The sequence below is a fragment of the Pinus tabuliformis genome, chromosome 7, assembly GCF_031772625.1.
Source record: "Pinus tabuliformis cultivar Carrire ecotype Pingquan chromosome 7, CPIR1, whole genome shotgun sequence".
NCBI lineage: Eukaryota > Viridiplantae > Streptophyta > Pinopsida > Pinales > Pinaceae > Pinus > Pinus tabuliformis.
The window spans coordinates 1,732,396,945-1,732,685,302 of NC_142293.1; the positions used below are offsets into that span (position 1 = coordinate 1,732,396,945).

Sequence of the window (288,358 nt, forward strand, 5' to 3'; positions counted from 1 at the left end):
AAGGGATGATAGCCTGGCTCGCAAACTAGATCGTTTTTTGGTCAAGGAGAATTTATTGGAATATGGCTACAATATCAGACAATGGGTGGGATCGGGAGGTATCTCCGATCACCTACCAATATACATGGAAATAGATGGGGGTCGGGCTAAACCCAAAGGTCCATATAAATTCTGCTCATCTTGGCTGAAGGAAGCCTCTTACATTTGTATGGTCACAGACTTTTGGATGTCCAACCCACCTGGGGCTAGGGGGGAACATTATAAACGGTTTCGTGCACAATCTCTTGGAGCTAAATAAGCTGTCAAAAATTTGTGCACACAATAAAAGAATCATGGATGGTCAATCCCTGAGGTAGGACAAAGTTGACATAGCAGCATTTGAAAATAATCATGGGGAGGTATACAAATAAAATGAACACAAGGATAGGATCTCCTCACTTTACACAGCCAGAGGAAAAATTCTTAAGGACCACGAAGAAATCTGGAGACTGAGAAGTAGGGCGATTTGGATGCAGGAAGGGGATGATAATACTAAGTTCTATCACAAATACGCCAATGGGAGGAAGGCTATTAACACAATCTGGCAGCTAAAGGATGATCATGGCCATTTTGTCAACACCTTCCCACATCTAGCATCACTGGCAACCTCATATTTCAAAAAAATCTGCAGTGTGCCTCGGGAAGTAAACCTAGCTGAAATTATTCAAGTGGCACAGCTCTTCCCACGATTTGTGGATCAAGAGGAGGAAATGGAACTGAGAAAGGAAGTCTCTCTGTGAGAACTGGAAGCCACTCTCAAGTGGTTCAAAAAAGACAGAAGCCCTAGGCTAGATGGATGGACATTTGAGTTTTTCCTAGATTTCCTTGAGACTCTTGGCGCACACCTCCTAAAAGTCATAGAGGATACCAAGATAAATGGTAAGCTAGCTGCTTCTCTCACCTCTACTTTTATTGCGCTCATCCCCAAATCAGATAACCCGACCTCATATGATGAATATAGGCCTATTTCACTATGTAACTGCATATACAAGATCATAGCGAAGATTATTGCAAATCGGATGAGGCCCATACTTTCCAAGCATATTTCACCTGAACAATTTGCCTTCCTACAAGACCGTCAAATTCATGAGGCAGTGGGAATTGCACAGGAGGTATTACACACTTTGCATATCAAGAAATGCAAAGGTATGATCCTTAAATTTGACCTCTCAAAGGCTTTCGATAGAGTAAACTGGTTATATATTAGAATGTTGTTAACTCATCTGGGATTCCCATTCATGTTTATTAAATGGATCATGAGCTGCATTACTAACATACCCTTCAGTGTCCTGGTTAATGGAAGCGCATCTCCCTTCTTTTATTCAGAAAGAGGTCTTCGACAGGGCTGCCCTCTGTCACCATTACTCTTTCTCCTAGTCATGGAAGGACTCAGTAGACTTATCAAAGAAGAACACAGAAGGGGCAGACTACAGGGAATTAAAATCACTGAAGACTGTATTCTCACACATCTACTTTTTGTGGATGATGTCTTGATTTTTCTAAATGGAGGAATTGGGGATTTGTCAATCATGAAAGCTACTTTCTCATTATTTCAAGTGGCTACAGGGATGACTATCAATGATTCAAAATCTACTCTGACAGCAGCAGGATGCACACAACATGAGACCCATTTTGCATTGCAAAGATTTCGTTTTACCCCCCTGAGACTGGAGGAGGGTCTAAAATACCTGGGATACAAGCTAAAACCCTTGGGTTATAGAATTGTTGACTGGACTTGGCTCATTGCTAAAATGGAGAAGAGACTTAACACCTAGTACTTCAAATATCTTTCCAGGGCTGGCAGACTTACGCTCATAAAAAGCGTTCTGGAGGCCACTCCAGTCTACTGGATGTCACTGGCTTGGATCCCCAGAGGCATCCTAGCTAGGATACAAGCTCTTTGCTACAGATTCCTTTGGAAGGGCAGTCAGTCAGGAAAGATTTTCACCTGGGTAAAATGGGATGCTCTAAATCTACCAAAAAAATGGGGGGGTTGGGGCATTAAGAAGCTAGAGGACTTCTCCTCCGCTCTGGCTGCAAAACTCGGATGGCAGCTCATTACTTCATCTAGTCTCTGGACTAAGGTGACTGTCTCTAAATACATTGCCCCATTATAGATTATGGACTGGATCAGAAGGCCCCAAAGACTCACTACAGGGATATCGATCATATGGAAGGCTGTGATTAAAGCACTGGATCCCATTAGAGCTGGTCTTACCTAGAAAATTCAATCAGGTTCGGCAGTAAGGGTGGGCATTGACCCTTGGATTGGTTGTGGGAATATGCATAGGCTACCAAATGATCTCATAAATCATCTTCATGCAGCAAACATATCCCATCTGAACCATATTGCGGATGCCGACCATACTACCTTCCTCCAACAGGCTTGGAAATCGGCCCACAGGCTGAACATTCCACATCAATGGATTCAGTATTGGAACGACTATATTCGGGCTCTTACTGAAGCTCACATCCGAATAACCGAGGGAGAAGATGAGATTATCTGGGCTTTCTCCAAATCTGGGAGATATACTCCTAAGGAAGGATATCTTGTTTTGATTGAAGACTGCAGACCGCATGCACCCGAAGCTTGGTGGAAAAGTCTCTGGAAGCTCAAAGCCCCACCAAGAAGTAGGCTGCTCATGTGGACCATTCTAAGAAACAAAATACCCACGGGAGACAACCTCCTCAAGCGATCACAACACGGCCCATTTTGGTGTTGTCTCTACAAATGTTGCAATGAATCTGTCTCACATTTATTTTTGGAATGTTCTGCGGCAAAGAATCTCTGGAATACTATCTTACCTGTGGCTTCTCCTCACAATACTTGGGAGGGCGCATCTATTGTTGAGGCATGGACGAACTGGTGCACCTCTGCCTCCCCTACTAGGCTACATAATATCCCTCTTATTGTTTTTTGGGCCCTTTGGATCGCTCGTAATAGACTCACCTTCCGGAATGACTCCCCTCACTGGCCCTCCATTGCTACCCGCGTGCCGGCTGATTGCTCCCTCATCCATGAAGATGCACCAGCCCCTCGACCGCGTAGCATTATACCTGAGACGATTGATTATCAGAGGCCATGGGCTTACTTTAACAGCGTTGCACAGGAGAATGAGTGTGGCGGGGGAACCATCCTTCATATTAATGCACATCACTCATACAGTATTATTATGGGATTCGGCAGAGGCACTAATAACTATGCCGAATTATCCGCAGCAAAATTCCTCATTCAAATCTCCAATTAACTTTCCGAGCTAAAAATCTTTTTTTGAGCTAGGTCACGCCGCTTTGCTTTGAGCCTGCGTCCTCCTTTGCCAATGGCCTTCGGCCCTCCTGTTTTCCATGGCCCCTCCGGATGCAACCTCGAAGGCGGCAACTGCCCAAATGGCCTTCTCTGCCCTGGTAAAATCCCTTCCGCCACAGCGTCCTCGTCCTGCAATTTCAAAATTGGTAAAGAAGTTGGATGGATTGCAAGAATTAGTTCTTCCTCCTACCCTTCCTCATACGGCGGCTCTTTCTCTAGCAAAACGAGGCCTCATCAAACAATTCACTGGCTCGTGGCCCTCCCCAAACATAGTACAAAGGTGGATCAAGCGGAACTGGGCTGACAAAATAAGAGGAAAAGTATCTATTCGCTTCTATGGGAAAGGATACTTCACCTTCCACTTTGAATCAAGAGAAGACAAGGATCTAATCTTCAGGAACAGACCGTATTTCATGGATTCTAGAGGATTGTATCTAAACAAATGGACTCCGGACTTCGATCCCGAACTTGATGTCCCTAGTGAAGTCCCAGTCTGGGTCCTGTTATCACCCCAACAAACTCTCCTAGGTTGTATCTCAGAGATGCTCGGGAACATTACAAGCTCAACAAAAATTGTTGGAAAAAGGTGGATGAATGGAAGGAATGATGCATATTCAAGCCAGATAACCACTTCTACTATGCTTGACCCCAGACATGGGTGAACACCCCCAGACTACAAGGCTTTAGACCACCAATTACTCACAATTTGAGGATTAAGTGAACATGGAGAATAATAACCACACCAGCAGACGCACAAGACCATGTGATGGCCGGCTACAACCAGTTAAAAGGTCTGTAAATCTATTTCCTAATGCACGGATAGGATGACAGCTCTCTGGCATTAAAATAATAGAAACCTGCATACACATTCAATGATAGATACAAGATTCTAACACAGAGGTGGGATGATAGCCCCTCTAATGCTAAACATCAAGAGCACATGAAAAATGCATAACAGGCACAGCCTGGAACAAAGAAGAAGTGGAAAGTGAGCAATTAACAGCAAAAGAAGCTTGTATTAGCTGAAAATGAAGACCAGACGCTGCAGGTATCACAATAGTTACAGTCTCCAGAAGTTGAACCTTACATCAAAACAACAACCATCAACCTTCATTACATCTTGTTTCTGGGTATATATAGAGGTTGATTACAAAAATATCTGCTATCCTATGCATGGAGGGGTCATAATGGACCACCAACCACCTTAACTCTCTGATATGGGTCTCTGATACAATCTGATGCTTCAATAAATTAGTTTGACATTCTCTGTTGCTTAGTCGTCCTTCCTGCACAGGTGGAGTATAATATGAAACGGGCTCCATTACTGATAGGTACATTTAACTGCTCAAGGCATGAGGGCTATGGGCGTATAAACAAAGTGAAGGAGAATAAGAATGATGACTGGTGCAAATCTTCTATGACCACAAACGACCCGATTAGGCCTGCATTTTTCCTCGAATTGATGGATTATAGTAGAGCTAACAGGTCCGGCTTCCTCATCTCCCTCTCCATTGTTGGGGAGATGAATCGGTTCAAGCCATCAGTAATGTTGTTGGGAAGTTTATTGATCGCAACGAGCCAAAGGACAATATGCAAGCTTGTGTGCGCATCTGTGTTGAAGTTGATCTCGGCAAGGGTCTTCCGGAAGCTATCAAGCTCAAAGTGGATGACTGGACTCACATCTAGCAGCTAGACCCCATTTAAATGCAAGGTATGTCACAAATATGGCCATTTTGCCAACCGCTGCTCTAAGTTAGTTGATGTTGAAAACGCTACACAAGATGAGCAATGGGAAACTGTAAAAAAAGAAGAAGTCTACCTCTGTTCCTAAGGAAAACCCTGAAGCTACTCCTCCCAAGATTAATCACTCAGCTCCCCCCTCCACCTCCTCCCTGGATCCTCTCCTTAACATTTCTGCCACTGCTCCTCACTCTAAGACTCCTTTGGAATCATCTAACCCCTTTAATGCCCTTTCCCTCCCTGAAAATGACCCCCCCATCCCCATCCCCCTTTTGAAAACTTCTCCCTCTTCATCTCATGACCCTCCCCTTACCCGCACAACCAGGAGCTCCTCCAAAGAGCATGGTGTAAATCTAGAAATGCATAAAAAACAAGGACCAGGTAGAAAATCCATAAAGCAGTAGAGGGATGAAAATGCCCAAAAAGACATAGCCATGGGTACACAAAACCCTATAGAAACCTACATTCTGGGGCAAAATAGCAAATAAGTAGCACACAAGGAGCAGGGACGATGAGCAATTCTCTGTATACCCCATACTCAATGATGAAGGTCCTATCTTGGAATAGCAGGGGACTAGGGCACCCTTCTAAAATTGTTTCCCTGAAAGACCTGATAGCTCATGAGAAACCAGGAATCTTAATGCTTCAAGAAACAAAACAAGGACATCAAGAAATGAAAGGAATCATTGATCAGCTCAAGCAGTATGAAGGTTACATTTGTGAATCAAGGGGCGCCTCCAGCGGAATCACCACCATCTGGAACCAAAGTACTTGGACATGCATATCCAATACAATCAGTCAGTATTGGATTAAAGTCACTCTAGATATTCATCTACAATATCTATGCACCAAATCACTTCAGAGATAAAGAGAAATCTTGGGCTTCTCTTAAAACAAACATAGAAGATGAAGATAATAGTAATATTATTCTTGGCGGAGATCTCAATCTCAGACTCCACTCCAATGAGAAGAGAGGAGGTATTTTTACCCATGATCCCCATAGAACAAAGCTAGAAATTATCATGCAGGAACACGATTTAGTTGATGTTGTTCCAAAAAACCACAGATTCACTTGGAACAACCGCAGATTGGGCAAAGATAACATTATGGAGCGGCTAGACAGGATTATGATAAATGTCTCTCTTCTTTCTGCTTACTCCACTGCTTACGTTGTTGTCCTTCCCTATTCAGCATCTGATCATTATCCTACAGTCCTAGTCCTTGAGGCCCACTGCCCCTTGGGGCCCATTCCGTTTAAATTCAACTCACTTTGGAGCAGCATTCCCACCGCAGATCAGATTGTCAAACTCACATGGAGTCAGCACATAGAAGGATCACCGGGATTCATTTGGGAAAGCAAGTTGAAGAGGACCAAATGTGCCTTAAAGGATTGGGTAAAGAATTATTACTAAGAACTGGAGAAGGCCAAAGCTGAAATAAAAAGCGAATTAGAAAGGGTCCACCGCAAAATAGAGAAACAAGGACTCTCCCACGAATACAGAGCATTAGAAGGCAATCTCTATTTCCAACTTTATCGTGCCAATAGAGATGAAGAACAAAAATGGAGAATAAAATTGAGACAGCTTTGGTTGCAAGGAGGGGATAAAAATTATGCCTTCTTCCACAAGCAGGCCACAGTCAGGAAAATTAGGAATAATGTCACCTCCATCACTGACGAGGAAGGCCATCTCCAAACTGCTCAAGAAGCTATTAAGAAAACTGCCTCAGACTATTACAGCATCCTCCAAACTAAGACAAAAGCAGCAGAAGACTACTCAGATCTTCTTCAGCACTTGCCCACGGGAATCAGTGAGGAAATCAATGCAAGCTTAATCAAAGAAATTGAAGAGGATGAAATTCAAAATGTCATCTGGATGCTCCAGCCAGACAAAGCCCCTGGGCCTAATGGTTTCCCCATTTGTTTTTACAGAACTTATTGGGGAACTATAAAAAAAGACCTTGTCAAAATGATAAGATGGGCTCAGCGCAAGTGCAAAATCGGAGGATACACTAATGCCACTCATCTTGCCCTTATTCCCAAAGAGAATAGACCCTCATCCTTCTCTCGTTTCTGGCCCATTTCTTTGTGCAACTCTTCTTACAAAATCTTGACCAAAATCCTTGATTCGTGCCTCAAACCTCTCCTTCCCTCTCTCATTTCTAAAAACCAAGGAGGTTTCTTGGCCAACAAACAAATATTCGACTCCATCCTTCTAGTCCAAGAGGCCATTCATTCCATCCAAACTAGAAATGAAAAAGGTTTCATCCTAAAACTTGACTTAGCCAATGCCTTCGATCGAGTTAGGACCCCTTTTTATTTGTTGTTTGGACAAATTGGGATTTGTCACGCCCTTCATTGACCTTGTCAAAGCATGCATTACTGGCTCCTAGATCTCCCCTCTCATTAATGGTAGACTAGGGCCTTCCTTCCAATCTTCCCGAGGTCTAAGACAAGGCTATCCCTTCTCTCCTTACCTTTTCATCTTGATGGTCGAATCCTTCAGCAGGGCCTTGGACTACAATCATCGCATGGGACTTATTACTGGGATCAAATTTGGAAATGGAGTCAAGAACATAAACCATTCCCAATTTGCTAACGATACACTGTTAATGGGAGGAGCCTCCAACATCATAGCTCGCCGATTCAAATCCCTCCTAGATAAATATATGAGCTACTCCAGAGGTTTGGTCAACTACCTCAAGAGTTGCATCTATGGCTGGAACACTTCTGCTCAAACTCTGCACATCATTGCCAACACTTTTGGAGTCCCTTGCAAGTTGGATTGGGGGCACTTTTCCTACTTGGGCATGCCAGTGAGTGCTGGCAATTTGAAAGCTGTAGTCTGGGACACTATTATTGACAAAATGAAAAGGAAAGTGCAACAATGGGGCACCTCTTGGCTTAACCTAGCAGGGTGCCTAATTCTTCTAAAATCAAGTCTCTCCTCCTTACCCTTATATCAATTCTCGCTCCTGCAAGCCCCAGCTAGTTTTCATCACAAAGTGGAGGCCATCCTCCGTCACTTTCTTTGGCAAGGGGGGGGAATGAAAGAAAGAAATATAACCTTATAAACTGGAAACATGTTATTCAATCTCAGGAGCAAGGAGGGCTTGGAATTAGATCACCAAAACTCCTAAATATGGCCTTTGGTGGCAAGATTGTGTGGAGGCTCATTAATGGCAAGCCTGCTTGGTGGAAAAAAGTGTTAGAAACCAAATATCTCAATTCCCCAAGGCAACAACTCTTGGATCATGAGATCCCTAGCAGATCTTGTTCTAAAATCTAGGGGTTGTGTAAGAAAGCAATCCCCCTCCTTGCACAAAACATTTCCAAGGTTCCCAAGGGTGGCAGTAATATTAGAATTGGAGCAGACAAGATAATGGGCCAGCAAACCATTAGCAGCAGACCTGGTACTCAGCAGATCTTATCCTTTCTTAATAGCATGGGGATTCATAATTTGGATCAGATATCTCAGTGGGACACCCAATCTTAGATTTCGAAAGGATGGACCTTCCCAAATATACCCATTGAAATGGAAGCAAGCCTCACCAATCTTCAAACCCATCTTCATGGCATTGCCCCCACCAAACGCAACAGTGATGATGGCTTTCGTTGGGACCCCTCAGGCTCCAACTACACAGTCAAAGCCGCTTACCAACATATCTGCAACAATGAACACCCCATGCCCATTTGGACACAGTGGAAAATATCTTGGAAAATGGAGACCCTCCCAAAAATAAAATTCTTTATTTGGGTCCTCCTAAAAGGGAAAGTCCTCACCTCTGAGAATCTAAAAAAACATGGGGTAATTGGCCCATCCCGTTGTCCAAATTGTCAAGCAACTAAAGAAACCATTCAACATATGTTCATAGATTTCCCCTTTGCCATAGCCTGTTGGAGAGAAGCTTTCCGGAACATCAACTTACCTTGGGGTACCAACAACTCTGTCGTTGAAGCCCTGCAACTATGGAAAAGAAACTACCCTTGGCAACATAAGAAAAACAATGTTGCATGCAGAGTATGGAATTCTTTACCATGCTCTCTCTTGTGGAACATATGGCTAGCTCAAAATCGCATGGTTTTCAAGGACAAAGAAACCAGCATCAGGAAGTTATACAATAAGGCATGGAGTCTCACATTGGAAGCAATGTTTGCTAAAAGTCAAGGGAAAATTGACACAACCGATCTCTATGTGGAAGAATGGAACTTCATAGGGTATTTGTTGGACAAAAACAACAACGCCCACAACAGGAGTAACACCAACAACAGCAACAACTCTAGCTACAGTTGGAAAATTAGAATGAAAGATGAGGAGTTTTCTTTATGGCTCAGAAACTGCAACACCCATTATCTTTTCTTTGATGGTGCCTCTAAATCTAACCCAAGAATGGTCGGGGCTAGAGGAATCATTTGTAACACCAATGGAGACATCATAACTACCTATGAATGGGGACTAAGCAATCTATCCAACAACAGGGCCGAAGTTCTTACCCTCTACCAAGGTCTCCTCCAGCTTCAAAAACTTGGCATACACATAGCAACGATCATTGGAGACTCGACTATTATCATCAGCCTGATGGTACACAACCGAAGCGCCTCCAATGTGATCCTACAGCAATCAATCAGTAGATGCCAAGCACTTGCCCATCAGATGAAAGAAGCTCGATTCTATCATGTACTCCACACTCTCAACAAGGAGGCAGATACACGTGCAAACAGAGCCTGCCTCCACCCTATTGGAATTCTTCATTGTAACGCCTCTGAGTCACAATGTTTTCTGCCATAATCAGAAATAAATCACCTCACAGATTATCTGCAGAGGTGTCCAGTTCCATCAGATCCCTCCTCGCTGACATTTGTATTATTCTCATGATTGATTTAGCTCACGGGTCACCTAAAATCTCCTCTGAATCTATTGCAGAGGATATCAATGTCATAAAATCTCTGAATTCAACCCAAATACTCAGCCTCCGTCTTTTATCACAAGCGCTCCTGCTATCTTCGTACCATTCCCGTGAACTATCTCTCAATTTTCATGTGAATGAATTTCCATACCTCCTCGATTCTTTGGCCAAGAACTTGTATTTAATCACCGTCCCCCTTGATCTGAATCACTCCTCCCTATCCCCTTTTCCGCTCTTGCATTCCCCTTCTATGCGTTCGCATCTCCCTTATCATTCTTCATCCCGATCTTTCGTCCCTTTGCTTTTCAAAGCCCCTTGCCACCTCTCTATCCCAGATCTCTGCCCATTGGAGCTGTGCTTTTACAGGCTTGTGCTACACTCAAGTTCAACAAATTGCTCTCAAAGCATGGCAAGAAGCAAAGATTACTTCCACTGTGCTGATCTCCAGGCAGAGCTGGAGCAAATCCATGCACAACAGAAGATCTTGGATACCAAAATTGACACTCAAGCTCAAATTAATAAGGAGAAACATGAGGCCGACCTCAATCTCTTCCATCACAGAGTGTCTTCACTCCAGGGACAGTTCAATGACCTCTCAAACAGGTGCAACCATGTCAAAGAGTCCGTGGATATTCTGAAGTATATTCTGGAAAAAAATAATGCTCCAAGTACCAGCTCAACAAATGCAAGAAATAGAGATGTTGAAGGCAACCCTGAAGAATCCACAGCACGTCAAATCCACCACATAAGCATTGATTAAGCATGAATTGCAAATACTGTCTTTTGTTATTTCAGTTTGTTCGAGTCTATACTAGCTCAGTTTTTCATACAGTTAAGAATGATGGAAGCAAAAGGGATTTTGTTCTCAATGTTGTCCTCCCCTGCTCTACTTCTCATCTACACTGCCCTGTAACAATGGAGCTTAGTCTCCCCTATCTTTTTTGAATATAAACAACAACCGACTTTGTTAAAAAAAAAAAAAAAAAAAAAATCCTCATTCAATTTGCATTGGAGAAAAACTATAGAGATCTACAAATATTTGGGGATTCAAAAGTTGCTTGTGATTGGCTAATAAATCTTCTAGATGCAATGCTTATACTTTGAGTCATATTCTGGATGAGGCACTGAGATTGATTACATCATTTGACTCTTTTACATGCCATCATATTTATAGGGAGCGGAACACAGCTGCTGACAGGCTATCCAAAGAGGCTGCAAACAGGGATCCAGACAACTGGTTGATCCGGGAACAGCGTGATGGTGCACATTACCAATTTTACCATCAGCCATTTATGGATATCGCTGTATAAATTTAATTTCTGCTGATCTCACAGGAAGAACAGACTTCATATATATGTCATCTGTAAATATTCATAGTTTCTTTTTTGACATTTTATCTACACTCACAAAGTGCCAGATTAATATATAGAACTCCTATTTAGTATATTTACAGCCATTGATACCTCCCTGTGTGGACACAAGGTATCAATGTTTTGATCACATATGTCCCTGAACATAATTTTGTTGAAGATAGGCAGTGCCTCTCTATTTGAATATGCTTAAATGCATTTACAAAATGTAATTTCCTTTTAATAGAAATTACAATTTTTCCTAGGCGAAAAAAGAAAAAAAGAAGAAGCCAAATAAGGGTCTAAAACATAAGGACAATGATAATGACTCATGACTTAACCCTAGAAGCACACAATGAGTGCTTAGACCTAGAAACATAATAAATATAACATGAAACCCATGCTTATAAAAATAATTTACCTTTGTTTTTTCTTTACAAATATATAGAAATTACATAAAGTCATGAGCTAGACAACAATTATGAAGACCGATAATAGTCACATATTCAACAGTTGTCACTTTTGCAAAACTTCCACTGTTAGATGAGGAATAAGAGTTGATCTTAGTCCCAGAGAATATCCTAGAAACCAAGGAGAGGAAGATGTGAATTAGGACAGTGAAGGAGTACCTAGTGAAATCGAAGGATTTACTTGTGGAGGACACCACCTGGGAAGGTGAGCGGGTGCTCAAACATCCTAAGTTACAATTGCTTGAGGACAAGCAATCTTAGGCGAGGAGGACTGTAATGTCCCTGGCCACTTGGGAAGCATATGACAAATTATTCTAGCCTAACATGATTCCCATAGGCTAAGGAAAGGATATTTGATGAGGGGACTTAATTTGCCTAGGGAAACATTATAAAAGTCTAAGGGGTGAAAGCGGGACACTTCCTAGGCAAGTGGAAAGTCACTTTAATTTTATAAAGTGAAAATATTATAAAGTGATTTTATAAGCGAAAAAGTGGCCACAAGTTTATAAAAGATAAAAGGTGATGAGACTCTCATCATTCTTTCACTTGCATTTGGAGAAAAATAGCGCTTAGAGGATTTTTGGAGAGGAGTTTAGGGTTTGGAAAACTCTAGCCTCCATAGTTGGTTTTAGTGTTGAAACTCTACACTGTAATTGGTTCAAAGAGTGAAATCACATAGATTTCACAATTGGGATTCAAAAGAGAAAAATATTTGTAGAATATTTGAGCTAGAAGAGACATTAGTTGAATATGTGATTTGTTTTTCTTCACTTATCATCTTTCATGTTAGAGACATTGCTAGATTTTAGTTACACTTTACCAGGGATTATTATGGGTTGAAAATTTCTGGTAGAGGTCAAGTTTTCATTGTTTAGAGGGTCGTACCTTCAATGGAGTCAATGGGTTGAAGTCTTTTCCCAATAGAGACGAGTTCTATGTATAAGTAAATGGGTTGTGCTCCTCTCTTCTTTTGGTTGAACCCACTCCGTTAGAGGCTGATTTTATGACTACATGAAGCTTATAATCTCCCTGTACATTGTTGGGGTGAACGAACAATAAAAAAGAGGTCGAGTTATGAATCTACCTAGATGATTCGAACCAAAGACGAAGTTTTCCCATCATTGTGCATATTATCAGTTCTTGAGGCATATATTCCTAAGTTGTGTGGAGCATAGAAGAGCTAGGATGATTGTTGAAGCAAGGAGATATACGTTGGAACCTTAACATCGGTAAATGCAGAGGTTTTTAATATGTTTAGTGGACTATCCAGCTCGTTCTTCCATTCCAGGTTCCGTTGTGTATCTATTTATGAGTTTTACTTCTACTATCTACATTTATGATGTGTTGAATTGTGAAGAAATCATGCTTTTTTACTGTGGACTGATATTTTAAATAAAGGAAGGTGATTTGTTAAAGAGTGCAACTAGGGGCTAATTCCCCTTCTTAGAAGCATTTTATGAATAAAATATTTATAAAAATAATATAAATAATAACAATCATAAAGAATGAATAATAACTAATAATTAGTGTTGAAGAGTCATGCTATAAATAATAACAATCATAAATAATAAATAATTAACTAATAATTAAGGTTGAAGGGTCATGTCTCCAAGGACATGACCATTCGTGAATGGGTTCCTACCTATGTATATAAATGGGATCCTTAGTTGTAATGAAATCATCTCATATCTTCTTTTACGTATTGTTGATGTCCTATCTATAATTACTATCAATGATGATAAGACATTGAAGTAATTGTTGCAAGCATAGAGCATACCATAAAAAATAACATGGTATCAGAGCTTTGGTGGAGAAAAGCATCAACAGAGTGCTAAATTTTGGGGTTGTTACAATCTTTAAGCACAACATATTTACTTTTTTACTCCTACCTAAATAATGCAAACAATTCCATCAATTATGGTGGGCAATTTCTCATGGTAAATATGTCTAATTGCATAAATATAAAGAATGCAAAGAATTCCATGAATTGTGGTGGGAACTAAGTATTGGTAAATATGTCTAACTATCGAAATATAAAGTATGTCTTTGCTAATAGTAATTTTTGTTTGAACGCTCTTGAAGAATATATGGAATAAGGCATAATTGAAAGTCTATGATTCAGACATATGTATTTTGAAGTCATTTTGCTCAAATAAGATTAGTTAAGGCACTCTTTCATAAACCTTAAGTGGAATTGGCAATAAAGAGGTGACAATATTGAAGAGATTTCAACTTGACATGTTTCTTGGTTCCTAGCTTGATAAAGCTTTCCATGCATAACATACTATAATGTGGGAACTAAGTTTAAAGATTGACGACTTCTCAAATCATTGTAATGAGAGCTATTACATCATCATTACAATCTTGTTTGAAGTAGTCTTAGATAATCTCTTATCATCGTAAAAGAAGCTCTTTAGTGGATGAACATTCGATGGAGTGAAGGTATGTTTATGACATTTGGTTCTATGAACAATTTATCTCTCGCAAGAATGTTTTATCTCATCAATTTCAGAAGGAGTTGTCTATTGAACACTCCCGATAAATGTAGAAAAGGACTTCGCTATGGAAGTGAATTGTTAGAAACATGGCATGTTGGTTGGTAATTCTTCAGGTTGTTGGATCCCATGATGAGCGGGTTGCCAGGTGGATCCTTTGTATTACAACACGCACCTTAAACCAGAGAGAGTCTAGTTGTATCAAAGAAAATTGTGTAGAACAGGTACTGGGGCACCTTCATGAATTAAACAAGCTTAGGCTTGTGGTATCCTTGAGTGAGAGGGAGTGAGGTTAGTTAAATATTTTTTAACATGATTTTTTATTTCGTATCCTGGATGTGCAAGAAACAAAGGATTGCTAAAACCATTGTTGATAAAAAGGCTAGTTGTAAGACAATGTGTTTTGAAGAGGCTCTTTAGTGAGTCATGTGCCATCATCTATATGTTGCTGGGAGGAGAAAGGAGGCTCCCATGGACAGATGTTCAGGTTGCTGATATCCCCACAAAGCCTATTGGAAGGTAAATTTCTTATCCTTTAGAGATCAGCATTCCCTATATGGAGGGACCTTGATTGGGTTGAACAATGAGCTTTGGGAGCTCCTGGGGGCATAGGGTACTTCTTGGACTTATATGAGCATAGGGTGAGTGATTTGCCTTCCCCTGTGGACCCAACATGTGAACACAAGGTGAGTGATTTATCTTCCCCTGTGGAGTACATACCCCAATATGTGAACATAGGGTGAGTGCTTCACCTTCCCCTATGGAGTACGTTGTATGAGAACAGGGTGAGTGGTTCATCATCCCCTATGGAGTATGTTATACGAGAACAGGGTGAGTGGTTTACCTTCCCCTTTGCAATACATACCCCAGTATGTGAACATAGGGTGAGTGTTTCACCTTCCCCTATGGAGTACACTATATGAGAATAGGGTGAGTGGTTCACCTTCCTCTGTGGACCCAACATGTGAACACAGGGTGAGTGGTTCACCTTCCCCTATGTAGTATATTGTATGAGAACAAGGTGAGTGGTTCACCTTGCCTTATGGAGTATGCTATATGATAACAGGGTGAGTGGTTCGCCTTCCCCTCATTAGGACATACCCCAGTATGAGAACATAGGGTGAGTGGTTCACCTTCCCTTATAGAGTATGTTATATGAGAACAAGGTGAGTTATTTACCATCCCCTATGGAGTATGTTAAATGAGATAAGGGTGAGTGGTTCACCTTCCCATGTGGATACCCCATCATACATCCTACCCTTGTAGTATGGGACTCTTGGGAATTACCTCTCATCTCACTAATGAGTTGGGAAAAGTGGTTAGGGTTAATTAATACTACCGATATATGTGTTAGGTACTACTGTATTCCATATGACTAGAATGCATTATGTTCAACAACTTGATCACTAAGGATCAAGCCTGGTACGGGTTCTATCCCTGGACATGAGGACTTGCCTCTATCATTTTGGAAAGAGTGGCAGGGTCTTGTGACCCACCCTCTTTCAATCCTTTCTTAGTGGACTATGATTTCAATCTTCAATAGAGACAAGACAAGTTGCAGATATAGCACATGATGGACATGATGGCATAACAATGGATGGATGTTGACAGGTGGAATTCCTCCCTAGTTGAGAGGGAGTGTTAAAGAGTGCAACTAGGGGCTAATTCCCCTTCCTAGAAGTGTGTTATATATATATATATATATATATATATATATATGTATATATATATATATATATATGTATGTATATATATATATATATATATATATATATATATATATATATATATATATATATATATATATGTATATGTATATATATGTATGTATATGTATATATATATATATATATGTATGTATATATTCCTCCCTAGTTTAAAGGGAGTGTTAAAGAGTGCAACTAGGGGCTAATTCCCCTTCCTAGAAGTGTGTTATATATATATATATATATATGTATATATATATATATATGTATGTATATATATATATATATATATATATATGTATGTATATATATATATATATATATATATATATATATATATGTATATATATATATATATATGTATATGTATATATATGTATGTATATGTATATATATATATATATATGTATATATATATATATATATATGTATATGTAGATATATATATATATATGTATATGTATATCTACATATACATATATATATCTATATATATACATATATATATATACATATATATATATACATATATATATATATATATACATATATATATGTATATGTAGATATACATATACATATATATATACATATATATATATATACATACATATATACATATATATATATATATATATATATATATATTATTCATAACACACTTCTAGGAAGGGGAGTTAGCCCCTAGTTGCACTCTTTAACACTCCCTTTAACATTGTTGACGCCTATTGAGAGAGATGGAATCTCCCCATAGAATCCTCACAACTAAGAAGTTTTAGGTGAACACATGTTGCACCTAAATCCAAATTCTTCATTGTAGAACAGACTGTGAACATGGGCCGATATATCCCACAATAACTATGAGGGACAGGACGAGGGAGATTATTGCTCCCTGTGGCAATGCTACAACCATAATGTCAATTGGTGCTAATCGTGTGTCTTTAATACTTTCTTTGTGTGGATTTATAGTCGTCGATATACCCTTTGAGTTCCATGAAGACATAACACTTGGAAGGTGAATGAGTATGGTATGGGTTGGTTGACGAGTATCTCACTAAATAAATATACTTATTTTTTGCCTAATTGAAAGGCCAAATTGACTTGTGAATCAACTAATATATTATATTACCTTCTCACATAGAACAATTCGACCTTACCTTCCATGTTTTCTACGAGGGCACAAATTCTACAAAATATATCTTCAAGCTTGAGGTCTTTAGCCCTTAATCCATAATACATGTGCCTCAAAATGACTAATGAATCATTAAGGTCAAGAAGATGTCATGGAAAATATGATCGAGCTAAGATGATACCTTGCAAAAGAGCATATTCCTTTGCCAAATTATTGGAGAGCACCCTTGGTTTCCAAGAAAATTTCCCTTCAGTAGTTCCTCCAAGGTGAAAGATTGTGCCCCCCTCGACACTTGGCTCCCCTCATTGGAAAAAACTAGTTGAGCTAACCCATCAGGGATTTTTTCTCAAGGAAAACCTTGTAAAGAAAACAAATGGATGATTCTCATATTTGTGGATGATATCCCTAGTAAACTCATTGGTGTAGACTATTGTGCTTAGCCTAAGGAGATTCAAACATGGCACATGCTAGCAAGGAAATGACCAAATGCTTAAGCACGTTAGTGTTAACTGATTGAGCTAACGCCTTAGGCTACTTAATATTTTATTTTGATATAAATGTGTGAATAAAATTCATAAGGCATGATATACTATATGGTACTTATAGACAATACCATACAACCTAAAAAACCAAAAGCATACATATCATTCTCGTGCCAAACACCATAATTCATGTTTCAAATGAATGACATGGTAAAAACCATGCTAAACTCTTGCTTACAAATGCAATATACAAATCGTTTTTTCTCATTGTTGTCCTAAGCATTGAAAAATAAGGGTAAAAAATCATTAGTTCAAGGGCTTATGGTTGAGCTAGTTACCATGTTTATTGTTGGATTCTTTTTAGTGTTATTCTTTGTCATGTGATGCTTCTTATAAATGTGTTTGAGCACTTAATATCTCTCAAGAGAAGGAAAGTTGTTCACCATTTATGGTAAACATTATATTGGATTTGAAATAATAATCTAGTTATTTCACCTGATGAAAAATACTACACATTTGGGTGGTAACTTAATTTTGATGAGGAAAATATCACCATCCCTACTTTACCAACAAATCAGACTCTATTGACAAAACCTATAATATGATTAAATTGGATTTTCATGTCTTATTTAGTTTTAAATTATTTCCCAAATTTTTCCTTAGTATAAAGAAATACATTAAAGTCCAACAAACTTAAAATTTAATAGTTAATAATGAAAAATCTTAGTATGTATATTTTGGAAAATTGGTAGCTTCAAAAGATCAACTACCACTATTACACCAAATACAATCATTTCATAAATACTACAAACACGTTAGTCACAACATATCTTCAGAAACTTAAACCCACACAACTAAAATACAAATTATTCCCCAAACTATTTAAACTAAAATTCTTTACAAAATTCTTAAAATATTAATGATATCCTACCTCTCTTTTTTCATTTAAATATTAATATAATTTAAATTTTAATAATATACTTTATGGACCCTCATTTACTCAGCATTATTAATTGTGTGATATCTTTAATAATTACAAATCTTAAACATATATTATCTCATTTCTATATAATCAAATCCATCCAATTTGCAAAAATAATATATTAAAACAAAATTATCATTATGAATACCTTTTAACACTATTTTGACATATTGTTGAAGCAAAGAATTTAGTTAAAGTCAATGAGCCTAGTGACTAATAGAGAAATTAATCATTAACAACATTAATGGTCATGACATAGAGAAATTAATCATTAACAACATTAATAGTCATGACATTTATTATAAAATATAGCAATAAAATTCATGTGCTAGCTCACAAATAATATTAGATTAATTAGATTCTAATAATAAGTTACAACAAGTTTAAATTTGATTAAAAATGCATTTTATCTTAATTTTATTCTATAGCCGAAAACAACACATTTCATTATACTATATTAGCCTATTTCAATACAATTGGAAAAAAATCTTCCATAAAATAATGAAAAAGCCTATTTTCCTTGATTTAATTTTAATATTTATTATTATTGTACTAACCATGTTGTATTGTTTAATATTTTAATTTGTTTAAAATAAAATAAAACAACACAAAATAAATAAATAAATAAAATAAAATAAAACATAAAATTTTCTAGTCGGTAGAAATGTTGTAATGTTTTGTTTAAGAGAGTTTCATTTATGGTTTTTCTTATGGTATTCTTAATCCATGGTTTTTCCAATACTATTCATCTCTAATGTGGCCTACTTAAAGACTAATAATTAAGCCATTTTAGATCTATCTTAACTCCAGATTTACCAAGCGCCTAGAGAGATCAAATCTCTCTAATTCTAAAAAAGATTTACAGTTCAAGAAATAAATTTAATCCCTCTCAACACTTGGTAGATTTATAATTAAGATAAATCTAAACTAACAAAATTTCCATCTAAACATTTAAAAAAAAAAACATTAAATCCTCGCCATTACAATCTTGGAAAAAAAACACTATCTTTCAAAGATCTTGAACACACTTAAAAAAAAAGTTGCGAAGGAACATTCATGTTATATATATATACACACCCTTGAACAAAATCCCAACCTTATCATATAATCCTAGGTCTAGGTTTAGGTCTAGGCTTTTATGGGGATATTATATTTTAGTAATGATGCAAAACCTTATCTTATCTTCCCTTCAATTGCTTGCTTCCTTTTATTAAGGTATGATATTTTCGAATGATGATGCAAGCAACCACATGGTTTGATACGGAATCTCTTATAATGAGTATGAGAGGAAGAATATTCACGCAATCCATGGAGATACGTGGAATTTACGTTAAAATAAACGTTGAAAAAGGCAAAAGTATTTGGGTTGATGTGATAGGACATTTTTTATTATAATTAAATATTATATATATATATATATAATTTTAACTAGGGAGTTGTAGGTGTATTTTCATTAATTAATGAGATATATAAGTTATAAATATCAGTTGGTTTACTCTAGGTATGAAGTTGAAGGAAAATTGATATATGCTTGAAAAATTCTTGCAATAGATAGTTGAATATTTAATTTTTAATTTTAAAAAATATTATTTTTAGTAAAGATATAAAATTATATTTATAATTTTTTGAATAAAAAATATAATTATTTTAGTACGTGTATGTGTGAGTTTTGATTATAAAGTCTTGTTTTAAAGGAATTAAAAAGAGTAAAATTTGTGATTAGTAATAACTAACAATAATATCAAAGAACTTTACATTTAGTTCTAGATCACTTGATCTACTCCTTGGGTTCATATTTTTTTAATAAAAGGTAATTTTTTTTGGAGTAAATCACCCATGAGGTGTAGACCAATTGGTTTGAGTGGGGCTTGGTCCCTGCCAGGTCTCAAGTTCAAACCTCATGAGAAGGATTTGAGGATGGAAGTCACTTTGGGAGAATTAAACTATATCAATCGGTGTCCATGCTCAATTGAGACTTGCACAATCCTAGTGATAGTATATCATTGTGGGCTGATCATTCTTCTTCCATGTAATAAACAAGTTGGTCTCGACCTAGATTCAACCTAGTCACACACAAATATATATGCATGTGTGTGTGTGTGTATATATATATATATATATACATATACATTTATCTTTCTTTTTTTAAATGGAAAGTTTACCAAATTATGAATAATTAAGTGTTTACCTAAATAAAGTAAAAGCAAAAAACAAGAGAGGAATATATCTTTCTATCTGAAATAATATGATTCACTAAATATACCATATATAGAGAAAAATAAAATTTTATAAACTTCACCCATATTTCAAATACAAAGCATGATGGCTTCCCAAAGCTAGTAACGTAGCAAAAACTAAACACTTCAAAAAAGTTTCAAAAGAGACAATATAAGATCCATATTTGGACTCAGGCATTCATTTAACTATTGGCCATCTTTGGAAAGTGTGTTAACCAAAGTATTGAGTCCCTTGAAAACATGTGTGAATGAGATGAAATCAATGTGAGAACTAATCACTTTTAAGCTATCCCTTGGGGGACTAAACAAAACAATGTAAATGTTAAATTAAGGCTTCTGTGATCCATAACAAGTTTATGAGAAGAGTCTTCAGCAAAAATCACATCCAAATTCATATTGTTGACACATTTCGAACCAACGAGTGTGGTTCATCCTCAAGACGAGTTGAAGAACCAGATCAAGGCTGCATGTTAAATAGGAAGAGCAGGTCATCCAAAGGCTATATTTGACTGGGAAACGGTTAAATTGACTGGGCAACTAGATTGGACCACTTGCTGCTAAGTAATGGCTATGGTTCGGGAGACCTTCTTCAGGGAGAAGAGGTTGATGGATTTTTACCTTTCTTGGATGTTCCCAACAATCAATCCCCCTCCATAAAATTCACTATGGAGCAAGAGGTTGATCGATGTTTACCTTTCCTAGATGTTCTCATTTCGATGGATGTTTACCTTTCCTAGATGTTCTCATTTCCCTGCTCAGAAGATGGGTGTCCTTAACACACTTGCGACCCGTGCGTTGAGAATCTCCGATGAAAAGAACCTTGAAAAGGAGAAAGCCCACCTCCTTAACGTCTTTGTTAATAATGGTTATAGTAGGCACCAAGGTCTGAAAGCTTTCCTAAAAGCCAGTAAAGATCCCAAGGCTAAGGGAGACCCTAAGGATCGAGTCTCAGGGGTTCATCTCCCTTTCATCCAGGGGACCACGGATAAAATTGCGAGGATCCTTAGAAAGCATGATGTTCCCTCTACCTTTAGACCCCTAAACACCATCTGTAGGTCCTTAAGGTCTGTGAAAGACCCCATTGACCCCAAGGATATGAAAGGTGTCTATGTTATTCCCTACTCCTGAGGGACACCCTATGTTGGTGAAACAAGGCGCTCTATTAATCAAAGGATTCATGAACACTCAGCTGACATTAAACATGGGAGGACCAGGTTTTCTGCCTTGGCACACGCGGAAAATACCAAGTATCACATATGTATCGAGCAGGGTTTTTTTTATTTTCGTCGCCTTCCTAATCATCTAGTTTCCTCTTTTTCCGTCTCGTCTCTTGAACTTTTACTCAATTTTAAGTTTTTTTCACTTCTTCTAAATTGAAAGTTCAGAACTAAATGTTTAAGTGAAATTAATTTGGATTAAACTAACCTAGTAAAGAAGCTATATTCTTTCAAAGTTAATTAATTTCCATTTAGATTGATTCCTTATAATTAATTATTTAACTAAGATATCTATTTTAACTTTTCTTATTTCATTTGAATTTATTCATTTGAATAATATTAAAGGTATCTATTAATAGGTATGGTTCTTAATAATTATATACATACTTTATATTTTTAGGGTACTAAATATAATAACCGACCCTTAGATTAATTAACTAACTATTTGTCCAGGTTATTGCTCATCTTTAGGGTAATAATTATAAGAAATTAGCTTTCTAATGATTTAATTTCCTCCAACCCTCTTAGTAATTAAGGGACCTCTTTATATATATATATATATATACATACATATATAAGGAGTGAAAATCGTTAATTATCCAACTCCTTTAATTTAGTATGATGTTTTTCAACTAATTTAAATGTTATTTATTTTAATTTTTATTTTTTCTTTTTAATTCATTAATCATTGATAAATGTTTTAGTCAATCAGTTGGTTTCAACAATATTTAATGAACCTATTAATAGGTTATGGTTCTTGACTATTTAATGAATATAACAAAATAACCCTTAAACTAATTAACTAATCGTTTGCATAGATAGATATATATATAATAAAATTTAATTAACTAATTAATTTTGCCTTTCTTACCCCTTGGTCCTGTTGCACAGTCAAATGTAGCCGTTACTTAGCAGCAAGTGGTCCAATCTAATTTCCCAGTCAATTTAACCGTTTCCCAGTCAAATATAGCCGTTGGATGACTTGCTTTCCCTATTTAACTTGCAGCCTTGATCCGGTTCTTCAACTCGTCCTTAGGATGAACCACACTCGTTGGTTCGAAATGCGTCAGCAATATAAAACAATGTGAAGTTGAGAAGTTTCAACCATCTAATTTATTACCAAAACAAAAACTCCAAAAACATAAACTCATGAAATATTTCCAACCTATGCACATGTATTTAGTAACTTTAATGCCATTAGTTAAATCGAGTTGTTATGTGGAACACTTATTCTCACTTTAAATCCTATATAATGATCATCCAAGAAGTACAAGATTCCTCCAACACTGTTGAAGTTTCAACTACTCTAGAATGCCCCGTCAAAGAATCCTTGACCAAAGTGTTCAAAAGTGCAACAATAAATTCTTAATTTGATTTTGCCTTGATTAAATTGAGAAAATTTGAATTTCCACATCAGCAGACAACTTGGATGCAGTTAATTGAGGTGACATGGCTCTTGTCACTTAGTTAGCCTAGTAAATTCGAGTTAGAGGAGTTAGAGTTTAGTTAAGCATGTGTGATTGCTAATTTGTAGCAATCAAAGTCAGTTATTTCACGTTATTTTTAGTTAAACTAGTTCTAATTGTTGGAGGAGTTAGTGGAAAGTCACTTGTGCAGTGGGACTTTAGTCAAACTCAGTGATCATCCATTTAACTGATCAATCCGCCCAAAATAGCTAGTGCATGCAGAGAATTCGAGTTCCTCAGCTGTTGTGGAGATTCCAAGGCAGTGTAACATAAGTTGTAGGCTAGTCTTTATATATATATATATATATATATATATATATATATATATATATATATATATATATATATATATATATATATTGTGTGCATGTGTGTTATTCTTATTGCATGTCTCTGATTATTGTTCTAAATTGTGAATTGATTTCCACAAAGCATTATAGTAGGTTTGTGTCTTGTAATTTTGATTAAAATTTCATGAGCAATTGTGAATCTACATCATAATTTCTACATGGTATCAAAGCAGGATTCACGTTAGAGCATGAATTTTGAAATTGTTTTTCACGACGATTGAATTTGAAGTTCAGTGCAACAGGATCTCTTCAGAGCTGAGAATATCACCTTCAATGGACTTAGGATAGAGTATGCCTTGGAAGGCAACTCTAATTTTATCGCATGGAGCCAGTATTAGATGGAAATGGATTGCTAGAATACATCAAGGCAGATGTTGCAAAACTAGCGGAATCTGATGCTTAGAACCTTGCTCAGTGGAAGAAATATGTAGCCAAGGTGAGGAGAATAATTTTGGAGGGAGTACAGGACCACATTGTCACCACTCACCATGGGAAAGAAACTCCTTATGCAATGTGGCAGGCACTGACAAATATGTTCCAGAATAGCAACAACCATAGGAAATTGGCACTCAAGGTTAAACTTCGAAATATCAAGATGCAGAAGAATGACACCATTCAACAATATTTGATCAGGTTCACACAAGTTTGTGATGAGCTTCTAGGAGTTGGAGTTATTGTTTCAGATGATGATTTGGTAAGCCTAGCCCTTCCCAAGAGTTGGCATAGCTACCAAGATTCGGTCAACGGGAGGGAGAAACTACCGAATTGGGAACACTTATGGTTTGATTTGGTACAAGAGGAAATAAGGCAAAATACCAGAGATAGGACTTCATCCAAGGGCGAGGATGAACAAAACTCTGCATTGGTTGGAAAGGGAAAGAAAGGAAAAGGGAAGAAAACTCAAAACAAACCATAATCTAGCATAGGGGGCAAGAAGAAAGATTTGTCCAAAATTAAATGCTTCCATTGTCATGAATTCAGGCACTATGCCATGAAGTGTCCACACAAAAAGGCAACCAAGAATACCTCAGGAGGAGGAGTAGGTGAAGCCTTGGTTTCACAATTCAAGCTTGACTTTACCCTTATCACATGCATGACAAGCACAGTGATGGGGAGTGTGTGGTACTTGGACTTAGGTTCCTTGTTCCACATGACAAGGTGTAGAGACTTTTTTAGTGATTTGGAGGAGTAAGATTGCAAATGCACATCTAGCTAGGGGACGATGGAAGGTATAGCCCGACCAAAGTTGCTACAACCACCTTTCAGAGGGAGTCAAGCTCCCCTCTCAGGCTCAAGGATGTCATGTTCATTCCGGACCTAAATAAAAATCTCATCTTTGTTGCAATTTTGGAAGACCATCGTTATGATGTGATCTTCAACAAAGGAAAATAATTTCTGAGACACATAGCCATGGGACATGTGAATCATATCAGGGTTCATGTGAAGAACATGTATAAGCTAGATGTGGAAGATTGTGTTGTGTTAAACACTAAGGTGGAGAAGGTGCAGAGCCGCGATGTCGGTGAAATTTGGCACAAAAGACTTGGTCATTTCCATCATGGTGCCTTGAAGATTATGCAACAAATAACGACAGGCCTCCCCAAAGGATCACTCGAGCAGCGGAATGTATGCAAAGGATTTACCTCGGGGAAGTACACAAAATCCACATTTCATGATCAGGATAACAAAGGACGTGCAATCTTTGAAAGTATCCACTATGCTGTCTATGGTCGTTTCTTGACAGCCTCCACTTCCACACACAAATATTTTGTAATTTTTATTGATGACTTCTCACGAAAGTGTTGGATCTTCTTTATGTGGAAGAAAGATGAGGCGTTCTCCAAGTTCATAGAATTCAAGGCATTGGTTAAGAAAGAAGTTGGCAAGAAGGTGAAGGCCCTAAGGAGTGATAATGGAGGTGAGTACGTGTCAAATGAATTCAAAAAATTCTATATAAAAGAAGGCATTCGACGAGAGTTGACAACACCCCACAACCTATAGCAAAATGGGGTGGCTGAGAGAAAGAACCATAGCATTGTGCGAGCAGTGAGGGTGATATAGCATGACCAAGGCCTACCACTGCACTTATATGCAGAGGCATGTGACACAATAGTCTATTTGCAGAACCAGAGTCCTCATCGGATTTTTGGCATGATTACATCGCGGGAGGATTTCTTAGGGAGAAAGTTGGATGTGCCTCACTTCAAGTTTTTTGGTGCCTCTGTTTACTTCCATGTCTCCAAAGAATTAAGGAAGAATCTTGAGCAACCAACATAATTGGGGGTATTTGTGGGTTACATAGAAACTCCTCGCAACTACTGTGTGTACCTTCCATACCTCAGAATAACAGTTGAGCGAAGGGATGTAAAGTTTGATGATAAGAAAGCGATGTGGTGTTCTCTTGAGAGGGAGCTTCGGATCCCACTAGAAGATGAGGTTTTAGCTCTAAAGGAGGAGCCTCTGGAAGTTGTGGAGCAACCACAAATTGAGAATAAGGGAGTGGAGACATCCACTCAAGCATAACCATCCAGAGAAGGTACAAAAAGAACCAAGGAAGCTAAGAGACGTGTGCAGGATGCGAGGGAGAATGTGGGTGCTCCTTCAAAATTGTGTAGTTGGAGAAGGTCACCTAATCGGTACATTGGCTACATGGCTTTAATGACTGAGCTTGTAGAGACTGAGCCATCCTCTTTTGAGGAAGCATTAGAGCAACTTGTATGGGTTGATGCAATGGTGGAGGAATACAAATCCATTATAAAGAATAATGTTTAGGAAGTGGTCCCAAGACTAGCAGATAAATCAATTGTGGGTTCGAGATGGATCTTTAAGTTAAAGCAGGCAACAGATGGAAGCATAAAGAAGTATAAGGCCATATTTGTGGCCAAGGTGTACTCTCAAGTTGAGGGAATTGACTATGAGGATACCTTTGCTCCTGTAGCAAGGTACTCATCCATTACATTAATTCTTGCTCTGGCTGTGCAAATGGGGTGGAAGATCCATAGATGGATGTAAAAATAACATTTCTCAATGGGGTTATTGAAGAGGATGTTTACTTCGAGCAACCTTGTGGTTTTGAGACATTTGATCGAGAGTCTCATGTGTGCAGACATAAGTGAGCATTGTATGGTCTCAAACAAGCACCCCGTGCTTAATATACCAAGATCGATAGTTATCTCACCATTTTGGGATTCACCAAAAGTTAGGCGGATGTAAACCTCTATCATATCTTGGTAGAAGGTAAATTGTTCATTATTCTCTTATATGTTGATGATTTAATTTTAACTGGTGATGAACAATTGACCAGATCTTGCAAGGAGGACCTAGCAAGAGAACTTGAAATGAAGGACATGGGTCTCATGCATTACTTCCTCGGCTTGGAAGTATGGCAAGGTGATGGGGAATGGTTTGTCTCTCAAGGAATGAATGCAAATGAGATACTGCAGAGATTCCACATGGAGATTTTCAAACCCATGGAGACACCTCTAATCATGACCAACTGGAGGAATGAGGATGCCACTTCAGGTGAGGAAGTGGATGCTACCATTTATCGACAATTAATGGATTCACTGATCACGACCATATATGTGCTATGCAGTCTACCAACTGAGCCAAGATATGGTTAGGGCAACCAAATTGTTTTTGAATGCAACTAGGCATGTTTTACGGTACCTCATACGCATTACCCAATTTGGACTATGCTACAAACGGATAGAGTGAGTGAAGTTGTGTGGCTTGACAAATGCAGATTGGGTGGGGAGTCCATCAGCCAAAAGAGTACATCACATGGAATTTTCAGTGTTGGGTCCGCAGTTGTTTCCTGGTATAGCATGAACCAAAGATTTGTGGTGCTCAACTTTACAGAAGCAGAATACATGGCTACAATTCAAGCAACATGTGAGGCGATCTGGATGAGAAAGATATTTGTGGGGCTATTTGGTCATATGATGGATCCAACTGTGATCTACTGTGATAATCAGAGTTTCATCAAGCTCTCTGAGGATCATGTATTTCACGATCGATCCAAGCATATAGATATCTGGTATCACCATTTACGAGACTGTGTGTAGAGGCGGATAATGTAGCTATTGTACATTTTGACAAAGGCCTTGTCAAGAGGGAAGTTTGAGTTCCACAGGTGCAGGATAGGGGTGGTTGATAATCCCTTTCTTGTTGAGAGGGTGTGTTGAAAAATGCAACAAGAAATTCTCAATTTGATTTTTCCTTGATTAATTGAGAAAATTTGAATTTCCACATCAGTAGACAACTTGGAGGTAGTTAACTTAGGTGACAAGGCTCTTGTCACTATGTTAGCTCAGTAAATTCAAGTTAGAGGAGTTAGAGTTCAATTAAGCATGTGTGATTGCTAATTTGTAGCAATTAAGGTCAATTATTTCAAGTTTTTTTCAGTTAAAATAGTTCTAATGTTGGAGGAACTAGTGGAAGGTCGGTTGTGCAGTGGGACTTCAGTCAAACTCACTGATCATCTAGTTAACTGATCAATCAACCCACAATAGCTAGTGCATGCAGATAATTCAAGTTCCCCAATTGTGGTGGATATTCCAAGGCAGTGTAACATCTGTTGTAGACTAGACTTGAGTGTACAGATGTTGCATGCAGTTAGATGATCAACCTTGGGAATTGCATAATCAATTGGAGGAATTTCCTAAATAATAGGGGCCTAATTTCTCAAGGAATTGAGAAAGGAAATAGGGGCACAAGCAAAGCATAAATTGACTAACTCTGGGTCAAAGGTTCTCAGTGAGTAGAGAGATAGGTTATTCGCTTGCAAGTTGTGCTCAATTGAGCAAAGCAATTGTAATACATATTTATTCATCAGACTAATGCAAGCAGGCATTGCGATTTTTAGCATATTGTTTTCCCCAGAAAAAAATAATGTGTGTGTGTGTCATTTGTTATTGCATGTCTCTGATTTTTGTTCTAAATTGTGAATTGATTTCTGCAAAGCAATAGAGTAGGTTTTTGTCTTGTGATTTTGATTAAAATTTCATGAGCAGTTACAAATATACTCATATTTATACACAAACAACATGTCCATTTGAACCCCTTGATTCTAATGGTTCTTCTTAATGGAATCCTTTTTCTCCTTCTTCTCCAATTCACCACTTCTCTTTCTAATGTATCAAGTTCATGCATTTTTATTAATGTTATTATGATTAGTTTCATGCCACATTTGTAAGTTTTCGCTCATCTTGTATTGATATTCAATTCTTTTGAATATTAGGTTGTGAGATCTGGATCATTGGTATGAGAGAAGGTTGCCACTCCATGGGAACCATGGTTTGAAGCAAATTTGTTTCAAATTTTTCTGGCAATCTCCAACCTCCTTTTGGAAACCTTGGAGTCCATCTATTGGGCCATACATTGCAAGTATCAAAATTAGTCCATAAGAATTACAAGGCTTTTTTACCCTCAGACCTTTCGTTCACCACTATAGGAGCATCCTTACATGGATTCACTACATCCATTGATCTTCAATGTTTCATAAAATTTTCAGGTTTTCTATGCTATTGTCAAAGGTTCCATGACATCTACAATAACCCGTGTTTCTCCGCAAACCCTTGGCGTCCTATGTGACCTGCTACCCTTGGTATTCTTGCATTCAACATTATTGCAGATTTATACAACTATGCTATAGCTTAAAAAAAATAGCATGTAACATCTAAAAGTTTAGGTGACCTCATTTCATCAATTTCTTAGCTTGCCAACAATGGTATGGCTGCCATAGAAGCACAATAATGGATGGAACGCAAGGCAACAATTTTTATCCAACTTTATGCAGGTGCCACAACCTCTATAAAGCATTTATGAGGGTGTATGGTAACTCATTTTAAAGGATTTTCCATTATCCCAAATAGTTTTTTATGGAATTTGATTGTTATGATTTAAGAGATATCATCGATTGAAGTCACACATGTATGTAAAGTAGTGTGACCGTGCATACCTTGAGTTTTAGGAATGAATTTCTCACTCCATGAATCATTACAAAGCAAGAGTCTTATATCATTGAAAAGATCTATGGGTCTTCGATGGAATTTGATTTCATCATCAATAACAAAAGTTATTACCAAGAGTTATATATCTATATATATGTGTGTGGGGGGGGTGGGTGTCATTTACAAAACCACAATTATGGGCTAACCATACAAAACCCTTCTCTTCATTGGCTCAAAACATATTGTAATCATGAAGGTACATTGAACATAATGGGTTCCCTCTATTTTTAGCTTAAGTGAATGATGGGGACCATTATTTTCTAAGGGGCAGAATTAATCTAAATCTTAGGAGGGGTAATAGTCTAAATTCAAATGCATAAATCATAATGACATACCTTTATATACAATTAACTTGATATATATGTAATTGTTGGAACCAAACCTAATTAAAGTTGACTTTGTCAACAAGACACCTTATAAGAATGCAACAGGAAGAGAGTGAAGGCCGGGAAGGAGATGGGGCCAAACCCTAATTCATAGCTCTGTGAGGTCCCTGTACTACTAGTGTAGCCCCTTATTGTTATTAGTGCAACCCCCTTATTGTATGGTTGTGCTCGTGTAGTCCCCATATTGTTATTATTGTGCCCCGTAGAGGCCCCACTATTGTTATTGTTGTGCCCTTACAATATTATTGTTATGTAGGCTCTCATTATATTATGACCCCTTAGACTCTTATATATAGAAAGGAGGCCTTGTCATTTGTATCATCCAAGAATTGTTCATTTGTGTAATGTAAAGGAGGTTTCCCCCTCAAAGAGGTTAACTTTGAAGTCATTGATCTATCTCTTCTTCTATTTTGTGAGCTGGTTGCATAACATTTGGTATAAAGCTTTGGATTCTATGGTTTCGATGCTTCAAACAGAGCATCGTGGCATTTTTGTTATTAAGTTTTTCTACGAAGCTTCAAAAGCTGAAATTAAAATCCATTTGAGCCGAAATCTTGATGAAGTTCAAGTCTGAATTTCAGCTTTTCTCGCTATATTTTTAGAGATATGAGATGAGGAAGTTAGGGCTTTTGCAAGCTCCAGAATTCCATCTCAAATAGGTGACCTAGGGAAAATCGTCATAACTTTATCTCTGAGCATCATATTCAAATTTCGTAAGGGGATGGACTGTAGTTTGTTGGGTATCCATTTCAGGGCTGAAGGTTGAAACAGTGACACATGGCTCATCGTACAAGTTCACTCTACTGAACTAGTCTATAATCAGGTCATAATGGGAGATTGAGCATAACTCTTTCTTGGAGAATCCAATCTAGATTATACTCGTGGGGTTGAAAATAGGACTCAGAGGGATACAGCAAGCCAAAAATTCATAACTTGGAGATCCGAAATTACAGAGTTATAGTCATTTAAATATCAATCTCCAAAAAGCAAGAAAAAGAATGACTCATATGAAGAAAATATAAACACCTAGTAAGCAAAATTGGATGGATGATTGGAAGAATGCGATAAAATCTAAGATCAATGGTTTTATCTATGGCATGGAAGCTAATACTGATGGTATAGAAGAAAAATTTAAAGGCAACATGGAAGATTTGATGAAAGACATGGAAGGTTTGAAAGAAGGGTGGACAAAGTTGTTACAAGAAAGGCTTCCTATTGATGAAAAGGTAGTAGAGGAAACTCATGATGAGAACAAAAGAAATGTTAATCATGATTTCATAGAATCTAACGTTAGATTGAAGACCCACCATATTCCAAAGATAGATATGAGGAAGTTTGATGGCAAGGATCCGGTAACTTGGATACTACAAATGGAGCAATATTTTGATCTACATGATGTGCAAAACACACAAAAGGTATGTATTGCATCTTTATATTTAGAACCAAATTAGTTTGTATGGTATAGAGGGCTTTGTTCTCATAAACCACTTATCACCTGGTCAATTTTCATAGAGGAAATGATATCACATTATGAGGATACAAAGAGCAACACCTTCTTTAGCCAATTGATAAATCTCAAACAAAAGGGTTCGATGGCAGAGCACATTGAGGACTTCCAAAAATTTAATATAAGGGCAAGTGATATTTCAGAGAAGCATAGGATTGAAGTCTTCTTAGGGACTTTAAAGGATAACATCCAACATGAGATTCACCTTTGGGAACCTGATTCATTGGAGAAGGCATTGAGGTTGGCAAGAAAAATTGAATGAAAATTTATGGCAACAAGGAAGCCTACTACTCATAACTAAAGATGGAAGTGTTGTTGCTCCTAGCCTTCCACAACCTACAAGGTTGAAACCACAACAATTGGAAGAAAAAAGAGTAAAAGGGCTTTGTTACAATTGCGATAACAAATACACTAAAGGTCATAAGCGTGCTGAGAGGAAATTATTTCACATAGATTGTGAAGAGGAGGAAGAAAATAATCAAGAAACGTCAAAAGAAGAGGATATACACAAGGAACCAACCCCAGAGGAAGAATAAATGAATCTGAACATATCTTGTAGTGCATTGACAAGAATTACCACTCCTCAAACTCTCAATATAGATGGACAAACAGAGATAGTCAACAAATGTTTGGAAGGATATCTTAGTTGCTTAGTATCTGATAAACAAACACAATGGGTCAAGTGGTTACCTTTGGTTGAATGGTGGTATAACGCTTCAACAAAAATGAACCCATTTATGGCACTTTATGGATATCATCCACCATCCATCACATCATCTTTAAGAGAAAATTCTAAGGTTCAAGTAGTGGAAGATCACATCAAGCATCAACAACAAGTTCTCCAACTCTTAAAGGATAACCTCACTTTAGCGCATAATCGAATGAAACCACAGGAAAATCAATATCGCAGTGAAAGAAATTTTGATGTAGGTGACTAGGTATTTTTACAGCTACAACCATACAAACAAATGTCCCTCAAGCAAGCTAAGAAGGATAATAAATTATCACCAAAATACTATAGTCCTTACAAGGTATTGCAAAAGATTGATACTATGGCATACAAATTGGAGCTTCCTGCATCTTGCCGAGTGCACCCAGTTCTCTATGTTTCATGCTTAAAGAAGGTTATAGGTGACAAGCTCCGAGTTCAAACAATATTGTCGGAACTTGACGAGGAAGGAAAAATCATATTGAAACCCGAAGCAGTCACTGAAATAAGTGTTGCAAATAATACTCGCGGGGGGGGGGGTGTGAATCAGTATTAGTCAAGTCAATAATCCTTTTCTTTTCTTACTCTAATTTATATATGCTACTTCAATGAAGGTAACCTGCGTGTACACGCAACTGTGTTTAAGGCAAACAATGTATATCTAGCAAACTTATGATTTAGTTAATTCATCATATGTTGATCTTTAATCAGTACTTCATTAACCATATAAATAGTAACCATGTGCAGTAATATCAAAACAAACCATCACACATAAGAAACACACATGAACACCAAGATTTAAGGTGGAAACCCAATGCGGGACAAAAACCACCTATTGCCGTCTTCTTTTAATATAAGAAAAACTTGTTTACAATGTTGTACTGGTGCAGACTCATACCAGTATGCAGGCACCCACTTGCAGAAGGCTACAACCTTCTCTCGTTCTCCAGCTTCTACTGGAAGGGAGCTACAACCCCCTAGCTCTTATACTAGCCAATATGTTTACTAGTACGCAGGCGCCGACCTAATGAAAGCTCCAACCTTCACTCGTTTTCCAGCTGTTACTGGAAGGGAGCTCCAACCCCCTGGCTCTTGCACTGGCCGATATGTTTACCAGTACGTAGGCACTGACCTACAGAAGCTTACGACCTTCTCTCTTCCTCCAGGGACCACGTTTCATAAATTTTCAGACTGGATACTCCTGGAACACAACACCATAATATGAAGGCCACGTTTCATCCAATTTTCATACTGGACCCATCAACAACATTGAAGCTCAAAATCAATCAACACTGCAATACAACCAATCATTGAAACTCAATTATCAATCTCCGAATTACCCACAACTGAATCACTGAAAGCCCATCGTCACTGAAGCAAATCACAATCACTCAATCTGAACATTCATAATACTGTCATCAACACAATCACCAGAACACAAAGCAGAACCTAGAATTCTGCAACAATAGCCAGATCCAACTGCAACCTCAAATATCATATCTCATAATGTATACGCTACTCTGATGAACCGAACCAGCGTGTATACGCACTTTTACCAAAGCCAACTAGCGTATATATCTGCAAATATTAATTCATAATTTTGCAGCTATTCCAAACTTTAGTTATACCCAGATCATAACTTTTACAAGATAACACATTCAGTATTCAGATCTAGATTATACATGATCAAACCATATAATGATAATTCATTTCAAGCCTTAAGATCCTGATCCATCATTAGATCTTATCCCTCATCAACCGCTAAGGTTCATCCTTGGTTCAGATCAACAAAGCACCATAAGCTGATAACCTGCCTACTAGATCTCACACTTCATCAGATATTCAATTCTTGCACACCTTGGCCTAATGATCTTCTCCTCCTTATATAGTTTTAGGCATTTCTCAATACCATGGATCAAAACCACTTACGACCAATACCTTGGACCAAATACCTCGAACCAAAAACTTAGTTCTCCAACATATACGTGCTTTTCCTTTTGTGAAAGTGCGTGTGTACGTATACGCCACTTGTGTTCAGTGAACCTGCGTGTATATGCAGCTTGGTCAAGGTGAATTTGTGTATACCTCTCTTTCTTCATTCTTTGTAGTCTTATCTGTAATTCTTTGTTGTTGTCATGCTGCACTGTGATCTTTCATCTGAGTGAGTTGCCATCAAGGACAACACCTATATCATAATGCCAACAATAAGAACCTGAAAGCTACGAAATTTATCAATTTCAAAGTATCTCATCAAGTGGAAGAACTTAACTGCTAGAGATTTTGCATGGGAAGATGAGAATTTTATACAGAAGCATCCAAAAATACTCAAGCCTTGAGGACAACACTTTTTGAAGGAGAGGGGCATGTTAAGTCCCTATACTACTAGTGTAGCCCCTTATTGTTATTAGTGCAACCCCCTTATTGCATGGTTGTGCCCACGTAGTCCCCATATTGTTATTATTGTGCCCCATAGAAGCCCCACTATTGTTATTGTTGTGCCCTTACAATATTATTGTTGTGTAGGCTCTGATTGTATTGTGATCCCTTAGACTCCTATATATAGAAAGGAGGTCCTCTCATTTGTATCATCCAAGAATTGTTCATTTGTGTAATGTAGGGAGGTTTCCCCCTCAAAGAGGCTAATTTTGAAGTCATTGAACTATCTTTTCTTCTATTTTGTGAGCTAGTTGCATATGGGTCTTGGCCCCCAAGATTCAGATCAAGCTGAGACATTTAGATCTAGAAGGAAAAACCAAGTAGCATTAACAAAATCATCTATAGGAACATAGTAATGAATACTCACAACAATAACATGTTGCAAATCTTGAATTTGTAGTATTAGGCTATTAACCTCATCTTCCATTTATGGAAGTTGCAATTTTTGGTCAATTAAAATGTTCATAGTGGAGTGCCTTGTTATATGGGAGGAGAAGAGTGTCTTCTGGACATACTTATTGTTGGACACCTAATCCTAAATGGGTTAGTGTGGAAGCCAAAAAGACTAAACAGTCCAAGAGACCTTGGGATCTGAAACCCAAGAGTCACATAATGTACTATAAATGTAAATCTCTTGTTAATAAAAAATGTACTCACATGATTTATCTTTCCTATTTTATGTTTCCCATGTGTGTTTAACATGGTATCAGAGCAGGCCTATTCCTGCCCTGCATAATTAATGTGAGCCATTTGTCTTATGGCCTTTCTGTGCAGTCATTTCTGCCATCAATTCTGCATCTCAGGAATATTTTCTCACGAATATTTCTTCAGCTAAATGTTAGCTGCTCCTCCATATAATTAGCTGCTGCTGTTACACATCTGTCCATATCGGTTTAACGTTGTTTCATAACATTTTTGAATGCGTTTCCATTTGAACGTTGTCCATATCATATTAACGCTGTTCAAATTTAACGCTGCGTTGGTATCATTATTGAATGGCTGTTGAATATTAATGCTCTGCGTTACCTGACCTCTGACTCTGCCTCAGAAACGCCTGTCGACCTCTGCGCATTCCATTTTTACTACACCTCATTACTAAACGCTGGTGACATTACTGTACACTGTTCTGACATTAATGAAACGCTGTGCTGCTCTTTTCATTCCATTGAAACGCCCCTGCCTGGCCGTCAGTCGCACCATTTGCAAATCACGCCATTAGGTTGGGAGCTGGAAGACTCGGCATCATTGACAACGCTGTGTACGCTGTCTATTGAACCTGTCTATTCATACCGGTTTCTCCTTCCGACTGCGCTTTGGTACCTCTCCGCACAGGCGACTCCTCACTGCACTCCCACTGCTCCAGTCTCTCGATTCAGGTTCTGGATGCTGCTGGGCATCAGTTTATGGAGCGAAGCAATTGAGAAACATGTCCTCGATGCAGCTGCTGCTACGACTAGTACTAGTTAAAGTAGACATCATAATCTTCAGCGTAGAAGATGGCAACTTATTCTTATCGCCCGGCTGGAGCTTCTTAGATTCCTCGCCCTTATTTTCGTTCAACGAAATGCTACTATCAGCTCGTTTCTGCATCAACATATTTTGGTTCCGGCGGCTTCTCACATAATCCTCTGCCATATAAATGTCCATAGCGAGATCCATTGAAAACCTGTAAGCTGTCGTTGTAACGTGTCACAGATAACTAAAGTAGGCCCCGCGATCTGCGATAAATTCTTAGTCTATTAAAACCAGATATTCCGAATGAATGCACGAAGACTTGAACTCTGAGTGATGAATCAGTCGTCGTTTGGTGATGAACTTCAATCGAAAATTTGTGGCGAACGATAGCAATAGGCGTGGGGTATATATCACTAGAGAACAGAGAACCAGTGGGCGTTCTCCGTGGGCTTGTAAAACCGAGGGTAATGATATTATGGAGACAATTTTGAGGAGGACCATCTTTCAGCTGAAGTTGCAACAGCTTCCAAGCTTGCAGATTTATACAAGCAGAGCTCTGAGGAGTGGCGTCAGAAGGCAAATGAGCTCGACGGTGTCATCAAAGCTTTAGAAACTCATTTAAGTCAGGTTGAAGCTGATTATAAAGATAAGCTTCAGAAAGAATACTCAACACGAGAGGAGTTAGCAATGGAGAGTGCAGAATTAAAGGAGAAGCTGGATAAAATGCGAGCGGAGATTGAGGCCGTCAAAGCTCAAAAGGATTGTGATTCACTTGCATTAGTCACTTACTCAAGTGATAGAAATATGGACCAATTGTCAAACATGGACACAGACACTATGTTGGAACTCCATAGAGATGGGATTGTTGTTCCAAGGATTCCACCAGGAATATCTGGAACAGCTTTAGCGGCTTCTCTAATAATAGATGGCTGGAGTCTGGCAAAGATTTATACCAAGTATCAAGAAGCTGTTGATGCATGGCGGCATGAGAGGCAAGCGTGCAAACATTCACAAGCTATTTTGGAACGGGTTTTACATGAGATAGAAGAAAAGGCAGAAGTAATTTTAGATGAAAGAGCTGAACATGCCAGGATGATTGAGTCCTATATTGTAATGGAACAGAAGTTGCACCAATCTATGACTGATCAAGGAAATCTAGAACTCTATAATGCATCTGAAGTCTGATTTGCGGAAGAGGGAGCGGGAATACAGTATCGCCCTAAAAGAAATCCAGGACCTTCAAGCCCAGGTTGCAGTGCTTTTAAAAGAATGCGGAGACATTCAACTTCGATTTGGTATTAGTGAAGGCGTTTCTAAAGATGATGCTATTATTAATGCTGTTCCTCAGGACCACAATGAAACTGCAGTTGACAAAGTGATTTCTGATAGGCTTTTAACATTCAAGGATATTCATGGAATGGTGGAACAAAATTGTCAGCTTCGTAGCTTAGTGCATACTCTTGCCCATCAGAATGAACAAAGAGAAGAAGAGATCAAGGAGGCATTTGACTTTGAGCTTAAGAAGCGTACCAATGAGGCAGCCTCCAAAGTTGCTGTCATTTTGAAAAAGTCTGAAGAGTAATCGAGTATGATCGAGTCACTCCAGGGCACTGTGGGAATGTATAAGAGGCTTTATGAGGAAGAGATCAGAAATCGATCTTTCTTTCAGTATCCTACGGAAGGTTCTCCAGGTGAGGGCAGGAATGATCTTCGAAAGCTTGTGGAAATTTCTCAGGAAACTACTCAGAAGATGCAGGATCAGTCTGCTGAAGAGATTAGGCGTCTAAAAGAAGATATAAAAGCATCCAAGCATGAAGCCAATGCCCTACACTCTGAACGTGACCGACTTCATTTGGAAGCAACCTATGCTCGTGAAAGGTTAAATTCATTTATGAAGGATTCAGAAAACCAGCGGAATGAGATGAATGCTATTCTAGCAAGGAATGTAGAGTTTTCCCAAATGATAACAGAGTATCAACGGAGATTGCGTGAAAGCTCTCAGAGTACTCAGGCAGCTGAGGAGCGTGCTCGGAGGTTTCAAATGGAGGTCTCTGTACTAGAACATGAAAAGGAAATTCTATCGAATGCAGAGAAAAGGGCATCAGAGGAAGTGATTCTATTGTCAGATAGAGTACACCGATTACAGGCTACTGTGGATACAATTCAGAATGTAGATGAAATTCGTGAGAGTTCAAGGCAAGCGGAAAGAAAGAGATTGGAAGATGACCTGAATCACAGCTACAGCAAGAAGAGCTACATCAAAATAGACACCATTCTGAACCTGTTTTTGTTCAGAACATTGAGACAACCACCCATCAGCAGCATGTTAATAATGTTACAGTTCATTCAAATAAAGCAACAGTTGTATATGCAGATGCAGAAACTCAGTCTTCACTTCCCAAGCCCATCATCAGACCTTGGGAACAGCTTGTCCACAACAAGCACAGAACAGGTCTTGGATATGACAAGGACTTGTCCTTTCATATTCCAGACTATGCCAAGCCCATTCAATTTCAGAGTGCCGGATTCATTCATGACAGTTCACCTACTCCTCATGACAGTTCAGCTTCAGTTGTTCCAGATTCTGCCCCTCTTCCACAGCAACAACAACAACAAAAACAACAGATCGTGAAATGCCAACACTGTGATCGAGTTGGCCATTTGAAAGATCACTGTTTTGATCTTCAACCATGTAAGCACTGTCATAAAACCAATCATTCTTCACACAAATGCTTCAGAAACAAACGTCCTGCAAGAACAAAGATTCATCTTGGATGGATCGCTTCTTGGCAATGGGCATCAACAGCCAAGAAGATATTCCAAACACATGTCAGAACTTGTTCCAGAGTATTGAATAGTCTTGCAGTTGATTTTTCTCCATCTTCTCACCTTGTATCTGACAGGGGGGGAAATGATGGTCATCTACAAGCTTCAAAGTCACATCAAGCGAGCCTGAGCCACAACCTGCCACACCAGTTTCAGAGTTGTAGCCAGCAACAAAGATGCCCCTGAACATGCCTTCAGTTGGCAATCTGGGACACTTCCTCTAGCAGAAGACTTCAGCTTCTTGCCAGTTTCGGAAGCATTCCAGGAACAAAATTGAGAACACTTCCTCTAGCAGAAGACACCAGCTTCTAGCCAGCTTTGGAAGAGTTCCAGGAATTGCATTAAGCATTCCAGAGTTGTTGGTTATCCTTAAACCATCACAGGTTGAGACTTCCCTTTTCAGGTTGAAGTTTTACCTTTTATGCGGGGTGAGACCTCCCTTTTATGGTTGAAGGTTTCCCTCTTTAAAACAATAGGATCACTTCCTCTAGCAGAAATCTTCAGTTTCTTGCTAGTTTTGGAAGAGTTCCGGGAACTGCACTAAGCGTTACAGTGTTGGTGGTCATCCTTAAACCACCGCCCTTTATACCAACATTTCATAGAGCACATTCAGCCTAGTGCTGCCATGCATTTTTTGCACATTTTGTATTACAGCTCTCTTCTTGGACTCATACATAACCCTTCGGATTAAGGGGGGGAATGTTGGACACCTAATCCTAAATGGGTTAGTGTGGAAGCCGAAAAGACTAAGCAGTCCAAGAGACCTTGGGATCTGAAACCCAAGAGTCACATAATGTACTATAAATGTAAATCTCTTGTTAATAAAAAATGTACTCACATGATTTATCTTTCCTATTTTATGTTTCCCATGTGTGTTTAACACTTATAACATAAAGTCTCCACCTTAGGTATTTAGCAAATAAATCCACCCAGAGAGGTTTACAATCAACTGAGACCATGGATAAAATTTGAGTACTAACAACTGAACAAAATTTCCACATTAAGAAGTGATGCACCAACCCCTAATTCATATTTTGGGGAAGTTCCAGCCACCCCTATTAATTTCCCTTTCCAACATCCAATTAAAACCCTGTGAGATTGTAATCGAATCTCTACATGAGGCTACAAAAGACACCCTTGTTGATACAACGATGACAAGAATAACAATGCTAGTAAAATAATACAAAGGAATGGACAATAATACATATGAAGAAACCCTTACCATATTTTCATCATAGTCGCCAATGTTGACTCTTTTTCTCCCTTTGAAATCCCCTATCCACACCCAACAAAGAGGTTAAAAATACCGAAACGCAATAGCCAACTCGTCGTGGAAAGCTTCAAATCTAGACGAACATGCCAGGATAAGGCTCTCCCTCAATTCCACACACTAAGTATCAGGTATGAGAGAGTCATTATCCATCCATGAATAAAATAGAGATTGCACCCTAGGGAACTCAAAATTGTTGCTAGTTTCCATGTGGGAAGGGTTCTATACTTCTTGTGGTCGCATCTTAATGGAAAATTGCCCAGATAAACACCATATAGATGAACGCTACACCCCCCTTTCCATTCTAGAGTGCACCTCATGTTTTAGATGGAAACTCACATGAATTGGCACACAAATTATCCTTCGACCAATTTTATAGTTAATGAGCCTACAAGTCACCCCAAATCACTGTCAACACTTATCTCAATCACGGGATTCAGTGATGAGTCATCCTATCGTTAATAGAGAGGGCACCCACTTCAAACATCATAGTGTTATTTAGCAATTGATGCACTTTGAACTTGTTATGCCCAAGAATAGGCCACATTTTAATCTCTTGTGTTACTTTCAGATGCATTCTAATCTGATTAAGGAGGGTATTGAGCATGAGATAAGATGACAAGGATCCAAAACCAATGTGCCTTAGTATGACTTTCAAATCCTTGACTATGATTAGCTTTTATATGTTAAGTGAGAGCACCTTAGAGAAGTCTCAGATATGCTCCCACACTTTGACTTGTTACTCTTATCCCTATTGTTTCCCCTACTACTCAAGGGACTTAGTTGTACCTCCTCCCTTTTTTCCTTCACTTGAACACTTCTCCTTGGATTTCCTCTCATGCTTTCCATATAATGCTATGAGTACGATACATTCCCTAACTTCTGTAGAATCACTATTTGTCCCCTCTGAATGTTATGGTTTGTTTTGGTGCTACATTTCATACACCCTTTAGCCTTGGGGCTTCATTGTCTAGCACGACTCTTCCTTCTGTCAGTAGCAATGATACATTGGCATGCTTGTTGTCATTGGGGTGATGGAGGTTGAGGGGAAATTGCTGGTTTGATGGCTCAATTTCATGTCAAGGGTTTCGTGTGTCACTTTGAGGCCCACATTCCCCCAAAAATTTTGTCCAAGATGAATGTTGAGGAGGATGAGGTTCGCCATGAATGTCTAGGAACTTTGAATTTGTAGGTTCTTAATGGTCTTACTGATTGGATTCTGGACACCGAGAATAATAGAGGCAAGCATAACCATTACATATACACAATGGATTTATATTGGCACCTCAAGACTCTTCAAGGGAAAGTATTAGTTGACAGATAAGATGCAGGATAATATATTGCACAAGTTGGATGAATTGAAGTTGTTGTTGATGGATGTCGAAAGCCATCTTACTTGCTAGAAATGGGCTTGCCTCCAGGCCCAACAGTGGTACCATATTTCAAAGACGAAGACCACCCCATAGACTTGGATACTTCCCTATCTTCATGACTCTTAGTTTCCTTTTATTTGTTGCTTTGTCAATAATGTGTAGGACTTTGGTACATTGTGTTAGGTCTCTCCTAGTTAATTTTCCTGCCCATGATACAACTCTTTTCTTTTGATGCGGGTTCTTGTTGGTCTTATACGTGCAATCACAAACTATGATCACTCATTTTGCTATATTCTCGGTCGGTTTCCCTGCCACAAGAACAACTCTTAACTTCTATAGTTTGATGCTTCATCCCTTAGTTTATTTTTAGACAATGCATGTTAATTAATTATTCAGTCTCTTGTATGGTTTCCCAAGTAACATGCCAAAAATAGATGAAAACCTATAACTAATTTTATAAATCACCAATAAAAAAAGTTAACTAAAAAAACATGTGTACATTTCTATAATTTTTAATCATAATGATTATTGCTCAACTAAATTTAATCACATATTACATCTTTAGTGTGAGTTTTAGGTTGAAATTTGATCTACGCGTGAATGCAATTTCTTAACAATAAAAAGTGTTTAGATAGATGTAAACCAATTTTTTAATTTGTTTGCTTTAATTTAATAACTTAAATGTTAGGGAGAATCATTAATATTATTAATTCAATTATTTATAATTTAAAAGTGACGAGTGAGAGGTATTTAGTATAAGAAGTTGTAAAGGATTTACAGGTTTCGTATCATTTACCACTATTTTTGGGTGTTTCCATGGATATGCCAATGTACCATGTAAATATACTATATTATTTGATAGAATACAAGGAAAACATGCCCATCGATTTTGATTTAGTTATTTGTGCATGAGGTGGTGCTACACAATACACATGTCTTATATCTTCACTTCCCACCTCCAAGTGTTTCTGGCTAGCCATAAACTTGATCAGTAAAAAAAAAACTACCATTTATTGTTATAATATCTAAGTCATTCAAGCTCCCCTGATCAGGGTGAGAGAAGGGGAAAGTATGTCCAGAAGGACAACACAGGGGAGAGGTTGGCAAGGCTAGCCACCAAATGCTCTCATAATAATTCAATGGGACACGGGGGCATCATGCAGGCCTGAAGGAATCCCGAGGCATCAAGGTGACAGGGGAGTGGGGGAAGAGGAAGTAGGAAACGACGGCGGAAGGGTGATGGGACGCAGGACAGGTGGGAAAGGGTTAATGAGGGTGGCTAAGGGAGGAAGAGAGACTAGTGCACAACGAAGGCAGGAGAAGAACGGAGCTGAGTGAGAGTTGGATTCTTCAGCGATTGAGCGAAAGTCCGGGTATGTTTTCTTAGTGCCAATTCCTGCATCTCTTTTGACCTTTCGTAGTATGTTGGAGGAGGGGGGGGGAGCTAGGAATTGTTGAGGGAAGGAGAAGTCTGAGTGAGTCCAAAATTCTCCCTATAGTGCACAGTAAGGAGGTGGAGGGGGGAAAGATGAGGAATGCAGAGGAAGAGGTTTGTATGGTAAAGAATCGCGAGGACCAGAATAATGGCCTGTCGGGGTTCTGTAGGTGCTGGGCAAAGGGGCAGCCTGAGGAAGTTAAGCAAGCAATCTGGGAGGGAGATAGGACAATAGAGGGCATTCCCATGTCTTGCCCAAGGGGAGAGAGACCAGGGAGTAGCCAGACCATCGAGAGAACCTGGAGTGGGGAGGGCAAAATCAGTGAAAGGGATATACAAGCGATGGGGATAAGAGTAACTTCTGATAATCTAACTTTTGTTGTTGGTCATGGTAAACAGGCGGCTGTAGAGAGTAAGATGGCACGCCCAGGTCGAGGAAGGGGTCGTGGAGGAAGAGGACGGCAAAGCTAGCCAGGCCGAAATGACCCAATGACCTCCACGCCAGCATATCAGAGGCGTAGCAGGAAAACCATGAGGAAAACAGTGCAAGAGGCTGCACGGGCATATAAAGAAGGAACTGATGCTGACATTCATCAGCTCATACAGGAAATGGAAGACAATGTCATGGAAGGAGACTCTGAGCCCGAGATGGAGGAATGGGGAGATCTCATTCCAGACTCGGGAAACACCAGGGGAAGAATGACTCTCTACAAGCAAGCCTTGCACGTATATTGGGTGCTGAAACGTTTACTTGCCAAAGCGCTGGAACAGGTAGCGGGCGAAATGGCAGAACTTGCCCAGGGCATGCCAAACATTAAGAAAGATATGAAAAACCTACAAATCATAATGATCATGCAGGACAGCAAGCTAGAGGAAATCCAGCAACAACTGAAGAAGTTAACTCCAACAACGGGGGACGCGGCAACATCACTTGAGAATGTGGAAGACAGAAAGGATTAGTTCTTGTAGTTGTTTAGTTTGTTCGTTTTTGAGGATAGTTTTTTCTTTTCAATAGTTTCATGACAGGTTGGAACATGTTTAGTGTTTGTTGTTGCGAGGTTTATTTAGCGTGGATCGAAAGACTTATTAATTTTTGCTACTGGATGGCCTATAATAACTTGAGGTGGCCAACAGACTTGGTTTCCCATATGGGCAAGTTGAGGCCACCAAAACGTTGTATATGGTTCAACTTGTTTTTATATAAATAGAAAAAGAAAGGCACCGCTGCAACTTACAAGAAAAAAAAAATCTAAGTCATTCAAGCTAAATCTTATCCAAATTGGATCAATACATTATTTTTCATCCATCTCGATGCTTTTAGAGTGGAAAAAATGCACGAATAACTTATAAGGTCATTTTTACCAATGGTCTCAATTTGGAAAATTTCGGGTGAAAAACTTCAGGAGGCATTTTGAGGGCTTAAAAGTAACTAACGTATCCATAATTCTAAGGAAAAAATAACCCTCATAGTGTGGATTTCATATTTCCAAATATAACTTAGTAGATTTGTTTTGACGATCCATCCAGTGGAATATCCATGGCATTTTACGTATCATATTGGTATCAAAGTAGGTTTCATTGGGTATATTGTGGGAAGTTGCATGAGATCTAGATTGGTTAATCCAAAAATAACAAAACCCCGGTTATGGGCAATAAATGTGTTAATAACCCTTAAGATCCCATAGAGGAGAGGTTTATGTGGCTCGAAGAACAAGTTGCAATTATAAACCATAATGTGATCCTCTTCATGGAAGTTTTAACCAATAAGCTTGAGCTATTCATAGAGGATGGAGGTTCTAATGCAAAGGTTGAATCAGATAGGAGATCAGGGTATTAGGAAGAACTAAAGAGGAAGTCTAAGTAAGAATCCAAAAAGGATCCACAGTGTTGTGGACCAATCATAGTCCTTGTTCAAGATGGAAGTGAAGGTTAACATCAAGTCGTATTAAGGTGAGATTAATGCTTTAAAGTTAAATAATTGGTTGCAGTAGTTAGCAATTTCTTCTAGTGTTCATCATATAGAGGTAGAGTAGAAAAAATTGTTTCACGACTGAAATTAGAGGCCTATACCTTGATTTGGTGGGAAAGTCACATAGAAACCTTGAGGCTAGAGGGAGATTGTTTATTGAATAAGTAAGAGGATTTCAAAATTCTCGTAAATTATTAGTTCTACCCTATCAGGTATGTAGAAGACCAGTGGATCTAGGGGCATTACTTTGAGAAGAAGCAAGGGCAGAGTGTATAGGAGTACACTAAAGAATTTAGAAAGATGGAAATAACGCTGGGAATTTTCCCAAAGAACTTGGACGTACTCCTCAAGTATCTGGCGGGTCCAAAATATAATCTGTAAAAGCAAGTGGTGGTTTACAAACCAGAACAATGGGTGAGGCATGTGCACAGGCACAATGCCTAAAGAACATGGACCATATGAAAAGGCAATCAAGTGCGTCAAATCAAAAGGAGCACTCAGAAACCTCTAAGAAGGGAAAGAATAAGTGGAAAGGGGGAGAGGACAAAGAGGAAATAACCACAAAACACCAGTGCAAAGACCCCAACAACCACTATAACCACAGTAACATTGATGGTCATATAAAGAAGTGTTGGAAGTTGCATCCATAACTCAACCCCACAAAATAAAAGAAATATACTAAGAAGAAAAATCTCATGGCCACATACTCAAGCAACCAGCTGGAAAGAAATTCATACATGGATGATAATATTATATGTACATCAATGCATAAGTGGGTGAATATGAGCAACCTTCAACAACGGGAAGAGAAGGAAATGACCAAACTCTTCCATACAAGGATATAGGTTAAGAAGACAAAAAATGATGCTCTATTCGAATTAGGATCATAGGACTATATTATAACAACATTTATGGTCAAGAAATTGGGACTAGAGACTCATGAACATCCTAGCCCATGTCCATTGGGCTGGGTCAACAAGGAGGCATAGATAAAGGTAACCAAATAGTGCACAATCAAATTTTCTACTAGTGATGACTTTATTGATGAAGTAGAATTGGATGCAGTTCCACTAGGTGTATGTGGCATTGTGTTTGGGAGTCACTATACGTGTATGCAAGATGTGATACTAATGTGAGGAGCCAACCACTATTGCCTTATTAAAGAAGGAAAATCCTTTATCATCAACACACACAAAGGCAAGTCGAAGATATTTTTGGTAAATGCCAACTAGGCCAATTTTTTATATCAATGCTAGCACATGTTTTGATGTTTTTAAGATAATTAATATCTAGAAGAGTACATGAGAGCTAACTCATCTTGGGAGGGGTTCATCGAGAAACATAAAAAACAACTAGAACAGTTGTTCTAGGAGCCTAAAAAGCTACCACCCAAGAGGGAAGTGGAATACGATATCCAACTGTTGTTGGACTCTACATTGCCAAACATTGGGCTATACATGTAGCTTGTTATGAAGGAAAACGAGGTGATGAAGCACTCGTAGTAGCTACTGGAACAGGGTATCATTTGACTAATTACCTCATCATGTGGACCACCCATCATCATTATGCTAAAGAAGGATGGGACTTGGTGGAAGTGTATTGACTACACAACATTAAACAAAATGATGCTTAGGAATAGGTAACCCCTACCCAAGATAGATGATCTACTAGATTAGTTGCAATAATAAAAATACTTCACCAAGATGGACTAAACATCATGATATCACTAGGTTCATGTTAGAGAATAATATACGTGGAAGAGCACCTTCAAAATCAAACAAGGTTTGTATGAGTGCTCAGTCATGGTGTTTGGTCTATGCATTGCACCAACTACACTCATGAGGTTAATGAATGATATATTGCGCCCAATTATATACTAATTTGTTATTTTTTCATTTGGATGATATGCTAGTATACATTGCTACCTAGAAGGATCACATCTCACATTTGATGCAGGTGTTAGAGATGTTAAAGGAGCACCATATGCTAAAAAATCTCAAGAAGTGTGAGTTTGTACAATAGTCTTTGGTGCTTATAGGATATGTGATAGGTGGAGGAGATTTGAATATAGGTCCTGCCAAAATGGAGGCCATCACGAAGTGGTTGGTGCCTATTAAAGTTTCCAAGGTTAGGAGTTTCACTGGGATGACTCAATACATGAGGAAATTAATAGCATTATGTTTAATAGTAGTAACACCACTCCATGCCATAATAGCGAGTCACAAGAGTTTGTAGTGGGAAAAGGGTTAAAAGAGGGTCTTGGAGGAGTTAAAGAAGAAGATTAATCAAGCACAGGTTTTGGCATTACCAAACTAGCAATAACCCTTTAAATTGGACACATATGTGAATGGGTATGCTATGGGAGCAGTCAAGATGTAGGGAGGAAGGCTCATATGCTACCATTATGAAGTATTTCAAGGGGCAGTTCTTAACTAGCCTACCTACAACAAGGAGCTCTATGATCATGTGAAAGCTATGAATAGGTGGAAGCATTATCTAATTGGAAAGGAGATAATAGTCCATACTAATCACCAACCACTACAATACCTTTAGGCCAAGAGTAAGCTACAATAGATCGGGCATTACAAGTGGATGGGGTTTTTATAATAGCTTCAGTTAGTGATGAAGTACAAGAAGGGAAACATAAACAAGTTGGGTGACATAATTTCAAGGCCACCCATATTCAAAGATCACAACTTTGGGAACTTTTATGCACATGGAGCCTTTTACCCATGATGCATACAGAGAGGAATACATAGAGGATGAGGACCTCAAGGAGGTGTTTCAGTAGTTGTAGAGCCAAAGTCATATGCATGATGGTGACAACATAGTTGACTACCCTTTCCATAATGGGTTACTCTACAAGTTAGATAATCATGTGTTCTTAAAGGTTTGTGGTTGTAGCTTATCAAAGAGGTTAACACCTCCAAGGTTGTAGGGAATTTTTGTGTGGGGAAGATAGTGGTCAACTTGCGGAGTATGTGTATTGGCTTGGGATGTAAGAAGAGGTGGATAAATTCATAAGAGGATGCATGTTTTGTTGTACCAATGGTCCTAACAGTAAGAAATAGGGTTTATACCATCCCTTACCTGTACCCACTCATCCTTTGGAAAGCATTTTCATGGACTTTGTGGGAGTTTCACTAACAACCATGAAGGTACATGGCTACATGTTCGTGGTAGTTGACATGTTCAACAAGAAGTGTGCTCTAATGCCCTGTAAAAGCACTACCAATTGTAAGAAGTAGTGAAACTTGTTCTTTGGAAAGGTTCGGGTGCACTTTGGGATGTAAAGGAGAAACATTCTAGAAAGGGACACAAGATTCCTTAACGCATTTTGGACTACATTGTGGGAAAATATGGACACAAAGTTGAATAGGTCTACAATGTTCCATCCACAAATAGATGGGAAAAAAAAAGTAGTCAATGAGACTTTGGTGTAGCTTTTGAGGAGTTATAATTAGAAGAATCTGAAGACTTGGGGATGAAAATTTAGTAAATATACAAAACTCTTATAATAGAGCATTTCACACTTCTACTAGTAAGCCCCCATTTGAAACATGTTTTAGATATTTTCCACCTTCACCTTTGGATATTGTATACGGACAATGAGGAGTGAGGGATTATCTTATAGGGGATGTCTTAAGGGAAGAGAAACTCATTGAAAAGATCAGGCAGATCCATCTGCAGGTAAAGAAGATGTTGCAAAAGTCACAGGGAAACTAAAAGTCCATGCATGATTATCACAAAACAAAGAAGTGTTCAAGGTAGGAGACAAAGTATAGTTACAGTTGAACAAGGAGAGGCTAAAGGGTCCTAGTAGAAAATCAAGGATCTATGACATGGTCCCTTTTAGATACTAGAAAAGGTTGGAGATAACACCTATAGACTCAATCTACCCCAACACATGTGCCTTTACTTAGTGGTAAATGTAGAGAATCTAATTTTCATGCTGGACCAAGAACATGAACAAGTCCTACCTTCCATAGAGGATTTGGCACCAAATGCTCAAGAAGAGTTGACAAAGGGTATTAATTTGGCATAAGAGTTCTAGAAATATAAGACAGGGGCAACATGACGTTTGAATGATTAGGTTGAAAGGAAAGCTTCGAACAAGGCTAGATTGTACACCTGGGAGAAGGTAGAGGAAAAATTGCCTTACCTCATTTAGTAGAAGCTTTTGGGGACCAAAAAACATTATTGTTACATCACAGTTGGAATATTGAAAAAAATGGATCTCGCATGTCGCTCTAGAGTTTTCTCTATTGTGCTCTTCTACGGGGCGTCACCATAATATTTCATCTTGTGGTTAACAGTGGAGACAAACCAAGTAATAGAGTCGAGGTGCCTCTTTTCCTCCAATGTGTGGGCTACTAGTTGTTTTCAACACATTTCTCAATGATGTGGTTGAACCCTCATTGTAAAATGTTCTTGGTCTTTGTGAGCAATAGAAGACTCAACCTTGTGGAAACAACCCATGTTAGTGTACTAAATGAGGTAGTAGACTTGGCTCGTTGCCTGAAAAATGGATTGGCAAGTTGTTTTCCTAGTGGGGTTTGACTTTCACAAGGCGCTTATGGATGGCACGCCTTTCTAGGTTGCATGCTATACTCTGTTTATTTTATATTAGGGGCTCTTCCGTGTGCCTGGTCTAGTTGGCTTCAAGGTTTGTAGAGCTATTGTCGCCAACGCTCCCTTATGCTCCGTCCTCGTATGGAGCATTACCTCACATTCCCAACTCTGGTCTGGACCATACTCTGGTAGACTTGGCTCAGGATCCCTTCTAGATTATTATAAAAAACATAAATGAGAAATCCACTCTTTTATAGATTGGGGGATCATATTCTGTGGTTTCTTTGAAGCAACCAATTGAACACAGGTTGAAAATCCCTGTTAAATCTCAATGCCTATCTTTTCAAGGAAAGGTGCTCTTTGACCCCTTCCAGATTAAGGACTATCACATCTCGAGGAACTCTACCATTTTTTTGAACATGAGATTACGTGGAGGATCTCTAGGCCACATAAAATCTAACACATTTGCTTCTTTTAAGGATGTAGTGCAAGGAAAGTCAACTAATTCAACATAAGCTACAATTCAAACCATGTCCATACATCGTAGAAAAAATGAAACAAGCATCGACCATGGAGTTGAATATTCCAAAAGTAAAGTCACTTTTTTCTACTCTCCAATCCAAGGCTATTAATTGCAAGTTCAATGGATTTTGGCCTAGATCATATGCTCTACATCAGTCAGTCTTTTCCTTCTGGACCCCAAATTGTGACATTTATTTATTCTCCAAAGGATTTTTTATTGTCCAAATTGATACACTGAAAGATTTGGAGACTGTTATGAATGATGGGCCTTGGTTCTAGGGTAGAGCTAGGCTCTTCATCACCCCATGGCTCCTAGAGTTTGATGCCACAAGCATGGTGGTCTCAACAATGCCAGTTTGGGCGAGGCTACCAAATCTTCCTCTCTCATTTTAGCACCATAAAGTCCTAGAGGAAATCATAAACACCCTGGAGAAATACAAAGGGATGGACCTTGAGAGATCAAAGAAAGATCTATTTTCCTTTGCCAAAATATGTGTAGAGATAGACCTCAATAAAGGTCTGCATGATCACATTCAAATGAAACCACAAATTTTTAGTGGAAACATGTATTAGACTATGAGAATACGACATTAGATGTCGAACATGCTTTCAAACAGGTCATTTGCAAAACACATGCCCATAGGACAAAAAGATCCCGAAGAATAAAAAGGGGTAGGTTCATAAACCAAAAGGTTGGAAAACCTCAAATCCCTACCTATCGGAAGAAGAAGATGAGGAAAATATGGAGGTTCCTCCAAGCCAAGCAGAAGTGGTCGTTGAGGCCCAGGATGAGGTTGTGTTTCATAAACATAATGACATTGAAATACAAGAGAAGCGAGTATCAGATCAATAGAAAAATGAAGCTCTTTTAGAAAATGGGTTTGGGGTACAAAAAGAGCGTGTACCTCTGAAAATTAAGATTCAGACAAAGAAACCCCCCACTAACATCTGTTAATGAAATGGAATTGGTGCGAGTTGATCCCAACCCTGAGGTTGGCAAAGGGTCCATAAAAAAAAAAGGCAAAAAGGAGAATTTAAGTGATTATCATCACACCTTTTTTTATATGTAATATTATTGTCCTCCCTTCTTATTGCTTGTAATACAAGACACTTGCCTTTTTGAATGCTTTAAGCATATACAAAATGTAATTTTGTTACTTGTTTCAAGCTGAATAAAATTATGGTTTTTGTCCTTATAAACAAAAGAAAATAAAAGCTTATGGGGACCAAAAGCCTCCCAAAAAGGGGAGGTATAAGCTAGAATGGATCAATATATTATTTTACATCCATCTCAATGCTTTTAGATTGGAAAATTTGGAGGAATCAACTTACAATGTCATTTTTACTAGCGGTCCCAATTTGGAAAAATTTAGGTGAAAATGTATAGGAGCCACTTTGAGCCTTTAAAATACCATTGTTTGTGGTCTTAGACATACTATGGACCCAAATTCCATAACATACACACAAATACCTTTCCAATGACATAATAATCGCCTCAATTAGAGGTTGTATGAGGAAGTTACTTCTCCCGCAAGTTGACCTTCCCATTTTGACCAACCCAATTTGAGAGGATGTCATGTTAACATCCATTATTAATGGAAAAGGGACTAGCCACATGATCTTGATGTAGAATACTTTGTAAGAGTCACTACTATAACTATAATGAAGAGTTGAAGGGGTCAAACTTAGCCACTAATTGGCTATTGGGTTGTGTTATAACTGGTTCCATTATATTCAAGTGCATTTTGTTCCATAGATGAGCAGAGTAGTTGAGAGTGGATAGAGAGAGAGATAGAAGTTTGTATATTGTAGCAACCCATGGGCCACAAGTTTCACTCCGTTGTACTTGCACCCATTTCCATTCAGAGAAAGAGAGCAAAGCAACATCACTTTTCGGTTAGGTTTTCTCTCGAAATGGTTTCTTGGGTCATATTTTGTGTTATTGTTTGTGAATGATTGTCCTGTTTGTTCTCTATTTTCTACAAAATTATAATTTGCATGCATATGCAATAAACAATAATTGACATATCCATAAATCCAAGGAAAAATGGATCCTCATAGTGTTGATTTCAGATTTACAAATATATTTTATTACATTTGTTGTGACAAATTGTCCAATGGAATATCCATGATAGTTTGTTAATCAAAATCTTTTGTATGTCTCGAGAAAAACACAAGAGTGAGCTTTTGTCAACATGTATGCATGCAAATAGTGTTGTATATGCCTAACACATTCGATGATTATCCACGTGTGCCCCTACTACTATCTTACGATGTGCTAAATACATACTTTAATAGGCCTTAGATGAGAATGCCAAGGTGGGATTTTCTCTATCTTCACATGCATGCATACAATGTTATGTGTGCTTCACATGTTTGTCCATTAACACTATCTTCTATCATAAATACAATTCTCACTTTGAGATCTCTTGTAATTTTATTACATATTACTACTCCTCATTGTCAATGATCCATGTTCCAACCATTACACAAAAACTATTAAATTTTATATTATTCTAAAAAAAATGTCAAAATACTTTTTAATAATTTGTTTAGTATGAAGCATCCAACACCATTTAGCATTACATGCCCCCCATGCAGGAGGTTAAAGTACAATTGGGGATGGTATCATAAATTAAGTTTAGATGGTATTAAAAATCACATGACCCCATTGGAGGTAGCCTCAACTATGACCATAAGAGATGTTGGTTTTCTTGCATAAACTATTTACATTGAAATTGCCTTTTGGTCCTCAAGTAAAATCTAAAACTACTTCAATTTGGCTAAGAACTCATGTTCCCCAAACATGGGGAAAAAAGGTAATCACACATGAACCGAAGGCATATAGTAGGAGTGAAAGTTTACTCCCTCGTAGACCATTAACAAGTTATTTTAGGTGGCATGATTTTTATTGAATAATAGTGATGAGTCAACCCACATTTACAAATAACATCTAATAACTACTATTCTCAATATAGTTTCACAAATGATTATGAAAATTTTTACTATATTCATTAAAAAAAGTAATAAATAATTTAAACATTACTAAAAATATTGTATCGGTCAAATGAGTGTGTGGGGGTGCAACATTGCATCAAAGATACAACGCTTGGTTAGAATGCCTATCAATTGCCAATTGTTCATAGTGCAAAGAGTATTGAAATATCTTTAAAACCAAAAAGACTACATTGTAGATCTGGGTAGTATATACTTGGCAAAAGACCCCTATAATTAGACAAATCAAAACTTCCATGTAGTCAATACATTTAAGTAAAAGGCTTTCCTTCCTCCTGAGAGGTAACTTGCTCCATAGTAGGAGTTGAGACATTTAGATCCATAAAGAAAAACCAAACAACATTAATAGAACCAACTACAAACACAGAGGAATGATCACCCACGTCAATAACATGTTGCAACTATTCAATTTGCAATCTCCCGTTATTAATCTCTGATCTTTTTCTTTCTAAAGATGCAATTTCTGAATAATTAGAATGTACACAATGGAGGTGATTGTAGCAACTAGTTGGTTATGATTGAGTCGTATTTGCATCATATCATCTTGGATATCACTATTGTCTTGTTCCGAGAGAGGAGAAGTGTGTTTTATGGACATACTTACAACATAAGGTCTCCACCTCGGGTCTTTAATGAATAGGCACACCCAAAGAGATTCCCTTATCCATTCAATTAAGAGCATTGGTATAATTTGAGTACATAACAACATAGCCAAAGTTTATCCCCAAGAAGTGATGGGACCAACCCCTGATTCTTAGTCCCATAATTTTTTAGGAAATTTCATCTACCCTTATTAATTCCCCTTAACAACATCCAAGTAAAACCTTGTGAGACTGTAATTGGCTCTCCACATGAGGCCACAGAGATACCTCTGACGACATAAGGGTAGCAAGAACAACGATGCTAGAAAAACAATGCAAATGAGTGGCCAATACTAGATACAAAGTGGTGCTTCCCACCTTTTCATTAGAGCCGCCAAAGCTAACCTTTTTTTCTCCCTTCAAAATCCCTTGTTCACATCCAAAGGAGAGGTTCATAATACTGAAACACAACAATCAACTCACCATGGAAAGTCTCGTATCCAAACCAACATGCCAAGATAGGTCCCTTCCTCAATCCCACACACTGAGTCCCAAGTCTAAGAGAGTCACTATCCACAATGCATGAAGAAAATAAAGACTTCACCCTTAGAAGTGTTGCTAGATTCCATGTGGGAGGGGTTCCATCCAACTTGTGATCGCATTTGAATGGAAAATTGCCTTGAAAAACACCACACGTATTAGCAATATGCCCCCTTTTTGTTGTTGAGTGCACTTTTTGTTTTAGATGGAAACTTGCACGAATTGACACATAGATTATCCTTTGACGCAAATCATACTTAGTGGACCTCCTAGTCACCCCAAATTACCATTGCCACTTCTCTCCATCATGGTACTGAGTGAATTGTCACCTGATCGCTAAGAGAGAGGGTGCCCACTTCAAACATGATGACAATGTTATCTGGAAATTGATCGACTTTGAAATTTTTATTCCCCAAAACATGCCACATTTTGATCTTCTGGGTCACTTTTAGATGCATTCTATTTAAATTAAGGAGGGTATTGAGTGTAATATTAGATGAGAATGATCCAAAAAAAATGTGCTTGAATATGACTTTTGAATCCCTGGCTATGATTAGTTTTTGGATGTGAAGTGATAACACTAGGAAAACCCCTTGGAGAAAGGCGTAGCCTTCAACTTGGTTATTGGTGACCTTACCCAACCTCCACAAGTAAGATATTCTTAATTTTCCTTTGGGGCATACTAACCCCCAAATATAAATTAATTTAGCATTACATAACAAATCTCACAATAATAAATTTCATACTTACCTCCTCTTTTTCAAAACTAAACAAATCACACCTCAAAAAATATAACCTAAAAAAACTACTTTATCAATAATGTAAATTTTAATATTTAATTTTCACTTTTAAAATGTACCTTTCTCTACTATTTATTTTAGGTCAATCAAATTTAGCTACGTATTACCGTTTAGGATGAGTTTTACATTAAAAGTTATCAACATGTGAATGTAATTTCTCAACAATAAAAATGTTTAGATAGATCAAATATGATTTTTTTTTGTAAGTTGAAATTCTATTGATTAGCTAAGAAAATTATACATCAAACAATTTTACGTCGTTCCCTGCCATTAAGGAAACCATACAAAAGATGGAAAATTACTAAAGCTTGACAAAGTTCCTTCATGAAATATAATTATAGTAGAAATGTATACAACACTGACTAGAGAAAAATGACAGGTACTTTGCCTATGATTAGTTTTAGTTGTAGGAGTGCAAACCATAGCAAGATGCCACTGTCCACTATGAAAGAAACAATAGTTATGTCTAGGTTGAAGTTGACACATCTATAGGAGCATTAGAAGTGCCTAGGGAGGTTTTGCCCTTCCCCCTATGAAGCAAAGCTTCAATTTTAGCGAGCCTCGTAGTCATATCTTTGTGTTCCAATCACATTTGTCTATTTTTAGCCTGGATGATGTTGAGCTAAAGGGAGATTTTTCTCTTGTTGTCTTCTTTGCCTTCGAGAGCCTTACCAATGAGAGTTTTCATGTGCCAGGAGAGTTCTACCGTGCACAAATATTGATTTTGTTATCCATGAGTGTGGTCGGGATGCTGTATCCATTCTTCATCCAGTGAGAGCGTGTCATCATCTATGTGATATTCTAACTTATGCATAGATTTAATTGTTGCCTAATTAATTTTGTGTTGTATATGCTTAGAGGTAGCCTTGCTATAGCGATGTGTTGTGGATTGTGCTTGAGAACGGTCATGGGAGCTGCCCTCCCCCTGCTAGCATAGGAATGTCTACAACACATTCCTTGGTGAAGCATGGCAAGAGAAAATTAGAGGATGATCTCAATGAGGACCACAAAGGAGGAAGTGTAAATAGGAGAAGGAGTAGTGTAATAACATTGATGGTTGGAGTGAGGCACTATTAAGAGGCTAACAATATCAGTGCTGTGTGAGAATACTTGGATGTAGGAGGAGGACAAGATACAGGCCAATGCAAGTAAGGTGAAGTGTAATAACCCAACAAATGAGAACCGAGCTCTATGAGAGACACAAGGACAATTGGGTGTGGCGGTAGAGTGCCCCCATTGTAGAATTCAATAGATAGATCATATATATATATATAAAATGTAACCACCCCTCCCATATTTACTTACTTTTACAAGCTCATAAGGGTAAACATGAGACAAGTGTCATTATGACATGACCTGACCCCCAAGTTCCAGATATGGAAGTGGGGTCGATGCACCGACAACTTATAGACATCCCTCATGGACTACAAACCACTCAAGTGCCTGCAAACTACCCCATGTGTTCAATCCTTGAGATGGAGTTCTTTTCACAAGAGAAACTCCTCAACTGCATGCACAACACGACATCAGTGTAGTTATGAGGTCCTAACCGCACACATAGGCTTGGTTCTATGTGGTTATGACCCAAAAACTCCAGTTTTGTGCTAGCGGTTTTAAGATTTGAGCCACTTTTCTAGCCTAGCCTCCACACCACTTCCCAAAACTACCTGTAACTTCCCAAAAACTTAAACGAGATGATGACAAAGCCAACCAATCAAAACTCATGCAAGAACTTGACCTAGGCATGCCTAATCCATGATAGACATTTCGTCAAACATATGGTAAACGTGAAAGCTACAGGTCATGAATTCATATATAATCATAGGAGTCTGCACTTCATCTAAGAGTCACCAAGATGGTCTAATGCCCTCTCGAGATAACTTCAACAAAAATTGTTAGACCATGCATTCATCAACCATTAAATAACTTATCAAAACATGTCAAGAGTCATATATATAATACATCATAACAACATATAAACAAAATGGAAACCATGGAGAATAAGCCATAAAATCACTAGCATAATCATTACAAATGATTATAGATCACAATAGGAAAATATCTCATATTAGCATATGAAAAACACCAACCAAGTTAGGGACTTCCACGTACCACTCGACCATAGATTGGGTTGAACCAAATCTCTCTTTCAACTAATCACTTTGGTGCCATATTCCAAGCACGAATGTGGGATCATAAGGGTTAAACCCACACAAAACCAACTAGGGCTTCCAGAGGCCAAACCACCTCAACCCTCAGCCACAATGATCTCACCTATACAATTTGAAAATCACTAACAATAACCATATCGGTCTCTACCCAAGTTGTCAAGGGCTCTAAGAACTAGTAACTCAACCCATAACTAATCAGGGCTCTAGAGCATTTGCTCCAACTCACGGCTCCAGAGACTAGTAATTCGACCTACAAGGCTCCAGAGCATTTGTCCCAACCTACATGCTCCAAGAACTAGTAACTCAACCGAAGTTGTTCCAGGGCTCCAGAGTGTTTGTTCCAACCCATAGCCATAGGGAACCTGAGAACCAATTAGAAAAACAAGTGGGAAACCCACTACACCATGGCTATCTAGGAAATGGAAAGGCAAGGATGAAAGCACCATCAATTTAGGCAAATCTCCATGCCAATGACAACACATAACTAGAGAATCACATGAATATACCATGCATCCAAAAATCAACAAGGAAATCACACATGCAACCTATTACCTACAAAGTATCCCTACTATAGCTGCTAATCCCACTGTCCCTTTGCGCTCCCTTGCTTTCCTTTGCTTTCTTTCTTCCAAATCCAAGAGAATACTAGAGTGCTCCAAGCATGCTCCATGAATGCTCTAAGTGTACAAAGGCATGAGAGAACAAAAGGAGATCCCAACTCAAAACTGTTAAAAAGTTGTAATGACCAAATGTTGTGAATTGTTTCTCTGATGCCTTTTTATTATTAATGTCTCCTTTTTGTTCATTTTCCCTCTAATTTCTCTTGCATGCATATTTGTCTCTTCACTTTCCTTTTCTCCTGTTTTCCTTTATTTTCATAATTAAATTCCAATTATTGTCTCTTTGCCTTTGCTAATTTCCATAGCAATTAATTAATCACAAGTGATGCCCACTAAAGTGTTTTGCACAACATTCAACTTGGAATATGTGTCCCATGACCTTGGTCTTATTTTATTTACATGGAAAATCAACCAGGGTTAATACATATACATTTTTTTCGAAGAAAAAATCGTAATTTTATTCAACCTGAAAAAAAGGGACAAAATTACATTATGCAGATGCCCGAAAGCATTGAATCATATTAGTCGAAAGGCCTACAAAACATTAAGCACAAAGCTCTAAGAAACAATCCCCAAACAACTAGAGGTCCACATAATAAACCATACACCATGACCAAACCCCCCTTAAAAAAACAGAAAAAGGGCACAAAAGCGTGGTTAGATTAAATCCCAAATGGGATCGAAAATATCATGGGCCAAACCCAAAAGGTACGAGCCTAGAAACATGGCCCATGACCAATCAGACCTCAGCAGAAACCCAAATCCACAAAGCCATGAGAACCCGATCGGAAAAAACTCGCAACAAACACGATGACATGCGGCGACTTGGAGAAACAGAGTAGGAGCACCGATGGCAACAAATGTGAAAGCGATGAGGCGATGACAAATGTAGCCCTAGGAAGATCCAAGGGCAACAACGACAACTAAAACAAACCCTACCAAAACCCACAACACTGAGGAGCAAAACGCACCCGCAGAGCGGCAAAGGCCACAGACCTAGGCAAAATGCGAAACTAGCAACTACGAGAACTAGGGCAAAGACGACAACACAAAACATGATCTTCAACGTCAAGGGTTTCCCACACCGCCTCCCATTCCCCCTCAATGTCTTCTTCACCATGAACGATCACACATTGCACCATTATTGACTTATATTGACTTGAAGGCGAGCCAACTTTGGTAGCATGAACCAGGACACAACAAGCGAAAGAGGCAACATGAAACAAAGATCTTCAACGACAAGGATTTCCCCTACTGCCTCTGCCTCATATATATATATATATATATATATATATATATATATATATATATATATATATATATATATATATTTTTATACTAAATACTTCTAACTCGTAATTTTAAAATTATAAACAATTAGATTAAATAATATTAATAAATATTTTAAATTAAATAATATTAAATTTAAAAACAACAATAATTAAAATAAATAAATAAATAAATAAATATATATATATTTGGATTATGAGTTAGAAGTATTTAGTATAAAATTTTATTGGGATTTGCATTTGATTCTTACAAGAGTGTATACACACACACAAACATATATATTTATTTATTTGGTAGTAACATCCCTAGGCATGCCCACTCAAAAGGGCCTCATGCCCAATTGACTCAACTGACTGAGTCTAACCTTAAGGAGAGAAGGAAAATTGATATATATAAATATATTATTAATAAAATGTAAATTTTGATAAAGTTATATTAATTTTTTTTAAATTAAATTTATAAAATATTATTAATAAAAGATTAATATTTAATAATAATAAAAATTATATATATGTGTGTGTGTTAAAGTCTACATTCAAAATTGGATACATTGTTTATATTATAATATTTAATAATTTAACATTAACAAAATTGGATAATATTATTATTATTTAGAATGTGTTTTGTTTTAAATATACACATTTAAATTTATGTTAATGTCCACATTCAATGTACTCAATATATTGTCTATATTAAATATATCATCAAATGCCATATAGAAAAATAATATGTAGTTTTTTTAATCTAATTTAAACTAATTTTAATATTAATAATTTAACATTAACAAAATTGGATAATATTATTATTATTTAGAATGTGTTTTGTTTTAAATATACACATTTAAATTTATGTTAATGTCCACATTCAATGTACTCAATATATTGTCTATATTAAATGTATCATCAAATGCCATATAGAAAAATGAATATGTAGTTTTTTTAAATCTAATTTAAACTAATTTTAATTTTATACTTTATGGAAATGTTTTCATCCATCATTATTATAAGTTATATGAAATTATAAGTTATTTTAAAGTGATAGGATGAGATTGTATAATGTATAATATTATGTTATGTATATAATGAAGAGGTAATTTATGTGATCAGATTTATGTTAAAAGTTTTATTAGTTTAAAAGTTAGTTTTAAAGATTAATATAGCTAAGTTTGGCATTATGTTTTGTAGGACATCTTTAACTTATGGTTAATGTAAAAATTATAATCACAAGTTATTACTATAATAATATATTTTTTATAATAAAAAGTCATTTCATATTGAGACTCCTCTCCTCAGTTTAGTGTTTACATTTAAGATTTTCTCTTTTCACTTTCATTGCAAACATAGTCATTATGTTCAATTACAAAAATATGAATGATCATAATTTCAAGAAGTCCCCATTATATGTCACAATTAGTCATTCTACAACATGTCACCAACGAGAATCCATAAAACATATATGTTCCTCTAGATGATGTTAATATTATTAAAGTGAGGGAAGATGTTATCACATCAAGTTAAAGACTTTTATCCAAAATGTTATTCAAATTCATATATTCTTTTATGAATATGATACTTTGTATAGCACCCCAACGATAGATTACATGCATGACGGTATAAAAAAGCTATCATATAGAAAATCTAACATTCCATAACCTAAGAAATTCTCATCTCTTTATAAAAAATCCTTTTACTGGAAAAGAAGAGCATTAATGTGACGCAAAATCTCATCACAAGAGTGTGTCATTATAATAAGATAAAAACCACAACTTAAAGATAAAACACAAAAGAAGGATGATATCACATCTTCTTAGAGACTTGTAATTCAAAACAAACTTTTAGATTAATAAAGCTTTTGTGGGGGCAATGCCTTTTGTATATGATATCATAATACAAGTTATTACTACAATGACATGCTCCTATGACAAAATTTCATTCCACATTAACACTGCGTCTTTTTACTTTTATTGTGCATATAACCATTTTGTTTAAATAAAAAAATAAGAAAGGATAATAATTTCAAGAAGTTTTCACTATAAAGGACCCACATAACACATGCACACTTTTAAATGATCTTAAATGATTTTAGAAGACTTGTGTTCCAAATTGGTATTTGGATTATAAAGTTTTTAATGAATATAATACTTCATATACCACCTAAAAACACACACATAGTGGGTGCATCTTCATAAAAAAAAGTGTTAGTGGAGAATTTAATAATTTTTTCTTTTCTTTTATTTACATGAAAATCATTTATTCGATAAAAAGATAGGATAATATTATTAATGTAAAATGAAATCTCAACATAAAAATATGTTAATGTAGCAAGGTGTTTTATAATATCACATAAAGAGCAATTATAAATCAAAGATAACCAATAATATTGGTAAAAAAGATTGGAGTTTTTGGTGGGAAATCTCCTCTCTTTTATTGAGAGTAGTATTAATGTTAGACAATATCCAATATAAAAATATTTTAATTTAGCAAGATGGTCCATAACATCACAAGAAGAACAATGGCATACTCTAACGAGGTGATTTGTTTGGTTTTTTTAGCCATAACTTGGTGACATAGTGCACGGGTCAACGGTTGGGGCAGTTGGTTTTCTCGCACCCCACCAGCGATCGAGTCCCTGTATGTGGCGCTGCGCGACAGCCTATAATGTTTCATTGAGAATGTACGATATATTATGATTGATGTGATGGATTCGCTCCGCAGCTTCGGCTGTTGTATTTGCTCGCTTCGACGTATATATGTAATATGTTGCTTCTTCAGGGGGATGTACTTCCCCCCTGAAAAACTTGGTGACACAATTCTTAGTGAGATTACAATTTTCAATTATTTAAATTGTATTTGTGAATGCAAAAATAGATTCAACACCTTGGAAAATTGTTGCAACACTTAGATTATGCAACCTTTGACAACTTAAAACTACGATTTTCCAAAATTTTGACTGGCTTTTGAGCAAAATCGACAAGAAAATTGATAAAGAAAAGTATAAAAAACCCATCTCATTAAACTATTGCGAAAACAACCACAAGTGAAAGACAACAAAGTACATTAATATCAAAATCATCTCATTAAACTATTGCGAAAGCAACCACAAGTGAAAGACAACAAAAGACATTAATATCAAAAATCACATTTTCTTTATAGGAAATCCTTTTTCTTGGCTCCACAAAGGAATACAAATTATGTCAAAATGTATTTTTTACAATGTAGTATGAGGGGATTGAATATGTGTAACATAGCATAACAATGATATAGCTTTCTAAAATGACAAATGTACTCATTAAAACAAATTAGTTAAAAAGTAAATAAAATGGTTGTAATATGTCAATTTTATCACAAAGTAAATGTATATACAAAACAATGATGAACACATAATGCATATATATCCATCTTAATCTTGAATTTATCAAGTTTCAAGATTTTTACAAGTGATCTACAAAAATTTACATTTTTAAAAATTTAATTCTTCTAAATACTTAAAGTTCTAAGTTGAATGAAGCTTCAAAATCTTTCACAAGTGGTAACTTTTCCTTAAAATTTTACACTTTTACAAAAAATTACATTTTTAGAAATTTAATTCTTCCAAATACTTAAAGATCTAAGTTGAATAAGACATATATTTCCATCTTAAGTCTAGAAGATGAATACTAACATAATATAATAAGATAGTTTGTGATGTCACATTCTTTCTTTTATAGGAAACTTTTACTCTTTTTTTTTGAAATTTGAGAAGAGTATTGGGAGGAAACAATACCCAACTCAAGATAAGATATGCCATTATAATGAGATATCTTGTAAATTAACATAAATAACAAGAAATGATAAAAAATATAGAACAAGTCTAATTATTTAACAAAATTGTTGGAATTACGATTTTCCACTAATTCACATTTTTATTGAGAAAAAAGACTCAACACCTTAAAAAAAGCTTCCATTATACTTGGATCATGCAATGTCAACAAATTAGATCAATACAATTAATAAATTTTATAATTAAAAATAAAAATAAAATAATTCAAATCCTAATGATATGCACCATAATATTCTCTGAAAATGATATGCACCATAATAATATTAATAAAATTTATAATTAAAAATAAAATTAAAATAATCTAAATCCAAATGATATGCACTATATTAAATGATATAGATTGGAATATGCATTGTTAAATTTAAATAATGTATATTTCAATATAAAGAAAAAAAGAAAATTATTTTAACATTCATGAGTTTAAAGATAGCTTTTGAGACAGACTGCTTCTTCATCTTCTTAATGTATTTGGCTCTTTTCCCCATGAAACCTTGCAATAAAGCTCTCAACTTCTTGACAAACCCCTCGCTAAATAAATTATCTCAAAAACTATACATCCTAAATTATATAATATAAAATTTACTCTCGAAAAATGCATATTGTTTTTCTATTTGCCCTAACAAAAATGCAGCAAAAGTTCCAATAAAAAAAGCAGAGCAAAATTTTTACCAAATTTCCAATAGAAAAAACAGTCCCATCGACATACACTAAAGTCAACCTCTTAAACCATTTTCATCCCCTCACCACTGAAACGTATAGGATTTCTGAGTTAGAATCACTAAAGGCGAGGTGAGAATTGACACTGGTGGCACACCTTAAACTCAACCTTAGTTACCGAAACCCAACCTCGGTTAGGAGAATCACCTTGACATCCGTCGACAAACAGAGCCACTGGCCAGCCGTCGATTTCGCGACAAGTCACCGTCTCTGGAGGTTAACCTGACGTGGGGGCCAGGGTTAAGTCCAACCGCGGTCAAGTTAAGTAATAGGCTCGGCGGAGTCGTCTCTGAGAATTTGCCGACGGAACCGAAAAGGAGGAGAGAAAAGAGGAGAGCAGTAAGAAGGAGACGGACAAACATTCGGAGCGAAAATTGGGAGCAGTTCGAGAGCTCCTGGCGGCGAAATCACCATCGGGAAGCTGCCATTCCTGTCGAATTCCGGGCACACAGCTCCAATTACAGCCCCCGCAGTTCCCTTCGGAGACGCAGTGATGGTTTATTTATATCACATGGAGTGTTTTTCCTGAATTAGGGTTTACAGGGTTTGATTGATTGTCCTGAATTAGGGTTATTGAATTGGGATAGATTGAAGTCATGAAGGATTTCAATGGAATTGGATTGGATTCGATGGAATTGTGATGGGGTAGGTATTGATGGAGGAAGGATGGATCTTTTTCTGAGATCCGTTGGGGTTTTATGTGGGTTTTATTTATTTAATCAATGACATTAGGCGGTTTGGTGGCCCTGGTTTGAAAGGGAGGCGGGTGGGGGTGGTCTGCTTGATTCTGTGCGAGAGAGAGCGATGAATAGCGGCGGTAGAACAGTTCCCAGCAGCGATGATGGCGCAGATCTTCAGCAAGCTGGGCATTGGAAGCCCCATGCATTAGTGTTCAAAGCCTACGCTTCATCCACAAATGCTGTCAACAGGTCGCCCAGTGGAGGAACCATGAACAGGCCGGGCTCGTTGCGGGTCATCGTCAGTAAGCCAGTAAGTAAATCTATTCAAACTCTCGCTACTATCCTCTTTGCTCAGTGAATTGTGGTTTTGCCCTTTTGTTTTCTAATTCGAGGTGTTTGTCAAGCCACTTAATGCAAATGAGTCGGACTGAGATGAGCTGCAATAAAAGTTTTTCTTTAAGTAGGAACATTAACATGCAATAGGAAATGAAATATTATTTTCCTGGAATAACTGCTTATTCAGAATCACTCAACTATGACTAATATCCTATGAGCGTTATCCACTAATAATAAGATTGAATAGTACACTTAACACTCATTCCATCATGTAACTATCTATACTATCTATACTGGCATTAAAAAGTTTATATTGCATTTGTTCTCTGGATCATGTAAATCAAATTTTTTATCAATCAATTGATTTTGAGTGATTCATAACAGCAGCAAATATACTACACTAAGCCAATCACATGGATTTTGTTGCGGCATTGACTTTTTGATATTACAGCCTCTGTCCTATCCAAAAACCAGGAACATACCAACCGACAGCGTGCCCCGAATGAACAAGAAAATACAATGGTATGATAACTATCGCAACAGCCATACAACGAACAACAAGCGAATCACATAAATGGTCCCTATTTTTCACACGTTTTTAACTAATCTAAGACGCGTTAATTTTGATCGCTGAGATAAGGATGACACCTAATAGGTTGACTTAAACGTATGCTCTACTTGACAAATCATTTATTTTTATCAAGGGGTAAAAGCCCCTACAATATCTATCTGATCTCTTTCGCTCAAGGCAGCATCCCTGCTGCTGTGTCCAAAAACAAGTGCCTGCAAAACACGTTCAAAAGAACAACCCTGTCCCAAACTTAGCGGATTTGATGCTTTTCTGTTTACTGCTCTTCATTGCCCTGATAGCATGCCTGTGTATGTCTTCCAGCAGGGACTTCGCTTCCTTCCAATTCTCTATCCCAAAGTCATTTCCAATCATTTCCATTGGTTTTCTCTTCTGGCTTATCCATCTTGTGTAGTATACCTAGGGGGGATAGTATGGGGTACCTCCCTCTATACCCCGTACTATCCCCCCTAGGTGGGGGGTATACTACATCTTGGGCCTATTTCCTCCTCCTTGCACGTTGTCCCCTGCTTGTTTGAACTTTTGGCCTTGGTCCCAACTGACCTCTGGCATTTACTGTCCTTATCTTTCTTCGGGCCTTTCTCTACCTCTGTACTAACTGCTCATTCTGTCTCTTATTTGTTTTTGCTCATTGTGACTCTGGAAAGTGCGGACCTGGTTGTCCATCCCCTTGCAAAGCTTTCTGTAATTTTCTTTGAACCAAGAACATTCCTAGATTAAGTGGAACCAGGGAATGCTTAAGCTGTTTCGATTTTTGAACATGAATAGATAATTTGAAAATCCCCTATATTGTTATGGGTTTGCATGGGTGCCGGGCAGTGAGATTGACACATTTCGTTGCTTAAGAAGTATGATGACCTTATTCTATATTGAAATGTAAGCATTAGAATGCATTGTTGGAAGCTTGTCATTTCAGCCACGTTGTACCTTTTCTAGCTTTCCAAATACTGAATAATATAACTATTTGAAAGCATTTACTCCAATTTTGATTTCCCCCCTCCATTCCAAATTCAAAGGGTTAGGGCCTTACTGGGCAGGACTTTACTTACTCATGTGTTTGAATGTTTAATTGTTGTTTTTGTCTCTAGCTTTCAACCCTTTATTCATTTGCTTGCATAAGATATTCCAGTCTCACTCTATGGCAATAGTCCTTTTGGTCATAAGATTTAACCTCAGATGCCACCTTTCCTCATACAGGTTCTATTATCACCATTGAGAACTCAGTATGATGCTCTTGAAATCTTGGAACATATTGATATGGAGCTTCCAGAAGATATTTGCCCTCCTGCTTTTCCACTGTACATTGAATAATTGAAATTTGAAAATATCTTCCTTATGTGGGTTTCACTGGTCAGGAAATAGATGCGTCCTTCCCTGCTGAATGAGCAAGTATAAGCTAATGCACTGACAGGATAATATCACCAGCAATTACCAACAAATGGTCATAGTTTTAGCCTTTTTCAACTTCAATCTGTCAGTCTTTATTGTTGTCATTCAATATTGGTCATGGCTTCGACCTCTGTCGACCTCTGGTGCCATCCTACATGTTACATATAAGATGAAATGAGATAACTATATTCATGTCTAACAAATGATAATAAAAGTAGGTCAATTGGACTAGAAGAATACATCAGAGATAAAGTACAATGTGAGAGTGTGAAAGCATCACCTAGATCAAAAGCCAGAAATGTGTCACAGCTCCAACCTGTGGTACTAGGCTGGTTGCATAAAAAGCACAAGGCCTGAATATATGGATTCAAGTCAGCTGGAAAAATTTGATGCTGTTAGCTAATGGTGCTCTGTTGTTTCCGTCTTGGCTGAAGGAGATGATACTTAGATTGAATGGGGTAATGACATTACCTAATTCTCTTAGTAAACAAGCATTTAAGACAGTTTTCTATTGGGTTAATTTTGCTCTGTGTTTCCTTCCAAACTAAATGATATATTACTCAGATTTTGGTTAGGAGACATAGCTAATGGTAATGTGGTCAGGAGACATAGCTAATGTTAATGGGTGGCAAAATTCTCAAATAACTTTCTAATATGCATGGGTTTGACTTATTAATGATGTCAGTGATGTCAGTAAACTCATTTCAGTTTATGTGTTCTTAAACTATAATTTATGTTATGCATAAGAAATGGTATTGTAAAACTTAACCTTTAATTCTGATTATGAAACTACCCTCTAGCCTGGGGACGCTGATTATATATCCTGCTTTTATACTAAAATGCCGTATTTTGTTTTTGGTTCCCTCTTTGAATATACGGACTTCACTTGAGTGCCTGCTTTACTATTATATTGCTGCAATGTTAATTTGTTAAAATTGGCAACTAGGGCCAAATTCCATGTGGGTCACCTTATTTATGGCAGCTGATATTTTTCTTGGATTCCTCTTATTGAGAGGTGTAGGATTGATCTAACGATCATCCGATTCCGACATGTATTCATGAAGATATGAATTTATTTGTATTCCTTGAAAATTTGTCAAGGTCGGCCAGCAAGCAAAACAATGTTTCGCACCCCTAGTTTATCCTCAACGTGGCATATAAAAGGAGGAGACCTTGTGGCATTATGTCCATCATCTCATTCTCCTCTCTCCTAGTCTGATTGGGTATGCGTAGGAGGAGCAGGTCACTCACACGTGGGAAGAAGGAAGGACGCAGGTCTGATCTAGGGCAGCGTTGACTTGAGTTGACCGTGAAGCAGCAGGGCTGTACTTTGACTGTGTTGAACAGTGAGGAGGTATCTTTGACTGCGGATTAGTGTGGGGAGTCTCTTCCAAGCAAGCCGCAGTTCTGGACAGCAAGCATTGACCTGTTTTGACCATCCATTTGACCAGTGCTGACTGTTGTTGGTTGACCGCAGAGCTGCTCATGCATTGACTACTGTTTGACCATCATTCTTGGACTGTTTTGGGCTGCCTATCATTGCTATTGGTGGCTGAGTTGACTAAGGTTGACTTGAGGTCATTTCTGACCCGTTTGCCTGCTTTGACTTTGTTGGTTAGGGTTTTATTACCGCTGTCGTAAAATCACAGATTTGTGTAATTGTACTCTCTCTCTCTGCTGAGTTATTGAAGAATATAAGAAGAATTGATCAAGGGTTTCCCCGCATTAGGGTTTGTTCTTGGCTGTTGCCACATCTTGTGTCTCTTGTCTTGGCTTGTCTTCTACTGGTTACATTTATGTTCTATCTGCATTTTACTATCATGTTGATGTGACTGCAATTCTGGAAATTGATATTGGGCTAATAAGAAAATTTGAAGTAAATTGCTCTTAAGCATAGAACATACCATAATTTAACATGGTATCGAGGTGAGGTGAAGACAAAGCCCAAGCAAGAGTGAAAGAGCAATAACCAAAGACAGTTGGAAATGTCAAAAGGCTTAATGGGTTCCTCATCCCACTTTCCGGCCGAAAACAATCTCCATGAGAAGTCTGACTATCACAGATGGAAGATGTCTCTTGATCTAACATTGGAAGAGCAAGAAGTGTTGGACTATTTGAGTGGCAAAATTTCGGAGCCTCCATCAAATGCACTGATTGCTACAAATAACAAGTACACTAAGGGTGAAGTCAAAGCGAAGAAGATTATCCGAGACTCAATTGACAAGCGTCTGGTGGCCTACATTTTTGAGCTGAACACCTCCAAGGAGATCTACGACAGGCTGGTAAGCTTGTTTAAAGTTGGTGATGCAAATCAAGTTTTGTTTCTCAAAAATAAGTTGAAGGATATTAAGAAGAGGAAGGACGAGGATATTCAATCCTACTTCTTAAGGATCACTAAGATCAAGAATGATATTCTATCGATTGGAGAAGTCATTCCTGATAGGGAGCTAACTATCACTACCCTTGGAGGGCTCCCATCCGAATGGTATATATTTAGAACCACTCTTCTCAACAATGATCGAATTCCGGGATTTGAAGAATTGATGTGGAGATGCATTCAAGAAGAGACAAGGATGGTGGAGCAAGAATGCCTTCGAGCAAAGGCAACCCCACTGCTTTCTCCTCTCATGCCAAGAGGAGAAATAATTTTGGGTCTAAAGGTCATTTCAAAGGAAAGCCCGAATCGAAGGGTGGAAGAGGAAGGGAAGATGCTTCGTTTGCAATAAATTTGACCACTATGTAAGGGAGTGTCCAAATAGAGAGGATACATCACATGATGATGCTCAAAATCACCCTAGGGGCAACTCCAACCACAATCAAAGGAATGGTAGGTTCAATGGCATAGGAAAGAGGAATGCGGGAAATCAAGGAAGTGGTCAACCCTCCAAGAAAGCAAGGAATTCTAGGTATGAATAAAATGTTGTTAACAATAAGCAAGATGAGTATTATTTGATATCGACCCTCTCCACTACCTCTCCTCCGTATTCGTTGGGCAATTGGCTTATTAATAGTGGTGCATCAAGACACTTCACTCCTTACAAGGAAGCTCTCTCTAATTTGATAGAGAAAGAGACAAACTTGGAGATTATTCTTGGAGACAATTCCACCTATCCTGTAAAGGGTGTAGGGAATGTTACTCTTCAATTAAGTCAGGGTGACACAATTCATTTGCAAGAAGTCTTATATGTACTTGATCTCAAGAAGAACCTGGTGTCCATTTCGGCAATGGAAGACAAAGGCTACAAGGTAGCATTCATTGATGGAAGGTACGTGTTTGGAAAAAGAATTTTAAAGATTCTTTCACTCTTGGGTTCCGGGTTGACTCTTTATATCAAGTTGGAGGAAGTTTGTTGGGAGTCATGTCTTGCGACACATCTCTACAGTCTGAACTATGGCATCGGAGGTTTGCCCACCTTCATTATAAGGCTCTACCCGATGTGAGACAAATGGTGACAGGGATGCTCGAGTTCAAAGTAGAGCATGAAGGTGTATGTCCGGGATGTGCCGAAGGAAAGCTTAAAAGGGGACCATTCCCCTCAAGTGATAGCAAGACTACAGATATATTGCAGTTGGTCCACTCCAACATATCTGGTATGATGCCCGTAAACTTTTTGGGAGGATATCTATATTAGCTTACTTTTGCAGATGATTATTCTCGCAAGACTTGGATATACTTCTTGAAAAGGAAGGATGAAGTGTTCATCTGGTTCCGTCACTTCAAAGCCTTGATCGAGAATCAAACTGAGAAGAGAATCAAGATATTAAGGATTGATAATGGGATCGAGTATGAATCCACAATGAGTTCCATGACTTTTGCAAAAAATTTGGCATTAAGAGGGAGACAACAACACTATACACTTCTGAGCAGAATGGTGTGGCTGAAAGGAAGAATCGTATGATTATGGAAGCTGTTCGTGCCATGCTCCTTGATCAAAGGCTTCCGAAGTTTCTATGGGCCGACGTTGCGAATACCGCCGTATATGTTCAAAATGATGCCCTCATCAAGCATTGGATTCCAAGACTCTCGAAGAAATGTTCACTGGTAAGAAACCTGATGTCTCTCATTTTAGAATTTTTGGTAGTCCCGTATATTTTCATGTGTCGAAAGAGAAAAGAAGCAAATTGGGTGCATCTGGAAAGAAGGGAACCTTTGTGGGTTATAGCAAAAATTCTAAGGGCTTTAGAATCTATGTGGTTGGTCAAAGGGAAGTTGAGATAAGTCATGATGTCACCTTTGACGAAGATATGGCTCATAGCAAGGTTGACAATCTTCCTATTCTAATGAAGATAAAGAAGCTGACACCAGGAAGCTAGATGAGAAGGAAGATGAAATGATGCTCGATGTTGAAGAACCTATGGATCCTATTGATTCCCCTCTGCAAGAGCCTTCCTCTTCAAGGAAGAGGCCCTCATGGCTTAGGGGGACTCTTGAAGATGCAGAGAGACATATTGCACCCAGAGGGGCTTTCCGTGAAAGCAAGAAGACAACCAGGTATCAGGGATACTTGACCATTATGAGCACCATCATTCAAAAAGAGCCTACATCGTTCGAAGAAGCTATAAAGCATCAAGTATGGAAGGATGCTATGAATGAAGAATACGAGTCCATCATGAAGAATGATGTTTGGGATGTGGTTCCTAGACCCCAGGACAAAACAAGACTCGCTTTGTTGCTTGAGCCTTCTCTCAAAAGGAAGGTGTGGATTATGATGAGATATTTGCCCCTGTTGCCCGATACACCACCATCCACTCGATCATAGCCCTGGCTGCTTTTGCAAGGATGGAACCTACATTAGATGGATGTCAAGCCCGCATTCTTGCATGGTTCGATTAAAGAGGAAGTGTATGTGGAACAACCTTGAGGGGTTTGAGATTCATAATCAGGAATCTCATGTATGCTGGTTGAAGAAAGTTCTCTATGGGCTGAAGCAAGCACCCCGAGCTTAGTATGAGAGGATCGATAGCTATTTGATGAAGTTAGGATTCACTAGAAGTGAAGTCGATCCGAACTTTTACTTTAAGGTTGAAGATGATAAGCCTCTCATATTGGTGCTGTATGTTGACGACCTCTTTCTGACAGGTGCAGACCCTCTCATTCCAAATGTAAGAGGGAGTTGGCTTCCGAATTTGAGATGAAAGACCTAGGACTGATGCACTATTTCTTAGGCTGGAGGTCTAGCAAAAGCCAGGAGCAATTTTCCTATCTCAAGGAAAATACGTGGTGAAGATATTGGAAAGATTTGGTACGGTGGACTGCAAGCTCGTGACTATCTTGAGCATTGATGTTCTTGGTGAACTCCTATCCGCATATATGTTTTGCAGTCAACACGTTGAGCCAATATATGGTTGAGGCTCATCACTCTCATTGGATTGGTGCCAAGAATCTTCTGAGATATCTTCCGGGCACAATCACTCATGGACTGAGATACATTGATGGAGATGTGAGGCTGCATGGTTATTCCAATGTTGATTGGGCAGGCAGTGTGGTGGACCGAAAGAGCACTTCTAGGCGCTGTTTCTCTTTGGGTTCTGCTTCGATATCCTGGATGAGCAAGAAGCAGAAGTGGTAGGCTTTGAGCACTGCTGAGGCCGAATACATTACTGCGATTATGGCCTCCTGTGAAGCTGTTTGGTTGCGAAAGCTCTTTAGTGAGCTGTTTGGTCATACGCTGGATACTATCGTGATTCTCTGCGTCAACCAGAGTGGGATTCGTTTATCAAAAAATCCCGTATTTCATGATCGCTCCAAGCACATCGATATCAGGTACCACTTTATCCAGGATATGGTACAAAGAGGAGCAATAAGGCTCCATCATATTAGCACTAGTGAGCAGGTCGCCGACATTTTGACGAAGCCCTTGGGAAAGGTCAAATCCCTGACTTTCCGAGAACGACTAGGAGTCGTGGAGAGACCCTCTTATGAGGGTCCTGTATGATATATACTTTTTTGAGCTCCGGGAGCTCCGGGGGGCTTGGGGTACTTCTTGGAGCAATGAACAACCATAGGGTGAGTGGTTCAACCTTCCCCTAGTGGTTTGCTATGTACAGGGTGAGTGGTTCAGCCTTCCCCTGTGATACCTTGTGGTGACATGTAGGTAGGAAGAGTGGTTCATCCTTCTCCTGCTGAGACATCCTACACATGCAGTTTGGGACTCATGGGAAGTACCTCTCATCTGGCCAATGAGTAGGGAAATGAGGATAGGGACCATAGTAGTACCGATGGACGCATCGTGTATCTACCGTACTCCCTATGCTAGGATGACATTGATCTGGGATCAATTGGAACTGACTTCGGGTCAGTAAGAGTGGTATGAGACACTCTTTATTTGGAACTGACTTTGGGTCAGTAAGAGTGATATAACTCACTCTCTTTTGGAACTGATTTCGGATCAGTAAGAGTGGTATGACACACTCTCTTCATTGGGACTGACTTCGGGTCAGTAAGAGTGCTATTAGACACTCTCTTTTATCTGGGACTGACTTCGGGTATGATACATTCTCGATCACTTCTTCTTCTTCATAGTTCAGCAGAGCAGTGCATTGATGGCAGAGATAGTACCGACAGATAGATGGATTAGCAGATGGATTTCTCCCTAGTTGAGAGGGAGTGTTAAAATTGGCAACTAGGGCCAAACTCCATGTGGATCACCTTATTTATGGCAGTTGATATTTTTCTTGGATTCCTGTCATCGAGAGGTGTAGGATTGATCTAACTATCATCCAATTCCGACATGTATTCATGAAGATATGAATTTATTTGTATTCCTTGACAATTTGTCAAGGTCGGCCAACAAGCAAAACAATGTTTCACACCCCCAGTTTATCCTCAACGTGGCATATAAAAGGAGGAGAGCTTGTGGCATTATTTCCATCATTTCATCATCTCATTCTTCTCTCTCCTAGTTTGATTGGGTATGCGTAGGAGGAGCAGGTCACTCACATGTGGGAAGAAGGAAGGACGCAGGTCTGATCTAGGGCAGTGTTGACTTGAGTTGATCGTGGAGCAGCAGGGCTGTACTTTGACTGCGTTGAACAGTGAGGAGGTATCTTTGACTGCGGATTAGTGTGGGGAGTCTCTTCCAAGCAAGCTGCGCCATCCATTTGACCAGTGTTGACTGTTGAGGGTTGACTGAAGAGCTGCTCATGTGTTGACTTCTGTTTGACCATCATTCTTGGACTGTTTTGGGCTGCCTATCATTGCTGTTGGAGGCTGAGTTGACTAAGGTTGACTTGAGGTCATTTCTGACCTGTTTGACCAGCTTTGACTTTGCTCGTTAGGGTTTTATTACTGCTATCATAAAATCACAGATTTGTGTAATTGTACTCTCTCGCTCTCTGCTGAATTATTGAAGAATATAGAAGAATTGGTCAAGGGTTTCCCCGCATTGGGGTTTGTCCCTGGCTGGTGCCACATCTTGTGTCTCTTGTCTTGGCTTGTCTTCCACTGGTTACATTTATGTTCTATCTGCATTTTACTATCATGTTGATGTGATTGCAATTCTGGAAATTGATGTTGGCTAATAACAAAATTTGAAGTAAATTGCTCTTAAGCATAGAACATACCATAACTTAACATAATTCTTAGGTGTTTAATTGCAAGAAAGAATCATTTGACCTGACTACAGTAAGCACCAATTGTTCACTGGAAATGATATGATATAATCAGGTTGGTATTGGACTATGAAGGTATCATTGGATATTGTTGAAGAGAATGATTTCTAACTATGGCAGAACTGTAGGTGTAAACTGAAAAATGTACAAGTTTACATTTTTACCCTTTAGTGTTTCATTGCCATGGTTAAATAATTGGAGTTCATGCAGGAAAATTAAATTGGGCTGTTGAGAACAATGGAGCATTACATTATATATTTAATAGACCACTTAAACTGCTTGGGGAGTAAACAATATCAGGTCCAGGCAGTTTGTTTCCACTGAATTTCCAGCCTTTTAGAAATTATTTTGTAGTCAATACTTGGTGACACTATTGTATTGTCAGTAGACTGATCTTGAATTTGAACTTTTTTGACCAATGGAACTATTTTATAACTCTGTGGACACCCCAAGATAAATACTTTTCCTTTTTTGTGTTGCAATATATGGATATGTTATTCTTGGGGGTCATTCTGATTTCCGAATAGCTTGTAAATTTATTAAACTTGTTGTAGCTTCTCTTTGATTGAATCAAATTCATTTGCAGACCTTGATACCACCTCTGTTGAGTCAATACAAGGTAAAAGGGAGCTCTTACAAGGTTCGAGCTTGGTTTTTATTCTTTTATGAATGCTTTCCAAGCATAGAAAGTCATAACTGATCTTTGGTTCTTTCGATGACAAAGTTATCCAGTTGGAGCATAAAAATAACGTCAATCAGTATTGTGTAGATTTGAAAGTTAAGTTCAGTATATCTGCTGGCTGCTGGAGTAGTCATTTGGATGCAATGTTTTGTTTCTTGGGAATTATATGACATGCTATCTAATGTAAATTTTTTGACTAAATTTGGTTGAAGTCTTCAAAGTGGATGATATCATTTTGAAACTAACTGCCATTTGTTTTTATTTTTCTGTCAGGAATCATGAAATTATTGGCACAATTAAAAATAATTTTTATATTTATAAGCTAATTGGGAGTGTCATTGTCCAAATTTTAATATTTTGTATCACATGGTTTCAAACTATCAACTCATATCACATGCAACATGGTGTATTTTTAGTTGAGTTATAACTTGTATCAAATATGATTTGGGTCTCTGGTTGTTTGTGACAAACTTTCATTCTGTTATAAAACTGGTCCAATTGGTTCCCTCCCTTGGACATGTTTTTGCTAGATTTAGAGGGGTCTCTGGCTATCCGTAATAAACTCTCATTCTATTGTAAAACTGGTCCAGTTGGCTTCCTCCATTGGACATGCTTTTGCTAGATCTATAGGGGTCTGTGGTTATTCGTGACAAACTCTTTACTATAATAAAACTGGTACTTATATAAACCTTATTCATTATAATTTATTATTGTTAAGACCAGTGTTAAATGACGGTGGCATGATTTTAACTATAAACAAAGTGAAAAGTTTGAACCTGATACATGATATTCAAACATTTAGTGTTGTCTTCTCTCCCTCGTTGTTGCTGGTATCTTTCTTCTTAACCACTGCTTTCATTTTTTAACCAGAATGAATTTTTTTGGAGAATCGGTAACTTCAAAGATCGGTTACCACTATTACATCAGATACAACTATTTCTTAAATGCCGCAAACAGGCCAGTTACAACATGTCTCTAGAGACTTGAACCCACACAGCTGGGGAAACAAATTGTTCACCAAACCACTCAAGCTAAGATCCTTTGACATCCTTAACCACTGCTTTCATTGGCTTCGAATCTCCACTTTATGCCAAGTTGATGAAACAGGAAGTCTTGTGTATAGTAAGTATTTCTGCCTGTTTTTCTATCTTCTCAATCCTTTCCAACATTCCTTGTTGCCTATGGTGCATTTTCCCTCACCCAAGTCTTCCTTTATGTGATCTAGAATATATTATGCAAACTTCTGTTCGTCATCCACAAAATGATTGAAGAAGTCCTCTGCTATCCTAGCTAGCATGTCCTTGACATGGCAATTCATTTTGATGGGCATTTTGTAAACTGATATTCTTTTATGGGTAACGAAGTAGCCTATCCAACCCTATAGGCTATAGTCATTGATAAAGGGGGGAGCCCATTATCCAATGTTTTGGGGTAACATTGGGTAAATTTTGGGGTAGTTGAGGCAAAAAAGCCCTAATTGGGGGTTGCACTTGTAAGCCTTCACATTAATTTAAGGGTAAGAACCCCCATAAGAAAATCTATAAATAAGAGAGTTAGAATCATTTTCTTCACATTAATTTAAGGGTAAGAACCCCCATAAGAAAATCTATAAATAAGAGAGTTAGAATCATTTTCTCATCATCGAGTTGGATTGGATTATCTCTGTTTTCTTTGAGTTGAGACTCTGGGAGTTTTAAGATCTCTTTTTCTCATGACTAGTTTCGTTGGAGGTGATCCGACCCTAGCTAGTTTCCTCCTTCCTCTATTCTATTACAGTGTAATCCCTTGGAGCAACTTTGGACTGATTGAGCAAGCAAGGAATGGGAATTTTTGTGGTTTATCTGAGGTTTGATTGAAGGAAAGTGTAATAAAAAAGACTCTTTGCTGTTTTCTGGGCTTATTTGGGTCAAGAAGTTTTGTCAAGAAGTAATGAAAGGCATCCTTTGTGTCTCCGTGGTACAATCAGATCGCCAAATCATTGATTGAGGGCCGCAGTTGCAGTCGCAGGAACGAGCTTGTGTGGAACAGTTCTCGTGACTGTTCATATTGCGGAGGGGGTTGGAAAAGCTGCCGTTCACACCACCCCACGGGTTGTTGGGTATGCATTGTCTAAACAAGCCTAGAAGATAGAAGACAACCCAATTAGGGCTTCATCAGGAAGCTGAAGCCTCTGTAGGTCGAGATTAACTGTTCGGTGTTATGAATTAGTTGTAAGTTGGCAAAATTGTGGAATCATAGTTGGTTATTTTTGTGGATATTTTGTTTGATAAACAACCACTGTTGGATACTCATAACCTTTGGTACATTAGCTCTAGTGGCATATAGATATATTGATCTACTGTAAGGTTTATTATTGTGATATTTTTGCTTAGAATTGAAAGAATACTATGGAATTTGTTAAGGCCAATTATAATGGTGGAACGTTGGTTGAATAAATGTACTGTTCAACTCTAACCCATTATAGTTGATCATATTGCACTTGGAAAGCTTTTATATTATTCCTGCAGTTCATAGAAAAGGCACCTACTATTATATGAATGGACGAATGTGTTCTATTGTTGATTTATTGAAAAATCTAGACAAAGATAGAACCCTTCGGGCAAAAATCCTCTTGGAAGTTGGGACACTATAGTGGTATCAGAGCTACATATGCATCTTGTTAACTTGTGAGTGTATGACCCTTGTATGCTAGTAGAAGATACACGTAACATTACAATTAGAAGGAAAAGGATTGCCCACAGTTCATATATGGGGGATACAGGGGGGCAAGGAGAATAGGATACTCATAACCTTTTGCATGTGCTAATCCATGGGCAACGAGAAGTAACCAATTTTCTATTGCAAGGGCAGTAAGAGATAGCCCAAGGACAATAACAAATGACATAGCTCATTTTCCAGGCCATAAACAATTTAGGTTACAATGTTGCTAATGGCTTGAATGTTGGTAACATGACTGGTGTTGAAGGGAGCAACAACCATAACCTTGGCCCTTTCAATACTTTTGCACAGTCTAACGCCATGGCAACTAATGGAAATAATCACATAGACCCTTGCTTCCTCGATTTTTAGACTGTTGGATAACAACAACTTGAGGAGAAACAAAACATAATGGACTCTTTAATGAATACTTTCGAGAGAGCATGCAACACTGGAGGAAAATACACCAGCGACCATGTCTTTCCAAGAATACAACATCAAATACAAGAATAGACCTAGGGGACGTACAAATTTTGGACACCTAATTTTGACTTAATCCCATGCAGGAAGTAGACACTATCCAATTTGCCACATTACATTTGGAAGAGACGACATATGCATGGTGGTACCATGGACTGGTCACACTGGGGCACTCCAGCATAACCTGATATGTGGACTTCACTCAAAGATTGGTAGAGTGTTTTGATCGGAAGGATCCCGATATACACTTTAGAGAGCTAGCACAACTCAAGCAGACTAGGTCGTGGAAGTCCTACAGCGCAGAATTCTAGTAGCTAGCAGTCATGGTGACAAATATTTCTAAACAAAGGTTTGTTATGCTCTTTGTAGAAGGTCTAGTAGAAACCATTACATGAGTGGGTCAAGGCTTTCAAACCTGCCACATTGCTAGAGGCGATCACCAAGACTTGAGATATGGGAGGTGCACGCAAAAAGTGAGGAATCCATCCACACCACAAATCCCTCCAAAGGACAAGGACACGAGGATATCTTAGAAAGAGCAAACCAAGAAGGATCGGTTGGATGAAGAAACTCGAAACGAGCTGAGAAGAAAGAAACTCTGTTTCACTTGTAAAGAGTCATGGGAACCTGGTCATCGATGTTGGGAAAGGGAAGGATTCACTACATTGAAGCAGTGTCCGATAGCGACAATGAAAATGATACAACACTGGCTCCAAGTAATGGGCCTAGCATTTTTGAAGAAGTACCATTCGTGGAAGATTCACTATCGCCACCCTTTTTGGAGTCCCTAAATATTACACCTTCAAAATCAAAGGTGCCATACAAGGACAACAAATCATAGAGTTGATTGATGGTGGAGCAACATACAACTTCCATGATGCAATTGTGGTGGTATAGAGGGGCATCCCTACCAAGGAATTTGAAGGTTTCGAGGTGAAGGCAATTGATGGGTATGACATGACATGCACTTAGGTAGTTCTACATTTGAGCATCACATTAGGTAATTATACACTTACTGATGATTTTCATGTGATAGAATTGGTAGACATCGATTTGGTGCTAGGAGTACAATGGTTGTACTCGATAGGAAGATTCGTTATGAACTACCAAGTGATGGAAATGGAATTTTGAGACTCAAATGGCAGTAAGTTAGTATTAAGAGGTATGACAATTGGTGGCCCCACATTGTAACAACCAAACAAATGGAGGTCATACCTAAGCAAGACAAGGTAACTTGTATGACAACTTATATGATTGCAAACCCAAGGTTGTCAGGTAGCAACTTACAAGCTTATGAGCTGGAATGCAAAAAGGATGTTGGACCTGACATATGCACGCTCATGAGAGATTGGAGAGCCCAACTCTTAGCAGAGTACTCCGAAAATAAGTTTACTTGCGAATTAATGGACAGTTTCATCTGCGATGACCAGTACGAGGTAGAAGATGAGATCATTTTCTATAAAGATTAGATATATTTTGTCCCTGAATCTACACTCAAGGAAAAGCTCATTAGGACCATACACGACCAACTAGTTGAAGTCACAGTGGAGTCTTACCCTCAGTTTGGGGGTTGCACAACAACAAATATGAAACAGTCTTTTGGTGAAAATAGGGTAAAGACTAATTACATGGACCACAAGGAAAATCAGATTGCAGAAGCAAATTCTCTCGAAGATCCTATAAAGGGAGGAGGCACAAGACATATTCGATGTAAGAAGTGCCTTAAAGAAAGTGGAAAAAAATATGTTGCATCATAAATGGTAAGCGACATTATTATACATGTGGAAGATGCAAAATTTTATGTGCACAAGTTTTCCGTTTTGTGTAAGAGCTACTGTTTACGGAGTTTGGTAGCAAAAACTGCTGATTTTCTAGGAGGGCCTCATGCCTTTGCGTTGTGCCAAATTTTGTCATGAAATTGTCGCTACACTCAACACCTACATTGTTGCTACAGCGCGCTGTCCTGCAAAATATCTTGGGATGACAAAAGTAATGAAAAAGGGAAATCTGGTGTTTTTCGGTCAGGAAGAGGCCATGATTGTATTGTAGGCTGCCAAATCATTCTTACCATGTTCAAGTGACTGCAAAGTTGTAGGGAGATGGATTGTCATTGATCTCTCTCAAGTTGATGGGTTTTTCACCTACACAAGGATGGGGTTATTAAATGGCCAACCATGCATAGAAGACAATACTTTGAAAGTTTGAAATGGGGCACATTCAAATGATGTGGGGACAACAACAAAACATAGACAGTTCAAACTGACTTCCTATGTTAAAATTGGCAACTAGGGCAAAATTCCATTTTGGACAACTCATTTGATGGAGATGATTATTGCATTGAATTCCTCTTTTTGAGAGGAACAAAATCAACCTAAAGATCATTAAATTTGGATAATCAGACACATGTTTTTGAATTTATGCCCACACGTGCAAATTGTCAAGGTCGGCCACATCGTCATGTAGGATCATAAAGCCCAAGAGAGATGTCTCTTCACCCTCAACGACTTGTATAAATATGAGAGACCTCAAACCTCATTTAACATCATCTCTTCACACACATTCTTCTCTCTCCTCATCTGATTAGTTCGTACAAATTATTGGGCATCTCTTTTTTCACACGTGTGGCTGCAAAAGGAAGAATTGCAGGACGAATTACAGGGCCAAAATTTCAGTTTGTTGCAGGTTTCACCAACGTTGACCAAGGGTGTTTTGACCCCATTTGACTGTGATTTTTGGGTCATAATTTCGTTTTTGGTAGGCTGCATTTATTGGCACAGAAACGAGTCATTTTGTTGACTTTGACCACAAACCAATTGCAGGGTTGACCACAGGCCTGACTGCAGAGTTGACCGTAGAAGTTGACCAAGTTTGTCTGTTGTTTTCAGGACTGTTTTGGGCTGACTTTGACCACCTTAGAAGGCTGAGTTTGATTGGGTATGACCGAGTTGCATAGAGGATGATTTGCTGCTGTGTTGACCTACGTTGACTTTTGATTAGGGCAGAATTTGACTTCTGTTGATTGCAGATTTGACAGTGCTGTTTTGACTGTGATTTGGCAAAGACAATTTTGACTTTTGTACTCTCTCTGCTGAACATTTGATATAATAATAAGAATTGATCAAAGGGTTTTCCCCATCTTGGGGTTTTTCCCTAACATTTGCCAAATCTGGCGTCCTCTTTTCTTGGCTTGTCTTCTACATTTTATTATTCATGTTCTATCTACAGTTACTGTCAATGTGATTTATGGTTAATGTGATTGCTATTGGAAATTGTCATTGGGCTGCTTAAAGGACGTTGAAGTAATTGTGCTAAGCATAAAACATACCATTGTTAACTAAAATTAACATCCTAAAATTTATTGCTAAAACTATTGAAGGTTGCTACTATGCCAGGAGAAGGAACTTCGTCTAAAATGAAATTTACTTCAATAACAACACATAATTATATCCTTTTTACCTATGAATGTGAAAGCAACAATTATGGCATAATGACATCCCTCACCAACATGTTACTTATTGTGCCACTAGAACAAAGAAGGATGTTGAAAACATTGAAGAGGAATTCTCATTCTTGGAGATAGAAGAGAAAATTTTGCAGCACCCAGGTTTGCCATTGCTTGGGGACAAGCAATGTTGGGAAGGGGGGGTTGTAATGTCCCCGTATGGATTAATTATCTAAGGGAGGACGAAGTAGCCTATCCAACCTTGTAGGCTATAGTCATTGATAAAGGGGGAACCCATTATCTAATTTTTTGAGGCAACATTGGGTAAATTTTAGGGTAGCTGGGGCAAAAAGCCCAAATTGGAGGTTGCACTTGTAACCCCACACATTAATTCAAGGGTAAGAACCCCCACAAGGAAATCTATAAGTAAGAGAGGAATCATTTTCTCATCATCGAATTGGATTGGATTATCTCTGTTTTCTTTGAGCTGAGACTTTGAGGGTTTAAAAACCCCCTTTTTCTCTTGACTAGTTTAGGCGGAGGTGATCCCACCCTAGTTAGTTTTCTCTTTCCTCTATTTTGTTACAACGTAATCTTCTGGAGCATCTCTGCACTGATTTAGCAAGCAAGGAAGGGGGATTTCTGTGGTTTGTTTGAGGCTTGATTGAAGGAAAGTGGAAGCAACACGACTCTCTGCGATTTTCTGGGCTTATTTGGGTTAACAAATTCTCTTAAGAAGCAGCGAAAGGCATCCTCTGTGTCTCTGTGGTACAATTAGATCACCAAATTATTGATTAAGGGCCACAACCGCAGCCATCGGAACAAGCTAGTGTGGAACAATTCTCGTGACAGATCATATTGCAGAGGGTTGGGAAAGCTGTGATTTACATTAACCCATGGGCTGTTGGGTACGCATTGTCTAACAGGCCTAGAAGATAGACGACAACCCAGTTAGGGTATAATTAGGAAGTTAGAGCCTTTATAGGTCGAGGTCAATTGTTCAGTAAAACGAATTAGTTGTAAGTTGGTAAAATTTTGGAATCATTGTTGGTTATTATTGTGGATATTTTGTTTGATAGACAACCACTGTTAGATACTCAGAACCTCTCGTATATTAGCACTAGTGGCAGATTGATATATTGATCTACTGTAAGGTTTATTATGGTGATATCTCTGCTTAGAATTGAAAGAATACTGTGGAAATTGGTGGAACGTTGTTAGAGTTGAACAGTAGATTTATTCAACCAACATTCCACCAATTTCCACAGTATTCTTTCAATTCTAAGCAGAGATATCACAATAATAAGCCTTACAGTAGATCAATATATCAATCTGTCCGTAGTGCTAATATACGAGAGATTCTGAGTATCCAACAATGGTTGTCTATCAAACAAAATATCCACAACAATAACCAACAAGAATAACATAGAAGCTTTCCAACAACAATATGATCAATATTGTGACAGGAAAAGTTGTAGAACCAACATATGCTACACAAAATCACAAGTTCAAGGAGGATGACTTTACTCTAAGGCCAAGTATTTGGTAACTCAACGAATTGTTTTCTCTATTAAGAATATCATTAATATATACACATAGAGGAGAGACTCTTGGGATTCATTCCAAGATCTCTTCATATTTTCTTCTTTTGTATTTACATATTTACAAAATATATCCCCAATCTCGAAGGACTAGGTGTCAACATTCTCTCCATTAATTTGAAGGGGTGTTTGTAAGTCCAAGCATCATTTTGAATCTTCCAAACTTTTCTCTTCCAAGCACTTTGGTGAAGATGTTTTTAATCAGCTCATTTTTGGAACAATGGCATAGGTGAATAGTCTTGGCCTCAACATGATGTCGAATCAAATGATACTTTGTATTGATATGCTTGGTTTGATCATGGAACTATTGATTCTTGGCCAATTTTATTGCAGAAGTATTGCCAATGAAAAGAAGAGTAGAGCGCATTTGTTTCTCTTGCAAATCTTCAATAATTTTCCAGAGCCACACAATCTCTTTGGTTGCTTTTGTAGCTGCCACATATTTTGCTTCTATTGTGGAATTTGCTGTCACTGATTGTTTGCATGACCTCCAAGAGACATCTCCTGCTACAAGACTTATAACATAACCTAATGTAGATACTCCATTTTCTTTATCTCCATCAAAGTTTGACAAGTTGAAGTCATTCACTTGTGTATATTTGAGTCCAAAGTTTTGAGTTCTGTTCAAGTACCTTAGAACTCTTTTTGCAGCAAACCAATGACCCTCACAAGGTTTTTGTATAAACCTGGAAAGGATTCCAACAACAAATGAAATGTCTGGTCTGGTAGTAGTAAGGCAGTTAAGACTTCCTACCACTTGTCTGTACTTAGTTGCATCCTCAAATTCATTTCCTTTTTTGGATGTGAGCTTTAAATTTTGCTCCATTGGAGTGGACAAAGGATTGCATTCAACCATGCCAAATTTGTTTAACAAATCTCCAATGTACTTCTTTTGAGAGAGGAATAAATTTCTATTGTTGGGTTACTTCAATACCCAAATAATAATGAACATATTTCAAATCTATCAACTCAAATCCTTTCCTCAATTATTTCTTTATGGATGCAATATAATTTTCATTGTTCCCTGTCAGCAATAGATCATTTACATACACCACAAGATAGCCAACAATTTTGCCAACTTTCTTGATAATAATGTTGCATCATCAAGATCATAGTGTTTGAAATTTAGTTTTAGAAGATGCTTAGTAAATTTCTCATACTAGGTTCAATATGTTTGTTTGAGGCCATACAAAGATTTGATAAGCTTGTATACTTTATGCTCTTGTCCCTTCACAACAAAATGTAGCAAGAAAATCTCAGTTTGACTTCGCCTTGGTCAAACTAGAGAAAATTCGAATTTCTATTTCAGTAGAAATATTGGAAGTAGTTTACTAAGGTGACATGGCACTTGCCACTCAGTTAAGTCAGTTAATTCGAGTTGGGGAAGATTGAGTTCAGTTCTGTTAATTTTCGGTATGTTCTATGCTTAGAGTAATTTATTTCAATTTTCCCCACAACTATCGTATGTACTTGCCATCCCTCAGAATGTCAGTTGTGCGAAGGGATGCAAAATTTGATGCAGACAAAAGCCATGCGGTGCTCTATTGAGAGGGAGCTTCAGGTCCCACCAAAGGAGGAGCTTTTAGCTCCAAATGAGGAGCCTCAGGATGTTGTGGAGCAGAGAGTGGAGGCAACCACTCAAGCAAAACCATCCAGAGAAGGCAAAAAAAGGACTAGGGAAGCTGAGAGCCTCGTGCAGGATTGTAGCAACAAAAATTATAGCTTGTTGGCTTCAATGTAAAAATACACGAGGTATTTTGTAATAATAATTTATTATATATAAAAATGTACAAGTGATAATGAATGTTACAATGAGGACCCGCATATATACCTACGCAGGTGCCTTTTCGTGACTGGGCATGCCTTTTAGATATGCCTTTTCACTTAACTAATGACTTCTTAACGTAATCATTACTTGATTATTTAGTATTTACATTTATTTATTTGTTATGAATTATATTCATAACATTGTCTTCCTCTTCGAAAAGCTTTGTCCTCAAAGCTTATTCGCTAATAATTCCTTCCTTGACCCACATCTTTTCGGTATGTATAAGTCATTGATAGTATTGTCTTGGAATCAAGTTTTTTTTTGAATATATATATTTGTTTGTTTTTTTTTTTTTCAATTTAAATAATTAAATTTGTTTGTATTAATTATAATGGGGGTGATTATAATTGTTTGGTATTATAAATATGACACAATTGGTTTGAATTGTTTATTCTCGATCGAACCACTAAAGACGCCCCGTCGACTTTAATTGTAACCGTTGACCAAAGAGATGCACCCGTCACACTTGCCGGCAGAGACTTTACTGCAAGAGAGACATCAACATGGTTCTCTGCTGGTGTGGACGCATTCGTACTCAGGCCGCAACAAATCTTTTAAGGTAGGTGTTGCTGTTGGATGAAAGCAAATCTTTTAATGTTGTGTGTTCCTTCGTCGACGATCGGACAACGATGGCAGATAGATGGTGTCTAAGAACTGGTCGGTGGCAGACAAGAGGGCACAGTTTGGTTACGACAGAAGGGTGCCCTTTTAACATGTGTGCAAAACCTTCTTTAAAAGAACCGAACAACACTATCATTCAATCCCCCACTATTTCCTTTGAAATCCAAGAAACAAAATCGCGTTGGAGTTCTGGAACTAGTGCCGGAAAATCTTCCAAAGCTTGAAAAACCCAATCGGAGTTTCTGTTATTTCCAACATTCATGATGTAACAAAAGGGCTGCGAGGGTTCGAACCTTGTCCACAAAATCATTTTATTTTCGATGGCTTCCAGAAAGGGTTCTTCTTGGTCGTCTTCAAATTTCACCCACCCGTAAGGAATAGTTGACACCTGCCTTTCCAATTCAGGGAAGGGAGACAACCTCTGGTCCTGGATGGCGCAATCCACAAATTTGGTGTAACTCTGGTCTGACAACTTTTCGATCACGTGGAATAGAAGATTGTAGTTATTTTTCAGCAACGGGGGCGTAGAGTCCACCAAATGTCAGTGGCTGTTCGCAGTTTCTCCTGGGCGAGCACTGGGAACGAAGGGCCACATTCGGTTGTGAAGGGAGGAAATAATTCAACTGCTTAGCAGATCTTCGTTGATGAAATTGAAACGCTCAAGGGCCCTAGAATTGACACTAGTTTGTTGAGATCTTGGACGCATGACATCAAGATCTTAGCACATAAATTAATCTCTTCACAATTTTGCAGTTGAAAGATCTTCTGACAAAATTTTCCAAGTTTGTTGTAGGAACTGGAGAATGATTGTTGTGTGCACTTTCTCCAGATAGACTATGCCTCTCTATTGAAAGTTGCATTGAAGCCACTGCCTCAGTCATGGCTTTAGGTTTTTCTTTTGGGATTATATCAACAATGCTCTCCTTAAGACACAATTTATGTTTTAAAATTGTAACAGGTTTCCTAGTTGTGCTTTCTCTCTGCATATTTAGAAAAGAAGGCTGCATAATCAGAAAAGAAGGCTTCAATAGTGTATGTTGATATTCTATAAAAGTTTATGGATTCTGACATCGACTCATATGTCGTTTATTGTTGTCATCCATATCTTTCTGAACCACATTATTTAGCTTGTCACTGGGTACCTTCCTACCACTGCTTGTATCATAACTCTTTAAGATGCTTCTTGTCGTGTCTTGGATTTTGTTTGGCATATCGACCTCCATCGAAGTGTCTGCAACATGTTCCTTAACAATTTCTCTTAAGCTTGGAATGTCATATCTATCATTTCCATTTGGATCATTTTGAGTATTTTTTTGAAACATCTTCATTTTCAACATTATCATCATTTTGATCAAAATCTTCTCCTCCTACTTCACCTTGTTTCGTTTCTTCATTGTTGCAATCATCTTCCTTATTATCGATTTCTGCATAACTTTTCTTAAAATATGCTGTAGCTTCTGCACATGAATTTTTTAAACACTAAAATGAATTTTACTAAATTGCTCCATTTATTTAAGACGTAAACGTAATGGCATATTGTGTGACGAACAATGTTCAAAGACTCACATGGTTATATTGTGCGACGAACAACGTTCAAAGACTCGCATGGTTATATTGTGCGACGAACAACGTTCAAAGACTCGCATGGTTATATTGTGCGACGAACAACGTTCAAAGACTCGCATGGTTATATTGTGCGACATGGATCTAATAACACTGTAGCAACAAAAATTATAGCTTGTTGGCTGAAATGTAAAATTACACGAGGCATTTTGTAATAATAATTTATTATATATAAAAATGTACAAGTGATGTTGAATGTTACATGAGGACCCGCATATATACCTAAGCAGGTGCCTTTTCGTGACTGGGCATGTCTTTTAGACATGCTTTTTCACTTAACTAATGACTTCTTAACATAATCATTACTTGATTATTTAGTATTTACATTTATTTATTTGTTATGAATTATATTCATAACAAGGATGCAAGGGAGAATGTGGGTGCTCCTTCAAATCAGCGCAGGCAGAGAAGGTCACCAGATCGGTGCACTAGCTACATGGTTCTATTGACTGAGCTAGTAGAGACCGAGCCATCCTCTTTCGAGGAAGCAGTAGAGTAGCTTGTATGGGTTGATGCAACGGTGGAGTACAAATCCGTCGTAAACAATAGTGTTTGCGAAGTGGTCCCAAGACCAACAGAAAAATTAGTTGTGGGTTCGAGATGGATCTTCAAGGTGAAGCATGCAACAGACGAAAGCATCGAAAAGTACAAGGCTAGATTTGTGGCCAAGGGGTACTCTCAAGTTGAGGGGATTAACTACGAGGAGACCTTTGCTTTTGTAGCAAGGTTCTAACCATCGGATCAATCGTTGCTCTGGCTGCACAGATGGGGTGGAAGATCAACCAGATGGATGTGAAAACAACATTCCTCAATGGAGTTACTGAGGAGGAAGTGTACATTGAGCAACTAGAAGGCTTCAAGACTTTTGATTGAGAGTCTCATGTGTGCAGACTCAAGCAAGCGTTGTACCGTCTTAGGCAAGCACCCCGTGCTTGGTACACCAGGATCGATAGTTATCCCACCGGTATCGGCTTCACCAAAAGTGAAGTTGATGCAAACCTATCATATTTTGGTAGAAGGTAAATTGTTGATTAGTCTTATATGTTGATGACTTGATTTTTACTGGTGATGAGCAGCTGATCAGATCTTGGATTGGAAGTATGGCAAGGTGACGGGGAACTGTTTCTCTCATGGAAAGTATGCCAACAAGATACTTCAAAGGTTCCACCTGGACAGATGCAAACCCATGGAGACACCTTTAGCAACTAGTTGGAGGAAAGAGGTTGCAACTTTAGATGAGGAAGTGGATGCTACTGTTTACCGATAGTTGGTGGGTTCACTCATGTATCTTGTGAACACACAACTAGATATGTCCTATGCAGTCAACCAGCTGAGCCAAGCTATGGTTAGGTGAACCAAACTATTTTGGAGGGCATATAAGCATGTTCTATGATACCTCAGACGCACTACCCAGTTTGGACTTTGGTACAGACGGACAAAGGGAGTGAAGTTGTGTGGCTTCACAGATGCAAATTGGGCGGGGAGCCCATCAGACTGAAAGAGTACAACAGGTGGAATTCCAGTGTTGGGTCCGCAACGATTTCTTGGTACAGTAGGAAGCAAAGATTTATGGCACTCAGCTCGACAGAAGCATAATACATGGCTGCAAGTGAAGCAACATGTGAGGCAATTTGGATGAGAAAGATACTTGTTGGATTGTGTGGTCAGCTGATGGATCCAACTGTGATCTACTGTGATAATCAGAGTTGCACCAAGCTCTTTGAAAATCCCGTGTTTCACGATTGATCCAAGCATATAGATATCTGGTATCACCATTTACGGGATTGTGTGCAAAGGCGGATAATGTTGTTGTAGTACATTCCACATAGGACAAGATGCTAATATTTTGACAAAGGCCTTGTCAAGAGGAAGTTCTAGTTCCACAGGTGCAGGGTTGGGGTAGTTGATAATCCCTTTCTTGCTGAGAGGGAGTGTTGAAAATGCAACAAGAAAATCTTAGTTTGACTTTGCCTTGGTCAAACTAGAGAAAATTCGAATTTCTATTTCAGTAGAAATCTTGGAGGTAGTTAACTGAGGTGACATGGCACTTGTCACTCAGTTAACTCAATTAATTCAAGTTGGGGAAGCTTGAGTTTAATTTAGTATGATTGATTGCTAATTTGTAGCAATTTTTTTAAGGTAAATTGAGTTATGGTCAATTAAACTAGTTCTAATTGTCAAAAGAACTAGTGGAGGTCAAGTTGTGGAAGTGGAACTTCAACCACACTCAGTGATCAACTAGTTAATTGATCAATCATCCCAAAATAATTGATGCATGCAGAGAATTCGAGTTACCCAGTTGAGATGGAGATTCCAAGGTAGTGTACTATCAGTTGTAGACTATTCCCATGTGTACAGGTGGTGCATGTAGTCAGAGGAAGGACCTAGAGGAATTGCACAATCCAGTTGAAGGAATTTCCTAATAATAGGGGCTAATTTCGTCAAGGAACAACGTAATGAAATAAGAGCTTGGAGGGCTTGAACATTGGTTAAGTGTTGGCCAGAGTCAGTGAGTCAGGTAGAGGGATAGAATATACACTTGCAGGTTGTGCTCAGGCTTGAGTAAGCATATGTGTTCATCTTTATTCTTTGATTAATGCAATATAGATAGGAAGGGGTTTTAAGCAGTTGCTTTCCCCTAGATAAATCTATGTGCATGTGTGATGTTTCCTTTTGCATGTCTATGATTGTGAATTAACTTTCATAGATCAGTAGAGTAGTTTCGAGTTGTGTGATTCAATAAATTTCATGAGTAGTGTCGAATCTACACATTAATTTCTATAGTCCCCTTCATCAATAGACCATTTACATACACCACAAGATAGCCAACAGTTTGCCAACTTTCTTGACAAATAAAGTTGCGTCATCAAGATCATAGTTTTTGAAATTTAGTTTCAGAAGATGCTCAGTGAATTTCTTATACTAGGTTCACGATGCTTGTTTGAGGCCATACAAGGATTTGATAAGCAAGCATACTTTATGCTCTTGTCCCTTCACAACAAATCCTTCTGGTTGAGACATAAAAGCATTTTCTTTCAAATCTCCGTTCAAGAAAGCAATTTTTACATCCATTTGATGGACTTTCCATCCATTCTGAGATGCCAAGGCAAAGAGAGTCTAGATGGTAGCCCATTTTTTCGTGGGGGCAAAAGTCTCCTCACAATCGACTCCTTTTTGTGCAAATCCTTTGCCACGAGCCTTGCTTTATGCTTGTCAAGTGAGCCATCTTATTAAGACTTGTTCTTGAAGACCCACTTGCAACCATGATTCCAAATGGAGGGTCCGCCAATTTCTGCTTCCATTCTTTATAAGAGCATCATACTCTTTTTCTGGATTGCTTCTTTCCATTCATCATGAGAAGTAGCTTCTTTAAAGAAAGTTGGTTAGAAATTAGTACACAAATTTAATTCCCAATCATAAGAAACATCCATATCAACAGCTGAATCAAAATCATCTATGTCACCTCCATTTTGTCTAGTAGAACTTCTTGTTCCTGTCTTTCCAACCTCATCAGGGTGAACACTTTCAATTGTCTTAGTGAGCCATTTTGGAGGATCTTTTTGAGATGGACTAGGCTATTCTGTTGATTGAGATGGGGTTGAATCAAGATTTAGCCTCCCAATTCTCTCAATCACATCTCTTAAAGTGTCTTCTTGATCAAAGTGGTTGTAGCTTCGCGAGGGGGAGAGAGTGCTTCAAAAGGAGATTCCATAGAGATTGATCCAGGATAGGGATCCCCCTTTAAGATGTGGAATCTCATTATCAAATTCTTGAAAAGATTTTGCATGCCTGAATTTGTCCAAGTGATCAAGCTGCGACTCAACAATATCATCAGTCTTGGAAGATTCAAGAAAAATTACATCTCTAGACAGTATAAACTTTTTATTTACTTCATCGTAGAGATGATATACTTTGGAGGTATCTGAGTACCCTAAGAAGATACACTTTTGACTCCTTGCACCAAGTTTGTTTCTCTGTTCCTTATGAATTAAGGCATAGTAGGGAAACCAAAAACTCTGAGATTTCTCATCGAAGGAATTTGGCCATACCACTTTTCATAAGGAGTCTTGTTTCTGAGGGCACGAGATGGATGCCTGTTTTTAATAGAAATTGCACATAAAACTGCATCAACTTAGAACATCAGCATAACATTTTTGAAAAACATCATTGAACGGACCATATTTAAGATGGTCTTGTTCATCCTTTCAGCTACACCATTATGTTGAGGATTATCAGGAACAATTGTTTGATGTTGAATCACATGCTAGCAAAGATAGCTTTCAAATTCATTTGAAATATATTCTTTTCTATTATCAGTACGAATAGAGCCAATATGAGATTGTGTATTGTTTTCAATCCATGCATGAAAGTTTTTGAAAGTTTCAAAATCTTTAGATTTATTCTTCAACAAATATACCCAACACATTCTGGTGTAGTCATCAATAAAAGTCATCATGTATTTATTTCCATTTACAGAAGGAACAGGCATAGGGCCACACAAGTTAGAATGAATCAGTTCAAGCTTTCTACATGCTCTAGAAAGAGAATCATGAAATGGTTGTTTGCTATGTTTTCCTAAGATACAAGCATCACATTGCTTCAGTTTCCTAGGAATGGTTGGCAAACCAGTAACACCATTTCTCTTTAATAAACGAATACTGTCAGTTCAGATGTCCAAATATAGCATGCCATAAGAGATTGGATGGTAATGTACCTTCATCATACTGAGAACTGTATGCATAGTTTTGTGCACGAGCATATGTTCCTTGCAACTTCAAGAGTCTTTTTTCTTCTATTCCCGTCATGACAAGTGAGTTGTCTGATGCTTTTCTCACCTCAACTTTGCCATCAAACATGTGAATGGAGTGTCCTTACTGGCGGATGTGAACCAAGGACAACAAGTTTCTCTGCAATTCTAGGAGGTAGAGAACATCATGTAGAAGAAATTCAGGGAGACTAGGTAGTTTGAGCCTAATGGTGCCAAGTCCAGATGGCTTGAGTTTTGACTTGTCTGCAAAGTAGACTGCTCCATCTACATTGTCATTGAAATCTTCAAAGAAGTCCTTTTGAAAGGTCATGTAGCAAGTTGCCCTTGTATCAAGCAACCTTGCATCTTTCCACAAAGCAAGTGAAATTTAAACAAGTCTTTAGTTACTCCAATATTGCAATGTGCCACAATATAATGAGCGGATTCAAGTGCTTTACCTTTCCTTGGATCTGGTGATTTACCTTTCTCTTCATTTCTTTCTTGCTTGATTCTGTCCCAAGAGAGCTTGCATGTGGATGCATCATGTCCATTTCTATTGTAGCGTATACAATGAAGATCAAGTTTTCCTCCTTGGCAACGTTTGCCCCCTGCCTCTGTAATTCTTCTGTCCACACCCACTTTTGCCACCTCTTCCTCTAGAAGAATCTTGTGTCTGATTCTTCTCTTTCTGTGCAAGACACACAACTTCTTCTGAATACTGAGCAACTATCTTCCTCTTTCCAAAAGCTTTCTCTCTTTCTGCAAACTTCTCCACAAGAGAGTCAAAAGTAATCTCTTTAAGTTTGCCACTAGCTTGTAATGATTCAAGATAGTGGGAATATGTGGGATATAGTGCCTTGATGAAAGCTATGAGAGGAACATCCATTTTAACTTCCGTGGCTTCTACATCATGCATAATAGCTCTGAATTAAGAAGCTAGGGCAGAGGATCATCATCTTTCAATTCAAGATTGAAGAGTTTGATCATCAATTGGACTACTTCAAGCTTTGAGCGTGAGTCATATAAGTCTTTCAGCTTCTTTAAAGCACCAAAGACATTGGTAAATGGTGCAATGTGACGAATCACCTCTTCATTTATTGATGCAACACTCAAGGCAAAGATCTTGTTGTTGTTCTCCCATATGGCGAGCTCTTCGTCTAAATTGGGTTTTTTAGGAGGATTGCCATCTTCTCCTTCACAAACACCTTTCCATAGTTCATTGAAAATGAGGGTATGCTTTATCTTTCTGGACCATTCATGATAGTTCTCTTTGCCAGTGAGAACTACTCCAAATATTGAGATGAGAGAATGCATTATTAAATGAAATTCTTAGCTGGACCCTAAATAGTCAAAATACTTGTAGCAAAAATCTAATACGTCTCTAGAAACAATAAAGACCCATCATACAACTTGTCTACAATTTTCATTAAAATAACTCAAGAAAACAATGCTGGCTCTTGATCTCAAGAGTATATATATATATATATATATATATATATATATATATATATATATATGACGTTGGTATTTGGTTTCAAGCTTTCAACCAACATCAATTGCTCTATTATATAAACATTGGCAGCTCTGTTATATAAATATGCTGGAGAGTAGTCAACGTAGACACCGATATGTCAAGCTAGGTATTTGGTAAGTCTACGAATTATTTTCTCTATTAAGAATATCATTAATATATACACATAGAGGAGAGATTCTTGAGATTTACATTCCAAGATCTCTTCGTATTCGTATTATCTTTTTTGTATTGACGTATTTACTCAAGATTTCCCCAATCTCGAAGGATTAGGTGTCAACAATTACTGCCATGAGTCTTATTGTGGACTCCATCAGGGATCGTCTCATTCCCTATATTGCAAAGCTTGATACTCCCAAGAAGATGTATGATGCCCTAACCAATCTATTCACTATCAAGAATGTTGGTCAAGCCGTGAGTCTAAAGAATGAACTTCGTGATGTGACGATGACTAATGATGAAACCGTAGCTTCATACTTCATAAGGATTTCACAAATAAAAGACCAAATTCAAGCAATTGGAAAAACTATCTGTAGGAACGAACTTGTGACCACAACACTTAATGGTCTACCTAGATCAGGGGATGCATTTGCAGTGGGTATAAGCAGTTGGAAGGAAGCTCCTTCATTTGAATAACTATGGACCTCTTGTGCTCAAGAAGATTCAAGGCTTATGTCGAGAGATAAGAAGGAAGAAGCTTCTCAAGCACTTACAACTGAGTTCAGGAACAAAGGAAAGAAGAAATTTGGTTATCAACACAAGAAGTTAGGAAAAAGTTGTCCTCCTCCCCAAAGGAAGAAGGACATGTCAAAGATTCAATGTTATGGTTGTCAGAAATTTGGACACTTTAAGAGAGATTGTCTTGAAATGTCTAACAACAAGAAGAGAAAGGGAAAACAACTTGCTTCCGCAACTGATGTTGAAGATGAACACCCAAAGAAGCCCAAAGGTGACAAAGACTTCTTTTATTTTTTTGCTCTAACAGGTTCTATTGCAAATGATGATGACATGTGGCTCGTAGATAGTGGTGCATCAAGGCACATGACCGAAGATCGTGGCAATCTTTCTAGCATAATGGAAAAGAGGTTGTCCCAAAGTGTAGAGCTTGGAGACAACCATAGCTATGTAGTCGAAGGAGTTGGAAAGGCATCCATAGCGCTGGAATCTGGTAACAATGTGCATCTCAACAATGTTCTATATGTACTAGGTTTGAAAAAGAATCTAGTCTCTATTTCATGTTTAGAAGATAAAGGAGATAGAGTAGCTTTTATGGATGGCAAAGTACTTGTATGGTCCAAGGGCTCTAGTATAGATAAAGCTAGGGTTATTGGGATTTGCAAAGGAATATTGTATAGGCTCTTGAGTCAACCAGCTCGAGCCCTTGTACATGATGAAATCAATCCAAATGAGCTATGACATAGAAGATATGGTCACCTTCACTATAGAGCATTACCTAAATTGAATCAAATAGTTTCACGTGTCCCTGAATTGCAGATAGATCATGAAGGTGTTTGTAAAGGTTGTGCACTTTTAAAGAACATCAAGAAACCATTTCCAAGTGGCGACAATAGATCTAAATAAGTTTTAAATTTTATTCACTCTTATGTATGTGGACCAATGCCTGTAAGATTGCTTGGAGGTTCATTGTACTATGTGACATTTAGTGATGATTTCTCTCGCAAGACATGGATCTATCTTATTAAGACCAAGGATGAAGTCTTCACAAGGTTTCAAGAATTCAAGGCTGAAGTGGAGAACTTGATAGGTAAGAATATCAAGATTTAGAGATCTAACAATGGAGGAGAATACACCTCAAAAGAATTTGTTGCTTTCTTTAAGAAAGCTGGGATCAAGAGGGCGCTGATTGTCCCTTATAATCCACAACAAAATGGTGTAGCAGAACGAAAGAACCGATCCATTGAAGAAATTGTTAAGGCCATGATGTATGATCAGGATTTGCCGATGTTCTTATGGGGAGAAGCATCATTGGCAATTGTATACATTCAAAATAGAAGTCCTCATCGAATTTTAAAAGACAGCGCCTGAAGACGCGTTCTCTAGATGAAAGCCAGAGATTGGACATATGAGAATCTTTGGTTGCTTGGTCTACATTCATGTTCCGAAGGACAAAAGGAACAAGCTTGAACCTTCAGGAAGGAAAGGCATATTTGTTGGTTATAGTGAATCATCAAAGGCCTATAGAGTCTACATCATAGAGCAACGAAGGGTTGAGGTTAGCCGGGATGTCACTTTCGATGACAAATTTGCATATTGGAAATCTAAGGAAGTCTCCATGGATTCTTATGATAAAGTAAAACAAGAGGTTTCATAGGAAGAGTATTCAAGTTCTACAGAAAGTCTCGAAGAGCCAGAAGGGCCTTGTAAACCAATGGAACTGATTGTTGTCCCACAGATCAGAAAGAGACCGACATGGCTTAGATCTAGATTGGAAGAAGCAGAAGGACATGCAGCTCTTGATGGCACATCCATAGAAGTTAAGAAGCCTAAATGATTTTCTAGCTATGCAACTCTCATGACTAACCTGATTGATGCAAAGCCTTCCACTTATGAAGAAGCAACTAGCCAACATGTGTGGAAGGAAGCTATGAATGAAGAATATTAATCAATCATGAAGAATGATGTCTAGGAGATTGTGCCAAGGCTGGAAGGAAGTCAATGGTGACTTCCAAGTGGATATACAAGATCAAGCATGCTGCAGATAGAAGTATTGACAAGTACAAGGTGTGATTCGTGGATAGAGGGTTCTCCCAGAAAGAGGGAGAAGATTATGATGAGACCTTTGCTCCAGTTGCTGGGTACACCTCCGTTAGATCCATTATTTCTCTTGTTGTTTCGTTGGGATGGAATTTACATCAGATGGATGTGAACACTGCTTTCCTTAGTGGTGTGATTGAGAAAGAGGTGTACGTAGAGCAACGTCAAGGCTTTGAAGTGCATGGAAAGGAACCTAATGTTTGTAGGTTAAAGAATGCCTTATATGGACTCAAGCAAGCTCCAAGAGCTTGGTATGCTTGTATTGACAATTATTTGACAAGATTGGGATTTACCAAGAGCGATTTCAATCCAAACCTTAATTTTAAGATTGTGAAGAATGCACCTATGATTCTTTTACTTTATGTTGATGATTTATTTTTGCTAGGTGTTGAGCCTCTTATTATTTAATGTAAGAAGCAGTTGCTTCTGAAGTTGATATGAAGGATCTTGGGTTCATGCATTACTACTTGGGACTAAAAGTATGGCAAAAATTTGGCGAAGTCTTGCTCGGTCAAGGAAAGTATGTAATTGAGATCCTTCAAAAGTTTGGCATGACTACCCCCATGGTGACTAACTTGAAGAAGTTAAGAGGCTCCGAATCTAGTGTGGTAGATCCATCAATGTATCGACGATTGATTGGTTCGTTGATGTTTTTCATTAACACTAGGCTAGACATTTTCTTTGCTGTTAACACGTTGACCCAGTTTCATGTGGAATTGAGACATGAGCATTCGATTGCAACAAAGCACATTCTGAGATATTTATATGGTACTGTGAACTATGGTTTAAGATATGTTGCAAACAAGGATGTACACCTTTAGGGATATACAAATGTTGACTGGGTAGGAAGTGCTGGTGATAGGAAGAACAATTCAGGTGTATGCTTCAGTTTGGGCTCCGCTATGATATCTTGGATGAGTAGGAAGCATAGATCTATCGCATTCAGCATTGCAAAAGTAGAATATATTGCAGCGAATGAAGCGTGTACAGAAGCAGTGTGGCTTTGAAAATTGTTTGTAGCATTGTTCGGCCAAGAGTTGGAATCGACAATGATATACTGCTATAATCAAAGCTGTGTGAAGCTTTTAGAGAATCTCTTGTTCCATGATAGTCAAAGCATATTGAGATCAAGTACCACTACATCCGTGACATGGTATAGAGGAGAGCGATAAGGCTCGAGTACATCTCCATTGTTGAGCAAATAATTGATATTTTGGCGAAGCTGTTGCCCAAAGAGAAGTATGTGTACTTATGAGACACGCTGGGGCTTGTTGAGATTACCACTCTCGTTGAGTGGGAGTGCTAATTTGATACGAGCATGGATGGACATTCTGGTCTGAGAGGCCCAAAGTGTTCACCAGGTAGGGTTGAGTGAGTGCCTCTTGGAGGAGACTCAATTACTCACCATGAAGGGTTGAGTAAAGTTTGGACCTGATCACACACTAGGAAAGGGTGTAGTGAGGTCTGTCAGTATTTGGACCCGATCACACACCAGGAAGGGTGTAGTGAGGTCCTGGACCCGATCACACACCAAGGAAGGGTGTAGTGAGGTCTTCAACATCTGAACCTGATCACACATCAGGTAAGGTGTATTGAGCTCCTTCAACATCTAGACCTGATCACCAACCAGGGAGGGTTGAGTGAGATCTTGGCCCAAAGTGCTCATCAGGAAGGATGAGTGAGTTGTTAGTTGAGGTCTCATCATTGTGGCCTAGGAAGAGGCCTTGGGATTCGAGGACCGATCACTTTGGAGGAGTGAGTCTTGATATGCTGATGACAATGCCATGGGTTTGGTACCGACTCGGATATGGCTACTAGTGGACGCTGATAGTAGATGCTGATGCTAATGATTATTTGATATGACCTTTTTCTTTAGAGAAGTTTGTCAACTGGAGAACATCTATGACAGTCATTATGAATTCCTCCCTAGTTAAGAGCGAATGTTGAATTTTGTAACTATGGTCGGTCTTCATAATGTATATTTGGCCACTTGATGTATTTATATTGATTATTGTAAAGCATATTTAAATGCTAGAGTCAAAAGAAAATATATTTTGAGTCAAAGTCCCATTACGACTTTTTAAAGAAGAAAATTTGAATTTTGAAATTGAAAATTTTGGCTCCAAGTTTGTCAAGTCGGCCTCCTTCCAAGTTAAGGTGGCCTAGGCAAAAGGCACACCCCTTCGGCCAAGGCAGATCACTATATAAAGGCAGCTTGACCTCATTCTTCCACCACCAATTCACACTCTCTCAAGAAGACAAGTTCTGGGCATCCTAGCGAAGATCAAGAAGGATGAATTGGCTCTCTCTCTCTCTCTCTCTCTCAAGCTCGCACGTGTGGATAGATTCTCTCTCTCTTCTAGTTCACAGATTTTCTGGGCAGTTCTGTTGCAAGGGGCTGAAATTCTAGGCAGTTGCGGGGACCGAAATTCTGGGCAGTTGTAGGGTTTGAAATTCTGGGCAGTTGCAGGCAGCTACATGAGGGCCGAAATTCTGGCTCAGATTAGGCAGAGATTCTGGATCAGATTGGAAGGCTTGACGTGGAGGGGTTGATTAGTTTTGGCCATAAGCCTAGATGTGTCTCTTGTTGAACAGAAAAATTTCTTTATTGAAAAGGTTGCTGGGTTTTTCCCTTTGGTAGGTTTTCCCAGGGTAAATCTTGTCTTCTCTTTGTGCATTGTGATCTCTACTGTTCTATTGTTCTTGTTTCTGAAGTATAATTGCTGAATGATATATTGGAATAATTTAAAAGATCAAATATCAAAAGTAATTATTAGTATTTCAGAAATATTGTGCTAGTCCATAATACATATTGCACTTAGAAAATCAACACGAATAATTATAGTGATTCTCTGCATGCCACGATCAGATTTGTATTGAACCAATTTTCTTGTGGGCACATGCATTGCTGATGACGTGGCATCACTGATACATCAGTGAAGTTTGACAAGAGGGATGTTTAATGCTTAACGTATTTATCAGTTTGCACGAATTGCTGACATGGATCTAGTTAGACTTATTTAACCTAAAATATTTGAAGTTTTCTTCCAATTAAATATAATTGGAAAATACATGTAAAAGAAACTTAATCCATTTGCCTAAGTGGATATTTTCAGAGGGGTGCATGTAAAGGGGTAATTGTTTAGTATACAGCACAGGATAGTATGGACTATGCCAAAGATGTGACTAGGATTATAACAGCAAGCTTGAAATTTGTATTTTTCATTTAATTAAATGCCCAAAAAAGTGCCATTCATTGTTCATATTTTGCTTGGTTTAGTATTCAACTCATAAGCTATACATGCTTTTTAGGATGCATTGATTGGAATGACAAGACTCATCTGTGTATCGTTAGGATACCTCTGCTGTCATACCAATTACCTCCTTGATATTTTGCTTGGTTAAGTATTCAACTTTGTATGTTTTTCAGGATGCATTGGTTGGATTTGTCTACCCATAGTTGGCATATCTCTGCTGTCATGATATTCAGTTACCTTCTGATGATATCAACAGTGGCCATCCTAAATGTACTTACCTTGATTGCTTACCGATGTTGCAAAGATGATTTGTGGATATTTATTTATTTTCAAGGTGCATTCAAGGTGATGGGATTTTAAAATTTTCTTTTAAAATTTTAAAAAGTGATACTTTAATATTTTAGAACAATACAAGGGAAATTGGTTTTTTAAGAGGAACACAGATGTTTCTTCACAGATTGGACATCACCATGATGTTCTGTACTGAGAATGTTGCAACTCAAAACTGCCACAAAAGGGGAGCGTTCAAATTCAACCCATAGCCCATCTCTGTGATTAATAGGGTGCGTATACTCCCTATAGGTACCAGCCATTGCCACGATGGGTTATTGCCAATGCCTTTGTTTCCTCACTTTTCTATCACTCTATTTTCTAAAACACTTAGCACAGTCTGGAGATGGTGAGAAATTGCTAAGGAAGGAGACGCATCGATGGATGAAAATTATGCTGATTGCTATTAAAGTTTTGGAGCATGGACATGGGGCTCTTGAACAAGTGCCCAGCATGAGTGAGATGACAAGGATGAAATAAGTAGGCCGGGATTTGCAGACAGTTCGACCCAGAAGAGGTGATAGGGCATTCAGTATAACTGTAAGGAGTTGCAAGTAAATGCGACTTTACCAGAGTTGTGATGTGTGCCCTTCATATGTTTGTTTTTGATCTCATGGACATGTATATTTAGGTCAAAATGAGCATTCAAGTCTAGGTTGGAACTTGCCATTTATAATATAAGACGAGATAATTTTATTTATGTCCAATGAATGATCACAGAAGTAGGTTAATGGGACTGAAAGAGTACTGCCAATGTAATGCAAAGTGGAAGTGTTGTAACAGCTGCTAGATCTTAAGTTAGCAACAATAAATAAGTTAAAATACAAGATTGAAAATAAAAAAGTGAAGCTTCATATAGCTAAGAAACTAGTCGAAAAGCAGACAAGGGCCATTACATGAGGAGAGTCAATCCAAAAATGAGATCATCATCAGAAATTGAATATTTCAGATGGTCAAGGGACTTATTGGCAGCTTGAAAAACAGGCATGTAGACATAGGGAATTGAAGATTGCCATCACTTAGTATGGATGACTCTCTGGGAGAATTCAATAGAATTCTACCTTCAGCATTATTGATGGCAATCTGATGGAGCACCGATGGAGGGCTCTGAATTTAGAGGAGAGAAGTTGCATGATGAGGGCCAGTAGTAAGTAGTGGCTCTGCCTTCTAGTGATAACAACTTTTTGGAACTGTTTTTTTTGTGTGGGGGGGGTGTGGGAGGAGCAAAATATGAGCTCTTATAATGTTAATGTTACTATTAGTGTTTGGTAAACACTAATGCGTGGAAGCAGCACTCAACTCCTACCCCCACAAACCTACCCCCGACTCTTACCCCATGAACCACTAGTTTGATGATGAATGCAAGGCCTCCACAAATATCTTTGTCTTGCTCTCCCACACGACCCATCACCCTCTCCTCACCTTCGCAAAACATAATGTAACCTCCTTTGTTGTAAAAGGCACACATTTCTCTCTTGAAAGTGATGGGAACTATGTGATGCTCTCAACCACTCCCAAAAATCCATTTGGCGTGCCTTTTTCCTTGATCCCATACCATTTCACTTGACCTTGATTCCAAGACCATGTTCTCCCACTCTAATTCCCTTTAAGATATTCTTCAACGACCACCCATCTGCATCTTCTCCCCATACCTTTTCTTTGAGTGGAACATTAGGAGAGCAGTTAGAGCTATGGGTACCAATAGAGTAGCTGATGATGAAGGGATTTAGGCTGAATTCCTTAAGCATGACATCCAGTCCCTTGGTTCTCATATTGCTGATTTATTTAATCATGTGGTATGTTCAAGCTTCCTTCTGGTCCAAATGCATTATTCATCTTATCCACAAATTAGGGAGCAATTCTATCCCAAACATTTATTGGACTATCATGGTGGGTCATGTTGACCCTGCGGCCTACACCTAACTACAAGTCAGTGAGAAAAGCCTTCAACCCTACAAGGTGTGGTTGGGGGCAGGGAATTCAGAGAAGGCGCTGTCACACTAATCTCAACTCTCTCCGTTTGAGCTATCTCCTAGGTTAGCTAAGGGGGGTGGTCCCTAATGAAAAGTTAATTTGAAAAGGACGTGAGTTTCTAGGAGAATTGTTAGAGTTAAATAGATTATGTCTTTAAGATTTATAAGCAAAAAATTGATATGAGCAATAACCATCATAAGATAAGCATCAAATACATAAACAAACAGTGCCTTCCAAGTATTTGCTCTTTAAGAAATGAAATTGTATTTTGCTTAAAATGAAATAAAATGATTTCAAGTGGAAAGCCAAAATAACCCTGAAAAGTGAAACACTAAATTGTTAGCACAAGATATTATAAATGCTTTCAAGATGAATAAGTCTACAAATCAAAGCATGGAGACTATCTTGCTCAAAAGGATACAAAAATAACTCAAATGTTAGACCAAGATGACAACAAAGTATGTTACAAAAATAATCTAACAGAGGCTAGGCCAAAGAGTATGAACAAGCTCTCCTCTTTGACTAGCCATGACATAGCTCTTTGAAATAGCTAGATATTGATAAATGAAGTACAATACGTAAAAAATAAAATTTTCCAAGTTTGATATTTTGATGCAAGAAATAAAAGCTTTAAGAAACTTGAAAGAATCTCTGCAAGACACAAATAAGATATAGATGAGACTTTGGAATTCAAAACATGTGGGTACTTCTTGAATATTTTCAAGAATGGGTTGATTCCTCCGAGAATTTCCCCACACCTGAAAAGCTTGACCAAATAATGATTCATCTACAAAACTTCACCACAAATCATTAAATCAACATGAAATTAAATAAGTGCAGTGGAAAGAATTCCTAGAGATACATCTATTATCCACTAGAAGATTTATTTTCCTAAAGCAAATAATTAATTCTTATGCTAATATGAGATAGCTGCATACTAACATAACTTGAAACAAGCATGAAAGAAATAATGACACGAGGAAATAAATAGAAGCATAACAACAAGTCAAGAATTTACCACATATGCAAGGAGAAGAACACCATCACGCTTTACCCCAAAGACTGTTGTATTATATTGCAAGTAGTGAATACAATCCCGTAGAGTCTCCTCAAGCACAATAGCTCGTATTACATGACATCATATGAGAGCCCATGGCTTTAGTATATAGAGAGTTGGGAGCAAATCCCAATCAAGAATGACAATGACAAATGGCATTGGAGCCAATCCCAATGTAGAAGTGATTAAACAAGTGGCATGAGGTGACAATTCCAAAGAGAAATTCAAACTTGTTGAATGAAGCTCCAATGTCAAGTGTAAAAATCGAATTCTGACAAGTGGACATCATTTTCTTCTTCTCTTATGTGCCAAATTCGAATTTCATGATGGAATGACAAGTGTATATGCGTGCTAACCCATGTGGGGACAATTTCCCACAAAAATATCCACCAAATATTCTTCCAAATCCTCCCAAATGTGCATTAACTTCACAAATTCGAATTTTCAAATAAGAAACTTTCTCTTCTAATACCAGGAATTCGGTTTTATTTGAGCACATGTCTTTTCCTTGATTTTAGGGGTCCACATCACCTCGGGACTTCACTTTAACTCCCCCATAATTGTCCACCTCATTTCCACAACATTTAACATGTGTGGATATTTATTTTTCTCCATTTATTTAATTGTTGGCTTAATTAATTGCGAGATTTCCCACTAAACTTATGAAAAGTGGGTTTTGAGGGTTCAAAACACATTTTAACCCATCAAAGTGTGTCATAGTAGAAAGTTGAAGGTGAGAGGTGTAAATTTCATTACTCATACCCCATACAACTTCTCTAGACTACACTTATTACAATTTAAATACAATTTTATTTGCAATTTTTGACTTGCGGGAAATCTAAAAAATTAAAAAATGACTACCTAGACCTAACCAAATTCCACGAAATTTTTTGTGTGATCTAGTATGGTAATATACATCGACTCTAGACACTAAGATGTGTTAAGGGCTCGACCTTCAAACCGTCACCCCAGCTTTGGGGTAAAACATGAGTGAAAAAACTCAGAAAATTATCTGCCTTTGAAAAAGAAGGGATAATTAACAAAAAAAAAAAAAAAAAAACACTCCAAGGTGTACTCGTTTGCTGATAGAGTCCCAACATCCTAGGCATGTTACAGACTCAAAAACTCATCATTACTAGTATCACTTGTTACAATTCCCCGCAGGGTGTGGAATCTGGATACAAGAAAGATGATGAGAAGATAGAAGTAGAGTTAAAAAACTCTGTTGACTGATGATATCTGATGGTACAATTGTTCTCTAGATCATCCTTGGGCATGGAGTCTTCATATAATCATTAGGTGCCACTCCAGTGGTCAACAGGTCATACATTCTCCAAGCTTTATTCCACATTCCTACACCAATGGCTTTCTAAAGAGTTAGAGAGTCGTCATCTTAGGGCTAGAGAACAAGCATGTTTTTGCCCCAACTATGAGACAATTGATCACATCATTAAACTTCAAGCCATTATTGAGGAGGCTTTTCATTGCTCTTTGAAGGTTTACAATTGTTTTGTAGACTTTTGAAAAGTGTTTGACACAATCTTGAGGGAGGCATTATTTTAGAGACTGTGACATTAGCATATTTGAGACCCTACTAGCAATCATCATGAGATTGTGAGTAAATTTTGGGATGCCTCAGGATGGCACATGACCTTTTTAGCTTCATCCAAACTACCATTGGGGTAAAACAGGGGTGCCCTCTCTCGTTGTCCCTCATTCAGATCTATATTGATGAGCTAGAGTCCTTCCTTCATGAGCATATTTGGGAGGGCGATGGTTGTCTTATCCATCATGTGTCAATCTCCTTGCTCCCGTTCGCTGATGACTTGGTATTGCTGGCCTCTACCCTCAAGGGATTTTAGAGATAGATTGATGCATTGGCTAACTTTTGTGACCCTTGACAACTGATGCTCAAAATGGGTAAAACCAAGCTTTTGATCTTCAATGCATGAAAGAGCTCTCTTATAGACCTACATTTATACTACCAAGGGAAAGAGATTGAGATCAACACAATTTACTCTTATCTAGGAGTATAGTTCACATGGCCTCATTTTGGTTTGCGACAACCCCTCTAGCCTTGACTTAGTAAAGGGTATCGGTCCCTCACCCTCACTAAAAAACAATGTTTCCAGGGGCAGTTTTAGGACATCTCGACCAAACTCTATCTCATTGGGGGGATTATCAAACCCACAATTATTTATGGATCTGAGATCTAGGGATTGAGCTTTTTGGAGACAAATTGGACTAGATTAGAGAGAGTACAAACCTTGCTTCTTAGGTGCATCATTTGATGTAAGTAGACGGTTCCATATCCCATTGCTTAGGTAGAGTTTGGCATCCACCCTTTCTTTCTTGAGGTCATATTTCACGTGGTTTCTTTCCTTCATAGAGTTCAATCTCTCAGGAACTCCACGGCTAGGTGAGAAAGGTATCCCTACCTTGCACTTTGCTTCTAGGAGGCTCTTGCTTCATATCCTTCTTTAGGTTAGGTGCAAGGTTCGTTCTCAGATGCGTCTTGGCTTCTTCAGATGATTACTATCGCTCATTAGTGCCTTCCCTTGTTTGGATTCTCGTTTGAGATCCCTTAGATGGGTATTGAACTAGGCTATCAGAGAGGATATATACATATTGTACATTCAGGTCACTTGGATCTCACTTTTGATGAGCTTAGACTCAAAGATGTCTTTTTACCTGAAGCATGTTTTGGAGCCATGTGATGGCTTCATCATCTACCCCCCTTATAGGTGCAGACTTTGAATGCACTCGCTCAGGATCCCTTTGAGACAACTTTGAGTCGGCTCCCATCAACTTCATCTCCCATCAACTTTAGATGGAGATAGATCACCATATACCACGACTTGATAGGACTTGTTAGGTCTGCCACCTTCAAAAGTCAGAGACGGTGATGCACCTCATTTTTTGGTTCCCTTTACACTATGAGATTAGAGGGATGCTATCACTGCTTCTATAGGGACATAGGGGTCTCCCTCTCTACTTTCTTCTAGTACCAGGACCAAAGATGCTTAGCCCTATTCAACAGGGAGATTTTCAGACATAGATCTCAGCTCTTGCATGCCATGCCTTGCCCTGGTATGATCATACCAAATACCTCATACTTCCTTGTTGATCTGACAGATTAGAGCAACAAACGACAAGCATATTTCCAAAGTGCACTAGATAGCGAGATGGTGAGACCCCAGGTTTCTCCTAAGCTTCCATCTCTAGGAGTCCACTTGATCTCGTCAAAACCAACTTGGAGGAATTGATCCTTACATCAGGTCACATCTTCTCAGAGCATTGGAGGGATCAGCTCTAGACAGATCCAAAGTAGAGTTCCTCTTGCCCGTCACACTGCCTCACAGGTTCAGAGGATCAACCAAAGATCCATTTGGAGTTCCCTTTTTTCAACCTCAGATACTAGGAGTATCCCTTGCTCATATACTCCCCCAGGATCATACAACTGGGATCTTTGATGGTTCTAGACAACTTTGACAACGAACTGGTGCCTTGTTCACCCCCCACATCCTTGGGCATCAGACTCAGGAGACTCTGACATCATCGGCCTCATCATTCGATCTCTTTCTCTCACTATCTCTTTCTTGGCAGGTTCTTGGGTTCGGTTGTTCACCTTTCCAATCTTGGACAAACTCACGTAGTGTTCTGTATCACAGCATCTTTGTCCTAGTCTTATAAACATGTTCTGATGATATACTTATGTAGGTTTCTTTCTTTGTATTATTTTCGGCATTTTCTAGGAGATGTGAATGCACTCCCACATTGTATTTATAATAACTGTACTCTTCAGTCTCATTGACCTACCTTTGTGGTCACTTGTTGGACGTTAAGAAAATCATCGTATCTTATCTTTTCTCCACATGTTTACACCGGATAACTACTTGTGGAACTTCTGCAACATGGGGGCTTGAGAGTTGTCATCCTTTCATGTACTCAAGGAACAATGCGCCACTCGTCTGGCACCATAGTGTCTGGAATCAGTATTGCATGCTCCCCCCATATGGAGCTTCAGCTTCATAACTGCTTGGGTATCTTCATGGACGACTTTTTCCGGGACATTGACACGCGAAAAACCAAGCTTAGACATCTTGTATCTTCATCCCATTCTAAATGTGTAACAGTTCTCCTCCAGCAGCCTTAATTCTCAATACACCATATATAAGCACAGTATATCCAAAATTTCCAGCCATGGTATTCAACAATTTATGCCAAACCTTTAGCCATACCTTCCAAAACTTAATATGTTACATGTTAGACCTTTAAATTCATTGAGCTAGTGCGACCTGTGTCACTCCCTTCACCATTGGTCCTCGATCCAGGAGACGTTGACCTCGTTGGCCTCATCTTCAGATATATCTCTCCTTCTTGATTAGTATCGAGTTGTACAATTACTTTGGACACTCTCACTTTGTATCACCGTACCTATGATACTGTTCCATACACTGTATTGTTGGTATCAGCTAGACTCAGTGCTTAGCCTTGTCAGATATTTACCTAGACTGCAATTTCAGTTTTCTTATATCTTTATTTTTCTCTTTATATAGGAGCTTCTGTCGCACTCCCATATTGTATTCACATTGGACGTATTCTTTAGTTCCATTGACCTACTTTTGTGGTAATTTGTTGGACATTAATAAAATAATCTTATCTTATTGAATTCATTTACTTTTTGAGATGTACTGTTGGTTAACTCTGTGATTTTTCCTTTTGAGTAATGTGCTTACTGTTTTTCAACGAGTCTTCCTAGACACACTGTGGTGTGTATGCCACAGACTAATAAATACAAGTTTATCAATTAGTAGTTGTATGTACCGTTTACACATAACTATGCCTAAAGCAGAGGAGCTGCCCTTTGCATTTTAAGATTATTTATTTGCAAAAGCATGTCCTGCCTATGACTGTATTCTGTTAATTAAGTTCATACTCTTGTTAGAATTGAGAGCTTCAGAGATAAACTCTGAAGTTAAATTGCAAGTAAATTTCTATTTTATTTTTTAGAGTTTACATAACAGAGTGTCTTGGTATTATATCTGATCCTTGTATTAAGTTGCAATGGAGGCCCACGTAAGAACAGAGTTCTGTCTAGTAGTTAACTAATGGCGTTGAACAACCCCAAGTCAAATCATTATGGATTTTATTTTTTATTTTAATTCTTTTTTACTACTTCCTTTTTTGTTTCTCATGACTAGCTGTGCTTTTGAGTCTCATTGACATATTTTGGTCACTAGTGGACATTAATATAATTTCACGTCATTTCATTTCATGTACTTTCACAGATACATCTTACTTATTTATATTTTTAATTCAAGTGACAAAGTAATGACATGGATCTGCGGATTTATTTCAACCGAACTAATGCTTTTGGGGTGTTTGCTTTTTATAGCTGGTTGTCAGGCTAACGAAGGACATAATTGAAACGTACCAAATTTGTAATCCTACCTTCACTTACTCAGATTCTTTTAATCCAAAGCGCTACCTTACAAACCCATCTGTTGGAGTCCTGAATGATGGTGCAGATAACACAAATTCAGATCTAATATTGGCTGTCAATGCTGTACTGTTGAATTCAGATTCTAACCAGAGGTATGTTTTTTCACTTGATTGAATTTTACTGGTGATATGAGACTTCTTCTCTTGAAGAACTAATTTGTTTCATCTATTTGATACATTCTAGGATACTGGTGGTACAATAAATTACGTGTATCTCAGAACTAAACTTGCTTTTATGCTTATTTGTATGCATATCGTTTGTTACGCGCCAGTGGAAATTTTAAAGATTCATGCTTACTGTCACGAATCTTTGTGAATTCTTAAAATGCCAACTATAATGTTTCATGATAATTTTGTCAAACTATTCAAATTTCTAAGGATATTATCTAATTTGGAGAGAATTTTGGCATTATTTCAAGTCAAATGATTTTATTTTGAACTAAACTTGCTTTTATGCTTATTTGTATGCGTATCATTTGTTACGCGCCAGTGGAAATTTTAAAGATTCATGCTTACCGTCATGAATCTTTGTGAATTCTTAAAATGCCAACTATAATGTTTCATGATAATTTTGTCAAACTATTCAAATTTCTAAGGATATTATCTAATTTGGAGAGAATTTTGGCATTATTTCAAGTCAAATGATTTTATTTTATAGAAATTTAGGGGAATATTCATTTTGAATTGGTGAGTATCTTTTGGAAAAAAATTGGTCTACTAGCCAATTACACATAAAGATACGTGAATCTTGGGTGGTGGAGTTGTGTTTCTATTCGCATAAAGAATCTCGTAGCCTACACCTCAACCCTCAACAAAAGAAAACAATGAAAAAATAAACAAAAGTAAACCACATCCATAATCTACTATATTTAATTTGACTCTCTATTATCTATTATGCATACTATACATATGTACACAGATAAAATTACATACATTATAACATTATACACACATTCATAGATATTATATCTAGATGAACCTTCCCATGCATTTGGGATATATAATATTTTATTTTATCAGTTGATTTAGGGTCACATTGGACGCTGTATGGGTTGAGATTTACAAGAGATAGAGAATTAGATGGAACCAATACAAACCCAAATTCTGCAATAAGGACCAACATAAACAAGCACTAGGACAATGCGACAGTTGAAGAGATGTCGCACAAGAGGAACAAAAATGTAGAGAGAGAAAACCCAAGAACAATTGCCCTACAGAGAGAAAGAAACCCAAGCACAAGAGAGAGTGTAACGTTTGATGACGCCCTTAGCCAAATCATGCATATTAAGAGTGTGTGAATCACTTGAATCGGTAAAAATAGAAATGATTGTTGGGTGTTTCTACACAAATTAGGAGGTGGGGCAGTTTCCCCAATAGGGTTTTGAGCCTATATGTGCAAGGTTGGCCTTAGCCAAACCTACAAACATAATAATGATACATTGTAAGATCGTTCACGGTCAAAATTGAAGATACAGTAAGAATGTGAGATAGTAAATATGTACTTACACGTGCATGAACATCTAGCCCCACACCAATTGTCCTATCCTCGTGGATTCGTAGGGTCTAAAGAGCTTGCATAACATGATCCCTTCAGGCTTGTGCTTTTGAATGCCTTTTCTTAGACAAATAAGTTAAATATATCAACAAATATTTGTAGGTACAAAAAAAAGTTTTAAGGTTGGATATTTCTTTGTGTATCCACTATTATAGTACAAACTTAGGGAGACAAGTATATCTTGTTCCTGTATATATAGTCTTAAACTTGAAAACAAAGTAGTGCATTATGATCGATAGCAACGTAGAACAAAACAAAACAAAAGAAGCAGGATTGTTACCACAACAAATCTCATTGTTATTATTGAGGTTGATAATTGAATGGTTTTTAGGGTCCATCCAATGGGGGCCTCCTCCTCATTATCTTGGGGGAGGTTAGTGTTAGTGTGCTTGGTGTTTTAATCGTCTATAAGATTATTTTGGCCATTTTCAAGATGAGGGGTTTCTTCATTCTTTGAAGTTTCTTTAACAGAGAGAGCATGGTGTCCTTTAAAGATAGATTCTAGATGACCAACATGGACGTACATTTCCTTTCCTAATTGAATAGTTGAGTTTTGAATTCCAAACATGCCAAAATCCTCATGACATTAATGGCATTCAATTTCTTCAAGTAGGATGCACAATTTTGAGGTTGATTGTTGCATGAATAAAGGAGTTGGGATTAATTATACAAATGGAAGGGAGGTAATCATGCAATGCTTCTTTCCATAGAAAAAGAAAAGTAAAAATTACAGCTAAGCGAAGTTGGAGAGTTGAGGAACTCGGACTTCCCTCATCCCCATGTTAAAAGATTTTGATGTGGAGACATGGAGCAAATGGATATACTCCTTTGTAAAATGCTTAATGATTAAAAGGTATGGGTTGCAAGCCCTAAAGCATTGTCATTGTTATCGGCCCCCCCCCTCCCTAACCTTGGTGTTCTCCAAGTGAATGGTATTGTCACACACAAGAGATGATGACCTAATCCTTTTAGATCTTGCTAGTAGATTTGGGAAGGACACATGGCGACATCCTTATCTCTATTCCTTTCTTTCATATCAAACACCTTATCTTCTTTCGAGTGCCTGAAATCTTACTTGTAATGGGAACATATCTACTCCTAACTCCATCCTCCCTTATACTAACTATGGTGGTTAGGGTGAATCCTCTTATAAATGGGTCTTCCTCCACTTGTCCTTAGTACTTTCATGGAAATTGACCAATAGTGAACATAAAATTGCCCCATATCTGTTAATATTATCCCTAAAAGAAGTATCAATTGTTAGAATTAATCATCTCAACAACCCCCACAACATGGTATAGCAAGTGGGTGGAAATTCCTAATTCTAGATATTTAGTGCAATAACAAGAATTTTGAGGAAAAAAATTGATTTCCAACATCATTATGATTTTTTAATCTTCTATACCAAATATTTATAGTTAATGACTTATCAAATGTCATATGGTTGATTTTAAGAGATCAATTTTCATAGATTAGGAGATCAATTGTCATAGATGCTACCTACTCATTTGGGGATAAAGATCTAGTGAATTTTATATCATCTTGAAAATTGGTTTTATTTAGGGGTTTAAAAAGTCAAAATTGGGTTTGATTAATGACTTACACTATGTAGATAATCATAAAAATGATATCTTATTGGTTATTAGGTTAATAAGTGGATTATATCATGGGAATTATTTGGTGTGCCTCTCGAACTCGTACTAGCGTGTGTGGACTCTTCAGTTTCTTTTACTAAACCGCCCGTAGTTGCTAGAATGTCTTCATGAGATAGTTGTTTGGGCATAAAGTGTAGTCTCGACTCTTTACTAGCCTTGTCCCAATTGGAGGTCTTTGAAAGGATCACGTCTTTTATCATGGTCGCTCGTCAAATCAAGGCAAGAAGTGATATGTGGAGATCCATGCCACTTTAGATTGTAGATTAGTGAGATCTTGGGTTACATCTCGAGGACCCACTTGTGGGTTGATTGACCTCACCAAGACCCTTCTAGACCCTAGAACGAAGGTTGCTAGTGTAGCAAATGGATCAACTCTAGGAGTTCCTAAAGTCAGATCCCATGTTTTAGAGAACTACTCTCTGGGTTTGGTTGAGAAACTAGGGTTCCATCAAAAGTTTCTTTCCCATGACCTTGGATCTTAGGAGAGTTGGGCTCCCTTGCCTTAGTGCCCCCCCCCCCCCCCCCCCCCCCCCCAAGATCATGTGGCTACCCTCATCCTTGATCAGATCAAGGCAAGGAGTGATAGGTGGAGATCCATGCCACTTTAATGTAGATCAATGAGATATTAGGTTACATGTCGAGAGCCCCCCTTGTGGGTTGATTGACCTCACTAAGACCCTTAACGACCCCATGATGGAGGATGAAAGGAGATTTTGGGGTAAACCAATTTCCCCATTCTTTATAAATTTCGATCCTGAGGCCTGTGGGTTGTGGCCCACAAACGTATCGGAAGCGTTTAATCGCTCTTTGGCTTAAAATCCGTGGACTTCAACTCTATCGGGATACATAGGATACACGGGAAATACACGCAAAACTCCGACCCGAAACACTTAGTCGGACTTCAAAAACATTATGCCCGTGTTCATAAATCGTCGGATCTGCTCATTCCAGCCATTCCACAATGCTCCCCTGATCTTCATTTTCTCCGATCTTCGATTGCGCCTCATCGCATATCGACGATATCGCCATATCGCTCATCGACTATCGGCATATCCAATATCCATAGCCAATGGAGGAAGAAGCCAGTGAAGTGGCAGAAGTTGTAGAGAAGGTTACAACAGAGACAAGTAAGGTGGCTAATGGAAAAACTCAGAGAAGCTGAGTTGGAAATGAAAATGGAAGTGTCCATTTGTGAAGCAGAACAGAGTGAAGTTCTGAGTGAAGATGAAGACTTGAAGACTGAAACTCCAAGTGAGGCCAAAAGGTTACATGTTTTTAAATCTGACAATTTGTGTATGTTTGCAGGTGAAACATGTAAAGAAGGACAATTTTCTGATATTATCATAAAGGAGGAAGAAGACAAGCAGAATCTAAATTCTGTTCTGGAAGAAGATGACATAGATAGGTCTCATATACAGTTGGGGAAAGATATCAAACAACCAAGTGAAGGGCTTGAGGAGATTGAAGAGGAGACCATCAGGGAATTTTTGAGTCATAAAGAGAACTTGGAATGACAAGGAGATATGATGGCTAAAACATCAAGTGGTACCATAGGGTCTTATGTTTGTAAGACTGATAGTTTGTTAGCGCATCATGATGATAGTCACAGTGGAAATAACCATGGACGCTGTTGAGACAGTCAGTAAAAAAGGAGGACATCTACTGAAAGATGTTAAGAAGGAAGAAACCGATGCAAAGGATTTAACCTTGGAAGAAAGGACATTTGATGATTGGTCACTAACAAAGGAGTGTTTTGTAGAGGATGAGCAATCTTTTGAAGCTATCAAAAGTATTGAAAAGTATCTTTCAGAAGATGAATACTCTGAAGTAAAGGATAAGGGAGAATATCTCTTGAATGAGGAAGGCAATGACTTATTGTAGTAGAAAGAACTTAGTAATGAAACTATTACCACACAAGGATAATTTCTTGTGGGAAAAGAGATGAAGTTCAGTTTGAAGAACTGATATGTGAAACAACAGTTGAAACTGTTGAGCCTTGTAATTTTCAAACTGACAATTCGTTTATAAACGTAGGGATTATAAGTGATGATGAAGTACTTTCAAAGTGTTACAGAGAAATTGCATTGCTGGAGTATTTGCTGGGAAATTTAGAGTATGACAGTGTGATTGCAGAGGAAGGAGTGTAGTAGAAAGAACTTAGTAATGAAACTATTACCGCACAAGGATAATTTCTTGTGGGAAAAGAGATGAAGTTCAGTTTGAAGAACTGATATGTGAAACAACAGTTGAAACTGTTGAGCCTTGTAATTTTCAAACTGACAATTCGTTATAAACGTAGGGATTATAAGTGATGATGAAGTACTTTCAAAGTGTTACAGAGAAATTGCATTGCTGGAGTATTTGCTGGGAAATTTAGAGTATGACAGTGTGATTGCAGAGGAAGGAGTTCACTACAGTGGACAAGAGCAGGAAGACATCATTAGAGCAGATGATGTGGAAGAGAGACTAGCTGAAGCCTGACAGTCTTAAGAGTCCGTTAGAGAATTCTTTAAAGATGATGAAACAACATACTGATGTGCTGACAGAGGAGAAAGAAACAGAGCAGCAAACTGCATTGTTGCCAAAGGAAGATAAGGCATAGAAGCCTTATGTTTTTGATTTTAACAAGTGTTTTGTGAGTGCAGGTTTAGTTGTAGATGCTGGAGGGAATTTAGCACAGATGAGCAGCCAAATAAAGATGAAAGAAGAAGATTCTGTGGAAGAATTTAATCCATGGAACAGAGATGCTCAATTGCTGGAGAGAATGCTGGAAAGTCATGATTCAGTGAAAACAAAAATAATCATGAAAGAGGGTAAGGATGAAAGGGTGGAAGTAAGAATCCAACAACTTCAATGAGAAGACAGAAAGTATCAGTCAGAAGATATACTGAATAGAGAGATCGAACTGATAAGAAGGATAACGATAAAAGTGTCTTAAAAGAAGACAGGGCAAGAAAGCAAAGGAGCAACAAGAAAAGAAGGACAACAACAGACTGTGAGAGGATAGCCAGTGGGATAATGCAACATAAAGTATGGAAACCTGGAGAACAACAACAAACAATAGCAGCAACCAAAGACAAATTACAGAACAAAGTATGGGATCCAAGAAGACAAAGATCAGAAACACATGATCAGGAGATCATGATTATTTTAACCTTGGGAGTTTGATGCAGGAGCATTCAGCTCAACAATTTAATTGTATTCTAGTAGACATAGGGGGTCTTGTATTTTCAAGGAAGTTGGATTCCTATGTATGTAATCATTAATGTTTAAGTGATTAGAATAGGAATTAATTAGATGTTGTGAGGATGTTTGTAAATGCTCTCGAATGAAGGAGAACATGAGTGGTTAATAATGACGAGAGAGTTAGAAGTCAATTATAACTCTTAAGGTAGTTTCATGATTCGAGGAACTAGAGAGGACATTTAGGAGTCAGTGCAGTAGATTAAGGATCTAAACCAGGAAATTGGTTATAGAGTCCTATGTATAAATGTAAGCCTACGGGCAGATTGAAGAGGAGGAGGCCACTAATATTGAAGACTAGGCCTGAGAGACAGAGAGTCTCGATATGTAATCATTTGTTCATATTTATATATACAAAGGTTTATTCCAAAACTATATAGATGTGTGAAATGAATATTGGATGATTGAATTACGTGAAAGTTGTATATTCTGTAGAACTACGCAGAGGAGAAGAGTGATTTGGAGGAATCATAATGGATCATCGAGTCCAATTGAAGGATTAGAGTGAAGCTTTGGAGAGATAGCGAAGTGAGAATTCACAGAGTTAAGCTCAGAGAACGTTGAGTAGCGGAAGAGTGGAAGGTCAAAACCCTGAAGAAAAACCTGAAACCACAAAACACTGAGAAAATGAATTAAAGTCAAAGCAAAGGGACGAACGAAGAGGCGAGTCGTCGATGCATAGGAGTCGTTGGATCTTGGAGATCAACGGGCGAGGTCGAAGGAAATGAACGATCAGGATTAAATCGCGCAGAAGGGAATCAAGAATTGAACGATGGAGATTAGTTGGAAGTGTTGGTGGAAGAGTAATCTGGAGGAGCTGTCATAGCCGTCGATGGTTGAAGATCTACGGTCATCAGGCGTGAACAAGTCCGGACGTTAACCAAGAAGAAAGGTGGGTTTATAAGCGGAAGTGGTATTTCGGGCGAGGTAGAAACCATAAGTGGTAAAAAGGAGTGGTCACTGATTCCACTAACCAAGCGACATGTAGCAGCGAGGAGGAGAGAGGAAACCACTTTTCGGGCGGGTAATCCTCGTGCTATTTGTCCACCCGAAATCCTTGTGAACCGTTGGATCTTGCGAGAGTTGATCGAGGGTGGAGGATTTCCATGCAAGTTGTTTGATCGGTGATTGGAGAAAGGAAGGAGCTGCGCTACGGATGTGTATTTGATGTGTGGACCCGACGATTTATGAACGTGGTTCATTATTATTTGAAGTCTGGCTTATGTGTTCGGAGCGGGGTTTTCCCATCAACCTACGGTGGAGAATGAGCCTGATAAAGGTAAGCATCGATAAACGCGCCAAGGCTATGGAAAAGCGGAAAATGTAAGTTCCCGTGTGTTTGTGTATATTCCCATTATACGAGAGTTATAATAGAATTAAAGGGGATGAAGGTTTATGGGTTAAGTCCGCATTAACCAAAGTTAAAGAGCGGGTATGGTTAATATGCGCGGATAAGGGTTAATGAGTCCCGAAAGGAAAGGATATTGACTAAGGGTTAGGCTATGGTTGATTTATGAAATCATTCCGTATAAGACTTGAGTAAAGGGGCCTTAACCATACTCTAAATGAAGATTTGACTCGTTTGTGAGTTAAATTCCAGGGAAAAATGTGCTTATGCATTTTACATGCATATTGTGGGTGTAAGCGGGGGTAACCCTGCGTCAATTGACCTCACCAAGACCCTTCTAGACCCTAGTACGAAGGTTGCTAGTGTGGCAAATGGATCAACTCTAGGAGTTCCTAAAGTCAAGTTCCCAAGTTTTAGAGAACTACTCTCTGGGTTTGGTTGAGCAACTAGGGTTCCATCAAAAGTTTCTTTCCCATGACCTTGGATCTTAGGAGAGTTGGGCTCCCTTGCCTTAGTGCCCCCCCAAGATCATGTGGTTACCCTCATCCTTGATCAGATCAAGGCAAGGAGTGATAGGTGGAGATCCATACCACTTTAATGTAGATCAATGAGATATTGGATTACATGTCGAGAACCCCCCTTATGGGTTGATTGACCTCACTAAGACCCTTAACAACCCCAGGATGGAGGCCGCCGATGTAGCAAGTGGATCAACTGTAGCAATACTCAAAGTCAGGTTCCCATCATTCAAAGCACTACTCTCTAGATTTGGTTGAGCAACTAGTGTTCCATCAAAGGCTTCTTCCCCACGACTTCTAATGTTAGGAGAGTTGGGCTCCCTTACTCTTTTGTTGCCCCAAGATCATGTGGCTAGGCCCCCTCAGCCTTGGTCACACCCTCAAGAACATCATCTGCTAGTGCCTTAGCCCTTCCATTGTGATCGTTGATTCAAATGAGGAGCCTGCCTCTTAGTCCCCCAATTTGGCCTCAACAACTAACTCCAACATGCCTTGACATCTCTCTTTTGTGATGAGATGAGTCTCTTATAACAATCCTCTTGTACCTGTACCTTCTGATATAGTTTCTTTTAGATACTTGACTAGATGCTTAGATCCTTATCTCTATTAGTTCTTGATAGAATTAAAAGAGGAGTTGCTTTTGTGTCCCCACTTTGTAGTTACACTATATGTACTCTTTAAGTCACATTGATCCACTTTTGTGGTCTTTTATTGGACATTATAAACATCCCACACAAATGCACCTTTTGTTGTCTATCGTGATATGTTTATTCATCCACGCAAAGTAGAACCTTGCCTTTCCTTCTTTATTTTTGTGTGTTCATACATCCACACAAAGCACAACCCACGTCCACACAAAGCATGACCCCACATTTCCTTCTTGTGGCTTGACATGGCCTCTAAGAAGTTTGGAAGCAAACAATAAAGGTGACATATTTTCCTTCCATTTAAAAAAATTCAACTAGCTTAATGATGCCTACAAAATGGCTTAGGCATAAAATCTTTATTTAAATATTTAGTGCAAAAGATCAGATATTTTTAAGAAATCTAAAATCTAAAATATCAAAATTGTTCAATATTAATGCCAAGATTTAGGTACTCTTTGATTAGATTAATTATCTTAGGTGGTGCATTTGTTGGAATGATTATCTTCGGTGGTACATTTTGTAGGGATGATTATCTTTGGTGGTACATTTTATAGGGATAATTGGATCTTGTTTTTGTTGAAGTTTGTAGCTCAGGAAAGTACTTGTGCACAAGGCTTGTGTCTAGGCGTGCAAAAGTTGCCCACATTCTCCTTCAAACACTTGCTCTAGGTTGGGCAAGGTGCTGATGTAACTTAGCCTAAGTTTAACTTAGGAAAAAGCACATACTAATATGTTGGCATATGAGCTAATAGAAACTTACGAAAAGTAAAGTAATTTACTTTAGTGAGTAAGTTTTAATTTTAACTTGGCAATCTCAAGTGAGGTGATATCTAATCTCGGTCGTCAATCTCTCTGAAATTAGGGTTAGGTTTAGGGTTTTAGGTGAATGTCAAGTAGTAAAAGCAAGACTAGGGAGAGGGAGAAAGACATACTATATAATGGCACTAACCTTAGGAGGAGGAGGAGTGTGATACTCCAGTGTGCAGGGTTTGAGGAAGGTGCAAGGAGTAACGGGGGAGACAAATGTAGGGTAGTTGAGGAAGATTGAAGTACAGATCTAGGGCTTGATCAAGTGGATAACTTCAGGTTCTTGTTGTATATGTAATTCCTTAGTTGTGCTATTATCCCAGGATGAGAGCCCAAGTATGTTCTGAGTCATTACTATTGATGAACTGATTTGTTGGGCATAAATTTGTTTGTCATATATGATTGAGATTTGTGTAATTGTGATTCTGTTGAATATTATGTTAAGAACCTAGTTGTGCTTTTATTCAATAATCTGCTAGGAATTAATTGCAAGTTGTTGGGTTTGGAAAACTAACAGTTTTCTGGTTTAGAAGTCACAAAATAAATATTAGGAACATATGTTATTTTTAAAGGATTAGCGATGAGGTTATAAATGGTCTATATCATGACAATTATTTGCCATGTGCCTATAATAGTGCATTAAGAAAGAAAATATATGCAAGTACATTACATAGGCTTATATATACACATGTTATTTTTAAAGGATTAGCGATGAGGTTATAAATGGTCTATATCATGACAATTATTTGCCATGTGCCCATAATAGTGCATTAAGAAAGAAAATATATGCAAGTACATTACATAGGCTTATATATACACATATTACATGTATATTCGTAATTGTGTTTTTCTCTAAGCTAGTGCTGGATGGGGCGATAGGAAATGTTCTTTTTTTTTTTTATGAACAAAATCCTTTCTCAGATTATTAATATAAACAAATACTGTACATTCATGTCATTTTATACCAAAAAAGAGGGTTGTTTAGTTGCTAGTGCATGCTAACTTTAAATAGGGAAACAAGGATAGGGCCAAGTATGCCTAGCCCTCTTCATCATGGAGATATTTAGACACATATTTGAGATCCTACATACCTTGCCTTTCTCAGGGATGATTCGGGCAATCACATCAATACTTTTAGGTTGATCCAATTGTTCGGAGCAACAAGTGACGAGCTAAGCTCCAGGGTATTTCATATAGTATAACAATGAGACCTCGGGTTTGCCTTCAACCCCTTGCCCCTTTGGGAGGCCAACTGGTACCCTCGAGACCGTTTTGGAGGTGTTGAACAACACATAAATTCACTCACATCTAGAGCATCAGAGGGTTTAGTACCAGACGGTTCTCGAACATGGGCTCCCCCACCTGATGGGTTCCTCCCTAGCCCCAACGGAGCATTTAAAGACTTATCCAAAGCTTCTTTCCTTTGGCCTCGGATGTTAGGAGTATCCCTTGCTCCTACATTCCCCGTGGGATCATGTAACCATACTCCTCGATAGAAATCCAGTGCCATTGTCTCCCTCCTTGCCATCAACTATTAGACTCGGGCATTCGTGACATCATCGACCTCCATCCCTGGACTTATTCACTTAGCATTCTACATGATTCGGTTATATACATGTTTACGAGGTTGTTCTATTATTGTATCCATCTTTACTTCATTTTATCCTAGATTTAGCTTTCACATTTTCTAGGAGTTGAGTTTGTACTCTCACGTTGTACTCGTACTTGTTGTATCCTTCTCTCCCATTGGCCTATTTATGGTCATTTGTTGCACATTAATAAATTTTTCTTGTCTTATCTTGTCTATTCTTGTTAATTTTAGTTAACAATGGTATGTTCTATGCTCAACACAATTTACTTCGATGTTCCTTAGCATCCCAATAACAATTACCAATTTCCAATAACAATCACAATAATCACATTGATAGTAAAAGCAAATAGAACATGAAACAAAATGCAGAAGACAAGCCAAGACAAGAGGACACTAGATTTGGCGAATACTAGGGAAAAACCCCAATGTGGGGAAAACCCTTTTGATCGAATCTTCTTATTATTATATCAAAAGTTCAATAGAGAGAGATAGTACAAAAGTCAAATTGACCTGCCCAATTCAAAGTGAAAACAATCCTGTCAATTTCTGTAGTCAAACTTAAGCCCTAACTATAAAGTCAACGATGGTCAAATCAACAATAAATCATCCTCAAACAACTCGGTCTTTCCTAGTCAAACTCGACTTGATCAAGAGGTCAAAGTCAACCCAAAACAACCTGGTCAAACTCGGTGAATGGAGAGAGAAAGATTGCTGTAATTTTCTACGGTCAAACTGCAGTTAACCCTGAAGTCAGTGCTGGTCAAATTGCCCAGATTCCCTTGATTTTTGTGCCCAGAATTGTGGTCTAAAGAGACAGAAAAAATCCTCCAAAAATCACTGCCAAAGTTGGTCAACAAACCCTTGGTCAACGTTGGTAAAACTTGGTATGCTGCCTGTAATTTTCAGTACTGCAACTCAGCCCAAAAAACTCGTCCTTCTTGCCACACATGTGAGAGAGAGGAGCTGCCAATAGTTGTACGCACCAATGAGAGAAGGAAAGAGAAGAATGTGTGAGTGATGATGATGCCAAATGAGGTGTGAGGTCACTTGTATTTATACAAGTCGATGAGGGTGAAGAGTCATGTCTATTGGGCTTCATGAGCCTACATGATGATGTGGCCGACCTGAACAAATTGTACATGAGTGGGCATAAATTCAAAATCATACTTTTGCTTGTCCAAATGAGATGATCTTTATATCAATCTTGGTCCTCTCGAAAAGAGGAATCTAATGCAATCATCATCTCCATCAAAAGAGTTGTCCCAAGGTGGAATTTGGCCCTAGTTGCCAATTTTAAAACTCCCTCTCAACTAGGGAGAATTCCACCTGCCAATCCATCCATTATCATCAAACATCATGTCGTCATGAACGATCTCTGAATCTCATCTCTGCTCTGTTGAACATTGATATGAATAATGAAGAAGAATCGATCAAGAGTGAGTCACAAGACCTTACCACTCTCTACTGACAAAAGTCACTCCAGAGGTAGAATCTCAATTGATCCCAGATCAAGTTGTTGAACACCATGCATCCTAGACATAGGGAGTACGACAGTACACGATGCGTCCATCGGTAGGACTGTGGTCCTTATCCACATTTCCCAACTCATTGGCTAGATGAGAGGTACTTACCATGAGTTCCGGACTACGTGGGTAGGATGTATGCTGGGGCATCAGCAGGAGAAGGTGAACCACTCATCTTATGCATATGTCAATCGTAGGGGAAGGTGAACCACTCACCCTACACGTATCTCGTAGGGGAAGGTGAACCACTCACCCTACACACATGTCACCATGGGGTAGCACAGGGGAAGGTGAACCACTCACACTGTACACAACACACCAATAAGGGAAGGTGAACCACTCACCCTATGGTCACCCATAGCTCCAAGAATTACCCCAAGCCCCTAGGAGATCCCAGAACTCAATGTGCAACTCAAGCAGGACCCTCATGGGAGGGTCTTTCCACGACTCCAAGACTCTCTCGTAAGGTTACGAATTTGACCTTCCCCAAGGTCTTTGTGAGGATATTCACGACTTGCTCATCAGTCCTGATGTGTTGGAGCCTTATTGCTCCCCGTTGTACCATAACCTAGATAAAGTGGCACTTGATATCAATGTGTTTGGAGAGGTCGTGGAACACAGGATTCTCTTAAAGGCAAATCCCACTCTGGTTGTTGCAGAAGATCATAGTGGTATCTAACACGTGCTCAAATAGCTCACTAAAGAGCTTCCTCAACCAAACAACTTCATAACAGGCCATACTAGCTGCAATGTATTTGGCCTCGGTGGTGCTTAGAGCAACCGATTTTTGCTTCCTTCTCATCCAAGAAATTGAAGCAGACCCTAACGAGAAGCATCATCCAAATGTGCTCTTACGATCCACCACACTGCCAACACAATTAGCTTATGTATATCCATGCAACCTCAAATTCCCGACAATATATCTCCCTCCATAGTTGACTGTGCCACGGAGATATCTCAAGAGATTCTTGGCATCAATCCAATGTATGTGATGAGGCTTGACCATAAGTTGACTCAATGTATTCACAATGAAGCATATGTTCGGACGAGAGTTTACCAAGAACATTAGGGCCCCCACAAGTTGTCTATATTCGAAAGGATTTGCCAATTCGGGCCCATCAACACTTCCACATAGCGTCTTGAAGTTGAGTTCCATCAGAGTAGACACAAACTTGCAATCCACCATATCTCTCGAGTAGCTTCACAATGTATTTTCCTTTAGAAAGGAAAATCTTAACTGGCTTTTGTCAGACCTCCAGGCCTAGGAAGTAGTGCATTAAACCTAGGTCCTTCATCTCGAATTCAGAAGCCAACTCCCTCTTGCATTGATAAATGAGAGGGTCTGCACCTGTTAGAAAGAGATCATCTACATAAAGGACCAGAATGAGAGGCATGTCATTTTCAACCTTGAAATATAGGTTAGGATCAACCGCGCTTCTTGTAAATCGCAACTTCATAAGATAGTTATCAATCCTCTCATACCAAGCCCTGGGGGCTTGCTTCAACCCATAGAGGGCTTTCTTCAACCTGCACACGTGTCCTATGCTCTTGTACTTCGAACCCCAAAGGTTGTTCCAAGTAGACTTCCTCCTTAAGCGAGCCATGCAAGAAAGCAATTTTAACATCCATTTGGTGTAGGCTCCATCCTTTAGACGCAACAAGAGCAATAATCGAACGGATAGTGGTATATGGGGCAACTAGTGCAAATATCTTATCATAATCCACTCCTTCCTTTTGAGAGAAGCCTTGAGCAACGAACCTGACCTTGTATTTTTCAGCACTCCCATAAGCTCCATGTTTGATTTTGTAAAGCCATTTAGAAGTGACCACAGACTTGTCTTTGGGTCTAGGAACCACATCCTAGATATTGAGGTTCTTCATGATTGATTCATACTCCTCATTCATCGCATCCTTCCATAATTGGTGTTTCACGGCTTCTTTAAACGTACATGAATCATATTGAAAATTGGTACTCATAGCAGCAAGGTACCCTTGATATTTGTTAGGCTTCTTACTTTCACAAAATGTCCCTCTTGCAGCAATATGCTTTTTAGCATCTTCGATAGTGCCTTTGAGCCACAAAGGTATTTTTCTTGAGGTAGAGGGATCACCAGGAGGTGGATCAATGGGATCCATCGGGCCTTCAACATCGGGCATAGACTCATCGAACGGAGGTTCATCTTGCTTTTCTGTAGCATCATCATTCTCTGGCTTTCCCAAGGGCAATGTCTTCATCGAATGTAACATCATGGCTTACTTCCACATTTCGTTGACTAGGCACATAGATTCTCTATGCCTTTGAATTTTCACTGTATCCCGCAAATGTTCCTTTCTTCTTGCATGCTTCCAACTTGTTTCTCTTCTCTTTAGGCACATGAAAATACACGGGACAACCAAATATTCTAAAATGAGAAACATCAGGTTTCTTACCAGTGAAAACTTCTTCAGGTGTCTTGAAGTCCAATGCTTGATGTGGAAACCTATTTTGAACATATATGATAGTATTGGCAGCTTCTCCCCATAAGAACTTTGGTAGACTTAGGTCATGGAGCATGGCATGGGTGGCTTTCATGATCGTTCGATTCTTCCTTTCAACAACTCCATTTTGCTCAGGAGTGTATGCAACAATTGTCTCCCTCTTAATGCCAACCTCTTTACAAAATTCATTGAATTCATTTGATTCATATTCGGTTCCATTGTCGGTCCTCAATATTTTGATCTTCTTCCCTGTTTGATTCTCCACCAAGGCTTTGAAAGAACAAAACCATTTGAACACTTCATCCTTCTTCTTCAAGAAATAGATCCATGTTTTGCGAGAGAAGTCATCCACAAAGATAGCATAATATAAGTATCCTCCCAATGATGTTACGGACAACATACCAGATAGGTCAGAATGGACCAATTGAGGAATATCAGAAGTTTGACTTTCATTTGAAGGTTATGGTTCCCTTGTTAGTTTCCCAGCTGCACAACGCGGACAAATCCCTTCATGATTCATGTTGAATTTCGGCATACCTGTAGGCTGTGACCATCTTCCTTACCCCAGGTAAGGATTTGTAATGAAGGTGGGAAAATATCCGATGCCATAATTCAGATTGAAGAGAAGTATTGTAAGACATGGCTCCGCAAGGACTTTTTCCAACTTGATAAAGACCACCAACCCTAAATCCAAGTCTAAATGCGTCTTTAGGGTTTCTTTGCCAAATACATACCTTTCCATCAATGAATGCTACCTTGAAGCCTTTATCTTCCAACGTTGAGATAGATACCATGTTCTTCTTCAAATTGGGCATATACAATACTTCTTGTAATGAATGGTTTAACCTTGATTTAAGTGAAGAGTGAAAATACCTATGCCTTTTACGGGATAGGTGGCATTATCTCCAAGTATGATCTCCAAATTAGTCTTCTTTCTAGTCAAATTTGAGAGGGCCTCTTTTACCAAATGAAGTGCCTTGAGGCTTCATTATCAATCAACCAATGATCCAATGTATCCGGAGGAGAGGCAGTGGATAAAGCGTAAATAAGATAAAATTCATTTTGTTTTCTACAACATTATTTTCCTCATACCTGGAATTTCTTGATCTTTTGGGAGGTCGACCATTTCCATATCGAGTAGTGGGAGCACTGCTTTTTCCTTTATTGTTGAACTTGTTGTTCCTTTGATTGCCATTGCCTTTGTAATTGTTGTGGTTGTTGTTGTCTTCCTTCTTTAAATCCCTGCCTAAATCCTTGACCTTGTTAACTTGGATCAACATTGTTCTTCCTCTTAGCATGAGCGGAGAAAGCAGGAGGATCATTTCCATTTGAAGGCTTATCTCTCTCCATCATCCTTGTTTCTTCTTGAGTGCATCTAGCCAATAATTCATCGAAACTGGGAATCTTGTCATTGATGACGATGGTGGTGTTAAACACATCCCATGCTCTTGTAAGACCTCCAAGTGCAATGAGAGTGAGCTCCCTTGTCAGCAAGAACTTCTCCAATAGATAGAAGGTCATTCTTGATTTGTGTGATCCTCATGAAGTAGGATTGGATAGAACTCCCCTTTGTCCATTTTGATGTCTTTCAACTTGTTATTGAGAAAGAGGTTTTGATTTGCATTGTTCATTTTGAACATCCCAACCAACTTGTCAAAAATCTCCTTAGATGTTTCCAAATCAGAAATATAGGCAACCAAATGCTTTTGAATGGACTTTATGATAATTTTCTTAGCTTTGACCTCACTTTTCTTGTACTTTGTTTTTGCAGCAGCAGGGGCATTTGAAGGAGGCTCCACCATTCTTCCCTTTACGTAGTCCATTGCATTATGGTCTTCCAAAGTCAAGTCCAAAGTCATCTTTCATGCATGATAGTCGAATTTGTCCTTGAGCTTATCCTCAGATTTGGAGTAGGATGTAGAAGCCATTGAAGCTAGACCAAGATCCTTGTCTAACAGATTTATTTAGTGATTGCTTTTCTCACTCTTACTTGGGCTTTGTCTTCACCTGTAGCATGCTAATTTTAGTTAACAATGGTTTGCTTTATGCTTAGCACAATTTACTTCAATGTTCCTTAGAAGCCCGATAACAATTTTCAGTTTCCAATAGCAATCACAATAATCACATTGACAGTAAAAGCAGATAGAACATGAAACACAATGCATAAGACAAGCCAAGACAAGAGGACACCAGATTTGGCGGATGCCATGGAAAAACTCCAATGTGGGGAAAAATTGCCATCATTTAACCAATCAACAAGCTGCCATTAACATCACAGTTTGGGATTCACCCGTGACTTTTTAGAGGTTTCTATAGGGAAATAGATGGGAAATGTCTCCTAAATTCTAATAGATTCGAGTCTAGAAATTCAATTTCCATACCACTAAAATTAATTTTTTTGTTCTTTTCTAAACTACTTATGGGTGGATCCTACAACTTAGAAATGAATGGAAAAAATAAAACATAAAGAAAGAGCACTAAATGAAAATATCTGCCAAAACTGTTTAAAAAACTGGAAACAAAACTGCTCGATCAAAAATATATAAAATATTCAAACTTTGTTAAATTAGATCTTCATGTGCATCCATGTAGATCCAAACCTTTAGGCAACAAATATGTAACATTTTCTCATGTATATAGCATTGTAAGGGTTATAGCCGAATACCACTGATGAATGCAATGCACATCTAAACCAGAGTCCAAAAACAATAACAACATGGTCTACAATCAAATCAAACTACTTCCTTTTCATGGTTATTCTCATCATCTTAACTCGATGCCCTTGAAGGTCCAACACCAATGAAACCCTGTAGTGGTGATGTCTGCAAGTCATTCAGGATAAGTCCAATCATGAGAGGAGGGAGCATCATTAAATGGATTAAAACTAGGCTTTAGGTAAGTTGTAGGGCTTTATTTTTTGTGTTATAAATTTAATTTTTGGGTTTTTGGGGGAGGAGGCGCACAGATACAAACTGGTCAAACTGGCCAATTGTGACATGGTTTATCTTGAACTTGTTGGTTCTGACAGATTTAGACCAAAATTGATAATTTCTGGTTAGGGCGGTTGGTTTTGACTGGAAACCTCACAAACTGGACTCCATTGGCCAGTTTTACTGGTTCCAATCAGGTTTTGATAATGCCGATATGTACTCTCCAAAATAAAATAACATAAAATTATTTTATTGATGTCCATGAGGGTTCAGAAAGTAGGTAACAGAATGACAAGTAACAATATCATTGTGGGAGTTTGGAGGCAACTTCACTTGCCAGGAAAAAAAGAAATATACATGAAATGCAAATAAAATCAGTGAACGAGAGGGGAAAGCAAGAAGATAAGCCCTAACATAAAAAAAACTATTATGCTGTACTAGTAATAGAATTAAATGTAGATGTTGAAGGAATAACATCCTTAATATCATCCATAGTCGTGAGTGAGCCAAAGCAGAGGCTAGGAAGGTCCTCTGAGAAATACCTTGGATTGATAGGATTTGAATGGGTATTCCTGGAAGGAGCCTGAGAGAAATTGTATGGAGTTTTGTGAGTCACAGCATTTGTGGTTGAAGAGGAAAATTTGGTGGTTAGCAATTGGCCATTAAATGAGAGGCGAAAAGGTGTCTCCCTGTTGGAAAAAACTAGTGTAGGTACATCTTTGTTGCCACATGCCAATGGTATGTCAGTGAAACAAGAGTTCTGAGTCAACCTTGCTGACTTGTGAGTTTGACTTGGAACTGTTGTTAGATCGGGTTTTCTTGCTCAGGCTAAGTCAAACTTGCAGTCAGTGAGTTTCACTGTATGGGTATGACTCAACAGGCACAATATAGGGCCTAGAAAATCGCACAGTATACACTTATGTACCTTTTAGTTTTTGTCTGTCTTCAAGTTTGGCTCTTCTGCAGCTGTTATCACTCTGATAATTCCTTTGAAGTAATAAGAAGGAAAAACCAAAGGTAACCTAGCCTTCCTGATGCTCAGAGAGGGTTCTCTCTTTAAAGTTTAACTTTGTTTTAGTTAAGATGTTTTTAGGCTAGTTATGATTGTTCAAGGGGTGTTTGATTTTGTTTGAGATTGGGTGGTGGGATTTTTTAGACAGATGGATAAATTGATGTCTTTTAGACCATTGGGCTATGGAGTCAACTATTAAGGAAGCGAAAAACTCACTAAAGTGGATTTTCCAAGGGCAAGATAGGAAAGTGTATTTCTGATATTTGAGACAGAGGAGTGAAAAGGTTTCACTCGGGGTGAGAGAGCAGTTAAGGGTTCTCAAACCTGGATAATGAATGAGGAATGAAGGGGTAATCAAAGATCAAAGGGCAATTAAGAATCCTTTAACGTGGATTATGATTTGTTCAATCTAAACCAAAGGGCAATTAAGAATTATTTAATTTAAATATCAGAAGAAAACATTCAAATGCATAACTGTTAAGACAGAGTGTGATTAAAGAAGTTCTGAAATATTATTCTAGTTATATCATTTAGATTGAGAAACACATATAAGATTATGACTAACTTTGAGAAAAATGACAATAACACATGAAAATACTTGTCTGAAATTCGCTCAACACATGAATCCTTGGGAAAGTCTGTTCTTTATTTATCAATCCAGCTTGCTGGCTCATCAACTGATACAATAACCAGATACAATAACCTTCTGGGTCTTCTTGATCAAAAAGTCTATAGAAATGTCTAAGAGAATCCACTCCACATACTTCGAATTGTGAAGTATTTATACATAAGTTTATTACAAAATATCTCAAACTAATTTGAGATTTAATCTAGGAAAGAATAATATCTTCTTGCAAGAAGATAGAGACAACTATTGAACTGTTTCATTCTGTCCCTTTTATTTTGGTACTGCTGGCTTTTATGCTTTTGATTTTTAGCCCTTTATGCTGCTTTGTTGTTTGATCTTTTACACTGGAAGTTTCATTTACTTTAGGCTTTTATCTGATACACTTCGACTCTGATATACTTTGACCCTGCTGGTCTGTCTTCATCCTTTTACCATGCTATTTTACTTTCACTATACATTAACCTTTTTACTACATATTTCTATAGTAAACCAGTTAATTTCTCCCATGTTTCAGCATCAGGTAATTGGATTTTTTAGCATCCTCCTATATCTTTCATTTGCCTCTGTGTATCTGGCAAAAGTAGGCTTATTGATAAACACGTGTTTTACCTCATGTTGGAGGTAAAACAAGTTTTCAAATGTCTAGTAGAGTACTTTCTCTGTTGGCAATGCCTTCATTGATGATGTATTCACCTGATCCTTTGCTACCTCTCTGATTTTCTTCTTGTAATCCTCATATGTCATGAGCTTGTCATTTATCACTAAGGGATTGGGTAATCCCTTCTCTTTCAAAAATTGGAACTTAGCCATAAATCTGTTAATGGCTATCTGCATATTCTGACACTTGTCCTCCAAGTTTTGCATTAAGTTTCTCTTGGAGAGGACTTTTCTGACCTCCAAAATTGTCTCTGTTTTGTCCTCTATTTCCAATTCCTAAAGCTCATACTTATTCTTTCTATTAAGGAACTGGATAATTCTGGTAGCCTCTTCTGGCATTTGTCCTAATTCTTCCTTTACTTTCTGGATGGCCTCTGTAGCCATCTTTATCAACTCTACTTGCTCAAAAATTACCTGAATAGTCAATGATATTGGCCCATAGCTGTTCCTTAGCCTGCGCAAGGGGTTCTTTCAGTGTCAAGTCCTTTTCCAGGGCTTTCAATCTTTCACTTATCCTGGTAGCCTTTTGTACTTCTTCCTTGTGCATGATTTTAGCAAGGTTGTAATCAGTTTCCAAGCTTGTCACCTTTTCTTTGAGCTTATTCATCTCTGTTGTCTGTATGGACATTTCTTCCATAGCTTTAACCAACTTTGCTGCTTCATCACCTGATGTACCTGCTGCTAATGTAGATTCTGTAGAAACAGGCTGTACTGTGGCCATTGGAGCTGTGGGAGCCAATGAGGCTGCCAATGTGGAAGGAACAACCGTGGTAACTGCTGGGATGACATTCACCGAGCTAGTGCCAATTCCTTTTTTGTCTCCCTCAGCTGATCATTTAGTTTGAGGACTAAGTCCATCAACTCTTCATGTCTTGTTTGGCTTTTCAATACTTACTGTGTTTGGGGATGCTGCAGTTGAGGTATCTTCAACTGCTTCTTGGGTGCTGCAATGTCATCATTCTTTTTCTTGATTATTTGTTCAGTAGCCTTGATATCTTTGGGGTCATGTCCCAATTCAATCACCAAGTCTTCCAAAGACTTGATTCTGGTGTCTTTGGCCTGTGAGGAGGCCTTTTCCAACTGATACTGGGCTGAGATGTTATTAAATGAATTCTGCAACTGATGGGCATCTATGGATTTTCCTGTAAGGGTGGAGTAAATAATTTCTCCAGCCTGTTTGTGAAATTCAATTTGTCAATGGGATGAATAACCCTTGCCAATACTTCAAAATCAATCTTCTTGAAATCTGTTGATGTTTTTTGGTTGTTGTACAGTTGGCTTTATGAAGGACATTTGCATCTTTCCTTCCTTGATGTCAAAAGCTAACATCAACCTAGTTTGATTGGTGGGTGTAAGTTTGAGATACTGTGCATAGGATTGTGCCTTCAATTTCTCATTTCTCATTTTGATTTCCTTGAACCTGTCCTCAATGTACCTATCTTTATCAGCAGGTTTGTTAAATGAGGAGACTTTCTAAATTGAGTTGCCTTTCTAAAATTCGAGTTTGTGAAGTAGATGGCTCCTGTGTTTCTCCAGATGGAGTTGTGCCCTTGCTCATGTCTAACTCAGTATTAGTTATTTCTACTGAGCCTTCTGTGTCTTCCTGTTCTGAAACAGGATTGAGCCTAGGCCTTTTGCTCTGGCTGGCTTCATATTGTACATTGGATGTGTCCATACCTGAACTGGAGGCTCCCTCTCTGTTCCTTTTAGGATTCTTTTCCTCATTCTGAGGAGTCTGCAAAATAGTAGGGGTACTCATGGTTCCTTCTTGCTTTGGTACTTGCAGGAATGAGCTTTCATCAAGCTGTCTCTCTAAATCAAACAAGGTATTTTCAACATCTACCTTTGTACTATCCCTGTCTATAAGAGTGTTTTCTAACTACTCAAATTGATTGGCATATCTCTCTATTTCTAGTATGGGGTGATGAATGTAAGGTCCCAATTTGACCTTTTGTCTTAGTTTGGTCATAAACCCTTGAGGGTCATACCTCCACATGAAACTATTTTGGAACTTCATTTGTTGCAGAATTTGATTTGCTTCTTGCCATGCTTCTTTAGAATTGCAAATGAAAGGGCCTAATCGATTTTTGACCTTGAACTGAGTTCTTTTCTTGGCTGAAACAAAGTTGACATTATCGGAGTTCATTATCTGCCTATAATAATCTAGAGCAAATAACCTCCTGGGGAGGTATTTGGGCAGTTTGTATGGGGCAAGCTGGCAACCATAGATTCTTATTTCGATGTGATTTTGGTAAAGGTACCAATCTCCCACCTTACTTTGCTTGGACAATTGGAGCACTCTTTTGATCTCTTGGCTTATTCTAGGTGGAGGACTTCCTGTCAGCATGGTCATGGCTGGATGGACAAAAGAGTCAACGAAGTCTGTGTAGGTGTATGGTGATGAATACCTGTGGAATAATGGTGTCCAAAATATGACAAACCTGGGTTGGCCTTTAGTATCCAACTTCTGGATGGTGAAGGGGAATCTATCCGACTGATAATACAAGAACATGTGGTAAAGTACAAATGAGTACTTGAATACTCTTTCATTGTGCATCCTGGTAAATTGTTCGTGCATCCTTTTAGCTATGAACTGGGCATAATTGTACAAAGTAGCAGGAGGCTTTCCTGGGGTGAAAATGGACATGAAGGCCAGGATGAGCTCATCAACAAATTCATTTGTGGTATAGCCCAGTATACATGATATCATAGTTACAATTTGCTTGCCCCTTTCAGAGAAAATGGCAAAAACATATGGAGGGGCATCTTTAGGAATGTGCTGCTCTTTTACAATGAAAGTTTGGAATATTTGGGCCAGTCTAGATGGAATCAATTTCGTGTACTGGTCTAACAAATCCCCAACGGAGAGTGGGGTCAGGTTTGGACCTGGTTGGACTTGCAACATCTCATTGATTGACTCAACTGTAATAGTGAACAAGACTTTTTGGTCTGGGGAGATTATAGCTCTTTGGCTAGGAATGTAACAGGCATGGCACATATGGACAATTTCAGGAAAGATATGTACTTGTGGGAATTGGTATTTGGGCAAATTGGAGTCCCAAAGGCCAATGTCATTAGTATGGTTCAGATATCTGTCCTTTCTCAAACAATGAATTTTGAGCAGGAGTTGATAGGCACTTGTGTCTTTGATTTGAAAATCCTTGTCCACCAGGGGAAGGTGGTCAAGGTCCAAATGGGGAGTTGTGACAGGTCTGATATCCATGGCGATGGGGACAACCATAATTTAGTTCTTGTGGATTTGAATTTGGCAATACAAGTTTATATTAGAGGTTTGAAGGTAACTCAGAAGCTTTCAGAAGGGTTTGGGCACACAATTTATTTTTTAAAGTAATTTCAATTAATTTTACTTAATTAAAACACTTTAAAGACTGAACGTTTTCAAATTGAAAGGGTATCTATTAATTTGTCTTCAAATACCTGGAATTTGGGTGAATTAACTTCAAATTTGGGGCTCTCGGCAACTGCAGAAGGTTGAATGAGCTCTGGTACAGACTGAGAGCTTGGTTGGGGTCTTTGCAACTTCTTCAGGATTGAAATTGAGATCAATTGGCGAATTCAGCGTTTGCAGGTGTCGCAATGGTTTGCAGAGGCTTACAAAGAAAATGAGTGAATAAGGCGAAATAGGGCTTTTTGGCCTTTTTATTGAGCAATGGTCACTTTTTGGCGGGTAAATTGCAAATGAACAGTGGGTGTTTTTTCGGGTTGGGCGAGGAGGTGGTTTCCTAAGCCATTGCATCGCTTTTATGGAGGAGGCGGTATTTTGGAGGGGTCACCCGATCTATCTTAGCGCTTGACACGTAGTAGATGGGGGGCCGGGCAAAACCACTTTATCGGGTGGGTAAATGTCGGATATCGGGTGAACCCGATATGGATGTGGACCGTTGGATGTGGGCGCTGATGATTAGACGATAGTCGGGTGACAGATGTGCATGGATGAAATGGGCATAGGTTTGGGGGGCCCCAGGGCTTTAATCCTTGGCGGTTTGGGATTATTTATGAGTTGATCATGGATTTAAATGATCGGGTGGGGCTTAATGATGGGATTACTTTAGCTTTACCGAGAAGTGATGAATTAAGTGGGTTTTGTCGGAGGTATGGGATAAAAGTATAGTTTATAGCTAAACTAAGGGTTGGGGTATTATATAGGGGATTTAATTATATACGGGAAAAGGTATATCAGGAGCTATAGTATTATGTTAAAAATTAATATGAAATGAAATGAGCGGAGTGAACATACCCCTAAGCATAAATGTAATATTTGCGCATCTTATTCACATACACTTCATACTTGGGATAAATTTTTTTTGTGGGTATTTTGAATGAAATGGAATTTAACATGGGGTTGTTTACTTTTCATAGGCAAATGGAGTTTAACCTTAGGAAAAGGGGTTTTATTAGGGTAACGAAGGGAAATGAATTTTATGAAAGGAATTCTAACACTTGATGTCATTAAGTTGAGGGCCGGGTCCCAAAAAGTCAGAGAAATGCTCTGAGCCTTTGTGACTTGAAGGATTTTTAGTACTAGAACATTCTTGTGGATGGGGAAATTAGTAAGTATAAGGATGAAATGAATGAGGGGGAGTTAATTAAATGAACTTGTAAACCATTGTTTTTTGCTTTCCTAAACGTTCATGCACATTGAAACATATAATTAAGCATGATAAATGTGCTTTTATTCAATCAACTTTATACTTTAGCAACCTTTCTTCTACTTACCCATTACTTACCCTAACATTTTTTCTTCATTTTATTTGGGCACATTTAGGCTAGCAGACCCTTATCATTCATTTTTCTTTAGAAAAGTAAACTATCTACTTCTAACCTTATTTCATCCAAAGGCTCAGATTAAACTGATGAGCTCTTTTTATTTTCTCTACCTATCTAATGATCTGCTAAGATTAAATTGTCTAGTCAGATTTTATTCGCTAACTATAAACATAAAATTCAAAGCATGAAATAGCAAGATTAAGCAGTTTGACTACCATGGGTTGTGGCATGTATGACAAGCTGCACACAACCATTATTTAAGACAATAAAGCAGTAAAATAGTAGTGGCATTTAGACTTGCACACTTTCATGATCTATTTTTGTTTTTGGGGTTCATATATTTTCGTTTTTTGATCTTTTCTTATTCTCTTTGTCCTTTGAAATTTCTTTTAGGACATACCCTCTTTACATTTTTTAATTTTTTAATATGGAAAACATTTGCAGAAAGCAAAGGTATGTACAATATTACAAGGCTTAACCTTAGCCAATTCAAAATTATGAATCATATCACTATAGGACTCTAATAGCATCCACTGCAAGCCTGAAAGCATTGCCTATGCTAAATGTTGTCACTTGACCTCAGTTGGTATTCTTGTTGTGTGGGGCACCTAGGGCTCAGGGCATGAGGGTTAGTGCATGTTGCCGGGGGTGGCAATGTAGTCCATATCAATGTTTTAAGATTCAGCAGGCTCGGAACCGATTCGACCAAGTTGGTCTGACTCAAGGCCTCACCGGGTCGACTCGGCCAGTGAACCGGTTCGGCCGGCCGGGTTAGGCTCGGCAACCCAGCCGGCTTGGTAATAACCCGGCCGGCTGGGCTGAGTCTGAGCCTACTTGGCCGGATTGGATGACAACGGCTGTGAATTAAAAAACAATGATTCTTTTTTAATTTTTTTTTTGCTTTTGGGGGACTCCAAGGTTTTCACGATGATACTTTAATGGTTTTTTGTCCCTAAATAAGTTTATCTCGCTTGATCTTGAGAGGTTTGTTTAGTTGGTATCATATATGTAGTAGAGATTCCTTAAAGGATAGCTTCATTCTTCTTGAAAACCTTCTAATAGGTTCTTTGCCCCTTTCTTAAAGCAAACCTAACTTTGTGGCCCCAACTTTGGCCCTCCAAAGATGAGCATCGAGCCTTGAGTTGATTCCATGTGATGCTACACCCCTTGATGAGCCTCCAAATGCTAAAACACTAAACTTAAAAGCTTGGACGTTGGACTATTTGATGATATGCCCAAATGGACTGAAGATGCCCCTTGGCTGGCCTTGACCCTATTTTGGTGGATGGTGCCTTCTTCCAAAGCACAGATGAGGATGGTTATCATTGAGATGACTATGGAGGGCTAGCACATCCCTCTTTGATGCCAATGCTTACCCTTAGGGGTGCCATGTCACTCACATGCTTGAAAAGGGTGACATAGGGTCTCTCCTAGATGACATCATGGTGGAGGATGCACCTTTTGAAGATGTACACATGCACTTTGGGACTTTCTTGGAGTGAGGAACACTCTTGGACCCTTGTATTAGTTCCTTGATGACTTACAATCTATTTTGGAGGATAACGCCATTTCTAGCCTCTTTGGTTATGTGTTTTTGTTTTGATCTCTATATCATCATCATGTATTTATTGGACAGTGCACTGGGTGCCATTTTGATATAATGGATATATTCATGAGCCTACTTTGATCATTTGTTGTCTTCTATTTATATTCTAATGCTGTGTGTTTGGAAACATGAATGAAAATCTTTAAAATTATGTTTTTTTATAAAAAATAAATATTTAATGTATTTTTTACAACGACTGAGTCATTGAAATCGAGCCGACTGAGTCGATACTGAGTCGGAGTCGGAGTCGACACTCGGCCGAGTTGGAGTCGGAGTCAGAGTTTTAAAACATTGGTCCATATGTGGTTGTCTGTGTTTCCAACCAATTTACCGAGGACTTGGATATCTTGAGGTTGAGGCAGCATAGAGGATGAATGTTATCTATGGAAATATGTGCCTCCCATTGTTGAGGCAGCCCAATGGATAGGGTGAAAGTAACCCATGGAAACATATGCTTCCCATTGTTGAATTTTTTTGATTCATATCATATATGGCATATTGTATAACATGAAATTTGGATATATATTGTATTTCACATTATATAGTCATGGATTTATTTAAATCAATGAAAATTCCCTTTTTCATAAAAAGGGGTATATATCTCTAGATCTCTTGATGATGGGTGGGGTGTCCACTGGAAATGTTGGTTATGTTTTAAGCTCTAATACAGTTTGTATGCCAGAAGTCTCACTACTAGTATGATAAAATGTGAAAAATTTCATGCTCGAATATTAATCTAAATGGGTATTTCTTTATTTTTTTGTACTTGCTGTGTTTTTGTGAATACGAGTCAAACTCTTTGAATCTTTGTCTTGCCGAGTAATTCGCTGAACCATATCTGGTAACTATGTAGTATGTATCCTAAGGGAGTGGAAGGTTGTGCACCATCTCACCAATCTATTGTTCTTTGCATCTCTGGAAGGGGTATCTTGCTGATGCTTAATGCTTACAATGTCTGAGATAGGCTGGAAAAAGGAAGTGGCAAATCTGGTTTGATTGGGCATTGATATGGTCTGTAAGGTCTATTGTTTAACGGTGATTGCCTTTGGATACATAGAGCCAGACACTTCTGATCTTAAAAGGGGAAGAAGATAGCAAGGGACATAGCTGAGTCTCAATAGAAGCAGTGGTGATATCTCATTAGGAACTGATAATATATGGGGCACCCAAAAAGTAAGTGTTTGCCTCTCTCAGACTCTTGCAGATGGCACAACTGACGAATCCTGTTCTGCTGCCAGACGTGGTGTCTGGTCACAACTTATAGCTGGTGGGCACAGATCCTCAACTGGCCAAACATAATTCTGAGGTTGTGTGATGACTACCGATTAAAGTATATTTGATTATCTAAGTGATGTTAGCATAGTCATAAGCTTTCAGAGAAGTATTTCCCAGTAAAAAATGATGGATGTTCTGTGTGTATCTTTACTAAAGTAATGTGTTGTTACTGCAATGTAGTTATCAAATTGTAAATTTGCACAGTTATGATGCCTTCATTTTCTGCCTGTCCTCTACCTCATATCTCTCATAGCGGCTGCAAGAGTGAAAGTTTCCAATAGATCCAAAGCATGGTGTCTGTGTCAAATGATGCCCCTTGACCTCAGTTGTCATTCTTGGTGTGTGAGGCACCCAGGAGTCAGGGAGCAAGGGTTAGCATGTGCTGCTGAGGGTGCTGAGGTGTTCCATGTGTGGTTCTCCACAGCTCTACCTTGATTACTGAGGATATTGTGTTGCGTGAAGATGGTCTGTAGGGTCTACTGGCTAAGGGTAATTGCCTCTGGATACATTGAGCCAGACACCTCTGATTTGGAAAGCAAAAAAGGGTATCAAGGGACGCAGATGAGTCTTGATACATACAGTGGTATCTCCCTAGGATCTCATAATATTTGGGGCACATGAAATGAAGTACTATTTAAGTGCATTTGGTTCTCCAACTGATGGCAGCATAACTGTAAACCTTCAGAGAAGCATTGAACATTGCAAAAATGATGCTTGTTCTGCATGTATCTTTACTACAGTAAGATGTTGTTACTGCAGTGCATTTATGAAATTGTAAATTTGCAAAGTTATGATGCTATTTTGCATAAACCTTCCTTTTTAAAGGCTGTACGATTTTGTTAGCAAAGAACATAAAAATGGGCAATTTAGGTATGTGAATTAGTGCAACAATATTTTTTTTTGTTGGTCTCTTTCTGTTCTGTAATTTACTATGTAGCGACTGCTATAGAGTCTGGCCAGCCTTTCATAAAGCTGCAGTTCTTTCTCTAAGTTGTTTTTTTCAATGAATGTAGATACATTGTGAAAGATATACTGGGGCAGGGAACATTTGGACAGGTTGCCAAATGTTTGGTGCCTGAAACGAACAACTATGTTGCAGTCAAGGTTATAAAAAATCAGCCAGCTTATTACCATCAAGCAGTCGTGGAAATCTCTATTTTGACCATGGTAAACATTATTTGACAGTTAAATATGAACAATTTGTGTAGCTTTTGTTGCAAGTGATTGTTTCTGTTTTACTTGGGTTACTCTTATCTTCATCCCGTCTTCCTGTTGCAGTTGAATCAACATTTTGACCCAGAAGACAAGCACCATATTGTTCGCATCCTTGATCACTTTGTGTTTCAAAGGCATCTCTGTATTTCATTTGAAATGCTTGGAGTAAATTTGTGAGTCTAACAATATTTATAACTCTATTTTTCAATATTTCTCTTTTTATGTGAAATATATATTTCAGGGAAGCCCACTGGGCACTTCCTCCCATTCCGAGGATCATACCTAGGGTAAACCAGATTCTGCAGAGACTCGAGGGACAATTGACAATCTCATGATATCCATCATTTTTAACAATATTGGCGCGTGAAGAGCTACATGTCACAAAGCAGGATTTGAACCTGGGTGGGGAGGACAATAATTTTTCCTCTCAGCCACTTAGGCTAAATGCCCTCGACATATTTTTAGCTTTAAGTATTATAATAAGATTTTGCTTAATTGTGTGTACAAATTTCAAAGCACTAAGGAATTATGATTTTGTTTGGGACTGGCTACTTTTGATGTTGTCTATCCTTATGATTTTTCATGTTATCTGTGGGTTCTTTTTGTGTTGAAGTTTGATAGATGATTATTTGAGTTCAACTTCATTCACAATTAATTCTCATTTACTTGGTAATAATCAAGTTTTTCACAGTAGCTTGTTCATGCAGGTTTGAGCTACTCAGACTAAACCAATATAGGGGAATATCTTTGAAACTGTTAAGGCTATTTGCAAAGCAGGTACCATCTGGTTTATGATTGTTTTCCCCTGAGAATTTTGATGATAAGCTGATTGCAGTTTTGTTTTGTATTAATGTTATTTTTGAATATTGGGCTACTTCTCATCGGAAAGTCTTATGATTTCTCTCTCTGAGTTTTGATATTATGTCAAAGCCATCAGCTAGGATATCCAACATTATTTTAATTGTTATGTTTATCTATTTTGGTTGTTTCTTTCAGATCTTAGATGCTTTGCTTGTCTTGCGAGATGCAAGAGTTATACATTGTGATCTAAAACCTGAAAATATACTACTAACGACGAGGTAATATACTGTTATTTTATGCTAGAAATTCATTTGCTTGTATGGTTTGCTAAAATGACAGAATTTCTGATTTGAACAATGCAGGTTGCAATCAGCAGAAATCAAAATGATTGATTTTGGATCAGCTTGTATGGAGAACAGAACAGTTTACTCTTATATACAGGTGTGCAATCTACTGAATCTGATTGTATCATTTTCCTTTCTTGTGATATTTACCTTTGTTAATTAATACTCCAGAAACATTTCAGCATTAAGCTGACATTCAGGATAGTGAAGTAAACATAGAAACAAATTTGACATTCAAAACAGTGAAGTAAACACAAACAAATTTGTGTCTTTTGCATAATATGCTGGTTCTGGTGTTTATCACTGCAGAGCCGTTTCTACAGATCTCCTGAAGTTCTTCTTGGGCATCCGTATCCTTGTAAAAGTGTTTCTTTTTTGCGGCTTTTCCTCATCAGGATTACATGATTTATTGTTTTTATTTATTTAGTCTTTCTATTTGTTTTATTTATATTGGAGTGTAACCAGTATTGCACATGTACAGGTTTTGTTCAGATTTTTTGTGTCATGTCAGCGCAAGTAATTTTAGCATCCATGATTAAGGCTAGTCCAATTTTGGTTATTTCTAGTTCAAACTTAGTAAATGTGTGTGTATTTCATGCTTTAGTTTTGTATGTAAGTGCTGTTGATGCTCTAGCTGCTACTTGACTCATAAGCAGATATACAACTGCCATTGATATGTGGTCCTTTGGCTGTATTGTTGCGGAGCTATTCTTAGGCTTACCCCTCTTTCCGGGAGCCTCAGAATATGACCTTATTAAACGAATGATAGAGATACTTAGGTAAGTTGTGGGGCTTTTTATATACAGATAATGGCTGCAATTTTAACTGCTAACTGCTTGTGCAAGAAACACAGAAGGCTTTATTGCATTCATTGGAAATGGCCTATGGAAAATGAGAAGGGAATCCAATTTTTCAGTGAACTGTTTCTGCCTCTCTTTTTAACTGATCATGTCTTTATGTCTATGCTGAGGCTAATGTTTAAACTTTAAAGAACTGTAGCAATGAATTTTATACTTTTCCTGCACTTCCAGCATTTTAAAAGTTTTAATCCGCAGGAAACTTTATCGTGATATAATGCATACCTTTATTATACGCGCAATTACTGGTCTGTTAAATTTATTTTCAGGTCGGATTTTACCCAGTTCATGATGTGCAGTGATTATGTAATTCTTTCTTAGCTTGTAAATTGTAATCAAAATAACTGGTAGTCATGTCTGTGGCTACCTCATGTTATAGGTCTGAATTGTATCTTCTTTATTCTAACAGAGAACTTTCCAAAATGGTGAATATTCTTCAGTCCCTGACCTCCAGCCTTTTTGATTTGGCTATCTCACTCCATTTAATCTTTGGAATGCCTTATCTTTCTTTATTCCCCGTCCATAAGAAACTGAAACATTTTTCCTTCCTTTTTTAGCATACCTTTGGGGATATATGCTAATGAGTGCCAGTAGACACGAATAGCTTCAAATATTGATTTCACCAGGGTTAACCTACCCACACTAGATAACCATCTATTGCACCAATTTGTGACTGTTTTTCAATCGTCATATAACCAGCTCCATACTTTGAATCTGTAGTCATTTTGTTTCAGCATGAACCACAGATACTTTACTCCATTCAAAATGTGATATATTGAATGGTAAAATTTGGGCCAACCTTCTTTCTTTTTTTCTGATGGTCCATTAAAAAAGATTGAGGATTTATAGGTGTTCTTCCATTCCAGTGGTTCTACCATAGATATTCAAGATGTCGTTTCAGCTTCTCTAACAGAATTAGTGCCGAACAAAATCGCATCATCCACAAATAGTAAATGATACACAGCTAGAGTTATTGCAACTTTATTCTCTATAACAACACCTTCTCTTTTATATTCATTCACAACTCTACTTTAGCCTTCGATGACTTAAAGAAATGGGAATAGGGATTTGGGACATCCCTGTATAAGACCCCTTGAAAGGGTAGAAACATGAAGGCAGACCCATCAATTAACACTGCAAATAACACTGATAACAAACACCCCATAATCCAACTGACCATCTGAAGAGTCATAGCAATACCAATATGGATGAGCATTAGCCTAAAGTACAACCAACATTTGCCTTGGATAAATCCAATTTTATAACCAATTCTAGCAGCTTCTTAATTTAATTGTATAAAACCCCAAGTTACTGGATGCGTCCTCCCTCCTGTGTCATGTATTTAAAATGTGGGACATGTTCACAGGACACATGCCAAACGTATGCCTTAATTATGTGCCAAAATTTGGATGTGTCTGGAAAAAACAGTGTGCTTCTTCTTAAAATCGATTATTTGCCTCATTCTCACAGAATTCAGTCACAGGTTTGGAGCTCTCAGAGGTTGTGGAGTGCATGTAAGAGCGAAATTATAGTCTTAGAAGGGATTCCAAGTGCTGGGAAGTGGATTTGTCCTATCCCTACTAATGCTCTGTAATTAATGGTAACATTAAATTCTCAAAGTAAAATGATGAAATTTTTAACTGTACCATTAATTGTTTCAAGATGCTTGAGAGTGGTTCCAAACTTCCAACTTCATTGGACTTGATGTGGAGAAAGAATTTTAGATCCCACTCAAAATCCATCAGACTTAACAATTTTAAGGATTTCAGGATTTGGGGGATTGCAACGTTTTCGTTTGGTTTTGTCGTGCATGAGGGTATAGAATGCTCGTTTAATGAAGATATCCAAGCCCTCTATGGACGTTGATGTTGGTGCCAGTGATTACTGAATTCCTCTGTCATGACCTTAGTAAAAATGTAGCCATCACTAAAACAAAATCTTGATTTGACCTGTTAAGCTTTTTCTATTTTTTTTGATGATGAGGATCTGAATATAGGCAATTATGTGGTTATTTGTTGTAGCATGATTTTTTTGGATTCTAGATGCCATATAGAGCCCCTTTTTTGATGTATTTTTGGCTAAGAGATAGATTGCACTCGGTGCTATTTTGGTTATATGCACTAGTTGTATGATTGAATTTGTATCATCAACATGTAAAATTGTAAATGTTTTAGCTTTTAAACTCTAAAGAGATTTGAATCTTTGTCCATATTTCATTTTTGTATGTGTAATAATTCACAACATACACACACACATATATATAACAAGTCCTCCCTGTCCTTTTTGGTTACCATGTCCCATGTTGGACACTAGTGTTTCTGTGTTCTCCATGACTTGTGTCATCATGTTAGGTGACTTCGATGAATCATGAAACACTTCATTCCCCCCACAACATCATGTATCTATCTTTCATCTAGAAAATACAACTTTCTTTGAGAGATGGATTCAAAAGAAATGTTCTTGAGAGATGTATTGCAAATATCTTTTACAATTTTGTTATTATCAAATGTAATGAGGCATTTTACTGTTTTGTTCCCTACCAGCTGGTATAAGAGCGATACCAGTTGGTGGTATTGAAGGCCACGACATTGGTTTTATGAGTTAATTTCTAGTTGTCTGGAATCTAACAATATCAAAAGAACGTTAAACGATCTATTTGGCCCTTAATGAGGAGGGAAAGAGGCCAATTTCATTGAGACCATGGCATTAGGTTTACGAGTTTAATCTCCAATTGGTTGTACCATGAAAATTTTAAAAGAATATTCAACTATCTCTTGGGATTTTGCCTTCGATGAGGTGAAAAGGAGGACAACTTCATTAGGAAACAAAAACATAAATCTTATCACTCCATATAATGAATACCACCCTTAGGTCCTCAGGCACTATTCATAATAACGATGGATGCTTGGTTCATAGCAAGGAGTAATTAAAGAATTACAGTCAGAGAGAAAGGACTGTAAAGCATGATAGGATGCATCATTTTCAAGGAATGGCATCATAATAGCATTCTATTGAAGCAAGAGCTTGTGACATCATTAGAAGCCTGAAAGATAGCTGAAGTAGAAATCTAGAGCAGTCAACAGAAATAGTAAGGAGCTCTTGGTAACTTCATTGAAAGCATAAGTAGTACTTATGGGAAGTAGAAAATCATCTAGCATAAAGCTCATCATACATTATCATCATTAGAAAGGAGCACTTGCAAGATGAGGATAATCATGATCCTCTGTTGGAATCTTCATTAGAGGGTTCACCTCTCTTGGAAAAATCAAGTGTCTTGCTAAGAATTCCACCTTGTATGGGATTCACTGATTAGCAAGATAATGGTATGATGACAAAGGAGTGCAGTTGGTCAAGATGGTTGAAATACTTTCAATCATAGAAGGAAAGCTGCCGAAGGAAGTCTATATGACCAGAAAAGGAAAGAGGTATGTATGCATGTATGTGTTTGAGTCATGTCATCATATGGTTGCATTGGTAAATGCTCTATCTCATGAGCATGATCAAAGAAAGAGGATCTTCTCCTTTCGAAAGATGCATGAAGGTATGGTTCACATATTGACTAGATGAAATCAACATAAATATGTCCTCATGCAGAATATGAGGTGGTTCACAAAGATGAAGGAACTATGGATGGAAGTTCTTGGGGAGCAATATGTGAATAAAGAAAGAAGAGATCGTGAAAGATGCAACTATGATCACGTAGAAAAGGAAATCAACATCCAATGACTAAAATAATTGACGATGACATCTCCATGGAAAAGGTATGAAGACTCTGATGAAGTCTGGAAAGGAAAGAGACCCTTGACATTTAATATCTTGGAGATGTGTCAATATGTATGCAGGATGTTGATTTTGCAAGCAAGCAAGATGTCATGATGAAAGGCCATCACAGAAGGTAACTTTGATTTGATAAACATTTGGATGGGTTGATGACACCTACTGTTAAAAATTTTCTTAACTCAAGATGAATGCTGTCCTAGATCTTGAATGACTTCTCAAGATGACTGTTGTCCCCGATCTTGGATTAGATCACTGCTGTCCCAGATCTTGAATTGCTTCTCAAGGTGACTGCTGTCCCAGATCATGGATTACTTCAATAACAGAATTAAAATTCTGAACTTGTAGCAGTCACATATATAGCTGGAAAATATAAACAACAGAAACAAACTAACTTTTCAAGTACACATAAAATTTTGTTATTTAAATCAACTTATTGTAAATGGTCAAAAACTCATAAGGACACCTCAAAATTGAGGCTTTCCGTCTTCTAGACACTCGTATTTGTTTTCAGCCTTCTAGACACTCAGATTTGCACTAGATCTGCTTGCTGTTCACTTAGATCTGCTAGATCTGTATGCTTATCACTCAGATTTGCTAGGTCTGACTGCTGGATATGAATGTGAGGACTTTAAATTCTTTTTCAACCTTTAGATCTGAATATCAACATGCATAAGTAATTGAAATATACTGTAAAACACTCGAACACATTAGTACATAAGATTTACCCTGGGGTTATCAACTTAAGTTGTTCTCCCTAGACACAAGTGCGCCCCCCTCACTTCTAATTTTACATTGACATCTTTAATATAATAATGCCTTTATAAACTTAGACAAACTTAGGCTTTTAGCCTTTACATCATAACATTTCATTAAAACATCTCAACTAGTCACTGGGACTAGGAGTTTACATGACAAACACTTTTACATGACTCAAGGCTTTTACATAGACATTTAATCACTCTATCAACCAACATGGTCCATTCACCTGCAATTACATTTAAGTACTTATGTTCAAGATAACAATAATAAGAAGGTCTTTTCCATGTGATCATTTAGTACTACAACTTGGACACTTGTTGGAGTAAGCCTAGGAGGGGCCAAGTTCTAGGTAGTCACATCACAACAAGCCAAGGAGTCCATCACACATGCCAGTACTAGCTCACATGACTTCTTCATTCTTGACTCTTGCTAGACTGAGCCTTGATTGTTGCTCAAAGAGCTCACAAGACATTGCCTTGGATTTTGCACATGGCTTACTAGGCATCAACTAGTAGCTCCTTCATCCTGGTTCTTGTCAAAGCTCACAAGGCTTCTACCTTTTCCTTGACTTTTGTAGTGACTCACAGGATTTATTGATTCTCCAAATCTTCCCTAGCTAGTCTCAGTGTGGCCATTTAAGGCCTCTCATTGGAGGATGACTTCTGATGCTACTATTTTCAACACCTACAACTAGCACTCATGTGGATGGATGAAATACCCTAAAGGAAACATGACTTGGAAGAGGTAGCAGTATGAAGAAATGCCATATGTGGACTAGAAAATCACTTTTAGACAAGGGAAAGGATGACATGACTTGAGGAAAGTGATGGATGACTGATTCCCTACAAGATGAAGGCTCCATAATAATGAAGAAGAAATTCATGACATCAGAAGGAGGAGCTCAACAAGCAGCCAAAGGTCCCAAGATCTCCACCAAAGAAGAAAGTTGTTGCTGGAAACAAGTCCCTGGTTAAGAGGGAGCTTGGACAAGTCCTTCGATAAGAGGGAACTTGGATACATTCTTTTTTATAGGAAGGGGTATATCCTCCCTAGTTAAGAGGGAGAGATAGACACATCATTCTTGTCTTCACGTTGGAAGAAAGAATGGAGGATTGGGTAAGCATTTGGCATTCTATACTCTTTGAGGATGTGATAAGGAAGTAGTTGTAGAGGACTGATATTCTTTGAGGACTGAGAAATCAAGATAAGAATAGTCCTGGAAGGACATACTCTATGAAAACTCGGATGGAGTATGTTCCTTGAGAGACAATGATGATGGTGTCAATAAATCATTAGTCTCGTTAGCATTGTGCTGTGATGTTGTGGAAAGATAGAGTTGTTAGTCAAGGCCTTGCTATGTAACAATGCTAGATGATATGATGCTAAACAAATGGGTTACCAATCCAACTCTTCTTATGAGAATTCTTCAAATTGAGAATGTCCAAGTACCTTGTATGGATTATGAATACCTCCCTAGTTAAGAGGGAGTGTTGAAATATGTAACTAGGTTCAGTCTTCATAATGAATCATGATTTTATGTATTTGATGTAATGAGAAAAAGAAAAATAATTATTGTTCTTGAGGCATGGGTTTCATACTAGAGGAAATTTATTTTGTTTAGTTCAAGCTCCCATTTGTACTCCTAAGGCTTGTCATTAAGTCTACAAGTCATTAAGTCATTGTCATGTATAAAAGACCCATTTGGGACATGTCACATGTTGTAGAAGAATTTATTTAGGTCAAAGAAGAGTCAAACGACCCTCCAAGACCTGGTCAAGTCTGCAAGCTTCAAGTCGGCCTTTTCAAAGAACATGTTGGCCTAGGGTCAATGTAAAGTTAGCCTAATTGCATGGGTGATAAGCATATGTAAAGGATGGCTTGACCTCATTTAATCCTCATTGGTTCAAGCATCATCAAGTTCGATAAAAGCAAGAGGAAGTGACCTAAAAGCTAGCGAAAGAAGAGATAGACTCCATAAAGAAGAATCCGAAGTTTGAAGTCTGTTTTGAGCCTCCTACACCTCACATGTGCGAATAAATTAGGTCTTCAATGTGTTGCAGGGAAGCTGAGTTGCAGTACCATCAAAGAGTCCTCTTGGTGCGAATAAGGGCTATTTTGGGGACCGAATTCACTAGGAAGAAGGAGGCCTAGCAAAAGGAAAAGAAGGTAGATCTCTCCATCTCCTCTCTCACTTGTGGCCTATGGTTTTTGAAGCAAGGGCCGAAATGTTGCAAAAGTTGCAAGGTAAGCTGAAACTGAGAAGGTCAAAGTTGCAGTCAAGATATCGTGGGGCCAAAATTGAAGACAAGGAAGAAGTAGCTATTTTGACTTGGAAAAAGAAGCAAGGTTGACTAGGTCTGGTAGGAGTCTTGGTCAGGGGTAAAGGTCTTGGAATTTGCCAATTGAAGATTCTATAAGGAAGAATTCTTGTGGGTTTTTCTCTTAGAGTGGGGAGGTTTTGGCCCTGGCTGATTGCCTATATCTTGTGTCCTTTGTCTTATTGTTCATCTATGTTAGGTAGTTGTTTGATGAAGAAAACACTAATAATAAACAAGATCAAGAAGAAGCTAATTATTTGAAGTGAAAAATATACCACAAACGATTATTAAAGAAAGAGAAATCGTCCTATGTTGCTGCTCCTAGATTTCTCAACACCTTTTGCCTTTGATTGATTTTCCTTCGTAACTGCTCGGGTCTCCAAGGGATGAGAGCATGATGTGTAGGATATAGCAGTAGGTATCCCCTTTTAAGGTGGAGCATTTCATTGCCCACTAGGGATTGGGGCAATCACGGGTTCCTTAATGTGGAGGGGGCTCATCTAGGGCCCATAGGAACCAGGGTGATGGCCATAAACAAGGGGTGGCTTATGTTTGGCTTTTGCCCAGGTGCTAAATTTGCATGTCACAACCATCTTTTGCATTTTGTGGTACATATCCTGATGAGAGTGGCCAAATTATGCTTTTTCTTTTATTTTTAGCTGCATCAACCTCTAGGCATCGTTCCAGGCCTAACCCAAGGTGTTGACAAGGGGAGGGGAAGGCTAACCCTTTGCAGACCCATTTGACACATGTGGACTCGGATGGGAAAAATGATGAATGGAGTTAGAATGAGCGGAAGGAGTGATGTATATTGCATCGAGAAGCGGGACCACACAACCAAAATCAGGATTTCCCATGTGGTGCCAACACTAGAGCTAATGGCCAGTGAAGGAGATCCCATGGGACTAGGATACAAGGGTAACCACCAAATCGAGCGAAGGAGACAAGCGTACAAACCTATCCCACTCTTTCCGTCGAATCCCGCCAACAATCCAAGCCCAAAAGTGTCCATTTACTCAACTATACCAATGAAAAGCCATGCGTTTGGGGTCGGGAGGCCCACCTTCAATCATACGGTCATAACATATGCACGAGGGACCACATGGTTGGCTCAGGTGGTGGAGATAATGGCACATCGAGCTATCTGGTGGTTGCAAGGGACTGCTGGCTGCCAACCAAGGACCATCTAGGAGAAAAAAAAATCTCCTATGCATACTTCAACTATCCACAGGTAGTGGTAGTGGGTAACACATTCTAAGTAATTGTAACAACATAGAACATTAAGTTTTCTGCTAAGTACATCAAGTTTTCTGCAAAGTATATTCAGTTTTCTGCATAGAACTTTCAAGTTTCTGCAAAGAATTTTTAAGTTTATGCATAGAACTTTCAGATTTTTAACACATGAATTTAATTGTCACTTTTGAACTTTAATATATCAAGAAAAAAATTAGTTGTTCCCGCATGTTGTCACATATGATCTCAATTCCATGCTATTTGAATAGTTGTATCAATATGTTTTAATGTTATGAATCTTTTAAATTTATAGTGTTATTATTTCTATTTTTAATTATATATTATATAATGTTTCCCCATTTAAATGTTTGGCAATTTTGTGTCCTGAACGTTTACATTGTTGGGAACAGAAATTGTTCCTAATCTCAGGTGTGACTTAGATGCATTATTTTTTTTTTAAGTGTATGGTCTGCTGTGAGGAAATTGTGGGAGTGAAAAAAATTAAATGACGTGTTCAAGGAATCGTAGAATGGTTGGTTGGTGGGGAAACGGTTGGATATGTGGTGGATATAAATGTGGGGTTAAATATGGTGAAGATGGATTTCTCGTAACATATTTTTTCAGAAATTTTTGGGCAAATGCCTCAAGCCATACAACAACTCAGCATAGCAACGGAATAGGAAACTGCATACTGCATTTTTTTTCATCTTGAGAAGACAATGGTATTTTCAAATTTTGTTAGTGATATGTACTATAGCTTAGGCTCACAGCATATGGTATTTTAAATTTGCTTAGGCAATTCCCAAAGGCATGCATCTTACCAGGTCATTTGAGAGGTTGAGTGCTTGAGATAACATCTTAAATTTTATGTATAGGTGCTTAAAGTACTAAAATATGAGGAAATAGTGGGGGTGAAAAAAATAAATGACATGGATTCAAGGAATCGTAGAAATGTTGGTTGGTGGGGCAAAATGTTGGAGATGTGGTGGAAATTAAACGTGCAGTCAAATATGGTGAAGATGGATTTCTCGGTAATGGAGTTTTCCTGAAAACTTTGGGCAAATGCCTGAAGGCATGCAATAGCTCAACCCTGCGATGGAATAGGAAAATGCATAATGCATTTTTTTCATTGTGAGAAGACAATGGTATTTTTGTTAGTGATATGAACTAGCTTAGGGTCACAGGTTATGGTATTTTAAAGTTGCTTATGCAACTCCCAAAGGCATGCATCTTTCCAGGTCATATGAGAGGTTGAGTGCTTAGAGACAACTCATCTTAAATTTTACGTATAGGTGCTGAAGCCTGAAAGTGAGCTTGTGTTTGGATTTAAGGTAATAATTTTATGTCTCCTATTTTGGATAAGTTTCAGGTCTCTGGATTATGGGTAGTGGTTCTAATCATCCTATAAAAATTCATTCAATTCACTATCTGTCATAAAAACAAACCAAGATTTACTCGAGGGGGAATGGAAAATTGGAATACATATTTCCCTGTAAAGTGAGTGGCTACTTCAATTCATAATGCCACCATGTACTTGGAGTCAATGAAATCAATGATCATTGTTTGGATAGGTTCCTTGAAAAGGCGTGCCACCATAGCCGAGCCTCTCGCTCTTCCTAAACATGTGGTTTCAGATCTGCAAGCTGAAAGCCATCAATGTTGTGATATTGCTGGTAAATCCTGACACATATTTCTTTTTGAGCAAAACAGTATAATACCATCAGAGTTACAAGCATCAATTTTTGGCCAACCTGTTCTATGATCTATCATCCTGAATTTTTTGGAATCATGAACCAGTGGGGTTGTGCAGCTGTTTGTCGAGGCATGCCACCTCACCTGAGCCACTGATAGTTTCTGACCTGCAAGCTGTAATCCAACAACACCTTGATTGTGCTTGTAAAGTTTAAACACCTTTCCTGAATGTTTCATGACGAAGAAGACTAAATACCTATTTTCTGTAACATCTTGTTTTGTTCCTGGGAATTACTGTTTAATGACATTATAGTTACAAGCGGTCATTTTTAGCTGAGATGTCCTATCATTGTTGAATTCTTTGGAATAATATGGGCTTGTGCAGTCCATCTGGTTGGAGGTGGTCCCGTAGCCAACTCTGCCATTCTGCGCAACAGACCGTTTGTACAGTTCAACAGCTAGTGCCCTTACCAGCTTGTGTGCATCTAGTTGAACATGTGTGTAATCATCTAAGAGCTTCTTTTATGTGGCTATAGCTCTCTCATATCCTTCGGTAAAGAATCTCTATTACATAGAAAGGTAGTGTACGACCAAAGTGTTTTAGAGAAACCAATCCTTGTCTACAGCATCTCTTCTATTCCAAGGGTATTATTTAATATAAAGGTTTCTGCTGGACAGAGAATCATGTCTAGCGTTGGGGCCCTTGTACTTGGTGATTAAGAGGCTAAGCCTGGGCATGTGCAACCATGTCAGCAATAGGGATTTTTTTGTTTTTTTGGGTGGGGGATGGGGGTTCCTGTTCTGTCCTCTAGCAACTTCAACCCATGATTTCTGTGTAATGGCTTCTTGACAAGGACTGTGGATACACTCACAATTCAGGTTCTCTTGTGCTGAAGGCACTGAGTTCCACACAGTTTTGCCGGGGTTAGAGCAGTGTTCCACGGAGATGCGCCCCCCACCCTCCCCATGTTTCTGACGCTCCTGGGATGTAGTGATGCCTGGGGAAACGTTCACCACTCTTTTGGGGAAACTCGGGGAGACGCAGGGGGAAACATTTCCCCAGTGTGGGGGATGCGTTTCCTCACAAGGGGTGCTTGTGGGTGCCCCACCTCTAAAAGGACTGGGCATCCCCCCTGAATTTTGCTTGAGAACAATAACTTATGAGTGGGGAAGCCTAATATTTAACTTTAGGGTCCTACTAATGTTATATAATTAATGCTACTAATGCTATGTAAAGGTGACATTATCCTTTATCTTTCATTTTCATTCTTTTACTTAAATTTTTGACATTACCATTAATTGTTTTAGGATGTTTAAGAGTGGTTCCAACCTCATTGGATTCCATATGGAGAAAGTAGAATTTTAGATCCCACTCAAAACCCAACAGACTTAATAGTTTTCAGGATTTCAGAATTGGGAAGATTGCAATGTTTCCATTCGATTCTACCACGTATGTGTGTATGAAACTAGCATCTAAGATTCTAACGAAGACCACCAAGCCCTCTATGTACCTCGATGTTGGTGGCATTGATTGTTGAACTTCTCTGTCACGACTTGACCAAAAGTGTGTTGACTTGTGTAATTTATTTTATGTAATTGATGTAAAGAAGAAAAATAAAATTATTTTTGTAATGTTTGTCTCATGGGTTTCATGAGCAAGGAATTTTATTTTTAGTAATGGCTCCCATTGTGAGCCCTTAGGATTGGTCATAAAGTCAAAGAGAGTCAATGTCATGAATGAAGGACCCTTCTTGGGCATGTTATATTTGTATATGAGTCAATGAAAATGTCAAATAGCCCTCCAAGACCAAGCTCAAGCATCTACTTCAAGTTAGCCTTAAATGAAATAATGAATTTGCTCCAACAAACATGTCGGCTCACCCATTGCTAAAGTCAGCTTATTATGGAGGCTCCAACAACTATAAATAGGGCAACTCGGCCTCATTTCAGAGCAAGAATTTCAGTCATCAAGAAGTCTGCAATAGGAGGTGCGAAGTTCATCAAGGAGGCCTATAACCAAGCGAAGGAAGGGAGAATATAAACCAAGGTCTTTTTTGATATGTTTTTGGGTTGATCTTCTCCACACATGCGAAGAAAAGGGTGTTGTCCACTGCAGTAGAAGCCGAGGTATCACAATCTCCTTTGAAGGACTGATTAAGAAAGAGAACAAGTTCATTATCAAGCTGAGTTTTCAAGGAAGCTGCCTCCACCTATAGTGAAGGGAATCAAGGTTCCAAAGTTGATAATTTACACGTGCTAGGGTTTCTGAAGGAAGCCGAGAAGTTGCAAGTCTGAAGCAGAGAAAAAGAAGGCCGAGATTTGAAGTATAGTTGAGGTACAAAGAAAGGTAAGCAGTTGGACCAAGTGTTGACTTGGGCATGCAAGAGAAGCAATGTAAGGAAACTTGAGTCTTGGTCTTGGAGTGGAAAATAGGTCAAGGGTCTTGGTCTTGGTATTCGTCAATTAAGAGGGAGAGATAGACACATCAATATTGATGATGAGGATCCAAATATAGGTAGCGATTTTTATGATATGTAGGTATTTGTTGTAGCATGTTTTCTTTTTTTGGACTATAGAGGCCATCTAGAGCCTCTTTGTTGATATTCAACAATGCGCGATATCGCAAGTTTAATGAATGTATATGAAGTAGATGAACTATTGAAGATTTAATTGAAGAATTGACTAAGTGTTGAAGTGATTGGGCTACTGTGTTGATTCGTTTTGAAACTTAATTCCGCAACATCTGAAAAATGAATCGTTTAGGCACATAGGCTAGAGGCATAGTCTGGGAGAGAGTAGTTGAGCGCCTCGATATGAAATGTCGTCGGTACCGCACACCCACGGTGGTGCGTGTTAAAATTTTCCTGACTCAAGATGACTGTTGTCCAATGTTTCTTTATCAAATAACAAAGATCTTGAATTACTTCAATAACAAAATTAAAATTCTGAACTTGTAACAATCACAACAGAAACAAACTAACTTTTCAAGTACACATGAAATTATGCTCTTCAAATCAGCTTATTATAAATGATCAAGAACTTATAAAGACAACTCAAAACTGAGGTTTTCATCCTTCTAGACACTTAGATTTGCACTAGATCTGCTTGCTGTTCACTTAGATCTGCTAGATCCAACTGCTGGATATGAATGTGAGTACTTTAAATTCTTTTTCAACCTTTAGATCTGAATATCAACATGCATAAGTAACTGAAATAAATTGTAAAAATACTCAAACACATCAATACACAAAATTTACCTTGGGGAAACCCAATAAGGGAGAAAACCCTAGCAAAGACCTTCTTACTTTATTGCTCTTGAACAAATTTGCAGGTGCAAAACCCTTCTTGAGGGTGCTATAGTACAGTTTTCTGGGAGAGGATGACTAGAGACAAATGAAGCCTTAACTGACTTGAAACTTCTTGCATGTAGGTGCAAATGACTTAGATCAACTCGCCTTGAGCTAAAGATGTCAAATCTAAAGCAACTCAGACTAGATCTGAGCTAGTATGAAGTAGATCTGAAGATTACTTGGGTGCACAACAGAAAAATAGACCAGATCTGGGCGAAATCACTGCTGAAATTTGAATGCTTATATCTAACATCTGAAAACTTGAAATCTTGGGCGCTCAAGAGGGATAGGTGCCCCTTGGAGAGTAGATGAAAAACTGCAGAAAATGAACTTGTGTAACGAATTGCTTTCTCTTGGTCCTTTTATCATTTCTCTTGGCTAGAATGGACCGCCCAGATCTAATCTTGGATTGACATTGGATAAGCTTCATGATCCTTCTAGAAGACTCCGTTTGGAGAAGGGTTTACAACTTAAGTTGTTCTCCCTAGACGCAAGTGTGCCCCCCTCTCTTCTAATTTTACATTGACATCTTTAATATAATAATGTCTTTATAAACTTAGGCAAACTTAGGCTTTTAGCCTTTACATCATAACATTACATTATAACATCTCAACTAGTCACTAGGACTAGGAGTTTACATGACGAACACTTTTACATGACTCAAGGCTTTTACATAGACATTTTATCACTCTCTCAACCAGCATGGTCCATTCACCTGCAATTACATTTAAGTATTTATGTTTAAGATAACAATAAGAAGAAGGTCTTTTCCATGTGATCATTTAGTACTACAACTTGGACACTTGTTGGAGTAAGCCTAGGAGGGGCTAGGTCCTAGGTAGTCACATCACAACAAGCCAAGGGGTCCATCACACATACCAATACTAGCTCACAAGACTTCTTCATTCGTCCCTACTCTTGCTAGACTGAGTCTTGACTATTGCTCAAAGAGCTCACAAGACATTGCCTTGGATTTTGCACATGGCTCACCAGGGATCCACCAATAGCTCCTTCATCCTATCTCTTGTCAAAGCTCACAAGGCTTCTACCTTCGGCTTGACTTTTGCAGTGACTCACAGGATTTATTGATTCTCCAAATCTTCCCTGACTAGCCTTAGGGTGGCCATTTAAGGCCTCTCATTGGAGAATGACTACCGTTGCTGCTATTTTCGACAGTGCGACCATCGTGATTGCAATCGGTGTTATTTTGGTTATATGCACCCTTACTATATATATGCAAAACTTTGTGTATTTGTATATAATTGTTTGGATTCATATGGATGCACATGAATACTTATGTATTTTTTTCAAAATTGGAGTACTTATAGATTTTTTTGGTCTGGTTTTTTTCCAGTTCACAGTTTTGGGGTCAACTGGTTTGATGACCAGTCTGGTTCTGATAACATTGGTTGAATGTCCATTGTTCATTTTCAGTTTTAACTTTTGAGTCTTGACTCTAGATACTGATGACATTAGACAAAGTCCTTAACTTGTCATTTTTTACTATTTTTGAGTTGGAGTAATTTCAATTTACTATTTTACTGTTTCTATTTCTTTGAATCCTATATGATGAATGAATCAGTGTATTTCATTCTTGAATTTGAATTTGAATTTGAATCATGTTTACAATACACACACCGACATCTCCTCGCTCCACCTGAATTTCCCGAAAATTTGGGGGTGCTCCTACATGGCCCTCCTGTGCATTCCTCCCTGTCCCGAAAAGATGGTGGAACATTGGATTAAAGTCTTTTTTATCAGCTTTAACTTGTCTTGGGGAAGAGCATTAGTCTCCATTGCCTTTGATAATTGTGCTTTTGTACAAACAAGTACTTTAACAATACTCAGGTCTGTGCTAATGAAATCAACTGAAAATAGAGATAGAACAACTGCTGAGGTTTTGTCGTCACTGTTGATGTTGCATACTGCATTTTATATCCTGGGTGGAGCTAGAAGGTGAGATTTCGTATGCCATGCAAGCAACAGGCCTACAATCCACAGAAGTGTCCTATTATTTCTTAATTGCATTGTGGCTGTACTAGAACCTCCTGTTTTCTCAAAATCCAGGAGCTTGAAAAGAGCAGAATTATTTCTACACTTGGGGCCACTAGCCACATGGCTTTGAGTTCCTGCTTGGCCAATTCTTGTTTTGTTCTCATCTGCTTTTGCATTATTTTGATCACTTTATTCCACAGGAGGACAGGATAGTCACTTTGCCATCTGCAGGAGGTAGAGCCCAAGAATTTCATTTTCAGGTGCCCCATATATTATGAGATCTGTGTGAGAGATAATTCTTTAGCCCATGATTCTGGGGGGTCCATTTCTATGTTGGATTATCCTGTTCAGATATGCCTATCTTCGTTCAATTGCGAGGTAGTGACTTGCTGATGGCAGACTGCACAAGACTCTTCCAGGTCCTGCTGTCATATTGATTACTTCTATCCTTCAGCCTGCTTTAGCGCTTGCAGGTGCTAAGCACTGTGCAGGCTGTTCGGCGTTGTGTACAGTGCATAACAAATGAGTGAGATTACGGACAGCCTCATGTTTGGGAGCCCGATGACCCATCACCACGACACAGAGGAGTACTCTTCCTTAATGCAGGTTTGATCAGCAGTCTAATCTGGACACCCAGACCCATGTTACTAGATTGTTTCCATTGGTCTCGAATATCAGGAGACTCTCTGCTTATTGTCTCCAAGATCCTCCCATGGTCACTGGGCCCTCTCAGCCCTGGGCATTTTCCTAGATGAATATAAAAGATGTTGTTTGGCTGAATAACTCCTAAATAGGCAATCCAAACTACTGGAGATAGGATGACACCTTGTCTGGAAAACTAATCTCAATGTCTTTCTTCAACAATTCCATGAGATTGAGTGGAAGATTCCATGGTTAATAATAGCAGCTTTTAAAATTCATCCTAATCAAATCCCAAATGTATGGTATTTCTTAATAGGAAGAGGCAAGTTCTCTTCAGTGATGTTTACATACCTGATCAACAAATGGACTAATAGTTGTTAAAAACTAGTCATGGGGGATGATAACTGTACGTAAAGGGTACAATGCCTGTGATGTGTCATGCGATAAATGTTAGTTCTATATGGAGTTCCACTCTATTGTATCTGCATTCAATCCGCCATTTTTGTGGGCATTTAAATTGGATATCAGTTAATTGGTTTGCAGCTCTGGCAGGAGGCATGCGTTATCTCCTGTTAAGTCCTTTGCACTCGTTACCCCTTTGGACTTTAGGGATGGCCTTGCTTAGTCCATTTGGTCCTGTGCTAGTTGATTTTAAAATAAGTATGTTTTATCTTTATTATATTTACCATTAATAATCATGCTTATCTTTATGTTCATAATACTGTACGTTGGTAGTGACTAGTGAGCAATATAAGTCATTTGATGGATTGTGAATTTACATTCTAGCCATAACATTCTCTTCCTCTTTGTGAAGATTTCTGACTGACTACTGATTTATGAACTCAATTATTCAGAGATCAGCCACCAGATCATATATTGAGGTCTGCAAAGAATACAAGTAAATATTTTAAGCATGTAGGTGGTTCTTCCCGATTGGATGAAAATCGAACTGGAGAGGGACAACAGTCGGCATATCGCTTTCTTACTGAAGCAGAATATGAAGCAGTTAGTTACATATATCACCACCATATACTTTTGCTGGAACTTCTCACTTTTACACATTAAAATAATTTGAAAGATATTATGCAATGTTTTTTCTAAAATTATTCTTTTTGTGTTGTTTTTTCATTTTTATAATATTTTTTGTCCACATTCATGATAAAAATAGAGGGAGATGAAGAAGCCTGCATCAGGGAAGCGATACTTTAATTATGATACACTTGAAGATATTGTTGTTAACTACCCAATTCAGAGAAAGAAGATGACGGAGGAAGAGTTTGCCAAAGGTTAAAACAAATTTTAATGTACTTAACATAGACATAGATTAATATATGTTTTTTTTTTAATACTGTAGAAACTTATGCCTAGCATCTGATAATAGTCTGAAAGTGAGGTAGTTGCCACATACTAAGTCCCTATGTATATCAGCATGTCAAAACTGCATCGGTTCTGATGTGGATAGTTAATTGAAGATTTTGCAGAGAATCAGTCACGCTTGGCATTCATTGATTTCTTGAGGGGCCTTGTTCAGTTTGATCCAGAGAAGCGATGGACACCTGGCCAGGTGACTTCAGATTGAAAGCTTCAATGGTGTCTTCTTTGTGTGTGTGCTGTTAAAGCATTTTGAGTAATGTTTGATTGGTTTCCCTTGTTAACTGTGTTTGGAACTATAAGAGTGAATTAAAGTTGAGTTATGCAGGCTGCACGGCATCCTTTTGTGACTGAAGAAGCCTTTACTTGTCCTTACACGCCTTCCCCAGAAACACCTCGCAAAGTAAGTATATAGTCTTTAATGATTTATTCTATATGCATTGCTGTTCATTACTTTCATCAACTGCTGATTTTATTTTATTTTATTTTTATATTTTAAATTTGTAGCCAGTCAGTCAGATAGTTACAGTGGATCACAATCCAGGATCAGGTCATTGGTTTGGTGCTGGCCTTTCTCCCCAGGTCTGCAGATAAATTTCTAACTATTTTTTCTCATCATGTATTGCACCTCTGCCTTATTCTATGTTGTGCTATGGATATATTGTGCTATGACATATATAGTGTTTGGTTCTTATCCTTGTCTATATCAAGTAATTCCCTTGTGTTAAACGACATGATTAGGTTGTGAACATGAACAAAGGCATTCACTACAATAGCCCGCAGTATCCGATGGCTCCTTTTTCCTATGCTAGTAGTTATGGTAGCCTTGGAAGCCATGGTAGTTATGGGGATGGTGTTGGTCTTGGGAGTAGTTTTGGGAGCTATGGAGACACTAGTAATGCCTATATGGGATACTGCCCAATCACACCTTCTGGACTTAATATACAGAGTCATGGTACTCCTGGCGGTACTGCTGTTGGAGCAAGTCCTGACACGAGGTGGAGGTTCTCACAAGCTCCTCCTGGGCATGCTCTTGGTATAAGCCCCTCTAGTGGCATGTTGAGGCCCATGTCCTTGGGAGCTAGTCCTTCTCAGTTTACTCCTCCAAGCTCTCAGATACAGGTTTCTTCTGGATCTCCTATAGGTTCCCCTGGGAGGTATGGACCAACCTCACCTGCCAGAAATAGTATTCATGTTACTGGTTTAGGAAAGGCAGCTGCAGTCGGCCAGTATCACAAACGAAGGGGTTTCAGTATATCTGGCAGTTCGCATTTGCCACCCCAGGATAATATACCACAGCATTGGCAAGGTCACCAAAACAATGTGGGAGTCAATATGGATGTGGGTGCTGGTGGCTTTGTAGATGGAAATACCCGAGGTGGTTATCCGGGCTCCCCTCGCAACAGTCAAGCAACTTCTCATCTTCAACCTTGGAGGCAAAGGGGTGGAAATGGTGTCACTACAGCGTTGATGGTATCAAATCACCAAAAAAATTCCGGTGTATATGCGTCTGGTTTATATGGGGAGTCTCTGACTTCAATGGAGACATGCTCGGAGGGATTGGAAAGCAGTTCACCACCACCAGATCCTGGAGATTGGGATCCAAATTACAGGTAGCTGGGTACCAACTACTGCACAATTAAATGTAGGATTTTTTTATTACTTGATGGTTTTAGTAATTCTTGTCATTTTTCTTTTGTTATAGTGATGAACTTCTTTTGCAAGAGGACGGGTCTGAGATAATCTCACCAAAGTCTGGATTTAGTGGAGTAGTACGATCAAGTCAAGGATCAGGTTCTGCTATTTCATCTGGTGCTGGAAGTGGTAGATCCGGTCGCAGCTATCCCCAGTCTCAAGCAGTTTCAAGCAGTAACCCAAACGTTCAAAGGTAAAGCTAATTTTCCCCAGAATCTATGTTGAACTAAATTCATTGATTGTTTTCTTTATTGACCTCTAGACTGTTGAAGATCTTTCATTTACCATCCGATGTAAAGCAGCAATGAATTATTAAAATATACATAATCTAATTGCAAATCTTGCATTTCCCAGTTGCTTTTTTCTAGCATTGTATCCTTTTACTGTTATATTTTTGTGCTGTTCTCATCTGGCTTCTTTGCAGACACTAGGTGGATGCCATATTGAGTATAATCCCAGAGTGAGCCCGTTGAACAATTCTCTTGGTCATTCTTATAGTTGGCATGTTTGAAAAGTTCAGTAGATTTGGGAGGGGGAGGTTTGGGATCCTTTTTCCAAAGGTTCAGAAAAATATGAAATAGATAGAAGTTTTAAAGTAGTTACGATCCTTGTGAAAGTGACATAGTTATGTGAAATTGAGTGCTGCATATAGACATGAAACCAACAGGGAGTATTTTGGGTCCCCTGGGCACATTCATGTTGACGAATGGAATCATTGTCAGTCATTCTAATTACAATTGGATTAGGGGAGATATAATTTTTTGAAGGTAAGTTGGAGGCAAATCTTATAAAAATATTATGTTGACATTTGTGTTAGTGAAACATATTGATATTTGTATCCGCACCCTCACGCTAGTCTTAAAACTTGAGTCTTGGACAGTGAACTATAACAAGCTTCTTTCTGAGATATTTTCTACAGTTTGTAACAAATATAAATAATAATAATAGTACTAATAAATAATAATCATTAGGTTAACAAAACGGCAAGGGACACATCTCACTTCACCTCATGGCCAGTGAATGCATATAAGTATACTGTCACGAAGGTCATTGTATCATTCTTATCATTGAATGAATAATTTATTAATTGATATATTCATATATGCGGTTTTAGCCTATCCAATTAAAGCCTTAATTCATCGTGTGCTTTCGCTACATTGGTGTCAGATCCAAAGTCTTGGACAAGATTGTGGATTAATTCCTTCATGTTGCTGTCTCATACAAATCTGCACACAGTTCTGTACAGACCTGTATGCTCCGTCTGCAGAGTCAGTACGTTTGTCTCAGCCATTCTCTGTCATATTTAATCTGTATGTTGTCAAATCGATCCTGCAATCCCATTGTACAGCTCTTTAATTCCATGTGTGGTTTCCTTTCATCTGCTCAAGCAGTGGTCTCTTGCATACTCCCCAGCAAATATACTCAATATGTGCTTAACGTATCACTTATGGGAATAGAACCTAGGTGGGGCTGATAACATTGCAATCCCAAAATCACTTGAACTAAACACAATTGACACCTTTTCACAAGTTATATATCTAAGAAGAACCTTTATATACACACACACACACACAATTCTTCCATTTTCAGAAATAAAATTAATTTCATTACTTTATATATGTAGTATATAAATAAAAATGAATTTAAAAACCTTGGTTTTGCAAAGAGGACAAGCACGAAAATCGCTAGTTATAGAGTTTCATCCTGATGGAGATAAAGTCAATGGTCCCATAGAAATTATGGATCATGTCAAGAAGTTGCAAAGGCAGTTAATAGAAGGACAAAAAGAATTAGGGTACAAGATTGAGAAATAAATAGAAGATATGGGCAATAGATTTGATGAGTTATATTGTATTATGGAGGTTCCAAGAGATGATGACTAGAATTAATAGTCATGGAAATATATGTCACATTTGTGATATGATATGGATTCTAGGACATCTATGTGAAAACAGGTCATTACACTATTCAAAGATAGTGGACAAAAATGGAGGAAAGAAGAACCAAGTGAGTGAAATCACTTTCAAGTACAATTTAAAGACCAACAAAGACAAATTGTTAGGAGTAATTGATGAGCATATAAAAGGGATTGATCAACTAATTAAATTGCTAGATGTTTCAATGATAGAACTCGAAACTTATGAAAATCCACCATTAAGTCCAATCTCGTCGACCATAGTTCACAAAAGCGGTCAAGGTAGAACTAGTGTTGTCAGGACTGGACTGGATTGGTTAGAACTGACCGGTCTGATCGGTTGGAGGCCAAAGTTGGTTTGGACTGGTGAACCAGAAATGGCCGGTTCAGGATTGGACCAACCAATTTCATATAGCGACATACAACACAACTTGTGGGGCTTCAAACTCCTTTTTTTTTTTTTTTTTTCTCAATTGGCCCACAAAAAAGGAAACTTAGGCCCCTTTCAAAGCTATATAAACATCATCCTCCCCTCTATTTCACACACACTATTCATTCAAGCTTCTTGTATTTCTTGAGCTGAGATTTCTGAGTGGGTTTTGGAGAGATACTTGCAATTTTGCAATATCTGTTTTCAAGAGGTTCTTGTGCAGATTTGGTGTGTTGGTTGAAGGGCTAAGCTGGAGAGAGTTTGTTGGAGAGATTCAAAGATGCTTTAAGAGATTTTTTCTCAAAGATTGTGGGCTGGCTTTTCACTGTTTATGGAGGTGACTGAAGGGGTTTTTGGAACTTTTTTTTTCTGTTGTTTAGAGCTGCTATTGTTGTCAACTTTTGGAAGGCTTCTCGAAGTATGTCAAGGCACCTAATCTTCTTCTATTTTCCTGTTAAAAATTGTTGTTTATTTCCCTAGAAATTTAAAAAAAACTAGGGTTTTCTATGTGGATTTCTATTTTAATTTTTCTTGTATTTATCTCTTAATTTTTTTCCTAGAAAGTAAGAATTGCTAGGGTTTTGTATGTAGATTTTTATTTGTTGTTGAAGAGGTTGCCATGGTCCCTAAAAGCAAGAATGATCCAACATGTTTACATTGCCATTTGAACAATGATGGCAAAAAAGCTTGCAACTACTAAGGGAAGGCAATTAATGGTGGGGGCATCCATAGAATTAAAGAACACTTGGCTCATTTGAGATGCCAAGTAAAACTGTAAAACCCTGTGTGAAAGCCTTTGACTACCAAAAAATCATATGATGGGTTTGATTAAAGCCTTCCTAGCGAAAAAGAGCAAGATCAAGAAAGTAAAAAAGGATATGGGGAAAAACAAAAAAGATGATGCTCCTTTCATGAATGCCAATCTTCAAACACATATCCCTACTTTTGCAGAATCCTCTAGTTTCCTCTTTAGAATTGGAGATGTGAATGTCTCTGCTTCTGGCACTAGTTCATCTAATTTGAAAAGGGCACGTGCAAGGAATCTTGACTCTTTTTTTGTACCTCGCACCACCCTTGGTGCTCAACTCATCATTGATGCCAAGTGGAAGAAAATAGAGAGGGAGGTTGCTTGGGAATGCATTGCTAGTTGGTGGTATGATGCAAACATACCTTTCAGTGCTACTAATTTTCCATGTTATCAAATTATGATTGATGTTATAACTGCATATGGTTCATGCTTCAAAAGCCCTAGTTTTCATTATATTATAGGGGCACTTTTACAAACTGAGATCCAAATAATAGAAGAGTACCTCATAGAGTTCAAACAATCATGGACCAAAATAGGGGGCACAATTATGTTTGATGGATGCACTGATGGAAGAGCCCACAACATTTTAAATTTTTTTAATTGCTTGCCCAAAAGGCACCATGTGTTTGAAATTGTGGATGCATTTGATCAAGTGAAGGATGAACAATTACTATTTTGTGTTTTGGATGAAGTTGTTATTGAAGTATGGGTTGACAATGTTGTACACGTGATCAGAGATAATGCCTCCAACAATGTTGTAGTTGGAAGGATGTTGGAGGAAAATCACTCCACCATTTAGTGGACTCCATGTGCAGCCCATTGTGCGGAACTCTTACTTGAGGACATTAGTAAAATTGAGTGGGTGAAGAAGTGTGTGGAAGAAACAAAATCCATCACTAGATACATGTACAACGACTCATGGATTTTGAACCTTATAATGAAAGACACTAAGGGTAGAGAGCTTGTTCGGTCAACCATTGCACAATTTGCAACAAACTTTCTTTCGTTGCAATCCCTTGTTTAGCAAAAAAGCAACCCAAGGAAGATGTTTGCTTGTGATGAATGGAATGCATCTTAGTGGAGCAAAAACGCTGAAGGGAAAGAGGTGGCTAACAAAGTGTTTGAAAAATCTTTTTGGAAAGGTAGAAGAGATATTGCTATTTAGTGAGCCTCTTGTGAAAGTGTTGCATATGGTGTATGATGATAAACCCACCATGGGTATTGTTTATGGGGCCATGGATCAGGCCAAAGAGGCAATAAAGCCAACATATGGGGATAAAAGACAAATCTATGTTCCTTTGTGGAGAATCATTGATGAAAGATGGAACAAACAACTCCATAGACCTTTACATGTAGTTGGCTATTACCTAAACCCAATGTATGTAATTTTATTTTTTCAATGTTTATAAGTTATATTATTCATTAGAATTTAGAAAAGTTTTGCCAAACATTCAAAATCAATCAATGAATTTTTTTATCTTTTGAACTTTGATGGTACCATTACAGTAAATATTTTGACGTAGATGGGGAGGTAAAAGAGGGATTGTACAATTGCATTAAGTGCATGATCCAACATCTCAAGATTCAGGACCAGGTGCATAGCCAACTCTTCAATTCCAATGAGAGTATTGGTACCCTTAAGATGTCTATGGCTATAAGAAGTAGAACAAAGGATCCACTAAGTAAGAAATGTCAAAGTTTTGAAATTATCTTACTCGTTAAAGGGCTTCAACCCAAGTTTCAAACTTTCAAAGAAATTTGCTAATACTTATTTTCCTTAAACTCTTATTGCAACCTATTTGTGGCAATAACCAATGCCCTGATTTACAAAGATATGCAATTCAAAGATTGCACCAAACATGCAGTGCTTTAAGGTGTGAATGGAAATGGAGTATTTTTTGAGCATATACACACCAAGAAGAGGAACAATTTGGGGCAAAAATGATTGAATGACATGGTTTATGTTTAATACAACTTTAGGTTGAGGCAAAATTATTTGTTGAACAAGATGCCCAAACCAAGCAACATAACTTGGATGACTTTGATCCATCATCAAAGTGGGTTGAGGAGACCCAGTAACCAACATTTGTCAATGAAGATCTTTCTTGGATGGACTTGGACCCACTTCCACCTTCAGGGTTAGGGGAATCAAATCATAATTCCACTATAGATTCTTAGTCGACATATTCGAAGGATGAAGATGAAGAAGAGGACAAGGAGGATGATTTTGATTAGTGCTAGTAGTATTGTAGTGTAGTACTATGCTTATTTCGGATTCCAAAGGCCATGTGGAGCTTGCTTCTTGATGCATTTTGTTTCAGAGATGTATTGCACTAAGTGTTATTTTGGTATTATGCACTCTCGTTATATAAATGAGAACTTTTTCATATTTTTGTATAAATGGTTTGAATTTATATGGATGCACATGAATATATATATCTTTTCTTTAAAAATTTGAATATTTTATGTATTTTTTGTCGATCAGTTTTTTGGTACAGGTTTTTCCTTATTCCGATTCGATTTCCGATTGCGGCTTGTTCTCAGTTCAATGACCAGTTCGGTTCTGATAACATTGGGTAGAACAAGTCAACACGATAGATTTAAAATCAAGATACCAACAATTGATAATGAAGCACTGCCATTCACCAAAAAATATCATTAGCTTATTCTCATGCACCCAACAAAATAGAAATGAAGAAGAAATGCATCGAAAGTGTAGCTTGAGCTAGTACTTCTGCATAAGCCTAATTGTCTAGGCTTAAAGAAGTTGCCCAAAGTCTCCTTAAGACACTTGCTCAAGTATGAGTAAGTTGTTATTCTAGCTTGGCCTAAGTCTAACTTAGGAAAAACATATAATTAATTATGTTGGCTATTGAGCTAAAGAAACTTAGGAAAAGTAAAGTATTTACTTTAGTGATAATGTTTTAATCTAAACCGTTGATCTCAAATGAGGCGAGATCTAATATGTCAATCACTTTGGAGATTAGGGTTAGGGAATTAACTCAATGTAGAGTTATAAAGGCAAGGCTAAGGAGAGGAGAAGACACACCATATATTAGTACAAGACATTGAGAGAGGCATTTTCGTGGTGAGTGGAGAAGGACTTCCATTCTAGTGTGTTGGGTTTGAGGAAGGTATAGGGGTGCAACATTAGAGGTCCAAATCAGCCAAGGAGATCAAGGATAGATTTGGGCCTCGATCAATTGGATCGGATTCATAATATGTTGTAATTGTAAATTTGTCAGTTGGGCCATTATCCCAGGACAAGAGCCCGAGTAGATTTTGATTTAATGAAGAAATTATTTGATCAGGTAGAATTTGTATGTGTCACATGTCACTGAGATTCATTATAATTTTTGCTTCCACTGAATAATTATGTTAAGAACCTAGCTGTGAATTTATTTAGAAGATTTGTAATCTGCTAGGTTAATACAGTGTCAGTTGCTAGGTTCAAGGAACATTAACAAAAGGGACCAAATATAGCAATTGACTACAAAATATATTCCACCTCATCTTAGTTGAGGACCGATATTCGAAGAAACAATGAAAGAGATCCTGCAAATCCACTTGTAACTAAGACGAGAAACCACAACCAAAAACACACGATCACAAACGAATTGTCAAAAAGAGAAACATAAAAATACTTGTAGACTTTGATAGTACTCGTAATTGTAAAGACGTTGTTGTCGCTAAACAAGTCAACCTTTTTGTGTACCCCACCAAGGATGTCAAAGATATGGTTGTTGATGGACAAAAGGTCAAAGGAGTAGGGAGTAGTCATAAAGTTTCATTTAAAATCCAAGATTGGATCTACAAGCAAGTTTCTATGCTCTACTACTTGATGAGATGGATATCATGATAGGTGCAAAGCGGTTGATGCAGTTGGGCACTTATACTACCAAGCTGGAAGAACAATTCATGGAGTTTAATTGGCAAGGTCAACAATATAAATTATGTGGTGTTGAAAGTTCCACTCTTCAAAATGATTAACTACAACTAATGAAAATAGTGCAAGAAGCAATGATGAACATACAACAACAAAATCAAAGAAAATACATGGCCAAGAAGCATCAAAGTTTTATGTTAAACATCCAAGTCAACAGGTTAAAGTCAACGCTTAGGGTTCTGACAGTCAACGGTCAACTCATGGTTCCGGCATTTGGGGTTACAGGATTATGGTTTTGGCTAACATGTGGCGCATCCAGAGACTGACAAGTGTCTTCATGTGGTTAATGGAATATGGACCAACTGCAAGGCGACATGTGGCCTTTACAAATTCGCCAAAATTATGTTAACAAAATCGACAGACCGGATAGGATTCGATCCCATGACCTCTGCTCTACATATACGACGCCTTACCAACTATGCTAACATTTGTGTCTTATTATAACTACTCCGCCGCACATATTTGAGGTGATAAGGTTATCCAAATAGCATAAAAAAAGACTAAGCTCGACATTGTTGGCGGCTCCGCCATACTTATCACCTCCGCCATATCACAACATTTTAGCACTATGGATAAGGCCTAGGGTCATAAACTTTAATATAATACAATTTATTGTGGTATCGTGTGGGGTGGTGGGTCAGTTGACCCTGCCACCGTAACCTTTAAAATTTTATTATATGCCATAAATGTAATATAACCTCCCATCGTATGTTATCCAAAAATCATTCTGAAAGCACTACATTTGTGTATCGAATCCCCGACCAAGGACTTTATAACCAACAGGCCCAACCATTGGGCCATAGGTGGGTTTTGTTGTATGGTTTATAGTGCCAAGTCCTCTTGAGTTGCAATCGAGAGTGTTTTTGGTTTTTTGTGGCCATTTGGAGACCTTTTTTAGGGTGGGAAGAGCCTAAATAGGGGTTTTGAGGCCTTTTGACCCCATTGGTAGCATTATTTTGATGAGCTGGAGCTTACATTTTGATGTACAAACATTTTGAGCATTTTTAATAAAGAGGCCTCCCCCTTGAAGATCGGGCCTGGAGACGTAGGCTTGAAAATAGCCGAACTCTATTATCAAAGTGGTGCTGTCATTTTAACTTGTGTGGTTTGTTGTTAATGTTTGTTCGCTACAATATTCTTTCAAGGTTCCTATGTCAGTTAAATTGAGCTCCTTTTAATGGTGATTTTAAATACATGCAAACACTTTTAAAAAGTTAATGAACCAATATGGTCAAGAGTTCAATGTTTTCCTTGTTAAGGAAAGGAAGGAAGGATATGTCAAGGGTTCAATGTTTTCGTTGTCAAAAGTATGGTCACTTTCATGACAAGTGTCCTGAAAGGAACGATAACAGGAAGAGAAGGGGCAACAACATGCCTCAGTTGCATATTTTGAAGGCCAAGCACATATGAAGAAGCCAAAGAATGAAGATGATAATTTTTCTTTTATTCTGCTCTTACAGGGTCTATTGCTAATAATGATAGGTTGACAGGAAGTTGTGAAAGCTTCACTGAGTTGGTGAAAAGAAAACTACACAATGGGTGGAGCTTGATGATGAATGCAAATATGCAGTCAAAGGCATTGGTTCAACATCCTTTCAACTGGAATCAAGAGGTAACATTTTCTTAAATGATATATTATATGTACCTGGTTTGAAAAAGACTTTGGTCTCTTCTTCATGCTTGAAAGATAAAGGGTATAGAGTTGTCTTTGTTGATGGTCAAGTACTAGTATGGAAGAAAGGCTCAAGCATAGGTGTGTGAGAAGGAGGCTTGTAAAGACTCGAGTCGTTCAATTCTAACATTAATACACAATGATACTGATCTTTGTGAATTTTGGCACTGAAGATATGCACACAGTCATTACAAAGCCTTGTGTAGAATAAAAGAAATTGTTATAGGTCTACCAGAAATCAAGGTTGAACATGGAGTTTGCAAAGGATGTGCACTTGGGAAGAATATCAAGGGACCATTTCTAAGCAATGATAGTAGGTCCAAAGGACTTTTAGATCTTGGACATTCTGATTTGTGTGGGTCCATGTCTATGAAATCCCTAGGTGGCATTCTGTACTATGTAACTTTCATTGATAATTTATCTCGAAAGACATGGATTTATTTCTTAAAGACCAAGGATGAAGCCTTTGATAGATTTTAGGAATTCATGGCTCAAGTGAAAAATTTTATAGGAAGAAGAATCAAAAGTTTGAGGTTTGATAATGGTGGAGAATATACATCCAAGGAACTTATTGCTTTTTGCAGGGATGTTGGAATTAAGAGGGAGTTGATAGTACCCTACAACCCTCAACAAAATGGGATGCAAAGAGGAAGAACATAACTATTATGGAAGCCACTAAAGCCATGATTCATGATCAACACCTGCTCATGTTTCTATGGGGAGAAACCTCCAAGACTATTGTTTATGTCCAAAATAGAAGTCCTCACCGAGTATTGGGGAATAAGACACCTGAAGAAGTCTTCATAGGTGAGAAGCCGAAAGTTGGACATTTGAGAATCTTTGGTTGTCCTGTCTACGTTCATGTGCCCAAAGAAAAGAGGACCAAGTTGGAACCTTCTGGGAAGAAGGGAACATTTGTTGGATACAGTGAGACATCGAAGGCCTACACAATTTATATTCTAGGACATCGAACAATTGAGATTAGCAAGGATGTTACTTTTGATGAAGATGTTGTCTTCTAGAAGTCCAAAGGATCACACTTGGATATTGATGATGTGGAGCAAGTAGCTCCCAAGGATGTGGGTTAGGACCTGTGGATCATCCTCAAGATCAACAAAAGAGCCTGAAGGACCTAATGAACCTGTGGACCCACCAAGGGTCATTGTACCAGAAACTAGGAAGAGGTTGGCTTGGCTTGAAAGAACTGTGCAGAACACAAAGGGACATGTGGCTCCTCATGGGACTTTCAGGGAATTCAAACGTGTCAAGATATACTCAAGTTATGCATCATTGATGAGCTTGAGTTTGAGCCATCCAACTATGAAGAAGCAATAGGTTAGCAAGTTTGGAAAGATGTATTATGATGAATGATGTATGGGAAATCGTGTTGAGACCTAAAGGGAAGTTGGTGGTGACTTCCAAATGGATATACAAAATAAAACATGCAGTTGATGGCAGCATAGACCAGTACAAATAAAGATTCATGGCTAGAGGGTTCTCCCAAATAGATAGAGAAGATTATGAAGACACATTTGCTCCAGTTGCCAGGTACATCTCCATTAGATCTATTATTGCTATTGGTTCTATTGTAGGATGGAAATTACATCAAATGGATGTCAAAACTGCTTTCCTTAATGGATTCATTAAGGAGGAAGTGTACATAGAACAACCTCAAGGATTTGAGGTTCATGAGAGGGAGACTCATGTTTGCAAATTGAAGAAATCTTTGTACAGGCTTAAACAAACACCTCAGGCATGGTACTCTCGCATTGATGGATATTTGATGAGAGGATCATGACCCATCGTTCGAACTTACCGTTGATAAGTCGTCGGCCTAGTATGTACTGCATCGGCTTTGAGTTTTCCATTCATGTGGTTTTGCAAAGCAAAATGTAGTATCAAAGTTTCTAGACTGACAGTCTAAGCCAAGGCCAACTTCTCGTCATGGCTGTAATTCATTGGTGGTCCTGTCAAGGTCTTACTAATGTCATAAATTATGTGCTCTTGGTGATCTTGGTTTTACCAAGAGTGATGTTGATCCAAATTTATACTTTAGAGTTGTTAAAGGTGAGCATGTGATTTTGTATTATATGTTAATGAATTGTTTCCAATAGGATTAGAGAAACATATAGTAAAGTGTAAGGGTGCGTTGATTTTCGAATTCGAAATGAAGGATCTTGGTGTAATGCATTATTACTTGGGACTAGAAGTATGGCAAAATACGGGTGGAATTTTCCTTGGTCAAGGAAAGTATATTGTTAAGATCCTTCAGAGATTTGGGATGACTGCAAGTCCATGGATACTCACATGGTGACTAATTTGAAGAAGTTGCGAGACATTTTTTCTAACTTGGTTGATCCCTCTATGTATCGCAAGCTAATTGGCTCATTAAACTATTTGCTTAATACTAGACCCGACATTTGTTATGCAATGAACACTTTGAGTCAGTTCTTGGTTGAGCCCCGACATGTACAATGGATTGCAACAAAACATATATGGAGATATCTGTGTGGCACTATTAATTATGGATTGAGATATGTATCGAATGGTGAACTACAACTGCATGGATTCACAGATTTTGATTGGGCTGGAAGTGTTGAAGATAGGAAGAACACTTCAGGATGTTTTAGTTTGGGCTCTGCTATGATGTCTTGGATGAGCAAGAAGCAAACATTTGTTGTACTTAGTATTGTTGAAGCTGAATATATTGTTGCTGGTTTGGCGAGTTGTGGAGTTGTGTGGCTTCGGAAGTCACTCGCAGGATTGTTTGATCTATTGTTGGAACTGACTGTGATATATTGTGACAATCAAAGTTTTATGAAGCTTTTTGAGAACCTAGTTTTCCATGAAAGGTCGAAGGACATCAATATCAAGTATCACTACATCTGGAGCATTATTCAAAAAGGAGCAGTGATGCTCCAACGCATCTCTCTACTGATGAGCAAGTTGTTGATATTCTTACAAAACCTTTGCCTCGCATGAAGTTTATTTACTTTGGGGATAGACTTGGAGTTGTTGAGAATCCCTCCCTTGGTGAATGGGAGTGTTGATGTTGTAGCATCTATGTGCAGAGAATCTTCCTTAGGTCATGGGGCTTGACCAGGAAACCATGGTTTATGGTTAAGGAGTTGTGTGGCTTCCGAAGTCACTCGCAGGATTGTTTGATCTATTGTTGGAACTGACCGTGATATATTGTGACAATCAAAGTTGTATGAAGCTTTTTGAGAACCTAGTTTTCCATGACAGGTCGAAGGACATCAATTTCAAGTATCACTACATTCGGAGCATTATTCAAAAAGGAGCAGTGAGGCTCCAACCCATCTCTATTGATGAGCAAGTTGTTGATATTCTTACAAAACCTTTGCCTCGCATGAATTTTATTTACTTTGGGGACAGACTTGGAGTGTTGATGTTGTAGCATCTATGTGCAGAGAATCTTCCTTAGGTCATGGGGCTTGACCAAGAAACCATGGTTTATGGTTGGGGAGATTGGCCTGGACTGCTTCCTCATGTCATGGGGTTTTGACCGGGAGACCATAATTATGGTCAAAGAGATTGGCCATATATGTAGCGAAGCTTGGATTGCTTCCTTAGGTCATGGTGTTTGACCAAGAGACCATAATCATGGTCGGGAAGATTGCATCTATGAGGATCAAGCCTAGAGTTCTCCCTAAGCCATGGAGTTTGGCTAGGAGATTGGATCTATGAGTATTGAGACATGGAATGCTCTTTTAGGTCACAATGTTTGATCAAGAAACCATTGCTTATGGTTGGAGAGTTTGGTCCTGTGAGTATTTTATTGCCATGGATTTTTGGTTAATGGATTCAACCCTTTCTTATGAGGAAATTTTATTCATCATATGTACATTTGTGGAATTCAAGAAGAAAATACCTCCTTGGCTAAGAGGGAGTGTTGAAAATATGTAGTTGCGGTTGGTATTTGAAGTCAACAAGTCAAAAGTTTTGTTTTGTTTTTTGTTTTTTGTTTTTGTTTGTTTGTTTGTTTGTTTTTTCTTTTTTCTTTTAATGTTTGCTTGCTTTATTCGTTGTTGTTGTTTATGGTTCATGTAGGCTCCATGATGGACATGTCAGCCCCACCACAGGAAAGGGTGTGACCCTTGAGTTTATTCCACTTGGTCAACCACATATATAATGAGAGACTCGACCTCCTCATTTGGCATCATCGCACAACAAAATTCAAATTTGTTCAAGTGTATTTGATCACACTTGTGAAGGGAAGAAGAAGACAAGTTTGACTAGCGAAGTTGACCTCTTTATTCTCTACTTTGACCAACATTGACTTGGACTATTGTGTTGTTGTTTGACATAATCTTTCACTGATCTTGGAGGTCAAATATTTTTGGAATATTTGACTATCTGTTGATTAAATTCTAGAGCAGGAATTTAGGCATTGACCGAACTTTGATTGCAGGTCAAAATGTGCAGTTTCATCAAAATTTATGAGCAGTAGGACCGAATTTCGACCCCCTTTGACCGCAGTTGACTAGGAGCAGTAGGGCCGAAATTCAACCTCCTTTATCATATTTGACTTGTGAGCAGATTTTGACTTTCTCTCTCTTTTGACTTGGACTTTGTCTTGGTCAATGGGATGATATGTTGACTGGATTTCAGATGTACAAATTGTTTTGAATTGGACAATTTCTCATAAGAAAGGGTTGTTGGGTTTTTTCCTCTGGTTTGGTATATTCCCAAGGTAAATGTCGTGTCTCTTGTGTATCTTTCTTTTGTCGTGATCTCCACTGCCCTACTGGATTTATGGTTGAAATTTTTTGAAGTATAATTGCTTAATGATCTGAATGTGTTAAAGAAGTAAATGTATCATTGGAAGTAATTATCTGGCAGAAAAATTGTGCTTGTCTTAATTGCACTACAAAAGTCTACACTAAAAAGGGGTTCTAGTCCATGGTTTTCAATTGACCCTTTGTGAAAAAAACTACCAAGAGCAATGGATGGGCTATCCCTCCCAGATTTTAAGTAGTCGAACCCCTTGTTGATTTAGATGAGTTGCAATCTTGGGCCAATAACTAGGTAAGACAAATTGATTTATGTTTCATAATCATTGCTTATTTTAAGCAAGGTTTGTTGGATTTTAAGCACAAATCCAAGTTCTAAGTGTGAAAAAATATTGAACTAGCTACTTGCAAAACAAGCACTAAAAAGGAATAAAAGTGTTGAGAACTTGACTAATGAATTAAGGCAATTCGAATTACTCATAAAATCTGATGATATATTATTGTTGAACGTGAATACAATATATAGACTCTCTAGGAGGCCAACCAATTCGAATTAGGTTGGGCTTCTATGTGCATTGATTTAGTATAAGTCAAAAGCTCTTTCCCTAGTTGGCATTGAGCAAGTAAGTGGAGTTAGAAATTAGTTAGAACTAATTAATAACTCTCGCATACAAATTACTAACCAAATTAACTCAGTTAAACTCCAAAAATAGAACTAAAAGTAAACTAACAATAGGTGGCACCCCCACTAAAAATAGATATTGTAAAAATAGAAAACCCTGCAAGTAGAATTTTGGCAAATGATAGCAAATGTCTAGTAGCGAATGAGAAGTGGTCATATGTGCCCCTAATAATGCATGGAAGATGGTCTAATGATGGCCAGAGTGTATGGTATGATGAACTCTTAAGTGCAATGTACCCAATCACTTCCTTGAAGCCCAATCGGGGAGTATGCTAGTCAATGAGTCCCAACAATTCTCAGTCATTTTAGTTACTCATGTACAACAAAAAAAATCAATGAGTCTGGACAATTTACAGCCATGTTAGGTACTTATGAAACAACTTACGCAAGACACAATATGATAAGAGTGAGGTAAAGAGGGAAAAACCAATTGGAAGAATACCTTCCTCAAAATACAATGCATACTATCCCAATTATGCAATTGCTATGAAGACGGATGGTGTTCCCAATCAACCCCATCATGAATTTATCTTTGAATTTGCCTAATGCCATCATAAGAGAAACCTCTTGCTATTGGTTGAGCCTTGTACTTGCTAACAGCAGCAATGAGAGCTCGTGGGCTACCAAAAAGTTGACAACCAATTCCCTGTGACTTGGCAATTTCGCCCACTAGCTGACTAGCTAACTGTCGAGTATGATGTGCCCTTCGTAGCATGTGATCTGGATCTATAATGCACCATTGATGGACTTCTAAATCATATCCTAAAATCAGATCCAAGGAATATGCAAAATCATCTTGGAGATCTCCTTTAGAAAGAGGTGTTGGAGACGTTGATGTAGTACAATTGTGCAAGGTATCAATGAAGAATGTTTTGATGCAGACCTATGATCAAAGGAACTCAAGTCCAAAATTAATATATTAGATGATGAAGCAATAGCAATCAAAGCATGATCCATACTATGATCCTATCATGGCTTGTCTTCAATCTTCCTCTTGACCTTTTTTGGAATGTAGTTATCTCGATTATGTTGTTGAGGTATGTTGGTCATTAGATCAATTGTCTTCATCATACAAGAATTTTCTAGATTGAACCCTTTGTTGCAGTAGTGGCAGTTTGTTCTCTTCTTACATTCTTCTCCCTTTGTAATCTTACTCTCCTTACTGGATTGGGAGCTTTCTCCATCTATATGATCAACATCCCTTGTTTTCTGCTTGCATTTCTTGTTATCATCCTTCATGTAAGTGCATAGGATGTGGAAGGCTTAATAACCCCATTGTGTATGAACATATTTTGCTCATGTATCAAGGACTCTATGAAATCATCCAAAGATGGCATCTTCCAATTCTTACCCAAGGAGAGTTTTGCAGTATGGAAAGAAGAGACAAAGACAGAATATTGAGGACCTAGTATAGAAAGGATAATTGTTCCTCCTTATCTATTGTACAATCTTCCACCCTATTTGATTTCTCTATAGTTGGTGTAAGCTCAATTTCAATACCCATTGTAATCCTATAGTCCCTGTTAAAATTGGCAACTAAGGCCAAATTCAACCTTTTAGGACAGCCCATATGATGGAGATGATTATTGCATTGGATTCCTCTTTTCGAGAGATCTAATTTTGATATAAATCATCTCATTCTAACAAGGAGAAATGGAATTTTGAATTTATTCTTTCTCATGCACAAAGTGTCAAGGTCGGCCTCAATCAAATGTAGGCTCATGAAGCCCAATAGATGTGTCTCCTCTCCCTCAACGAAGTGTATGAATAGCAGTGACCTCTCTCTCATTTGGACATCGCATATCTCTCTCTCTCCTCTCTTGATTGGTTCTTACAGCTTGGAGGTAGACAAGTCAAAGTTGACCAAGACTGTTTGACCAAGCATTGACCTCATTCTTGTGGGCAGAATTATGATTTTTGAAGGCTGCATTGATTGGCACATTTTTTAAGGTGATTGGGACAGTTTGTCTAGTTTTACTTTAGGGTTGACTTCACTATTTGACTGCAGAATTTACAACAGCATTTTCTCTCTCTTTTGACTGATATGTTTTGGGCTGAATTTGACCCTCTTGGAAGGTTGAATTTTTCTGCTATTGACCGAGCTACTTGGAAGACATTTTGGAGCTGCTTTGACCACCGTTGACTTTTTGGTTATGGTTTCAGTTGACTGTTGTTGACTGCTGATTTGACAGGATTGTTTTGGGCAAGTTAATTTAATATTTGAACTCTCTCTCTCTCTCTACTGAACTGTTGAAGAATAATAAGAAGATTTTATCAAAGGGTTTCCCCACATTGGGGTTTATCTCTGGCATCTGCGATATCTTGTGTCCTCTTGTTTTGGCTTGTCTTTTGCACATGTTTTTATGTTCTATCTGCATTTACTATCAATGTGTTTAAATTAATCTGATTTCTACTGGATATAATTGGAAATTGTCATTGGGCTGCTAAAGGAACATTGAAGTAAATTGTGCTAAAGCATAGAACATACCATTGTTATCTAAAATTAACATGGTATCAGAGCTCGGGTGAAGACAAAGCCCAAGCAAGAGTGAAGCAAAGCAATTACTAAGGGAAGTTGTTGGACAAGGACTTGGAACTAGTCCCAATGACGACTACATCTTACTTCAAATCCAAGGACAAATCGAACTATCATGCATGGAAGATGTTTCTAGATTTGACAATTGAAGAAAATGATACTATGGACTCTATCAAAGGAAGAGTAGTGGAGCCTCCTTCAAATGCATTCGCAGCTACACAAACAAAGTACAATAAAGGCAAGGTTAAAGCTAAGAAAATTATTGTTGATTCTATTCACAAGCCTTTGGTTGCCTATATTTTTGATTTGTAAACATCTAAGGAGATGTATGACAAGTTGGTTGAAATTTTTAAAGTAAATAATGCAAATCAAGTTCTCTTTCTCAAGAACAAGTTGAAAGACATCAAGATGGATAGAGGAGAGTCCATCCAAACCTACTTCATGAGAATTACCGAGAATGATCTCCTATCTGTTGGAGAAGTAATTGGTGACAGGGAGCTCACTCTTATTGCACTTGAAGGCCTTACAAGAGAATGGGATGTGTTCAACATTACCATCCTCAACAATGACATGATTCCGAGATTTGATGAATTATTGGCTAGATGCACTCAAGAAGAAATAAGGATGATGGAAAGAGACACAACTTCAAATGGAAACAATCCCACTGCCTTCTTCGCTCATTCCAAGAGGAAAAACAATGTTGGTCCAAGAAATCAAGGTCAAGGGTTCAAGTCGGGATTCAAAGAAGGAAGAAAAGGAAGATGGTCAATTGTAATAGGTTTGGCCACATCGCTAGAGAGTGTCCTCACAAGAAGGATACTCCAAGAGATGATGACAACAATAACAGCAACTTCAAGGGCAATGGCAATCAAAGGAACAACGAGTTCAATAACAAACGAAAGAGAAATGCTCCTGCGGCTCGAAATGGAAATGGTCGTCCTCCCAAGAAGTCGAGAAGCTCCAAGTATGAAGTTAATGTTGTAAAACAAAAAGAAGTTTATCTTATTTTTGCCCTCACCACTGCCTCTCCTCCAAATACACTGGATCATTGGTTGACTGATAGTGGTGCCTCAAGGCACTTCACTTGGTACAAAGAGGCCCTCTCAAACTTGGTTGGGGATAATGCCACTTATCCCGTGAAAGGAATTGGGACTATTACTCTCCACTTAAATCGAGGTCAAACTCTTCATATACAAGAAGCGATATATGTACCTAATCTAAAAAAGAACTTGGTCTCTATTTTTGTTATGGAAGATAAAGGTTTCAAGGTGACATTCATTGATGGGAAGGTTCATGTTTGGCAAAGGAACCCAAGAGATGCATTCACTCTTGGATTTAGGGTTGAAGGTCTTTATCAGGTTGGAGGAAGTCCATTGGGAGCAATGACTTGTGATACTTCTCTTCAATCTAAATTATGGCACCGAATATTTGCTCACCTTCATTTCAAAGCCTTACTTGATGTAAGGAAGATGGTCATAGGTATGCCCGAATTCAACTTTTAGATCATGAACGTGTTTGTGAAGGTTGTGAAGTTGGAAAACATAGAAGGGGACCATTCCCCTCAAGTGAAACTCAAACCACTGATATTCTTCAATTGGTTCATTTTGATCTTTCAGATATGTTGCTCGTGACATCTTTGGGTGGATATTTCTATTATGCTATTTTTTTGGATGACTTCTCTCGCAAAACATGGATCTATTTCTTAAAGAAGAATGATGAAGTGTTCAAATTGTTCCACTCTTTCAAAGCCTTGGTCGAGAATCAAATAGGGAAGAAAATCAAAATATTGAGAATTGATAATGGTACCCAATATGAGTCAAATGAATTCAAAGACTATTGTAGAGAAGCTGGCATTAAGAGGGAGACCACTGTTGCATATACTCCTGAACAAAATGGTTTTGCCGAAAGAAAAAATCGAGAAGTTGGCATTAAGAGGGAAACCACTACTGCATATACTCCTGAACAAAATGGTGTTGCCGAAATAAAGAATTGTACTATCATAGAAGCCACCCAGGCCATGCTTCATGACCAAGGTCTACCGAAGTTCTTATGGGGAGATGTTGCCAACACCGTTGTGTATGTTCAAAACAGATGCCCACATCAAGCTTTGGACTTCAAGACACCTGAAGAAGTTTTCACCGGTAAGAAACTTGATGTTTCTCATTTTAGAATTTTTGGTTATTCGTATATTTTCATGTGTCAAAAGAGAAAAGAAACAAACTAGATGCGTCTGGGAAGCAAGGAACATTTGTGGGATATATTGAAACTTCGAAGGCATATAGAATCTATGTGACTAGTCAAAGGGAAGTGGAATTAAGTCATGATGTCACTTTCGATGAAGATTTTGCTGTAAGGAAAGTCCAACAACTTCCGATCCCTAGGAAGGACAATGATGATGCTAATGCAGAAAAGTAGGATGAACCACTGTCTGATGAATCGATGCCCGATGTCAAAGGCCCGATGGATCCCATTGATCCACCTCCTAGTGAGCCCTTTACTTCAAGAAAAGGCCCTTGTGGCTCAAAGATACTCTTGAAGATGTTGAGAAACATATTGCACCTAGGGGGACATTTCGTGAAAGCAAGAAGCCGAATAGGTACCAAGTGTTGAAGAAAAGTGTAACTAGGTTCGATATTTGTCAATATAATTTTGATGTTTGTACTTGTCAAGAAAAAGAAATATTATTTTTATAAATTATAGGAATGAGTTGCTTGTTCATTCCATAGGTCTAGAAAGTCAAAGAGTCAAAATTATGTTAAAGAACTCTTCTTGAGCATTTATGTAATGTACATAGGTCAGCCTAGTGTCAAGTAGCCCTCCAAGACAAGCACCATCCTCCAAAGAAGAACACTGCCAGCAACACGATGAGAAAGATAGTCAAGCCGAATTCATAATATATAGAGATGACATGTCGGCTCAATAAATAGACACCACGGTTCACAATGACACGTCGGCTAATATGGAAGACGAACCACTATATATACCCCATTAGGGTCTACGCAGAACAGGGGTACAGAACTCGGATCCTCTGAAATCTCGGATGGGTACAGTGACTCAGAAATTTCGGATAAGTGCAGGAGTTCAGGTTTTTTGGATGGAAGGATCTTTGTGTTTTTCGGTGATGTTTCAGCCTCCTCACAGTCTCAATAAAGCACTGTCTAGGCATACTAAAACACAGTCCCAGTCTTAGATGAAATACACTCTCGGCATACCTCTGTCTCAAGCATACAGTCTTGGTATTTTTGTGAAGAAGAGGATCTTAAAGAATCACCCTCAGTCTCGGCATACACTTAAGATGCAATTATATTCCAAACTTAGAAGTAACAGTCACAAGCATGATGATGATCTCAAGTAACAGTCACAAGCATGATGATGATCTCGGTATATATATCTTAGCATAAAGATCTCGGTGATCCTATAGGAATACTCTCAATATACATACATATCTCGATATGGACCTCGTTGTTATGATGGTGATCTCGATGAAGGTGCAAAGATGATCTCAGTAAAGGCACAGTGGTGATCTCAATGAGCAGTCATGGTGCAGCAATGATGATCTCGGTAAAGCAATAACGATGATGATGATCTCAGCTTGATAGGTCAAGGGTCTTGGAGTGGCTTGATAGGTCAAGGGTCATGGTCTTGGTATTCGTCAATTGGAATCTCTATAAGAAGAATTTTGAGCAGGTTTTCCTCTCCAAGAGGGAGAGGTTTTGGCCCTGGCAGAAAGCCAACTTCTTGTGTTCTTATCTCTTTGTTTTTGGTAGCTATTTGATGAAATAAGAAACACACACTCTAATAATGTCAACAAGAAGATTGTGCTAATAGGAAAATTAAAATGCCTCACAAATAGTTATCATGCTAAGAAGAATCTCATTAATTCAATCTACCCTAGATTCTTCAACACCAAGGGTACTTAGCTGCCATGAGTACCATTGTACAACCTAAGCCTTGCACATTCGAAGAAGCCGTGAAACAACAAGTTTGAAAGGATGCGATGAACGAGGAGTATGAATCGATCATGAAGAATGATGTCTGGGATGTGGCTCCTGGACCCAAGGACAAGTCCGTGGTCACTTCAAAATGGCTGTACAAAATCAAACATGGACATGATGGGAGTGCTGAAAAGTTCAAGGCCATATTTATTGTTCGAGGCTTCTCTCAAAAGGAAAGAGTAGACTATGATGAGATATTTGCACCAGTGGCCCGATATACCACCATCCATTCGATCATTGCCCTTGCTGCCCCACAAGGATGGAGCCTACACCAGATGGATATCAAAACTGCCTTGTTGCATGGTTCACTTAAGGAGGAAGTCTATGTTGAACAACCCGAGGGTTTCGAGGGTCAAGATCATGAGACACATGTATGCATGTTGAAGAAATCCCTCTATGGGTTGAAGCAAGCCACTAGGGCTTGGTATGAGAGGATCGATAGCTATGTTATGAAGTTGGGATTTAGAAGGAGCAATGTTGACCCGAACCTATACTTCAAGGTTGAAAAGGACAAACCTCACTTTCTGGTCCTTTATGTGGATGATCTCTTTCTGATAGGTCATGACCCTCTCATTCATCAATGCAAGAGGGAATTGGCTTCCAAATTCGAGATGAAGGACCTATGATTGAGGCATTATTTCCTAGGGTTGGAGGTCTGGCAAAAGCCAGGTGAGATTTTCCTTTCTCAAGGAAAATACATTGTAAAGCTATTTAAGAGATGTGAGATGGTGGACTACAAGTCCGTGACTACTCTGATGAAACTCAAATTTAAGAAGCTATGTGGAAGTGTTGTTAGGCTTGAATTAGCGAACTCTTCTGAGTATCGCCAACTTGTGGGGGCCCTGATGTTCTTGGTCAACTCTCTTCCTGACATATGCTTCGCTGTGAACACGTTGAGTCAATTTATGGTCAAGCCTCGTCACATTCATTGGATTGCTACTAAGAATCTCTTGAGATATCTCTAGGGCACAATCCACTATGGACTAAGATACAATGCCGGGAATTTGAGGCTACACAGATATTCAGACGCTGACTGGGCTGGCAGTGTGGTGGATCCTAAGAGCATGTCTAGGTGTTGCTTCTCTTTGGGGTCTGATTAAATACCTTGGATGAGTAGGAAGCAAAAATTGGTTGCACTAAGCATCGCCGAGGCCGAATACATTACTGTGAGTATGGCCTGTTGTGAAGCAATTTGGTTGAGGAAGCTCTTCAGTGAGCTATTTGAGCACGTGCTAGATACCACCGTGATCTTTTGCAACAACCAAAGTGGGATTCGCCAATCAAAGAATCCTGTGTTCCACGACCGCTCCAAGCACATTGATATCAGGTACCACTTTATCCGGGGAATGGTACAATGGGGAGCAATAAGGCTCCAACACATCAGGACAGATGAGCAAGTCGCAGACATTCTCACAAAGCCTTTGGGGAAGGTCAAATTCTTAACCTTCTGTGAGAGACTTGGAGTCGTGGAATGACCCTCCTATAAGGGTCCCGTATGAGTTGGACACTGAGCTTTGGGAACTCTTGGGGGCTTGGGGTAGTTCTTGGAGCTATGAGCGACCATTGGGTGAGTGGTTCACCTTCCCCTAGTGGTGCACTAGATACAGGGTGAGTGGTTCACCTTCCCCTACCCAGACACGTGTATGTAGGGTGAGTGGTTCACCTTCCCCTACGAATGACATATGCATAGGATGAGTAGTTCACCTTCTCCTATGGCATATGAGCAGGATGAGTGGTTCACCTTCTCCTACTAATGCCTCGTCACACATCCTACGCATAGAGTCTGGGACTCATGGGAAGTACCTCTCATTTGGCCAATGAGTTGGGAAAAGATGGTTAGCGACCATAGCACTACCAATGGACACATCGTGTACAACCATACTCCCTATGACTAGGATGCATGGTGTTCAACAACATGATCTAGGATCAAGGATTGACTTGTGTTAGTGGAGAGTGGTATGATCTTATGACTCACTCTCGATCACTTCATTATTACTTCATGGTTCAGCAGAGCAGAGTAGGGTTGTGATGACACGAATGGTACAGGATGACAGGATGGCATGATGACAAATGGATTGGCAGGTGGAATTCTCCCTAGTTGAGAGGGAGTGTTAAAATTGGCAACTAGGGCCAAATTCCACCTTAGGACAGCTCATATGACGGAGATGATAATTGCATTGGATTCCTCTTTTCGAGAGATCTAATTTTGATATAAAGATCATCTCATTCTGACAAGCAGAAATGGAATTTTAAATTTATTCTCTCTCATGCACAAATTGTAAAGGTTGGCCTCAGTCAAACGTAGGCTCATGAAGCCCAATAGATGTCTCTCCTCACCCTCAACGAAGTGTATAAATAGGAGTGACCTCTCTCTCACTTGGACATCGCTCATCTCATCACATATCTCTCTCTCTCCTCTCTTGATTGGTTCGTACAGCTTGGAGGCAGCCTTCTGTACTTCGCACGTGTGAAAGGAGGACGAATTTCTGGGTATCTTTGCTGGCCGAAATTTTCAGGAAACAGGTCAGCGTTGACCAGGACTGGTTGACAAAGCATTGACCTTGTTGTGGGAAGAATTCTGAATTTTGAAGACCGCATTGATTGGCACAGTTCTCGAGGTGATTGGGACAGTTTGACTGCAGAATTTACAGCAGCATTTTCTCTTTCCTTTGACTGGCTTGACCAATCTGTTTTGGGCTGACTTTGACCCTCTAGAAGGCCGAATTTTTCTGCTGTTGACTGAGCTGCTTGGAGGACATTTTGGAGCTGCTTTGACCACCGTTGACTTTCTGGTTAGGGCTGCAGTTGACTGTTGTTGACTGTTGATTTGACAGGACTGTTTTGGGCAAGTTAATTTGATATTTGTACCCTCTCTCTCTCTGCTGAACTATTGAAGAATAATAAGAAGATTTGATCAAAGGGTTTCCCCACATTGGGGTTTGTCCCTGGCATCCGCCATATCTTGTGTCCTCTTGTCTTGGCTTGTCTTTGCACATGTTTTTATGTTCTATCTGCATTTACTGTCAATGTGTTTAAATTAATGTGATTGCTACTGGATATAATTGGAAATTGTCATTGGGCTACTAAAGGAACATTGAAGTAAATTGTGCTAAAGCATAGAACATACCATTGTTATCTAAAATTAACAGTCCCTTAGTGCACAACAATAGAAGGATCTTGGGCTTCTAGTGACAGTAATTGAAAGGAGTGAGGATCATTGTGCGCTGATCTATTCTCTTTGGCTTGTTCTAATCTTGTCAAATCTGCAATAAAATATCAATATTTTTCACAAACTCACCTATGCTCTAAAATTTTGTTGGATTTTATGCACAATCATTGTTGAGGAATTGAATAATGAACCAAGGGGACAATTCGAAGTACTCATAAAATCTGATTATATATGATTGCTGAACGTGAATACAATACATAAACTCTTCAGGTGGCCAACCAATTCGAATTAGATTGGGGTTCCATGTACCTGTACTTAATATAACTTGAAAGCACTTTGCCCAGTTGGCAAGTCAAAATTAGACTAGGTGACCCAAAATTTGCAAATATCCTAAAATGGAGTGATCTGGAAGTAAGTGGAGTTAGAAATCAGTTAGAACTAATTACTAGCTCTCACACGCAAAACACTAACCATTGAAACTCCAAAACTAGGACTAAATCAACTAACAAAGGGAGGAGAGAGAAAAATGGTGGTTAGCTACTACAAAGAAGGGAGTAAGTGCATACTCACTCTAGGAAGGCCTATGCATGAGGTAGTACGAATTTAGGAGTGGAAATAGCCATGTCATCCTCTAACTCGAGTCTAGTTAGTGCCACATGTCATCCTAAGTGGGACCTTTTAAAAATAGAAAATTTGTCAAATTATAGGGAATGTCTAGTAGTGAATGAAAACTGGTCCTATGTGCCGCTAAGAGTGTATGGAAGGGCTTCTAATGAAGGCCATTGTGTAGGGTCTTATGAGGTTTCGATGAAGTATTGAGTGCAGTATAACCCAACAAGGTGACATTTTCAAGGATTCTCAACCACGACATGACTGCAACAATAATGTTTAGCCAGTCTATGATTGTGATGTTTTTTTTTGTGAAAATCTGATAGACATCATGGGACTGTGATTTTTGACCCTAGGAAACAGGGCATGGATCCATTACTGAAAACAACTGATCTCCCTACTGGTGTAACTCTTTTGTGTTCTTTAATTTTGAGCAGTCACAATATGCTGATAGATGTTGATGAATGAGGTAATTACTAATGACACCCTTGCACTTCCCTGTTTTCATAATTGCTTGGGCAGAGGGGTTGATCAAGAAATTATTGAGTGTCTTGGTAAGACATTAGGATGGCATCCTGAACGCTATGTGATGCAAATTGTGTTGTCCTCTATCCAGATGGACTTTGTGACGTGTCCATTTTATGGTATTACAGTGGCTTAAGCAACAGATAAAAGTTTGTTGTTTTTTTGTAATTGCTAGAATCTAGATGGTTGATGCTCGAATAATTAATCATCAATGTACTATGTATGCCATTTCTATCTTGATTTATGTACAAATATGCATGTTCTCATTTATTCTGCAATTAATTTGCCCTTTTCGATGCATTTTTTGAATATAAATGCAATATAATATGTATAATAAATGCTTTGCTCCCGAGGTTTTTTGGAAGATGACGCTTTCGACACTACTGTTCTCAAAAACTCTACCACTCCTTTTCCACCTTGGTTGGAACCACAAAAACATCCTGAAACATTAATGGTACTGTTAAAAGTTCTTAGTTTAAGTAAAAGAGTAGAAAATAAAAGAAAAGGAGAATGCCAGCTTTTACTTTATGGATTGCATGAATGTTGGTATTCTACCTGCAAATTATAATTTTTTTAAATAAATTAGGTTTTTTTTGGTCCCTGTCTATGTTGTCTAGCAATCTACAAAACCAGCAAAAAACGGTCTGAAGCCCTAAACAAAAGCGAAATGTCCCTAAAATCAGTTGGACCAACTAGTTTGTCAATTCTAGTTCGTGTTCAATTTTGTTAATCCTTGTTACAAGAAGAAGAATCAAGTTGCTGTTGTGTTTCTCCATTGCTATTTTTAAGGCCTCCATCTTTTTAAACTGTTAAGACTCTAGATGACTGTCTCACCCACAAAAATTTAGTGAGGGATTTTTTGTTTACAATCCGTTCTTCATAGTATTGGTAAGCAAAAGATCACTTGGAGTAACTATATTAAAATATGCAGATAAAATAAATTTGAATGTTCAAATTGATTGTTTGAATCGAAGGCTTTTGAAAAATAGGCAAGTTAAAAGAATATTGGCACTAAAATACACTTGGGATGTGGAAAGTTGTGTTCTTTTCAAAAAAGGCATAAAAGGTGACCAAAGTGCCACATGGCTGGTAGAAGTTAGTTCACATGATGATGGATGCACAATGAGGTTGTTGAGCAAAAAGACACTCCCCCTTCCTTAAATTTGCTTATAAGCTCTTTCTTACAAATACATTACTTGTGAAGTGACCCATTTTTATTTTACTTGTTGCCTTGAAATGTGTGCTAACCCCAAAACCCTTGCTTTTACTTGCAGAAAACATCAAGACATTCGCACACAAAAGCAATTGAATTTCAAAAATAATCCCTAAATCTCAACAATAAATGGTGTTAGATCTCAATTATCTGACTCGAAAATGCAAGTTTTCTATTTTGTTCTGATTTGCTAAGTTTTGACAAAGAAAACAAAACACTTTCTGCGCTATTACTAATTTGTTGAGATCACATAACAAATAGCATACACAGATTGGAAGAGTAGCAAACCAGAAATGAAAACAGTAAAATTGAAATATTAATTGATAATAAAATAAATTTAAAAGGCCTTTTTCAAACTTAATACCTTTGGATCTGACAAAAAACGCCATACTCAAACTTTATACCTCTGTATCTAACAAAAAAGCCCATATTCAAATTTACACCTTTAAATTTGCCAAAAAGGGTCTTATCTTGGGCAAAAGGAAACCTTTTTGGGTGAAAAAGGACATATTCAAGTGGAAAATGCACTTCGATTGCAATGGAATAGTCTGTTAAGCCCAGAAATAGTAGAACCCAGAAATCTTTTGCTGCATGTGGCAACACAAATTCAAGATCTTTATCAATAACATGAGTGGGTCTTCAAGTAGGCTTAATGAGCACTAAAGTAACCAAAGTATCGCACACAAAATGAGCACCTTAAGTAACAAAACAAGGTATCGCGCACAAAATGAGCACCTTAAGTAACCAGTCACACAACTAGATCAAATATCATAACACCAATGATTTTATGTGGTTAAAAGTTAAAACCCCAACGGGTAAACAGTCCACAACCCAAGCCAATGTGGCCACTTGATGCAATATAGTAATGCAAAAGAAAATGTGTACACGAGAGAGTTTCTCACAATCAATTATCAGCAAATGATCCTCCATGCTTTTAAAATAGAAATCATGGAGCAGTGATCTGTTAAACCACGAGTTAATAGTTGTTAGTGTCAAGAAAAATGTGAGCCATCAGTTCACTCGATGTCTAGAATATATCGTGACCATTGGATTACATAACTACTAATGCATACTAAAAAAACACATTAGACCAAATTGACCTTAGCTACCTAAGTGTCTAAATATCCTAACTTTTAGGGCATGTGCCCTAGCATGTCACCTATACAACATGTTAGATATGGACAGCTTCCCTGAAGCTTGTGTCCTGATACTTAGCTGCTAGGTTTTCTCATTAAATTATTCACTAATTTTGATAATTATCTACCAAAAATGTTGGAGAAAGTGCCCTGGTCTTGGTAATTTTGTTAGTACTATTGCAAATCTTGTAATAAGATCAAATTTTGGCCTTTGATCTATTCTTTCAAGATCTCAAGGAGGAAATAGGGTTATGAGAGATTATAAATTGTTGGAATGAGTGGGTGAAGGACGCAATTTGGAGATCACATCAAGTGAGAGAGAAGCGGGCCAATCTGGGTGAGACGAAGGAAGGTCAAACAGCTGAGGAAAATGGACTGAATTCACAGAGGGAGGAGTTGTCTTCATGATGTCATCTACTGAAGAGAGGGGCCATGCCCAAATCGAGTTTACAGGGGAGAGAGGCCGATTCTTTAGGGCCGAGTTCTCTGCTGGAGGAGAGGCCATGTCCTGGGCCTAGTTTGCTTAAGGGAAAGGGGCCATATGCTGCAAGAGAGAGGTCGTTTGTTGGGCTGTATTGTGCAGAGGAGAGGGGGTCGTTTTCTGGGGCTGTTTTTGGCTGTAAATTATTTAGAATTGCTGCTGTAATATTTTCTTGATTTATTCTTTGAAACCTAATAAATCCTTCTTTGCTGGTTTTTCCTCACACTGAGGTTTTCCAGGGTAAAAGCTGTGTAAAAGTTTGTGCTTGGATTTCTTGTTTCTGTTGTGCATAATTTGTTAGAACCTCAGCTGTGTTAATTGTGCATAGATTTCAGATCCAAATTTTTTTCTGGGTTTTCAGTAAAAAAAATTTCTGGGTATAAAAATTTATGGCACATTAATTGTTTGGCTGGCCTTTGAGAAACTAACAGTTTTGGGTTTGGCATTTTGGTTTCATTCAGTCCCCTCTTTCTGTTTATGATCTCATCATTTGTCGAAAGGAGAACTCTTTCACAGAGGCTCACTGTTCGGACAGATAACACTGAATTTCTAAGACAAAGCAAAGTACCTAGAATATATGCAAGGAAAAAGTGAATTTGGACGAGAAGTGCAAATTTCTAGCAATCAGAAGTGCTTAGGACATGCAACACCTAGAATTGAAGAACCAACCCGCCCTTTTCATGCTCTAATTTGCAAAGGACAAAAGTGTTAATTTTTTGACCCCAGTCCTTAGGAAAATTAGTTCCTATTGATTTCTTGCGAAAAGTCGTTAAATTTATCTCACTGAATAAAAAGCACTAACTGGAATTTTTAACTGGCAAAATACAGCGAAAGCAAATGAAACCAATTTTCACACATGCACACAGAAATATTTTTTCCCTTCAAATCAACTTTTCATTAATATAATTTCAAAGCTTACAAGGGCTCCCTTACTGGGCAAATGGCCCTCTCAGAAAACAATATAAGCTATGACAATTTTTCATAATTTTTCTGGGCACCTGTACAGCCCTCCAAAACTTTGTTGAACCACCCCTCAATGTGCTGGCTGCTGTACAGCCTGCGCTCATAGCTGTTGCATGGCCCGCACTCACATGTGCTGTACGACCTGCAAATCTGCCCCCCTGTACGGCCGGTTGTGTGGCCTGTGTGTGGGCTGATATCTTCAGCTGCTTACTCATTGTATTCTGCAGACATGATCACTGGATGAAACTCTTTTATCACCTTTTCTGAGATCTCCTCAAATCACTGCCCTTTGTGCCTCAATCACTCAATGTTTCTTTCTTCTTCACCTGCCATTGCCTTCATAATTTTGAGTTATTTACTGAATCAAATAACCATTGATGACTAAGTCTCCATAACTCTAATCTCTCAATGAGATTAATGGTTGAGATTAAGTCCAGATCAACAGTCTAGATCCTTCTAATTCCCTAATGTAAAAACTTTACATTTCATTAGATATTAAACTAATTTTAATAAAAGACATTTCACTTTAATAATACCTTTAATTAGAGTGAAACCTAAAGTAAAGACTTTGGATGATTTCCACACGTCTTCACTTAGACCTGTCTGAGCTGTGAACATCAAGAAAAAGGAGAATCAAAAAGTATTTTTTCCCCTCACAAAAATCATTTTTTTCTGGGCAAAAATGTGCAAAGTTTAATGGGTTTAATTTGTGTGTATATTCCCTTAAACTAGTCGAAGAAAGATTTAAAATGTTTAATATTGCAAAAGTCCGGGTGTCTTTCTAGGATAGAACCAAACACCAAACATCTTCATAGTTTCTTCAGAATTCTTCTAATGATTTGAAGAAAAAATGAGAGAGTATGTTGAAGTTTACTCCCTTAGTATGAGGATCAAAAATGAAAAACTATAATATGGCTAGGAATTTAGAATTCAAAAGAAGAAGAAAATGAATCAAACAAAGAAAAGGATGATTTCTTCCTAGCAAACCAAACAACGGTCTTTTGTTTATTAGTATCTTAAATTTTGAGTTGGATACAAGAGTTGTGTATGCCACCTGTCAAGGTAAATTCTATCCTGCTTCATTAAAAAGAGATGGCAATATATTTTTCTTGCTAAGGGGGGCTCTTGTTTCAGAAAAGAAAATAAGAAACAGTGAGATAATTGCATAGGATATGACAGTTTGATGGGGCACTAACACTAGTGCTAGCATCTAGAAATATGAGAAGTTGAAAAAAAAGTGTATTATTTTATCTTTGCAATCATTTTTTTTAGCTTTTGTGAATCATTCATGCAAGGGGAGTAAAAATATTACTGTATTGTTAAGTATGGCTTTGTTGTATTAACACAACAATGTCATAGTTTAATCTAATAAAGTCACAATATGTTAACGTGACTTTATTAAATAGTTCTAAATTTGGAAAATGTCTTTTAGTTTAGATTGAAGAATAGTGAATTGATGTAGGTATTACAAACCAGCTTATGAATAAATATAAAATGGGATCTCCTCATTGTATATGATGACTTTCTCAATAATTAAATAACTATTCTAAACCTCATCTCTTGTAAACATTGGTAGAAGTCCAACAAAGTGGTCTTGAGCTGCTTATGTCAGGCATTTAGTGTTTAATTACTTGCCTAGGCATTTAAGTCTCAATTTCTTTTTCCCAAGGAAAACCTTGTAGGAAACCCAAGAGATACTTTTTGACATTCATGGATGGCATGTTTAATAAACTTGTCAGAGTAGGACTCGTGTGCCTCACCCAGGGCGATTCAAGCTGAGCATCTACTCGCACAGAACTAGTCAAATGCTCAACAACATCGGTGACAGCTGGTTGAGCTATAGATCCTTGCGCTTTTGAGTCTCAATTTCATGTCTCAACATTTCAATTCCAAATATTAGATCACAGGTGGCTTAGTTATAACTCCTTGGTCTATTTAAGTCTCAATTTCAGCTCTATCAACATTTCAACATCGAATATAACATACGTCTTTGGTAGTCAACCTCAAAATAGCAAATATATTCACTATGGATGTAAAGATGTCAAGTTCAGTGTTTGCTCCAAAACAATTATAAATGTGATCAAAGATGATTTTATTTGGCTTGATTCCAGTTGGGATATTTTTACAAAACTATATGCTACATTTGGCCATGTGCAGAAAATTTCATCATATTAAGCTGGAGTAAAAATGCCATGGCTTGACTACTGTGACTTATCATGGAGTTGTCAATTAAGTTGTTGGCCGGATCATGGTCTGCCAGATTGTTGAAAAGCCAAGCTGTGGATATGGTGTGGAAATGATGAGTACTAAAAATACAAAAATACTTTTATATTAAAAAAACTAACATCTGAAATATCAAATATATCATGATTCATAGACCACTGTACAATAAATATTGGAATAGGTCATGAAGATTAAGGCACATTGGAACATGGGGCACAATGGGCTATTAGGGCAACTCTTCAACAGTATATAGTAGAGAGTGATGATGTATAGAGGTGACCACTTAATTCAACAGTCAAGAGAGGGTAATGGATCTTAAAAGAAGGATATCAACCCTCGAAAATATTTATGGCAGTGAAGTTGAAATCATCAAGGCAAAAGGTTATTTCAAGGCTTTCTTGAAGCTTTTTAGCTTCATTACATACATTGCCAAAACTCACTATAATAATGAAGATACAGGAAAGAAAAACCTAAAGCACTTTACAGGCAGCCATTCTTAGAGAGCTCATGAGCAATTGCTCTTCACAGATTAGAAAGCATTTCTTCGTTAACAGAACACATGAACAGAATGTAAGCATGAAAAAACAACACTTACAAGCAAGAACATATTTCTGAATTTTTGAAGAAGTGAAGAAAGTTAACAGTAATGTAACCTAGAACTCGGAACAGCAAAATAACTAATAATTTATGAGTCAAGAAGTAAATTGCAAAATCAATGGCCTACCTGTATACTGTAGCTTTCACAAACTTTAAATGCCCACTACCCAATGCCAATGTAGTTCAATTCCTAGCTCTACTTCTATCGGACATTCAAGAGATAAATTATTCTGTGTTTTCTAATGGAGGCAAGCAGTATTCTTGTAGACTGTGTTTTAGGCAATTAGGATTTCACATGTAGTGGGGTGATCTTCTAATAAAAAGGTTGTTTTGACGGAAATCAGGTTCAAGAAAAACTTGGGATATGTTTTAGGGGCAATCTTCTGCTCAGGATCTTTTTCAGTATGGTGAGGATCTGTTTGTGAGCCGTACCCAGATCTGATTCACTGATCCATGGATCCAACACCTAGGGAGGACGGATTCAGTAACATAGGATCTATATGTTGCATTTAAACTTATTTATATGTTGCATGAAAATGAATCCAGATCAGGATATGGATATGGATATGAATCTGGATATGGGTTCATATTTATTTCTCTATAAATCACTTTTGCAAACTCGGAAATGCAGACTTACTATGAAAGACTTAGATTTGTTTATTTAGGATTGGGTGGAAGGGGCTATTTTATAGGAAAATTTTACAGTTTAAGGGCCTCACACTTTCCCTTTTCTGTGTTTATATAATTTTTATTTTGGAAGTGCCAAGATTGACGTTTCAGACAAAGTTAGGAATAGATCTTGAGCAGGACCTCCGATGCTTCTAAACTGGAAGCGTATCCCAAGCAGGTTCATATATAGATCTTCTGAAACACGGATTTTGGAATATCCATAGGTAGATCAGGGAACATAGATTTATACTTTTATAAGACCTCGAAATCCTAGAGGAAAAAAGAACTAAGAAAGTGCAATTTATTGGAAAGACATTTCCATAATGTCTACTTGTTTTTATATCACACTATGTTAAAGAATTCTCAAGTATATGTGGATTCAATGTATGACACTTGTGGTGTTATTGTTTTGAAATGTAACGAATGATAGAATACAATCACCATTCAATTCCATTCGAACATATAAATAGAATTAGTAGATTGGAGCCATTCTTTTGTTTATTGTTTGGTACTTGTCCAATGTCTACACATTTGGTCTATTGGGCCACAGTATGTAGATATAAAAATTGCCTTTGTTTGGTGATCATCTCAGGGGATACCGAAGTTGAAATTGGTTAAGCATCTTTTTAGAAAATCATATGCAAGATAATTATGTCATGTCCATGACAAAGAATATACAATTATAATTATATGTCATGTCAAACTCCTGTTGTAAAAACTTAAAAGTGATGAGTTTTTATGTTCATTGGCTTTTTATTTATTTAATATTTTTGCTTGATAAAATTCAATAGAATAGGAAGTTATACGTATTGAATACGATATTGTGGCAATTGTTTGCACATGTTTGTAATAGAAGGACATCTGTGTTAGCACTCTCCATTTGTTAGGAATATCATCTGATTTTGCGTGGTGTTTATGTTTCTCTCAGATTAAATGGAGTTCAGGGATATGTTAATCTAGAAGGCAGCCCACCATCAGCTCATGGAATTCAGCCAGGTTATAGTCGATCAATGTCAAAACCTTTGCATCACGGCGCATATTCAACTCAGCAGAGTCGATTGGGGCCACAGTCATCTCAGATCTTCCAGCAACATTTCCAGTACCACTATCATCCTCAATCAATGCTAAATCCTGATCAGCAGTTGATTACTAATGCATTAGGGCATCTGCACATACATCAATCAAGTAATGCAGGACACAGTCAGCTTGCCAATGGAGGAGGGGGGAGGGGCCCTGGTTATTCAGTATCCTCCACTCAGATAGATACCCGAGCAGAACACGCTCGGGCTTCTGGATTTGGAAGTAGGATAAGCATTGGGGCACCTGGTCATGCAAACTATCCTCAAGATCATATTTTGGAGAGCACCTCACAATGCTTGCATGGGATTCCTCATACTCAAGGACAAGGCTCTCTAACAAATGAAATATCTTGGGGTACTCAGGGTACTCGTTCACATCAAGAAATTTATTAGATGCCTTATTTTATTCCATCTCTTGACAAGTATTTGCAGTCTGAAAGAACATAAAGGATGTTTCCTTGTTATGCTTTTTTTGAAATATTTCTTCTGTAAAAATGTCACAATTTATCTGTCTCAATTATTTCATTGTTATCTATGCAGGTCGAAGGACTGGTCATCCCTTCACCACTATTCCACCATCTAATGGCAGAAGAGATTACAGGAGGATTGGTTGATTTTAAAAGCTGGCTTATTTCTGTTTTTCAGGAGGATATCAATATTCTTTATTGGATCCGTTCATGCATTCCAGTTCTGTATAAGATGCTAGAAATGGTATTCCTCAAGTTTGTATTTCTTAAGATGTAATGGTCTGGGCATGTTTGCCAACCAAAACATATTTCTTTGTTTAGTGCCCCCCCAAAGAAATTGTCAATTGGATAGGCTGACTTGAGCTTTGAGAGTAATAGTTATAACTTGTGACTTACTCATAAGTAGCCAGTCCCTTAAGATTACCAATGACATGATTGCTGGCGGTGCCACACATGTTACAAGCAAGAAAATTTCTCTCCTTGCATAAGATATTTCGTGCCCTTGTCTTGTACATCTGCCATACATATGACTTTCCATCTCTACTTAATACTAAATGGTAGGTTGATTTAAATTGCTGCAAAGTTAAAACTGACAATCTCATTCTTTAGATTATGCTGTACCTATGATCTTCTGTTCACTGCTGTTTCTTTTCTGTTTCATTCAATCTGTTAATATGTGACATTTTAATGTAAATCTATTTCAATTATCGTTTTAGCTTGAGACATTATATTGCGGTGTCAAGCACTTCAATTTTATCTGTGGGATAATCTTTTATCTTTTCTCAATCCCTGTTAAGGTACTTTGTTTTACAGCTCAAGGAGAGAAAATGTGGCATTATCATTTGCAAGTATACAGGAATGGTCGTGATTAAAGAAGCAATTGTAGCCTCCAGAAATCTATGTTACCTTCAAAACTGGTATGGCAAGGCAAAAATGCCCCCTTTCCCATGTCTATGACTCATGCATCTATAAATTTAAAAGAATAGCTAAGACATAGAACCTGAAAGACTAGTAGAAGAGGTCATAAATCATCGCAGGTTGTTCCAGAGGCTGGTGCTTAGTGTCTATTAATGTTGAATTGTCTGCAATGCTAAAGACAGCTTCTGACATGAATATTTCTTCCTTTTTTTCATCAGTTAGAATAGGTCTAAAATTTATGAGAACAAGAGTCATGTCTATGAAACTGGCTTATATACCTGTTAAAATCATAGTACAGTTTAGTAGGGTTTGAAATCTTTGTTTTTGCATGAGCTCCAGAATCTGGAGTAACTGATTGCTCTTGCATCATGTAGAATAAGATGGATCTGTTTTCTTTTCGGAATGGACATAGACTAATCTGACCTTTTCTAATTTGTGAGTTACATTTCTAATGTGCGAGTTTTTGTTAACTGTTGTCACAGGTACTGGGAACTGAACTATGGAAGTTATCTTACTAATTAGTAATATCTCAAAAACGTTTTTGCGAGATTTGGACAGTTATGTGGTAACTCTGAGGCCTGCCCATTCTTTTGATTTTTGAGTTCGACTTGTTTTGCAATATTGCTGGGGAAGAGATTATGGAAGCAAGTGCTCACTTCAAAATTTTAATAAGCATGACTTCTGAAGTATGGTATTATCTCTTTAGAGATGTGAAGCAACTTTGACTAGAAGCAAAATGCCATCATCTTGGCAAGTTATGGTCTTTTTATCACAACTCATGAGTAAGCAGAGTTCAAACATTTTAAGTATTTCAGAGATGTGAAGCAACTTTGACTAGAAGCAAAATGTCATCATCTTGGCAAGTTATGTTCTTTTTATCACGACTCATGAGTAAGCAGAGTTCAAACATTTTAAGTATGGTATTATCTCTTTAGAGATGTGAAGCAACTTTGACTAGAAGCAAAATGTCATCATCTTGGCAAGTTATGTTCTTTTTATTACGACTCATGAGTAAGCAGAGTTCAAACGATTAAAATGTTTGATCGATTACGTCATGTTATAATATTCTATATGCTACCATGTGTATGAAGACATGATAATTGATAATTTGTACGAGTACCGTTTGTTCCATACAGGTGGAAAGTTCAGAGTGTGAGTCTGTGTTGTATTTTGCTAAACATTCCGCCATGTGGGAAGAATTACTGCCATTCCAATATGATTGGTAAAGCAAATGTTTCTGATATGAGTCCATGATATAAGACAGCTTATAGCTGTCTTTGAATTTGTAATGCTGCCTATCAAGCAGTGTTTTCCTTGATGTAATGGGTGCATATTACCCTCCAGATTTTGATTTCTCAGACAATGTTTTGTTGATTGTTTGAGACCCGATTGTGTTTGCTGACGGTTTATATTTTACAGTGAATCATTTTCGTTTGTTAAATATTAAGTTGACCGTGGTTGTATGTGAACACTATCTAAAAGGAAATTAAGAAAACACATTTGTTGTAATTGAGCTTAGTACTTTTTCTGTGTTACTGTTCAATCCGTCACCAAGCAGCATGCAGCACATAATTGTAACACGCCTTCCTGCAAGTGTCGACTGCCCAAAGCCATGGTGAAAAATGTGGGTGCCTATGTCCAGCCCTTGAGATCAGCTAAAAAGAATCCCTCTCCCAGGACTTGAGCATGGGAATCACCTAAAGTGACAAACTGTCTTGATCATTTATGATATTTTGTTAGAAACATTGACGTGAAAATACCATTGAATGATAATTTCACCTTCCATGTTTCATGATCATCATGTGTTGAAAATTTCTTTGATTTTTGCTGTGCACATCCTTTTAGCTATGATCCAAGTGATTTTGGTAACCACGTAACATATTGGCATGATGGATTATTAGTGTTTACAGAACCTAATCCGCATGATTTGTATGGTGATAACAAGAGGATTTATATGATAACGCTCATATGCAAACTGTTTGATGGTGTACCTGCTTTTATATTTCTGCATGCGTTAGTAGTGTGAATTGACATGTGATATTTATTCAGTGGGAGGGATGCTGCAAAAAGGCCTTTGCAAAAATGGCATCGTTCTGCATTATGTTGTTTGTGCATCTCCAAGCCATGGTGAAAAATGTGGGTGCCTATGTTCGAGCCCTCGAGCTTTGTCAGCTGAAAACAATCCCTCCCCCAGGATGTGAACATGGGAATCACCTAAGGTGACAAACTGTCTTGATCATTTGTGATGCTTTGATAGAAAAATTGACATGAAAATATGGTTAAATGATTATTTTACCTCTCAGATTTCATCCTGTGCGTTGCAAGTTTCTTTGTTTTTAGCTGTGTGCATCATTTCACCTATGATCCAAGTGATTTTGGTAACCATGTAAGTTATTGGCGTGACAGACTATTTAAAGTTTTTACAGAACGTAATCGGCATGATTAATGTGGTGATAACAAGAGGATTTATATGATAACGTTCATATGCAGACTGTTGATGATGTACCTGTTTTGTATTTCTGCATGCATTAGTACACTAAGTTGACATGTTATATTTATTCAGTGTGAGGGATGTTTGCAAAAAAGCCTTTGCAGAATTACGTTATTCTACATTATGTTGTTTGCGCATCTCATTTGCTAGTGTCGACTGCCCAAGCCATGGTGAAAAATGTGGGTGGCGATGTTCGAGCCCTTGAACTTCGTTAGCTCAAACAATCCCTTCCCCGGGATTTGAGCATGGGAATCACCTAAGGTGACAAATTGTCTTGATCATTTATGATGCTTTGATAGAAACATTGACATGAAAATATTGTTAGATGATTATTTCACCTTTCATGTTTCATCCTGTGTTTTGCAAATTTCTTTTTGTTGGCTGTGTGCATCCTTTTACCTATGATCCAAGTGATTAATAAACATGTAAGATAAATGGCACGACGGATTATTAGAGTTTTTTACAGAGCGTAATCCACATGATTTGTATGGTGATAACAAGAGGATTTATATGATAACGTTCATATGCAGACCGTTTGATGATATACCTGCTTTTTATTTCTGCATGCAATAGTAGTCTGAGTTGACATGTGATTTGTAGGTATTCTTTCATCAGCACAACTTTGTTTTAATTTCCATTTTATGGGAAACATGTTTCGCTACTTTCTAATCCCTTTGTGTTGATACCTGCTCTTTTTGACTTTTCATTATAGCCAGGAAACATTAGAATGCAGAACTCTTGGTTCTTAGAATGCAAAGCTACTGCATATATTTTGTTTAAACTAAGACGATATCTTCGAAAAAAAGAGTGATTCGCTCCACCTAAATTGTTTTACCATCAGGAATATGCAGATTGCAGCAAGGATTTGTTTAATATATTTTTGGATGAGTGCACATTCAGCCAGTAATATGTACATGAAATACGTATCGAACTTTCTGAGTTTGGCTCTACATGTGTAATTGAAATACACATCGAACTCTCAAAGTGTGGCTCTCCATATGTACTTGAAATATAGATCGAACTTTCGGAGTTTGGCTCTACAGGGTTCTATTGGGTAACTTGATGCTTTGAAAGATGTATTATATGGGACAAGACCGTATTGTGAAATATTTGGATTGAATGCCAAACAGGGTGCAAATTCATGGTTCCGTGGAGACATATTGTGATCGATATTATTGATTTCCAACAATTGATGGACTTGAAACAAACTAACGTTCCTTCAATCTCGTGAAGATTTCTGTTTGGGTCGAGACATTTGCTTCTCACTAACCCTTTGAATATTGTCAAGGCTTTCGAGAATTGAACCTACAAGGATAATGCAATACAGCTTTGTGGCCTTGCTGACTCTTTCTTTTGTTTCTGATATAATTTCTTTTTATCCTGGCGCATAATTTCTTTTTCACCGGTTTGGGTATTAAAATTATTGTTGCGATGTTGCAATATTCGGGGTATTTTTTTGTCCAAGTTGATTAAAGACTTGTACTCTGAATTCAATCGCAAGTAAAAGCAACTTACAAAAAGAGCATGTTGGAAGGGAAAACGAAGCCTGATGGGAACATTAACCCCATTCACGAAGCCTGATGGGGACATTAACATCATTCGGCAACTTCTAAGCCATCTTTCTTTAAAAAAAAAAAATCTATCAAAAAATATAAAAAATAACAATAACAAAAAAATTGAGTGATTTTAATATTTATTTATTCATTATAAAAAATAATGATAACAAAAAAATTGAGTGATTTAAATATTTATTTATTCATTACTTGTTTTAACAAGGGAATCATAATAGTAGAAAGCAGCATGATACATCACAATTATTATGTTAATAGTTAGAGTAAGCAATTATTATGTTAATAGTTGGAGTAAGCAAAGACAAGATAAGCAAAATTGTGAAAAAGCTTTGAAGCATAGTTAGCTTATTGTATTAATTTCATGATCTAAATTTAGTATGTCATTTCGACCATGACCATTCCAGATTTAGATTTCACTAACAATTCATCAGTAGATCATGACAACACTTAATTAAGGATGAGGTTTTACAACTCACATTTATGTGGTTCGGAACAAGGTCTAACAAATTAATTTAATAAAATGTTTAGGACTTAGTCTAATAATTTAATTCAATAAAAATTCTTAATATGCTTTTTGTGAAATTAAACTATAACACAATAATCAACTAATTTAATAAAAATTCTTAATATATTTCTTGTGAAATTTAACTATGGATAAGCACAGATAAATGTAAATAGAACATTTAGCGTGAATAGTTTATGAGAAGTCACATTAAGATGTAGTGTATATAAAGTTATATCTACTAATAATGTTGTGGCATTTTTTTCAAAACTAATTCTATTATAGTATAAAATAAAAGTTTGTGTACTCTTTTTGTTGGCATTAATTCAAATATCACATCTTTTTTTTTGTATCTAGAGGAATTAGCAACAAGGTTGGGGTCATACTCACATGATAGGGAGTTGGTTTCAACTGCTATCACTATGACCTTTAGGTGAACTCATATGTGCCCTTAAGCATGGCTTACAAGGTAAATCGGGGAATTTGAATTTCATAACACTGACTTTACATAAGACTTCATATCATGGTCATTGTCAAGGCAAGATATCGAATCTTTATCAAAATATAAAATAAAATTTGGTCACTCTTAATTGCTGAAAATATTTAAGAATTGTATTTACCATGGTTTCTTAGAGTAGCGTTGTTTATAGAGATGTTTTGTAATTTCTTTATAAGGTATTATTTCAATTTTGTATGTTTTATCATTAATATTATTTTACTTTAGATGCACAATAACATAAATTAACATATTTTCTCTAAAAGTAAGGATTTGGTACTTTGTCGCGTTTAGTGCCATTTTTTATGTGTTATAAGTGTATGACCACTTTGATGTTATGATGGTATAGATGCACTTGTGCATCAAATCTCTTAAGAGGTGGTCTTCATGATGTAAAATAAAATACCCAAGTAACCTTTCATTTTTTGACCAGAGCTTTTGTGCCCTTCAAGTGTTGGTGTGCATTTTCCTTGTGCCCTTCAAGTGTTGGAGTGTTGGTGTGCATTTTCTTTGTGCCCTTCAAGTGTTGGTGTGTATTTCCCTTGTACCCTAACATGTCCCCTACTTTTAAATCAATTGATTTGGTCAGTTTTCATTCACAATGAATTTTATTTCAAGATGGGATTTCACAAAACCTCTAGCATTATTTTGCATTTTTTGTTGCAACCATTTCTCCACAATAAAGAAAAATAACTTATTTATTAATACATTTTTATTTAGATTTTCACAATTTTTTCAATTTAAAAAATAAAAAATAAAAAAATAAAATAAAAATGTTGTTGGTATTTGTGAACTTGTTACCACTAACAATTTGTGCATGTATACAAATCATTACCCATAACATCATTTCATGCAATAAACGAGGCATAATGCATACCTTTAAACACTGCATTGAATGGATTTTTCTGGTGTTGCATTTATGGAATTAGGGGTCCATTGCATAATAACACAAAGCACCATTACAACACACCAAAGCCATGTAAGGACACTATCATCATTAGCTATGCATTCATGTTGATGAGACAAATTGGTTACTAATGCATGTAATTCATGTAAACACATCCCAAAGCAAGGAAAAACTACGTTGCAAAGGTGATGTTGTTTCTCATGAATAAACACACTAGTGTGTTCAACCAAACACCACACGTAAAAGCAGATTGGTGTAGCACATTTTATTGTACAAAATGATGTGCTTGAATATGATGAATCACACAAGTGTCTAGTCCACATCCATGCATCGGAATGGCAAGGTGGACGTGCCTTGCTTTTGTGGTGCATTATTAGCGATTAGATATATAACAATGCCTAGTATGTTGATATCGACTAGACACCCTCACCAATGTGTGCAATGAACTATAATACACCAATAAAAAAATTTCAGTATAATGGGTAATTAGGCATGTTACATCTTCTCTTTAGGCACCTAAGTATGTATTGCATCAGCTTGGAATATATCTCAAGAAATTTCTATGGGAGGGAGGAAAACAAACTGGAAAACAAACAATAAAAATTCCACCTGGTAAACTGGAAAACAATCAGAGCGCCAAAACAGCGTGGGGGGCTTGGGATCCGAGACCCTGCTGTGGTCAATTTGGCCATGGGTGCCAAGCTCTATTGGCTTCTGAAGACGAAGCCCGGCCATTGGTGGGTGCAAGTAATGAGAGAAAAGTACTTCCATTAGCGCAACAAAAAAGAGCACATGGAAGCATCTCACGGTTCTCCTATCTGGAAACTACTACAATCATCTTCAAATCTCATTATGAGTAATCTTTGCAAAACTCCGGGTAAGGGTGATTCAATCAATATTTGGTCGAAATCGATCATGGGGCTCCTTCCCTTGGGTTTGGACCCCTCTATCTTCCCTCTCAGGGATCTTTTGATCCAGGGCGGTGTTGTCCATCTAGAACAAATTTCCAATTGGGACCGACAGGGCCTTTGGACAGGGTGGAAAATTGAAAATATCCCGGCAAATTTGATCCCGATACAAGATATTCTAATTAAGAAACTAATTGGATGCACCCCCTTTGCGCAATCAATGGAGGACAGGTGGGGGTGGAAGAACTCCTCATTCTCGTTTAAGGAAGGTTACTCACATATGTTGTCCAATGCCCAAATTCCCCCCAAGTCCTCAATCTAGAACAAAATTTGGAAAACCAATGTAATTGCCAAAGTAAATTTCTTCTGCGAGTTATTAGCTCACAAAAGATCCTGATTGCGGATAATCTCCAGAGAATGGGGCTTTATTGGTCCCTCTCATTGCCCCCTTTGTGATAACTAAGAGGAAAGCACCACACCTTTTCCTTCTTTGCCATTTTTCCAGATTGGTCTGGTCTATGGCCCTTGGCCCACTTTCCTTAGAACAACTTGGCCATCTGATCTCCTCCATTTCTTTTCTTCTTGGCCCAATTTTTATTCAGGCTCCCTTCAGAACAAAATATCCTTTAAAGAACTTTGGATCGCTCTCCCCAAGTATGTTTGCTAGCACATATGGCTATCAAGAAATAAGGTGATCTTCAACTTTGCTTGCCCTCTAGCCAGGATCACCGCCCTCAAAGCTCTTTCGCCTTGTTTTGAATTCTACATACCCACAATGGAACCTTCTCTAGATCCTGAAGAATCAACATGGCTCTCCCCTTGGGCTTGGCCCCCTTCCTTCTCATCAAAGAAAGTACCTCCTTCTTGCCCTCCCTTGATCCTTCGTCTAGCTTGAAGAATGGAAGAAAAAGTCAAATTCATGGACTCTCTAATTTGCTGGTGCCTCAAAAAGAAATCCTGGTGTGGCAGGGGGGGTAGGGATTCTCATTAATCCCAAAGGAATAATTGTTGATCGTTATGCTTGGGGCTTCTTATGGATTATATCTTGGACTCAATCTAGCTCATATTAAGGAAATGAATATCTTGGGCGATTCTCTCTTGGTCATAAAACACATGAGCTCTAAATCTGCAGCCCAGAATAACAAGCTAAATCAGATTCTCAAGAGAGCCCTTGGAATGCTCCCTCTCTTTGGGAATCTGAATTTTTTTCACATACTAAGAGGCCTAAATAAGGAAGCGGATACGCAAGCCAATATGGCTTGCTTAATGAAAGAAGGTTGCAACAAGGTCAATGAAATTGATGGTTATTTACCCATCCCTTAAATATTTGCATGAAAGACCCAATTTTGATGATAAAATTCTCCTCCTTCAACAAGGATCATGCCCAAAAGTCGAAAATCATGGTTACAAAGGTTTTATTAATTCATATTGTCCCTCCTTTCCTCCCCTCGGGCGAAATCATCCTTCCTCCCTGTTTTCCCCTCTCCCTTCCCCCCCGCCTCCACATCACCCTCCACATCACCTCCCCTCCAACCCCCCTCACCAGCCTACTCCGCCCCCTCAGCTCCCCCCCTCCTCATCCCTCCTCCCGGTCTGCCTGCCTCCATCACATCCTCCCTCAATATTTGTGCCCCCCCCTCCCATCTAGCAACATTTGAGTAATACCCTTCCTACTCACTTGACTCATGGTTGCAATCCTCAGCAGGTTAGGCCACTTGGCGCGGAGGAAATTTTAAGTGTGGTAACTCTGCAAGTCGTTCCTCATATCCGAGTCCATAGCAGGAATAATCAATTTATCTCCATGCGAAATCCCTTAGAGAGAGAGTCGCATTTAATTCCCCTAGTATGTATTAGATGGCTCGTGCGCGTGAACATTAAATTGCTTAAGGCAAAGTTCATTTCAGGTAACAGGGCAATCATGGCTGAGCAATGGGATTCTGGAGGTAAGCTCTCTGCCTTTCAAAACCACACGAGGTTTTTGTTCGAAAAGATCTATAAATTGTTGAATAATAGTCTTAACCTCTATAATAGAAATGTGTCTAACTTTGCCCAATGGGTCGTAGGAGAGAGGACTCTTTGGCATAGTCAGGGTTGTCAGTGGATAATCTTTGAAGTTGAGGGTAGCTCTTTCCCTAGTTTAGTGAGTGTCAATTGCTGTTAACTTTGGTCGAGCAGGGAGAGTCAATTGCTGGTGAGTGTCAATTCCATACAATTGAGTCAATTGCTTGTGAGTGTCAATTGCATACAATCAAGTCAATTACTGAGGAGTTTCAATTTCATACAACCGAGTCACACTTTGAAAGGCCCTGCTATTGCTTGTACATCTTGGGTTTTTTTGGGTTCTCTATACCTCCTCCTCAATTGGTTCGTTGGGAAAGGTCGCTAAGCCTGACAGTTAACTGTCCCTCTTAGTCAAATTCCTCTTTGCACAATTTTCCTGTGGAGGACATGGAAGCTAGATCCTAGGGTAGTCGACGACCACGCTTGGGTAGGATGGCTGGCCGCTTTGAAATGAAGTGGGAAAAGTACCCCACCCACCAACCCCCCCCCCCCACCCCCTCCCCCGCCTCCTACTCCCATCCCGCTTGTGGGTATTGTGATACTCAGAACTGCGAGCGGGCTTGGCAGACTTCAAAGAAGTCTTCAACAATAAAGAGAAGAGGCTTGTGAAATGCAGGAGAGGAAAGTCAAAAAGAGAAAAAAATTCTGACAATTAGAAGATGAGGTCGATGCTCTGAGATGCAAAATCGATGATCTCCAAATTCAGTTGGCAATGCAGAATTCTCAAACATCTAAAGAAACAACTAGCATCGACCTCAACCGACCAACTTTGATGACTAATCTGCTTATCTTGTTTGTTTATCATGTCAAATTTTAAATGTATTTTGTTACTATGGCAGTTATGTAAGGTCTATTTTAGTAAATTTGTAGTCACTTTTTGCAATTTTGAAAGGAAATTGGGCTTGGATAGTCAGTCTACAACCAATGATGTCCATTGATGGAAATATATATGAATCGTAAATCTCTCGTTGTTTTTGTTGCAACCGGGTGCAAAATAATACAAAAATAATACTCTTTTCTTTTAAAAAAAATAGGCATGTTGCAACAAGTCCATGTCAAAGCACTGTAATGTCAAGGTGCCCATCTTATTTTTGTGTTGCATTGAAGGTGGTTAGATGCTTTGATTATACAGTTTTTTTATATTGAGTAAATGCATACACACCAATGCATTTGATGTCCTAGGACATTAGCTCTCAACTTCCATTGCGGTATTGCATATTGATCCCGCACTCAATCTAATAACACTTCCATATCTTGTGTTGTGGTTAGGTTTAGACCTAGCACATTAGGTATTTTCAGAGTTTTTATTTCAAGTCCTATGTGCCTAACTACACTTTTTCAATATACAAGTTGGTAAAAAGTGAACCTAGTCTTAGTATTCCATGTGATTATTTGTCTCATGGGAGTTGTATTTACCTATTTAGTCACATAATATGTGCAAATCATGTGTTTAGTATGTTTCCTTGAAGTGAAGGTGTTATAAGACTTACCAAGTATAGTCTTCATTTGTCAAACGGTTTTTGCGACGATGATAGGGTGAAGAGGCATTGATCTTGGGTGGTGGGAGAAACCCATTTGCTAATAAGGAATCAATAATGATAGAAAATTTATGGGCCTCACATAAGAGAGAAGACCAACAATAACCTACATAAAAAAAATGTAGTTGGCATCTATTTTTTTGCATTGGACTTCACTTAGCTTAGAGTGATAAGCTTTTCTTGAATAGATTTAAGTTATTTTATCATAACTCAGTTTGTACGTTTACCCATATATCCATGTGAATTGTGTTTTTTTCTTAATCATGTTCTCTTAATGCCCATTTGCAAAAGTGCCTTTACATTCAATGCTTCCATACTTGTAAGGTTCTTTGAACACGTGACATTTCAAGGATATTTGAACTCTTCTATCTTGCAATTGTTGGCCTTGTGGCTAGTAATAATGTTGTACAAAGGTGTTTTGAGTATTTCTTAAGTACAAATTATGCCTCCATTTCAACTTATGATGTAATAGATTTTCTAAGAACAAAAACCATATCAAGGTTGAATCCTTCAAATGTTTTTTTTTTTTTTTTCTAAGTCAGGCTATGCTATTATATTACAAAAAGTCAAAAATTACAGCAGTTTTACAACAGGGCCATGGCCCTGCGTCTCCAGAGAGAATGGCATTTTCTCATATTCGGACATATCCAGAGTGGAACAGGTACAAAAATTGGATTGTATTACGAACATTACTAACATTACTAACATTGCGACCCTTGACTTTGCATATTTCCGACACAGAGAACATATGGACCAACATAAAGACGAACAGACGCTGAGAACAGAAAAGACGAACAGACACAGAGAGAAGCTTTCCTTTCCAGGCAGCGAAGAGCGAACTGTTGGTGGAGTTAATCATCGTTTGTGGTGTGTGGCTCATCCTCCACTTTGCATTTGAATTTCTGAGATTCTTCCAAGTCGGAGAGCAGAGTCCTCTGAGCCGGTTCACTGGGGCCTGCGCAGGTAGCCTGAGTAGCTGGGGGGATGCTTTCTCTTGTAGGGCGCTGCATATCAACCGCCGGCACCTGCATATCTACTATGGGTGCCATCCTTTGAACCTGAGAAGGGTAACCATGCATGTCTTCCAATTGTTCTCTGAAATTGCTACAATGTTCAACAGAAACATAAACGATGAGAGTAGTATTCGCCAGAGTGCAAGGAATTCTGTATCTGACCGCAGGATGCTCTGTATGGCCGCAGTCCATTCTTTCTCCCCGCCCATGCACATTGCCGCGGCCTGCTGGTCTGCCTTGGCTCCGGTTCTGGTCGGAGGTTGTTTCCACTGAGGAGGAGGGCGAGATGGCGGGCCGGTGAGATGAGGCACGACCCCGTGAACTTCCTCGGCAGCTACTCATTCTGGGCCGTTCACGCTGCATTGTCCAATTCACGACCAAGCAGGAATTCCTCTGAGAAATCCGCCAAAGAACCAGAGAATGTTCCTTCTCTGCCAGCGTTTGCCCCGACACTTCGAGGGAATACCGGAGAGCGGCAGGGGTATCGAGCTTATGAAGCGCCATCACTCCAAGTTGCAGGTAAACAATGAATGCAGACAAGACTTGCATCAAACCTCGCTTGAATTCACCTTCCGGCATCGTAATGAAGCCAACGGCCAGGTTTTGCGTGGCTCGTCCGGGTTGACACCTGCCCATGTGACGAGCCACTGGTCTTCTACACGTGGAGAGCACCCGCATCCGGGATGAATCCTTCAAATGTTACTAGAAATAAGAATAATTATTTATATTGACATGTGTAATCAATGTATAAATAACATCAAATTCACAAAAAAAAAACCCATTAAATATACTTTGGTTCTTCTGAGAGGCTCCTACTACAGTTAGGAATCTAACAAGATCCTATCATGGAAATGGTATTCCTATATTTTTAGTATGTTTAATAATTGTTTGTCGTGTAAATAAAGTTTTGAGTTAATATTGTTACTTGGAATTTAAATAATAATGGAGGAGATCTAAGTTTCAAAATTCATCTTTATTCATATTTTTCAAAATAGTTTTTAACGAAAACACCTTAATTATGGGCTTTGAATGACCCAAGTTTGAGTCATAAGAAGCTTTGGAAAATAACCTCCATGCAAATCCTCTAGCTTAAAGGAGTGATGAATTTTGAAATTTTTTTATTATAGATACTTTTAATGAATACTTTGTTGTTTTATTTGTGATGGTACCAAATTCTAAATACATAAAGATGTTTTATTATTGATGTTTTGGCTAGTAATTGAGAATTCTGAAGATTTTATCATAGGAAAGGAAAGGTGTGATGTGATGATGAAGCTCCAATAATAGGTACTTAATCGATATTTAAAGAATTCACATAGATTTTGATAAACAAGATAATAGGTGGTTAAATGAATTTTATTTCCAATAAAATACATTTGTTAAATAATGTTAATGCAACAACAATAAACTAACTAAAATAAAATTTAAAATATTGTCAAAATATATGCCCCATTTAAATAAGATATTGGGGAAATTGCTCCACCCCATGCTAGTGGCAAGAGAGGGCTCTTGCCATAAAATCATTGTCCCTCTCTTTATGCACACACCAATATGGTTGAAAATTAAAGACTAAAGTATGCAAGGAAACAATCCTAGTTGGTATCAATTTCAAGATTAAACCAAATAATTTGATTGTTTAAATACTACAAACTTTAGTTATTATCAATTGGCGTTATCTCGGGCGGTTGGACAGAATGGTTGTTGTCTCCCTCACCTAGGTTCAATTCCCTGCAAGTAACATGATGATGAGAAATATTGTTGTTACGACTACATGCTTATGAATATTATTGTATTGACCCTCACTATTTCCCTCAAGAGAAGATGATTTCCCTTGACAAAAATTACAAGCTTGAGTTACTACTTTTTTTTTTTAAGTAACTAGAATATATACACCTAAATGAAAACAATATTAAATAAAAAGGAAGAGGAACAATTATACACCTAGTTATTCACCATTTGTAGTATATTTCTTGCCCATATGACCTTATCCAATCCCTTAGCTTGCATGCAAAAGCTTCAATCATTAACCAATGCTCGTACCATAGCCTCACACATGAACATAATGATCTCCACACAATATTTCCTCCAATAAGAGGTAATGTCCTACTATTATCTATCTCAACTAGCATTACAAATGTGGATAATATCATATTTATAGTCCTAGGCTTAATCACCTCATAATAATAATAAAAAATCCTAGTGATACATTTGATGAGTCAAACAAATAATAAAAGTGTTGCATGGACTTGAATCGATTATCAAGTAATATTTTAATCTCTCCATGTGAAATAATCAAGAGACTAAGGAACATACCAAGAAGTCTTATCCAACATAATAATAAATAAATCTCCATGGAAAGAGTACCCTAGGAGATGGTGCAACTTCAAGACATTTAGATGATATCTACACCACACTTTACATCATCAAAAAATAGTTATCCTCCTTACCTCCCATTCCATTATCCACTTTTAACTTTTCTAATACTATCATAGATCTATATTAACTCCCAGATCTATCCAGTGTTGAAAGGGATCAAATCTCTTGAAGTGCAAACCTTTCATAGAGTGCAAAAATTAAACAAAAGTTTTCACCTCTAGATATTTGATCCCTCTTGGCACTAAAAAAATTTGTACCTCAAGGGATTTGATCCAAATCTGGGGTTAACATATATGTGTGTGTGTGTGTGTGTGCGCGCGCTCAAGTGGTCTAAAGAGAGATGTGAAGTTCTTTGATATTGTTGTTAGTTGTTGCTAATCATGGGTTCAACTCTCTTAAGCCCCAAGGGTTAGCTCAAGTGGTCTAGAGCGAGATGTGAAGTTCTTTGATATTGTTGTTAGTTGTTGTTAATCATGGGTTCGACTCTTTTCGATTCTCTTGGGGTAAGGCACTGTAATTAGGGCCAATGGTTTACCTAATTTACCATCGATGAAATGTGGGGAAGTACTCTTCCCGTGCTTTCATTCCAAGTGTGTGTGTCTATATATATATATATATATATATATATATATATATATATATATATATATATAAGCCCCAAGGGTTAGCTCAAGTGGTCTAGAGAGAGATGTGAAGTTCTTTGATATTGTTGCTAGTTGTTTTTGATCATAGGTTTGACTCTCTTCAATTCTCTTGGGGCGAGGCACAGTAATTAGGGTCAACGATTTGCCCAATTTACCATCAATGAAATATGGGAAAGTAGTCTCCCCATGCTTTCATACAAGTGTGTGTGTGTGTGTGTGTATATATATATATATATATATATATATAACTCACATTGTCCACATTATTAAATAAAATTAATAAAAAATTATTATTATTATTATTATTTTTTTAAATACACTTCCCTTTCATGTTGGAACGTAGAAAGCATATAGTTATGGGATTAGTTATATAGATATATAAGAGGTTGAAATATTTTACTCAACTTACATGTTGAAATAGTTTTTTACAATCATTATTGAAATTTTAAATGTTATATATATATATATATGATGTTGAAATATTTTATTCAATGTACATACCGAACCATTTTATTTTTAATTTATAGTGAAATTTTTTGTTATTAATATTTTTTAAATAATTAAATAAATTGCGTATCTTGGTAAACTGAAAATATATTTTAAAAAATAATAATAATAATTTCGTTTACTTTGTTTTTCTTTATATAAAGTTGATATAAAAGTATATTAACATTAAAAAGTTGACACTAAAACAGTTTTCAGTTAACCATAGAATGAATTACACATATTTTGAAGTGCACTGTAATATTAGATGTTATGTGTCAACTTCATATTGAGCTTTGAAGGAATTATGCATCTCCCTCATACTAAAAAGTAAAAAGAAAATATTTTATTAGTGGTAAACATTTTGTTATAATCGTTTTTTAATTTGGTAATGTAAAGATGTAAAGAGCCTCTAGGGGCAACTAGTACATCCATATAAATTAAAATAGCTAGTAAACATCTATAGGCATCAAGACACTAATCTCATAATACATCTTACATTGCCAAAATTTAAATATAAATAAATAAACTAAATTATAACTTTGTTTTAAATTATTATTATTATTATTTATAAAAATAATTTAAAACCCCAAGGGAGCTCAATTTTGCGAGCCCATGAAAATGCAAAATAATGTGAGTACAAGGTCCTATGTTCAAATCCCCTGTTTCTTATTCGTGGCCAAGTTCACCATCAAGGGGTTATAGTGGTAGCAATCATAATCAACCCGGTGTCCTTAGATTAGGAGACCTTCAAAAAGAAACACACAACAACCATTATTAGTTGTTATTCGGTAATTTCATGCTAACTCATCATCCTTATTCAAGGAAAACCGCAAGTTTTCACTCCTACTAGAAGCCATTAGGCCTTGGGAGCAAAGTTTTAGTCCTACTAGATGCAAGTTCATTAGGTCTTGGGAGCAGGGTTTTAGTCCCACTAAAGGCAAATTTTGAGTTGTTAACATGTTTCCTTACATATATATAAAAAACAACAACAACAAAAAACACAGAGAAACACTCAACAAAGCAAAAAAATAAAGCATACTCCAAACCATAACATAAAATTATATTATTTTATATAAATATAATATTAAAAAATAAATTAAATTAAAAATATTTATATTTCTCATTTAAAAGATAAAAACAAAAACAAAAAACGCCAACCAAAACTTTTTTTCCTCAAACCCTTCTTTTTTATTTCCCATCCCTCCTCCCATGATGGGATTTCTCGCCTAGAACTGACTATCCAATTGTAACTCCATGCCCTTTTTAGGGAGTGTGATTAGGCATGAGGGGCACCGCAAGGGTTTGTTTTCTGTTTTTAATTTCCTTAACTTTTTTATTTAAGGTTTATAATAATATGTTATGCTTTTTAAAATATTGCTTAGTAGTTTTTCAATTTGTTTTCTCAAAGAAAAAATGAACATATATATATAACAAGAATGAGTAGAAGATTTTGTTAAATTTTCACCTAAAAAAATTAGGAAATTCTTTACATCTGTACCATCTTCAAAGGATTTTTTCTTGAGAAAGTCATTAGGATTTTAGGAGACAAATCTTAGTATCTTCTACGGTTTTTACAGCTAAGACTTTCCTCATTATTACAAGAGTAAATTCTTACAAATTGCAAAATTAATAATACGCAGAAATAGTACATTGACTTATTTGGGAGACTTTTGCAACAAGGAGTCTACACGAAGTTAGGATCTTGAAGCTAAATTAACATCCGCTTCACGTTCTCGTTTTTCCTTATGGGATTTCTGGCCTCTTGTGAGAGGCAGTTCTGTTGCATTTGAGGAGAGTGATTTTCTAGCATTGCCTCCTGTACTTGACTTAGTGTGAGTTCCTTTAATTGTCATTGCTTGTTTGTAAAACGTTGGAGTGGATCTACTCATCTCTGCAAGCTCAAAATCTGACATTGTTAATACTTTTGCTGCAAAGTGTGATTTTGTATCTGAAGAGACAACCGTCGAAGGAGCTTTCTCTTCATTCTCCCTCAACACTGCTAAGTTTCCTTGATCCATCTTTGGAGTTTCATCCAAAGGAGTAATTTCATTTTGTTCTGGATCTTGAAGAGCCCCAAAAGAATTTTTACTAAGGGGAGGTTCAGGAACTTCAACTGCAGAATTCTTTGGAGCTACAAACTTGTTCTCTTGATTCTTCCTTTGCTTTTAAACTAGTTGAAAATTGTCCTCATTAGATATGGGGGTATAGGTCTACCCTTCTTTAGAGGCAGGGGCTTGGGTTTTCTCATCCTTTTTTTATGAGGGCAGTTTTTAGCAAAGTGCCCATGAGAATGAGAGATGATGCATTTGAAGGGAATTTGCTCATAGTCCAATTCTTGAATATGGATCCATTCCCCTAAATTTATTTGTAGGGTGTAGAAATTATGACTGTATATTAACTTGATAATGCAATATAACTAAAGCAAAATACTTTAATCTACTTCTACAATCAATTTGAAGCTTAAAATATTTTAGCAAGATCAAGCTGAACACATATAACCAGAAGAAGAATCAATGCACATGACACACAGAAGAATACTCAGGGGAAAGCCTCAACTAAAAACCCCACTATTATCATACAAGTTGGAAATATCTCAGAATTACACCAAGCCTTAGCTCTCACAGCTAGCCAACTCTCAGTACAATCCTCACAAATGCTCACAGGCAAAATAGACTTCTCATAAGCCTTCTCCTCTGCCCTCCAAGCTCCTAGTTCCTTGCTCATTTTCTCCTAGGTGATCCTATTGTTACCAAGTGGAACACTGATCTCACACCCTGTAAAACTACGAATCCTCAAGGAATGAACATGAGTTTTGTTTATAGGAAAACACATGCAACTGATAGTACATTGTCCCTATCTTTAATTTCAACTGGGTCTTTCTCAGAATAGACGTGCATGAGTTTATCATGAGAGAATCTTCAGTTATCTGGAGTACACTAGTTGAGTGCATGCATGCATCAACTGACTGATAACTCACAATTAGTTCCTCAAACAGTTTGGAACTAATTTAGCTGGACTTAACTCAGTAAACTGAGCTAACTAATTACAACTCAAATATAACTCAATCTTATCTCCTTAATTAAGGGATAATCTCTTTAATTTAAGGGATAACTATTGCATGACTTCAGAAAGACTTCTAACTTGAATTTCTCCAACTAATTAACTCAAGATGAATTAATTAATTATTTTTCAAGCAGTTGGTGAGACTAAATTCTAATTTTAATTCACAAGTTTAATTCAAGGACAAATTAAAATTGGAATATTCTTGTTGCCACATTTCAACATAGGGCCTCTCGTAAACCTTCAGAGACTTATTTCAACACAAATGAGAGAACAAGAAAATTGGCCTCCTTTTGGTCTTGCTTTGTCCAAATAGCGACCCAGTTTATTTATAATCTATTTTAGTGCATTAGGTCCCCAGAGATGGAGAGGGAAGTGAGGTAGCCGAATCCACACCGGCACAGAAGTAATTTCATAATTTGGATTGAAATCCAGAGTCCATGGGGAGATAAAGAGACCTCTGGTCCCCATAAAAAACGGCCCTGATTTGAAAATCATGTCTCTTTCCAATTTATTCACAAAAAGAAAAAACATAGAAACCCCTGCCTACTACAAAGAAATTTACCTGACCTTGAAGCTTAGGGTCGATTGTTCCATGATCCAGGATTCGACAACTTTTGGATTCGGCAGTAAGCCCATAAATTTACCAACCAATTCTTTTTCTGAGACGGCTAAGGCTTTCTTGCATGGATATGACAAAGAGAGTTCAACATCCAGAATCTCAGCTAATTTTTTCACAAATTTTTGGGGTGGAGAAGAAGGCCCCCCGATTTTTGCGCCTGTAGAAGGGCTCTAAATGCAACCACCTCTTCCATAAAGAGCATAGGAAAATCGATTTGCAAGATTAGATCTAATAAGCCACCTGTAGAATGTCTGTCAAATGCAAGCGTGAACCTTACAGGAACCGAAACTACATCTTCCAAGGTGTCTTTCAGCCAAAACTAATCTTCAATGGAAAATCACAAAATGGAGTCCAAGATTAGAGCGCTATAGTCATTTGCATGTCAAATTTGAGCTAGTTGATGTCGTGGCTAGAGAAACTCTAGCCGCCAAGAGCAAAGAATCGTAGAGCTCATTCTCTCCTTCTACACACACACACACACACACACAAACACACTAAAGCGAGAAGATTGTTAATAATAACATAACATGTACATGATGATCAACACTATCATGTTGAATATCTCTTAAGAAGAGACCACTAAAAGTTAACCCAAGATGGTGTGAGATATACTCAAGTAGGTATCTTTGAAAAATCAACTTTCCAACAAAGTTCAAAATTTTAAAAGACATTGTAGCCAATAAATTCAAAGTTTACTAAAAAACCTTTAAGTTTATTTTCATTTTTGATATAGTAAAATTTTTTAATAAATAAATTAAAATTGAAAAAAAGGGGAAATTCTACATATTACTATAATGAATTTTGCAAATTTATAATTAATATTCATCATTATATCTTATATATAACAAATAATTAAAACAAAAAATAAACATTATATTTATGATTTTTTTTTCCTTTTTGTAAATTTGCAACATTATATTATGCAAATATATATATGTACAGAGCAAGCCGAGAAGCAAGACCGTGACTAGCTCTAACCTTACCTCAGTGGAAGCCATGATTAGAAAATTGGCTAGGAATAGATCTGTGAAGTACAAAAAATCAAAACTTGCACTGGTGTCGGTCAAGCCCATTACATAGAAAACTAAATTAGCTTTAAAAGTTGTGATAGCCATGAAAACAATGAATAGAAAACATGTACTAAAACCATAAATTGTAGTAGTAATTAGCCATACTAATAGTAATTTTTAAGCCATAGAGAGACCATATTATCATCCAGTTGGTGCAGGTCACACTACAGCTGGTTGTTCACAATACCTGAGTAGAATTGCCTCCAAATGTTGATTTCGGTCATCTATGATTTCATAGAGCAGGTGAAGTTTCTACATGTGAAGGAGGAGCTTATCCCTACTCTTATTATAAGTCCAGGGTGTGGAGGTACTAATTGTGTCTAGCTCTCGACGTTCTCGTCAAGGATCCAATCCTCCACATCTACCAAAACATTTAAATATGACAGTGCAACTTGTTCCCCAGCCAACTCCTGCTTGGTCTCAAATAGGTCATCTTGCACAACCACGATGTATTTTCACAAAATCGATCTACAAAGGTGTGTTCTTAGGCCCAAGCTCTCATGTGGTCTTGTGAGCCTCGTCCCCCTCCTCTTGTACACGAATGGGCCCTTTCCCTCAGCATTAAACAATGAGCGAAGAGAGGACCAAAGACGAAGTTGAGACTTGGGGAGAGGAGAGTCGAGAGGAAGAACAAATAAGCGCAGGAGAATGCACCACAAGAGCCCTAGAGAGAACACAAGCCAAATGGAGAGTGGAGAAGAAAAAGTAAAGTCATAACTAAAGGAAATTTGGATCAAAATTAACAGGATTGAAATGACTAGAAAGTAGAGGAAAGAAAAAGAAAAGAAGTCATTTGTAAGACCTAAAAGATACTTAGGCAAAGTTGTCATACAGAATTTTCCCGCTCTCCTGGTTCCTTTTTCCATTGCTTTTGTGCTTTTTCTCTCAAATCGCCCCCAAGAGCGATGCTTTTGGTTCGTTCTTTGGGTTCTACTGGTTACTCATCCTACTGCTTATGCGCCTTTTCTCTCAGATCGCCCCCAAGAGCAGTGCTTTTGGTTCGTTCCCAGGATTCAACAGCATACTACTTCCGCATCAATGGCTAGGAGTGAGGACTGTCTCCATTGCGCTGACCTCCAGGCCAAGCTGGAGCAAATACGCGCCCACCAAAAGATCTTGGATGCCAAGATTGACAATCGAAACCGCCTTATCAATGAAAAATATGCAGCTGACATCAACTTGTTTCTTCATAGAATCTCTTCGTTGCATGAGCAGTTTAACCAACTTTCCAACAGGTGCAATCATGCTGAAGAATCCATTGAGATCCCGAAATACAAGATGGAAAAGAGAAATGCAATTCCAACAAGTTCTTCAAGCATCAAACAAGCCGAAGATGACGACAAGCCTAAAGAGTCCACTGCTCGGCACATCATCCACATCAATATTGATTAAATATGTTTTGTAAATGTTGTTATCTGTTGCATCAGTTTGTTAGGATTTATTTCTAGTCAGTGTTTTTCAAAAGCCCAAAAGGCGGGATCAAGGAGGATTTTTGTTGAACTTGTAACTCCTCCTCTCCTTGCACTTCATGGCATAACATATTGTACTTCAGGAGCTCAGCCTCCTTACTTTTTTCAAAATTATAAAACAGCAACCGACTTTGTAAAAAAAAAAAAAACAAGATACTTAGGCGAAGCTATGAGCGAATAAGTTGAAGCAAAAGAGGGAGAAACCCCCACCACTAAGAGAATTGTTGGAGACTAGATGTTGATGAGTGTCCACTGGTAATGAGAACAAAGGGACAAAGTTGGGAGGGACTGGTCCTCTAACTTGCAAAACAATTACAAAAAATCTTAAGAGGTCCTTTCCTTCGTAGGTCTCACTATCAACGAGGAGCCAACCTTCCATCACCTTTTCCACCTCACTGACCTCCAACCAAGCACCAAGGAACTGACCTAGGACACCCTCATAGACCCGAGGTTTATAAACCTTCTCTCCAAAAGAAATCTTAAAATCAACAGTGTTCAAATAGACTTCCCTCCATGAGTCGACACTCAATTCTTCCTCGAGGTTTTGGACCTAAACCTCCTGCCAATTTAGCAAATTAATGACACCCAACCAAACGACAGCACTCAAACCCTCAATTGCACTCAGACCCGCTGCCCCCTGAAGATTCCCACTTGAAATCTCAAGTACATCCAACTCCTTGAGTTTCTGCCCATCAAACCAAACCCAACAACTAACTCGCAGCTACCTTGGCTTCATCCGCTAGGCCTTCGCAGAGGCCACCTGAGCAAAATAGAACCTTAAACCATAAAAAATGAACATATCGTTATTCCTTTTATAGCAGTTGCATTAATGAGCAATGATGTTGTACCATGTGAAGAAGTTGATGCAGCTGAGATCCCGATGGAATTCCATTATTTCCCAGTCGTCCGCCATAAAATCCCAGCACTACTCCTGATCCATCCTTCCCATCCTAAGAATCCTCCCACGAGTGAACAAGGTTTTCTTGTGCACCAGAATTAAATTTTGCTCTGAAATCCCCACAATCCTACAATCTCCCGAGGTGGTGCGTCGTCCTTTGCACCTTGAACCAGGGTATGGGAACTTAATACACACGCAGAGGTCTCTTTCATGAACAAGTGTAGTACCATGCTAATGAACACTGACACATCACAGATGTAATTAGAGGACACTCTTGCCACAAGGATCCAAGACAGGAAAGGGCTCGCGTGTAATGATGTGACAGGGCCCAAGGGCCAGGGGGATGAGGTGGACAGGTGTGGAGAAAATAGCAAGAAGCAGAGGAGGTGGGACAAGATGGGAGAGGGGAGCGACGGGGAAAATGAGAGGAGAGGAGAATGGCAGAGGGAAGGGATGGTGGGGGGGGTGGGTTAATAGGGAAGAGGAGAGGCGAATGGAAGGGTTGGGCTAAGGGGAGGGTGGAGGGGCCAAATAGCCACCCTAAGAAATTCGAAAGCAATATCTCCAATTCAAAAATTTGTTGACTTCCTTGCAAGGCTGAGAGCAACCTCCATAATCCAAAATTTGTATCTCATCAACACACTTATGGGATGTTTGTCGTACTCACGACCTCATTCACAATGCACCTTTCTTCTCTCAATTGGCATGCATGGTTACCATGTTTGCCAGCCTCGTGGTTATTTCCTCTGAGAATATGGAAGAAAGACACTAATTCGAAGGAGGGGATCAACCCCTAGGATTTCTTGATAATTTGGTTCAAGTTAGTGTTTTTAGCTGATGAAGCCTAGATCATATTCCTAATAATTATCATGAGGTCTCCTAAAACCTGTATTGTTTTTATGCCCTTCTTTTGAGCCAGTGTGAGTCTCAGGAACAAGCTATACACTTATGCTTGGTTGTTGGTCTTCCATCCAAGCCCTGAAGCATATCTATATTCAATTATTCCTTCGGGATTAATGAGAATCCCTCCCCCTCCTGCCACCCCATTTTTGTATAATTGTGCACTAATTCACTATTAATTTATTTAAAAAATATTTTACAATCATATAATATTAAATATATCTTTTTTTTATTTTACAAGAAATAAAATACACCACACTAAAATTCTTGTAATATACATTTTTAAATATATTGTATTAGATGGGGGTGGCAAGAGTAGGAGGGGTTATTCTCTGCCCCAATGAACAAACAAAGACAAAATATATTTGGAGATTGGGTCAGACAACCAATAATGAAGTTGAATATTTGGCACTCTTGAAAGGTTTAGAAATAGCATTGAAAAGGAAGATTACCAGATTAACAATTTATGGTGACTCAAAGATTGTCATTTGTCAATTGCGGAAAGCGAAAGGGACACAAAGTCTAGGTACCTGTTCAATTTTTCAAAGAATTATTCTTCAAACAGTGCAATTCAGGAAAATTGAATTAATTCATGTCTTGAGGCAACTAAACTCAGTAGTAGATACCATGGCTAATTAAGGGGCTACTTTGGAGAAAGGGAAGTTAGTTTTTTATCAGGATTTGAGTTTTTTCTCTCCTATCCCTTAAACATTGAATCAAAACACAAAAATCTATATTGCATTGGCAAAAAATATTGCATTAGAATCCTTGAACAAACCATATTGGTGGACCTCGTTTCATCAAACAGAATGACCTCAGCTCGAAAACCAGTGCAAGTGGGCATGGAGAGGATGTCGGAGTTAATGCTCCAATCAAACTGGCCCAAGGGAACTAATCCCCACATTAGAGAAAATTTCAGCCTAAAAGTGTCCATGAAAATTTCATGTACACAATATGTAAACCAATCAAAATACTTTAAATTTAAAAAGAGGTACATGTAAATATTTTGGATGGAAAATAAAATAAACTACTCTTTTTAATTGTATTTTTGGTTTATCTCCTTATAGGTTTACTCAAAAGTGTAGACACCCATTTGATGCAGAATTAAATTCCACATCCGAGTACCTATTATCCATTCTTTTTAGAAGACGCATATTGATAAAAAGGTGAAGATAGATTAGAAAAGGGTGTTCAACATGTTTTTTAATGTATCTTCATTTTTTATCAATTTGAGTCCTCTCAAAAGTATGTATAATGGGTACTTGTTGAATGTGAAATTAAATTTTGCATCCAACGAGAGTCTACACTTGAGATTTGAGTAAACCTATAAAGAGATAAGCCAAAAATACAAATAAAAAAAAAAAAAAAAAATCTTCGCAAAATTCATAACTCTTATTTTATTATTTTTCCTTAGGATGCCACTTTCAGGTCGAAATTTCCTCTAATGTCTCAATCAATACAACATTTGGCAATTAGCAGTTATAAGTTGCATCTTCACGAGGCTTCAAGTGTTAAGTATTAAGGAGCTAGCGCGCTTATATCAAAGATGCAAACCTCAGTGACAGTAGAACATTCAATAACTTGCAGAATGGTGTTAATGCTCCCCCTCCCTCGTATCTCTCGCATGAAAATTCTTGATGTCGATTCTCATACGTGGATATAGCTGGTGGGAATAACATTGCCTTAAGCCAACAGTTTAGTAGGGATAGAAATTATTTAAGGGGGAATGTAATGGCTCGGAAGTGGGACGCCTTCATCTCTAACCTAAAGCAATATATTTATGTAATGGTGGCTTCGGGTGATCAGTCTCAAGACATGAAGCATGGTATTTTGGTTCAATTACTTGATTGTGGAGGTGTTGTTGATAACTCTTTTAACATGGGAACAAGCTTGAAGAAAACGTGAAAAATACCACCCGGATAGGAGGATACCAAACACACACTTCTTTGCAATCAAGTGGAACAATTTCAAAGGGAGGTTCGAATTAAACTGTCAATGTTAGTTGCCTGAGTATCAAACCTAGAAGAAAAGTCCATAAAGGTAGACTTGTCCAACAAGAAAGCTGAAAAGGGAAGTAGAATAGAGCAGCGATGAACCTAGAAAGAAAAGAGATTGAAGTAAGCATGAGGGCGGACCATCGAGACAAGTTTGAAATTTTGTCACGAGATGTTGATTTGTTCCACCCCTAAATCTGATTAATTTTTATGTTATGTAGATTTACAGTGTTGTTAGGAGTCTTTTTTCAGGTTTACAGTAGACGTATTCAAAACAAGAGGCAAGAGTTGTCACAAGAATAGAATTTCAATGTATTGGTCTACATACAATAGTGAATTCTTAGAACATAAATACTTTTGCAAGGGTACTAGCGTAGAAACCAACTTTTTATATAATAAAACTCACAAGAATGAAATTTCATTGTATTGGTCTATAGAGAGTTGTGAATTTCTAAAACATGAAGACTTTTGCAAGGGTACTAGCCCAGAAACTAAAAAAACATTATATAATAAAACCAGTACCCAGTATATATATATATATATATATATATATATAACTTAAAAATATACATTAATCATATCCAAAATTTTATATAAAATTAAAAATACAATATTAAATTTGATTTAAATTATATAATATTTATGTAAATATAATAATAAATTTAATGAAACTCACGCAGTAGAACAAATCGTCGACGTGTTTCGAACCAACTAGTGTGGTTCATCTTTAAGAAAAGATGAGGAACCAGATTATGGAAACAAACTAAATAGATAAAAAAAATCGATAACTAGTTGTTAGAATATAACAATTAGTTTGGCTCAAGAATTATCATTAACAAAATATATAGAATTAATTCTTAAGAATAATAAATTTAATATTAATAATTAATGTTTTAGTTTAAAAGGGTCAAATTTACTTGTTATAAACAAAATTATAGTTAAATTAATTCTATAATAACAAATAATGTCATTAATAATAAAAATCAATTTTATGTTACTAATATATTAAATCATAAATTAAAGGAAATTGAAGGAAATAAATCTTGTTATTATAAATAATATTAATAGTAAAAGGAAATAATAACTAAAATCAAATTTAATACTGATTAAACCAAAAGAAAGCAATACTGACTTGAAATTAACTAATATAGTCGTACTCAAATGGAATGAAAAACAATTATATATATATGATAGTAATAATAATAATATTAAAATAAAATATACTAACCTAGGAATATAGGGCAGGGATCCAACACCTGTTGATGCTCCAACCATCGTCTCTATTCAGATTGATCGACTTTTTTTCAATTTCCAAGGCCTCCCTAAATTTACGGTGATGAAAATGGTCAATCCTAGCAATAACCCTAGCCTCTTCAATGCAAATGTGATGATTTGTCTTTTCCGCATGTTCTGCGAAAGCGGAGGAGCATGACCTTCCATATTTGATATCAGTTGCATGCTCAGAAATCCTTTGATTTATTGATCGACCAATTTCACCAATGTATGGAATCTCACATAAGCAATGATGAAATTAATTATATAATATTTATTCACAAATCTATATATTAATAAAAATATTTATTTATTGTTTCACTGGTATAGATTTAAACCTTAAATCTCATTGTTTACATAATACTCTATATGATGGCAATTCTCAATATTTATTAAAAAATAAAAATAATATTATAATCTAAATTATATCAAAAATGGAATATATATATATATATATATAAAATTAGATCTTAATTATTTTTTAAGGCCACTCTCAATGTTTTTTTTGGGATTAAAAAATAAATTAAGATAACTCTATTCAACACCATCCCCAACTGTTATTTATCAAAGCATAGTTTCAAAGGTGATTGGCATGATATAAAATCTTAATAGTGAAGAGATTGCCCCATCCATGTTATATTTAATGACATTAATATATGTGAATGCAATATAAAATATTATATAAATATAAAAAATAATAACAATATTTTTAAAAAATTGAATTAAATTGAATGTAATTTTAAATTTCAGAGGAAAAAATAAATGTTTCTTTCCTCCAATTTGGGTCTAGTCATTAAGAACCAAACAAAAACTTATTCTCTGGTTTAGGACGTGATTATCCCTACTACTATGGATAAGACATTGTATCTACAAATCCGTAGTAAATCAATGGGCAAAGATCTAGATGCTATCATCCTAAGGATATTTTCGTTATTGCACGACCTTATCGCATATGGGAGGAGGGGGGGCTTTGTTGTTTTGATCTGCAACTCTTTTTATCCTTCCTTGCATTCTCCAAGCTAACATCAAAAGTCCCCACTTGTTCTCCCAAAACTATGCTTTGCATGCCCCATTGTAAGTACAACAGTCGCTTCTTTACCTCCATTTAAATTTGCAAATGTGAGTTGAACAATTGATAGCTCAACTTGCAAACTATGGACATTTGATTTAATATCGACAACAATTTCATTAGTATAAGAATGAAATGGGATGGTTACAAACCCAAATGGAAGAAATGTAGGGAGGTCATCCAAATCATTGTTTTGCATCTTACTTTGTGAATTTGACTTGTTAGATGACTCGACATGTAGACTCAACATGTGTTTTTGCATCTTTTTGCTCTAAAATAAATTTCTTCCATCAAATTTGATGTAAAATATGGCCACTTTCAAAGCATTACAAATTGATATATCTTCATTGCATGCTTCAACCACAAAATTTAATTAATAAAATTTAACAATTAAAATTAAAATAATGGCGCCCACAAGGCTTTGGATTGATGGTAAATGGGTGCACTGTTAAGGCACTCCTTGCAATAGGTCACTGGTTCAAATCCCCCGTGGGTGCTTACCTACCAAAAAAAAAAAATTTAATGACAGTAAATTAAATGTAATTTAAACAATACTCATCCACAAATTTGTAAGTACATAAAAATAAAGTTACAAAAATTGAACCCCACTTCTCATTATTTTGTATCGACCTATAATAGCAATGATTAGTTGAGTTATCTTGAGCATTCATAAATATAGTACACTCTATATAGAAATGAGGTGGGACAATATAAAATATTGTACGTAACTTTAAATATAATAATAATAAATCTAATCCAAATTAAATAACATTTATTCACATTTTCATATTACATAAAAATAACATTAGAAAATACTAAATCATATCAATTATTGAAGAGGAATTTGAGGCAAATGTTTGGTACCATTCTGTGTTATTTTTTACCCACTCATATCAATGATGAAATATAAGATATGAAGCATTAGTATTTTAACATGTCATTCGGAATCTTTTAAGTAAGAAGAGACTTGCATCTTAATTACTTTTTTTGATCCCTCTCAATGCTTAGTAGCTCTAAAGTTAAGAGGGGTCGCAAGTGCAAGAAATATAATAATAAATATAATCCAAATTAAATAACATTCATTCACATTTTCATAGTACATAAAAATAACATTAGAAAATACTAAATCATATCAATTATTGAAGAGGAATATGAGGCAATTGTTTGGTGCCATTCTGTGTTATCTTTTACCCACTCATATCAATGATGAAGTATAAGATATGAAGCATTAAGTATTTTAGCATGTCATTGGGAACCTTTTAAGTAAAAAGAGATTTGCATCTTAATTACTTTTTTGTATTCCTCTCAATGCTTAAAGCTCTAAAGTTAAGAGGGGTGGCAAGTGCAAGGAAAATATCATTGGTCCTATAAGAAAATTTGAAAATAACCTATGCCTTATTGTAAAGTTCATGAATAGCTATAAATTCAATTTCGATTATTGTGGGAGACTCAAATGCAATAATAAATAATATGATCTTTGAAATCTTTACCAATTGATTATAACTTCACAGGTATACTAGCTCTAGCTTGTAAGTAAGTTGACAACTTCCAAAAGATTACATTTTATGAATTTTTTGAGAACAAACAACATATAGACAAGTTCACTAATGAGGCCACTAATTTTAAAGTACCACCTCTATTTTTTTTCAAAACAAGAACTGAGAATAGTTATTATGTAAAAAGATATTGAGCTAAATCTCAATTTAGATACATGGTTTACATAAACAAGTTGAAACCAATGCACATGGTTGGAATTGAGTATGTATCAATGGCCATATACAAAATTTTGACCTTGAATTTATAGAACAAAATGTTACAGTATCTACAATGTTTCACTTGTACATTTGTCAATACTAACCTAACAAAAATCAAAATTTATAAAGCATAAAAATGTCACATTGAACCATGGGGAATTGTTCTTCTGCTTTGATATATGAGTCTCTTGATTAACCATTAAGGAAGGCGGACATACAGCTTTTTCCCTTGCCACCAAAGTGCACCTTGATTTAGCCTTGATCCGTATGATCATCCTTGGAGTTGTTTGATCCAAAAACATGGAGGCATTTTTTTCTTGAGGATAGATTGATACCACTAATAAATTTGCTTCAAATCTGACTTAACTTTGTATATGAGCAGAGAGATCCTAACTATAAATGGTGAATTATATTCAAGGAAACACAAAAAACAATCACCTCCTGAATTCCCAAATTCATAGTTTGCCTCAAACCCTAATAAGGCTTAGGCTTCAACAACGTTATTGGAAGTGTGACCTAAACCCCAAGCATACTTGTGTTCTTCTTGATTCTCAAGGCAACAAATTATCCCCCATAGTCCTACCACCCCTAGGTTTGTTTTTGTTGCTCCATTGAAGCTTAAGAAGAAATATATTTGCTCCAAAAGTCATTGATCAAATTCCTCAAATAATCTTACTTTCCAGCTAAGCTTAGATAATTCATTGTTTTAATCTGCAACTCTTTTTGGCCTTCTTTGCACTCTCCAAGCTAACATCAAAATAGTCTGCTACTTGTTCTCCCAAAACTACACTTTGCATGCCCCACTAGAAGTACAACAGTCGCTTTTTCGCCTCCAAGCCGAAATTGATGGTGTTCAAGACTCCATCTAAATCTGCAAAATGGGTTGAACAATTGATAGCTCAACTTGCAACAATTATGGACATTTGATTCAATATCGACAACAATTTCATTATTATAAGAATGAAATGAAATGGTTACAAACCCAAATGGAAGAAATGTAGGGAGGCTATCCAATTCCTCGTTTTCCATCTTATTTTGTGAATTCGACTTGTCACGTGACTTGACATGTAGACTCAACATGTGTTTTTGCTTCTTTTTGCTCTAAAAGAACTCGCTTATATCCAATTTGATGTAAAATATGGCCACTTTCAAAGCTTTACGAACTAATATATTTTCATTGCAAGCTTCGACCACAAATTTTAATTAATAAAATTTACCAATTAAAATTAAAATAATGGCAATAAAATTTGTATGTACATAAAATAAAGCTACAAAAATTATTAAACAAAAATTGAACCTCGCTTCTCATTATTTTTTATCGACCCATAATAACAATGATTAGTTATATGATATTGAGCATTCATATATATAATACACAATAAAAATGAGGTACAAAACTGTAAATACAATAATAATAAATCTAATTCAAATTAAATAACATTCATTTTCATAAAAATAATGTTTAAAAATACTAAATCATATCAATTATTGAAGAGGAATCTGAAACAATTGTTTGTTGCCATTCCCCGCTATTTTTTACCCACTGATATCAGTGATGAAGTATAATATTTGAAGCATTAGTATTTTAACATGTCAAAGTAACAAGAGATATGTATCTCAATTACTTTTTTTGACATCTCTAAATGCTTAATAACTCTAAATATAAAAGGGGTGGTAGGTGCAAGAAAAACCATTATTGATCCTAAAGAAAAAACTGAAAATAATGTATGTGTGGGCATAGAGAACTCCCTCAACAATCACGCTTAAGCATATAGATAGGTTCACTAATGAGGCCATTACTCTTGAAGTGCCACCTCTATTTATTTATTTTCAAAACAAGAACCAAGAATAGTTATTATATTAAAAGATATTGAGCTAAAGCTCAAATAAATGATTTACATAAACAAGTTGAAACCAATGCACATGGTTGGAATGGAGTATGTATCAATGACCGCCCACATAATTTTGACCTTGAAGCTCTTGAACGAAATGCTACAATATCTACAGTGTTCCACTTGTACATTCATCAATACTAAGGTCCTAACAAAAATCAAAATTTACAAAGCACCAAAATGTTACATTAAACCATGGGCAATTGTTTTCCCCTTTGAATTTTGATTCTCTTGATTAACCATTAAGGAAGTGGAATATACCCCTTTTTCCCTTGCCACCAAATTTCACCTCAATTTAGCCTTAGGCCATGTGATCATCATTGGAGTTGTTTGATCTAAGAACATGGAGGTATTTATTCTTGAGAATAGACTGCTACCATTGATAAATTTGCTTCAAAATTTGACTTAACTTCGTATACGAGGGGAGAGCTCCTCACTATAAATGGTGAACTATATTCACGTTATCACCAAAAACAATCACAATTGGAATTCTCAAATTCATAGTCTACCTCAAACCCTAATAAGGCATAGGCTTGAGCAACATTGTTGGAAGTGTAACCTAAACCCCAAACATACCCCTTTTGCCCTTGCCACCAAAGTTCACCTTGATTTAGCCTTCAGCGATACAATTAGCCTTGGAGTTGTTTGATCTAAGAACATGGAGGCATTTCTTGAGGATACACTAATACCATTGATAAATTTATTTCAAAAATCCAACTTAACTTTGTATATGAGAGGAGAGATCTTAACTAAAAATAGTGAATTATATTCAATAACAATCACCCCCTAAATTCCCAAATTCATAGTTTGCCTCAAACCTTGATAAGGCTTAGGGTTCAACAAATTATTGAAAGTGTGACTTAAGCATACCTATGTTCTTCTTAATTCTCAAAGCAGAAAATTATCCCCCATGCTCTTGTCACCCCTTATTTGTTTTTGCTACTCCATCGAAGCTTAAGAAGAAATATTTCTGCTCCAGCTTAAGAGATTTACTTTCCAACTCTCACTGAAATGTGTTACCACTTGGATCAAACACTTTAATCTTACTATGATTCCTCTCCATCTGACTTTTAGTCGTCTTCATTTATTTCATTAACCTGGAAAGATTCCCTAAGAAGCCCTATTGTTGATATCGTCGTCCTAATGACATTTGCCCTTTCAACATGAAAAAACAACCCGATTTCTAGTCCAAAAAAGTTTCTAACATATATTTTTACGCAATACTTCCCAAATTCTCTTCATTAATTTTTGTCCTTGCATAAAAAACCATTCTAATTTATCCTTGTTTTCCCAACAAATCATGCAACAAAGAAGGCTAAATAACCCTTGATTTTAATTGAGATATGATTGCTCCCCAAACATCCGAGCATGAAAGGGCATTCCAAAAAGAGATGATCTATATTTTCAATAATATGCTTGCAAAAAGCACACCAGGAAAGTCCAACAATTCCCCTTTTCAATAAATTCTCAGTGGTCAAGATCTTATGAGCTAATGCCCAAGAAAATATTAATTTTTGGGAGGCAATCTAAGCTCCAAATAAAGCCCCAAAGCCGATAAGAGGGAGGTCTAATATCAATGAAGAGAAAAGATCAATAACCCCTTTTTAACAAAATACAAAACAATTACCAAACCCTAAGAATCTTGATCAAAATATTTTACACTGGAGATCAAGATATTTTTATGAAGCACATATTTCCACCAATCATTATCCCCTTGTGATTAGCCGCCAAACTAAGTTTGGCTCAAGGGCTATATTCATTAAAAGGGGGTCTTGTATTCCTAACCCCGATGGCTTTTGGAAGCCTAACCCACCTTCCAATTCACTAGATGGAACTATTTGATATAAATTAAATAATACACATACACATCATATAAATAAAATCATATTATAAAACTAAATCATATCATCTATTAAGGGGAATTTCGTCTTTCAACACAATATTGATGATGGGCTATACACTATCAACATTAATGTAGAATGAACACCAACATAGATCAATGTTGACTTGCAATCTTTTAGACACCACAAAATTTGCATTCTGATTACTTTTTTACTCTTATTACTTAATAAATACGAAGTCAAAATGGATCTATCTTAGAAAATAAAAAAATTGGAACAATTCTCATTCTCAATTGTATTTTATCTTATTTTATCAAAACACACGTATATACACCCCCACCCCCACCAAATAGATATATATAACCCACTATTAAAAACAAAATACATTATACTACTCAATATTGAAAAAATTGTAATGTCCATGAATCCCCACAACACATATCTAACCCACTATTAAAAACAAAATACATTATACTACTCGATATTGAAAAAAATTGTAATGTCCGTGAATGTAATACCTGCATAAATTCATCTTAACTCTAGAACTCGGGTTGTCAGCCCAAAAGCTTCCAATAGTAAATTGACTATTTTACCTCAATTTCATTTTTATAAAAGAAAAAGACATTACAACATCTCTTCTATACAAAACTAATTATATTATACTATACTAAACTAGTTAACTACAATTAATTAGTCAACTACAATTAATGTCTACTCGATATGTTAATCTATTCAAAATATAAAATATAAAATCAATATATAACACTAATCAACTATCACACCATTCATCATTTTATCAACCATGTAATATATTCTACTACAAAAGAAAAAATACGATAATAAATTTAACGTCCTACATATTTTTATTATTCTCGACTCTCTGCATATACAAATAAAACTATAAATCAAAATATGATCAACCACTAAAAGAGTCAATTAGTCAATTCTATTTGGCAGCTTTCAATCCATCTTAACTCACAATCCTTTAAGGAACTAGCTCACAATCCTTAAGTACTAAGTGATTTATTTCAATGTTCTTTTGTTTAAGATTTACAATTCCATGGTCTTTTGATCAAAATCTCAGTGCTTAGTAATCATTTACTTTTGAATGACCTTTTGATCCATAGCTCACAATCCTTCGAGTACTAAGTGATTTACATTTCAATGGTCTTTAGATTAGATTTACAATTCCGTGGTCTTTTGATCAAAATCTCAATGCTTAGTAATCCAGATCAAAATTTCAGTGCTCCAGAGTTCAGATAGTAGATCCACGTTTGAATGGTCTTTTGATCTATCTCAATACTTAGTATTCCAGAGTTCAGATAGTATCAATCTCAATGCTTAGTAACCCAGATCAAAATTTCAATGCTCCAGAGTTCAGATAGTAGATCTACACGTTTGAATGGTCTTTTGATCCATCTCAATACTTAGTATTCCAGAGTTCAGAGTTCAGATAGTAGATCCACGTTTGAATGGTCTTTTGATCCATCTCAATACTTGGTATTCCAGAGTTCAGAGTTCAGATAGTATATCCACGTTTGAATGGTCTTTTGATCCATCTCAATATTTAGTATTCCAGAGTTCAGATAGTATATCCACGTTTGAATGGTCTTTTGATCCATCTCAATATTTAGTATTCCAGAGTTCAGATAGTATATCCACGTTTGAATGTTCTTTTGATCCATCTCAATAAGTAGTATTCCAGAGTTCAGATGGTATATCCACGTTTGAATGGTCTTTTGATCCATCTCCATACTTAGTATTACAGAGTTCAGATAGTATATCCACGTTTGAATGGTCTTTTGATCCATCTCAATACCTAGTATTACACGTTTGAATGGTCTTTTGATCCATCTCAATACTTAATATTCCAGAGTTCAGATAGTATATCCACGTTTGAATGGTCTTTTGATCCATCTCAATACCTAGTATTCCAGAGTTCAGATAGTAGATCCAAACAACGTAGCATACCAAAAATAGATAACTTAGCATTCCAGAGTTCAGATAGTAGATCCAAACAACGTAGCATACCAAAAATAGATAACTTTGGATGCAATCATACAAACGTTTAACAGATGTTCTATAAAATCATTTGAGGCAAAACCCCAACCAATGACTAAAGGATCCAACTCCGAATTACAAAGAGCAATGGCTATCAGTGGGAGACTAGATTACTTTAGAAGCAAATCATACAAACGTTAAACAGATGTTCTATAAAATCATTCGAGGCAAAACCCCAACCAATGAATAAAGGATCCAACTCCGAATTACAAAGAGCAATGGCTATCAGTGGGAGACTCTAATGGATTTGGCACATCAAAAATGGATGAAAGCACTGTTACTTATTGCTACAAAAGTTAGGGATCAATTCGTCCAGGGATTTCTTGTATAGAAGAGGCCACAAAAAGGAAGTCCATTAAAAAATTAATTGCGAAAACATCATACCTCGAGTAATTGTGTAATAAGACTATTGTGATACCAACTATACACAACCTAGTGGCTTTGGTCTGCTACACTTTCATATCCGTTTTAAAGGAATTAAATTTGATTAGGAAATTAGTTGGGTTTCAACCTTCACTGATATCTTGCACCATGGCTTTCTAATTTAGTAGTACAAAATTTCAACTGAAAGTTGGGAAAAAAATAATCGACGGTTCAGAGAAGAGAAATAACCATCATTAATGTCTTTATACCGAACTTCCTAATATCCATATGCAGAAAGATTCTTGCTATTGCTTTCATTTGGTCCTTATCAGCTGATTCATACTTAAATTTTTTCCATTCATAATACGAGATTGAGTTACAACGTACAAAAAGAGACAGTAACATCTAGCATTTATAGCAACACAGGAAGGTCCTCTTCATTTAGAGCATAAAAATTTAAACTCTCAACAATTTTGCAGAAGTTAAATATTTGTACAAATTAATCATTATGCTAATATAGATACACTAAAGCTCCAAGGCAAAGAATTTAAAATCTCGCCTCTTAAAAAAGTAATAGGCAACCCCAGCAGCAAAATTTAAAAGGTTAAAATTAAAGATGACCCACCGATTGACAAGATAAAAGATTAATCCAAAATATTGTGGCTGGGCAAAAACATAGGATAGCAACATAAATACCGAAAAAAAGTACCTTCTCTACATCATCTGTGTGTTTCCCTGGAACAACTCTCAAAAATACAAAAAAACCTCTCCTACAAGATCCTGCCTGTACAGGCTACAATTTTAAGAAGTTTGCATGGCTTCAGCGTGATATTCTTCCAACTCTTTATTGAGTTCCTCCATAGACTTATCAGGTACTTGGTTTCTTCGGCCACGCCCTCTTCCGCGTCCCCGTCCACGACCACGGCCACGCCTAAATCCAAGCCCACGGCCCCAGTTCCAGCTATTGACACACGAAAAAAAATTACTACCTTTCAAGATTGCCTATCTTCAACTCTGATTTCGCTCTTTTATACATTTGAAATGACTTTCAGTAAACAAGTAATTCTAGCTGCTTTGTGAAAGAATTGACAATATTAAGAAAGTGAATGTCTAACAACTGACATACTGCCACTTACCCACCACCTCTTCTTCTCGAGGAAGTAGCCCCTGCATATCCACCTCTACATCACACATGAGATACGAGTGTTATAGAATTGTGGAATGTATGAGATAATTTAGATAAATGAGACATTTCTGGCCCCAACAAAAAGCCCATTGGCCAAATATCATTCACAATTTCACATATGGAAATAGGGAACATCACCACACACAGCAATGAACAAATCTTAAGTCTGGAGGGCATACGTCATGGAAGCTCCCCGTCCTCTTCCAGCAGATGTTCCAGTCAAAACAGGCAAAGCCAAGTTTGTACCAACAACCTCAATCTTCATTGGTTTTCCATCGAGCTGGACACCATTGTACCTCTGCATTGCTGCAAGTGCATCACTGTTCCTTGAAAAAACCACTTCTGCTGTACCCTGCTACAAATTCAATAACATAATATTCAGCTCAGAAAGACATGTCCATTTAGTTACATAAGAACTAATGTTTTTCAAATTAAGGTTTTTGCCATACTAGATGCAGAATCAAATATTCCACAGAATGATTTTAAGTGTTTGAATCATAACAGGAAAGGATGACCCTTTGATCCCAATTCTTCCATCAGAATCATAATTAATCAACGTATTTACAATCTTCCTTAATCTAATATCTTTCATCATTGTCCTATCTGGTTCACACTAGCCTTTCCCTTAAGCTTCATTTCCATTGATTTATTTATGTTTCAACTTTTCTTGAAAGACTAATCTAGATAATTACATTCCTGTTATTTCAAATTTTCCAAAAGAAAATTCTCGGTTGTTCAGAGCAAATCTTACAGAGAATTGATTTACTTTAATTTTTGGGGTACAAGAGTCCACCCAGTTTTCCTAAATGTTTTTGAAACTGAAGCATCAAGGGCTCCAGAAAAATGGGACTTTAAACTGATTTCAGCTACACAGAAATACCTAATCCATCTTCTAACAGTTCACTACATCAACGAGTGTTTCAACAGTGTAGCCCACACTGTTTATGTTGCTCTGGCTTGATACTTATTTTCCTTATATTCAGCTCAGTGATCAATTAGCAGAAGGAGATCTGGCCAATTACATCTAGATTCAGGGACTTGAAGGTGCCCTGCATATTTTCCAAAAAAAAAACTGATTCTATAAAACAAGAAAGCTGATTCTAGGAGAACTGGATACCATGTTTGACTTACAGTCATATAGATCAATCAAGCAAACTTCTCCAAACTAATTTTTTTCTCAAACTCAATTGATAAGAATAATTGTCTGCTGTTATGATCATCATTTTCATTGGGAGATGAACTTTCCTCCATCAAAGCGGAGATATGTTAAAGAACACTTTCTGAATTTTCCCTCCACTCCACAGAAAACTTCTTATAATCTGACTTCATATGGTTTATCACTTCTGAGGTGATCATGTACTAACAAAAGAACAAGGACAATTCCCCGAATAAGGATGATTAGGATAGCTCTCCATCTAAAGGCCTACTTATCCACCTTGGTTCTAGCATCTAAGCTTATTCAGAGTTCATTCAAGTCACAGTTAGCCCTACTTTTCTTTAGCTTGAACTTGGAGACCTCCAAGAATTTGTTTACAACAGAATTAGTTTTCATTTTCCTTGGGGAGAATCCCCCCCCCCAATTGAGAAGGGTGTCATAGAAAACTAAACATGGCTAAGCTTTTCCTTCATTCATTTCCTTTGGAGAGAATCTCCCCCATGAGAAGGGTGTCATAGAAAACTAAGCATTGCTCAGCTTTTCCTTCGTTCATTTCCCTTGGAGAGAATCTCCCCCCATGAGAAGGGTGTCATAGAAAACTAAACATGGCTCAGCTTTTCCTTCCAAAATCTCTACTGCAATGAGACGTCCTATAACATGGTCTGGGGTTTTCCCGAAGGATTGACCAACAGGATGCAGATAGAAAGGAATGGCCATTGGCACATAACCTTGGAAGTCCCTACAGAAGAACCTACCATTTATAACGTTTAACCATCGCTAGAGTTCCATTATCAATGAAGTCAACCCCACCCAACTGGCATGCTCAAATGTGTCTCCAATATACTTCATAAACCTTTCACCCATAATATTTAAATTTTAGCTTGACAGGCATGCTATTTTATACAAAGATTTCATAGCATGGTGACAACAAGGCTGTGCAGCTAATTTATCTAAATTAGATATGGATGGATACAAACCCATTTCTTACATGAGCTAAATAAAGGGAGAGTAATACAGACCTTGGAACGACCACTTCTATCATAATGGATTGAACACCGTTTAAGCTCGCCAACCTCTGAAAACAGTTGCTGCAAACATATTCCATCAAATTAGTCCAACTCATTTAAAAAAGATGTTGCCAGCATGTCTACATAAAACTAAGAATACCCTTTAACTTCATATGAACTAAAAGAGAACCCATACAGAAAAGGAAACCAGCATGAAAACTGGTGAATCAAAACTAGTGAGTAAGGTATGTTGAGTTAGAATCCAAAATGTCGTAGTCTAACTATTCTACATTTTGGAGCTTTTCCAGGCATATTTTCCAGCAAATTTTGCCCAAAATCAGGCATATATTTGTTAAAATTATAAGTTTAAGCTGTGTAATCTACACAATCCAGGTGCTCCAATGATGAATCCATTTATGGAGTCAAAAACACATTTTAAACAATCAAAAAGATCACAAGCTTGCCCACAATTGTATCAACAGATTCCAGCCCAAAAAACCAAAACGTAGAATAGTTAGACAATGCCATCCACAATAAGCTGCATACGAAAGAATCAAAATAAAAGGCCAAAATGGATGATACAGAGAACAGAAGGACGTTAGACTAAAAGGTCCTGTCGAACTTAAGTTTGTTAGAAACACGTAGGTAACAAAATTTACAAACAAAAATCACTATCATAAGTTGCATTGGTACAAATTTTTGAAACTAAAGAAATGAAAAACAATCTGAAAAGCCTGATTTATTTCATCTTACCAACCTTCATATCGTCATTGGACACTCCATAATCCAAATTGGAGACGTACAATTTTGTACCAGTCTCAAATCCAAGCTGCACGCCAAAGGCTTCCATGCTATCCTCAAACATATCATTCTGCCAAACAGAACCCTTGGCTCGGCCGAAAGACTGCTCCGGAACAACAAATAATGTCACGATTCACTAGTATAAATACTATCACCATGCTACAACCTTACACAATGCTACAGAAGATTCCGGTCAAATATACAATTAAAACTCAACCAAAGCTAACAGAATTAGATAAAATATGGAACGCTATGATGGAGTAGAAACTGATAGTTACACGACCAGTTACAGATACCTCCTATGAGATGTAGGAGGGGGATTTTCAACCATATGAGCTGTTCAAATGACGCAGGTAGGTTCTAATGTTTGGCAATTGCCATCTTGTGCTCCATGGAACAATCCCCATTCAGTCATGGCGTCAGACTGTATCAAGGACGACAACCAGGTAGGCAGCACAGCTTACCATTCTTTTCCTTGATGACATTTGCAGAAACATATATACAACGCACACCCTCAGCACTGAACCCAGTTACTGGCTAAGATGGCAGAGAATTGTCGAATAGCCTGTGTGCTCTGCAGGTCCCCTCTTCTTTGTGATTGTTATCTTTGTGAAGCATTCATTAATGCAAGCCTACTAAAATCACAGTCACATGTCCCTTGTTGGGCACTCGTTGGGTACTTCATTCCAAGTTATCGCTATTTTCATTACTTTCCATTCTTGCCATACCATTATATGCAAAAATCAATCATATCAACATTTGGGTTGTGTATGCCAAACAAGTGAATTCAAAAAAAAATATTAACTCGTCTCCAGCTTTGCAAGACCAAACCATAGTAAATCGTTTCTCTTTTCTCCTTGACCAAGATATACCAACAAAAATATTTTTCCAGTGCACCTCACAAAATAAAATAAGTGTCCCCTCGCAGCTCATAAAATAACTTCCCTACACTTGGAAAAGCTAGATTCCAATCACAGGGCCAGAACTTCAGCTATTGACGGCTCTTGGCAGAAATTAGGCATTCTGCATAGTAAATAAGTAAATAATTACAAAGCCCTCTTTCAAATGCATGCAGCTCAGCTCGCCTATTTAAAAATACTTGATTCGTAAAAAAATTCCCGGATCAACCCTTATATCTAAGGTAGAAGTAATCTTCTAAATCAATACTTCGAACTATAAGGCCCTGATTTCTGAAGAAAGATCACGGCCTAGTGATAATAGGATATAATTTGGTTTTAGGGTTTGGTCTTATCGATCACAAGATCAATTCCCACTGAGTCGATGCCGTTGGCTGAGCGGCCATGGCTTTGAAGCCTAGGCCTCAACTAATCCCTTTCAAAAGTGTGGATTTTTTTCTTTTTTTCCTAATAATTACTGGAAATAAAGAAATTCATGCGCATTAGCTTGCCTTGGCAATTGTATATGGCGTAGATCGAACCGGCAGCCCTCCTCCTCTGCGCATGGGTCCTCCTCTGCCGCCGCCGCCTCTGCCGCCGCGGAAACCACCACCACCCCGAAAACCACCTCTGCGAAAACCACCACTTCCTCCTCCTCTGCCACGGCCACGGAAGGGCTTGTTGTTCTTAATGAGGTCGTCTAATGACATATCCAGAGAGTTTGCCATCTTCGCGAGGATCAATCCGCTGTCCTGTCCACCCAACCAAAACCACTTTCACCACGATGTTCGATATATTTTGAAAATGCAACAACCAACCCAAAACAAGACGAAAAAACCAGACGGTAAATAACAGTCCAGAGGGTTTACGGCCTACACCTTTAAGCTGCGTTCGAGGTCTAAAAACCGCCTGCTCGCAAACACTGGCTTCAAAACCCTAAACCCTCGGTTGAAAACCTAGTATGTATTTTAACTGGGAACTTCGGATGTTTCCTTTGGAGCAGAATAGCTTCGTGAGAGGGGGAATACTTTAGTGCAAAGATGAAGTTAAAATGCTGGAACCAAGAAATGGGCCGCCCAAATCAAAGATTTCTGATTTCTGCCTCGCTTCTTAATCCTATTCATGTTATATATGCCACCTGGTTCAGCTAAATGTTAAAGTATAATAATGTAATTTTATGATTAAGAATTTTTTAATGTGGGGTGGTGATAATGGTTGAATTAATGGAGAGATAGGTTTTATACTCTTCACTTAGATTTAAATTTTTTATTAAATTTGTAATGAGATATGTTTTATTGATATAAGGTTTGAAAGAGTAAATATTATATTGAGCAATTCAATTTTATGTGCTATTTATAACAAAAAGAGTTTATTGGAGAGCATTTTGTGGAGGGCAAAAGTTTTTATTGCTCAATTAAGAACCAACTTAATAGGATGGCGGAAAAGGCCTAAAGAAACTTGGGAAAAACGGGTGTGTACATTTTGCACGTTTGGGGCAAGGGAATCGGAAAAACATTTCATTTTGGAATGTGATGCATTCAAAGACATCAAAGAAAGTTATGGGAATATGTTAGCATCGATTTCTTGGCATTGTCTTTTCAGCGAGGGGATTGTTGGAAGGTTGGGCCAACTCATCATCAATTTGAATAAGAAAATGATTGAATTGCAAAAGGCGAAAAGCAGAGAACTAATGGTCCCATAGACTATTTTTAGTCTCATGGATGTTAAAATATCATTTCATTTATACTCTTCCAATTTAGATACCTCTTGTGGGTGTGTTTTCAAATATTTCAATTTTGGTTGTGTTAAGGTTCAATTTTCCCAAAGTTAAATGATAATAATGTATTTAATAATGCTTTATTGTACTTTAAGTGGCAATAGCATGAATGTGGGGAGTAGGTTTTACACTCTCCCCACCCATGTTTCAAACCCTCCTTTGGGCATGGTGGGTATGTATCTCAGCATCTCAACCCTTGTTAAGTCATAGGTTTCCTATTATGAGTTGGTTTGCACATTGTTGGCACCAACATAATGTTTATAATAACAAACAGTCATATTTGAATCTAAACCTTGCTTGGGTAATCCTAATAAGTGATCGATTCCCCTAGACATAGAAAACAAAATAGTGCTTCATTGGATGGTAAAGAAAGGGTGGTGATATCGCTCCACAAAGGTTCATTTTTCCAAAGCAAAGTCACATGTTTAGCTATTTCAATGATGTGGGTATTATTGAATGCTTTAATTTGGTATTTTGGTTAAGGATCCATGTCCACATATAGTTGGTCTTAATTTCAACTACCTCATAGTGTTTTGCATTGCTACAACCTTTTATACAACTCCATGTGTTGAATTGATCTTTAGTTCAATGCCCATAATGTTTGTGCATCACAACAATTTCACGTGAAACTCCATGGGTTGAATTTCTACCAATGATATAGGCGCTTTATCAAATACCCTAGTCTAGGATGAAGTTGGTTAAAGACCCATATATTCATTATGAGTTGATTGTCAATGCAATTTCCCGTAGTGCTTCTACAGTGTAATGACCCCGCATACAATTATGTGGTTTGAACTTCTACCAATGGTGTCGATTCTGTGTCAAATGCCTTGCCATAACATTTTGATTAGGGACTCATAATCATGTGGAGTTGGTCTTCAAATCAACCTGTTATAAGCTTCATGGGTTGAATTTCTATCACAACAATGGTATCTTTTTTAATGCTTTGATATGATGTTTAAGTGAAAGATCATATCGACATGTAGTTGGTCTTGGGTTCTTCCTAAAACAAGGAATTATTGTAATAAGCTAAATACACCAAGGTTTTTTTAACAGCAATGGGCATTTAAATTTATATTAAAAAAAAATTGGTAATCGGTCCATAAAAAATACAATTCTTCCAACATGAGAGGATTACCAAAATTCCTCGAGAAATTAGGATTGAGCATGCAGGCTCAATCCAATTCCTCGAGCGAGAGTTCCGCAAAACAAAAATATGACTCATAAACCAACTATAAATTCTCCAAAAAAAACCCTGAAATCCAAATACATTTAAATCTCATTCTTAAATATTTGTTAGCTTAAGTTTTGACTAACTGTTCGTTTTTCTTAGTGAACTAATTTTGACCTTTTTGCTAACTTGGATCCATCCTGAGTTGTGTGTTGTTTATGGGGGTTCACATGTTTGTGGATGGTCTATACTTACCACTACATCTTTTAGCTTCATTGGTGAGTCTTCTTCTTCAACCTAACATGCCCAAGAATGAACCCACTTATTTCCAAAAGAAACAAGAGGAAATTCATTTTTCTCTGATTTTTGCTAAGCACGATCCTCATGTGAAATTCGTTATGGAGATTTTCCTTTGAATTCATTAATTTCTTGTTTGTCCTTTGTTTCATGTTTTTCTTCTTTTTGAGTCTCTTTGAGACCCTCGTCCTCTTTTTGCTTGTCAATTGCTACTTGGTTTTCCTCTTTCATATCTTGAATATTTTCTTCCTTGTAGACTGTGAAATGATCTCGTTATGCACCTTTCAACCAAATGGACCTTTTGCTACCTTTCTGGGTTGCCTTATTCTACAACTTGGTGTTTCTTTGAGCTTTGGGGTACTTTTTTATTGTGTGCCTTGTTTCATAGCCTTGTTTTCATAGTCTAACTTTTGAACCCATAAATAATTAGAGCTAGTCAAATTAAGTTATTTTGGGAAACCCTTATTGAAGTCCATCTCAACACAAATACATGCATAAGAGGGATTGAGATAATCTTTGGTAATGGAAAAATACTATTGTGTTCCCAATGGTTTTTTATTATTGCAAAGTTCCACATATGCAAGGGCAGATTTGGAAGTCTCACCCAAACTAGAGTAGAGGAAATTGTACTTGAAAGAGGGTCAAAAGAGGGGATCCAAGGCTAGGTAAAGAGCCCCACACTTCCCCAAAACCAAGGTTTGACATTAAAAACAAAATTTTGATCTTCAAGATTATCAAAAATTACAATGAAAGACCCACGAGCCATTGGATACATATTGAAATCGACAAGGAGAAATGGTTTCTAGTTCTCTGAAATCCAAAGATGTAGATTAGCTAGTCTTGGTTAGAGACCATTGAATCTCTAGAATAAACCTTTTTTTGAGTTATCCAAAGCCTCATCAATGGCTTATGTTTCTAATGGGAATGTGATTGTTGGTACTTCCCGCACCAATAGAACTGGAGGGGGAGAAGAACTAGAACAAGAACCCAAATTTAGCACATTTCTAAAAGAAAGAGGGGCGTTATCAAATTGAACATAAACTTTCCCAAAAGCGACCACCCTGGATGAAGTCAATGTTATGGATCTAGAATTGGGTATGAGAGGGTGAGAGACAACCATGCCAAAGACAAAGGATGCACACAATGAGTCAACCTTCAAAGAAGAGGGAAACTCTGAGGGAGACGAGCCAACTCTGATGCCATTAGAGATTGTATCCTTCCTTGTGAAACTCCTAGAGTTGCCATTACTAAATGAAGAGGAGGAGAGTCGCTCTGAGTGTGGGGCGGGTTGGCTAGTGCTAAACCCTAGCTGCCACAAGGAGAGCGAATCACAAAACCTTCATTGTTAAGATTGTAGATCGATTGTTAAGGACAATTCAAAGTTATTAATGATTGTTGAGTGCTTAGTTCAATAAGCCATATCATAGTCAAGTTAAATACACCAAGTTAAATGATGAACAAATTTAAGTTTTTTAGCATGAAGATTTTCATAGTCGATAAAAATTCTGGTAAATTGGGTATTGTTTTCTTTGGGCATATCAACGAAAAAAACACACAAATTACCACAAGTTTTCATCAGCATCAAATTTAAGTTTACCAATTTAAATGACGAGCAAAATTCTGAATGTCTTTTATCATTGATTTTCCATCATAATGTTGTTTAAATTAGTCTTTTTTTATTTTCTCCTTTCTTTTTATTTCTTCTTCTTTTCTTTTCTTTTTTTATTTTAAGAATTAGGCCAAGCCTAGGCTGAGGCCAACCCCATTGTTGGGTAAAATAATGATCTACCCACTATGGGATGTTACCATCGAGATTGTGGAAATTTAATCAAGCTTGGATGCCACTTGGGATAGTTTAATTCCCCCAAAGATGGCTCACAACCTCAACCTCTCCCCATTAGATTTGAACCTAAAACTTAGTAGGGACTAAACTCCACATGAACCAACTAGTCTATACCTCATGGATAATATTAATTAAATTACATATATAAAGTGTTTTGTTAATCCTTGTTTGTAAAAATGACTATTATTTTAAATTTCCAACCAAATTAATTTATTTTTTTATTGCATAGCAAAGAAAAGGAAAAAGACATATAATGTATGTAAAAAACATGATATTTTATTAATGTGTGTATGTGTGTGTGTGTATTTTTAGTATAATTCATATAAAAGTAAGAACAATTTGTGAGTTCAACTTTCCTTCATTCAAGGAACTACTGATAGGATTGTGTGCATTTTAAGGAAGAATAAGGTTTCTGCAACCTTCAAACCCTTTAATATGATTCATAGCACCCTCAAGTCAGTCAAAGACTCGGTTGACCCTTTAGATATGGAAGGTGTTTACCTGATTCCATGCTCTCGTAGGATGCCCTATGTTGGTGAAATTGTTCGCTCCATCAAGCAAAGAATTCAAGAAGAAGTTGTTGGCATCAAGCATAGTCGCTCTTGATCTTTGACTCTAGCTAAGCACTATGAGAAAACTAAACACCATATCTGCATTGAAGATTCCAAGATCCTTGCTAAAATAATTCATTACCATCACAGGAAGTTCAGGGAGGCCATCGAGATTGAGAAACGAATGAGCAAACTAAACAAGGATGACGACTGGAAATTAGTGAGAATTGGATCATTGCTCTTCCTTCAAGATTTCTTTCTTCCTAAGTCTTTTTGTGCCTCCTCTCTTTTTTGGGTGTTTGTCTCTCCCTTTGTTATGTTATTTCCTCTTTTTACCTTCCCTTTATCCCTTATTATTGACCTAATGATTTTCCTTTCGATGATTTATTTCACCTTTTCTCTTTGTCTAATTGCTTTCAAACTCTAATTTTATTTTCTTTAACAATCTGTTATGTGATGTTGCTTTCACACTTTGTATCCTTTGAAACTCTATCCATCCATTGATCACTCGCCATGGCTAGGACGGAGGGGGATCCTCCCCCTTTGCTCGATGACACAACTGCCTTTCAGGCACTGATCACTTCCCTTCTATTGAAGCAAATATCCAAGGACAAACCTTCCAAGTTAGTTAAATGAGTGGTAAAAATCCCATCAGTGGCAATGCCCTTGGTCTTTTCTTGTTCAACGCTAGCCTTCTCAGTGGAAAAGTTCACTAGGGTGTGGCCATCACCCAAAGTCTTGGACTGAGAAGAATTGGAAAAGAAAAATGAAAGGGAATCTAGAAGTCTATGTTATAGGGAATGGCTTCTTTGCCTTCCTCTTCAAGTTCAAGGAGGACAAAGAGGTCATTTTCAGAAATGGTCCTTATTTCTTCAGTAATAGTAGTATGTATCTAAACAGGTGGCCTCTGGATTTCGACCCAGCGGAAGACATTCCAAATAATGTACCAGTGTGGGTAAAACTCCTTTGTCTCCCTTTATCCTGTTGGAGTGATGACTGCATGCATGCCATTGGAAATGGAGTAGGCAAGTATATTAATAAAGTCGAGACAAAGGGAGGCTAGTTTTCCTGTGCGAAAATATGTGTCAAGGTTGATTCGGAGAAGGGCCTTTCTATAGAGCTTTGCCTCACAATGGGAGGTTGGAAACATTGTCAAATTATGGATTATGAACATCTCCCCTTCAAGTGTCAAGTTTGCCACGAATACAGGCATTCCACCTAAGATTTCAAGAACAATTAAGCCAATAAAGAGGTCTTAGTAGGAAACCAATATGAGTAGTGGAAAAATCAAAGGAATGGAGGTAACAAGAGAGAGATTGCAAATAACAAGAATACCAACCAGGGAAACATTGATCCCTCCTCCTCTGCGAACCCTTTCAAGGTTTTGCAGTCTCTTGAGGAAACCAGCTGAATGAGTCAGAACAAGAAGTCCAGTCATTGCATGCAATAGAGAATAATGAGGAAAGCATCATTGAAGAAAGGGAAAACATTGAATCCTCAAAATAAAATTCTCCATACAAGACACCTTCATCGTCCACTACTTTGGTTGAAGGCCGTCTAGTTATTTGCCAATTATCCCAGTCTGTGTCTCCTCCCAAGAGTGCCAAAGACCCATAGGAATTTCCTAGGAAAATAATGACTAGGAACATGACGTTGTCGCAAGGAGGTAATGAGGAAGCAAACAATCAGGAGACTAGAAGCACCACTAAGAGGAAAGAAAGGCACTCCAAGAAGGAGATTAGGAAAAAAGAAGTCAAGCAAAATAAAAAGTTGTGAAATCAATTGCAAATCTCAAACTTGTTAAAGTCCTCAGGAAGCAAGGATGTATAAGGGTCATCAGAGGGAGGTTCTAAATCTCATTCGCCTCTCAAATGAAAGTGCTCTCTTGTAACATAAGGGGAATGGGAGATCCCTCTAAAGCCCTCTTGGTGAAGGATCTAATTAAATCAGAAAATCCATTTGTTCTTTATTTGCAGGAAACAAAGTTAGAAGAGGAAGAATTAAAAAATGTGGATAAAGTTTTTTGGAGGGATAGCAATAGAGTTGGCCAAAGATCTTGGGGTGCCTCTAGAGGTTTGTGCACATTCTCTAATAAATCCAAGTTCTCTCTAATTGAATGTGCAAGAAGTCAGAGTTGGATAGCTATTATTTTGGAAAGGAAGGATAATAAGGAATGGATTAGGCTAATAAATGTTTATGCCCCTTCTACATACCGGGAGAAACTATAGTTTTGGGACGAGCTCGTAATCCTAAAGAACAAACAATGGAACCAAAATACCATTATCAGAGGAGACTTTAATACCACTTTATTTTCATCAAAGAGGAAGGGTGGAAATATAGTGCAAGATCCATTTAGAGAACAAATGAAAGATCTCATTTCATATTGGGATATGTTGGATGTCAAGCCCAGGAGAGGGAAGTTCACCTAAACGAATAGAAGAAGTGGTTTTGGTCACATTGCAGCTTGACTGTATGGATTTCATATTCACAGCTCGTGAATCCTTAATGATATGGATCCATTCTCTACCAGTTTAGCTTTGGGAAAGTCAGACCATCGTCCAATATCGTTGGTATTGGAAGAGAAATAATACCTAGGCCTTATTCCCTTTAAGTTTAAACATGGTTGGTTGAAAGAGGAAGAAGGAGTCATGGATTGGATTTCACATGCATGGATCACAAGTGTGAATGGATCTTCAACTTATGTCTAGGAATTTAAGATCAAGGTGGTGAAGTAAGCATTGAGTACATGGGAAAAAGAGGTGTATGTCCCGTCAAGCAAAAGAAAAGAGGAACTGCTTAAGGAGATGGGGAACAATATAACCATAATGGAAAGCATGGAAGTAAAAGAATGGAATCTAGAGAAGGAAAGGAGACTAAACACTTAAATCTTCCAAGAAAATCAAAAAGAAGAAGAGTTATGGAGGCTAAAATCCATGAGTATATGGCTAAAGGCAGGGGATCATAACACTTCGCTCTTCTGCAAACAGATTAAAATGAGGGAGTTAAGGAATAGGGTGAGGGAAACAACCCCCGAAGGCAAGTGTTGGCTTAGGGGATCCTGACCCAGGTTCAGAGTTAGTTGTGCCAACCAACAAAACCCTACACTACTGGCCCTTTCAGTAGCAACCCGCGTAGCGCAGGCTACAATCTCACCCAAAGCAGTATGGGGGGATGTAAGAGCCAAGTTTTTTCATCCAGAGACTAGTGTGATGTCTTCCAAAGCCTTGGATCTACCTTCATGCAGATCGATAGAATCCTAGGGCATGTCACTGTAACTCAGTTAAAGCGGCCTTTAGACCTTTGTGAAAGTCCACAATCAGTCCTTGTAGACCTTTAATAGTCGACCTACCTACTTACGCGCATCCGAAAGCAATCATAAATTGGAGTTCGCGCAGATCTACTTAATTCGTCAGAAAACATAAAAGGAACCACCAGAATCTTTGCGGAAGTGCTTAAGCATTTATTTCATACATCATTAATGTAGAAATTTTGAATAATATAACACTTATTCACAGAGATTATCCTGATTATACACTATTTGCGGAATGCATGCATAATACATAACCTCCTCTACGTTGATCATCAATTTTGCGGAATTAAAAACAATGAAACATCAATCGCATGTGCACATTAACACAATATGTAATGGGGAAAGCATACAGCTGAAAACCCTAAGCTAACTGTATATTGTAATGATAGAGAACATGTAACAATACATAGTACAATACTCCTCACAAGTACTCAGTACTATCTCCAATTGTTACACACAAACTAGCTCAGATCTGAATCAAGTCACAGGTTCAAATCTCCTCCACTGTTTGCCTGCCTCCACTACGCAATCCAGTGCGAGAATAGGTCTAATCCAAGAACAAATTCCCTTGGCTTGTACTACGCAATCCTCATTGGCAATCTCTACAATTGCATGTGCAAATCTCATGCACATCTATAGTCACAAATGATAGCAGTCTCACTCTTTCACCCACCTCTAACACTTGTCTCCACTGAACTGTCCATGCACTGAGTTAACTGATGTATTCTTTAGTTGCTTTATCAGTTAATAATTAGTGAATTAATTAATAATTATTTCACATCACTCATCACTAGTGTATTCTGCAGTTAGACTAAATACAACTAGTTCAACTAAGTCAAACTGAACACAACTCCATCAACTCCTCAATCAACTCCACCAAACTCAATCACTTGAGTTCTAACTGAAGTCCATCATGCAATAGCTCAACTAACCCATAAGAAAAGCGTATTTCCTTCTGGCAGTTGCATGTGCCACATCCGTAGCTCGAACTGAAGTGCTCCAAGAGGATAAATAAATGTTTATAGTCCAAATATTATTAAGAGCTAATAATATTCGACTGTTCTATTTTTAGCCTGGCAGTCTAAAAATAGACTCCGCCCATATGTCTAAAAATAGAAGTCCATCTATTTTTACCAACATGACCAATCATCCACAAATAGCATCCTGCAACTCATAGACCATGATCCATATGTCTAAAAATAGACTTTGCGCCAAAAATAGCCTGCGGGCCCACTTAGTGAAGGCGACTTCTTTTCACTAAGCTCCATCATCTTGTTGCATTTTCAACACTCCCTCTCAACAAGATATGGATTATCTGCAACCCCTATCCTGCAACTCTGGAATGTTCTGCATGCAACACATTTGCCTGGTCCACTTGCTCCAACAACACTTGGAACAAAAACACTCCCAACTGACCACTCTATTGGGCTAGGAACATACTCTGATGCTGAAGCTCTACCTGTTGCTGACAAGTGCTCCCTCTCTGACATCTGCGCTACTGCAACATCTCCATGCATCTCGCACCATTGCACACCTCTTTGTGCCACCTAGCACTGTGCAAAACACTTGTGCCTCTCACATTGCTGCAACCTGTTAGCTATGCGCTATCCTGTGTTTCCCTACACTGTCGCTCACTCTGCCGCTCCATCCGCATCTGTCTCTGTTATGTAAAAATTAGTTAATATTAGGTTTATTATTTAATTTAGTTTTAGTTAGGCGAAAGGGCACGATCATAAGATCATGCCCTTTCCTAAAGGGTGTCCATGGCGGTATATAAGCCAGGCAACCCATTGTAAATCAACATGATCTGTCTATTCTTTTATTAATAAAGTATTTCTATATATATTTCTGCTATCTCGAAGTTTTTACACTTCATCTGGTATCGGAGCGAGTTCAATCCTCAGGCTCTATTTGTCTACCGCCATCAATTTCTTTCCGCTGCCACAGGTCATTCATTCATTTAATTCCACTGTTTCACTGTGCAACCACGCTGGTTATCCATCCGTCCGCTGCCACAGACTTCCACAATTGACGTGCTGCCAGCCGCTGTAGAAAGGCATTAAAGTTCACGGGGGGTTTAAGAGAAAAGAGGGAGGCATCGGTTATTCCGTCCCCATCACTTCACCCCAGCTCCGCCATCCATCATCGACACTACTCACCCAAAACGATTGCTGCGACCACGGGAATAATCTGTGCGGGGTCCGTGTGACTTAACCTGCAGTGATAAAACACTGAAATTCCGGCGTTCTTTTTTTTGGTGACAGCACTGAGGGTTGCATTTCCTTTTCTGCGATTATCCCTGTCCGACTGCGTGGGATCTGCGATACAGGTCAGAAGGTCCCGTCAATTGTCTGGGCTGAACCAACGAAATTCCGGCTTTTTTTATATCTACGGTGAGTCGTGACAACGTGAAATCCGTCTGCGGGATACGCTGAATTCTTGTTTTCTTCCGGTGTTATCTCTGGCGATCTGTCCGCTCGAAAAAGGTTTTGAATAGTCACGGTGGTTGGACGTGACTGTCCGCTTTAAAAAAATATAATATAATTATAACGTTAAATATATATATATAACGTTTATTTATATATAACATATATATATATATATATAATTATATTATATATTATATATAATTTAATTAATTAAATTTATTTCAATTAATTAAAAGTTTTATATATATAAAAAGTTAATTAAATTAATTTTAATTAATTAAAAGTTATATATATATATAAATTAATTTAATTAATTAAAATTTATATGTATAAAAATTAATTTAATTAATTAAAATTTATATGTATAAAATTTATTTGAGATAATTAAAAAAAAAAATTATTATTAATTAAATTAAATTATTAAATTAATTTAATTTAATTATAAAAAAAAAAAAAAAAAAAGGGAAAAACCTTTAAACTGGCAGATAAATACACGCCTCCGCAAACCCGCTCAATGTCGACATGACAATGGCGGATTTCCAGAAAAGGTTGTTGGATGCAGAGCAAAGGATAAATAACAACCACGACGAAGTCAGTAAGAGATTAAATGACGTCGAGAGCAAGCTTGGGGAGCAAGCGGACAAAATCAAAAATCTGGAAGATACGACAAATCGAATAGAGATAAAAATGGAAAGTCAACATGTCCAAACAGAAGTAAACTTCAAAGAGGTCTTAACAATGCTAAAAGTTCTGTGTAAAAGGTCGAATTGTACGCCCGAGCAACTACTGAAAGAAGGTGAAGAGAATCAAGAACACGTCTCGTCGGACTCAACTAAACCCACAGACTCGCATGACAAGGATGAATCCCCAAAAAAATCAGCGACACCCCACCAAGAAGCAAGTAACACAGTCTTTACAAACAAGCAACTTTGGGATAACTTTACCAATCAACACCCTTTTTTCGCTCAACCAGTGGCAACATACCAGCGAAGGGCAAAGGTAGAGATGCCTAAATTCGATGGAGACGAAAAAAACAATGTTGCATGGATAAATAAAGCAGAAGAATACTTTGAAATATATGACATCACTGACGATGACGAAAAGCTCAGACATGCATCCATGAAAATGGAGGGAGAAGCATATAACTGGTATATGTGGTGGAAAAAGACAACACACGTCATTAGCTGGAGGAGATTTAAAGATGCATTCTTCAAAAGATTCCAAGGTGTGAAAGAAGAAGAGTTCTTTTCAAAACTCATCAAATTACGACAAAAAGGAAGTGTGGACGAATACACTCAAGAATGGGAGACCTTAGTAACACGAGTACCTGGGTTATCAGAATCTCGTCTAATTCAGTCATACATCTCGGGGCTCAAAACCCATTTACAAGCAGAACTTGAGATGCATGATATTACATCTATAGAAGAAGCAAGACGAAAAGCAAAAACAGCTGAAAAGAAATCCGAACCAATATTTTGGTCAACAGTGGAAAAAGCTTATGCAAGACGAAGGATACCCCAGTATGTGGACTCAAATAATACAAGATATGTTCCACCACATCGTCGTGAAGATGAAAAATCTAATTTGGAAATGCAAAGGATAAAAGAGGGTAAATGTAAACGCTGTGGTGAGAAGTGGGACCCCAAACATAGATGTGTTAAAGGAAAAGAACCAAAGAACCTATATAATTGTGAAGCAACCAATGATTCAAACAGTGAAGATTATGACGTAGAAGACACAGAAGATGCCCGAGAATTCTCACCAGAATTAGATGACGGTAGTATTCCACAAGTATCATTATCAGCTATGACAGGTATATCACAACCTCAGACTTTAAAGTTAAAAGGACACATAAAGAAGAACAACGTAGTGGTTCTCGTCGACTCTGGAAGCACACACAATTTTCTAGATGCAACCGTGGCAAAGAGACTCAATATATTTTCATTTTCCTTACCAAACATGAAAGTGATGATAGCTAACGGTAAGAAGATTGAAAAGGTGGGAAAATGCCATAAGGTTAAATTGCAGATTCAAGACTTCAGTTTAGAGTCTCCGTTTTTCACAGTACCGTTAGGAGGAGTAGATGTAGTCTTAGGTATCCAATGGTTACGAACTTTAGGTACTTATGCCGCCAACCATCAAGTACAATTTATAAAATTCAAATGGGGAGGTCAGAAGTACAAGCTACACGGATTCCAACCACCAGGAAATCAAGTTACATCATCATCCCAGATGATAAAGCTGAGTCGAAATGGAGCACCTACTTATGCAATACAATGTCACCAATTAGAAATGTTATCTGCAAATATGACCAGAGAAGAATCACCAGAGATTCAAGACCTACCTATGAAGATGCCGCCTAATACAGAAATTGAGCGTAGAACAGAAGTTAAAACAGAGTCAAACCCCATCAACATCAACCCATACCGATATCCACATCTCCAAAAAGCGGGAATTGAGAGATTAATCCAAGATCTTTTAAAGTGTGTGACTTTGATCATCTTGGAGTATCTGATCAAGTGGAAAGATTTACCGGAAGAAGACGCTTCTGGGAGAACGAATCATTCTTCAACAACATCCGTCGTTACTTATGCTTTGAGGACAAAGCATTCTTTCGAGAGGAAGGCAATGTTATGTAAAAATTAGTTAATATTAGGTTTATTATTTAATTTAGTTTTAGTTAGGCGAAAGGGCACGATCATAAGATCATGCCCTTTCCTAAAGGGTGTCCATGGCGGTATATAAGCCAGGCAACCCATTGTAAATCAACATGATCTGTCTATTCTTTTATTAATAAAGTATTTCTATATATATTTCTGCTATCTCGAAGTTTTTACACTTCAGTCTCTACCCAATCAATCAGTTCCTGCTACTCCACATCGAGGCTCCCGTAGTAAGGTCTCATCCAAGAGGTTGGGTACCTCAAGGATCCTAACCCTCCTCCTTGGGACGATCAATCCACATCACCCCACCTCCTACCTGGAGGTATGGTTGCATGTGATCCCTCAGCCCACCTAGCTCGAAGTTTCCCCCTACTGGAGGTCTCTGCATGAGTAGATGTCTATACTCGATCTCCTCTCATCTTCCCTTGTTGTGGCTGCTCCACAACCTCCTGAAGCTGCTGCACCAATCGTGGCTCCTCCACAATTGTTTGAGACTTCTTCTAGCTCTGCATGTTGAGAGGTAATATACGCTCCCTCTCAAACACCAAGTCTCCATCAGTTGCCTCGCTGCTCAAGGCTTTGCATGCATCTTGAAACTCAAGAGCATACAGGTTCTTGACCCATGAACCAATCTGCTTCACCTGTCTAGTGATGATGTGTCCAAGGAAAACCTTTCCCTTATTGAAGACTATATCATAGCCTCTGTCTTCCAACATCGCGATCGACACCAAGTTTCTCTTCAGTCCTAGTACATACTTGACATCGGTCAAGGTAAGGCGAGCTCCATGCTCCCTCTGAAAAATAATCGTGCCTACACCTGAGACACTATACTTCTCATCATTACCCATCGCTATGAGTATCTGGAGATCTTTCTCCTCCAAAGTACTGAACAAACTCTTGTCACCAGTCATGTGGAAAGAAGCTCCACTGTCAAGAAACCAACCACTTCCCACCATGGATGAAACCATGCATGCAAAGAGTGTGAAATCCAACTCAAACTGTGAAGCAAGTGCCTCACCTTCAGATCCTTCCCCGAATCCCTTCTTGGATTTCCTCCGTGGACAATTTGCAACATAATGGCCCACCTCATGACAATGAAAGCATCGCACTTTCGATTTGTCAACCTTCTTCCCATCATTGGAAGAACTAGATTTGGAAAGAGAAACCTTCTCCTTCCCCTTCTTTGCTTTGGCAGCCAAAGCACAATTTTCTTCATCAAATTCCTTTGATGAAGATCCGTCCCTGGTATTCCGCCTGATCTCCTCTTGCACAAGATCCGACCAAAGTCTCTCCCATCCTGGCAATTTCTCCCAACCATTGACAGAGTCCTGATAGGAATGCCAACTCTTCGGAAGACCAAGGAGAGCCAAGCTCACCAAGTCCTCATCATCGACAGTCACCCCCACACTTCCCAGCTCATCCCAGCATCGGGTGAACTTCGTGAGATACTTGGGCATACTGTCTCCCTTCTCACACTTAATGTTTCTGAGTTTATACTTGAGCGCCAACTTCCTTTGGTCGCTCTTGCTTTGGAATAAATCTGTCAACGCTTTCCACATCAAGTATGGAGAAGCCTTTCCATGCAGGCTGGATACAATGTGATCCTTCACGCCCTCCAATAGAATCCTTCGACACTTTGTTGTCTTCTTTTTCCAAGCCTCAATGTGAGCAGCATCAGTAGGCTTTGGGACCTCAGCCTCTATGAACTCCTTCAACCCATTGTCATCTAACACCGCCTCCATCCTATCTTTCCATGCAATATAATTCGAGCTGCCTTCAAGGGCATACTCCAATCGCAATCCGTTGAAAGACATTTCAACTTTGACACCAAGAAAACACTGCTGCAAATTCGAATTCCACCAGCTCAAAACTCAACCGCTTCTGATCTAAAATTCGTGAGAACAAAGTATTTCTCGTACAAAGATTGACAGTATGGGCTTTTACCGGATATCTCACCTTCCAAAAGAAGGATGAATCCAGAGGCTACCTGGCCCGATTACAGACTCTGCCTGAAGAAATAAAATGTAATCACTTTCTGAATAATAGATCTGATGATCAACTCTGCTCCGATACCATGTAGAAATTTTGAATAATATAACACTTATTCACAGAGATTATCCTGATTATACACTATTTGCGGAATGCATGCATAATACATAACCTCCTCTATGTTGATCATCAATTTTGCGGAATTAAAAACAATGAAACATCAATCGCATGCGCACATTAACACAGTATGTACTGGGGAAAGCATACAGCTGAAAACCCCCAACTATCTGTATATTATAATGATAGAGAACATGTAACAATACATAGTACAATACTCCTCACAAGTACTCAGTACTATCTCCACCTGTTACACACAAACTAGCTCAGATCTGAATCAAGTCACAGGTTCAAATCTCCTCCGCTGTTTGCCTGCCTCCACTTCGCAATCCAATGTGAGAATAGGTCTAATCCAAGAACGAATTCCCTTGGCTTGTACTATGCAATCCTCATTGGCAATCTCTACAATTGCATGTGCAAATCTCATGCACAACTATAGTCACAACTGATAGCAGTCTCACTCTTTCACCCACCTCTAACACTTGTCTCCACTGAACTGTCCATGCACTGAGTTAACTGATGTATTCTTTAGTTGCTTTATCAGTTAATAATTAGTGAATTAATTAATAATTAATTCACATCACTCATCACTAGTGTATTCTGCAGTTAGACTAAATACAACTAGTTCAACTAAGTCAAACTGAACACAACTCCATCAACTCCACCAAACTCAATCACTTGAGTTCTAACTAAAGTCCATCATGCAATAGCTCAACTAACCCATAAGAAAAGTGTATTTCCTTCTGCCAGTTGCATGTGCCACATCCGTAGCTCGAACTGAAGTGCTCCAAGATGATAAGATAATGTTTATAGTCCAAATATTATTAAGAGCTAATAATATTTGACTGTTTTATTTTTAGCCTGGCAGTCTAAAAATAGACTCCGCCCATATGTCTAAAAATAGAAGTCCATCTATTTTTACCAACATGACCAATCATCCACAAATAACATCCTTCAACTCATAGACCATGATCCATATGTCTAAAAATAGACATAGTCCAAAAATAGACTTTGCGCCAAAAATAGCTTGCGGGCCCACTTAGTGAAGGCGAATTCTTTTCACTAAGCTCCATCATCTTGTTGCATTTTCAACAATTAAGGCAAATTTAAGACATTTGCAAATCATTATTTCCTAAAACATGTCATTCATCGACAACGCATAACATAAATAGATATGAACAGAAATACTCAATAATTCTTCGGAAATTTGTCTTTATTGATCTGCAATTCACTGATTACAAACTCAAACTACCTTGTGCACACAGTTGCAGGGGTCTGCGTACTCAGTTGCGGACTCTATGTAGGCCTCCGTGCACTCAGCTGCATAGCCTTCCTTTCTCTACCTACGCGCAGGAAGCAAAGCTTTCCTGCCTTAGCCCTTGCCCAAGACTCTTCAATGAACCCAATTCTCTATCTTTGTTCACTTCTTCCTTTCGCTAAGACTCAACTATTTATATACTTTTCCATACAATGCCATGGTCCGTGGACCATGGGTGAATCTCAAAACCAACTCAAAACTTTACTTAAAACAAGGGGCTAAGCCCCTTTGACTCTTATTCATCTACGTGCTCCACATCCATAAATCACAAAGACTTTACATCTTTTACAAAATTTGTTACAAAAAATGACTAATTAATTCCATTCTTCCCCTAGGGACCCCATCCCAATAGGCCCCCAACACAAAGATCGTGACTCGCCCTCGAGTCACTCAGCTGGTTGTTATACTTTCTGGTGGAGTTCGATGAATGCTTAGTCAATGCTTGTAGCTCCGTTGTACTTTGTTTTGCTGCTTGTTGAACCTCCTAGACCAGTTTCTTTGTTGTTGGCCCCTCTACTGCCAACTGCATAGTCCTCTCCGTCTGTTGCATAACCTTCAGCTTCTCAAGAATGGTTTGTGAGAACTGGCTGTCTTCCTCTGTCCAAGGCTCAAGTCATGTGCTATGCACAGACTTCTTCTTCCGCAATTCCCGTATCTGCAACAATTTTGCTTTACCTTCCTGTAGGCACGCAAAATGTTGGACTAGTGCCAATGTTTGCACTGTCATGTTGAGCTCATCGCATTGTTGCTGCGCTTCCCTAAGTTTCGTGCTCAACTGTTGCAGCGTAGGATCCTCCTGCAATGTATCCTAGAGGCCTAGTGCCTGAGTGAAGAGCTTGTTGCACCCTTGAACGATGATATCTAGCTGAACCATGGATTCTTTATTTGTAGCGTTCCTTTGTCCCCGAACCTCTGGCGGTGTGGTCGACTACAACTTCAACTACAGCTTAGTTATCTGCATCCTGAGGTTGAAAGTCACCTTATCGACCTTCTCCTTTGAAGCGTGCATTATAGCAGCCAATTTCCTTACCTTTGCTGAAGCCTCTGCATCATCAGGTATGCCTAACTTAGGTACATATTTGCAGGCCTTCTCGATTGTTGTGACTAGGTTCTGACGTTGTATGCGCAACTCCTCCTACTCCTTCAGGGCCTGAGTCTTTGTCTTTTCTATGAAAAGATGATGGTTGTTGACTTTGAACTCACCAACGGAAGTGAGTGTGCGTTGTTCTCTGATTTGTAGCTCATCAATGACCCCATGATGTAGCACATGAAGCAACTCGAGCGATAGCGCGACAAGGTTCAGTCCCATGTCTTTCACTGTGTGAAGCATCGCGTGATGCTCATCTGATTCCACGTGGAGTGACCCTTCAAGCAAAGGAAAGACTTTGATGTCCTAAGGCTAGTCAATCTCTGATACTACACTCCTTCCTTGTGTCAAGCTGGCTTGTGCACCACTCACCTTCTCAACATCTGCTTGAATTATGTTCCCCTAGATCTGCAACTCGCGTAGATCCTTCTCGATGCCCCCTAGTGTCTGCATGTATTGTTGCTCGAATTATTGCAGCACCTCTGTCGTTATGTCCCGAATTGTGTGGCCGATCTCATCGAGATCTTCCTCTGTCAGTACCATGGGATCAACATGTGTCTTCTTATCATACTTATGTTTCTTCCGCTGCCCACCTTGCTGCTCCTACATGCGCTTCGTCAAGATGAAGGGAGTGGTTTGCTCTTCATCGCCACCTCCTCCTTGCTCTGATAGCTCTTGCTCATCAGTGTGGTGGGAAGAAGACTTCTCATTTTCCTTTGCATCCTTCTGCTCGTGCTCTGTTTGCGCTTTGTCGGCACGCTCCTTCTCTATAGCTATCGTAGCAGCTTCCTTCCTCTTTTGCTCAGCCAATGTGCACGCAGGTTTCTGTGCGACGTCCTTCCGCTTCTACGCAGTAGAGTTTCTGTGTCTGTGCTTGTTCCTGCATCTAGCTTTGTAGGCGTGCACCATTCCCACGGCCAAATCCCCACAACCTCCTGGATATTTGTATCTGTCACCATATAAGGCAACGCGTGCCATTTCTACTCAGGGTCTTTGCGCGCTTTAATCGAGACCCTATGAAAATCGGCTTTGAATTCTACATAAGTCGATAGCTGCACATACAAGGTGGGAGACAACCTTGGCTGTTGGTTAACCACCATGTGCATGTCCATATCCATCAACACCCAAAATATATTTGTCTCCTTAACATGCTCTAGATCTTTTGAGGCCCATAACGAGGCAAATCGCGCTACCTCAGGCAATTCTTCTTTATGTGGAGGAAACTGGATATCCTCCGGTATCCTCCAAGCAACCAAAATAATTGACAACAACAACCAGGCATAATGAAATGGCCTGCTCTCCTCCTGGGCCTCACGACAGTTCGTGAGGAACTCCTGACAGAGATACTTGGCCCAGTTGTACTGAACCCCCTTCATGCACTGAGATGCAAGCGATATGACCGGCGCTAGAACTTCATCCACATGGCATTTTCTCATGACTTTGCCTGCTAAAATATGGGCATCCAACTGTAACTTCGGGTCTGATATGGATGTGATAGAGTACCCTCATGACTTTTTAATTAGACCAAATTCCTTCTTCAACTTATCTGCCAATTCTTTCTCTCCGGTTTTTCCTGTAAATTCTTTGGCAACGTTTGCCCCTTTGTAAGGTAGCTTCATGATCCTATGGATCAACATGTCGGTGATAGGGATAGGCTCTCCTAGCCATAGGCACCCATCATGCACCAACGTAAGGAGTTGGTGCACACAAACCATATTAATGGGGGAGTGATGATAATGTGACACTAACAGCAGATTGAGCAACCCTGACTGCTCAACATCGCGCACCCACTTCATGGGCTCCAAAATTGTAACCCCCATGTCATCATAGTAGGTTTTTTGCATGTACTTGTGAGTTTCCAAGTGCAGAAACTTTGTGTGGTCCGTGAGGTCCCAATCTTCCATTTTAAGCAATGGAATGCACGTCAGCCTAGGACCCTCGAACACAAATTGCTCAGGCAACAAAGGTGTGGACATTGAAAATTTCCCCATATCAGGATCCTTCGTGACCTTAGCTCTTCCCTTCTGCAGAGGGATATTCTTAGGCATCCTCGTCATAGGCTCCACCCCTTCAGCATCAATATCCTCAATTCCCTGGAATTCTTCTTCCTCTAGTTTCACTACTTTTTCTAGTTTCTTATCATTTTTTTGCTTCACCTGTGTTTCGGTATGCTTCCGGTGACACGCGCACTGGCACCAACTTCTTCAGCTTTTCCTTCGTGGATGGTTGGTTTGATTTCATAGCAGGTTGTTTTTCTTTCGCCGCAGTCTGTTTCGGCCTAGGTGACCTAGGCATCGTAGGCATAGCAGGGGTAGCCTCCATACTGGATACTTCTGGTCCTAACACGTTAGATACTGCTGCTTTTGAACTAAGGGCTTCAACGGGGTTAGTGGAAGTCATTTTCTCAATGAATAACTCCCAGTCTTCTGCAGAATAGTTCAGAAACAGAGGGTGGGACAAAAATTCCTCCCAGAATGCTTGGCTCATATGTGACATAGAACAAAATTCACTAACAAGTCTTAGAGCGCAAAGTGTTCTTTGCTGGACCGGCACGCGTAATTTATACAAGGATTTGAATACAAATCGGAACGTTTCCTCCAAATTCTGATAATAAATGTTATTTTGGCGGCATATCTTCAAAGATTTTTGCCTTAATTGCTACCACCCCACTCCTCTTAACTGCTTTCTATCCGTCATAGTAACTCTAACATTCATTTTCCTGCCTGGCTACACAGTACCTTTCTTCCTAGTGCAGTTTCCTGAGCGCAGCTTCATTTGTTGCATCTTCTTCACTCTCCGCACAGCTTGCTCGCTGCCTTGTCCTTCAAGCTGAACAATGTAGTTTATAGTCCCTTGCAACTGCCTGGAGCACTAAGACTAGCCTGCTGCCATATAGTCATTCCGCAGGATCCTCTGTATACAATTTCAACCTGCTCCCATTCACTCTTCCCGTTCCCCATTCAGCTTCGTGATCTGAACTGTGCCACCGTCTGTAATTTCCTTAACAATATATGGCCCTAACCAATGCATTTGGAATTTACCCGAAAATTTAGTGAGCTTATGATCATATAACAAGACAAGATCCTTTACCTTGAAGGTGCGAAGCTTGATATGGCGATCATGTCATGCTTTTTTGTGTTCCTTTTGTACTTGTTGATGGAATCTTGCCAAAAACTAGTCTTCTTCAAGCTCCATGATCTGCCCAAGTCGTTCTTCCAAGGCCTCGCGATCTGCCAAATCTGTCAAAGCTGCTATGCGCAGTCTAGGCACAATGTATTCCAGCGACATCACAACTTTGACCCCATATACTAATCTGAACGACGTTTGCCCTGTCAGCTTCTTACAAGTAGTCTTATAAGCCCATAGCACTGCAAGTACGTATACATCCCAATTATTCCGCTGCGCGTTGCAGATATTCGTCAGCGAGTTCTCCAAAATCTTGTTAAAAGCTTCAACAGTTCCATTGGCCTGCAGGTGATATGGTGTACTCTTCTGATGGTAGACCTAAAATTCATCAGTCAACACGTTGATCGTTTCATTCAGAAAGTGTGTATCCCTATCACTCATCAACACTTTCGAGCATCCAAGTCTTGTTAGGAGATATTCAAACAAGAATTTTGTTGTCGTACCCCCTGTACAATCCTTAACAGGTTGTGCTTCCACCCATCTAGTTAGATATTCCATCACAGTGATAATGTAGCGCGCGCCCGTTTTCTTTCCAGGGGGGCTGAATTGGCCCAATAAAATCAATCGCCTACTTCTCAAATGCCTGCAAAGACACCTGAGGATGTAGTGGTAACTCATCCCTTCGTGACGGTCTACTAGTTCTTTGACATGCATCGCATGCCTTATAGTATGCCTTGGAATCCTTATGCAATGTTGGCCACCAGAGACCTGTGTGCAAAATCTTCTGCACAGTTGCTTTGTCTGCATAATGGCCTCCCGTAGCTCCCCCATGAGCTTCGACAAGAATTTTATCACGCTCAAAGTCCGGCACATATCTTCGCAATATTTCATATGCACCCATTTTATACAAATGTCCCGCAATGAATGAAAAGTCGGTTACATGCACTACTAATTCCTTCTTCTGTTTACTTGTGTATCCTTTCGGCACCATCCCCATAGTTAAGAAGTGAATAATATCTACAAAATGGTCATCCGCTACGCACACCACAAAGAGTTGCGCATATGGCAACCCTTCCTCCAAAATACCTAGTTCTTCGCCTGTTTCAATTCATGATAGATGGCCAGGTCCGACATTCAACCTCCCCAGCTTTACAATGACTTCAAAGTCATACTCCTGAAATAATAACAACCATCTACAAATGCCCCCCCAACACAGGCTTATTAACCAGGTATTTTAAGGCAAAATGATCTGTATACATCTTGAAATGTCCTCCTAACAGATAATGCCTGAATTTTTGCAGCGCGTAGACCATGGCCAACCCTTTGCGCTCAGTTGTAGAATAATTTTTCTTGACCTTCGATAACTTCCTACTTGCGAAGGCGATAGGATGGTCCATTTCTCCTTCACCGACCTGTGTTAGCACTGCACCTAACACAATGCAAGAAGCATCCACGTGTACATGAAACTCCTTTTTCCAATCGGGAAATACCAATATTGGCGTAGTTACCATCTTTTCTTTCAACACATCTAAGTTGCGCTAACATTCTTCATCCCAACAGAATGTCACATCCTTCTTTAGCAGTTTCTCCATGGGCGCGGTAATTTGAGCATAAGCTTTGATAAATTTTCTATAGTCACCCGTATGTCCCAGCATCACGTGCATCTGCTTGACGTTCCTCGGGGCCTCCAGGTTCACAATCACCGCAATCTTTGCAGGGTCCAGCATCAATCCTTGCTTGCACACAACATGGCCCAGCAAGATCCCAAAAGGAACACATAATATGCATTTTTTCAAATTCAGCACGATCTGGTATCTGCGACATGTATCCAACATCAGGCGCAAACTCGCTACATGGCACTTCACTAATCCGAACATTGTCCGAACATCAAAGTACACTTCCAGAAACTTATGAATGAACTCCTTGAATGTTGCTATGATTACGCGGGAAAATATCGCAAGCGCATTCTTTAGTCCAAATGGCATAGTCATGTACTGAAAACAACCCCGCTCCATCGCAAAGGTCGTTTTGCTTCTATCCTCTAGCGCGATCTTGATTTAATGATACCCTAAAAATCTGTCAGTAAAGGAATAGGCCTCTTGCCCTCCAACATTATCTAACACTTCATCTATAAACGATGTTGGAAATGGATCGTGAACACATGCATCATTAAGCTTCCACAGATCTACACAAATCCTTATTGGCCTTTTTGTTTCTTCTCTTGGACCATCATCGGTCTCACCCAATCGGATTCTTCAACGGGTTCTATGATGCCTGCCTCCAACATCTTATCCGGCTCTTGGCGAATCTTTTCCTTATACTTAGGATTAAGGCGATATGGCCTCTGTTTAACAGGATTCTCGTTCGACTTCAATGTGATCTTCGTAATTCCCAAATCGCCGATTATGCCCTTTAAATTCAAAAACTTAGTGGGGAAGAAATCTTGGTATTCGCGAAGTAATTCAACAACTTTATCTACTGTAGCATCGTCCCAATAATCTCCAATTTTCACAAAGGTACCAATGTTTACTTGCTTTGTTTTCAAAGGTGCGGAGATGTCCGGGTTTTCTATTTGTGGGCCTTCGACTTCGCGATGCCCTTCTGCCTCCAAAATATTGATGTTCCTTGGGTCTTCTTCCTCCTCTTCAGCGGTCACATTATAGCATTCCAATGTGTGGCGCAACTGGGTGCTCCAGTCCGGTTGGGTCCATTTCATAGGTTCTTTCGATGTTATGAAGATAACTGCTCTAATCTCTTGTGGCGCTTCATCGATGCTTGCAAATCCATCTTCAAAGTTGAAATTCAATAAGAATCCTTCTTTCTATACATCCCATTTCGCAGTGCCATCCATTTCGAGATACCAGTTCATAGGGATTGTATCCAAGGTATGACAAAATATGTGTACCCATTATGGCTGTGGTTTTGTCCCCCATGCCTTAGTCCATTTTACTAGGTGATCGTGCGGATCATCCTTTTCATTATACTTCTCAGTCAATCTAGTATTAGCATGCCCAAATCGTAGCTTCATCATTCTCATGTAATCTCGCCATCCAGCAAAACTATCCGTATGTGTACCCAACCATTGTGTAGGCGTAGTGCGCAACAGCAACTCCAATGCTTGAAAGTGGTGGTCCTCAGGGACTTCACGCTCAAAGTCATCTAAAAATAGATCTACGTCAGTTAAACCATCATAATAAGGTAATTTTCTTACCTCCGATGAAACACAGTGCAACGACTTTGTCATCATATTGCATCACAATGTAGAAACTTCATGTAAGTGATTCTGCCAATGCTCTAATTCCTCATCTGAATCAGAGGTGTACGAACTCTCCTAGTCCCATGCAATCCATCCATCTTCTGTTGGATTGATCCAATCTTGGTCTCGTGCTGTGATCTTGTAAATTTGATCAAGATCGTCATCACTGTCTTCATAGTTGCAAACTGGTTCAATATAGTGCACTCCTTCTACAGGATCCAGCGACATAATAACCCGAAGTGATTTTCTTTCAAATGACATTGTCCTCTTCTTCAAATTAATGACCCCATTCATATCAATAGCCCAGTCGATTCCTAGGAGCGTGGGGTAAGGATTATTGTCATCGACAATTTCTATAACTTCAAAGTCTGCTACTGCACTTGCACCTTCAATATCAACTATTACTCCATATAACCGTCCCATGGGGATGATTTTCTGTTGGTTCGCCATCCTGAGCTGAATCGGAGACCATTGCAATGCAGGTGTCCCCATCCTTTCCCATGTCTATTTCGGTAAAACATTTGCATCGGACCCCAGATCCAAGATGACCTGGTCCATTTCATAATCACCTATCTGTGTTGTTAGCCACATCTCTTACCCTGTTCGTGCCTTATGCTTGCCAATCTTTCTGACCACGATGTGTCCATCAGGGGCTTTCTCTTTGCTAGTGCATTTATTTTTTAATTCCTACAAGCCTTCCATAACCTTGCTATCACGCAGCAGCTTCATGCAAGTCTCCAAAAATGTAGTGAGTACAGAAGGATCAACCTCTGTAGGTGCGCTGATTTCTTACATCTTGTCCTAGCTTCCGAAGTTGGAGGCCTCAACGAAGCTCTTCTTGGCTTTCATAAATGTTTCCTTAGCGTGATCCAAATCAAATTCGGCTTCTTTCTCTGGAGCTTTGCGGATCCATCCATCTTATTCAGGTTGTTTACCTTTATCAGTGCCAATCATCATTCCACTTCGTAGCACAATATTAACACTTTGATCTTCTTCGCAGGGCTCAGCCCTCATCATTTGTAAATTCTGTGTGTTCTTCTCTTGCATCTTAGCTATTAACATCAGGCATTCTTCTATAGTATGGTCAAACTGTCTGCAGTATTGACATGATGGGTGTGTAGGATTCTAACTCTCGCGCATAGTGCCTTGAATGTTCGTAGTTGTCGCAGATAATCTTACTGTGATCTCTACCAGGTCCTCCTCTACCTCGGCCTCGTCCTCGACCTTGATAACCTCTGATGCTCCTCCGGCACCTTGATCTTGAGGTCGAGTCTTTGCTTGCATTCGATACGTAGGGGTTATTTCCATCATCAGCTCATAGCTTCGACAGTGACGCTCATCGTGGCCCACAGATTTGCAGAAATTACATAACAACTGTTGGGGTGTCTGAACGAACTTCTGATGTAAATGGCGATTATTCGTCGCATGTTGCCTAGTAACTTGACAAATGGCACACCATAGCGCAACCCCCATGCACGGCCCCGCTGGGGCTTCTGGATTTAGGGGAATTGGCCCCCCTCCTGTAATATAATTCGTGTACACGGGACAATGATATTTATTGTGCCTATGACCCTTTGTTATCGGGAAAACTAGTGTCTATTCAGAACTGCTAGTCCCACTAAGATGGGTAGCTATCTTAGAAACAAACAAACTAAAGTCACTTGTGTTTTCCTTTACGAGAGATAGATGAGAAAGAAGCAGAGAGTACCAACCTCAGTCTTTCGCTTGGATCCTTGCTTGTTTCCTTTCCCCTTCGACAAAATCTCACCACTGCTTCCTTACTTGTCCTGCTTCAAAGAGAACCTGTAGAGTCACAGTAGCATAATACCATCAAAGCATAGAGATCTATCACTGTAAACAATATAGGATCAGATATATATTGACCATACAAATGCATATATCAACACAATTTTTCAGAGATACACAAGAATATGGAGGAAAACTCAAATAACTTTATTAATAGAAGTAGTAGAAGAGAGGATTACAACCACTTGCTCTGACCCAGCGCCATCCTCCCAGCTTGAAAGCCCTCTTCACCTCATACAAAGCAAGATCACCCAACAATGTCTTCAAAGAGAAACCAACAACACTTCTTTGCAAATTACCAAATTCCAACCTTTGGATCTCTGGGATGAGGGATCCATATATAGATGTTTGCAGAGGGGTGAGTCAGCTTCTGGGATTTTGATTAGTGTCATCTCTCTGATAGTTCTTGGTTCCACTTGGAGATTCCATGATCTCTTACTCATCCTTGGGCGAATTCAGGGAGGCAAGTGTCAAATGAGCAGCTTCTAGAAGATTCTCAGGGTCTCCACTTAGCAAACTGCTTGTGCCATTTGTCTGCTCTTGCTCATCGCACCCTACAGAAGGGATTCCAGTATGCATCACACTTTTTGCATGTGGCAGGTGAGATGCATCGCACCCTTAGCACAGGGCAGTTTGTATGGTCCTTCTTTGACTAGTTCTGAGTAGTTTTTCATGGGGAACTTCTGGGAGATGATGTAATCAGCTGACCTTGCTCCTTTAGGGTATGAAACAACACTTTTAGGGACTTAGAAGCCCTTGGTTTGTGGACATATGTGATTGGGGTTGCAGTGCCCAAATATGTCTATAACACCCTTGCACTTCAAACACCAGACTTCTGCTCACATTTATGGCTTAATCTCCTTGTCTTTTTTCAAACTCTGTAATTCTAGGTGTAGGCTTGCTAACTATGAGTGAATTTGTTGTACCCCTAGGTTCGTATCCTGAATAGGTGATGCGTGCAACTTCATCGCAATTTCCAGGGCTTCTACCTATGTTGCTATCTTTTGTTGCGACAGAGCGATTCTCAAATAAGGCAAAAGCGACGCAATAAACGAGTCGCGATGTTGCCTATCCATGATTAGCATGTTAGTCTGTCTGATTTGGCACTTCAACCTCTTATAAAAGTCTCAAGGCATCTCCTCGACCTTCATAATGATTTCTTTAAACTGAATCACCGACTGTGAGTCAAATTTAGGCTTACTAAAACTCTTTTTTCAAAGTCGTATTAGTCTGTACTAGCGTTGCAAGAGGATTATTAGCGCAATACTTAATGTACTAGGTTAGCGTGCAATCCTACAAAGCGTTAACCAACCGTGCCTTCTTTATATTATCATCGGTGATCTGTTGAGCTATCCATACAATATTCACAACAAACCAGAATTGTTATGGGTCTTCACTTCCTATTCCTTTGAAGATTGACATTTTCATTGCGTTCACCATGTTGAATGGTGGTGGTGGATGTGGAGGTGTGGGTGAAGGGTATGCGGTGGAGGTGGGGAGGATGGGTGATTTATTCTAGGAATCCCTTGAGTGATTAGTTGTATAGTGCTTCATGGCATAATCTGCCCGGCCCCTTCGTTATCGCTCAAAGGAGGTCCAATCAATGGACTATACTTCAGCCCTGATCCTTCACGATTTCTAAAGAATCCTCCACTTCATGTAGCTCCGAACATCAAGGTAATGACATCACCCATTTTTCACATAATGTCATTTTAATCCAAGTATTCAATGATATTAAATACTTACCTCGCGGTCCTTTGAAGAATCTTCGCTATAGCTGACTAAGGTATCAACTACAAATTCTATAAAAAATCCTCCCAGAATTTGATTGAGCCAATGATCGACAGCCCACGCGATATTGTTTTCAGAGGCTTCTAGTTGTCACACTAATTTTGGATTCCACACTATGGGACTATCGAGCTTCCACCTTCCTTGATTATCTGTCAATTTAGTTAACCACTTGTACAATTCAATTGGGAAGGTGCAGAAGAAGATTTCATGTATCTCCGTATATAGATATTTATTCAACCAGTATTCCTTTGATAAGCGCAGATTCCTTTTTTCTTGCGCCGCGAACTCGTGAATCTTCCGATGCAACAACTTTTCAATTTCTTTCTTTGTCAGATTCCAATGATGTGACATCACACATCTCTTTAAGCAGATCCCGGTCCCGGCAACGAAACCATTTGTTGGCTCAAGGGGTCCTAACCCAGGTTCGGAGTTAGTTGTGCCAACCAACAAAACCCTACACTACTGGCCCTTTCGGAAGCAACCTGCGTAGCGTAGGCTGCAGTCTCACCTGAAGAAGTATGGGGGGATGCAAGAACCAAGTTTCTGCATCCAGAGACTAGTGTGATGTCTTCCAGCGCGTTGGATTTGCCTTCACGTAGATCGATAGACTCCTAGGGCATGTCACTGTAACTCAGCTCAAGCAGCCTTCAGACCTTCACGAAGGTCCACGATTAGTCCTTGTAGACCTTTAATAGTCAATTTACCTACTTACGTGCATCAGAAAGTAATCCTAAATTGGATTTCACGCACATCTACTTAATTTGTTAGAAAACATAAAAGGAACCACCAGAATCTTCACGAAAGTGCTTAAGAATTCATTTCATACATCATTAAGACAAATTCAAGACATTCACGTATTATTTAATCATTATTTCTTAAAACATGTCATTCATTGGTAGCACATAACATAAATAGATACGAACATAAATACTCAATAATTCTTCGGAAAACTGTCTTTATTGATCTTCAATTCATTGATTACAGACTCAAACTACCTTGCGCACATAGTTGCAGGGGTCCGCGAACTCAGTTGCAGGGATCCACGCACTCAATTGCAGACTCTACCTAGGGCTCCGTGCACTCAGCAACGAAACCTTCCTTTCTCTACCTAAGCGTAGGAAGCAGAGCCTTCTTGCCTTAGCTCTTTCCCAGGACTCTTCAATGAACCCAATTCTCTATCTCTGTTCACTTCTTCCTTTCACTAAGACTCAACTTTTTATAAAATTTTCCATACAATGGCATGGTCTGCAAACCATGGGTGAATCTCAAAACCAACTGAAAACTTTACTTAAAACAAGGGGCTAAGCCCCTTTGACTCTTATTCATCTACACGCTCCGCATCCACAAATCACAGAAATTTTACATCTTTTACATAATTTGTTACAAAAAATGACTAATTAATTCCATTCTACCCTTGGGGACCCCATCCCAATAGCAAGCCTACGATATCTTCATTTTCAAAGATAAAAAAATTAGGCATTCCTACATTTTTAGTCTCTCTACACATTAGGTGGAGATATAAATCATGATAAGTTCAAGAGTTCTTTTCCACATTCCTTCCGGAGATATATGAAGACTATAATATATATCTATTGCAAGAAATTGTGGAAGAGGAAGTAATTGATGCTATTTGGACCATTGATCTGAAGAAGTCTCATGGGGCTGACTAATTCCCTATTAGTTTTTGTCAAGCATGTTGGTTGTTGATTAAAAGAGACTTGATAAGAAAGCTCAACTAGACCAAATCCAAGGGTACAGTAAGGGGGGACTAATTCAACATTTTTAGCCCAAATACCTAAGGAGTTCAATGCATCAACCTTCAGTTGGTTTCATCCATATCATTATGCAATGCATCATATAAGATTTTGACAAAAATTATAGCAGGGCGGCTAAAGACAGTGATGCCGAGATTGATTTCTAAAAATTAGGGTGGATTTCTTAAGCACATGCATATTATGTACAATGTTATTCTGGTGCAAGAAGTGATATATTCAAGTAAAGAAAGGGGAGAATTATGGTTTGTAATAAAACTCGTCATTGCTAATGCTTTCGACTGGGTAAGTCATTCATTCTTCTTTCTTATTATGGGGAATCTTGGTTTTAGTTATGATTTTATACATTGGATAAATGCCTATACTGGATCCCCTTGGATTGCTCCTTTGATCAATGGAAGTCCAACTCCCTTTTTCAAAGTCTTCAGGGGTCTCCATCAAGGTTTCCCTCTCTCTCCTCTATTATATCTATATATATATATATATATTACAAAGTCGGTTGCTGTATTAATCTCTGAAAAAAAAGAAGGGAGTCGGGACTCCTGAGATACAATAAGTGCCAAGGTAAGCCAGGATCAGAGGAGTTACAAAGCAGAAAATTCTCCTTAATCCTGCTTGTTCTGGCTTTGAGAAATTCTAGACAAAAGTAGACTCTTTCAAATTGGAGCAGCAAAAACTGACATTGGCAAAACATATCTAAACTATACTAATGTGATTAATATGCCGTGCTGTGGATGCCTCCGGCTTTTCATCACCATCCATGTGCTTGGCGCTTGAAGAGCTTGGGGCTACATTGTTGCGATTGTCCATCATGTAATTCAGAACCGTAAAGGGCTCTTCCACATTACTACCTCTGTTAGACCGATCGTTGATCTGCTCAAGAAGAGAAGAGATCCTGTGCAGGAATAGATCGATGTCTGCAATGGAGAACAGCCTATGGATTCTGACAGATAAGGACGCAAAAACATCCACTCGGTCACCGGGGAACCAACGCAAAATAGAGGCATAATAACAATACTGAGAGAGAGCAAACAGAGAGGCTATCAGAAGGAAGGGCGCTGAGAAAAGGAAGAGGGAGGAATAACATATAGAAAGGCGGGGGGGACGAGGATCAAACATGGGGAATGAGAGGGAACCCAGAGAAAGGCGAAGGGAGACCTGGAAGCTGTCCTGAAAAGTCCAAGAGTCGAGAGTGTAAAGAGAGAAAGCAACGATATTACTTATTGTGAACAAAGCTTTGAGGGGGTCGGATATGCGCCAAATCCCTTTTCATATAATGGCTTTGTTGAGTATCTGGAAAGTCTGTGTCCACTTCTTTCTGTCAGGAATAACCAACTTTATGCAGGGTAAACAGACTCGGATCATGGCAAAGGTTGATGCATCTCCTTGGCGTTGCAACATAAATTGCCCATGGTTCTTTCGCAAGCCTTGTTGGCGTGCCTGTCAGCTTGTTTATTGAGATTGCGGAGGATGTGATGGTACTGCAGGTTGCCCATTATTTGGTTCAAGAGTTGACATCTTTGAATGACCTGCTGAAGGAGAAGGTTGGGAGACTCTTTCTGTTGAATCATAAGGCTAACAACAACCGAGGAATCTCTAAAAATCTTTGTTGTTCTTATCCCTAGCCTGCTGAGCTGAGTTAACCCCTGATAAAGAGCCAACGCTTCTGCCCTGTTATTAGATAAATTCCCAAGACCCCATTCGTAATAAAGGATGCATTCCCCATTAGCATTTAGGATCAATCCCCCTGCTCTAGCGATTCCTGGGTTTGACTTAGAAGCTCCGTCAAAGAACAGGTAGTAGTTGTTGCAATTTTGTAACCAGTTTGCAAACTCCTCCTCTTTTAACCTGATTTTCCATGAATGGGTTTCCTGACTGCGCTGATCTTTCACTGTATTGCCTTTCTGAGTGCTGTTGTTTTTGTCCAAGATGTAGCTAATGAAACTTCTTTCTTTAACACTGTACATTGCTACATCAATGTTGCTTTGGGTTTTTACTTAAATGGTTTCGAGAGCAAGATTCTTAGCCTTATTGCATACAATTCTTGTTGCCGAGATTTTATCCTTAAAGGTTTTCTGGTTTCTTGCTAGCCAGATACTCCATAACATGGTGTAGGGGAGAGTATTCCATACTCTCTTCACTAGGTTGCTCCTCTTATTTTCCCAAGGACAACTCTTTTTCGAGACATGAATCACTTCCCCTATAGATTGTTGGGAATTCCATGGTAACTTATCAGTGAGGGATAATTTTTTCCAACAATCAACAGCAAAGGGACAATCAACAAAAAGATGATGCGTAGTTTCTTCAGCGTCGTAGCAGTTGGGGCAGCGAGATGGACCAATAATACCCCTCTTTTGCAAGTTCTCTGCTATTAAGATTTTCCCTTTTAGAAGGACCCATATAAAGAATTTGATTTTAGGTAGCGCCTCTGATTTCCAAACCATTCTCCATTGATTCCATAATGTCATAGGGAAGGTGTTGTAGCAGATGTGCTGGTGTCCTGCTTGGATAATGTATTTCGATCCTGAGGGGTCCCAACGAAAGTCGTCCCTCTCATTCTTTTTGATGGGAGCTTTACTGTGGAGGAGAGATTGAAGAGTGGATAGACTAAATTTAAAATCATTGGGGATAACAGGAAAGGACCACCCTAGCCAGATATGAGACAGTGGATCCCATCTAGAAATTTGATCTAGATAAAGGATACCCATATTGTTGAGAAAATTTAGAATAGGAATGGTTTCTTCATGCCTGTTTATTGGCTGTTGTCCCAGGATTTTATCAACCCCAATATTTATGCTAGCTCCTCCCCTAGGAACTTTGGATATATTCTTAGTCATGAAAGGAATAGCTTTTTTACGTAAACGCCAGATTTTTGAAGAGTCTCTATTGGGGATATCAGAGTCTAGAAGATGTTGTCTGGGGGAGGTCAAGTATTTGGTTTCAAGAACCCTTTTCCACCACGTAGAAGGGCCAGTGATGAGCCTCCAAATGATCTTCCCTCCAAAGGCAAGATTTAAAAAAGTGGGGGACCTAATACCGAGACCTCCTCTGTCCTGGGCTTGAATGACTTGTTTCCAACTGACTAAGTTGAATTTCTTCTTGTCGTTTTTCCCTCCTTGCCAAAGGAAATGGTGGAGAACAACTTCCATTTTGTGGAGAAAGGAAGCTGGGGCTTGGAAAAGAGAAAAACGATAGAGGGGAAGAGAAGAAATACCTGATTTAAGGAGGATGAGGCGGCCTGCTGGGTTGAGCCACATTGAACCCCATTGCTGAACTTTCCTCTTCATCTTGTCAATGATATTGTCCCAAGTTCCTGCCTTCAAAGGTCCTAGGCTCACTGGCATGCCCAGGTAAGAGAAATGAGTCCAGTCTAAGTTGCAAGGGACACCAAAAATATTTGCAATGTTGTGGATGACCTGATTTGAAGCATTCCAACCATAAATACAGCTTTTTTGCTGATTGATCAAACCTCCAGAGTACCCCATAAATTGATCAAGAAGAATCTTGAACCTCCGTGCTATAGTGGTGGAGGCTCCTCCAATGAGCAAGGTATCATCGACGAACTGTGAGTGGTTGATATTCTTGGCTCCATTCCCAAATTTTATACCAGTGATGAGACCCACTCTTCTGTTGAAGTCTAGAGCTTGACTAAAGGATTCCGCCATAAGGATGAAAAGATAAGGGGAGAGGGGGCAACCCTGTCTGAGACCCCGGGAGGATTGAAAGGCTTCACCCGGTCTTCCATTAACCAGAGGGGAAATCCAGGGCCCAGAGATGCAAGCAGTGATAAGACTAATGAAGGGCGACTCAAACCCCATCTTCTTTAAAACAACAATAAGGAAGGAGTGCCTAACTCTATCAAAGGCATTGGCCAAGTCAAGTTTGAGGATGAATCCTTTCTCCTTCCTAGAGAGACTCGAATGAATGGCTTCTTGCACAAGAAGTATAGAATCAGTAATTTGCCTGTTGGGCAAGAACCCTCCTTGGTTTTCAGAGATCAGAGAGGGGAGGAGGGGTTTGAGTCGAGATGCTAAGATTTTGGACATGATTTTGTAGGAGGAGTTGCAGAGGGATATGGGCCTAAACCAAGAGAAGGATGAGGGCCGATTTTCTTTAGGGATGAGGGCGAGAAAAGTGGCATTGGTGTAACCATCTATCTTACCCTTCCGCTGGATCCATCTGATCATCTTGACCAGATCCTTTTTTATTAAGCCCCAGAACGCCCTATAGAAACAGATGGGGAATCCATCAGGCCCAGGAGCCTTATCTGGATTCAGAGTCCAAATCGTTCTTCTGATTTCCTCCTCATCAATTTCCTTATTCAGGCTGTCATTCATTTCCTTAGTAATTCCTTTGGGTAAGTATTGGAGAAGGTCGGCATAATCCTCTTCACCTTTAGTTTCAGCTAAAAGATCCCTGTAGTACTCAGTGGCAGCGTTTCTAATGGCTTCTTGGGTGTTTTGCTGGTTGCCCTCATTATCCAAGATTGAACTTACATTATTCCTGAGTTTTCGAGCAGTGGCCTGTTTGTGAAAAAATGCTATATTTTTATCGCTGCCTTGGAGCCAGAGTTGCCTTGATTTTAGACGCCATTTGGATTCTTCTTCCCTGTTTATGTGACTCAATTGAGAATGGAGACCGCTTTCTTGGTCCATACTCTGTTGAGAGAGGCCATGTTCTTCTATCATTCTTTGGATGTTCTCTAGATTGCTCTTAACTTTCTTTTTGGTCTCCTCAGGTTCCTTATAATTAGCTCTTGCCCATTCTTTGATAGCCTGTTTGGTTTTTCTTTGTTTAGTTTCCCAAATGAAACCTGGTGATCCTTCAACATGCTGATTCCAAGTTCCCTGAAAAATTTCTCTGACTGTTGGAACCCAGTTCCAGAGGGGACTGTATTTAAATGGTATGGGCCCAAGGGGACAATGAGTTTCCAGCGTGAGGACTATGGGATAATGGTCAGAGGCTAAAGTGGTGAGAATGTTAGCATATCCCACGGAGAAGGAGGAAAGAAATGAAACGTTGATTAAAAACCTGTCCAGCCTTTCCATTATATTGCCAATGCCGAGTCTACGGTTGCTCCAAGTGTACCTGCGGTTTTTAGGAGCAACGTCCACTAGGTCATGATCTTGAATGATAGCCTCCAACCGGCCTCTGAAGGGGTCTGGTGAAAAAATGCCTCCCCATTTTTCGTTGGCATGTAAGATGAGATTGAAGTCGCCTGCCACTATGATATTTAAACTTAACTCACCATCAATGCTAGCCTTAAGATCACCCCAACAAATTTCCTTTTCTCTGTAGTGATTGGGGGCGTACACATTATAGATGATTACAGTTTGGTTGTTTATTCTGTTGTCCAGAGCGGTTCTAATCCAATGCTGTTGAAGATTTACTGAAACACAGTTCCATTTGCTATGATCCCAGAGGGTGGCTATGCCTCCAGAAGCTCCTCTTGCATCACTGGCGCATCCTTTGTATTGTTTATGTTGGTCTATAATGCCTCTCATTACTTGCTGATCTTGTTTTGTCTCCTGAATCAATAAGATTTCTGGCTTTTCACTATGGATTAAATCTCTGAGGGCTAAAATTTTGGAGGGGTGCCCTAACCCCCTACTGTTCCAAGACAATATTTTCATCATTGGATATTTGGCGTGCGGAGAGGTGCTCGCCTCTCTTGATCTTTGTAATTTGTCTCTTTCTCTTAATGCCCCTGAATGAACGACTCTATTGGGGTTTGAGTTCCCATGGCTATGTCTTTCTGAGCGTTCTCATCCCTATGTTGCTTGGTTGATTTTCTACCAGGTTCAGGTTTCTTAAAGGTATCGCTAGAAGTTCCATGTTCTTTAGTGCTGCTTCTGGTATGCAATGAAAGGGAGGGATCTAGAGAAGCTTGCGATGAGATGTTTCGGGAGGGAGGGGGATCAGAGGGCTCGAGTAGGATCAAGGGGGGCTGAGGAGGGTCCATGGAAGAAGGATCAGGGGAAGATGAGACTAGAAAGGGATTAGAAGAGGAGGGGAGGGGCGGATCTGGAGGGGAATGGATAGATAAAGAAGGGGAGGAAGATGAGGGATGAGAAGCAGAGGGAGCTGGAGGATCTGATTCCAGGGGAGGTTTAGATGACGGGGTAGAATTCTTCTTTTTGACAGTTTCCCATTGGCCTTCTTGATATCTGCTCTCTGCATCAACAAGTTTAGAACATCTATTGGCAAAGTGTCTGTATTCATGACATACCTTACATTTAAAAGGAATCTGCTCGTAATCCAGCTGCTGGATATGGCTCCATTCGTCCACTTTCAGTTTTATTGCTTCTGGGAGCCCTTTGCCAAGATCCACTTCGACACAGATCCTTGCACAGGCCTGCATGTTATCTTTTGGTTCACTACGATCAATGTATTTGCCCACTGCGTTCCTGATGGCTCGAACAGACTCATCTCCCCAGTAGTGAAGAGGGAGATGAGGGAGACGGACCCAAACCGGAACAACATTGGGGACATCTAGTTCAGGGTCAAAGTCTGGAGTCCATTTGTTGAGGTAAAGGCCCTTGGAGTCCATGAAATAGGGCCCATTTCTGAAGATTAAATCCTTATCCTCTTTAGATTCAAAGTGGAATGTGAAGTACCCTTTCCCACAAAACCTGATGGAGATTTTCCCTTGAATCTTGTCAGACCAGTTTCTTTCAACCCATCTTTGAACAGTTCTAGGAGAAGGCCAGAGACCTGTAAATTGACCTATGAGACCTTTTTTAGTGAGAGACAAAGCCGCCATGCGAGGCAGGGCTAGAGGTAACTGAACTTCCTGGAGTACATCCAACTTCTTGACAAATCTTGAAAGTGCAGGCCTGGGGCGTTGCGGAGGAAGGGATTTCACCAAGTCAGAGAAGGCGCGTTGAGGGTCGACCCCCTCCAAAGGCGGATCTGAGGGGGCCATGGCAGGAGGCCAAGGCCCAGGCAGTCGCGGAGCCGGATCGCAGGAGCAGACTCAGAGGAGGGCTCGCGCGCGCAGGCAGCTCGAAAAATCGGACATTGTTGACATACTGTGCATTTCCTCTATTATATATTTTAATAATGAAAAGTTTAAGTAAAAAATTGGAAAAAGCTTTGGAAAGTGGATCGTTGCCTAACCTCTCCATTACCAAAAACGTTAAATATGTCAATCACTCCCAATTCACAGATGACACCATTATATTTGGAGGAGCTTCAAAATTGATTACTATTATATTCAAAAAGATACTTGATGCCTATCTTGACCTCTCTTTTTGAATATAATAGTAATCAATTTTGATGCCTATCACATGTATGCCACCATAGCCCGAGTTTACATCATCTTGCTCCTTGCAATGTGCACTTCACTTTATACTTCTGGGGAATAGCCTTCGGGCTTACGTGTCTTGACAGGTCCATTTCCCCATGTGGTTAATACTCCCGATGGGTCCACTAGTTCACACTCCTCACTTAACCAATATGGCAGCCTGCTCCTACCATGATAGCTCGACGTTGAGTCATCCTAGCTCTTTCACATATGCACCACAACGAAAACCCTTTGGGGTAATACCTTCTAGGTTGACTTGTCTGTGGGTCCTACCTTAACTTCCTCTCAATGTGATAGGCCTTCTGCATGGGCATTGGTCCTTTTGTTCGCCAATACGAGGGCCCCATCTCACCCCGAATTTCTCCACGCCATTGACTCAGCCACGTTATCTCGATCCTCTTCAGCTCAGGTGTTCCCTTGCGCAATTATTTGGGAGCGTCCGAGACGTAACCTTTAGGCTTATGTCATCCTGAATTCCTTCTTGGTCATTAATCTAGGACTTATTTCACGCATTGATTCACTCTACAACGTAATGCATTTGGGTTGCGAGAGGATAAATTAAACTCTCATATATATGCAATTGCATATACATGGTCAAGGCCACGGTGGTTCTTCCCAAACTTAGATTGTGTTAGTCACGTTAAACCTTTTGTGAGGAGCTCAAACATAGCTTGACCGCGATGGTTTTATGAGAGCTTAGACTTGCACCAAAGCCTAACTCTTGCACTCGGGCCTTATGAAGCACGCACATATGCTATCCCTTACGAGCTTACAAAAAGGATGTCGTATCAAGGTCCTTGGATAGAATTACAAGGCTTGATTCAAGAACATGTCGATCTAGGCCAACGACTTCACTATTCAGCCCCTCAAGTTTCGACAATTCCTTGGGTCCTCCATGTCTTACAAGAAGCAAATTGGTTTCTACTTAGAGTTGTACAAGTCTCCTTTGAGGAATAAATAGGCTTACCAAGCTTACAAAGGTAACATAACATAATATTGTGCCCAAGGAATTGCAAAGGAATTAGCATTCCACTAGTAAACAAGGATTCCCCCTTTTTGGTTTGATTCCAAGCATGATTCATAAATACAAGCACATAAGCAAAAATAACACAAGCCTACAAACATTTCAATGGATGGGAATTTTCGGGCATGGGCCACACGACCAATCGTCCATTACTCCATACTACCAGCCTAAAGCCACCAAGTGAGCTTCCAATGCTCATAATAGTGCTACCTTGCAACCATATCTATATATATATATATATATATATATATATATATAATCATATACAAACACTTCCTGCATAAGTACAAGGATACAATAGTTTATGAAGGGTTTCCAAACATTTTATTGATAGGAATAATCAATACATGAATACCCACTGGTAGATTACCCACCAAGTTGAACACCATGGTTATAACCAGTCATTCAAGTAGGGGTTTACCATGCCACCTCCACATTGAGAAAACATATAGAACATGGATCCTAGCCTTGAGGTATTTAACATCAATGCATACATAGCAAAGATACACCTTGTATGAAGTGCAAGATTATAAAATCAAGTCATTCAAACTCATGAGGTCATGCCTTACACAACACATAATACAGATCTATTGGACCGAGTGCTTGATAAAATGGATGTGCAAACCCCACACCATGGTATACATCACTAAAGGATTGAAGAAGACCCTCAAATAAAACAATAGGTCAATATGGATAAAAGAGGAGGAAATCCTCAATATTATTACATTGTGACACAACAATGCTAATGCAAGCTTGAAATCAACGTAGTCACCATATTGCAATAAGGAAGAGTGATCGTTCTAAATATTATTATGGCTTAACCAATATTCTTACACACTATCCCAACGCCTTTAGCATTAACACAACACATTAGTCAATCCTGCAAATAATACTCATACAGTGATGTCTCATGTACATTTGCACCATTTCAAACCAGAATGCAACACACAATTAATTAACATAGGAAATACACGAGGAAAATTGATCTTATGAATTTTGGGAAACTGAGTCTAGGACTATGACTCTCTACCCAACCATAGATAGTTGCATCCAAATTTCACTTATCACCCCCGATCCAGATTCTAGAGACCAAGGGGTTTGTTGCTTCAGGGTTGAAACACAACCTTCAGTTTCTCCAAGGACTCCAAATATCTTTCCACCTCCACCCTCCATTTGGGTTGCAAGCAGCAAAAAGAACAAAGAATATAGAGACTTGCTGTCCCCACCCTTCAAAACTCAACACTATGGTTCCACCCAACTTGGGGATTCCAGAACCACAACAAAAATCAAACCTACAACAAGGAAGCCATCCAAAAATCCTCCAGGAATTTTTCTGAGAATAATTCCTCCACCCCAGCCCTTTGAGATTTGTCGAGAATCACCATCTCCACCCTCTGCCTATTGGGGGCTCAAGAGGCAATTTCTTCCCCACTTGGCAGTGATTTCCTCCTTGACTCCTTGATAGCTGAAGCATCAATTATTTTTCCTTTCAGCCTGCTCCAGGCATTTGATTTCTCTTCCTTTCTTGTACTACTTGTGTTGCCTCCTTTTCAAGCTTCTTCTCGTTGTTGTACAATTTTAGTCTCTCTTTGTTGTGTTATTCCAGCAAGTTTCATGTCTTCTTCTAAATGTTGTTTACTATTACGCATTCCATCTTCGATGTTGCACTTTTATTAGTTGCCTTTTGCCTTGCACTATGACAGTCTATTACACCTGGCTATTCGAATTCGTTCTTTCTTATGCTCTGCTATCTTCAACAATTTGACATTTCACCTTGTCTCATGCATCATCCAGTAGCTCATGTCCTCCTCTTGTTGCTACCATGCAGTCTCTCTATGTTGCATTATTCCAACAACTCCCATTCATTTCTTGGCCCTTACCTGCCACAGTGTTTCCAACCAATAAGAAAGGTGCCAATTTTCCAGTTGTTCCCTAGATTTTTTTGTTGGTTGGGTTGTTGCAGTGGGTGGCCAACACACTTCACCAACTGTCAGCCTAGCCACTTCCTTTTTAATTTCTTGTCCTTTTCCTTATGGAATTTTCCAAGGTAACATGGCCATGTGTACTCCTCTTGTAGCCCCATTAATCCTGAAAATACTAGGCCATCAAATTTGCACCAGCCAACCTTTAATGGTTGTCATAAGCAGTCTAGCTTAGATTTTCTTTCTTACCGCAAGAAATCTCCAATACCCAAGCAAGTAACCTCCTCAGTCCCTGGAATCCATGTCCCTTGACTTAGCCCATTTTTCTTTGTAATTAAAATGCATGACATATTTACAATGCATATATAATTGGGAACAATGACCAGAGTTGTCACAATCAGTATGGCAATTGGCCTTGGATAAGGTCTACCATATTCTCTCTATTCTATCGAGCTGAAAGGAAATGTTGGAAATCTGGCCTTCCAGAAGACAAGATTCATTCTCCCATCACTCATCGTGCATGGAGATCCTTGCCCAAATTCTTATGTTGGACAATGTAGCTTGAAAGGAATAAAGTCATCTTCAGAGATGAAGCTCCCTCAATAACTCGAGCAGCTAACAAAGCTCTTTTATTGCTCTCGAAATTTCTCTCGGCTAAAATACTCAAGTCAACAGAGATCGAAGGATTATAGAAGCTAGAGAGGAGTTGGATAAATATAAATATTATTTCAAATCATGCTAGAAGCTTCAAAGGTCGGTTAAATGCAGTTAAGGTTCAATGCTTAAGAATGGATAAGGGAGAGATTCAAGATTGGAAACGTAGCCAAGCTTTTGCTCTATTATTCTTCGATGGTGCCACAAAAGGGAACCTAGGGGAAATAGGAGCGGGAGGGGTGGGATATTGCCCCGATAAATATGCAGAGACAAGGTACGCATAGGGGACTAGGCACAATGACAAACAATAAGGCCAAATTCCTAGTGTCATGGAAAGCCTTAGATCTTGCCAAGAACAAAGGCATACGAAAGCTCAAAATTCTTGGGGATACTATGATAGTAATTAGAATGATATCTAAGTATTTTTCAACATTTGATTCTACACTACCCCCCGTAGTGAGAAGAATAATTCTCCTTTTGAAATTTTTTGAAGAATTCTCCCTGAGCGTGTTTTAAGACTTCTTAATGGCATGGTCGACAGTATGGCCAATCAAGGAGTTAAGCTAGGAATGGGTGTATTAGAAATAAATGGAATCAACAAAGGCCACATATTCGTTCCAAAATATATGACCATGGACCAAATATTCTCTAAGGTCGACGGCAACATGGAACAATGTCTTCGAGAATTTAATTCTCACATGCATAATGGGTTGGCACTAAGTATTAATGTGAGCACACTTGGAGTCCTCAATAAAGTATGTGGTAAGCCTGTACATTTCGCTCTTTTTTCCAAACACATTTCGACTAGATCAATGGATAAATGGAAGGCATCAAGCTTCAATTATGCAAGCTCCCGCAAGATGGTATTAATTTTGAAGGGATGAATGTTATTCTTCCGACATATATCCATTAATACAATGCAGGGAATGTTGGTTTATATTCTTGCAAAGGACAAGTCTGAGATTGTCACGTAGATCAAAGGAGATCTATGTTTAATGGCATTAGTGGAGAGTGATGGCGGGAGTCTAGTTGACGAGGGTTTATATATGACAATCTCTCCCTAGAGGATGAAGCGATAAGGTGGAAGAGGGTTGCAGAGTTTCTCTTCAAACTATTAATGGGTCAGCTTGATCTCCTCACTCGTAGGATAGATCTAATGGAGAGTGATAGGGAAGCAAAGGCAGATCTGATGGCAGCCAAGTTCAAAATCTTAGAGGAGAGAGTTTAAAGGAAGCTCATCAAGCTAGAGGCCGATATGATGCCCCACAATGTAGAGCTCGTCAAGGATGGTATATTTGCAAAGATCAATGATCTTTTGTCAGATAAATCTATCCTCGGCACCAAGGAGCCACAATATCTGTCTGGAGAGGACGCAACAGTTGGAGGAACGGGTAAAGGAAAGTTTGTCTTCTGGACAGATAATTACGAAGCTGAACCTTCTAAGCCAACCTAAATTTTAGTTATTTTATGCACTGCAAGTTTATTTTGTTATTAGGTCAATTTTGTCGGTTACATGGAAGATATCAGTGTAGAATCTTAGTTCAAAGTGCTCATAGAGGCAACAAGACCCTGCTATGGATCTATTAGAATATGGAAGCTGCATAGATTACAATTTATACTTTGTATTATCTAATTTAAATGGTTTTGGTCATATAATCCAAGCTTTATTATAAAAAAAGTAGCTGTTCCAATATATATATATATATATATATATATATATATATATATATATATATATATATATATATATATATATATATACACACACTATTCACAAGTATTTAGAATATATGTACTTATCTATAAAGACACTCACTTGTATTAATAGGTACTTATATATGTACTTTAATAAATAAGTAATAATAGAGACACGTGGATTAATAAGTATTGCATATTATCCTCGAGCGGATACGGCCTAAAATTTTGATGGAAATTACAACACAATAATATATGTATATATTTATGTTTATCAATATGTTTTTATTTCTGCAAGCAAACTTAGTACACCCTGCATGGTGAATATGTACAACACCCTTTTCGGTATAGCTTTGACACATATTTATATTTTGACAGACTTATTGACCTGGCTTGGCTTTAGCCATCAGCTTATGGATATGCTTGTGGCATTTACTATATGTAATTTTTCAAAGTAATGGAAGATTATGATTTTTCCCTAGAAAAAAAAAATAAGTATTGCATATATATTATAAGTATTATGAATTCGTTACATATTCGTTTTTTTTTTTTTTCATTATGGAGATTATTTTAATTATTATATAATATTTATATTGGTAAACATGTTATATGCATATATATTTAATTATACACCTATATTATTATGTTTTATTATATTTAATTATATTAATGAGCATTAATATATACTCTTATATAATTTATTATTATTTGTTTTTGTATGTTCGGTTAGTGAGACATGTTCGAGGTTGAACTTTTGATCATTTGGATTTACAGGGCTTGCAAACATGTTTTTATATCATTTATTATATATTATTATAATTATAATTATAATTTTATTCTATTTTATATATATATATATATATATATATATTTGGTATTGGTCTCTTTCCTAACATTTATTTTTTACTTTTTCTAATGTTTAATTTTCATATTTTACTTAAAACTTTAATTTTCTTTAGGTTTTATCTCCCATTTTTTATTTTTTGGAAGAAATAAAAATTAACACATTTTTTATTAGTATTTTTAATGTATAATTTAATATTAAAAAATATAATATAATGATTATAAGATTTTATTCGTAAAAATGAAATAATAATTTAATATGGATTTTTTTTTTAATATATAAACTTTGAAATTCAAATAATATTTTTTTAATCTAATGCAAACTAATACTAATACATAACTTTTTGAATTTAGTAATAACTTATACTCCCATACTTAGTCATGTATATTTTTATAACATTATAAGCAAACTAATGCAATGATTAAATCCATTTTAATGCATGGTAGAGTTTCTTTTATATTTGATAATGGCAAAAAGTTAACCTGTCCAACATTCCCTTGGTTTGCTCAAGTTCAATCATGGATGCAGTCCTGGAGATGGTGCATATGAAGTGGGTGTCAAATGTGAATGTTAACTTGTGTGCCCTCCCGAACACCTGTTCGTCCTTTGCTTCGCTCACTCATATGGTCTTTTCAGTTTGTTTGATGCTCAAGACATGGGTGGTCTATTTAAGTGCATGGATCGAGCTTCAGGGTGGTGGATTGTTGCGAGTGTTTACACGGTAGTAGAAGCTTCAAGTTGGTATCATTCCACGAATGTGGGCATTCTACAAATTTGGAGAAGGTCCGTCTTTTTACTTTCTCCCATCTTACTTCAATGTGGGTTGTTATTTTTGTGATGTTTTGTCGTTAGGTTACCCTCAGTCTTGTTTTACAGTTTCATATTTGGTTATTGTGTATCGGTCTGGTTTGGTAGTGTGGTTAGTTCTTGCAGATGTCCGTATTTTTCATCATTTTTCTCCATAACACAATGACGGGTCCTACATTTGAGTTGGTCGTTGTGTTTCCCTTTGTGTCCTCACAAATTGTTGATTCCGTAGTCATTTCATTTAGTTGTCTGGTTCTTGTTTATGGTGTCTGGTACTCGGGCACATTCTCAATTTGCTTTGGAAAAAGTTTCAAGATCTCATTTTACCAAGGTGTTAGGTTCGGTCTACACTTGTCTATCTCCATTTCTCACATTGTGTCACAAGCAATTTTCCGGCCACCTGGGTGTAGGGTTTTCTGTCTTGTTTTTGGTTGACAACGTGCTGTTATCGTTATGCCTTCATTCCTATTCCACTGACTACACCACAGGTTTACCACTCTACTACTATTGTCATCCTCTAGTCCCACCTTTGGTCTTGTTAAATGGGTATGTTCACATAGTCGGTTTCATTATCGGGTCTGTTTACATTGTCTTGTCAATTCTACTAAGTTTGCCCACTCCAATAATTTGTATAACTTCAAGGATGTGTCAACACATTCGACGGGGTGGAGTTGCGGGAACTTCCACCTCTCACCACTGACGATTATTTAGATGGCACTCAGTGCCCTATCACTTTGATTATGTGCCCCCAAAAGTGAGGAATGAAATCCTCCACCTCGAAGCCAAGGAATTTGGCGATTGGGTTTATTTCTTGGATACTGAAATCAATAGTAGCACCTTCAGGTGGACTCTAGACCTAGGAAAATTTCACAAAAGGCAACTCCAGTTTCTCCACTCAGTGGCGCTGCATCGTCAATTAGAAACCCTACTTCACATGGTTATCCGTGACAAGAAATTTGATCACTCTCAATTATTTGTAGGTTAAGAAGAGATTAAAAGGATCCTTCGGGACATTAGTTTCAACCTAGACGACATTGTTGCTAGATTAACGCTATGTGTAGTCTAACTCAGACTCTGGCTTAGAATCAAAACCTCACACCCCTATTGTTATCAATGCACCAATTGAAGTTTCGCCACAAGGAAACTCCAATGATATCTCTCCATATATCATAGTAGACTTAGTCTTCGTTGGCAATGGGTTTTCCCTTTTTGTATATGATATGCCAACTTTTCATACAGTTGTATGAACTCTACTATGTCTTAATATGGCCTATGTGCACACAATTTTGTTTCAACGCCCAATACACATCCATGTATGCCATTACTAATGGGCTATGTAGTTTGAATGTTGGTCAGTTTTGTCTACTAGCTTTTTTGAACAATCTAGGGATCATGGAATCTGGTTTCTTCAAGATAGTTATTTATGGGATCCCACATAGATTTTGGGAAGCAAATGCTATGAATGTAATCTCAGTTATTTCGTAATATAAATATATTCCTAAAGCTTACAAAAAAAAGATAATGGAAGAAAGTTTGTTTTTAATTATTAATGTTATGCTTAGTTAAGTTTTTTGTTTTTTGTTTTTTTTTCAACATTACAATATATGTGAGTTTTAATGTTGTTGTTGATGATGATGATTAACGTCCATTAAGACTAATATGGTGTATCAAATCTTAAGAAAGTAAGAGATTACTTGAGATTCTTTAACATGTTATTTCTATGATCGAAAAGAAGGGAGAGAAGTGTTCCTAGATCCTCGTAGTTTGGTTGACTTAGCAAGTCAAGAAGCTTGGTAGTGCGACAAAGATTATGAAAATTAGAATAGATGTGAGCAAGAGTAGGGAAATCGAAGAGAAAGTTCCATAACTTTTTTTTATTTAAATTGAATATGAACTTTTGAAAGAGGGTTTTTGTAAGTTTTAATGACTCAATCATTATCCATTGGATGAGAAGAGGCACGAAGTATAGAACAGTCAGATGAAGTTTTAGACTACTCAGATGATGCACTACAAGAATAAAGCATTTTCATTAACTCTATGACTATTAGCATTTGCAGTAGCTATGTGGTTGGGGGACACAATCGTAGTCATACACCAAGGGATGATCTTAGTGTGCGATTGAGATACTAGGACATCATGCTCAAGTGTTTAGAGAATATTTAAAAAAAGGATATGTGAGTTAACATTTGCTACCAACTAGGTGAGGAAAGTACTCATATAGGGGAATGACCATATTTAGTGGGGTTGGAAGTTTTCCTGTTGGATTGAAAGAAAAAGAAGATTATGGAGGGTGCACATGCACAAATCAAGGAGGTTATATGTTAATCTTTAGGTATTGGGTTTCATTATGGCAATTATGATGCTTTAACCATGTCCTACTATCATGGTTGAGCTCTTTGTATCATTTCTATTCCTCATTTAAAGCACGTGGAGTATGAATACAGTAGCACAAGACCTAAATATTATAGTGTTTTAGTGGGGCATTCGTGGAAAGGGAGGATTGTGAAGAGGGGTTTCAGTAGTCTGGAAGGCAGATGTAATTCTTCTTGAAAGGATAGTGCGTCTATTCAAATTAATCCATTGACTAAGGATCCTAGTGGGGTGGCTATAAAGGATTCTTTAGAGAAAGAGTGAGAAGTTCAAGAGATAAATTAAATAAGGACATTGCCATCTAGGCAATTGAAAGTTATAGAGGTTTTGGAGATTCATTATCACCCTCTAGTGATTCCATTTATGAGGTGAAGTAAGGATCAAAGGATACAGATCAAGACAATTGAAATATCCCTCTAGTGGTTGAGCCCATTGTTGAAAGTTTGAATAAGATGAGCATTATAAAAACGAGTATTTGCATCAAGTAGCAGTGTAAGGATTGCAAGTTTGATGTTGGGTGACGATATTAAATTGAATGAGGTTGTTAATATGGTTGCTCAAAATTTGGTGTAGGGAATATTTGGTGGGTGGTTTAGAAAAATAAGCACTGATGCCGAGGTGGGAAAGTTTTGGAGCCCTTAATTGGATATGTTTCAAGTGTGTTATTTATCGTGATAGGCTGGTTGGCTTTTACCTTCATATTGGCCCTAAATGAAAAGAAAGTTTGTCATTTATTTGGTAGTGGGATCACACTTCTTTCATGCTAAAAAGGTGTTCTCTCTCTTTTGATATGCATTCAAAAAGATTGGATATGGTCCCTTATGGGTAAAGCTACCAAATATACCTATCAAATATTGGTCTATTGATCTATTCAAGGAAATTGGTAACTCCTTACGTTAGTTCTTGAGGTAGACAAGAGTTTTCTTAATACCAATAAAAGATTCAATATAGTCCCATTATGGGTGAAGCTACGAAGTCTACCTACCAAATATTGGTATGTTGATGTGTTCAAGGAAATATGTAACTCTTTAGGGTAGTTATTTGAGGTAGACATGAGGTTTCTTAATACTAATAAAATGACATTGTCCAAGATTCAAGTTGTAATTGACCTTAGAAAGAATTGGATTTTGAAATCATTATATCTTCCTCTATTACTAAAAATCTTGGTTATTGTGGAGGTTGCTTGGGTGCTTTAGATGTCATGGACTTCAACACTTGGCAAAAGATTGTGTGTTGCCTTTCAATAACAAGCATTGGGCTAATAAATCCACCAGTTTAAGCACTTAAAAATAATGGACTCGTGTGGCTATAGATAAGTTATTTGGGATGAAGAAGATAAGGTTGATATGATGTTTCATGATGACAAGAATTTTCAGAAAATCGTGGAGTGCCCTACTACTTAAAAAGAGTGAAGTCATGTTTAGTACTAAAGGATTAGCTCCTAATTTGGGTACATATCCAAACATGTTGTCAACCTTATAAAGAAGGCACAATCCTTGGAGTTTCTACTTGTTAAACATATGTGTATTTTTAAACTAGCTTGAATATGTCTATTATTGGATATAAGGGAGAGTATTTGAGTTATTAGGCTCATTTAAAGGACCTAGTATCATGATTATTTGGTGATGTTTCTCTTCGCTTGAAGAATCAATATGGAAAGCACTTATCAAGTTATCACTTAGGTCTTTAGGTTTCTTGCATGGCACTATTGAAGGGATAAATCCTTTGAGATCGACCCAAGGGAAAAGGTTAACTCTGGTATAGTCCTTATAGATTTTGAACCTATTGATTAAAGCTACAAGATGGAGTATGATAGTAGGTAATGTTAGACTATGAGTCACCTATACAATCACAAAGTCTGAGGTCACATTGATAAGATTTGTTAATCCTTATCTTTTATGAGCTATTGTCATGATCCATTAATGATCTTTTAGTGAGATCTAGATCTAGAATGGTCAAATCCATGTACTATAAATTCGTATCTCGAGACCAATATGAAGTGTTGAAGATGGAATATATACTTTTCCACCAATTGTTGTGTTGTGCTTGCTTGTGCTCAATATGTCTGAGATTAAATTGTTTCCAACAATGAACATCTAAATATTGGTTGTAAAAGGAGAGAGAGGTCTCCAAATTCATATTACAATCCAAAGAGGTAAATTGAGATTTGGGAACCATAACAAATTCAAATTGCAAATTGAAGAGATTTTCATCCTTTTGAATGTGTAAGGGTAAAAACAGAGTCTACAAGAGTGATAATGCCATATTAATTCAACTTTCCTCAAGCACAAAAGGTTTTATTGTAGATGATGATTGGATCTAGTTTTGATCTACTCTTCAAATAAAAAGAAAAGCAAACCTATATTGCATTATTGACATGGACATAATTCATTCATTATTTTTTTTGGGTGTTGAATAACATCAAATAGGCCTTAAATTTCACACATCAAGGTCCTTCCTCCATAATTGATTTGTTACACAGACATTTTTTAAAAAAAATTCCCACCAGGTGTTTAATTTGGAGCTTGCAATGTCTCTGCTAGAAAAATGCCACAAAGTCATAACTAGAGGCTAAGAATTGGAGGAATATGAGTTATGGAGATACAACTTAGAAATAATTTATGAGCATCTGTAGAAATGATTGGATGCATTATGCTATCATCTCCTCAAACAATTTGGTGATGCACTTCTAATGCCTTAAGTTTTAATGCATTCATTATTTGATGTTTTCATTGTTGGGACTTGGTAATGAGCTTGGGAATTTAAGAAAATGAGTAGAAGTATTGCTTTGTAAATTTTTAGTCATGGCCATCAAATCATCAAAGGTAGGTTGGAGATATTTTAATTGGAAGTGAAAGTAGTATTTTTGTCAAAGGAGGTTGGCTATATTTTTAAGGTGGAAAATCTTTCGTTTTAGATCTAGGCTTTATCATTGTAAAAAAACTATTATAAAAATATCAAAATTTTATTTTTCTCTTTTCGTTATACCTGTCCTATAATTGAATAAGTGGGTGTAAATACATTCGTCATCGTGTTCAATTTTTGGATCCATGACACTATATTTTATGTCTATTTTTGGGACTTGTGATACTCTGTTTCATTGAAATTCAAGTATACACACATGGAGTGAAAAACAAGCATAAGAGGTTGATCATTCAATGGAGTAAACCATCAATTCAATTTATAATATTATGTAATATGAGGATAAAATTTACCGAGAGCATTATCAAAGTGACAAAGATAATAATCCTTTGAATGCTTCAACTGATCATTGAATTGTAAAAAATGAAGTATCCCTCATTGAATACAAGTATTGAATTGTACAAATGGTAAAATCACAAACTTCTCAAGTGTGAAAATTATCATCAAGACCTACCTTAAATTTGAATAAGGCGATCTAGTGATTTAATAAGAGTAAAGTCATTATAATCACACTTCAAGGGTGCATGATCAATGGTACCCAGCACCCTAAAGTGAGTTAAAATAAAGTGAGTGTGAATATAAATAAACAAAGTGAAGGTGAGCATGTAGAAGTGAGTGTGACAAATAAGCATATGATAAAGCAATGAGTGAAAGTAAGTAAGACAAGTGAGCATGAGAATAATAAAATATGGGTAAAGTGAGAAAGCATTTACCATATACCTCTCAATAAATCAAGGAATTACAAGAATATAAACATGAATTTTATAATTGGCTTATAGATCTTCAAAGTCAAATAAATATGAAGGATCAATTGATTGATACACTTCTAATAAAATTAAGAGAAAAGGTGGAATAAAATTAATGGCATGATTGATACAAAATATATATAAAAAAATAACACCATAGAAAAGGTTTATGCAATTTGAGGCGCATAGGATCTAATACAAAATACCAATGCAACTTAAATCATTGAGAACTCATCCAAAAGGTTGATGTAAGTTGTGATATGAAGTAGCTTATCCAAAAGATTGATGAAACACTTTATACAAATGATATCATGCAAAAGGTTGGTGTGACTTGTGACACACAAGACATAATAATATGGTTCATGTTCATTGTGATACATAAGATTTAATGGAGATGGAATCTTCTACTCAATTGATTAAGGAAACAAATATCGAAGATGAGTTGCAAGAAGAAGCAAAGAATCACAACAATAACAATAGCAAAACTGAATTTGAACAAGTAAAGGAATAACATCAATAATTATATAATAATGTTTCCAAGATGTTTGTCATACTCTGGGAAGAATAGAAGAATTATCGTTCAATAAAAATTGACGTGCTTGGGATATGATAAAGGACATACCTTGCATATTCCAGATTACTCTAAACTAGTTCAGCTTGTGAGCAAAGGATTTCTTAAAGGTGTACATAATCTTGGTAATAAGTGCTAACACTGTCAAAATGTTCATCACATGGAAAGACAATGTTTTGGTCTCCATCCTTGTCTTCATTGTGGGAGTGAAAAATCACCCATGTGAAAATTGTCGAAAGTAGAAGCAGGTTAAGAAGACAATTCATTATTGATGGATAATTTTTTGGAGATGGAATCAAAAAGTAAGGAAGATGCATAATTCTAACCATCTAAGTTGAGATAGAGGTAAAGACATACCTACATGGAGAAATGACCAAAGCAAAAAACTTTCAACCAGTTATTCCAATTTTTTTTTGGGCATGATCCAAATCAAATTATATATGTTTTGTAAATTCAACGATGGTACTCTCCACAACTTAAGGGGGGAGCACATTGATAAAATGATCTGGATTGGATCATTATATTTTTTTTCATCCATCTCGATGCTTTCAAAGTGGAAAAAGTGGAGGAAACAACTTATAGGATCATTTTTACCAGTGGGATCCAATTTGGCAAATTAGGGTCTAAAAACCCCTGGGAGTGGTTTGAGGCATCAAACTATGTTTTTTGGGGGTAAGAGATCGCCTCTCCCATGTGCACCCTTTCGTGCTATGTGCACCCTTTCTAAAAACACAAGAATCAGCTCAATTGGAGCTTGTCTACAAAATTTATGCTACTCAAAAGTTAACTTTCCTGTTCTGACCACCATAATTTGAGAGGATGCCATGTCAACCCCCATTATTCAGGGAAAATGGGATAACCATGTGATAATGACGAAGAAGACCCTAGAGGATCCCATATTGTAACTCTAGTTAAGAGCTAGAGGAGTTAAACTTAACCACTAGTAGGCTATCATGTTGTATTATAATCAGGCCACTAGGAGGAAAAGTAGTTCCATTCTATTCAAGTGTATTATGTTCCATAGATGAGTAGAGTAGCTGAGAGTGAATAGGGAGAGAAAAAAAAGAGAGGAATTGTACAGTATAGCATCCCATGGGCCACGATACTCACTTCTTTGTACTTGCATCCATTTTGTCTTCAGAGAAAGAGAGCAGAGTGTCCTCACCTTCTAGCTAGGTTTTCTCTCGGAAAGGTTTCCTAGGTTATATCTTATGTTAAGTTGGTTTGGGAGTTTTATTTTGCTACTCTTTTATTTTTGCAAAATTATAATTTGCATGCATATGCAATAAATAATAATTTACAAATCTATAAATCCAAGGAGAAATAAACTCTCATAGTGTACATTTAAGATTTTAAGCATAATTTTATCAGAGTTTGTTGCAATGAACTATTCAGTGGAATATCCACAACAATTTATTGATCATAAAAAGAAACTCTCACACGCTTAAAGGGAGAGATCACATTGATAAAAAAATCTCTCCTACACCTAAAGGGGGGAAGTGAAGATGGTTAGTGGTAAACCGATATTGAGAAGTGTAGTAAGAAAGTCTCAATTTGACCTTGCCTTAATCAAATTGAGAAAATTCGAATTTCCACATCAACAAACAACTTGGATGTAGTTAACTTGTGTAACATGGCTCTTATCACCCAATTAGCTTAGTAAATTCGAGTTAGAGGGTTTGGAGTTCATTAAGCATGTGTGATTGCTAAATTTTAGTAATCAAGTTCAATTGTATCCAGTTGAGTTCAGTTAAACTAGTTCTAACAGTTGGAGGAACTAGTGGAAGTGCAATGGGACAATAGTTTAACTCAGTGATCAACTAGTTAACTGATCAATCAACCTAAAATAACTAGTGCATGCAGAGAATTCAAGTTCCTAGCTGTTGTGGAGATTCTAAGGCAATGTAACAAGTAGTTGTAAACTAGTTTGAGTGTACAGGTGTTGCATGCAGGAAAATGATCAAACCTTGGGAATTGTGCAATCAATTGGAGGAATAATTCCTAAAAAATAGGGTCTAATTCTCTAGGAATTGCGCAAGGAAATAGGGGCTCAAGCAGAGGCATAAATTAACTAAGTCTAGGTCAGAGCTTCTCATTGAGTAGAGAGATAGGTTATTCACTTGCAGGTTGAGCTTAGATTGAGCTAAGAAATTGTAATACATCTCTATTCATCTGATTAATGCAAAGAGGATTGAGGCGTTTTTCCCAGTTGGGGTCTCCTAGAAAAAATATTGCGCATGTGTGTTATTTCTTATTGCATGTATGAGATTGTTGTTCTAAATTATGAATTGAATTCCGTATATCAATAGAGTAGAATTTTGTCTCTTAATTTAGATTAGAATTTCTGGAGTAGTTGCAATTCTATCACCAAATTTCTACATGGTATCAGAGCATGATTCACATTTGAGTAGGAATTTCGAATTTGTTTCTCAGGAGGTTCAAATTTGCAGCTTGAGTGTAGAAATATCTCTTCAGAGTTGGGAGAATGACCTTCAACAGGCTGAGATTAGAGTTTGCCTTTGAAGGTAACTCAAATTTCATTGCATGGAGGTGGTGCTCAATGAAAACATATCGTTGGAATATGTCAAGACAAACATTGCAAATCCAACATCAGCAAATGCCCATAACCTATCCCAATGGAAGAAAGATGTAGCCAATGCAAGGAAAATAATATTGGAGGGAGTGCGAGACCACATTGTCTCAAATCTCCATGGGAAAGAGACTCCTTTCGCAATGTGGCGGGAACTAGCAGATCCATTCTAGAATAACAACGACCATATGAAACTAGCCCTCAAAGACAAACTTTAAAATATAAAGATGCATAAGAATGACACTATTTCGCAATATCTCAGCAGATTCACCCAAGTTCATGATGAGCTTGGAGGGGTTAGTGTGAATGTTGTAGAAAATGATCCAGTGAGCCTAAATCTTCTAGGTCATCCCAAAAGTTTGCATAGCTACCACGACTCGATGAATGGGAGGTAGAAATTACCGAATTGGGAATTCTTGTGGTCTGATTAGGTACAAGAAGATATTAGACAGAATACCAGAGATGGAACTTCATCCAAGGGTGAGGATGAAGAAAATATTCCATTGATTGGAAAGGGAAGGAAGGGCAAAGGGAAGAAATC

At 38.0% G+C, this 288,358-nt stretch overlaps 2 protein-coding genes across 12 annotated transcripts; one reads left to right on the forward strand and one right to left on the reverse strand.

Annotated features, from left to right (window-relative positions):
* Positions 1-64,184: 64,184 nt before the first annotated feature.
* On the forward strand, positions 64,185-194,517 carry YAK1 (YAK1-like protein 1). 10 transcript variants are annotated; one of them, XM_089460422.1, is made up of 21 exons: positions 64,185-64,894; positions 75,096-75,128; positions 108,553-108,752; positions 137,934-138,087; positions 138,199-138,308; positions 138,843-138,912; positions 139,132-139,214; positions 139,299-139,377; positions 139,590-139,630; positions 139,937-140,059; positions 156,761-156,911; positions 157,075-157,192; positions 157,379-157,470; positions 157,606-157,680; positions 157,785-157,859; positions 158,019-158,890; positions 158,983-159,165; positions 192,224-192,738; positions 192,915-193,398; positions 193,639-193,758; positions 194,242-194,517. In XM_089460422.1, exons 1-19 carry the CDS (start codon positions 64,709-64,711, stop codon positions 192,986-192,988), a joined length of 3,234 nt encoding a protein of 1,077 aa, XP_089316548.1. In that variant the 5' UTR covers positions 64,185-64,708; the 3' UTR covers positions 192,989-193,398; positions 193,639-193,758; positions 194,242-194,517. The 10 variants fall into 10 exon arrangements, with proteins under 10 accessions (XP_089316548.1, XP_089316549.1, XP_089316547.1 ...); XM_089460423.1 differs by having other exon boundaries at positions 193,655-193,758; XM_089460421.1 differs by having other exon boundaries at positions 192,915-193,085.
* A 34,940-nt stretch (positions 194,518-229,457) lies between these two features.
* On the reverse strand, positions 229,458-235,172 carry LOC149255267 (THO complex subunit 4C-like). Of its 2 annotated transcripts, none has more exons than XM_089460432.1 (7): positions 234,942-235,172; positions 234,576-234,815; positions 233,124-233,270; positions 232,379-232,447; positions 230,383-230,558; positions 230,154-230,198; positions 229,458-229,978 (listed from the first exon to the last, which is right to left on the reverse strand). In XM_089460432.1, exons 2-7 carry the CDS (start codon positions 234,789-234,791, stop codon positions 229,819-229,821), a joined length of 813 nt encoding a protein of 270 aa, XP_089316558.1. In that variant the 5' UTR covers positions 234,792-234,815; positions 234,942-235,172; the 3' UTR covers positions 229,458-229,818. The 2 variants fall into 2 exon arrangements, with proteins under 2 accessions (XP_089316558.1, XP_089316559.1); XM_089460433.1 differs by having other exon boundaries at positions 230,383-230,555; positions 234,942-235,171.
* Positions 235,173-288,358: the final 53,186 nt, after the last annotated feature.

What these genes read in the sequence shown, in the direction of transcription:
- YAK1 (XM_089460422.1), top strand. Translation starts at nt 64,709, where the DNA reads ATGAATAGCGGCGGTAGAACAGTTCCCAGCAGCGATGATGGCGCAGAT. An exon ending in CAGTTTACTCTTATATACAG is followed by an intron (nt 139,378 to 139,589) that starts GTGTGCAATCTA and finishes TTATCACTGCAG; the next exon opens with AGCCGTTTCTACAGATCTCC. An exon ending in CTGAAGCAGAATATGAAGCA is followed by an intron (nt 156,912 to 157,074) that starts GTTAGTTACATA and finishes TGATAAAAATAG; the next exon opens with AGGGAGATGAAGAAGCCTGC.
- LOC149255267 (XM_089460432.1), bottom strand. Translation starts at nt 234,791, where the DNA reads ATGGCAAACTCTCTGGATATGTCATTAGACGACCTCATTAAGAACAAC. An exon ending in CGCCATATACAATTGCCAAG is followed by an intron (nt 233,271 to 234,575) that starts GCAAGCTAATGC and finishes GTTCCGGAGCAG; the next exon opens with TCTTTCGGCCGAGCCAAGGG. An exon ending in TCGAGAAGAAGAGGTGGTGG is followed by an intron (nt 229,979 to 230,153) that starts GTAAGTGGCAGT and finishes GTGTGTCAATAG; the next exon opens with CTGGAACTGGGGCCGTGGGC.